The sequence below is a fragment of the Periplaneta americana genome, chromosome 1 (genome assembly GCF_040183065.1).
Source record: "Periplaneta americana isolate PAMFEO1 chromosome 1, P.americana_PAMFEO1_priV1, whole genome shotgun sequence".
NCBI classification, from domain to species: Eukaryota; Metazoa; Arthropoda; class Insecta; order Blattodea; family Blattidae; genus Periplaneta; species Periplaneta americana.
The window spans coordinates 208,833,567-209,121,924 of NC_091117.1; the positions used below are offsets into that span (position 1 = coordinate 208,833,567).

The 288,358-nt window shown below is 36.4% G+C and overlaps 1 long non-coding RNA gene across 1 annotated transcript; it reads right to left on the reverse strand.

Annotated features, from left to right (window-relative positions):
* Positions 1 to 100,648: 100,648 nt before the first annotated feature.
* LOC138707006 (uncharacterized) lies at positions 100,649 to 217,401 on the reverse strand. The gene is made up of 2 exons (XR_011334143.1): positions 216,575 to 217,401; positions 100,649 to 101,736 (listed from the first exon to the last, which is right to left on the reverse strand). It is a non-coding gene; the product is annotated as an uncharacterized lncRNA (long non-coding RNA).
* Positions 217,402 to 288,358: the final 70,957 nt, after the last annotated feature.

The following is a 288,358-nucleotide window of genomic DNA, read 5'->3' on the forward strand; positions in this document are numbered from 1 at the left end:
AGCTTTCAATTGGAAATATATTTGTACAGATAGGCTACTTATTTTTAGATTGTTTCAGGTACAATTAGTCTAGAGTGAATCGGGGGGGATATGACTATCGGGGGACGATGCTTAAGGCTGGTTCACAATAAACCGGAAACGAGAATCGGAACGAAAACGAAAACAGTGAAATTGTTAAAATGTATACATTTAAATGTGAGCAATCACAATTAGCGAAAAGCTTGCCGGAGCCCGAGATCGGGAACGGAGAGTTGGCCAAGTTTCAACTTTGGCGTTCACGTTTCCGATCACAGCCCATTAAGATTCATTCTATTGCCATCTAAAAGCTATTTTGTCGTATATTTTGTAGCAAGACCGTGACATAACCTATGCATTATTTTGTTCTGTGCTGTGCATCATGGAGCAAGTTTTATTTGATGAGATTCTAATATTGAAATCCTCACATTTACGATAAGCGGCGCGCCTCGTATAAAGATGAGAAAATGAAGGAGAATACGTGGCTTTGAACACCGATCGGAAGCGAATCATATTTTATTATTGTATTGGTTGTATTACACGCTACATATTCACGCCTCAATTCAATAACTACTGTTGTGTTCATTTTTGTTCTATTACAAATGTTTCTTCTCTAATTATTTTACGTTATGGTAGACTTAAAATAGGTTGTGATAATAAAGATGCATGGGCATATTTATAGTACCGTACCTAATGAAATGTTTCAGTTGAAATTTCGAAGTTGGTTAACCTGTGTTTATGTTGGCTGCCTTGTATTCATGAGAGAACGCCATTGGTCAATTATACACAAATAACATCAGAATGCGTACTATCGACTTTACATATCGTTATTGACATACATATCGATATCCATAGTCGTCTACGCTCTCGGTTTATTGTGAATCAAATATTTTCATATTCACGTCCTCTGCTTCTCGTTTTCATTCTGCTTCTCGTTCCCGGTTTTTGTGAACCAGCTTTATTTCTTTCCAGTTTCACATTCTTCCAAGAGAGAACGTCACGCTCAGCGCATATCTTCATTATCACTGAGACAGTTAAATGTCTGTAGATTGGAAGCTACCTCATTTTGTCACGTGTTTTTGTTGTGAAAAGAAGAAAAGCAAATAACAGCTCATTTTTCTGGTCTAAAATAATTGCAAATGTATGTTAAAATTTTAATACATCCTTGAATTCGTAATAACTGTCAAACCTTTGTAATGGATATTGTAGTAAAAGTTCTAAAATGTATATTGTTAATAACCAACGACCTTGTTACGCCATCTTAGGTTGCGTCACAGCACTAGGCATCTTACCCCGATACTTGGGGAAGATGCTCACTTTTTCAGGGGTAAGATGACAACTTGTTACAAGAGTTTTGTTTTTTGTTTTCTTGCAGGGAATGCGTAAACATTACGTAAGGTCCTGTAATAGAAGTTAGTGGATTGAGGACAGTCTTCAACTTGCGATGGAACATGTTATAACGGAGGGTATGAACTGTTTTAGAGCATCGCAAGCATACGAAATTCTTTACCGTACCCTTAAACGCCGCTTAAAGAAGAATGACAAAAAATGTACTGGATTGAATTCATTGTGTGGAAGAAAGAAGTGATTTCACGAGTCTTGCACGCGGCAATAAAATCTGTGCGATGATGTGTTGCTAAGTATTGATAAACGAGTGAGAAAGTGTCCATGAGCTTTAGATTAAGTCATTTTTGTTATATACGAGGCGCATCCAGAAAGTAAGTTTCCCTATTAAAAAAAAATAACACACACTTTCAGGAAAACATTTGTTGGCAACTGGTACAGCAATGTTTCAGCTATTTTTCAACATAGCCACCATCAGAATTGAAACATTTGTCATATCGTGGGATCAGCTTTTGTATCCCTCTGTCGTAGAACTCTGCCGCCTGTGAATGGAACCAGCATGTGACAGACATCTTCAGCTCTTCGTCGTTGCCAAAACGCTCACCGGAGGACAGGAATTTCTTGAGGTGCAAGAAAACGTGAAAATCGCTGGGAGCAAGATCAGGACTGTAGGGTGGATGATCAAACAACTCCCAGCCAAATTCCGTCAAAACAGCTGCTGTGCGCCGAGCCGTATGTGGACGAGCATTGTCATGGAGGAGCACAACACCTGCAGTAAGCATTCCACGCCTCTTGTTTTGAATGGCGCGTCGCAATTTTCGCAGTGTTTCACAGTAACGGTCAGCGTTCACTGTTTCACCTCTTGGAAGGAAGTCAATGAGCAGAATGCCCTTCCTGTCCCAGAAAACCGTGCACATCACTTACCGTACCGACAGCGTCTGTTTGAATTTCGTCCTGACCGGAGATCCACTATGCCGCCAATGCATTGACTGATGCTTGGTTTCCGGGGTGAAGTGCGAAATCCAAGTCTCATCGTCCATGACGATCCTGTCGAGGAACTAGTCGCCGTCATAGTGATACCGTTGCAGAAATATCAGTGCTGCTCCTAAACGTTGCATTTTGTGTTCGGTTGTCAGGTTTTTCGGCACCCACCTGGCACACACTTTTTTGAACAGCAGGTGCTTAGTGACAATCTCATGCAACAAGGATCGCGCGCGATATCTGCGGAAAATGGCTGCTCAGCTCGTAATCGTGAAGCGACGGTTCTCCATGATGCACTGCCGCACCAGCTCAACACGATCATCATTGATGAGGGACGGTCGCCCACTGCGCTCTTCATCATGGACACTTTGACGACCTTCGGAAAACTGCCTACACCAGCGACGCACCATCTGCTTACTCATGATGTTCGGCCCATAGACCTGACAGAGCTGCTGATGAATTTCAATTGGCGCAATGCTTTGTGCATTAAAGAACTTTATCATCGACCGAACCTCGCAGGCGGCGGAAGAAGGAATAAGAGCTTCCATTTCGGAACACTGCTGCCACGCTACTGGCACCAGGCGGAACCTGTCCGGCTGGCATATGATTGATACGTCATATATATCTTATGCATGCGCAATTGACACTAATTACGTTTAATTTCAAGGGGGAAAAATCGGGAAACTTACTTTCTGGATGCGCCTCATACATTTATTAAACCAAGTTCAAATAAAATACATATATCAGTAAATGTGTTAATTGCATTTGCCATCTTACCCGACTATCGGGGAAAGATGCCTACAGTGCAGGTAAGAAGAAAACCTGTATCTATAAACAGGTAATTAATGTTTTTTGATTTGTACCAAAAATATAGTTTCAAAATGTCTTCTAGACTTTGATATTTCAATATGAAATTCAAAACTAAATGAACAGTAACCTAAATTATCAGTCAAAGAAAAAGTTAGGCAACTTCCCTCGACCCACTCTATATTTTGTTTCCAAATTGCTATGAACTTCAGCATACATAGTTATAAGCCAACAAAAAATCTTAATTCCAATGCATGCTTATAACTGGGCCCCACTATATCACTTGCAGCCTCATAAGAACGATGACTGCACAAAAAATAAGGAAAACGAAATGGATGATGATTATACGAAAGGTAAGATGGAGGACTGTGTGTGTGAAATATTGCAATATCCATCGAATCAGTTCACGATTCCCTCTCTTGTGCATACTGGTGAAAATCAGATCGTAGTAGCAGTACGTCGCTGTTCGTCACTTTATTTTATGAAATTACAAAGTTTGGAGGGCATGGGATGTCCATTATGTTACCTCTTCAACAATTCCTCACTTGCTTAAATAACATTCAAGCTAGTCAGGACGTTAGACGACGTTGTGGACAGGGATGTAGTGGAGGTGGAGCGGAGCGGAGCTACGCTCCGGCATCGTGTTCGAAAGGGAGCGGAACTCCGGCACTGATATAGAATTTTAAAATCTGTTTTGACACCACAATACTTTCCCAGCTAACGATATCTTAGTTAATGTCAGAATATTTAGTGATTATATTTTCTGTGCTTCCTTTAGAAAGTCGGAACAAGTTCGGAAGTAGAGGGTCGCGAGACCAGTAGGAGCGTGGACGGGATGTGTGGTGAGAAATGGAGGATGAATCAGTGACAGGACAACCACCAAACTACACTTCAGTGCGCCTGCGCGAAATGATCACATTCTAATTCACTTTCGTTTCGTATCGTATTTCGTTAGTTTTCGCGTCTTTGTACGATATAGGAGATTGTCTATGGTGCTACTTACCGAATGTGTGTTGTATTTGTTTCCCAGTTATTTTAACGAAGAGGATTTTAAACAGCTAATTTACTGCCTATAACGTTACTAAAAGACTGCTTGGAACTTTTGTTTTTATCTATTGCCCTTCAGTAAATATGGAACAAAATAAACATAGACAAAAAACATTAACTTCTTTCTTTTCCCATGCCTTGCTGTTACTAGCGGAGTTACAAAAGTTGATATCTCAAGCCCATCGCTTCTATTTGATGAACCTAGTAATTCAACCAGAGATACTGTTTTAAAAGATACAGTTCCAGTATGACTGCGAAGAATTTTCAACGTCATAATGTTCAAAATAGCGAAAGCCAAAAAGTGAGTGGCGGAACGTATAGAATGAAGAAAATATGTGGTTAAGAAAAAAAGAAGCTTATCCGTGGATTGATTGTAAGCAATTTAAACTAGGCTGTAAAGTGTGTCATGAAGTAACTACATTAGATGCATTAAAAAAAGAGTATATTTCTGTATCTAATGAATGACACTCATATTCAGTAAATTACTACGGATCGAACAGATCAGATCAAATCAGATCAGCTTAAGTCATTACGAAAAAAAAAATCATTGAACACAAGAAATCCAATGCTCATAACATAGGAAAAAAATTATTGATAGGTCTGAAAAGCAATCAATTAAAAATGTTGGCGAATAAACGAATGCAGCCCACTGTGAAGCAACGAAAGCGAAATTTATATCAGCTTATTACATTGCGCAGAATAATCACCCTTACAGTGACCATTTCGATTTACTTGAGCTTCAGAAGCTAAATGGAGTAGATATTGCATTCTCCTTACAGTCTTACTTTATGGCATTTCTTTCTTTGTCTTAATTTTTTTGCACCCAAACCTTCCCCCATTCCCAAAGGTTAAAAAACATAAAGAACTCCGGCACTGTAAAGTTTGGGACTACAACCCTGGTTGTGGACGTAGGATATCGAAGTGTCGTTGATGGTGGCCATTCTGGGAAGGTTCACCAGCACAGAATCTCCGTAAGTTACGGGAAGAGGAAACAGGACCAAGCCGCAGCACGTGTCACGCTGTCTCGCTTTCTAACCAGAGACATTCGGGAAGTTCAAAAAATCCCAAACTGCTGTGATCGTGCTTTGGTTAGGTTCAATGTCCATAGAAAGCTTCTTAAATTAGTTGTAAATGTTCGGGGACAGTGAACGAAAAAAATAAGGATGCATATATGATGGTACAGAAAATTGACAGTAATGATTCTCCACGTAGGCTACAGAAAGACCATCCGACTTTGAAGACCGCATATACGCTTTAATTCACTATGATTAACGTAAATCAGGTTCGAGAATTGGCCAGTAGGTATTATTGAATTGTAACCAGTCAACCATTATGCGGTATTTTCATTCCATGGGCAATGTTTAGGGTTACCATCCGTCCGGCAAAAGAAGGACATGTCCTCTTTTTTAATCATTTTATCCTGTCCAGCAGGAATTTAAAAAAATTGAAATGTCCGACATTTCGCATTTCAACTAGAATTAATATGAATGTTGAATTATGTACGATATTATGCATAGAATATCTAAACAAATGGTGGAAACCTATGAAAGAATTTAACTGCTTTCAATGGTTGAAGCTGGAGCACATAAAAACATAAAATATGATGACCTATTGACATGCATTGAATTTTTACACTCTGAACATGTCACTATTCATGATTCTAAGCTATTTTATAAATTTATTCTGCAATGTACAAAGATATCCCAATCAAGTTAATTTTGACAAAGATTTAACTTTGCATAAACAATGGTGCAAATTCTTCAATCCCAATAGTTGTGCGAGCACTGAAACTTTCTCAGAACTCTTAAAAATATGTAAATTCTATTTATTTATCCCAAGTCACAATGGAAGTGCTGAGAGAATATTTTCCCTAATATCTGCTCAATGGACAAAAGAACGAAATCGCATGCTAACGGAGACAGTCAGAGGTATCACCATGGTGAAATATAATTTCAAGAACATGTCCTGTGAACTGTTCCATAGTTGTTTGTTACAAGATATGTTTGTCTCTTCAGGCTCTTATGCACAAAGTGGGCTCCATCGTACAGATGTAATACTGATCCAGCAACTAAGGTGAGCCATTGTTTTTATCTTTAATTTTGTTCATACCAATTTTTAAAAAGTCCTCCTTTTTCAGCAATGTCCTCTTATTTTAGATTCCATGTCCTCCTACAGAATTTATTCTCATGGTAACCCTAGCAATGTTCAAGAATTGATTGAATGGATGGGCAAATCGCAATATAGCGAACGTAGAAGCTCCGCCCACGACCCCTTCCACTTTTCTCCTACTAGCTCACCAGACACTCTACGTCATAGGCGAGTGTTGTGTTGAATGCACATTTCATGTGGGTGGGGATAAGTTCCCCTACTGGCGTTCGCTATATTGCGATTTATCCGAATGGATACTATACGTTTTGGTCGAAAACAGCAAAAATAAGTTCTCGTAAACAACATCGATCATATTTGTGCCAGATTGTTGCTGGTGATGAAAAATGGCGTCCTTACATCAATATCAAGAACAGAAAGAAATGGCTGAGCCCTAACAGAAAAGGTAAAACTGGGGTCCATTCATGTAAACTAATGTTGTGTATCTGGTGAGATAAAGAAGGTATCATCTAGCTACTATAAATGGCTTCCGACGAATCTAATCATCACTACTGAATGTCTTCTTAGGAGTAAAATGACACATTTAAAAGAGGCGAAGACCGTTCTCGTCTCAATTAGAGGGGCAGAGTGGTCGACTTCAGGACTTGAAACCTGAGTATACCCACTTACTTACCTACTTACTTATTTATGGCTTTTAGAGAACCCGGGGGTTCATTGCCGCCTTCACATGAGCCCGCCATCGGTCCCTATCCTGAGCAAGATTAATCCAGTCTCTATCATCATATCCCACCTTCCTCAAATCCATTTTAATATTATCTTCCCATCTACGTCTCGGCCTCCCTAAAGGTCTTTTTCCCTCCGGCCTCCCAACTAACACTCTATATGCATTACTGTATTCGCCCATACGTGCTACATGCCCTGCCCATCTCAAACGTCTGGATTTAATGTTCCTAATTATGTCAGGTGAAGAATACAATGCGTGCAGTTTAGCGTTGTGTACTTTCTCCATTCTTCTGCAACTTCATCCCTCTTAGCCCCAAGTATTTTCCTAAGCACCTTTTTTTTCAAACACCCTTAATCTCTGTTCCTCTCTCAAAGTGTGCTGTTTATTGCATCTAAATCGGATACAGCGTGTAATTACAGCGCCTTCTCAAAGGTGACTCTGCACCCGAAATTGTACTCCAACCATCCGGGTGCCCTACGCACCCCGTGCGCTAGACCTCTCCCACCCGGCACAACTACACGTAGTGGAGATATGTTTCACATGTTGATACCGGAATGAACAACCATCAGGAACTTTCTATCGTTCGAACGCTTTTTACTCCTACCGAATTTCGTTACGCCAATTTTTCTAGTCTACACCCGTACCGGCAGATGGAATTATAAGACATTGAGCTAGGAGTTCTCTGTGCAATCTCTTTCAATTTAGAAAAGGGTTGGTCGTTTAGGTTTTCATTTCATTCATTTTAAAATAAAATATTTCCTTAGATACGCCGACTAATCACATCATACCACCCACAATGCTTAACACACTGGAACTGTAATGATATATAGTAAAACCAAAAGCCTATGGCCCGGTTTCTTCAACCTTTGTTAAAATGCACCTAACATAGCGTTAATTAACTGTAAGTTAAAAGTATGAATTGCTGTTAAAAATATTGCGTTTCTTCAACTTCACATTTCACATTTTAACATTCTGTTTGTTAACTCTCTGTTAGGACCAGAGATTCTAGAGTTCGACAATTGCGATTCTCGCTTGTTTCCATTGTTTGATTCAGAAAGGATAGAAGTCTTTCTATTCTCTCAGGTTTGATTTCTGCTTCTTTCCTCGTCTGTATCACAACAGCATGGAGCGGCGTATTGGTATTGCTGTTATGAAATGGAAAACACTGGAACAAAAAGAAATTGCGGGACTAATTTCTCTTCGTTCGAAAGAAACCTTCTGCTGGAAATTATTTCGCAGTATAAACCAATTAATGAGAATAAATAAACAAATGGATCTAAGTTAAAAGCGAAAAGTGAGGCTTGGCAGAAAATAGCCTATGCCTTCTGGTCTGTCAAATCACAGAAATCATCCCCTCTGTTTATGTATTCATGGATATCATTTTCTAAATAATCCAGATATATAAGTTTAGCATCTAATGCACCAGCCATATTGGATACTTCTATGCTAACAGAGAGTTAAATGATTTAACTGCATGAAATTGGGTAGTTAAATTAACGTAGGTTTTAACAGCCTGTTAGTACTAACAGTAGTTGAAGAAATGCTTAAACTGTTAAGTTTACAGTTAAAATGGAATAACACACTGTTATAATTTAACAAAGGTTGAAGAAACCGGGCCTATGTGTTCTCCTAACGCAGGTCACAAAGAGATGAGGGTGTTGGCGGTTCTTCTGTATATTCGGAGAGAGCTGCTTCGGTTGCAGCTCTAATGCAGTCTTATTGGGGGGGGAGGGGTGAAGGAAACAAGATTTCTGATATCGACTACCCTACGTTGAGCTCCAGAAACTGCCGATCACCGATCCGAAAAGTACATTACAGATAAAATTCTCGAGCAGTTAAAAGCTCCTACAGACAGTAAAATCTCGAATCGAAGGAGAATGAATTGGAAATATAAATGAAATAATGAACTAGATTACATAAAAGCACGTTTTAAATTTTTTATTTTACAGGTCCATGTAAATGGGGGTTCTATAGCTCTGCAGTTCTTATTGTAGAGCCGTCCCTGGATTTGAGTCTTCTAAATTTCTTCTTACAGTCCCACTCTTATTACTCTCATTTCTTCCCCATTTTCACTTTCCGACTCCGAGATTATCTTTTTCCACCACTCGTAACATCCGACGATACGATCACATATCACCGTCCTTCGCAAGTCTTTCGTGGCTCCGAATTAAAGAACGTAGAACTTTACACTCCTTGTCATTGTTCTTTCGAATTCTGCACACTTCAACACCAAATTACCTTTCGTCTCGTTTCTCTTATCTATACTCTAACCACGAAGTAAATACCAGATCACTTATCTGTGGCGCGTTAAGTATACCTCTTCATAGAACATCTCGTTATTCGTCATCTTTTACAGTATCCACCTCGCGACAATGGAATTCCCTGTCACAAAGTATTAGGGGCTGCAAGACAATAAACACTATTTAAAACAGCTTGAAAGATAACCTTCTTAGCATTTCACTCCAATCATACTGACTTAAACTATCACCGTCTACATTGTTACTCCTTCCTTTAGACATCATCCTGACAGTGCTGTATTTTCAAAATTGTCTCATAATAATCTCTTTCTATTATCTAACATTATCTGAAATATATTAATATTCTATGTATTTTAGCTTAATTCTGCTACAGAGTTTGTATTTCAGTGTTTAATTAATAGTTCATAATATTTTGTTGTTTAATTCGTAAATAACTCTTGTATACATGTAGCCCTTATCTAAATCAAATTGTTGAATTCTTTGTAAGTTGATACATATGTATGTATACTTTTTGCTGGTTGAGTGGAAGAGAAGGCCTTACGGCCTTAACTCTGCCAGCTAAAATAAATTATTATTATTTATTTATTTATTTATTTATTCTAGTGTAGTTAAGGCCATCAGGCATTCTCTTCCACAACACCAGGAATACAAATACAATAATAGAAATAAACAGAAAAAATACACTATATAGGCTACAAAATAAACCTACACAAAAAATTAAGAGAGAGAGAAAAAAACACTATAAACAAAGTAAAGCCACACAAAAATATAGGCTACACAGGTTGCAGTCACACAGACTTTAAATGAGTGATTAAGTATCATAATTAATTGTATCCTAACTAATTAACTAACATAAACAAGAAACTTGCAATTTTAATGTAGATTAAAAAAAGAAAAAGAAAAAAAAACACAAATCAATACTTTTAGCAATACCTAAAAACATTAACTATTATTATTATTATTATTATTATTATTATTATTATTATTTATTTATTTATTCTAGTGTAGTTAAGGCCATCAGGCCTTCTCTTCCACAACACCAGGAATACAAATACAATAATAGAAATAAACAGAAAAAATACACTATATAGGCTACAAAATAAAGCTACACAAAAAATAAAGAGAGAGAGAAAAAAACACTATAAACAAAGTAAAGCCACACAAAAATATAGGCTACACAGGTTGCAGTCACACAGACTTTAAATGAGTGATTAATTATCATAATTAATTGTATCCTAACTAATTAACTAACATAAACAAGAAACTTGCAATTTTAATGTAGATTAAAAAAAGAAAAAGAAAAAAAACACAAATCAATACTTTTAGCAATACCTAAAAACATTAACTATTATTATTATTATTATTATTATTATTATTATTATTATTATTATTATTATTATTATTATTATTATTATTTATTTATTTATTTATTTATTCTAGCGTAGTTAAGGCCATCAGGCCTTCTCTTCCACAACACCAGGAATACAAATACAATAATAGAAATAAACAGAAAAAATACACTATATAGGCTACAAAATAAAGCTACACAAAAAATAAAGAGAGAGAGAAAAAAACACTATAAACAAAGTAAAGCCACACAAAAATATAGGCTACACAGGTTGCAGTCACACAGACTTTAAATGAGTGATTAAGTATCATAATTAATTGTATCCTAACTAATTAACTAACATAAACAAGAAACTTGCAATTTTAATGTAGATTAAAAAAAGAAAAAGAAAAAAAAACACAAATCAGTACTTTTAGCAATACCTAAAAACATTAACTATTATTATTATTATTATTATTATTATTATTATTATTATTATTATTATTATTATTATTTATTTATTTATTTATTTATTCTAGTGTAGTTAAGGCCATCAGGCCTTCTCTTCCACAACACCAGGAATACAAATACAATAATAGAAATAAACAGAAAAAATACACTATATAGGCTACAAAATAAAGCTACACAAAAAATAAAGAGAGAGAGAAAAAAACACTATAAACAAAGTAAAGCCACACAAAAATATAGGCTACACAGGTTGCAGTCACACAGACTTTAAATGAGTGATTAAGTATCATAATTAATTGTATCCTAACTAATTAACTAACATAAACAAGAAACTTGCAATTTTAATGTAGATTAAAAAAAGAAAAAGAAAAAAAACACAAATCAATACTTTTAGCAATACCTAAAAACATTAACTATTATTATTATTATTATTATTATTATTATTATTATTATTCCCCTTTCCCATATTGCTTGTGCCGTTCATCCTCACATGATCACAATAAATGTGATTTACTTTATGCTCTCATGTGTCTTAATTTAATATGTGTTCTGTATTCTTGTATGTTAGTTGTAGACCTATAACCGTGAAACTTTGATGAACTTTATTGTAAGTATAATCAAACAACGCCTTCTTCATCTAGATTTGTAGAACAGCATCGCTTGAATGGAAAACAGGTCGTTGAGAACAAAGGACATCGACATCGATCCGAGTGCAATTGGGCCTACTGAATACATCATTACTCCAGCATTAATGGAGTTCTTTTATTCGAGTGAAAGTTCCGATTCATAAATGCACTCTATTTTTATTCTATTAGTACCGAGTAGTAGATTCTTGAGAACATTCAACTAACAGCAACCCACACTGGCCATCGCTTACGGAAAGAGTAAATATTCTGAATGTAGGAAGAGCATTCCAGACAAAGAGTGAGAGACAAACCCATTCTCGCTCTCTTGAGATTCAATTGCGTAAGTATGGTGACGAAATCAACAGCCTCAGCCACACGTTGTGGTGATCGTGTGGTTTTCGCCTTTCCAGAATGACGAAACCAGAACGATAATGTAAGAGTTGGAACTTCCGTCCCCATCCGCATCTGAGGGATTATTGGCTGCCGCGAAGGTCCCCCTTCTCTGCTCTAGAAGAACGTCGTTATTTTTAACCTGTGTGATGAGGAAACTCACTTGTTTCCACTCCTGTTGTCCACCTACTGTATAGCACTAAACGGTGAAATTTCACGAAGGAGTGGGTTCTATTATTAGCATCGTTCTGCACACAAACTTCGCTGCAATGTACAGAAGCTCAACAATCAGTAACATTACAGTTAAGCCTATATAACACTATCAAATTTCTGTGTCACAGAAGTTTAAAAAAATATATATGATAAAATCTTTTACAGTATAATATAGCATCTTTGATCACATCTAGCAGTGACATAGTTCTGTGATAAAAGTTATGGTCATCATTAGACTTCGTGGAATTGCCACGAGAATCGTAAGGTTTACTATGCTCGCGGTATAGACTGTATGAGAAGGGGACGTGCAACGGATTGAGTATGCCTCTGATGTAAACACTGAGCAGTATACTGCGGTTACAATAAAACCTGTATCCTGCATTGAAGAAATATAATGAATGATCATTGAAGTAGCAAATGTCTAAACATGTAAATACACAATTATTTTGTAGTGAGATATATTAACTCTTAAAATTTAATGTAATATACTCACATCATCCTTGAATATGTGCATTGCAGTGAAGAGTTACGTACATTTTGAGCGACTGCAAAGTAACCTCCTCCGATGGTCACTTAAACAGTTTTTATTTTGGGAAAATGTACGTTCAACATCACACGATGTAATAGGTGCATATTTGAAGAACGGGAAGTCACTACTTTTTAGCACACCAACTTCACACGTCTTGTCGTGACCTGATGGTACATCATTTATAGTACGAAGTTGTGAATAGGCAGAATTTTTAGCAATAATGTTTCTCAACTTACATTTCACTTTTTATGAAATTAGTGATATTTTGGATAACGATTTGTGGTACTTTATCCACTATATTAAGGGCTTTTGAGAGTTGTAGTTTAGACGATTCTAACAGGCTGATGCTTTTGGACACGATTTTAAAATTAGAATCAATGAACAGAATATCTTCCAATAGCTGTTCAGATTTTACAGCTGCAACAGCGGAACTGTCTGTGCTATCTAATGCATCAATTACTTCCATTATTTTGCCGTAATCTTCTGAATAATAATTAACAGCATCCAATCACGTTTTTCAACGGGTCAAGACTGGCTGCGGGGGTAAGGGTATTCCAGAGGCAATTGTTTGGAACAGCAGCACTTTCAATGTAGTATGTTTGATTGAATTCTTGTCTGCACTAAACAAATGTTAAGCTTTGACTATTCCGACCACAGTAATGCAAAACAAGTGCTTACATGGGTATACATTAGCTGTAGCTGCTCTATCTATTTGGACCGGTCACAACTCTTAACATGAACTGCTTATAGCCTACTACGAGACCGGGCGGTCGCTCACCTCCTCTATACTTCCGTACATCGGCAACCTGTTTGCACGCTGCGTGTGGCAATTCAACGAAGTCTAGTCATCATCATACCTTTGATAAAATCTGTGACTGAGAAGAAAGAAAATGGCGGACATTAAGTACACATGGTCTGTGAAAACCACAAAACTTTTAATATCACATTATGAATCACATGAAATGTTTCATCATCCATTATTAAATACTTAGTATATATAGAATCACACATCTTCATACTGAAGTTCTCTCATTAGATGAAAGAGTAATGGAACTGAGAAAAATTCTCTCCGGCGCCGTTCCATTACTCTTTCATCGTATGGTGACGCAGAATATCTGCATGGAAATATCATATGTACTTCGGTACATTAAAATAATATATCTCTCAGTAGAGTTTGATGGATTCCTTTTGTATCTGTTCTCCCTACCCCAATCTCTAACCCAAATCGTCGGCTTAGAGTGTAAACCTGCTAACTAACAAAACGGAAATTTTACAGGGGAAACAAAAAAACTGAGTATAAACTAGCTCTGAAACTTCACCACCTGTACTTTGGATATGGCCGACGAAATACATTTTTCTTTGATTTCTTCTTTAATATTAATGAAATAACCATTACTGCATATTTTACAGTTACAACAAGCGTGAAACTATTGTGGATCCATTATTAGAACTGTGATGAAAGATATGATCAAAGTTTTGACATAGTGTAATATAGTCAATATCTTACATTTGATCATATATGAAGAGTCCACTGTAAGAATGATGGATGTCATTTGGACTACATTTTGCAGGAGAAGCAATTGAAAGTTTGAAATGCTTAGCGCTCAAAGCTTAACTGTGATTTTCCGATCATTACTGGACAATGACTATCAGTGTTAATGCCATATAACTCTGCATGTACATTCTATATGTCTTAAGTTATGCATTGACAGTCTTGGTTCATTTTCGACAAGAAAGTGACATCCATCATTCTTGCAGTGGACTCTTCATATATTTGATCATATAATATAATTATAATATTAACTGCAAGAATACTCTTTACACAAATAAGACACCCATTAGCAATAGGCCTTATATTATTAATTCAAACAATTATTGTATGCATAATAAGAGGCTTACTATCACAAAGTTTTTGATTTCCATATATCCTATTTTTAATCTTCCTAGGAGGAATATTAGTTTTATTTATTTACGTTACAAGACTAGCATCAAACGAAATATTTTCCATATCATTAAGGAATAAGTTCTGAATATTTTCATGATCGCTAATAAAATAACGGTGTGCAAATTAATTGACAAGGACATAGAACTCTTTGTTTCTTTCCTTTCATGAACTAAATTTTGAACTTATTCTAACAAAGAAAGTAACCTCCAGCCTTTCTGAGTTCTTTAACACTTATTGTCATTGAATTTAAATGGTTCTGGTATGTTGCATTTGACTATTTTCCCACATCCTCATAACATATCCCAGTCAAACGATTATTGATTTTCAAATTCATTGCTTTGAGTTCTATGTGTGATGGCTGATATAATTGATCATTCAGCCTTTCTCAGTTTTTCAACACGTGCTGGTGCTGTCGGACTTCAATGGTCCTGGTATATTTATTTCATTTAATCATCTTTCCATTCCCTCATGCCATTGTATTGCAAATGTGTAGGTCTAATGGATTTACAATTCATTGTTCTGAGTTTTAACTTGCTTATTGTTCATTCAGCCTTTCTGAGTTCTTTAACACGTGATATCACTGAATTTAAATGGTTGTGGTATATTTCTGTAACATCGTCACTTTTCCACACCGTCATATCATGTTCTTGTGAAACGGTTATTGCTTTTAAAATTCATTGTTCTGAGTTTTAAATTATACATTCAGCCTTTCTGAGTACTTAACACATTCTGTCATTATCAGGCAGAACTTAGCATCCCTTTCTTTAAGGGGAGAGGATGGTATTTGTTTAAACTTTTTTCATATTTGGTGTAAAATATTAATTTTTTGTATGTAGAGAGTTCATAACTGTAGCAACTCAACCAAATATAAATATTTTGAAAAAAAAAATTGGGGGCCCAGGTTTGAAAAAAAAATATACTCAATGCAGGATTTTACCAAAACCGATATATCTGAATCATTTTTTAAGATAGATTCAAACAGTTTTTTGCAATGTACTTGAAAAAGCATGCTCTACAAACTGTCTGTAACAGAATTTTGATATTAGTCCCTACGTTTGTAAAATAAACAATTAAATTTAATGACACTTTTTTATTTCCTTTTTCGCAAACAAACGGACATATTTTAAAAATGAAATCAATTAACAAAATTCTGTTACAGAGGAAGGTTTACTAATAGTCTAAAGAATGTGTGTTCTAAATTTCATGCATGTATCTTTAATAGTTCAGAAATTATATCCATTTTTGTCTGGCAATGTAGCAAAAAATTGAAGTTACCGGAAAAAACGATATTTATGTGATTTAAGAATCCATAGCGCAGGAAGTTTAAAAATGGCGTCTCAGCATCCGATAAGGGCACAAATACCCACAAAATGTTATGCAATGCATTCCACACATATCAAAGAGTATTTAAAGAGAAAAAAAATGTTTTTTTTTTTTTGAAAATTTAATTTACCGGAAACAACAATAAAAGGGGACGTGTGATTTAAAAATCCATAATGCAGGAAGTTTAAAAATGGCGTCTCAACACCCGCTAAGGACACAAATACCCACAAAATGTTATGCGATGCATTCCACACATATCACAGAGTATTCTAAAGAAATTTTTTTTTTTTAAATTTACTCATTTTTCAACAAAAAATATCGTCCTCTCCCCTTAACTTCTGGTAGCCGTTATCTTCCTGTCATCCTTTAACAGCAAGTGGATTTTATGTTACTAGTGTTTCACATGTGAAATGGAGTCATTGAAAATACACAAATCACTGACACTAGCTGTACTTATGAGCCATAATGTGAATTTTGAATGTGTAAGTACTGTAGTCCATCGCTGTGGAGCAGCGTCTGGCTGTGAAACGAGTGGGCCCGAGTCCAAATTTTGGGTGGCACAAGTTAGCAGGTTGGGGCTTTTTTCAGGGTTTTCCCTCAACCAATTGAAGCAGAATTGCTGGGTAACTTTCAGCGTTGGACCTCGGACTCATTTCAACAACATTAATTCACACATTATCATCATCTATACCATAGCTCGGGTTAAGTTCACGGTGCGGCGTGCTGTACTTGTAGCCTACAAGAAGCCGGCCGTTCGGCTACCCAAACGTTCTACAAAACAGAAGTGGTAAGCACAATAAGTCTCAGCCTGCAGTGTAAGCCTTTGAGTACCTTCTCCGTAAAAGAAGAAAAAAAGTATTGTAAAAGGCCCTGAAAGTCAGTTTGAAAAATTAATTCCTTCAGTGTCCTGATAATACAGTGATTATAGGATAAGTGGGACAGTCTATTTGTTTATCATATAATATATAGTGTTATTAACTATATTGCATTTTATTGATTAACGTTTTCGGCATGGTATGCCATCATCAGATCATGAGGAACATTCACATTATAGAGCTTAATATTGGTACACTTGTTCCACATGGGACTCTGCCATGATGATTCTTTATTATTATTATTATTATTATTATTATTATTATTATTATTATTATTATTATTATTATTATTATTATTTTATTCATTGCCCCATTAACTGCTATGTGGACCCATAGGGGACAGCGGCTCCCTGGTTGACAATCACTGTTTTAAAGTAATATAATAAACAGGCTGCAACTCCATGGAAGTTTTAATGACCTAACGGAAGTTACTTTCCGGATAGCCTTCGTAGCAGGTTTATGACTAGTGAGTATGACATATGAATGAAGCTAATGTTTATTTTCAGTCTTCTGCAACACAACGTGGAGTTCGTCACGAATTGAAATTTATTCTTGTATAGGCTACTCTGTTAAGTCATAGTTATCACCAGGCTTCGAGACTGCGGACCCGATAGAGCAGTTCATTGGGAAATCCGCATAACGGCGTACTAAGTATAGTGGTAAAGCGTACAGTGGGTGGGGGTACTGTAGAATGAACGCCAACAAATACGCAAAGGAAAACGCTCTGGATTTGAAGGTTCTGACGAATAATTTGGTTTTCATACAAACCTATTTTAAAACTGTGTCTGAAACTATTACACGGTTCGAAAAGTCAGAGCAAGAGATGCCGGAAGCTCTCAAATTAATTGAGGAAATAACACACAGAGTTAATGAGACACCAAGCATACCGGTTACTGAACGTGTAAAACAGAAGTGGAAATCAATTTTATGTAAAAATAACGGATATGGAACATTGTGTAACATAAACAGCAAATTAGTGGACATAGAGTTACCCGAGAATAAAATATTGTCTCTAAGGGCCGTATTCATAGACATACTTAACGCGGGCTTTCGGTGGATGATCAGCGAATTAACGTTTTTCGTATTCATAAACCAGTGTTAGCGATATGATATGATATGATATAAATCCTGTTTAGCACGCTCGTAACACGGGCTAGCGAAATGTCTATGAATAGCACCCTTAGAGACTGCAATGATGTTAGGTTTCTTCGTTTTGCTCCTATCACGTCATGCGACGTAGAGCGCAGCTTTTCACAGTACAAACTGTGTTTGGCAGATAACAGAAAAAGATTTACGTTTGAGACACTGAAAATGTAGGCCTATCTTGTAGTACACTGCAATTCGGTACTGTAACTGAACTTCCTAAAGACGACCAATAGGATAAATGAAGAAATATAATTGCTACATGCTTATTTCCACCATTAACACTGTGTATAATTAAACACAAATGCTTATAAAAGACAGGAGAATAAATGCTTTTCACATTCTTTTGACATTGTCATTGTGTAATGTATATTTACTTTCAGAATGTCCATATGTGTTTGTTTCCCCATACTACCGTACTCTACTCTAAACAGCAATGTTATTACCTCAACACATCTCTACCTACCTGCAGCGAGTCAACAATCTATAGTACAAGCACAGTAAACTTATTGTATCGGGTCCCAAGTCTCGAAGCCTGGTTATCACGTACTGAAAAAAAATGCGTACTCATTTCAAACAGCAGTTTAATGAATTGATGTATTAAAGATGTTTAACAGCACTAATGCTTCAAAGGAGAATTATTAGACTTTGAGTAATGATCAGTAGCGAACAATTTCACATATTATTTTATGCCACTGTATTCAAAATACACAAGTCTCAAGATAATACTTAGATATGAAAATATTTCGCTTCCATGTGAGAAGCAAGTTCATTCACGCCAAAAAAAAAAGTGACTGTCGAAAGCACAGCCTCAAGCATCTTGCTTTTTCAGGTGTGACACAGTTACAATTTTTGTAATACAATTGTAATATGTTTATTGTAAGAATTGAATTGAATGAGGAGAATTGGGAGGACAAAATTTAAAAGGTACGCAAACGCGTCCTTGCAAGGGTTTCGGGGCTGTAAGAACTAAATATGTGAGCTCCAAGCCTGTTGGCCACTTGTCTCACTCCGGCTTACGTTGCTTCACTGAAGGAGCTCTAGAAAATTTTGAAGGGGAAAAGCCGAAAATGGACGTAACCTCTTAGGTACCACATACGCGAGGGGACGGAAATGTGATCAAAGTGATCACAGGACGGGACGAGGAAGAAATGGCTGGTGTAAATCTGCACATTGAAATGAACTGTGTCATATCGCAGTGCAGGAGGAGTCGAGAAGACTCGTTTGTTTGCCGTTAGGATGGCAGGTGTTATCTTGCACATTGAAAGGGGCTTTGCCATTTCGGAGTGCAAGGAGCCGAGAAGACTCTGTCATCTGTTGTTCGATGATAAGGCAGGTGAAGGCCGCCAGAAGAAACGCCGTGAATTCTGAATCTGCAAATTGAAAGGTTCCCTGTCCTTTCGCATTACGACTAATGAATAACCTCGCACATTTAGTAGGCAATTTATAGGTTCTGAACTAGGGCATTACGTCGTTGTTAGAAAAGGGGAATATATGGGGAAGGGCATATACATAGATCCGTGGCCCATTTCTTTTAGGGCTCATCCCGACATTTGTCTTACGCCTGAGGAAAACCACGGAATACCTTAGGCAGGATGAGTTGTCTCATATAAGAGACTAGCCAATTAGGCTATTAGGTAGGAGGTGATTGATTAAGGTAATCATTAATTACATTTAGAAAAATTACCGGGGTCATGGGGATATGAGTCAGGTCCGTGGCCCATTTCTTTTAGGGCTCATCCCGACATTTGTCTTAGCGCCTTAGGAAAACCACGGAAAAACCTTAGGCAGGATGAGTTGTCTCAATTTCAGAGACTAGCCAGCTGGCTCTTAGGTTGAATGACTCTATGAATCAATGGATATATACTAGCCAATTGGCTCTATGATTGTTCCATCGATCAACAAGTGTGGATATTGTCAGGGAGGGATTTTGTTTAGCCCAGTTAAGACAAGGTCATTTCAAAGCGGTTCCACTATCCAAGGAGTCTCATGGAGTTGAGTCTTGACTACCAAAACCTGGGAGTAACGCCAGCCTCCCTGTCCTCCTGTCTCAAGAGTATAGCTAATGGTTCTGTCTGGTGTCTACGCCGTAACCTAGGATCATACCTGCCGAGGCCAGATATGAGCGGGTTGGGGTTATCAAGAAATACCGAATATATTTTAAGCACAGTCTACTATATACAGTCGCGAAGCTCAATATGTAGTAAAAATGCAAACATGGGTAGTTGCCCACCACTAGGATCGCTACTATCGCCTCATCATCACAGATCTCTCCTAGCAGATGACAAAATATATTACACTTTCGTTGTCGTGTTCTTTTTGAAAAATTAACACCTTCCTTCCATTATTGAAATATTAAATGGATAAAATTCATTTATTATTTTAATGAAGTATATTAAATTCCACCATAAACTCGAAGATATCTGCAAGAAATAGGTTAATTTTATTTTTGTTTGTGCAAAACGAACTGAAATTTACTATAATCTCTTCACTCATTCAAGATTATAGCGATAATGAACTATGAAACCAATAAATATTAATTTGCATTTCCCTTTACAACAATAATATAATAACAATAATAATGTAAATATGAATTAATGGAGTAACTTACGTGTACCGGTACTTGTAGTGTAGGCTTACGTAGTTAACAAAGTGGGATGAGGTTAAGCAATAATACTCACACCAAAATTGGAAATAAAACGTGATCAATAAAATTTATTGTAACAGACTTACTTTTTCTACGTCTCTAGTAAAGTAACAAATAAAAATAACAACAAAATTAACAGCTATAATTAAAAACATATCCTTTGAAAAAAAAAAAAGTAGGCCTAAGCTGTCTGAAAATGTACAATTATTCAAGGAATCAGCTGATACAGACGTAGAGTTAGTGCAAAGCTTTTGTTTCTCAGCTGCAGGTAATAACAGAACAGGTTTATTTGAAGCATCAAATAAAGTTCGAACTGCATTCCAGATTAATTTATTTTTGTTTTCATTCATAAATTGTGTGTTTTCGAAATGAAGAGAGCAAAACTTTATATTATTATAAAGATATGCTTCATTCTTTGTCATTAGATCTTCCCTCCTGCTGTTTATTAACCACTTTTTGCATCTAGAAGTAAAATAAGAAATAGATGTTAGGATTTTTCTTCACGAGCATCAATGCGAAATACGCAACGACCTAGCACTCGATGGAAATACGACTCAGTCCACTCTAAATCCATAGTCGACCGTGGACAGTCTATTGTTTCTAGTTGCTAACCGCTTGGAGCGCTTAATCGCGAGATTTGCAAAAAATCACCTCAAGCTTCGCGGCTGTATATAGTAGACTGTGTTTTAAGTATGATTTTGAACCTTAACGGAAAGGAATGTGTATTTTATTTCTTTCATTTTTGTTACTACAGTGTTGTACGTTTGCGCTATGTTTAATTTTTCATTACATATTTGTATTTGTATTATCTGAATTTCAATAAATCTAAATCTAAAATGAAAAACGTCATAATGAAAGGAAGAGAGGAGACCTTGTCTTTCTCGTCACAAAGTTATACTCTCGCTGTGGAATAAAGTCTTCCGAGGGTATTCCTTGCTGTGGCTCTAAAGCCGCTGACGTAAGACATCCATGAAAAGGAACGAGTCACCATTTTCTCGCGCTTGTGGCGTCTTGAAATTTGCAGTAGTGTTTCTTATTACACTGGCGTGTTCGCACAGCAACCAGTATGAAAGCAAATGTCTTTCAGTACACTACCTGCTGGGTTACAGTCTTCGCCTCTCTATATTTCTAAACATAAAGTCTCTAGAATCTCAAAATGCGCCTTGACTGTTGGCCTTGTGATTTTTTCTTATCGCTCAATAATTTGTAACTTCCTTTTTCTTTTTTTTAAACGAAAAAACAACAGTTGGTGAAAATGTATTAAAGTGTGTGAGTATACACAGAGGAAGGTTACCTATATCGCACCACTTTTCAGTCTTTAGGCCTAGTTATTTCGAAATGGGAAGGAAATTTAATTGCATATATTCTTAGACATTCAGACAGTAGGGACACATTTTTTTTTTTTCAGAATTTTTTCATAATTATCAATTGTTTTTAAAAGGGATTATTTAAAACTCTGCGAGCGGTACGATTTATGCGCCCAGTTTCCTAAATCGTACCTACAGGTTTCTTAAATCGTACCCATTTGTAAAATATACATGCAAATTTCAAAATAAGAACTACATCAAAGGCAAGCTTCCTGACGTCTGTTATAGTAAGTCCAAAAAGATATTCTTCAAACATCAGAACATGTTGAACCAATTCAGTTTATATTTCCCGTGGAAAAGCTGTATTCCTCCCGTGGACGGATCCATTTGCAGGACGATCCAGACCTCTCTTCAACTTGTCCATAAAATGTCGCTTGAAAGTCTGTTTTGGAATTTCGTACTTTATTCAATCCCATTGCTTCGGATCGAAATTCATTCAATGCTTCAAGTAAAACACTTTACATTTTCCGTATTCTCGTTTGACCATTATCTATTCTGAAATTTAAAAATATTATGCAACTAGCGTTAACTGTTCACGTCGCCAAAATCATACTGGTACGATATGAGCAACCTTTTAAAAAAACACACACACACACACACACACACGCACGCGCACGCATACATACATACATACATACATACATACATACATACATACATACATACATACATACATACATACATACATACATACATACATACATACATACATACATACATACATACATACATACATACATACATACATACATACATACATACATACATAAGATAAATGCAAATAAGACGAAGGCCATGCATATAGGAAGAAAAAAAAGAAGGTATACTCAAGAATTCTTAATGAGGCAGTAGAGCAAGTGGACAGCTTCAAATACTTGGGGTGTACTATAAACAGTAACATGAGCTGCTGCCAGGAAGTCAAAAGAAGGATATCAATAGCCGAGGAAGTTTTTGATAGAAAAAGGAGCATCTTCTACGGACCTCTGGAAAAAGAACTAAGGAAGAGACTAGTGAAGTGCTTTGTATGAAGTGTGGCATTGTATGGAGCTGAAACATGGACATTACGACGAAGTGAAGAGAAGCGATTAGAAGCAATTGAAATGTGGATATGGAGAGGAATGGAAAGTGTGAAGTGGACAGACAGAATAAGAAATGAAGCTGTCTTGGAAAAAGTGGATGAAGAAAGAATAATACTGAAACTCACCAGGAAGAGGAAAAGGAATTGGCTGGGTCACTGGCTGAGAAGAAACGGCCTACTGAAGTATGGGCTGGAAGGAATGGTGAACGGGAGAAGAGTTCGCGGCAGAAGAAGATATCAGATGACGTTAAGATATTATATGGATCATATGCGGAGACAAAGAGGAAGGCAGAAAATAGGAAATATTGGAGAAAGCTGGGTTTGCAGTGAAAGCCGTGCCCCTGGGCATAAAATGAATGAATGAATGAATGAATGAATGAATGAATGAATGAATAAATGAATGAATGAATAAATGAATGAATGAATGAATGAATAAATGAATGAATGAATGAATGCATTGGGGTTCTCTCATGTAAATTTCACTGTTAAAGCCAATTACATGGTGTCCACCTTAACATTTAATACAATCAAAGGGCCTATTTGCTACTTTGACATTAATTTACACGGAATCAATTGACAGTATTGAAAAACATAGGCTAGTATTTAATATCCTCATGTTTGCTCTCTTACGTAAACTTCAAAAATCCATTTCTAATACTGAACGAGTTTTCTGTTACTGTTACGATGTTACACAATCAGAGATTTTCAGACATAACAGAATTTCTGAGTTGCTTTGAAGGAATTCTGGCAGATTTGTAACAGAAGGAGGTTCTGTTATTTCTAAAGATGTATAAAATAAAGCATATCTTGAGATAGAGAATATTTTGTTTATTTACAAATAAACAGTTCATTTAACAATAACAAAAGTAATAAAGTTTAATATAATCACGGATTCGTAAGTGGGTCACAGTTTGAGAACCACCGAACTAATCAATAAATTGAGAGCGTGGTAGGAGCGCTTCGAAATGCGAGAGCTTGAGAAATTGCGAAGTGCAACTTACTCCGAGGAAGCCCAGTATTAAATTTTGTAGTATGCCGAGTAGAAACAGTTCTGAAAAATCCTACTTATGCCTGGTTTGAACCACTGAACCTCAGCCAGAAAGCAGTCTACTCTACACAGCTTTACCAATACAGCAAACTCGGCTCCTCTGGTATGAATGGATTGAAGCAAACGACACGGCAATAGCTGTAAGTGACGCAGTTTTCGTGGAAACAATTCGACCTTACGTGTAGAATACGGCACTTGCAAGCATTTCTAAGAACTTCCACATTAATCGAAGACTGCCTTGCACACCAAGCGGCACATTGGGTATGATTCATGTCCAATCTAACATTCAAATAGTAGACTAATCGGTGTAACGTAAAGTCGCAAACTGTCACATTAAAATAATTTCGTTTTTGTTTAAAATGGTAGAAATTAGTATCAATAGGCCTAACTGTGAGATATTTGCAAATGAAACTTCCTGAGAACTGTCTTTCAATGATACGACACGATATGTGTGATTCTAGCTAATACATGATCACTGTAAAATGCAAATAAAATTCCATAATTTTAAAGGAATAATATGAACGAGTTTTAATCAAATAGAACGATAGTTATTAATATTACTGAGTATGCTAACCATTGGATCATAGAACCAAGGACGATTGATTTCAAAGGGCGATAAAATATTTAGCATGGTTTACTCCCGGAGAAAAGTACGCCTAAAGCTTTGGGTCCCGTGTCATAGATTTACACCACGTAAAAGAAATACGTTCCAGCAAAAATTTGTCTGCCACTTCTTTCCCATGTTGAATTTCGGCATTTTATAACCTCTGACTACTATGTATCTTGCTACTACTACTACTACTGCTGCTGCTGCTACTACTACTACTACTGCTACTACTACTACTACCACTACTACTACTACTACTGCTACTGCTACTGCTACTACCACTACCACTACCACTACCACTACTACTGCTACTGCTACTACTACTACTACTACCACTACTACTACTGCTACTGCTGCTGCTACTACTGCTGCTGCTACTACTACTGCTACTACTACTACTACTACTGCTACTGCTACTACTACTACCACTACTACTACTACTACTACTGCTACTGCTACTACTACTGCTGCTGCTGCTACTACTACTACTGCTACTACTACCACCACTACTACTACTGCTACTACTACCACTACTACTGCTACTGCTACTACTACTGCTGCTGTTGCTACTACTACTACTACTGCTATTACTACCACTACTACTACTACTGCTACTGCTACTACTGCTACTACTACTACTACTACTACCACTACTACTACTACTACTACCACTACTACCACTACTACTACTACTACTACTACTGCTACTACCACTACTACTACTGCTACTGCTACTACTACTACCACTACTACTACTACTGCTACTACTACTGCTGCTGCTACTACTACTACTACTGCTACTACTACTACTACCACTACTACTACTACTGCTACTACTACTACTGCTACTACTACTACTGCTACTGCTACTGCTACTACCACTACCACTACCACTACCACTGCTACTGCTATTACTACTACTACTACTACTGCTACTACTACTACTACTATTGCTACTGCTACTACTACTACCACTACCACTGCTACTGCTACTACTACTGTTGCTGCTGCTACTACTACTACTACTACTGCTGCTACTACTACTACTACCACTACTACTGCTACTGCTACTACTACTGCTAATACTGCTACTAATACTACTACTACTACCATTACTGCTACTACTACTATTACTGCTACTGCTACTACTACTACCACTACTACTGCTACTACTACTACTGCTGCTACTACTACTACTACCACTACTACTGCCACTGCTACTACTGCTACTACTACTGCTGCTGCTGCTACTACTACTGCTACTACTACTACTACTACTACTGCTACTACTACTACTGCTGCTACTACTACTACTACCACTACTACTGCCACTGCTACTACTGCTACTACTACTGCTGCTGCTGCTACTACTACTGCTACTACTACTACTACTACTACTACTACTACTACTACTACAAGTACTTATACGATATTGGACCAACTGATTTTTCTTCCTAAGAACAATTCACTTTGGATTTCTTCCTTCCAAAATCAATTGCTTTAGACTGGGATTGAACACGCGAGATTTAGAGGCAAGGAAAATAACAACTAGACTGCCGACGAAAACTGTTTACTTAAAACATGGAGAGTGCTTTGAGATAGAGACAGACTTCAAGTCAATTGTAAGGAGAAGCAGAAGAATTACATAATGTGGCAAGTACTTCAATCCAAATGAGTTTGCACACAGCTGTGGGAAAAAGAAGAAGAAAGAAAACGATTTTGCGTAATTTTATTTCATTCACCAAGTCAAGACATCAAGTCACACTATTTAACTAATATCATGAGGTAACATCGCGGGTTGAAAAACACTCTTGTTTGCTGAACAAACTTGGAAATAGGTCAGCCCCTGGTTTGATTTACTATTTCTGTAATTCCACCTCGAGTGGCGTGAAGAAGTAGGCCTACAATTGTATCGATCTGTACCCGAGAACTCAGTCCTACTATATTTAGAATTGTCAAGCACAGTGAGTGCCATGCGAAGGAAGAAGTCATCTACGTCAACGGGTGTGACGTCGACGGCGAACTCTCAAGCGTGTCTTCATGTATTTTTCAAGAATGATTCCTTTTTGTAAACGCGACAAGCTGGCCCGGAAACTTGGCAAGAAAACAATAAATACATAGAAGGCCTATGTCACATGTCTCTGTCTTGGATGTTACAGAAATGCAGCTACTCGCAAATAACTGAGACAAGGTTATTGTGACGTAATAACTAGTAATATGTAAATTGCACGTACCTTATCATTATTCTGCATATTTAAAGGACAAAACTAAAATTCTTTTAGTCATGCATTATAATAATGCACTGCTCTCTTAAATTGACTGAGCAAATTGGAAATTAAATCAATGGCTTCCCAAAACACGCTATGAAATGTTTCATATGAAACAATTTTTATCTCCAAAAGGAAGGAAAAAAACCAACAAAATTGAATTATACTTTTTGTTTGAAATATGTACGTATGTATTTATTCACACTTCAATTGGGTAAATACCCATGGCAATTAATAATAATGATTATTATTATTATTATTATTATTATTATTATTATTATTATTATTATTACTTACTTACTTACTTACTGGCTTTTAAGGAACCCGGAGGTTCATTGCCGCCCTCACATAAGGCCGCCATTGGTCCCTATCCTGAGCAAGATCAATCCAGTCTCTACCATAATATCCCACCTCTCTCAAATCAATTTTAATATTATCTTCCCATCTACGTCTCAGCCTCCCCAAAGGTCTTTTTCCCTCCGGCCTCCCAACTAACACTCTATATGCATTTCTGGATTCGTCCATACGTGCTACATGTCCTGCCCATCTCAAACGTCTGGATTTTATGTTCCTAATTATGTCAGGTGAAGTATGCAGTGCGTGCAGTTCTGTGTTGTGCAACTTTCTCCATTCTCCTGTAACTTCATCCCTCTTAGCCCCAAATATTTTCCTAAGAACCTTATTCTCAAACACCCTTAATCTTTGTTCCTGTCTCGAAGTGAGAGTCCAAGTTTCACAACCATACAGAACAACCGGTAATATAACTGTTTTATAAATTCTAACTATCAGATTTTTTGACAGCGGACTAGATGACAAAAGCTTCTCAACCGAATAATAACAGGCATTTCCCATATTTATTCTACGTTTAATTTCCTCCCGAGTGTAATTTATATTTGTTACTGTTGCTCCAAGATATTTGAATATTTCCACCTCCTCGAAAGATAAATCTCCAATTTTTATAGTTCCATTTCGTACAATATTTTGGTCACGAGACATAATCATATACTTAGTCATTATTATTATTATTATTATTATTATTATTATTATTATTATTATTAACAAGGAGCATCCTAAAACAATCACTTAACATAACATAATTAATTAAAATACATTGCACAAATACCTTTCAGCACTACACTTATTTCGCTTTCAACTCACTCACTGCACTAGAACTATGACACATTTCACTGACACTATCCTGATTTCACTAACACTTCGAAAACGTTTCACTGTTCAAATGCTTTTCACTACCGCTATAAACTATATAACTTCAGTGATACAACACACTTCTTCACTGATACAACACTTCAAATAACAAAACAACAATTATTACACCCTTATTATTCCGTACAATCCTTCTTACTATATTTATCTCAAAATCGCTACCTAGACCCTATTGCAAGCTATTTTGGCATGATCACTATAACTCACAGCCTTTAACTGTAAATGTAACTCATTTCTCTGCCACTATAACTCTCAAGAATTTGCTCTTTAAAGCTCACTGCACTTTCACTACAATACTCTGCACACCCATTATAAATCACTGGAGATTCACTATGTTTCTCTTCTTACTCACTCTACTTGTAAAACAACAAAATATTGTGCATAATATACTACCGTCTATTAGTAAAGTCCTTCAGCCTATTTTTAAATATATTTTTGGTTCTTGGTAAAGCCTTTAGTAAGTCTGCAGGTAGAGCATTCCAGTCCCTGGTAGTACGATTGAGAAAAGACTAATCCCCTAAAATTAATTATATTACTTACGGTTCACTCTATATATAATTTTTAATTAGTCTTTCCCAGAAAGAATGTGTGCTGTAATGGAGAATCTATAGAACATTACGTTTCAACCACTTCTGCCTTTCCAAGGGAAATATTTCAGCTGTTTGGAATATGCAGTAGAGAATTGCTGCCTTTTTGCTTTTGTAAGGACTTGTTAATAGTGTAGGTCATTAGGCATCGGGATTAATATTTCATTTTGTTCACAAAATGAACCTCAACATTCCTTTTTTTTTATTTGTAACATGATCAATATATTTTTGGGATGAATGAACTCTGTCATTCTTGTTAATATTTTTAACTCCGAAATTTCCGTTACATGACAGATATTGTCCGCGTGTAGGAAAGCTACTGTGTGTTATTTTACAATATATAGTAGATTTAGCTTCCCTTATGAAAAGGTTGCCAGATTTGACAAAGCGTATTACATATAATTTGGAAACACACCTAAAAGGTAAAATGATATACATTTGAAATGGTTAGGGAATCGAATATACAAAATGTCAGAAAAGTAACGTTTGTGCTCATTTACAGTTACGAAAGGGGGAAAAAATATCATCAGATATACCGCGAGGAAAATAATAGTACGGATTTATTGGGATTGATATCTAAACCAATTAACAGCCATCGGTTAAGATAACTTGAAATTTCCATTATCACTCCCATACAAATGATTTCTCAATATCTGAACCGACCCTTTGAGGGCACTAATGGCTATTTCCTTCATAATTCTGTGTGTTAGCCCCAGGTTTGTACATTTGTTGGCAAAGAAGGGGGGTATGGTACCACGTGCTCCCACCATCAGACCTATTACATCAATGTGGGACAGGCTATATTTATCTTTATAGATCCGTTTCTTTTCACTGTCCACCTCATGCGGTTGATCTGCATGTGTCTCAAATCTGATGGTGGGATCGAGAATGTATGCCGAGTTGTTCTTAATGGCAATGATATCAATTCGCCGAACACTTCCTTGTGTGGCTAGTCCCTGCACCTCTTGATGGACTGTAAACCCTACTTCCTTCAGTGCCTCGGCCAGCATAGAACGGACAGCATGGTGACGGATGTTGCGAAGGGTCTCACTATAGGGGCAAAAGCCAAGGATATGGGGAAGAGTTTCAATCTCGCTGAGACAGCGCCTACAGCGGGTACCATCCTCTGGACGTTAATTCTATACATAGACTTACGATGGTAAGATTTTTGTTGTGTTAGAGACAGCCATCCGAAAATAAGTTGAACATTTTTGACACTGCCTGGAATACAGGGTTACGCATACTGTAGTGGTATAAGAAGGAAAACCTTTCATTTCCTCCTTTCCAGCTTTGGCCTTCACGGCATACATACACAACAGACTTCCCAGTTTATTTAGATCGTGAATATTGAAGATCTTCATGCATATTTGTCGTAGATTGAATGTTTGTTGGACTGGAATATACGGAATGGGAAGGTTTTGTATAAAATCAAAGACAATACCAACCACAACATCCCTTTGAAAACGTGATGGTTATATAATTATAAGAATGTAGACATTCTTGCACAATCATAAGGAGCGCGGGAAATAGTCAATGCTACCACACTACAAATAAGGAAATACGGCACGGAAAGATAAGTAGTGACATAATGCTTTACTCCTCCGTACACACTGGTGTGAGCGTTGAAGAGAAGTCTGACAAAATTCCTTTCTCGCCGTAGTTTAGAAACGTTGGAAATGTCAAGTTACAGGACACGGTGGATTACCCAAAAGCCTAATTTTAATATTAATAATATGTTGCTTATTTTTAATGTTTCCAGCATAACCGATAAATTCCTAAATTATTTATTTATTTATTTCTAATTAGGCATGAGCCCTTTAATTGAGCAAAAATGAATTTATATTGTACTAATAGCAATCCACTCTCGCAATAGACCACTTCTTGAGGATTTATATGAGGAGGTTTTACTCTTGAAAATCTGTCAAAATTATTTCATTGTTGAGTATCATTTTAGGAGCACTAATAAAATGAGTTGTTTGCGGCTGAAATAATTTAATAAATATACAGTGTTGAAAACATAAGACGCTATTAATATGTATTAATATTGGAAAATAGTTCCATAACATATTTAATCATCAGGCTACTTTTAATCTTATAACAACGGAGATTTTTAGTGTAAGCCTAAGAGTATTGCAATATATTGATAATATATTAGTATTTTTAGGCTTTCACGGTGACTTTGATTGAAATTAAGCTTTTGGATAATCCACTGTGGCCTGGAACTTGACATTTTTAACGTTTCTAAACTACATCCAGGTTCCATCATCAGGGTAAGACCGGAGGGCGACCTCTCTGGTCTCATCTCTTGCTCTGGTGATGGAACCTCTATAATCTATATAGTTTCGAAACGTTGGAAATGTCAAGTTCCGGGACGTGGTGGATTACCCAAAAGCCTAATTTTAATATTAATATGGTGCTTATTTTTAATATTTTCAGCAAAACCTATAAATTCCTAAATAGAAGATTTAAAATCCTAAAAAAAAAATCCTAAGACATGGTTTCAAAGAACCTAATTTTAGTTTTTTGAAACCTAAAAATCCGGGGCCTAATTATAACAAACTTAAAACGTACGAAGGTCATAACTTTTTTTTCATGTGAGGGCCATGAAAACTAACTTATTTAAGATATAACACTAATAGCCTTGTATCATCGGAGTAACACGTAATGAAAAGTAGATATGCGCAGTTTACACCTGCACTCCTTATTAATTCCTACATATTCATCATCACACACCATCTCGCTATCGCGCTTGTGGAATACCCTATCCAGTGACATCAGAGACTGTTCATTCAAAAACGAATTTATTAGAAGCATTTTCTTACTGCGTAGAGTGCAATGCAGTAAACTGATTATTCATTGATTAAAGTTCTCGTGAACACTTTGTTAAAAACATATAATTTACACTGTCACACGTTAAAAGTGTTAAAATTGTTTAAAAAGGTATTTACCTTCGACAGACGGCCCGTTTCGACGCTATTTGTCGTCGTCTTCAGTGTCTCAGTGGTTCAAGAGACACTGAAGACGACGACAAATAGCGTCGAAACGGGCCGTCTGTCGAAGGTAAATACCTTTTTAAACAATTTTAACACTTTTAACGTGTGACAGTGTAAATTATATGATTATTCTAACTTATTGCAAATGTTTCGAAATGGCTACTGTTTTCTCTTGATATTTGTACAATCAGTTGCTTATTTCTAGATGTTAATCATTTTCACTCACTAATACATTGCTTTGGTACTTTTTGTGCCCATTGTAATCTTATCTTTGTACTTGTATTTTTTATTCCCCTCTTTTTGCATTTGTCCGTTTGTGATTTTTGTACCGTATTTGTATTTGTAATTTTATTTCTATTTCTTATTATTTTCGTATTCTCTCTGCATTTGTTGTTCGCATACGCCTATTTGTATTCTGCTGATGTGGTAGAAAAGGCCTGATGACCTTAAAGCCTCGTTCACACTTTTCAAGTAACTTGAAAATACGAACTTGAAAAGTGTGAACTATGTTTCAAGTTGACTTGAGATCAATTAACGGCTTGAATTCAAGTTTCAAGTGAAGTTGGATCCCTTTCTACTTTTTACTTGACTTGAAAGGACACTTGAAAAGTGTGAACGTCACTTGGTAACTTGAATTCAAGGAGAAAAGAGCGGGAATTTAAATTAACAGTTCTTTTAAGAGCGTTAAATTAACAGCTGATTGTTTTTCAGTTCTACTGGGAACGTAAAAATAATAGGAAACAGCAGTAAGTGAAATAATGACCAAATATTTGAGTTTCTGAAGTTGTATAAAATTCACGAAGCCCTGCGGATTATGGAAACTGCAAAGTTTCGTAATAGAACTGCAAAGGAAGCTGCAAGGAAAGGAAGAGTTCATTGAAGAATTGAACAGCAGAGATTTTAACGTGTACACAGATGAAATAGCCTATGAAAAATAATAAAAAAAAACAATTAAAGTGTAGATAGAAAAGAAGTGAGGAAGATAAGAGGGATTAAGAAGAGAAGAGCGTTGCTTGAAGGGATGACATTTATCGCCGAAACTGGCATGGTTCAATGTGGTTGATAGATTTTTATGGGGGAACTCTAACAGCTTCAAGATAATCATTTTCAATTATGGCAAATCAGACTCGCTAATATTTTATTACATTTGCGATAAGAATTCTTAAATCTGCTTGAAGATTTCACTTATTCTATTTGTAATAGTCAATGACCGTGTGTTTCTCTTACTAATCTAATTCCTAACCCATACTGAACAACGCGTCTTCCATTTCTTCAATATATTTATCATTCCCCTGGCACGGAGACTTGCTACTACAGAAATTCCTAATTGCACAACATCCATGGACGCCATTTTATCCTACTTGAAAACAATAGTAATAAGCGTTACAAGAGCGGTATGTTGATGTTTTCATGTTCGAGGAAAAGATTGAAAAAGCGAAACGTAGTTGAGCTTTTTTAATTTCCGAGAACATCAAAACAAACATACCGCTCGTGTATCGTACATTATTTTGTGCGAAGGTCGTTTATTACATACCTGAAAGAGGAATATCTAATTACTTGCAATGAAATCTCCATCTTGGTTTCTGTTCAATGACGGCAACTTTTAAAAACTAAAATATCTATCTTCAACATTGTTGCTATAAAATGTTTGCTGTGTTTACTATATTCCAGCAGGCCGTGATATACGTCTGTCTTTTTTTTCCCCCAGTCTATAAATGCGAACTTAAAACAAACGGTAAGGTTATGTAATGATTTATTTTTCATTTTAATATTTTAACAATATTATTTATATAACATATTGCAGTAATAACATCGGCATCTGGAATCTTGTTGATTTTTTCACGGCTTCCTTAATGTTACTTGCATTACAAATGCAGTAACTTTTGTGGTGTTGTAGAGTTTACTTAATTTTTGCAAATATTTAAAAACAATAATTAACAGTGCAATTTAGGTGAAATTGCAGTGGTAAGTTTCCAATTTATAATTATTACTATGTTAAACGTCTCTAAAAATAATATGTTAAAAGCCTAAAGCAGTAAAATGAATGTCGCGCTTAAGCGGTAAGAAGAGGGAAATTGTTATGTGTGTTACGTTGGGAATACTGAATGTGGTATTTTACAATTACCGCGGATTGGTTTTGTGCGGCAAACAAGCAAATACGCACGATCTCGCACAATAGTAATAAACGTTACAAGAGCGGTATGTTGACGTTTTCATGGTCGAGGAAAAGATTGAAAAAGCGAAACGTAGTTGAGCTTTTTTAATTTCCGAGAACATGAAAACAAACATACCGCTCGTGTATCGTACATTATTTTGTGCGAAGATCGTTTATTGCATACCTGAAAGACGAATTTCTAATTAGTTGCAATGAAATCTCCATCTTGGTTTCTGTTTAATGACGGCAACTTCGGAAAACCAAAATATCTTTCTTCAACATTGTTGCTATAAAATGTTTTCTGTGTTTACTATACTTCAGCAGGCCGTGATATACGTCTGTCTTTTTTTCCCCCAGTCTATAAATGCGAACTTAAAACAAACGGTAAGGTTATGTAATGATTTATTTTTCATTTTAATATTTTAACAATATTATTTATATAACATATTGCAGTAATAACATCGGCATCTGGAATCTTGTTGATTTTTCACGGCTTCCTTAATGTTACTTGTATCAGGAATGCAATAAGTTTCGTGGAGTAGTGGAGTTTACTTAATTTTTGCAAATATTTAAAAACAATAATTAACAGTGCAATTTAGGTGAAATTGCAGTGGTAAGTTTCCAATTTATAATTATTACTATGTTAAACGTCTCTAAAAATAATATGTTAAAAGGCTAAAGCAGTAAAATGAATATCGCGCTTAAGCGGTAAGAAGAGGGAAATTGTTATGTGTGTTACGTTGGGAATACTAATGTGGTATTTCACACTTACCGCGTATTGGTTCTGTGCGGAAAGCAAACAAATACGCACGATCTCGCACAAAATAACTTGAATATGTCTGAACGGCGATTTGAATTCAAGTACTTGAAATCACGTGACTTGAATTCAATTTGCTTGAAAAATGTGAACGAGGCTTAACTCCGCCAGATGAAATAAATAAAATAAAATATAACCTACACCAGAGTGTACTGAAATCATGCAACATGACACTGTTTATTCATTCTAAAGTAAGAGAGAGGAAGGAAGAGGAGTGTTTTCATGAAGTTTTGGCGGACGTGTCTTATCTGGAGCCAATACTGATTAATTTCATCTTCCCATTCCAACCGCCCTGGTTGTCAGTCATGTGGATGACGGCTTCTATCCTTGTGCCACTTGTTACACCAAGCGTGAAAAACAAGAAGTGCGATGTGCTCATTCATATCGCGTGTTCAGCACCAACAGCAACACTTGAAAAGATTATCCAAGCAACTGCTCAAACTAGAACGTCATTTTCATAATCATAATCAACGTCGTAATAAACCACAACAGTGTGTACAGTATTACGTTTCGTGAAACCTGCTCAAGCTCCAGTTAGTTTGTCTCTTTTCTTATTATTTTAAGAAGCAATTGTCCAGAATATATTCAGAAAGTAGGGTCCGCCGAGTTAGGTTTGTGGTAGCTTGTCTGTCTCTAGACTAGCCGGCCAGGGTTCGATTCCCGGCGGGGTCAGAGATTTTCATGTGACATTTCTGCCTCGGGACTAGGAGAGATGGTAATCACTAAATTGTGCATCAACATGCCTGGGTTAAATCCCAAATCTCTCCGCAGTGCATATGGGCTATTCCATATGAAATCGATCAGTAAAAAACCTCGCATTTTTTTAATACTCTAATTTTTTTCCCTATTTATACAAGGTGCTGAGGAGAGTGCATTTTCAAAAATATACTATCGAAAGTCAAACGGCTTTCGTACTATTGAGCGACAAATTTAGCGTATTTTAGAAAAACAAGCCTCTTTCAGCGCTCAGAACTCTGGAACCGTTTACTGCAGAACATTGAACGGGAACTCATTTTGAAGCTGACATTTGGTAGGTTATGATAAGAAGTAATCCATATTTTTATTGTATACAGAGAGACAGATAATCTGATTTACTTACTTTCAGGCTTTTTGCCAATTTGTAAAAATATGAAGAAAAAAAAATTGAGAGAAAACCTTGCATTATTAAGAGGGATTCGGCATTGTTTGCTTAGTGGCTCGGCAATAAGTTTCGAGGGTATTAAATAGATTATTTTCACACGCCTGGACTTGAACGGCCCAGTACAGAAAGCACTGGCCGAGAGCTGAAGATAAGCGAGCGTTGGGCGTCATTTTACTCCTGTGTTTATGAAAACTTGTGATAAAGCTAGCCCAGCTATGCGCTACTAGACGAAACATCACGTGTTTGTCTCCTGGCCTTGCTTGTCTGGTCTAAATCCCGCCTCACAGTCAGCTGATTACTTCACGCGCGTACTATTTATTTTCTTTATTTGATATTTTCAATACTTTCTTTTCAACGTTGCACCAGTAAAAAATACGTGTTTATTTGTACTTTCAATGCGGAATCTAACCATATATTTTAAAAATATTTTTTCGTGGGCAAAGGCGTCTTAATGAAGAAAAATCTAAATTTCTCCATTTCCATAAAAAGTAAGAAAAACTGTTTACATGTCAATATAAACTTTAATTTCTCAGCATCAAAATAAATCATGATTTTGATCATTGGGTGAAAGGGTTTCGGAGCCACAACAGTTTAAAGTTGCTAATTTTATGAAAATACGATAAATTTAAATATTTTAAATTTAAACACTATGAAGTTCTGATGCCTCAAACTTTGCACAAAGCATTGTATCACAGTTGTCAACGGACAGAAAAAGTTTCATTGTATTTAAAAATTGCAAGGTCCATTTTCTCTATATTTCGGTCGATTTGAGATGGAATAGCCCATATGAAGAGAAGGCATTGTTGATACTGATTTGTCCGTCGGATGGGAACGTTAAGCCTGGCGGCTCTCTTGGTGCTATTCGACAGGAATAGGCTACGTACGTGCTGGCACCGGGTTTCCCCTTCTCTATTTCTCACCTTGACTGTCCAATTTTTTAAATCAAGAGATAGTAGCTAAAGACACATCTCCTGGACTGTAACACCGAGTACAGCACTCCACTGTGTAAACTGTTCAGAAATTCTGCTGCTACAAAAAAGTCATAACGCTGCGAGCCGGAAGGTCGCGGGTTGGATTTTTTTATTGATCTAATCCTTCCCGCCGCACTATGGCCCTGGGGTCTACTCAGCCTCTAACAGAAATAAGTACCAGGGGCATTTCCTGGGGGTAAAGGCGGCGGACACGTAGGACTGACATCCCTACTGCCATTTAATACCGATTGTCTGTAAAGTTGGGAGCCTTAACCTTAACCCCTCTCCCCCTTTGGGCCGATTTGGTCTGTCATGAAATTGACTTTACCTTTCACATACAATAAGCAGTATTATACGTTTTAGGAATCAGTTCTACGGGCCATTTCGAGTATAAAATGTCATACAGATAGTTCATTTTACGAGGAATGCTTGCATTAAGGACCAAGCGGCAGCAAAAGTGTGTGCTGCGCAAGCGACCTTGGCCGTGACGTGTTCTGTACAAAGTCCCGGGTTCGTTTAGTATGCTTTGACAGAAACAAGAAAAAAAAGGATATCTACAGTACGCACAAAATGTTTTAAACTTCATGAATGTATGATATCGCATAGAATTGACACCTTTTACCAATGTGATACAAAACAATACAAAGTTGTTTTGAGATAAGCTACACTTTCTTCTGTTGGATGTTGGATATGATGCCTTATATCTTGCAACAATGTTTACATTGCATCGCGACTCATTTTCTATATTTCATTTTATATTCATACAGTGATATGAAAGTGTTGTTATCTCTTGACCGGAAAATATTACGCCTTCTTTCATTAAATTCAGTATCTTCTTCTGTGCTGCTAAATAGCATTACAGTTGCTTTACTTTAACTCTTAATGGTGTTCAGTTACTTATGAAATAAATTCAATAGACGTCTACATTTATTAACGTTATGCATAACTTGTTGCACTGTTAAACTTTACACATCTAAGATCAGTTAACTGTAGAAAATGTGCTAGCTTTACAAGTAAAATTTATGCATATGCAAAATCAATCCATTGTGAAACAAAACACTTGTAAAGTGTGCAAAACTTTATTTACAAAGATTTGACATTCTTTGTAAAGTTCAACCTGGTTCAACTTTACAAACTCAAATTGCGAAACAGAAATTTACAATTTACAAAGTTTACAACTTACAAGAATTGTGAACATTGTGAAACAGGCCTCGGCCTCAATCCCTTGGATTTTCTTTCTTTCAGTTGCCTCAGACAACCTGGACATGTCGCATCTTAACCTTTTCCGTGACTGTATGGGTGGATGTGACGCTTTCGAACGTGAAGCAAGTTGCTTCGAGTATAAAATGTTATACAGGTAGTTCATTTTACCAGGAATGCTTGCATTAAGGACCAAGCGGCAGCAAAAGTGTGCTCTTTCTTTCAGTTACCTCAGACAACCTGGACATGTCACATCTTAACCTTTTCCGTGACTATATGGGTTGATATGACCGCTTTCGAAATACTGCTGGACTTCTTAGCAGAAAGTGAAGCAGGGTTGCCATATAAATGAATCGAAACCGTCGTATTAACCTATGAAAATTGTCGTACTTCAGAATAAAATTGTCGTACATTTCTCAATTCCCTAATGTATTTCTAGTCCACTGCTGAGTAATAATGGTTAGCATGTCTGACTGTGAAACAACCGGACCCGAGTTCAAATCCCGGATGAGACGAGTTATCTGGTTGATGTTGTTTCTGGGGTTTTTCCTCAACTCATTAAGATCAAATGCTGGGTAACTTTCGGCGCTGGTGTCATTTCGCTGGCATTATCTCCTTCATGTCATTACGCAGTTGATAAAAAATCGCAAAATAAACTTATATATATAATCTATTTGTCGAACAAACAAGGAAGTTAATATTAAACTCGCACGGCGGCAAAAAGGCCTGTTCTAGTATCAATACATGCGGCGGCTGAAAATTGTATCAAATTAATTCATCTACAGTAGAATCAAACCCGGCACCTCTATAATGTCGGCGCGGTAATGTTACTGCGACACTATTTCATTGATAAAAGACTTCCTTTGTCGAACAAACAAGGAAGTTAATAAAATTAAACCTGCAGAGGCGGCTCGTGAACTTGTGGATTGGGGGAGCTGCAGTGGATTTTGGTACATACAAATTTCACTTCTTGATATCATTACTAATAAGTATAGGACAAACATAACTGCACTACATATCGAAAAACCAAAATTTCCTGACTTATTTGGGAGATATCTGTGGCATCATTTGCCATAATCGCTAAAAAAAATACTAATAGCATCGATTTCAGTCTGAATTTCTGATCGGCAGACACTCAACATGCGATCTACCAGTGCATTCTGAATTGTTTTAGAACTACCTTTAAACAGTGGCATGTTCCAAATGATTTTTGAGAGGCTCGTTTAGATTACTCACGAACTGTAGCAACCCACGAAATACATCATGGTTCTTCGAATCGTTTTTTCATCATGTCCCCATAAGGGGAAGTTCATATTGGCCACAAAATCGATATTTTTTAAATAATTTCACGACTTTTTCTCATTTCTTGATTATGTTAGAGAATGTTTGTTCTGTTCGCTTCACTTAGTTGCGCAGCAATATTAGTTTTGCCTAACATAGCCAATGAAACAACATTTTTCAGGTGAGACAGCGAAGACTCGTGCTTTTTAATTTTTAGGGGCAAATGTCCTAAATCTGTCACACCACCCCTAGTCTATGCAGTATCACCACCGAAGAGGAGGCAAGGAAAACAAAATACAGAATTTTTTTTGTTCACATCCAAATAAAATTAATATTCTGTAATTCACACACACTCATGCTTGCACATTTGCACTGGTTAAGTTACGGTACTAAGACGTCACACCAAAGCAACACTCAGATAGGGCCTATGCTGATGGTCAACAATGTTCTAAAAGTGGAAAAGAAGTCTCTTTCGTATTTTACGTGCTATATTAAGAGGATTCTACTCGTGCAATCATTTTGAGTTAAGGCAAATATTAGGTTCTGCTGGAGGTTGGATATATACGCAATAATAAGGCAAAATAAATATTTATTTCGTTATATTAACTCGATAAGATTCTACAACAGTAAGTATGTGAAGAGAAAATAAAAATTTTGTCATTAAGTTTCAAGGGAATAGAGAATCCATTTGACGTAGCATTACAATAGCGGTGTGGGAGGGGAGGAAAGATCTTCCTTTGTGGCTCTGCAAGCCACTGCAACGAAATATGGGTTTTAAACAGCGGCAGTTTCCCTCTGCTTCCCTTCACCTCTCCACCCCCTGACCATGCAAGACATACTCTCTATGAGCTGTCCCACCCTGCAGATCCCAGGACGACTTTTAATGCAATGTCAATTCCATTAGAGTCGGCGCGCAAAAAGATTAAGCATAAGATAATAGTACATATTCCCGGCCAGATGAAATATAAAGCAATTTACCAATAAATGGAAAAATTCAAATATCTTGGAGGAACAGTAACAAATATAAATTACACTCGGGAGGAAATTAAACGCAGAATAAATATGGGAAATGCGTGTTATTATTCGGTTGAGAAGCTCTTATCATCCAGTCTGCTGTCCAAAAGTCTGAAAGTTAGAATTTATAAAACAGTTATATTACCGGTTGTTCTGTATGGTTGTGAAACTTGGACTCTCACTCTGAGAGAGGAACATAGGTTAAGGGTGTTTGAGAATAAGGTGCTTAGGAAAATATTTGGGGCTAAGCGGGATGAAGTTACAGGAGAATGGAGAAAGTTACACAACACAGAACTGCACTCATTGTATTCTTCACCTGACATAATTAGGAACTTAAAATCCAGACGTTTGAGATGGGCAGGGCATATAGCACGTATGGGCGAATACAGAAATGCATATAGAGTGTTAGTTGGGAGACCGGAGGGAAAAAGACCTTTAGGGAGGCCGAGACGTAGGTGGGAGGATAATATTAAAATGGATTTGAGGGAGGTGGGGTATGATGATAGAGACTGGATTAATCTTGCACAGGATAGGGACCGATGGCGGGCTTATGTGAGGGCGGCAATGAACCTTCGGGTTCCTTAAAAGCCAAAAGCCATTTGTAATTTACCAATAAAAGCTGTAACAATTCTTATACAAATTAAAATAAATATTATTTTTATTTTCCTGTCAAAGCAGGGAGTGCTGCAGCTCCGCAGCTCTTATGGACGAGCCGCCCCTGTAAACCTGTATTACTTTGATATAACCGTGCCGTAAGAAACTTATACGTCAAACCTATAGGCTATAGAACTCAAGATGACAAATTATGACTTGCATAGCAAGCATAGTTACCAGATCGATTTTGAAAGCATCCCCCCCCCCCTTAAAAGCATGTCTTTTTTTCATATTAGTCCAGAACATAATAAATGAAGAAAACTTGTCAAAGACGAACTGCCATAAATTTCATTTTAATTATAAACCAACATTATAAGTTCCTAATTATTTTTCCCTCCAGTAAATAGTCGTAGCCTACAAAATTGCGTACGACATAGAGTGCGGTAGTACCTCGTACAATTAGTCAAATTAGTCGTATGCATACGATTATAGTCGTACGTATGGCAACCATGACGTGAAGCAAGTTGTGAAGCGTGCTTTGCTACTAGACAAGGACATTCCGATTGTTTTCTATAAGTTAAGGTATAAAAATGAGATCTGAAGAGTCAGATCTGATACGGTCAATAAGAACAAATTTCATCCTCATAACCAGTCGAGAGACCCCGAAAGTTTAGCCAAACATTTGAGGAATATTCTATACACGAAACTGATAGAAAAAAAATTATAATTTTATTATCTTTTCCGTTACGTAGGTCTACCATAAAAATCTTTGTCATTGATATTTGTTTGCAGAATATTATCGCACTCGCTTTGAAAGCTTAGATATGAGATGTGTTCTCTCTGTTTTCCCTCCATTTTGTTTTATTAATTTGAATTTAAAAAAATCAAAGTAGCTTGAGTCCTTCAATAGAATAGAAAACTTATAACCAGTTTTAATAATCCAAAGGGGTTGGCTTCCCTCTTACAAATACTGTATTTTTTCGAAAAGTTTTTACAAAAGTGTATTATACCATTCGTGGGATTCGAACCTATTGTCACGCTTTGATGAACACAAGCTGCTTGACTGCAATAAGCCAGAAGCAGTCCAAGACCTCCAAACGCAGCAAAGCTTGAATCTGCCACACTTAGTAGCTGTGCTTATTCACTATTTGTTCTGAAACGCGCTTTTCAGCTAATATGCTTCCTACTCCCTTACATAATATATTGAAAACTGGGATGAAGTGACCTAGTCTTTTAGAGTATTCAGAAATTCTTACCAATTTAAAATCGAAAAGGAACAATTTTTATATTCATTTTAATTAACTTTTATTGATTACATCATGGCATTTGTCAAACTAGGGCTAGGATTTTGATGACCTAAAAATCATGACAAAATGTCCTAAAAACAATGCATTTATGACCTGAAAATCTTTCAAAAATGCCCTTAAAAATGTTCTAAAATTCATCTTACATAATTGGCTCAGTAGGAAAAGAGGTTTTGTACTAAATATTTAGTCTAATAATTAAAATTAAATTCTAGTACCAACATTTAAGTTTATTTAATTTTACATATTTTTTTCTAAGTAGTACGCTTAATTAATTATTTTACCTGATGTAGTTTCCATGTAGTTCACCACAAGGCCACTCTTATCCGGAACTAGCAGGTATATTGAAGGGGTGGTTGGACTGATCCATTACATGGGGTGTACAACGTTAAAATGGCAATATTTGCATAGAAAAACGATTAAAATATTATACAAAATAGAAAAAGGATTAAAATATTATACAAAATAAGTGGGTATTAATGGACAAAATATGTAGAGAAAATATCAAAGAAATAAATATTATTTTACATTAATAATTGGGATTTATGGCCAAAATTAAACGCAAATGCCTCAAAAATGACCCAATAAAACAAAAAATGATCTTATGAGTTGAAACAGGCAAAAAATGCAAAAAATGTCCTAACAAATATGTCTTAAAACACTTAGTTTATCACATAACATATAAATACTAAAGCAGCTGTGTTTCTGGCTTACTAGAAAAAAGATGCAATTTCATCAAAATCCTAGCCCTACTTATAACTATCATAAATTGCATGGATTATGTCCAATGGCATGCTTTGGATTCATGAAGTGTTACAGGTCTAACTAGTGTGTGTTGGGTCAGGAAGTTTTTATCCAAAGAGAGCCTAAAACTGTCACCGACGATTATTGTGTTAACGGTCATCTATTATATTAGTCAATTTTTCATTGCATTTTATACTCACTTTCATAAAGTAGGCTTTCCTAATAATGGAATATTTCAAAAATAAAATGTTATTTCACTCAAATACCATACTCGGACGCTGAAATAAATAATTCGTGGTTTGCTTGTAGTTAATTACATAAGTGATAATGATAATATATGAATGTATCTATGTCTTGGCAGTTTTAGCGCTATTTTTTGTGTTAGCACCAACAACTTTCTTTTCTGTTAGGCTTATGTCTAAAATTCTTGATGCAATCAGCTTCTTTTTGATTATGTAGACCTATAGTCTATGTCTTCCAGTCAAGTTAAACGACACTATAATCCCTTTTGCTTCCTGTGTTAAAACCTTGGAGTTTACTTTGATACGCATTTAAACTGGAATAACCAAGTAACCCATATTACCAAAAAAGTGCTTTCCATACTATATTCCTTAAACAGCATTCGAAAATTCCTTCCGCTATCACTCAAGAAAATACTAATGGAAAACTAGTAATGCGCCACTTCGATTATTGTGATTTTCTACTGACTGACCTCAATGTCAACCAGTCGCAAAAATTACAACGTGTTCATAATTCTTGTGTTCGCTTCGTCTGCGATGTCCGTCGCGCTGACCACATTACTCCATCCTTCCAAACTCTAAACTGGCTACGGCTTAACGAACGTAGGAATTTTCATTCTCTTGTTCTCCTTTTCCAAGTCCTTCACACTTCTACACCTACCTACCTTGCCTCCTGTTTCAGTTACCTGTCATCATATCATAATCTTCTTTAGACATCATCCTAATAGTGCTGTATTTTCAAAATTGTCTCATAATAATCTCTTTCTATTATCTAATATTATTTGAAATATATTAACATTCTATGTATTTTAGCTTAATTCTGCTACACAGTTTATTTCAGTGTTTAATTAATAGTTCTTTGTATTTTGTTGTTTAATTCGTAAATAACTCTTGTATACATGTAACTCTCATCTAGATCAAATTGATGAATTCTTTGTAAGTTCATGCATATTTAAATACACTTTTTGCTGGTTGAGTGGAAGAGAAGGCCTTACGGCCTTAACTCTGCCAGCTAAAATAAATCATTATTATTATTATTATTATTATTATTATTATTATTATTATTATTATTATTATTATTATTAATCTCTTCACACGCACGCAAAATAGCCGCATACTAGCCATACCAACACATAAGACATCATCGTATTGATCATCATACACGATCTCGCTCTCGCGCTTGTGGAATACCCTACCCAGTGACATCAGAGACTGTCGGAATTTAGTAGCGTTCAAAAGCAAGCTTATTAAGCATTTTCTTACTGCGTAGAGTAGGTTTAATTTGTACTTAATCAATAAAAGAAATGCTTCTCTCTTCTTAACTTTTACAATAAACTGTCTAGCTTTTATTAATCAGTTAATTTTTTAGTACTTTGATTTTTATTGTATTTGTAAATTTAATATCAATTGTAATTATAATTGTAATTGTATTCTTAATATTGTAGTTGTAATCCCCTGGTAGAGGGGAAGAGAAGGCCTCATGGCCTTATCTCTACCAGGTTAAATAAATAAATAAATAAATAAATAAATAAATAGTAAACACTGGATAGTAAGCAACCTTGTTAAGCTGGCAACATCTGTCTTCGACTTTTCATCAACGAGTTTTAACAGCATACGGCAGGTCAGTACTTTCGATGCTCACATGTCATGGGCTCATTCTGAACAATGAGCAGTAAGCGATGTGAATCATTGCACAAACTCTCAATATAATTGGGCTCGGTGTGGTGGGAGTGGACGATGACGCAACGCGTAGGATTGCATGTGGAAAGAATTTGTTCCCAGAATCTTGTTGCGTCATCGACCTTCTCATCGCTGCCGTATCATTCCACATAGCTTATCGCCTTTCTTTTTTTGTACTAATTTACACTTTGTACGTTAGATTCCATGAAAGCGTAGGTAAAATGTCTCAGGGACTGCAAAAAACCTTGACGTCAGCGGGAGGCAAGAATGGCTCTACTATTGTAGACACACTGCCGGCGAAGCAATGTGAAACCAACTTTCTCCGACGACTTATTCTATAAGCACTGTACTTACTACTGTACATATACTATACAGAATTGTTACGAAGTCCCGTTACCCCCTACCAGTATCTATGCTATACAAGTTTTTGTAGTCTTACGATGTTTATTACTAAGCTGCGGATTTATGCCTATATGCCTATTTTAATCCTTAACCCGAGGACGCAAGCGTTTAGGTTACATACCCATTTTAAGGCATTGTGAGTATTATATGCGAATTCTATAGTGCCTATAATTGCCTATTTCACTAGTAAATGCCTATCTGCTTATAAATGCCTAAAAGTTGCCTAAATATCCGTATTATATATTATATTTGAATTTATTGACTATTCCATCGATATTTTTTAATCTGTAATTTTTTATTTTTTATCCAGCAGCAAATATTATCCTGGCAAACCCAAAGCTAACATCTGATCTTGCTTTCATCAAAGCAAACTTTGGAAAGCTGCCTGCTTAGTTATATACAGGGACATCACTTTATTTTTACCAACATTTTTAACATTAACCTGGCTATACTCGGAAACACTGTTACCCCATTCCATTACAGGAGTTTGGTGTTACGAGTACAATATGTAAAGAAATCATTTTACTAGTTATAGGAGGAGAGAAAAGTAGTGTATCCATTTATGTTACAGGGAAATACGATATTAGGATTTTCAGTTTGATCATTACTTTTACAGTATTTTATCAAAATACAATAGAGTAGTAACATCGTTTTCCACAAACTCAACTCCTCAGGCGGTTTTATTCATTATAAATGGCTACTTTATTCAGCATATTACCGTACTTTCGGTAACTCTAATTTTACTTCTGCTCAGTCCACACAGATAAAGTTATTCAGTCATGCTACACACAGTACCTGTGCGAAATAAGCAGGGGCGGGTATTTATGGAGATCGCGAAAATCACGACATAGGCCTAATAGGCTAGATATACAATAGATTTTTACTAATCTTTACGAATTAAGTGATTCTAATTAATAGTATGCGGATAAAACAATCACGACAAATCCCGAAATAGAGTTGTAATAGCGAAATATGAACACATTCGTGAATTATTATTATTGTGTCGTTTTATAGCGAATTTCATATTCTGAGTTCTTTTTCGGACATTTTTTTCATTTGAATTTGTTGCACATTCAAGTAGGCTACAATACATGGTATTCCAGGTGTTCTAATTACATTAGTGAACTCAAAAGACGGAGAATTCAACATTTCACTAATAATTTGAAAGTATTATTTGAGGGCTGCAAGTTTTTTTTTTTTTTTTTTTTTTTTTTTTTTTTTTTTTTTTTTTTTTTTTTTTTTTAATGTGTGTTAAATACAGTCTCAATCCAACAAATATTGTCTATTGGCCATACCGAACCTTTACCACAATCCAATGAATCTTTAATGTTAATTATTTCGAAAGTAATATTCATACTGAGTTAATACTCCAATTTCAAAATAGTTGCATTTTCCAAAATTTCCATCAATATCCAACAAGAGTACAAATCAATCTCCAACGACACCAATATTGAAAAACACAAATGATAAAATTAATCTCCATAAATACCTGCCTCTGGAAATAAGCTTCAATAATATAGGCTCTTCCTTCTATGGAAAACGCAACCATATTTCTGAAACACACTATGCTCTCTACTATTGACTTCACTGCTAGCAGACTTCGTTTGCTACAGCGGCCGTAAGTTTGTGTGGCTGACGGGAGCAAGAACATTAGTAAAAGGGGTGCGAGTCAAGTACATTCAGAAACGCAGGTACAATAAAAATGCAAGTAAAAATAAAGTGATGTCCCTGTACAATAGAAGTGATTTAATACAGTTATATGAACACTGCCTGCTTACATGACGAAACTGGGAACGAGGAGTATTTCACTCCACAGTGCTGTGCAAGTTATGAAGAAAGTAGAAACTATTCTTTAAGAAATACCAAGCAGTGTGGGAGAAACAATGAGAAATAAGTATTTGAAAATTGTGGAAAGAAATCCTGGTTGGGCGTAACTGTTATTGCTGATTGGAAATGGCATTGACATTACTGCGTTCCCACTGGTTTGGTCCTCAGCTGGGATTGGATCCCTGAAGTATTGCCCCATCACTTCATGTGAAGTGGAAGGGAGTTTCTCCCAATTTAAGAACATTCTTACAGACAATAGACATCAGTTCTCATTACAACATTTGCAGGAATATTCAGTTATTCACTGCCATAATGACATTGCTATAGACATTAGTGTATAATACTACTCTATGGTCGTGTTAGCCATTAAGAATTATAAATTGTTAGTGCCTTTTTAAATGCCTATTTTAGAATTTTGAATGCCTATTTTGCCTGCCTATTTCAACTGTTTTAGTGCCTAAAAATCCGCAGCTTATTTATTACTATGCATAATGTGTGCTTCAGATAATTAATACCTAACAAGGCCGATACTAGTGATTACACTATCGAAGGGCGCATTATGTATGGCAAGCAGTTGGGTTCACGACAGGCCACGAACTGGGAAGACGATAGAAGAGGTGCGTAGAGGCTTTCAACAGCAATTCAGACCTCAGGCTCAAGCATATGAAAATTCCCTTCACTCTTCAGGCCTGTGTCTGTGTTATTTTTGTGGTTAGGCTACTTTTAAGGAGGTCTCGTTCATAAATTTGTAACGATATCAACAGCGAATAGGGATTATAAAGAATGGCACTGAGTGAATTTTCCTGTGTTTTGTTTCTCTGTGCGCCAGCGGCTAGTTCCACTTTCAAGCGCTAGAGGTAGTGTAATCGAGCATACGCTAAGATAATAATTGAGAATAGAGTTAAGGCACAGGATCCAAACATCGCCTGCCTTATTGCATAATCCAGTAACGCTTTGCTTCAAATAAATTCAAGTTAACAGCTTTTCCTTATTTCTCAGTGACAAACTAGTTGTAATAATAATATTTTATATTTCAGATATAATACATTATATTATAAAATAAAATAATACATTATAAAATTAAGTATCGAATTCGTTTAATATTTGTATAATAATATAATATAGGTAGCCTATATGGTTTTACTTCTCGTAAGAGTTTTGTTTTTCCATTTTCAACGCTATCAAATCATTACATATTTTAATTGTTGTTGGGGTCAACGTCTCAACTCTCATTATAAAGGAACTCTAGAGTCTAGACAGTTAATGAAGGATTTATTATTTTATGGATACAATTTATTTTATTTGAGTACATAATGTACCTAGATGTATTAATTGCATGTGTTATATTTCCGCTGTGTCGACTGCTAGCTGGTGTGATGTCAGCGCCAACTCTAGGGAGAAAGCAGAATCTCACGCTTTAGCTGGCTTGAAGGTCATTGAAATCAGTCCGGCTACATCAAAGATACCGACGCGAAGTGTCCATTCTTTATAATCCCTATTCGCTGATATCAAACAGAAACTCAAATGTTGAACTTGTTCGCGGCGTTCTTTAACTTTGAATTGAGCAAGCAGCAGTAGTGTGCACTCGGTTCTAATTTATGTCTCCACGCACCGTTCATGCGATCATATGACTGCATTTCGCTGCACAGGGTTTCCTGCCGCTCTGAGACTCTCAGTGTTTCTGCCCACTCATCAGTCTAAACAAACTTGTGAAAACAATGTTCACGGCAATTTGTGTGCAAAGTTCGCAATACTCGCACGTGCTTCACGTGCAAGACAGGCTGCTTCACATCTCAGCGCATGATCTGGGGTCCATCGGTATAAAATATCTAATAGAACAAAAACTGGAGGAAAAATCGACATTTCTCAAGAATAACGAGATTGCAGAAAAAACGTGACAACTGATACTCTCTCCGTGTTAGGTCAAGTAACAGAGGAAGGAGTCCATCGAGTTTGATTACCCGGCGTAGAGGTCTCTGTTTTGTTGACACACTGTCATTCGGCGAAACAATTTCAAGAAAGTAGAGAGTAAAATAAAGACGTAAAACCGTTGTGAGCTGATTCCCATTTCTACCGACACCCAAGCTTCAAAGCGACCCCGACCGAAGAAATCCTACGCAAACAATCAGGACAGTTAGAATGAAAACACTTACTAATAATAATACATTAAACATTACTGCCCTCACGCTTCGTATTACCTAACCAACACGTCTTTCAGGGTTATGTGAAATAAATGATGAGGACCATTGGCCTAAGAAGACAGCGCAGCGATTTTTGCGGAACTGAGAAAACTTGCAGAAACCGTTATATAGTGTATTGAAATTTTTGAAAATATTCCCATGGAAATTGTTTGTAAGGAAATGAATTAACAAAGCAACTACTGTTAGACTACATCATAAGCAAAAGATACGTGCTCTATAACTTCAGCACATTTCGAGAAAATAATTTAATATTCTGATGATAGGAAGTTGCTCACCAATATCACCTTAAAAGCATAATGCGATAAGAGTTTTGTTATGTAATATTAGTTACACTTAAAACAGATACAGTACCTATATAGCTTTGCTTTGTACTCTAATATTGTTTTGATTAGTTTATTGATTACTTTTGTAAGGCTAAAGATACCATCAATATAAATTCCAACTTATCATGTCATACTTAATCTCTTTCTTTGGAATAGCACTTTCTTTATGAATGATGTGTTTCATCCACTTAATAATATTATACTACTATGGAATTTAAGTGAATATTCCTTCTTATCTCTTTATTATGTTATTAACATTTAAAATACAACTGCAATATTAAGAAATTGGTATTAGTACTTTTGTTTTACAGAGAATATAGATAATATCAAACAGAAAGAAGCCATATAAAAATAACGACATAAAGTGTCACGTTCCGTTTGAAGTTTGTGCACCACTGTTTTCCTAATCCAACAGGTTGCTTATTCATATACACAACCCTTCCTCTCTCCATACTTAGCGCGCTTGATGCCCGCGCACGACGTCAAGGTCAGAAAAATGCGCTTGCTTTGACATCACTGATATACGTATTACAGTAGGCGTATATATTATTATTATTATTATTATTATTATTATTTCCCCCCCTGTTGTTGGTAACTCTATAGCATCTATTACATGCATATATATATATATATATATATATATATATATATATATATATATATATAATTTTAATGTACCGAAGTACATATGATATTTCCATGCAGATATTCTGAGTCATCATACGATGAAAGAGTAATGGAACGGAGAAAAATTTTCTCCGCTGCCGGGATTTGAACCCGGGTTTTCAGCTCTACGTGCTGACGCTTTATCCACTAAGCCTCACCGGATTCCACCCCGGCGTCGGAAGAATCGTCTCAGTTTTAAGTTCCAGCTCTTGGGTTCACTCTAGTGGCCGCCCTCTGCACTACGTCATAGATATCTAAAGCATAATGCGATAAGAGTTTTGTTATGTAATATTAGATAAAGCGTCAGCACGTAGAGCTGAAAACCCGGGTTCAAATCCCGGCGCCGGAGAGAATTTTTCTCCGTTCCATTATTCTTTCATCGTATGATGACGCAGAATATCTGCATGGAAATATCATATGTACTTCGGCATATTAAAATAATATATATGATATGCGTAAATCACTTCGTGATTTAAGACGGCGCTTATTCCGTCGGATCCCGGCCAACTAGTCACTCATTACGAGTGCACCTCAGCACATATGTGGACTTCGGTCCTAGGTTCATAGATATCTATGACGTAGTGCAGAGGGCGGCCACTAGAGGGAACCCAAGAGTTGGAACTTAAAACTGAGACGATTCTTCCGACGACGGGGTGGAATCCGGTGTGGCTTAGTGGATAAAGCGTCAGCACGTACAGCTGAAAACCCGGGTTTAAATCCCGGCGCCGAAGAGAATTTTTCTCCGTTCCATTACTCTTTCATCGTATGCCTATATAGGCTATTGTAAACATCCTTTTGGTGAAAACAAATGCATGTCTACCTGCTTACTAATATAGAAGGTGTTCCAACAATTTCCGAAAATATTTAATTGAGATTGAGCTTGTCAGGCTCGTTTCCTTGAAAAGTGAGCACATTGGAAAGGATCGGACACGTCACTGGGCTGCTGTGAATCACTGCCAGTCACAGGGGGCAGCACCATTGAAATGTGACGGGCGGCGCGGGCGGATTCCCTAAAAAGGAAAGCGCTCCTGCATGACTGTTACGTACGCCAGCTGCATGGCAGACATTTCCATTCTGAAAAACGAATTCTTCAGTTAACACGAACTATGCACTTTACCTATCACAGCAATGAACGGTGATTTCCTGCACTGTGGCTGCCAGTGGTCAAAGGTCATCCTTTCACTCGCTCATTCTCTTACTCTTCGTCTTCTCTCTTCCCTCAAGTACTGTATTTACTCTGAACTACGATTGCTATACATCTGAGCCATTCGGGATCGCACTGGATTCGAGCTAAAAGTCCCGGAAAGAATATTAATTTATACTTACTTACTTACTGGCTTTTAAGGAACCCGAAGGTTCATTGCCGCCCTCACATAAGCCCGCCTTTGGTCCCTATCCTGAGCAAGATTAATCCAGTCTCTACCATCATATCCCACTTCCCTCAAAACCATTTTAATATTATCTTCCCATCTACGTCTCGGCGTCCCCAAAGGTCTTTTCCCCTCTGGCCTCCCAATTAACACTCTGAATGCATTTCTGGATTCGCCCATACGTGCTACATGCCCTGCCCATCTCAAACGTCTGGATTTTTTGTTCCTAATTATGTCAGATCAAGGATACAATGCATGCAGCTCTGTGTTGTGTAACTTTCTCCATTCTCCTGTAACTTCATCCCTCTTAGCCCCAAATATTTTCCTAAGAACCTTATTCTCAAAAATCCTCAATCTCTGTTCCTCTCTCACAGTGAGAGTCCAAGTTTCACAACCATAAAGAACAACCGGTAATATAACTGTTTTATAAGTTCTAACGTTCAGATTTTTGACAGCAGACTAGATGACAAAAGATTCTCAACCGAATAATAACAGGCATTTCCCCATACTTATTCTGCATTTAATTTCCTCCCGAGTGTCATTTATATTTCTAACTGATGCTCCAAGATATTTGAATTTGTCCACCTCTTCGAAGGATAAATCTCCAACTTTTATAGTTCCATTTCGTACAATATTCTCGTCACGAGACATAATCATATACTTTGTCTTTTCGGGATTTACTTCCAACCCTATCTCTTTACTTGCTTCCAGTAGAATTTCCGCGTTTTCCCTAATCGTTTGTGGCTTTTCTCCTAACATATTCACGTCATCCGCATAGACAAGAAGCTGATGTAACCCGTTCAATTCCAAACCCTCTGTGTTATCCTGAACTTTCGTAATGGCATATTCTAGAGCAAAGTTAAAAAATAAAGGTGATAGTGCATCTCCCTGCTCTAGCCCGCAGTGAATTGGAAAAGCATCTAATTTATACTAATACTAATACTAATTTATAGGTATTCAAAATGTCCGGAATTAAAGTGAATAGCCCAAATTGTTTATTTTAGAAATAGATAATCTGATTTTGGAAGTTTTTCATGACATATTCACATCATATCAAATATCATATTCATTCATTCATTTAGTGCAGTGATGTCAAAGCAAGCGCATTTTTCTGACCTTGACGTCGTGAGCGGGCATTAAGCGCTAAGTATGGAAAGAGGAAGGGTTGTGTATATGAATAAGCAGCCTGTTGGATTAAGAAAACAGTGGTGCCCAAACTTCAGACAGAACGTGAAATTTTATGTCGTTATTTTTATATGGCTTCTTTCTGTTTGATAGTATCTATATTGTCTGTAAAACAAAAGTACTAATACCAATTACTTAATATTGCAGTTATCTTTTAAATGTTAATAATATAATAAAGAGTTAAGAAGGAATATTCACTTAAATTCCATAGTAGTATAACTATATTGTACTAAATGGATGAAACACATCATTCATAGGTGATATCCCCCCCCCCCAAAAAAAAAAGAGAGATTGAGTATGACATTGTAAGTTGGAATTGATATTGATGGTACCTTTATCTTATAAAAGTAATCAATAAACTAATCAAAACAATATTAGAGTACAAAGCAAAGTTATCTTGGTGCTGTATATGTTTTAAGTGTAACTGATATTACATAACAAAACTCTTATCGCATTATGCTTTTAAAGTGATATTCGTGAGCAACTTCCTATCATCAGAATATTAAATTATTTTCTCGAAATGTGCTGAAGCTATAGAGCTGACATTTTTACATCACATGGGCATGTATTTTTTGCTTATGATGTAACAGTAGTTGCTTTGTTAATTCATTTCCTTACAAACAATTTCCATGCGAATATTTTCAAAATTGTCAATACATTATCTTCAGTAATACGTATTTACGGTAGGCCTATATTAGACATACGAAAACATTCTGTAAGGCTACTAAATAAATAGGCGTATATCTAAAAATTTCACTTTTCTATAAAAAAAGTTGAGAAAATATTTATTTTGAATAAAAGAATCAAAATTGTGAAAAATGAGCGTTAAAATTAAAACTTACATTCTTATAATGCACTTATACTTCTCAGACAAACCTAAAAATTAACATGGATACAGTTTTAATAAGTTCTCTTCCCTTCACCTATTGAATCCGTGCTGGTCATCCCTGAATATAGCTCGACCAAGCGGCATATACCAGGCTACCTCTTTCGTCTGTCTCTTTCCTTTCCGCTGTAAAGCGCTCAGGCTCTCCTTGGCTCTAAAGCGCGCGCTTGCTCCTATGGGCATCAAATGACATGACTGATTTAGTGTTCTGCCCAAGGACAAGTCTTTCACTGCAAACCCACCTTTCTCCAATCTTTCCTATTTTCTGCCTTCCTCTTTGTTTTCGCATATGATCCATATATCTTAATGTCCTCGATCATCTGATATCTTCTTCTGCGCCGAATTCTTCTCCCGTTCACCATTCCTTCCAGTGCATCCTTCAGTAAGCAATTTCTCCTCAGCCAGTGACTCAACCAATTTCTTTTCCTCTTCCTGATCAGTTTCAGCATCATTCTTTCTTCACCCACTCTTTCCAACACAGCTTCATTTCTTATTCTGTCTGTCCACTTCACACATTCCATTCTTCTCCATATCCACATTTCAAATGCTTTTATTCGTTTCTCTTCACTTCGTCGTAATGTCCACGTTCTGCACCATACAAGCCCACAATGATCAGCTGTTAATTTAACGCTCTTAAAACAGCTGTTAATTTAAATTACCGCGATTTTTCCCTTGAATTGAAGTTATCAAGTGTCGTTCACACTCTTCAAGTTGTCCTTTCAAGTCAAGTAAAAATTAAGCCTCGTTCACACTTTTCGAGTAACTTGAATTCAAGTCACGTGATTTCAAGTAACCTGAATTCAAGTTGCAGTTCATAAATATTCAAGTTACTTTGTTTTCAAGTAGGATAAAATGGCGTCGATGGATGTTGTGCAATTAGGAATTTCTGTAGTAGCAAGTCTCCGTGCCAGGGAAATGATAAATATATTGAAGAAATGGAAGACGCGTTGTTCAGTATGGGTTAGGAATTAGATTAATAAGAGAAATACACGACCATTGACCATTACAAATAGAATAAGTGAAATCTTCAAGCAGATTTAACAATTCTTATCACAAATGTAATAAAATATAAGCGAGTCTGATTTACCATAATTGAAAATGATTATCTTGAAGCTGTTACAGTTCCGCACAAAAATCTATCAACCACATTGAACCATGCCAGTTTCGGCGATAAATGTCATCCCTTCAAACAACGCTCTTTTCTTCTTAATCACTCTTATCTTCCTCACTTCTTCTCTATCTACAGTTTAATGGTTTTTAATTGTCTTTCATAGGCTATCCCATCTGTGTCCACGTTAAAATCTCTGCTGTTCAGGTCTTCAATGAACTCTTCCTTTCTTGGCAGCTTCCTTTGCATTTCTATTACGAAACTTTGCAGTTTCTATAATCCGCAGGCCTTCGTGAATGTTATACAACTTCAGAAACTCAAATATTTGGTCATTATTTCACTTACTGATGTTTTCTATTATTTTTACGTTCCCAGTAGAACTGAAAAACAATCAGCTGTTAATTTAACGCTCTTAAAACGGCTGTTAATTTAAATTCCCGCACTTTTCTCCTTGAATTCAAGTTATCAAGTGACGTTCACACTCTTCAAGTTGTCCTTTCAAGTCAAGTAAAAAGTAGAAAGGGATTCAACTTCACTTGAAACTTCAATTCAAGCTAGTACTTGACTTCAAGTCAACTTGAAACGTAGTTCACACTTTTCAAGTTTGTCGAATCAAGTGACTTGAATTGAAGTTACTTTGTAAGGTGTGAACGAGGCTTTACGCAGATATGATAAAATACCTCGCGACGTTTAGAACAAGTAGGCCTAAACCGAAAACAATTACTTGGTCCAGCCAAGCGCCGTAACCGTAGTGAGTATCATCACGCACGTGATAAGGTTGGTTGAACACGTGCACGGTCAGGCGAGCTCATGCAGATGCGTGGGGTGGCCCCCTGGAGTAGACCCACGCCTTCGCGTCACCCACGGCTCTCCCTCCATATGCCAATACAGCCAAATTTAGCTTACATATTTCAAAAGGCATTCCAAATGTTAAATACTATTTGGATATAAAATAAAATACAGAGCATATCAAAAGTCCGGTAACACATTCAATATTTTATTACACAAAAACTACTAATGATAGCACTTTCAAACACACGTCAGTTTAAAGTCAAACTCTCAAAGTTCTGTTTACACCTTACAGAGATTCAATGTGTGAACCACGAGTGACTCGGCAGATGTCCAAACGATAATCAAACTCTTCCCATACCCTTTTCAACATATCCTCTGTGACCGTGGCGGCAGCTTCTCGAATTCTGGTTTTTAGTTCCTCTAAATCACGTGGCAAAGGCGGTACAAACACCGGTCCTTTGGTTACCCCCATAGAAAAAAAAAGTCACATGCAGTCATATCGGGTGACTTTGGTGGCCATGTCATGAAACATCTGTCCCTTACTCCAGCACGTCCTATCCAACGATCAGACATCTCAGACGAGTTTTCTTGCCAGCTACAACAACAGGCAGCAGACGACGATGACTTATTCAGCCACTTAATTTTCAGCGACGAAGCGACATTCCATACGTGTGGGAAAATTAACAAGCACAACTGTCGTGTTTGGGGTACACAGAAAACTCACAGAATCATTGAACATGAGCGTGATTCACCAAAGGTGAATGTTTTCTGCGCGTTGTCACAATGAAAACTGTACTGACCTTTCTTCTTCATTGAGGCTACTGTGACTGGACATTCATATCTGGACATGTTGGAGCAATGGTTGGTGCCTCAACGTAGACAAGATCTCGATTACGATTTCATCTTTCAGCAAGATGGGGCTCCGCCACATTTCCACAATGCAGTTCGTTCTTACCTGAATACGGAGATGTCTGATCGTTGGATAGGACGTGCTGGAGTAAAGGACAGATGTTTCATGACATGGCCACCAAGGTCACCCGATATGACTGTATGTGACCTTTTTCTATGGGCGTATCTAAAGGACCGTGTGTTTGTACCGCCTTTGCCACGTGATTTAGAGTAACTAAAAACCAGAATTCATGAAGCTGCCGCCACGGTCACAGAGGATATGTTGAAAAGGGTATGGGAAGAGTTTGATTATCGTTTGGACATCTGCCGAGTCACTCGTGGTTCACACATTGAATCTCTGTAAGGTGTAAAACGACCTTTGAGAGTTTGACTTTAAACTGACGTGTGTTTGAAAGTGCTATCATTAGTAGTTTTTGTGTAATAAAATATTGAAAGTGTTACCGGACTTTTGATATGCCCTGTATATAATTTTAGTAATATTCATTTTACTGGTGTAATATCAATTGCTTTCGCCGAAAAAGATGCACTCGTAATAATGTCAATATTTTCTACACCACGTTCATAAAATCTCAACGTGCTATCGAACATCTGACAGGAAAGAAATCTCTACAGATGCAGGAACGGATCATGTTCCTTATTGTCTATTGTCCGTATTTCACAGCATATTAATGCGCTCATTGTCGCCTTTCTCTTGTAACACTTGATATCCTGCCTATTCCATATCTCGGGTAAAGACAGAAATTACTTAACTCATTTTACTGTGAAGTGGTGAACCACTGTCCTTACAGTTCGGACTTGTTCCTGAAAGATATAAACTGCTCCTGCACTTGAAGATATTTCATACTTATCTGACATTCGACAATGATCATGACATGAGAGCATTGAGAACTGGATCATGTAAGACGTGGTCCATCTAAAAGTCATATTAAGTTTCTGAAGTCTTTCTTCTCACTAGGCATGAGGAGGGCGGTAACTGGCCATAACGTAAAAATGCAACTCCCTCCTTTGTTCTTCTATTTCACATGTCCTATGTTCTCCCTGTCTTTCCGTTCTCATTGTATTTCCCGTATTATCCTTGTATTCAACTTTTTCCTTGCCTTCTCCTTGATATCCTTGCGTACATCTTGTTCTTTTTGTATTTTCCTTTTCTCCTTATATTCCTCTTGTTCTTCTTACGTTTCCCTTCTTATCCTTGCCTTCCCCTTGTTCTCTTTATATTCCTCTCGTTTTCTTTGTGTTCCTCTTTTATTATTTGTGTTCCCCTTGTTCTCCTTGCTTTATCCTTGTCTTTCCCTTGCACTCCTTGCCTTCTCATTCCCATTGTATTCCCTAGATAAGATTTTGTTTGATATTCAAGATTTATTAATATTTACTAGTCAAATCATAAGATGAATGATATCCATAAAACAGAATTAATAATAATAATAATAATAATTAGACTTCGTGGAATTGCCACGAGAATCGCAAGGTTTACTGCACACGCAGTATAGACTGTAAAGGATTGAGTATGCCTCTGATGTAAACACTGAGCAGTATACTGCGGTTACAATAAAACCTGTATCCTGCATTCAAGAAATATAATGAATGATCTTTGAAGTAGGAAATGTCTAAACATGTAAATACACAATTATTTTATAGTGAGATATATTAACTCTTAAAATTTAATGTAAGATACTCACATCATTCTTGAATATGTGCATTGCAGTGAAGAGTTACGTACATTTTGAGCGACTGCAAAGTAATCTCCTCCGATGGTCACTTAGGCCCGATTGTATAAACCATGTAATCTTAGATCAGAGGTTAAATTGATCCTTGTTTCAGCTGAACTTGGAATTTTGTGTTGTATAAAGCCTAATCTGAGATTAATTTGTCTCAAACTAAAGTCAACTTTGACTGAAGAAATTTCTCCGATTAAGTTTGATGATCCAAGTTCAGTTATTTCTTTTCTGTTTGAAATATACGAGTGACAGATTGTGCAAATAAAATATCCATTATTATTAATATTAATGGATATGATAGGTACATTTATATATATTTCTTTCAATGTCTTGCCTTAATACACAAACAACCTTATATTTTATAAGGCTCTATCGTGTTCAGCAGTATCAAATAACATAACCTATAATTATATTATGTTTATAACAACCATTAATTATTAATGGATATGATAGGTACATTCATAAATTTTCAATTAACTGCATTACTAAACGAAAATTGTCGTTTTATAAAGCTTTATTATGTTTAGCAGTATCAAACACCATAACATGATAGCAACTCGGAGAACAGTCAACCTTCTTCTTATTGTCCGCCATTATTTACATTGCACAAAAAACCAGTGTCTCCAACAGAGTGTATGGAAAGTCGCCAAAAAGTAGTTGTAAAGTCGCTAGATTTCTCATTATCAACAAAGAAAGATTAAATTTTGTCACTATGGGGTGCTAAAAAGGCCACTAAATCCCTATTTAAGCAATATAAAAGTTAAAAGAAATTGTTGTTGAAAAAGAATTAAAGTCGCTAGATTGGCAACACTGAACAAACCTGTCCGCGCATCACGTATTTCACCTGTTTATGCGATGTTACCAAATCCTTTTCACGTGAACTTAGATTGCATTTGAAGCAAGGTAATTTGATCGCAGAAAAGTTTTATACAATAGAAGAAGTGTCTGAACTCGGTTCACTTTCCGATCTTCGATCAAAGTTGATCTTTAGTCAGGGAGTTTTATACAATTGGGCCTTAAACAGTTTTTATATTGTGAAATGTACGTTCAACATCACACGATATAATACGTGCATATTTGAAGAACGGAAAGTTACTACTTTTTAGTACACCAACTTCAGACGTCTTGTCATGACCTGATAGTATATCATTTATAATACGAAGGTTGTGAATAGGCAGAATTTTTAGCAATACTGTTTCTCAACTCACATTTCACTTTTTCTGAAATTAGTGAATTGTTATTTTGGATAACGGTTTGTGATACTTTATCCACTATATTAAGGGCTTCTGAGATTGTAGTTTAGACGATTCTAACAGAATGATGCTTTTGGACACGATTTTAAAATTAGAATCAATAAACAGAATATCTTCCAATAGCTGTTCAGAAGGCAATGATTTTATAGCTGCAACAGCCTGTCCTATCCAATGCATCAATTACCTCCATTATTTTGCTGTAATGTTCTGCATAATAATTAATAGCATCCAACCACGTTCCCCAACGGGTCAAGACTGGCTGCGGGGGTAAGGGTATTCCAGGGGCAATTATTTGGAACAGCAACACTCTCATTGTAGTATGTTTGATTGAATTCTTGTCTGCACTGAACAAATGTTAAGCTTTGACTATTCCAACCATAGTAATGCAAAAACAAGTGCTTACGTAGGTAAACATTAGCTGTAGCTGCTCTATCTATTTGGACCGGTCACATCTCTTAACATGAACTGCTTATACTACGCGACCTGGCGGTCGCTTACTACCGTACATCGGCAACCTGATTGCATGCTGCGTGTGGCAATTCAATGAAGTCTAATAATAATAATAATAATAATAATAATAATAATAATAATAATAATAATAATAATAATAATATCAAAAAGTCATAAATAAAAATATATTGAAATATAATCAATTAAATCAGGTCTGGGCATCGGGAGCGGAACTTGACTCTAAACGGGGACGCTTAATATTCATCCGTTACTGAATCAACGCTGCGCGGTGTTCGGCGGGGAAGAAAGGAGATAAAGAGAAATCATATGGCTCCCCGTGAGAGAGTAGAATCAGCCCTTGCTGCCCAGGTCTGAATTAAATGGTATCTTGAGAAGGAACTTTGGAAAACAAATGTGAAAAGAGGTCCAAATCCGATTTCATAACATAATATCAAAACCAGCTCTGTTGTATGGCAGTGAATGTTGGACACTGCGGCAAAAGGAAATAAATAGAATCAACGCATCACAAATGAGATTTCAACGATCACTGACAGGAGTTACCTTGCGGGACCGCATTAGGGGCGAAGACATAAGAAATCAGTGGGAAGTCGAGGAGATGACCGCAGACGTCCAATATTATCAACGTAAATGGAGAAGCCACCTTCTTAGGATGCCTGAAAATCGTTTACCAGAGAGACTTTTGTATTACCATCCACGAGGACGAAGAGATTTAGGCAGACCTCACCGACGTTGGACGGACCAATTCCATTTGTAGTTCACAGACGGGAAACAACCCAAAACTGTGTATTGGCAGAAGACGAAGAAGAAGAAGAAGAAATAATAATAACAATAATAATAATAATAACTTTTTAAAAACAAACCGTGATTGGGCGAAAATCAATGGTGATTTGTTCATGATTTATACCCAAGTTCACGTGATAAATTAGAGAGTAGGTCTATGTCTTGCAGAACGTTTTTTTTTATATAAAAAAAAACACAGTGATGAATAAATTTGTAGAATATTCAATTGTTTTCTCATGAAAACGAAAACAACATGCATTGCGTTAGACTCGAACCTTACCATTAAGGACTGCACATCTCAACGAACTGCGTTACTGTGTCAGGTACACTATTGTATTCTTCATGTTGTATTTGATTACAGGAGAAATCTACTAAGAATCTTATTAGATTTCATTTACACATAGCCTAGACTTAGCATGCTTTTTTTTTCTTTTAGATATATTATTAAAAATTACGAAAGATTTATAAGTCCTCTATCTATGTTAAGAAGTTTATGGAAAAATAACAATGCAGTCTTTCATAAAATAGCAAGGTTTACTTCAAGAATATGCCACACTTTTGAGTAGCTCTGGTGTAGACTCGTAACCTCACACCGCATGTTCCAGATTTTGAATGTTGTCAGGCAGACAGTCCTCTGACGAAGAAGGCTGTGCATGAATTGGTGAGGGGCAATAGAATACAGCGCTCAACAAGTGTCATGCGGTTTTGGTCCTACGGCATCGGCAATTGCGTTGTGTCCAGCTATCATGCTGCTAGTTGCTCTAGGAAGTTTCACTTGAATATAGGTGATCGGAAATTACTAAACATCTGTAGGCTATAACTTGCATGCAAAGGACGCACGTAATTTGTCTTACGAATCTGTGTCACTATTCGCACAGCGAGTAGGCCTATCCCACATAGGCCTTTAAGTCGCGTCATTGCAATGGTTGTGAAACCGTGCACTGTTCCACATAAGGAGGCTATGCTCTAGGACAGCGTTTCTCAAACTTTTTTGAAGTGGGGACCACTTTTTTTAAGTCAGAACAGTTCCGCGGACCACCTTACTCTTGTTCTCTTCGATGATGATACGCTTCATTTATGCAGTGTTAATAGTTCAGAAGCTGTGTGTGAAGAAATATATTAATTATAGTACCATTAAAGAAATATCTAATCCTAGTGGTAGCTATTCAAAGAAATACTTTCGTAAATATGACAAGAGTTATTTGGAACTTGAACTTACTTGGTGTGGCAATGAGAGTGAACCAAAACCTCGGTGCGTTGTTTGTTACGAAGTGCTTTCAAACGAGTGTATGAAACCCGTGAAATTGAAACGGCACTTAGAGACGAAAGATGCAAGTGTAAAAATTAAACCTGATGGATTTTAAAATAGGCGGAGTCTAAAATGTTTTATATCATCATCTGGAAAAACAAATAAAAAAATTAATGCAGAAACATGCCCGATTTTTAACAAGTAAAGATGCAATTTGGCACGTTCTACTATTGGTGTACGACGTACAGTACGTGCCCATTTCAATGTGCAGACTGGGTGTCGGCAAAACTATTAAGAAAGTCATCAATGCATGAAACGGTTCGGCACTTTAGTCCTCTGTTATGAATTCGGGTGGTCCCTGGCTGTGTTACAGGCTCGGCACCAGATATGCAGGGAAAAGATGGCGAGAAACGCCACGTTCATAGTGCTTTAAACCCCTCTTTTGTTGCTGAGAGTAGAGTGGGAAGTGGGTAGACGGGTAGGGTAATAAATTTCATAAAATATTAGTACTGGGAGAAAAAGTGAAAGGCGATTGCCATGTTTCATTTCCAAACTCTGAAATTTTAAGCTACAGTGTGATACGCAATTCGTTTGGATTTTATTTTTTCTTCTGTTTTTTAGAAGGACCACAAGGACAGAACTCGAGGACCACAGGTGGTCCGCGGACCATAGTTTGAGAAACGCTGTCCTAATGGAATCTCTCCTCTTGCGCGTTGTGCACCGCTTTAAGTTTCAGTGGAAAGCAATCCAGATGGGAGTACAGAAAATGAATTTTCGCAGACATAGATTAACTGAAATGCCTTTAACTGATTTTCTACCAGCTGGATATAGTCACCCGATCTAAGATTTCCAAGGAAATTTGAGCGCACATCTTAGAGCACACGCAAGCCACGCTACTTTCTGCTTCGGTGGTTTTTTTCCTCGAACAAAGGGTTCCCCAAACCGTGTGAACTTGAGGACTAATAGAAATACCCTCTTTTAATTTTCCTTCACTCGACCTCGAAACTTGTGTCTTAAATATTGAAATCTACTCCCCTCTAATCAGTGGCGGATGTGGGTTTGAAAGTTAAGGGTGTCAATGCATAGCAAATTCACCCAACGATCCTCTTCCTTTTCAAACCGATTAATTAGATCATAACATATTGAACAACTACTACTAGAAGACACTAGAGACAAGTTTTACGCACGTAGAGAAAACTAGTAACACACGAAGCGATTTTCTAAAACCAAGAAGAAAAAGAGAACAGAACATAGTCGAAAGTAGCCGATATTAGCGCTACATTTGCCAACGGCTAGCGACAAATTGAGTAGGTGTTCTCCAAGAGTGCCTCCTCTCGCGGGTTCTAGTTAGGTTTAAACACCCCGCTAGCCAGCTATCTTATTGGTTGAACTGCTGTTGTCATGGCTACCGGGGAGGAGAGTCATATAGTTTCCTACGCAGTTCCGCTCTCGCATAGACACTGCAGGCTGTTCGATGTCGATTGTACCAGATTACAATGCTGTTTTTTTTGGTACGAATTATTTGTACTATCTATTGTGAGCGGGCATCACCAGCTTGACGTAACTTACATCTTACTCGTACTCAATAGTAAAATTAATATAAAAGGAAAAATATCCATCATTTTCTATAATTTTTCTATGATCTCAATTCGTCCAGGATAACAGAGAGGGTTTGGAATTGAGCGGGTTACATCAGCTGCTTGTTTATGCGGATGACGTGAATATGTTAGGAGAAAATACACAAACGATTAGGGAAAACACGGGAATTTTACTGGAAGCAAGTAAAGAGATAGGTTTGGAAGTAAATCCCGAAAAGACAAAGTATATGATTATGTCTCCCGACGAGAATATTGCACGAAATGGAAATATAAAAATTGGAAATTTATCTTTTGAAGAGGTGGAGAAGTTCAAATATCTTGGAGCAACAGTAACAAATATAAATGATACTCGGGAGGAAATTAAACACAGAATAAATATGGGAAATACCTGTTATTATTCGGTTGAGAAGCTTCTATCATCCAGTCTGCTGTCAAAAAATCTGAAAGTTAGAATTTATAAAACAGTTGTATTGCCGATTGTTCTGTATGGTTGTGAAACTTGGACTCTCACTTTGAGAGAGGAACATAGGTTAAGGGTATTTTGAGAATAAGGTGCTTAGGAAAATATTTGGGGCTAAGAGGGATGAAGTTACAGGAGAATGGAGAAAGTTACATAACACAGAAATGCACGCATTGTATTCTTCACCTGACATAATTAGGAACATTAAATCCAGACGTTTGAGATGGACAGGGCATCTAGTACGTATGGGCGAATCCAGAAATGCATATAGAGTGTTAGTTGGGAGGCCGGAGGGAAAAAGACCTTTAGGGAGGCCGAGACGTAGATGGGAAGATTGAGGGAGGTGGGATATGATGATAGAGAATGGATTAATCTTGCTCAGAATAGGGACCTATGGCGGGCTTATGTGAGGGCGGCAATGAACCTCCGGGTTCCTTAAAAGCCAGTGAGTAAGGGGGTCTATTTTTCAGGCGGCTTAGGAATTGGAAGACAAGCACTATGTTTAACGGGCGTTATGGCTGAAGGCAAATCTAGAAAGACAATGAAACGTTTTTTAAGAAAAGTAAAAAAGCGGTGTTAAACAGGCGTGACAATCCGAGACATTGCCCTTCTGCTCTCTCCACATATCGGAACAGCAAACGGTACTGAAGGATGAGTAGGGCTTATTTAACCAAATAATCGGGAATATTCAATACTTTCTTAATCAACAACAACTAGAGATATAATATAATATTGTTTTATTTGATGTTCAGTCTAATTGACATATCACAATTTTAAAAAATTAATGACATTTACATATGTAAATGATCATTGGTATTATGAAACTTAAGCAAACGTTTTCGCCCTTCGGGCATGATCAGGCATTTTTTATACAATATCTTGTATATTTTATGTCTTGTTGTGCAATCTGTACAAACTAATTAAAACACATCCTATAATATAATGTTGAACCAACTATTTGAGATAAACTTTTCATGATTAACGATCTAAAATATAAAATACAGGTATAAAATTTAATATATAAATAAAATTGTAGCTGACCTGTCTGTCTTACCTATATTTAAATTATGACATATGAAATTGCAAACATGATAAAACTATTTGGTTCCTCTGATATGTTTACAATTAGAAGGTTCGCGCGCAACTGATGTGTTTAATTTTAAGGGTTTAGCGCAGTTGATGAACTGTAATCCTTTCGCACGCAACTGATATACATCTACGAGTACATATGCGATGATTAACGTGCGAAGGAATACTACCAGATATGAGTGATTGTGAAGACAGTATAGATAGGGCTTTGATAGGTTAGCGAAGAGTATGGAATTAGAGAGACAGAAGAGTGCAAGAAAGTTAGGGGTGGCAGAAGTGATTGAATGTGAACAGAGAAGAAAGCGTTAAGTGTAAGGAGATAGTGAAGAGTGTGGTAAGATAACTTATACAGGGACATCATTTTATTTTTACTAACATTTTTAATATTAACCTGGCTATACCTTTGGATCAACGCCGTTTGCTACCCCCTTCCACGACTGGAGTTCGATGATACTAGCGTAATGTACAAACAAATCACTTTAGTAGGTATAGGAGGGAAGAAAAGTAGTTCATCCATTTACGTAAACTAGGAAATATCGCGATTTTGAGTTCGATAATTTTCATTAGGTTTTTGTTTAATCAAAATACAGTACAGTATTAACAATGAGTGTTTTTACTCACGAACTGAGCTGTCCATGTGGACGTATTCATTATGCAGTGTATATTATACTGTCTACAGCACATTAGCGTACAATATAGAGAATGAAGTCAAATTTAAAAATAATCATTAATATGGATATTTAAACACATTTGAAGGGTACACGGGAATAACGATCAAGGTCCATTTTAGAAAGTTTCGAGAAAAACGAATTTTAAAGTTTAAGCATTTAATACTTTGTTATGTGTGTATTTAATAGAAATTGACGTAGTAGAATGTCAAGAACGATTATTTCTTATTACTAGCTAGACCACATGATAGTACTTCCTTTCCACTATACTGTAATATGGCATTATTAACTCAATTTCGATTTTTGATGGGCCTTGATCGTTTTTCCCGTGTACCCTTCATTTTTTAAAATGGTGGCCGTTCATTTCGATACAGACTTTAGTTCTAATGTGCATATTAACGCACTATAGACTACTGTACCTAATCCCAATTACCAGTTTCGTCCTTCGTACTAGTAACTCATGTTGAAATAATTCTGTATCTACTCTATAAAAGAGTAGGCCTAACTTACGTACTGTAAATTCAATGTTCACTTCTGTCCGATCTGAAAAAATAAAATTACTCAGACATGCTATCTACTCTCCGTCCAAGTGGTTATGTCGTAGGGTAGTAGAAAGGGAGGAAATCACGTGAAATTAATTACTTAACGAGGCCCTTTTATTCAAGTTATTTTACAAAGTTGTATAATATTACGTAGACGTCCAATTCCTAACAGAAATTAATGTTCTCAGAAAAGAGCTAAGACAGCCTAGCTACTAGCTGGCGAATATAAGCTGGTGGGGGAAACCGGGATACGACGTAGGCAAATGGACGACAGTACCTGTGCGAAAATGATTCAATATTGAAAGCTCTTTCGTCACTGGAAAACGCGAACATATTTTTGGAACGTACTGTTTACTATGACCGTAAGGCTACTATGATTGTATATGCGGTCTTGGATCTATGTGAAGGACAGAATTGGAAGTGTAAAGAAGTGAATTAGATATTTCATGTTATTAAATGTGGGTTGGGAATAGTATCAGGGGTACTATAACTGTAGGAGTATTATAGAAACACATAAGTAATAAAATAGAAAATTTAGAAGCAAAGTGTACAGAAAGAGATCAATAAATAAATAGAGGATAGAAAAAAAGTGATGTAGGTAAGTGTTGTAAAACAGAGAAAAGGGAAATGTAGACAATCGATTTAGGAGAAAATAGCTGGAAAATAAGAGTAGGAAGATTTGAGAGCAGAGAAGAAAATGAATAAATAATGTGTTTCATGCAAACACAACACTTTTGCAGATGAACCATCTTAAATACTGACGTTGAATAAGGCCCGTAACACACTTGAAGAGTTTTCGCTAGCGAGAAATGTGTTGCGAGAAAGAGGCGAAGAGCCTTCCTCCACACACTTGGCGAGTTCTCGCTATCACAGATCACACCTCGCTATGATCATCTATGCACTGCCTTCATGCAGAAAGCATTTTTGTGATTATAGTAATGACTCGTTGGGGGAAATATTATAGGTTATGTATTTACGTATATTGCCGAACTTAAATATATAACCCGTAAGTATATTGTCGTACTTTACAAATTACGTACGAACGCCGCTATGTTGAATCTGAGTATTCAGATGATGAGGAAATGGAGTTATAAGAACATATTTTGTTAATGAAAAGGAAAAGTAGCCTAAAATTAAAGCCAGAAACATCTGGAAATCACATTGTATCTTACGAAAATAAGGGCGTGTTTCGGTCACTGATTTCCATTTGGATGATGATACTGTACGTTTAGGCGTCATCTCAGGTTGAATAGACGTCAGTTTTTTTTGCCATTCATGATATGATAGAGAATTCTTTCCTATATTCTGATTAAAATTACGTAAACTGTTAAGGCATATAGATACATTATTTCAAATGTTATAGGCCTAATTAATACTATTAAATCTCATAAAAATAAACTATAGCCCTATTTATTTTCAGATAATCTGATATTTGTCTCCAGATTTCTTCCTTAAGTTTCGTGTTTTTATAGTTTTCATCCCGTGTATCATATAAATATGCCTACGGGTGACATCGTACAAGTTCGATAAGTTTCTGACTGCAATTATCAGCCATCTTTTCTCATTTTCAAATAAAAACAATACAATTCATCGCCACCTGTGATATATTTTTCTACATTCAATCGTCATAAAGAGTATAAATGTCAAACATCTTTGATAAATGTGTCAAGAAAATTCGCTGAGCTACCGATTCCAGCGAGAAACTCGCGCGAGGTTTTTGCCTCGAACGAGAATCTCTTCCAGCATGTGGACGTCCATTTGAATCCATATTATCAATTTTTTTATTTTCTCGCAACACATTTCTCGCTGGTGAAAACTCTGCAAGTATGTTACGGGCCTAAGAGTGTTTCCGTTTATGGGAAAGGCCTAAAATCTGAACACCATTGTTAGCGTCTGTATATAATTTATATGTTTCAACTAGTTGTTGCAATGTTAGGTTCGGAATTGCCTACAGCTTCGCCCATCTCCACACTAATAAGGTTTTCTTTGCTCGTCTCTTAGAAACGAAGTCAACTATTACCCTAACAAGCAGCTTTCATGAGAAAACACAATCCAAATTTTACTGTACTAGCTTCCACGAAAGGAAAGTAGGCCTATTTCCTGGAAAACGTAACGTAATTGCAATGTATAATACGCGTAATGATTTTGACTCCAGAAAGAATCTAGAGAGTCGTTAAAAACATTACAAATAAAAATTCCATACTTAACTCCGTTAGAAGCAGGAAACGAGGAGAGATCCATTGCAAGGCAATCAGTTATGAAGCACATGCGTGGTCCTACGTATTTCTCCATGTGCACAATTAATGACGAACCTGTGGTTTACACTTTTCTATTTGCACTTCTTGCTCTTGAAAATAAAGACTACGAACCAAATACCGCGACCCAACTCATGTTCGCAGAGACCTGATGTAACCATAAAGAGCAAAGATCGCCAAGCTGGGTTTGCAGTGAAAGACCTGCCCTTGGACAGAACAATGAATGAATGATGACAATTATTACTTGAACTTATTTTCATTTATATCATAACTTATTTTTGAACCAAATAAACGTCTAAAGTGTATTTTTACTGCATAAGTTATATTTCAATTTTTAGATCATATTTCAACAGTTTTTACTGCATATTTTCGGGTTTTGTAGTGTATAAAGTTCTGTGGTCTAGCGATAAACGATGTAGTCAGTAGGCCTACCATGTGTTGAACGGTAGAAAAAGCTCACGAAATAAACTACACGATATAGAGTGAACGATATTCAAATTTACGTTTGTGCGTACCAGTGGCGTAGCATGCAATTTTGAGCAGGGGAAGCTAACTCAAGTTGTCTTTCATGCAATATGAGAAAACATATTACAAAAATACAATCTTAAAATAAATAGTAGTCAATTTCAAGTCAGCAGTCGAAGATTGGTTGGAACATCGTAAGTAACACCAATAAGGCATGACCTCAAATGATACGTAATAAAATATGATTTCACGGTTTACACACATCTCTTAACAAATAGACACGTATACGTATATCAGCTCACTCCCTGTCATACTTAGAGAAATCACAATATTAGTATCATTACGTAAGTATGCGTCTGTCTTTTGGTTGTGTCCTTCATTGACAGCAAGGGAGTCGGTCATTTGTTTTTTAAATCACACTTTTGTTCGTAAGTCAGTCTTGATAATACAATTGTCCTAAAAAAATTCAAGTATATTAGTGTCAGGAACTGTTATTTCGCTTATTATTTATTATATCAGCCACAATGCACACTGACACTTCAACTGAACACAACTGACGAAAAGGGATAACTCGGAAACTACTTATTTTAAATGTTAAAGCTAGCTTCTTGCGAGCCTTGCGACTAGGGTAGTTTAGTTAGAAACAAATGGAAAATCTGCGGGGTGGATTACACAGAAGAAACCAGTCTGCTTGGAAGCTGGTGTGTGCAGGCTTCTTGTTTACTGTTGCATCACAAATCATCCTGAGCTGCCGCATCACAATATTTAACGCGTAAATATAAATTCTATTAAAATTAATAAATAATTTTCTCCATAAAATACAGGTTTATTATGAAATTATTATTAACTGGGGAAGCTAAGCTTTTTAGCTCACATTGACGCTACGCCACTGGTGCGTACTTCTAAAGAGCGTTTCTTAGGAAAAAGGTTCAGCTAATATAAATTTCTTTGGCCCTTCACTTATCAGAATATAAATCGAACGCTACTGCCGAAGAAATGGTGTGTACTTTTACCCTGACTCAAGCGTGGGAAGGTTTTGTGATGCGTAATATGGAGATAACGCAGGTTGTAAGAAGTTTAGAGCATTAGTACATCGACTTAATTCAGTATAGTGCAGTGCAGTTCATTTCGTGGTAATGCAGTGACATACACATTACACCAGCGAAACTCTTCTACGAAAATATACTGGCGTTCAACAACCATCTCATTAAACAACGCAAGATTTAGTGGAAAGTGAGAGAAATCGGTTCATTTAAATAACAAAAGAGGGGAATAAATCGCTTTCTAACTGAAGAAAAACTCAATAACATTTGTAGGCCTAGACTAGAACAATCCCCCACAAAATCATCAAGTTAGCTCAACAGGCGGATGTATCTAAGACATCAGCTTGGAAAGCAACGAAATTGTTGAAATTGAAGTGTTATAGATCAGTGGTATTCAACCTATGGTACGCGTACCCCCAGGGGTACGTGTGGTTGTTTCATGAGTACGCATATCACCGACTAGATATGCATTTTATTATAATTGTTGATAATTATTGCAGTTTACATATTGGCTGGCTTTTACAATATCTATTTTTTTCTTGCTTCAATAACATTTTACACAATTCATTACTATTAGACTATAGTAGCATCAATAGCTACTGTAGCTATGTACAGAGTGGCCCAAAAGTCAATACCCATTAAAATGAATAAAAATACCACAGATCGAATGGTAAAATGATACTTCATTAACAGCTAATTAATTGATTGATTATATAGCAATGCACTCTAGTGTTTACATCAGTAACAGTAACTATTTGTCAGATAAAAATGAAAGGAGGGTACTTTGAAGTCCATGGGAATAATAATAATAATAATAATAATAATAATAATAATAATAATAATAATAATAATAATAATAATATATACAACACATAAGTTATAATCATACAGTCTTACTAATAAACAGTGTATAGTTTTTATATTAGACTTATAGAGAGTTGAGACAGAAAACTTTACTAATAAACCATGCATAAGCAATGGATGTATAAACAGCCTGTAACTATACAATGGGAATTGCTTTGCAGTAGTTATATACACGAAACCCCTTGTCTAAGCGTTGTATATAGAGAAAAAATGGCCGCCCCTCTAACAGCTGTTCGTATCGACTGTCATTTTATTATGATAGTTGCCTTGTAACCACAGAAGAACAAACCAAAGAGCACAAAATAATATTGCTGTAGCTTGTACTCTTTCACCAAAATATAGTGCGGTCATCGATTAGAGCCAGTTGTACTATCGATACTTAACACGCCACACTAGAGCGCTCTACTGGATGCAATAGAGAACCTCAGATATTCTATTACCTTTCGTAACGAAATAATGACGAAACTATGACGTAGCTGTGTAACAGTTATACTGTTATATACGACATGTATAGTGATTATTAGTAAGGAATTTACACACGACATATAAACGAGCTACTCAATGTATAAGTATAAAACAGTTAAACGTCTGTATATAGAGTTTTTATTAGTATGACCGATAGTATTTTGTTATTTCTTATATAGGCCTAAATGTATGTATGTATGTATGTATGTATGTATGTATGTATGTATGTATTCACACTGCAATGGGTATATACCCGGTGGCAGTGGTAACTAATTACACTCAAAGACAATAATAAATACAATTAATAAAAAATACAATTAATAATAATACTAATAATTAATACTAACAATAATTAATAATAATAATAATAATAATAATAATAATAATAATAATAATAACAGGGAACATCCTAAATTAAATGAAGCACGATCAGTTAAAACAACATTTAAAGTAAATCTAATTTGTATCTTAAACCTATGTTCGAACTAAAACCCACGAGTATGATATGTTCATATCTGCACAAGTACCTTTCAACACTACACTCATTTCGCTGTCACTCACTCACTGCACTGGAACTACGACACATTTCACTGATTCTATCCTGATTTCACTAACACTTCAAAAACATTTCACTGTTCAAATACTTTGCACTGCCACTATAAACTATAAAGCTTCACCGACAATGCAATGCAGTTTCGGGTTACGAAGGTAAAAAAAGTTATTTTGGAGGGTACGCTAGCAAAAAGAATGAATACCACTGTTTATAGATACTCGTTTATACAGAGTGTCCAAAAATTAAGTATCGATTTTGTAGAAATAGGACGTTTAGCTGTAAGATATGAATGGTAGCGAAATGCAGGCACATTGTGTATGTGTATATTGTGTAGTTCTGCTTGAGTCTGTGCATTGGCTTTGTGACAACAGTTAAACATGTGTTGTGTCGTTACAAGCAACTGAATCTGCATGTAGACTATCTTCAGCATATCAGAGAGGATGACTATTGTGATGTGAAGGCTGTAGGGGTTGTCATATTGCGACATTCGGACAAATTTGATCGTTGATTCCATAAAGCTGGACCCACGGACAAAACGATTCACACGTTAGTGAACAAGTTTAAAGCGCACTGGGACGATCGCAACGGTGTCCGTATGGGCTATTCCATCTCAAATCGACCGAAATATAGAGAAAATTGACCTTGCAATTTTTAAATACAATGAAACTTTTTCTGTCCGTAGACAACTGTGATGTAATGCTTTGTGCAAAGTTTGAGGCATCAGAACTTAATAGTGTTTAAATTAATAATATTTAAGTTAAATGTATCGTATTTTCATAAAATTAGCAACTTTAAACTGTTGTGACTCCGAACCCTTTCACCCAATGATCAAAATCATGGTTTATTTTGATGCTGAGAAGTTAAAGTTTATATTGACATGTAAACAGCTTTTCTTACTTTTTATGGAAATGGAGAAATTTAGATTTTTCCTCATTAAGACGCCTTTGGCCACGAAAAAATATTTTAAAAATACATGGTTAGATTCCGCATTGAAAGTACAAATAAACACATATTTTTTACTGGTACACCGTTGATAAGAAAGTATTGAAAATATCAAATTAAGAAAATAAATAGTACGCGCGTGAACTAGCCAGCTGACTGTGAGACGGGGGGTAGTCGAGACAAGTAAGGCTAGGAGACAAACACGTGATGTGTCGTCTAGCAGTCATGGCTGTGCTAGCTTTATCACAGGTTTTCCTAAACACAGGAGTAAAATGACGCCCAACGCTCGCATATCTTCAGCTTTCGGCCAGTGCGTGCGGTACTCGCAGTTCAAGTCTAGGCGTGTGAAAATATCTATTTAATACCCTAGAAACTTATTGCCGAGCCACTAAGCAAACAATGCCGAATCCCTCTTAATAATGCAAGGTTTTTTCTCAATATTTTTTTTTACATTTTTAATGGGCAAAAAGCCTAAAAGCAAGAAAAATCAGATTATCTGTCTCTCTGTGTACAATAAAAATAAGGATTACTTCTTAACATAACCTACCAAATATCAGCTTCAAAATGAGCTCCCGTTCAATGTTCTGCAGTAAATGGTTCCAGAGTTCTGAGCGCTGAAAGAGGCTTGTTGTTATAAAATACGCTAAATTTGTCGCTCAATAGTAGTCTACGAAAACCGTTTGACTTTCGATAGTATATTTTTGAAAATGCACTCCCCTGAGCACCTTGTATAAGTAGGGAAAAAATTAGAGTATAAAAATTGTGAGGTTTTTTACTGATCGATTTCATATGGAATAGCCCTTACAAAGACGTCCATCATTCTCCGACGACGGCGTTGAAGCCATCAGGTTGTCCATTGACTGCAGTCCAAAACTGAGAATGAGTTTGTCACGGGAATTGGAGATTCTGCGTTCGGCGGTGCATAGGCCTAGGTGTTGGTTTTCACGCTGAAGAAGTATGGCAGAGCGTGTGACTTCTTTGTGTGGGGATTTATCAAAGGACGTGTGTGCACATTGGTGGAGCTCCGAAGCCACATTACGCAAGCCGCTGCACGCCATGATACCGACAAAGCTCCAGAACGTCTTTCGCGCCACTGACGATAGATGGGAGATGTGTCGCAATGTAAATGATGGGCATGTTGAAAGTGTTACGAACATAGCTACATCAATAAAACATTACCAGTACAATCATTATTTCAACAAAATCGATACTTAATTTTTGGACATACTGTATATTAAACGAAACTGATCATGTGCTTAGCGAAGTCTATCGAGTTCCTAATTTTTTTTTTTTTAATGTGTAATGTGCACTAGAGAAACCCGACAGCTACAACATTTACTATGCGAGAAGTCGTAATACTTACTTACTTACTTAGCCTACTTACTGGCTTTTAAGGAACCCGGAGGTTCATTGCCGCCCTCACATAACCCCCATTGGTCCCTATCCTGAGCAAGATCAATCCATTCTATATCATCATATCCCACCTCCCTCAAATCAATTTTAATATTATCCTCCCATCTACGTCTCGGCCTCCCTAAAGGTCTTTTTCCCTCCGGCCTCCCAACTAACACTCTATATGCATTTCTGGATTCGCCAGTACGTGCTACATGCCCTGCCCATCTCAAACGTCTGGATTTAATGTTCCTAATTATGTCAGGTGAAGAATACAATGCGTGCAGTTCTGCGTTGTGTAACTTTCTCCATTCTCCTGTAACTTCATCCCTCTTAGCCCCAAATATTTTCCTAAGAACCTTATTCTCAAACACCCTTAATCTCTGTTCCTCTCTCAAAGTGAGAGTCCAAGTTTCACAACCATACAGAACAACCGGTAATATAACTGTTTTATAAATTCTAACTTCAGATTTTTTGACAGCAGACTGGATGATAAAAGCTTCTCAATCAAATAATAACAGGCATTTCCCGTATTTATTCTGTGTTTAATTTCCTCCCGAGTATCATTTATATTTGTTACTGTTGCTCCCAGATATTTGAGCTTCTCCACCTCTTCAAAAGATAAATGTCCAATTTTTATATTTCCATTTCGTACAATATTCTGGTCACGAGACATAATCATATACTTTGTCTTTTCGGGATTTACTTCCAAACCTATCTCTTTACGTGCTTCCAGTAAAATTCCCTTGTTTTCCCTAATCGTTTGTGGATTTTCTCCTAACATATTCAAGTCATCCGCATAGACAAGCAGCTGATGTAACCCGTTCAATTCCAAACCCTGTTTGTTATCCTGGACTTTCCTAATGGCATACTCTAGAGCAAAGTTAAAAAGTAAAGGTGATAGTGCATCTCCTTGCTTCAGCCCACAGTGAATTGGAAACGCATCTAACAGAAACTGATCTATACGAACTCTGCTGTACGTTTCACTAAGACACATTTTAATTAATCGAACTAGTTTCTTGGGAATACCAAATTCAATAAGAATATCATATAAAACTTCTCTCTTAACTGAGTCATATCCCTTTTTGAACTCTATGAATAACTGATGTACTGTACCCTTATACTCCCATTTTTTCTCCATTATCTGTCGAATACAAAATATCTGGTCAATAGTTGATCTATTACGCCTAAAACCACACTCATGATCCTCAATAATTTCATGAGAAGTCGTAATAATAATAATAAAGCAGGGAGATGCACTATCACCTTTACTTTTTAACTTCGCGCTTGAATATGCCATTAGGAAAGTTCAGGATAACAGGCAGGGTTTGGAATTGAACGGGTTACATCAGCTTCTTGTCTATGCGGATGACGTGAATATGTTAGGAGAAAATACACAAACGATTAGGGAAAACACGGAAATTTTACTTGAAGCAAGTAGAGCGATCGGTTTGGAAGTAAATCCCGAAAAGACAAAGTATATGATTATGTCACGTGACCAGAATATTGTACGAAATGGAAATATAAAAATTGGAGATTTATCCTTCGAAGAGGTGGAAAAATTCAAATATCTTGGAGCAACAGTAACAAATATAAATGACACTCGGGAGGAAATTAAACGCAGAATAAATATGGGAAATGCGTGTTATTATTCGGTTGAGAAGCTCTTATCATCCAGTCTGCTGTCCAAAAATCTGAAAGTTAGAATTTATAAAACAGTTATATTACCGGTTCTTCTGTATGGGTGTGAAACTTGGACTCTCACTCTGAGAGAGGAACATAGGTTCAGGGTGTTTGAGAATAAGGTGCTTAGGAAAATATTTGGGGCTAAGCGGGATGAAGTTACAGGAGAATGGAGAAAGTTACACAACACAGAACTGCACGCATTGTATTCTTCACCTGACATAATTAGGAACATTAAATCCAGACGTTTGAGATGGGCAGGGCATGTAGCACGTATGGGCGAATCCAGAAATGCATATAGAGTGTTAGTTGGGAGACCGGAAGGAAAAAGACCTTTAGGGAGGCCGAGACGTAGATGGGAGGATAATATTAAAATGGATTTGAGGGAGGTGGGGTATGATGATAGAGACTGGATTAATCTTGCACAGGATAGGGACCGCTGGCGGGCTTATGTGAGGGCGGCAATGAACCTTCGGGTTCCTTAAAAGCCATTTGTAAGTAAGTTGTAAGTAAGTAAGTAAATAATAATAATAATAATAATAATAATAATAATAATAATAATAATAATAATACTGTACATACAACCCGGAGGTTCATTGCTGCCCTCACATAAGCCCGCCATCGGTCCCTACCCTGAGCAAGATTGGTCCAGTTGCTACCACAATATCACTATTCCCTCAAATCTCTTTTTAATATTAACCTCCTATCTACGTCTCGGCCTCCCCAAAGCTTTTTCCTCAGGTATCCCAACTAACAAACTATACGCATTTCTGGACTCATCCATACATGCTACAAGCCATGTCCAACTCAAACGTCTGAATTTAATGTTCCTAATTATATTAGGTGAAATATACAATGCGTGCAGTTCTGCGTTGTGTAACTTTCTCCATTCTCCTGTAACTTCATCCCTCTTAGCCCCAAATATTTTCCTAAGCACCTTATTCTCGAATACTCTTAACCTCTGTTTCTCTCTCAAGGTGAGAGTTCAAGTTTCAGAATCATACAGAAGAACCGATAGGTCCTAATATAACTGTTTTATAAATTCTAACTTTCAGTTTATCTGATAACAAAAGCTTCTCAACCGGATAATAACAGGCATTTCCCAGATTTATTCTGCGTTTAATTTCCTCCTGAATGTCATTTTGTAAATTTGTAGTGTTTCTATAACGCAGTTTTTACTCCTGGTTGAGTGTTAGAGAAGGCCGTATGGCCTTAACTCTGCCAGGTTAAATAAATCATTATTATTATTATTATTATTATTATTATTATTATTATTATTATTATTATTATTATTTAGACTATATTTGTTACTGTTCCTCCAAGATATTTGAATTCTTCCACTTTTTCAAGGTATAAATTTCCAATTTTTATATTTTCATTTCGTACTATGTCCTGGTCACGAGACATAATCATATACTTTGTCTTTTTGGGATTTATTTCCAAATCTGTCTCATTACTTGCTTCAAGTAAAATCCCCGTGTTTCCCTAATAGCCTACTTTGTCGATTTTCTCCTAACATCTGCACGTCATCCGTATAAACAAACAGCTGTAATAATAATAATAATAATAATAATAATAATAATAATAATAATAATAATAATAATAATAATAATAATGTGAAAGAATATTTATTTATTTATTTATTTATTTATTTATTTATTCTTGTGTAGTTAAGGCCATCAGCCTTCTCTTCCACAACACCAGGAATACAAATTGGCATACAATAATAGAAATAAAAAGAAAAAAATACACTATATACAAAGTAAAGCTACACAAGAAATACAGAGAGAGAGGGAAAAAAACACTATAAACAAAGTAAAGCCACGCAAAAATATACACAGGTTGCAGTCACACAAACTTTAAATGACTGATTAAGTATCATAATTAATTCTATCCTAACTAATTAACTAACATAAACAAAAAACTTGCAATTTTAATCTAGATTAAAAAAGAAAAAGAAAAAAAACACAAATCAATTCTTCTAGCAATACCTAAAAACCAGTAACTAAGACAAAATTTTCCAAATTAATTTTGAATTTTGATAAAGTCCGACAGTCCCTGACATCATTAGGTAACGAATTCCAGAGGCGAGGTATTTCTACAGTATAGGAAGATGAGTATAAAGACGTTCTATGATGAGGGATAGAAAGAAGTGCTTGATGTCGGTTTCGAAGAGTTGTAAGAAATTGAAAGCGTGATAACAGATAATTCGGAGTAGAAGTATGCATGATTCTAAACAGAAGAGACAGTGAATGTATTGTTCTTCGTTCCTTCAGACGCACCCATGAAAGTAACTGGAGGGAAGGTGTTATATGATCAAATTTACGAGTATTGCAGATGAATCGTATGCACACATTATGAACACGTTGTAGTCTCTCAGCTAAGAGTGAACTTACATTAGTTAGCAAGGAATCGCAATAATCAAAATGGGGCATTACAAGGGTCTGAATAAGATTCTTTTTTAGACTAAGTGGTAGAAATTCTTTCATATGAAACAAGGAATGAAGTTGAGAAAATATTTGTTTGCAAATGTGTGTTACTTGAGTGTTCCAATTTAGATCGCTATCCATAAAAATGCCAAGATTTTTAACGGTCTCACTGTATTTAACAATAATCCCATTCAATATTAGGGCCTATATGTGGTATAGTACTACTATCAAGAGTGCTTCGTAGACGATTATGTCCCATTACGATTGCTTGTGATTTCTCTGGATTTAACCTTAATCCAAATTTGTGTGCCCAAAGTGAAATCGAATTCAAGTCTTCGTTTATTTTGTTTACTGCGTCACTAGTCTCGTCAGGGTGGAAATGCAAATAAGAACAGGCCTAGAATATACTCATTGAGTCACTTGCTGCACATAAATCGTTTTGGAAAATGCGCCAACACTACCAATAGCACCAGTTTATGACGCGATGCAATGACAACATTTGAAAATACTAACAGGACGAGAAGGGTATGCTGCTCTAAGCGTATACACCCTGTACGTAGTACCGTAGATCACGCAAAGTTTCTCAATTCTTCACAGTAAGTAGCCTACTGCAATGATATTTGTAACTAGTCCTCGACAGTTCGTTCTACAAATGTAAACAGAAAATAAAGGAATTACGACCGTGACATCCTTTACTGTCGCCATTAAACTTGCAACAAAGTACCGTACTCCTCTCTGCTAGGCTAACGGTGACGAAGCGCCTTGACGTGAGGTAGACCATGTAGGATACAAGCTTCACATGTGGAGGCGTCAGAGTAGTGCACACTGAACACACTTCACGCGGCCGATAGTTCTTTTGTGTCTTCTTTTAATTGGTTATCTTACGACGCTTTATTAACTGCGATGTTTATCTAACGTCTGAGAGAAATGGTGATAATTAGGGAGGGGATTTTTATGTGCTAAATATGTAAATATATTTATTTTATGCTCGACCATGCCGAAACGTAGTAATTATACACCTGGTAGCAGACCTTTAATGCGTGTCATTAAAGTAGGCCTACACCTACTCATTAAAGGTCAGGTCTTTCAGCCAATGACGACTCAGGTTACAACTGTTCAGGCAATGACAGGTCAGCTTTCTACCGTTATAAAACCGCAAGTATCGATTATTCTCGGATATGCAAACGAAAGAGAATTAGCGAAAAGTCACGGAGGTTGGAAATCCAATACTGTCGCAGAAGGTTATGTTCTGTTACTATAATAATTAGCGTTAACTGTAAATAATATTCAAATAAATTCAATTTGTCATCTCGTTTTTCAATGTCTAATTTAATTTCAGTGTTATCTCTGTAGGTTCTTATGGCCTAGCAAGGTCAATGTGAACATCCGTTCCTCGGAAAAAATCAATACTTTCGCGTCTGCGCACATCTCACAACATACGGAACATTGCTGAAGGTCAGATACAATTAAAATTAATAATATCAAGTTAGAAATATGGTCGAGCATAAAAAGTCGTATGAAACTCGCCTATAATGGTAATTAAGAAGCTCGTATGAAAATTATGAAACGAGCTTGCGCTCGTTTCATAAATATCCATACTCACTTCTTAATTACCTTCATTATAGGCTCGTTGCATAATGTACTATTATATATGCTAAAAAGCATTAAAATATTTGCTAAAAATAAAAAAAAAATATTCCTTTTAAATATGACAAAAATACCTTACTTAGCTTGAAAAAAAAATGTTACTCGATACTCTCCAACCACACTTGAGTGCTATTAGTTGGCCGAGAATTGCAGTGAACAACAAAGGTCATCTCCAAATTCTCCATCACAAATGCATGCCGATTATCTCTGAACAACGACTTATACTGTGAAAACGATCTTTCCACATCACAGGTCGTCAGAACACAAATACACCGTCAATTTCACCTACAGGCACATCCTCCAATACTTGAGCAACTTTACACATTTTTCTATTCCACTGTTTTTCCCAAACAGATTCTGGAATTTGTCCCTTAGTACTTGTACTTCTGACCTGGTAGCGAGTCTAGTTTAATTTTCACGGCACGCACCTCCCTGTTTCAGACAACAGGTTTTTGGATGTTTCGAGTTTTTTATGGTGTCACATAAAAAGCTTAGATTTGCTAGTAGGAAAACCAAATCGTTTTTTGAACAACCATCTTTCAATATATCTTGAAGGATATCGATTGACGAAGCCAGATAACAGGGAATCACAACAAGATGTATTACCTTACTTGATGGACATGAGCGATAGGCGAGAGATTTGTTTAAATTAAATAATGTTCATACCCGAGCTCTTATCTGTTGTGTTTCACAAACAAAGCGTGGAATAAAATCATCTTCAGCAACAATAAACATTCCTAATTATGTGTTGCAAGATCTCTCCTCCTTGTCCATGATAATTTATTCTCTAATAATAATAACACTGATATGCTGCCTAGCAGTTCTCAGAACTTGAGGCGATACTATTACAAAAATGAATCACGGGTACACCACACAGCGCTTAGAAACACGAAGCAACCAAGAATTCTTAAAAGATAACGTACTTCTGAGTGACATAATTGATTTAGTTTTAAAATATTTAAAAGTTCTTGTAAAAAAGTTATTGAAGTAAAAAAACTCCAAGATTTAGGTGTTGATAATAGATTTCCTGAAAATATGTATTTATGTTTACATATTTTTTTTGTGAAAATATGTGTTTTTATGTGAAATAAAATTCGGGTTTTAAACTTGAAGCTTCATATTCGGAATTTTTAACTTTGTTAATTGTGTTTTATCACACACAAAAAGAATATTTAATTACATAGGAATCCGCTCCCTAGTGATAATACCAGCGAAATGAGTCCAGGATGCACAGCTGAAAATCATCAGCATTTGCTCTTAATGGGTTGAGAGAAAACCTCGGAAAAACCTCAATCAGGTAACTTATGCCAACCAGGATTTGAAACTGGGTTCTCTCGTTCCACGGTCAGACCTGCTAACCGTTACTCCACAGAGGTGATTTTTTTTTTAATAGCCTACATGCCAGTCCATATTGTCGATCATTTGTCGCCGATTTTAGAGGTTGCTGCTTAAGTAAAATCTGGAAAAAAAAGTTCTAGTAGTATTTTAATGTCTTTGTTTCCATTGCTGAGCAGGGGACAATACGCTTTTGGAATGCAGATCATTGCGCATAATCGAATTCGCGTTCTCCTGTCCGTCAGTTTGTTCCATTTTAATGTTGAATTATTACGACAACGCTTGAGAGCCCGTTTTTTAATCTTTTCCAATGTCTTAATATGTTCTAATCTGTAATGATCCCAACATGCAGAACCATATTCCATTATTGGACGAACTAGTGACTTATATGCAATCTCTTTGTCAAGGAGAGGCGGGGGGGTAATTACTGAAATTGTTTATATTTATTTATGCTCGACCATGCCGAAATGTAGTAATTATACACCTGGTAGCAGTTCTTTAATGCATGTCATTAAAGTACACCTATTCATTAAAGTTCAGGTTTTCGATTTATTCTCGGATATGCAATCTAAAGACAACTAGCAAAACTTCATGCAGGCTGGAAATCCAATGCTGTCGCAGAAGGTTATGTTCTGTTACTATAATAATTAGCGTTAATTGTAAATAATATTCAAATAAATTCAATTTGTCATCTCGTTTTTCAATGTCGAATTCAATTTCAAGGTTATATCAAGTTTAATGTTTATCTTACTTTCTAGATTATATCAAGGTCGTCGATATGCGTTGCCCGGAAAAAATCAATACTTTCGCGTCTGCGCACATCTCACAATTTACGAGATTGCACAAGGTCAGTTCGCTCCCCAGTTACATAAGAATAACATGAAAACTTATGAATAATTTCAAGTTAGAAATATGGTCGAGCATAAAAAGTCGTATGAAACTTGCCTATAATGGTAATTAAGACGCTCGTATGAAAATTATGAAACTCGCTTGCGCTCGTTTCATAAACATCCTCGCGTCTTAATTACTATCATTATAGGCTCGTTGCATTATGTACTATAATATTACACTATGTTCTAATAGAACATTTATGAAAATCCTTATAAAACTTTAAAAACGTAATTTTTTCACAGCCATGCAATATTAATTTGTCTTTAATTTTGTATAATAAAAATTCCTTGTGTCATTATTACACTTACACAATAATCATAAACTTATATAAGTTAGGCCCGATTGTATAAAGCATTTAATCTTAGATCAGAGGTTAAATTGATTCTTGTTTCAGCTGAACTTGGAATTTTGTGTTGTATAAAGTCTAATCTGAGATTAATTTGTCTCAAACTAAAGTCAACTTTGACTGAAGAAATTTCTCCGATTAAGTTAGATGATCCAAGTTCAGTTATTTCTTTTCTGTTTGAAATATACGAGTGACAGATTGTGCAAATAAAATATCCATTATTATTAATATTAATAGATATGTTAGGTACATTTATATATATTTATTTCAATTTCTTGCCTTAATACACAAACATTCTTAAATTTTATAAGGCTCTATCGTGTTCAGCAGTATCAAATAACATAACCTATAATTATATTATGTTTATAACAACCATTAATTATTAATGGATATGATAGGTACATTCATAAATGTTCAATTAACTGTATTACTAAACGAAAATTGTCGTTTTATAAAGCTTTATTATGTTTAGCAGTATCAAACACCATAACACGATAACAACTTGGAGAACAGTCAACCTTCTTCTTATTGTCCGCCATTATTTACATTGAAAAAAAAAACAGTGTCTCCAACAGAGTGTAATACGGAAAGTCGCCAAAAAGTAGTTGTAAAGTCGCTAGATTTCTCATTATCAACAAACAAAGATTAAATTTTGTCACTATGGGGTGCTAAAAAGGTCACTAAATCCCTATTTAAGCTATATAAAAGTTCAAAGAAATTGTTGTTGAAAAAGAGTTAAAATCGCTAGATTGGCAACACTGAACAAACCTGTATAACATGGTCCGCGCATCACGTATTTCACCTGTTTATGCGATGTTGCCAAATCCTTTTCACGTGAACTTAGAATGCATTTGAACCAAGGTAATTTGATCGCAGAAAAGTTTTATACAATAGAAGAAGTGCCTGAACTCGGTTTACTTTTCGATCTTCGATCAAAATTGATCTTTAGTCAGGGAGTTTTATACAATTGGGCCTTAGTCAACAGTTATTTATTTATGATAGGTAAGACACTTTACTTTAAATAGACCTAATAGAAAAATCCATGGAAACAGTCAAATAGTAGGCCTATAACTTATTGTAATAAGCTTAAACTAAACACAATACTGGAACACGGAACTCACCAAGAATGAAGAATGAAACTGGCATGATGAATATATTGAAGGAGAGGTAGGAGTACTATGCCTTATGTCGATGTAGATTTTGTTACTCTGGCAGTGAAAAATTAGAGAAGAGGAAACGATTATGGATAGAAAAAATACTAAAATCTAAATATGTCATATTTTTTTTAAGTTCGAGGGAGAGGGTTCAAACCCGGTAAACCCCCCTTTGCGTACGCCTCTGCTTGTTAGTAAGAATATGTGATCCCCTCGATCCCGAGACTTTCATGTCTGGGGACCTCTTAAAAATAAAATGTAAAAAAAAAATAGTCTAGTACATAGCTGAAAGAACTGAAAATAGTATCAGAGAAAAAATCGTTTTTATTTCTCAACGGGAACTGTAATAATTGACGCGTCACTTTTTCCATCACGCCTGGTTGGATTCGAAACTTTGTTTCAAGCAAATCATAATTCCATTCATCCAAAACTTACTGTAATTTGATGACATCATCGTATTAACAGAAAGTGTGACCAGATTTCTCGAATTCCACGCGCATAAAGGTTTCACGCTAGAAGTCTTCGAGTATGAGCTCGAGAAACCGGATCTAACGACTAGGATGACTACAACACTGGCATTGCAACATGTGTTACACGTTGGGAGACATGTCGAAATTCATTACTATCTTATTTGATATATCTGTGTCATTTTCTATTACCTGTCACTGGCCTATTAACTGGAATGAAACGTGACCATATTCATATACGAGTACAGTTCTATAAAACAAAGACGCACTGAATAAAAAGTCATGTTTATTTCTTATTGCTGTATGGAAAAGATACCCCAACACATCATTACTTGTTGCCAATAAAAACAGAACGAAATAATCGCTTGCGATGACCTAGATGCACTCAAGACCGCGTATTCTTCCGGGAGCACGGAACATAAACACACGAAAGGGAAATGCATTGTGATTTATCAAGGAAAATGGATCCACCGGAAAATAAAATAAGCCGAACAGAACAAAACTTTCACCAGTGGTTTTCAAACAGTGGATGTGAAATAATCCTGCAGATTGTAAGGAACGATAGAGTACACTTAAGGGAAGACTCCACTGAAAATCATGAAAATTTTTCCAAATTTTTTTTAGCTATTTCATTTATTCAGAATTTATATTTTCATACCCCAAATCGGTTCAGCTCAATTCTGATTACAAATACTCGTATGTTTACACTTTTTAAATTAAGGCTGGAAGGGGGCGTGGAATTTAAAGAGCTGTCAAAATTGTTTTTCATCGAAGAATTCTTTTTTAAAATTTCTGATTACAAATCTAGTAACTTTTTGTTGGCTCCCTGAAGTTACTAGATGAATGTAGCGGAGGAGAATATTAATTTACATAAATATTCATTTTATTTTCAACTCTATTTTTCTGTGTTCATTTTTGTTGATTCAACACCAACTTTCTTATGCCAAATATTAATCAATCTGGATGAAATTTTTACTGCAAGTATTTATGAGGTAGCTGCATGTTTCTAGGCATTTATTTTGTGAGAAATGCTGCTAGTTTATTTTATTAATATTTTTCTTAATGCTGCTAGATTATTTTATTAATATTTCTCTTAAGAAAAATATTAATAAAATAAATAAATGCATAGAAACATGCAGCTACCTCATAAATACTTGCAGTAAAAATTTCATCCAGATTGATTAATATTTAGCATAAGAAAGTTGGTGTTGAATCAACAAAAATGAACACAGAAAAATAGATTTGAAAATAAAATGAATATTTATGTAAATTAATATTCTCCTCCGCTACATTCATCTAGTAACTTCAGGGAGCCAACAAAAAGTTACTAGATTTGTAATCAGATATTTTAAAAAAGAATTCTTCGAAGAAAAACAATTTTGACAGCTCTTTAAATTCCACGCCCCCTTCCAGCCTTAATTTAAAAACTGTAAACATACGAGTATTTATAATCAGATTTGAGCTGAATCCATTTGGGGTATGAAAATATAAATTCTGAATAAGTGAAATAGCTAAAAAAATTTGGAAAAATTTTCATGATTTTCAGTGGAGTCTTCCCTTAAATGTATACAATACCTATATTATAGCACGTGTTGCAATTAAATGTACGGTTTATCAGAAAACTGATTTGGAAGTCTCAGTAGCCTAGTTTGGCAACATCGCCGCTGATGTAGCCTACTGATGACACTTGCAAAAACAAAGATGAGACGTGAAAGAAAGAAAGGTTTTGTTTTAAATAAAATGTTAAAATAGGCATTAATTTAAAAATGTTAATAATGTTATGTAAAACATGGTGGATCAGAATGGATAACTATCCTTCTGTGTAAAATTGTCACATAAAGCCTTCGATTCTGTTTGTTCAAGATAATGTTGGGGAGCATATCATAGCTATAACGAAATTAAAGAATAAAAATTGAGATTATAACTGGTCTGCGGTCAGCCTTGCCTGAACCCAATACATCACTTGAGGATCTGTTACTGGCCTACAGAAAATCAGAATTCGACGTATTGTTTCTCAAGAGATGAAGAGCGAGGGATGAAGCGACGTCGTGCGCAGGCAGCAAGCGCTAAGTATGGAAAGAGGAAGGGTTGTGTATATGAATAAGCAACCTGTTGGATTAAGAAAACAGTGGTGCACAAACTTCAAACGGGACGTGAAATTTTATGTCGTTATTTTTTTATATGGCTTCTTTCTGTTTGATATTATCTATATTGTCTGTAAAACAAAAGTACTAACACTGATTTCTTAATATTGCACTTGTGTTTTAAATCTTAATAACATAATAGAGAGTTAAGAAGGAATATTCACTTAAATTCCATAGTAGTATAATATTATTAAGTGGATGAAACACATCATTCATAAAGAAAGTGATATTCCAAAGAAAGAGATTGAGTATGACATGATAAGTTGGAATTTATATTGATAGTATCTTTAGCCTTACAAAAGTAATCAATAAACTAATCAAAATAATATTACAGTACAAAGCAAAGTTACCTAGGTACCGTATCTGTTTTAAGTGTAACTAATATTACATAACAAAATTCTTATCGCATTATACTTTTAAGGTGATATTTGTGAGCAACTTCCTATCATCAGAATATTAAATTATTTTCTCGAAATCTGCTGAAGCTATAGAGCTGACATTTTTACAACATATGGGCACGTATCTTTTGCTCATGATGTAACAGTAGTTGCTTTGTTAATTCATTTCCTTACAAACAATTTCCATGCGAATATTTTCAAAATTTTCAATACACTATCTTCAGCAATACGTATATACGGTATATTAGATTTATGAAAACATTCTGTAAGGCTACTAAATAAATAGGCCTATACCTGAAAATTTCACTTTTCTATACGAAAAGTTGAGAAAATATTTCTTTTGAATAAAAAAATTAAACTTGTGAAAAATGAGCATTAAAATTAGAATTTACATTCTTATAATGCACTTCACTTCTCAGGCAAATCTAAAAATTAACATGGATAATAAGTTCTCTTCCCTTTATCCATTGAATCAGTGCTGGCCATCCATGAATATAGCTCGACCAAGCGGCATATACCACCTCTTTCGTCTGTCTCTTTCCTTTCCACTGTAAAGCGCTCAGGCTCTCCTGGGCTCTAAAGCGCGCGCTTGCTCCTGTGGTCATCAATTGACATGCCTGGCTTACGCTATGTAACGCAATAGCAATATTTATGTAATTTATCGTATTACCCTCATTGTTTTGTAGACCTCCGTGTTGTACGAACAGAAAAAAAAACATTAAAATTCGACAGTTGAAAGTTGTCAGTAGAGAAAAGGAATTGTCCCACTCTCTGGATTGGACACTGCATAACCCAGCAGTTTGTTTTAGTAACAGTCGTTGCCGCAATAATCTATAGCCTTCAATGCTGAATAAGAGATGCACGTATTTCTTCACCATGTCCACGCAGCCTCCTTCAATTGGCATTTTCCTCAAGGCATATGAAGCGTGACGCTCCAAGTGCCAAGGTCAAGAAGCTGACAGCGTCTCCCCCATTCTGCCACGCATCGGACTACATTCGCTCAGAGAACATCCTCCCGGTCTATCTGTAACTAACAGCGAAAAAATGACAGCTCTCAATTTACGTTCAAGCTTTACAATAGCTATAGGCTACGATAAGGTTACCAGCCGTCCCCGAATTTTGCTTCCTGTCCCCGGAAAAAAAATAATTTCTGAAATGACCCAGATTTAATCATTTTTTCCAGATATTTTTTTATTTTCTATTTTAGTACTGTAGGTTATTTTACGACGCTTTATCAATATCTTAGGTTATTTAGCGTCTGAATGAGATGAAGGTGATAATGCCAGTGAAATGAGTCCGGGGTCCAGCACCGAAAGTTACCCAGCATTTGCTCATATTGCATTGAGGGAAACCCCGGAACAAACCTCAACCAGGTAACTTGCCCCGACCTGGAATCGAACCCGGGCCACCTGGTTTCGCAGCCAGACGCGCTGATCGTTACTCCACAGGTGTGGACTTTCCCAGATGTCCCCGGATGTTCTTTAATTATTAATATGGTTTAATGATCCTTGCGCATTGCTGTGATAAATTTTGCTAATGAAACTTTGCAGTTTATCAAAACTGAAAGTGAGAACGTTACTGCGGTCGAGTCTTTCATTGTTACCGAAGTTGATAAAAAAACAACTCCTGGAAAGAAAAAAAATATATTCCACTATCAATTAAGCAATTTCTGGGCATCTTTAGAAGAAGTAGCTCTTTATTTCACAACATAATTCTCAGAGTTTCTAATGATTTTTATGCAACTATTGTTGAATATCCCAGAGCCTGTGTTATTGCGATATTATTCTTCTCTAGTGTTAATATTATATTATAGAATTCCATTTCCGCTGAAATTTAAATTTTAGTTCCTATTTCATTTTATATATATATATATATATATATATATATATATATTTATTTAATTTATTTATTTTTTCTATATTTCTCTTATATCAATATTGTATTATATAATTTCTGTAACTTACTTACTTACAAATGACTTTTAAGGAACCCGAAGGTTCATTGCCGCCCTCACATAAGCCCGCCAGCGGTCCCTATCCTGTGCAAGATTAATCCAGTCTCTATCATCATACCCCACCTCCCTCAAATCCATTTTAATATTATCCTCCCATCTACGTCTCGGCCTCCCTAAAGGTCTTTTTCCCTCCGGTCTCCCAACTAACACTGTATATGCATTTCTGGATTCGCCCATACGTGCTACATGCCCTGCCCATCTCAAACGTCTGGATTTAATGTTCCTAATTATGTCGGGTGAAGAATACAATGCGTGCAGTTCTGTGTTGTGTAACTTTCTCCATTCTCCTGTAACTTCATCCCGCTTAGCCCCAAATATTTTCCTAAGCACCTTATTCTCAAACACCCTTAACCTATGTTCCTCTCTCAGAGTGAGAGTCCAAGTTTCACAATCATACAGAAGAATCGGTAATATAACTGTTTTATAAATTCTAACTTTCAGATTTTTGGACAGCAGACTGGATGATAAGAGCTTCTCAACCGAATAATAACACGCATTTCTCATATTTATTCTGCGTTTAATTTCCTCCCGAGTTTCATTTATATTTGTTACTGTTGCTCCAAGATATTTGAATTTTTCCACCTCTTCGAAGGATAAATTTCCAATTTTTATATTTCCATTTCGTACAATATTCCCGTCAATTTCTGTAACTGTAATTTTAATTTCATTTCCTATTTTATTTTATTTTATATTCTCTTACAGGCCTATTAATATTTTATCTGACTTGCGACCGAACGCGAGCGCTGCTCATTCGGTCTCAAATTTTATTAATACTACTGTATCTCCTTTTTATATTGATTGTATTATTTTATTTCTATTTCTCTTGTTTGTAATTATATTCTTTATTCTGTATATTTAAATTTAAATAAATTTAAATTCTTTCACAAGGTAAGATATTTATGAAATGTACTTAGGTCTACTATATTGCTCACACCTCCTCTAGAAAGAGAAAATTTTGAAGACTCTCCATAAATTTTCTTCAAAATGTAACTGGATTTGACCTGAAGATAAATTCATTTGACGAAATTTGTTGCTTGAAGAAATATATGGTTTAAAAAAATGGCAAAGTAAAGTGAATAAAGTGCTACTCTTTCCTCAAAATGGGATGATTTTTTTTTCTCAAAAATAATTCCCTGTGCACAACTCCGAATTTGACTGAACTATCCTGTGCCCTGGAAGTAATGCTTCAGTGGAGAGAGTTTCTTCAATGAACAAGAGTTTCCAGAATCTTCCTACTGAGGACATATTTCGCAACAGTCAGTTACTGTATGTGAATTTTAAAGACACAAAAAATTAGAAATCAGTGAATCTTTAAGATGACTTTTTGTTTAAAGCTTGTGAAAATATTTCAGGTTTTTCAAACGTGTGCTGAGATATTATATATAATTCCTTAGACTTTCAGCATCTACTTAGACCTATACTACTGATGAGAGGAGAATAGTCTACTTCTGGGATAAGCGCTTAGCAAAAGTCAAATTATAACCGGGTTTCCTGCCCCCCACCCCCACCATTTCGTAAGTTCATTCAATGCAATTACAAATCTTGAAGTGAGACAAGTGGCCTAGAGGCTGGGACCTCACAGTGATATTTTTTTCAATCTCCAGACCCCTCCTTAAGGGGAGAGGATGGTATTTTTTGGTGAAAAATGAGTAAATTAAAAAAAAATCTTTAAAATACTCTGTGATGTGTGGAATGCATAGCATAACATTTTGTGGGTATTTGTGCCCTTATCGGATGTTGAGTCTCCATTTTTAAACTTCCTGCGTTATGGATTTTTAAATCACTCGCCCACTTTTATTGTTGTTTTCGGTAAATTAAATTTAAAAAAAAAAAAATTTCTTTAAAATACCCTTTGATATGTGTGGAATGCAGTGCATAACTTTTGTGGGTATTTGCGCCTTTATCGGATGCTGAGACGTCATTTTTAAACTTCCTGCGCTATCGATTTTTAAATCACACGCCCGCTTTTATCGGTTTCCAGTAACTTCATTTTTTTTGCTACATTGCCAGACAAAAATGGATATAATTTCTAAAATATTAAAGATACATGCATGAAATTTAGAACACACATTCTTTAGACTATTAGGAAACTTTTCTCTGTAACAGAATTTTGTAAATTGATTTCATTTTAAAAATACGTCCGTTTGTTTGCAAGAAAGGATATCAGAAAATTGTTATTAAATTTTAATTTTTTATTTTACAAACGTAGGGACTAATATCAAAATTCTGTTCTAGACAGTTTATAGAATATGCTTTTGCAAATACATTGCAAAAAACTGTTTGAATCTAGCTTTAAAAACGGTTTAGATATACATCGGTTTTAATACAATCCTGCATTGGGTATATTTTTTTTTCAAATTTAGGCCCCCAAATAATTTTTTTTTTTTTTCAAAATATTTTCATTTGGTTGAGTTGCCAAAGCTATGAGCTCTCTACATACAAAAAATTAATATTTTAAACCAAATAGGAAAAAAGTTAAAAAAAATACCATCCTCTCCCCTTAAACAAGAGCAGGTAATTTGGTGAATCTGTCCAGACTTTTCTCCTTCTCAACTTCCTCACTTGTCATTTTTGGTTTCATTTAATACTGTCTACTTCATAGGCCTACTTTTTCTATTTATGAATGTAGCTCTACTGTTTTGTCTTTCACCAGATAACCTGACAGCGTGGAAAAAGCTCGAAAGCTGTTAATTTAGAATAGGCCTACATATAAATATGATAATATGGACACTGCTGAGAGAGGAAAAAGCTAAATGGACCTGCAGTCAGAGTGGTTTCCCAACTGAGATGGATGGGATAATTGCATTCTAATGTGTTCGTGTCAAGCAGCTGGCAATGAGAAGCTCCTGCCAGAGGTAATTACACGAATAATAATGCTGTTATTCCTCATTTGTAATAATTAATGCTTAATAAACCCACACCCATAGATTCGAATCTATTCCATTCCTACGTTGTTAATCTCAAAACTGCAGTTTCTCTTTCCATTCCACGCTCTCGTTAACAAAGTAAGAGAATAAGTTAGGCCTATGACATGATCTAAAAGATTTAAACCAGTAGGCCTATTTGAAACCTACAGGATTGTAAATCTCCTCTTCAGTGTAGCCTAGTCTATATTTTTTATATCTAGGCCTACAGCTAAATACAGTAGACATTCAGGTAAATAGCCTATAGGCCCTACCTAGGCCTATCATTACAGCATTTAGACCTATTTATTTGCTTACACCTGTTCATTTATTTAATTAATTGTGCCTATTCATTCATTGGTTTATTTCTGCCTCTTCATTTATTCATTCGCTGATTTATTTACGCCATTCATTCATTCGTTCATTACTTAGCTAACTTATGGCTCTACATTCATTCATTTGTTGATTTTCTTAACGCCTCTTAACTCATTCGTTCGTTCGTTCTTTCATTTACTTATGTCTCTTCATTCATTCGTTGATTTACATCTGCCTCCTCATTCATTCATTCATTCATTCATTCACAATTTCCTCTTCTTTAATTTATTCGTTGATTTACATCTGCCTTTTCAATCATTCGTTGATTTACATCTGCCTCTTCATTCATTCATTCATTCATTCATTCATTCATTCACATTTTCCTCTTCTTTAATTTATTCGTTGATTTACATCTGCCTTTTCAATCATTCTTGATTTACATCTGCCTCTTCATTCATTCATTCATTCATTCATTCATTCATTCATTCACTCATTCATTCATTCATTCACATCTTCCTCTTCTTTAATTTATTCGTTGATTTACATCTGCCTTTTCAATCAATCGTTGATTTACATCTGCCTCTTCATTCATTCATTCACAATTTCCTCTTCTTTAATATATTCGTTGATTTACATCTGCCTTTTCAATCATTCGTTGATTTACATCTGCCTCTTCATTCATTCATTCATTCACTCATTCATTCATTCACATCTTCCTCTTCTTTAATTTATTCGTTGATTTACATCTGCCTTTTCAATCAATCGTTGATTTACATCTGCCTCTTCATTCATTCATTCATTCATTCATTCACACCTTCCTCTTCTTTAATTTATTCGTTGATTTACATCTGCCTCTTCATTCATTCATTCATTCATTCATTCATTCACTCATTCATTCATTCATTCACATCTTCCTCTTCTTTAATTTATTCGTTGATTTACATCTGCCTTTTCAATCAATCGTTGATTTACATCTGCCTCTTCATTCATTCATTCATTCATTCATTCATTCACATCTTCCTCTTCTTTAATTTATTCGTTGATTTACATCTGCCTTTTCAATCATTCGTTGATTTTTTTTATTGGGTTATTTTAAGACGCTGTATCAACATCTAGGTTATTTAGCGTCTGAATGATATGAAGGTGATAATGGCGGTGAAATGAGTCCGGGGTCCAGCACCGAAAGTTACCCAGCATTTGCTCATATTGGGTTGAGGGAAAACCCCGGAAAAAACCTCAACCAGGTAACTTGCCCCGACCGGGATTCGAACCCGGGCCACCTGGTTTCGCAGCCAGACACGCTGACCGTTACTCCACAGATGTGGACTCACTCGTTGATTTACATCTGCCTCTTCATTCATTCATTCATTCATTCGTTGGCTTATTTACGTCTCTTCATTCATTCACTATAGTGATTTAAAGAGCTTCACAAAACTGTGAAGTTACAGTAAGCCTAGTGAAAATTATTGTTTGCTATTGACTGACATTCCTATCATATGTCTTCAATACTTACTAATTAAATTAGTCTCTAGAAATTCTTTACAATTTAGCGTGATTAAATTATCTTGAAGACAGAAAATCAGACGGCAACATTTCGTGTGGCACAGAGCGCTTTATCTGTGGGATTTGGCAGCCACGGCTTGCCTTACTCTTGACATCACATTAAGGTGAAGTGTACAACATAACGTAGGCTTTAAGTATAAATTTGAGGAAGTCGACCGATATCAAATCTGCGCGTTCTCAAGCCTGTTGCGCAACACATCCTACTCCGACTGCACGAGGGCAAAGGAATGCTTTATTCAGGGCTCCAGAGCGACCGAGATATAATTACCGACTTACAGAATGCCAGCCTTTGTTATCGTTGTAGTCTACTTCCTACCCGCGTTCCAGCCTACAAGTCATTGTAAGTAGCTACATATTATGATTTTCCTATTCTACGTAAGTTAATTATGAAGGAGGTTAGGCGCAGTTTAATAACCTTCCACAATTGATACAAAAATCTAGCCATCTAAAACTCCTGCCTCCAGATATGGAGGGTAGCTGTGAATATATTGAATAAGCAGTCGCGGACACCAGAAAAAGAGATGTACTATGGGTAATTTGACGGCCATACTAGTACACCTTTTTTGGTTTCACCGTTTCAAGCTAATGGCCCAAGGTTGGAATTCGAGTACACTAGTGACATCTGCAATAAGCAAGTTATCTAAAATTGGACGCCATTTAATAATTAGAGAAGTTGACGTGCCACAGCTGTATTGCATGTCCACTGTGCTTCTATTCTGCCATTACTCCTGAAGTCGTTGACCTGCAACACATATTTTTTTTAAAGAATCGCTTTCTTTGTAATCAAAAACTGAACGTTGTAACTTCAGACAATTATAGCTCAAAGCCCGTGGAGTGTAAGAAGTCTATTTTTGAAAATACGGCTTGCGTTCTACGCAAGTTTAATGGCCGTGAAGAGGGTTGGTTGTTTGCGTGCAGGCGAGATAATATCAACACGGATTCCCGTGGGGTAGGAAAGCCGCGAGGGAGATGCGTGCGGACAATGACGTAATAGGTGAGGCAGGACGGGGAGGGAACAGAAGAGGGGGTGTGTTTGTTGCGTCCACGTGATAGGTCCGCGCCGGGGTTGGTGGAACCTCCCCCCGACGAACTATGCGTGCGCCCCACCCGCCATCGCGCTGCCGAATCTGTTCTCCCCTCCAAAAATCAACCCGGGTCACGTAACGATCCATGCGGGCACAACCGAAACAAGATGGCGGCCGTCGATAGAGAGAGTCGGCCCAACCCAAGCCAATGCATTGTTCACGCGAATGTGCGGCCCGGCAGCTCTGCGACAGAAAATCTCCAACTCAAAAGAACAGATCGTAAATCAAAATATTAACAGCAAATAAATAAATAATTTAGAATGCGAGTCTAGCTACTGGAAAACAACGATTTAGATGAGAAAACATGGCAGAGTTATCTGGATTTCTAATCGATATGACAAAATAAATGTTCAAACTGCGGACATAACATTCTTTAGGAAGGGACGGGAACCAAATACGCCTACAAATGTAAGAGAAGTATTAAAGATTTCAACCGACCAGATATAATTAAATCACTGTGACTATTTCGTTTATATGACGTCATTCCATTTTCGACCAACGAAGTGTAATGAAATTTTGAATTCCAACCAATCACGGCCAGACTTTGCGACAATTTTTGCAGCTAGATTTATCGCTATCAATTTATCGCATGGTCGTTCTTTTGTTTAGTCGTTGTCGCCAACCGTTTCCCCGTAAATTGATGATCATGAATACATTAAGATGCAACTACACGGTTAAACTTTTCTTTCAACTTTAAAGCAATGAATGCAAGATTTATATTTAATATTAATTAATATATTTACGCAATGAAGACGACGTCAAAACGGCGCACCATGTAGACACAAAATCTTCATGCATCTTAATTGAACGTACCTTCTAAACTTGATTCTTTCAATATTCTTCCCAGATTGCACGCATACGCGATTGGAATATTGAACTGTGTAGATGCAGCTTTAGTTCCGTTACACACTACAGCGAGAATGCGTTTGTCGAGCTATAAAAAATGCTTTCGTGTAGCACAGATTGTAACGGTCGAAATAAGACACAGCTGACAATGGTCCTGCTCCCACATAACATAACCTATAAGTAGCATATAAAATTTGTATTTTGTGAATGAAATGAAACAATTAATAGAAAGTCAGATGTTCAAATTTATGTAACATCATCGCATATCAAACCCTTGCATAGTAATAATAAGGTCTTTTCATCAAACTGCCTTCCGTATGGCGTAATAAAATTCGTGTTTTAATTAGGCCTATCTATAGGCCTACAGAGATGGCTTCACTGTGTAGCAACATGTCTCGCTGTGAATACATAAGCATTGGTATATAGCTGTCCCCACTGTTACTGTTAAATTAAATTATGATTTCAGCAGATATTGAAAATGTATTTATGTTATAATAATGAGAGAAAAGTGGAGTACATGTAATTAACATTGTTAAATCTGTATTTCGCAATTGGCATTACTGAATAATAACATCGAATTTCTTTATTGCAGTAATCGATATTCATCTACGAGTATTTCAACTTCACATTGTCTGAATAGGTAAAGTATTGGTTAATAAACAATTATTGACATTTTGTGATCGAATTTTAGGAATATATTATTTACATTTTTATTTTATTCACGAAATAGTCCTAATAAATGCCACTCGAGGTCTGAGATTACTACAGATAAATTGGAATCAACGTATCCTAAGAATGAATGACCACAAACTCCCAAAAAGTTACAATAAATTATGAACCCAAAGAAGTAAGCTCCACTACAGACGGAGCACGAAATATGGCGTAAAGTCTTGAAGTTATTATCTCTGTAACACGTCAAAAAGGGACCTACTTAAAAAGTGAGGAAGTAAATTACTTGAAAGTGTATGAACTGATGGGTTATCGGTAACGTAGGGCGAGAGCTGTACTGATTTCAGAAGGAAGAACATCATATAAGATGGTAAGCAGTTGAAATGAGATTAAGAGATGTGAACGACAGAAAATTTAAGGATGGAAAATAAAGTAGAAGAATAGACTACTATCTGTAGCTTAATAGAACAAAAATATTTGATCAAAATTCACTAGAGTGAGTGAATAAACTTAATTATCTGGCATGTAAAGACTGCTGTTGGAGAAATAAAAATTTAGATTTTAAAATTAACGAATTTCAATATACTTAACATTAGGACGGAAAGTAATTCTTAATAATTCTAAATTACTGTACTACAATTTCCGTACTGATGTGTAGGTTTAGGCCTACATAGTAAATCGAGAATCAAATGTAATAAAATAAAAAGAACGAAAAACAATAGGCTATAAATAAAAAAGTAAAAGAAAAGACGTTTCCCGTCCATGAAGTGCACAACGTCTTAAAAAGAAACCGAACTCATTTCAGCTGTTGTTGGATAGTAGCAGCAGTTTTATTTTATCTGGCAGAGTTAAGGCCATAAGGCCTTCTCTTCCACTCAACCAGGTTTGAATAATAGCTTATCCCTGCATGAAATACATAGGCCTAAATAGAACATTATAGGACCCACCCCAAGTATTCTATAGTATCGATTATATATTGTATATTTTCGATTATTATATCAAGTAAGTTATGCCATCTTAACAATACTAAATACATAGTAGGGTATACTATAAACATGTATAATTAATAAAACCAACAATAATGATATTAAGCTCATATTGGTCATCTTTGTTACACAATATAATAAATTTTATTCAAAATAAAGTTAAAGAAACGAAACAAACCAAACCTAAACTTTAAACACAGTAACATTAAACTTTCAAACAATAAGTTACAACATTGGTATTAATACAACAATAAAATTAAGTTCATATTAGTCATCTTTATAATATATTATAAAATACTAATTCTACTCAATTTATACTGCATTTTTGGTCCAGGGAAAATACTAGCCTTTCACAAAAACACATTTTTACTAGTATTTTCCTTGGACCAAAGAATTAAAAACAAAATTGGTGTAAAATTAGCATTTTACCATGGACTTCACTGGAGATGTTCCGTTTCATCTTCTCCGTTATCCGAATGATTTCACAAAGTGCTACGATACGGCGTACCTTAGAGATTAAGTTACATAAAATAAGGTAGAAAATTACATAAGTTATATCTGCATTTACTTGTAGCCTATTTTTGTTATTATCAGTTGACTGTAGGATGAAAACACAGCTTATTTTCTGTAATTTCCTAAATTTAATCAATAAGGATGATATGTTCTCTCTTGAAGGGTATAACTTACACCATTTTAAAATAATTTAATAGGCCTACACAAACACAACTACATGAAATGCTCATTAAGTTTTGTTAGCTTTATTCTCTTCAGCTCTAATCAACAATAACAACAATCCAGGTTGCCAGGTGACGATAGAAAACAAGAAATGCGAAAACGAATGAGGTATAAAAACAATTGAATGCTCTTTCTTTCTTTTTTCTTTTTTATTTTATTGAGCTTCCTCAAATTAGAGGCTGCCATTAGACAAAGCATACAAAACAATACAATAACAAATAGATGATGAAAGATAACAGAGTAAGAAAAAAGGTAAACAAGTACACAAACAAACAAAAAACACAAACAAACAATGGGAGTTTACAGAATAAAAAAAAAGTTAAAAGTAAAGAAGCAATGAATGCTAATAAGAAAAAGAAAAATGATAATGATGCGTCAGTTTTTTTCAGTACACTGAATTAGAGTCCATATAGGTGGTTCCGTAAAAGTTTGACTGACTCTCTAATTATGAGGGGGGCCAGTTCATTCAGAAAAATAAGTAACTTATAAAAATATAGGAGTGCCATTTGAAATTTCAAAGTGTGGGTGGCTGAAGGGTAGGGGGTGAAATCTAAAATGCAATTAAGCCTGGTTTCAGACTTCCCCCTCAATATCTAAATTGACGTGTTTTTTTGTTTAAATGGGATTCAATTTGAATAATTAGTTATTTAGACTGGGCAGTTTTGAAATGAAAGCCCGGTGGTCTACATTGCCGTATGCCTGTACGAAATAAACATGAAATGAAGTACAATTCCTTATTCAAGGACCACGCCCTGACTTCAGTAAATTCAATCTAGGCCTATCAGTAGGCCTAAATAGGATCGAGATACCAGGTGACTTCTTTATAAGTTAGCCTACTTACACTGGTGATTCGGTGTTTTAGAGATATGAGGAGGAAGAAGAAACTTGTCCACACATCAATCCTGATTGAATAGCCTATGCTGAATTCGATGGAGCCAGCGGTAATAAATGTGAACTATAAATTATAGGTTATCCTGAACATCTAAAGAGAATTTAACAACCAACAGTCCCGACTCTGGATTGCTAGTATAGTCTCTGTAAGAATTCTGACGTAGAATTGATCAACTTTTTGGGTTTGACTTCTTCTAGAAACAGTCCAGAAGTAGGCTATTAAAGTTAAAGTTATGTTTTATTTAACGACGCTCGCAACTGCAGAGGTTATATCAGCGTCGCCGGATGTGCCGGAATTTTGTCACGCAGGAGTTCTTTTACATGGCAGTAAATCTACTGACATGAACCTGTCGCATTTAAGCACACTTAAATGCCATCGACCTGGCCCGGGATCGAACCCGCAACCTTGGGCATAGAAGGCCAGCGCTATACCAACTCGCCAACCAGGTCGACAGGCTATTAAAACTTGGAGCTCGTTTTCTTAAATAAGTTTATTTTCAAAAGATAATATAATTGTAAACAGAACAATGTTTTCAGTAATGAATGATGTATGCAGGCCTACATGTAAAATAGGCTTAAACATAATAACATAATGAATAATTAATTGAACATTCAATGTACGTAGGCCTCTATGCGACAAAGGGATACCAAATAGGCCTGTAGAAAGTAAAGAATGGAAAGTACACGACCACAAAATAGGTCTCTACTAACATAGGCCTAATCAATTATAAGAGCGTGAAGAATGAATATCCGTCGGATGCCATGAAGAAAAGTTGGAGTCACGAACTTTTATTGCAACATATCGGGTTATTCATCATAATCCATGCTGGCGATGACAATGATGATGAATCAAGTTAGATGATCATAATCATTATGACTTAGGCCTACAGTGCTGTCAAAGTCATCAATATCAGTAGCGGTCTTTTGCCATCGACCGTTTCTTTCCTGATGCACTCATTCAGCTCCATGTTATTTTTGATCAGGCAAAATCCTCTTCAGCTTTGTTAGACACCTTGTTTGCCTCTCCTACTCCGTGTAGCTATCTTATTTTTGATTAGGCCTATTCTTATCTCTCCATAAAATTGTATAGCCTATATTGAGAACGATCTATCTTGTCCATCCCTTTTAGTAGGCCTACTATATTTTAGTTTAAAAGGTTTCGGTGACATCTCGCCTACAGGTCGATTTCTTCTAAGCAACTGGGCATACTTTTTCTTAGTGTCAACGCTCCTCCAGTCCCTTTGCTTGACTCAATCCTGCACAGGACCACCACCATAAAGGCTCGCTTGCTAACTTTCTTTCTTCACAAGTGCCAAGAAGATCTGCGCCTATAACGTAGTACGATATGTGTGCATCATTCTTTGGACTTCAACCGATGTCCAGATTCATTTCAGCATGCTACCAGTGAGAGATCTCCGAGCTTTAATTGTATCATTGTAGGTAGGCCTATCTGATTATAATGGAATTCCTTGCAGTTGGGAGTCTGCTTCCGCTTTCCGCAGTCTCTAACTTCTACTGAAAAATAGAAAAGTGTTAACTGAAAGACAGTAGAAAAAAGTAGATTGAAATAGGTATTAATGAACACAACTTAATGAAATTAGGTCTATTTGTTTATTACAATGTTATCATACCACAGCATACAGTACGAACGAAGAATAGTCTGACAAGGAAAAGGATGTCACAAAATAGCTGATGTGTCGTTATTAGCAATGTCTGAAATCATGGGTGATGATAGTAAGGTGGTATGGGACTGAGCTCACCGGCTCTGGCCGGAAGAGAACATCAACAGGGGAAGCTGGGGGCAAATCGCAATATAGCGAACGTAGAAGCTCCGCCCACGACCCCTTCCACTTTTCCCCTACTAGCTCACCAGACACTCCACGTGATAGGCGAGTGTTGTGTCGAATGCACATTTCATGTAGGTGGGGATAACTTCCCCTACTGGCGTTCGCTATATTGCGATTTATCGAAGCGATGTTGACAGATTAAAGGTCCGACCAGTCAGCTAATTATAGGTATAGTGATTCGTTGATGTTTTTATGCAGCTTGTACTATGCTGTCAGCATTTCACGAGAAGATCCGAGCAATTAATGGCAGTTTTTCCCCCACTCTTATAATCTATATTCGTCATGGAACCGGCTGGCCAATGATTGAGCCTTATTTGTATCAGCCGCCCAATGACAGTACTCCCATCCACCTGCTCCTTCAAGAACGCTGAGTTACTGGCTTACATACTCCTCCTACCCCGCAAGGAGCTACTCCCCTAGCAGGGATCCTCTCGTGAAATTTGGACAGTAGACGTTATGAGTTTCAGAAGCTGGTTAATAGGGACATGGTTTCAAGTAGCTTTGGATGAGGAACAGTCGGTGCATTCCTTCTGCATTCTCCACAGGGCCGATAAGGCGACTCCCGTATAATATGTGGCAAACTTCTCACATGCGGTCCATTGAGATAGGCTATCTCTACAATTTTTTTTTTTACATGGAAGAGAAAAGTCTGTAGGTGTTGGCTGCGGCACTTCCATTCGTGGATGGAGTTTCTTCACTTGCCGCATATTTACTGCCTAGACCTCCAGCTTTATTCAGGCCCACTAGCCAAGGAAGCTATTGTCCTCGGCCAGGTTTGAACCTGCGAATCCCAGATTCAGTGGCAGATCGTGGTGACCACTACTCCATAGCATCTGAAATCATAAGAACACCAGTGCGTGTATTAGTAAGGCATGCAGACACAGAAGTAACAGGGAGTCTAGGCCTTCACAAGAAATAACTCCTGCAATGTTTCAATCAGAATGCGTATCATGTGATGTTTTAAGCACTTGTAATCCTATCTCGACTGTACATAGTGCTTTGTTGCAATACTTTGGTAAGGGATTCGCTTACAAATTTACATGAATATTTTTCGCTGACCAAGAAAGGTTGCTTATGTTTTAGCTATGACTTGCGCGGTGAAACTGTCATTTATATTTGACCTAAATTTCTAAATTTCGAATACAATATGATCTTAAAGGCTGGTCCACATTAAACCCAGAACGAGAACGTAAATACTGTTAAGGCTGGTTCACAATAAACCGGAAACTAGAATCGGAAAAAAAACGAAAATGGTAAAATTGTTAAAATGTGTACATTTAAATATGAGCATTCACAATTAGCGAAAAGCTTGCCGGAGCTCGGGATCGGGAACGGAGAGTTGGTCAAGTTTCAACTTCGGCGTTCACGTTTCCGATCACAGCCCACTAGATTCATTCTATTGCCATCTAAAAGTTATTTTGTCGTCGTATATTTTGTAGCAAGAAGACTGTGACATAACCTATGCATTATTTTGTTCTGTGCTGTGCATCATGGAGCAAGTTTTATTTGATGAGATTCTAATATTGAGTGTTGAGGAACATCCTCACGTTTACGATAAGCGGCGCGCTCGTATAAAGATGAGAAATAGCTGCATCTTTGAACACCGATCGTAAGTGAATCATATTTTATTACTGTATTGGTTGTATTACACACTACATATTCATGCTTCAGTTCAATAACTACTGATGTGTTCATTTTTGTTCTATTACAAACGTTTCTTCTCTAATATTATTTTACGTCATGGTAGACTTAAAATAGGTTGTGATAATAAAGATGCATGGGCATATTTATAGTACCGTAGACTACCTAATGAAATGTTTCAGTTGAAATTTCTAAGTTGGTTAACCTGTGTTTATGTTGGTTGCCTTGTGCTCGTGAAAGAACGCCATTGATCAATTATACACAAATAACATCAGAATGCGTAATATCGACTTTACATATCGTTATTGACATGCATATCGATAAGCATAGTCGCCTACGTTCTCGGTTTATTGTGAATAAAAAATGTTCGTATTCACGTCCTCTGCTTCTCGTTTTCATTCTGGTTCTCGTTCCCGGTTTATTGTGAACCAGCCTTTAGAATAAATGTAGGCATATTTAAATGCGAGCATTCATAATTAACGAGAAGCTTGCCGGAGCCCGGGAACGGGAAAGAGAAGGTTGGACAAGTTTTAACTTCGTCGTTCTTGTTTCCGATCGGAGCCTACTGGATTCATTCTGTTGTCATCAAAAAGCTATTTGACCGTCGTATATTTTGTAGCAAGGAGGCCGTGACAATTTCTTCTTCATCCATTGCTTCTAGCTAACTCAGAAATCCAGTAGAACCGCTTTCATTACGTGCTACGTGAATATGTGACCAAAGTACCACCTGAATTGAATTCTTGAATACTCCGTGTCATAAATTTTGAAGTTGGATAACCTGTGTTCATGTTGGCTGGCTTGTAAGTTACTCATTACAGAACGCCATTGGTTAATTATAAACTTACACAAATAACATCAGAATGCGTAATATCGACTTTACATAGGCCTATCTATCGTTATTGACATGCATATCGATATGCATAGTCGTTTCCTTTCTTGGTTTATAGTGAGTCAAAATTCTTCACGTTCACGTCCTCAGCTTTCTGTTCTCGTTCCCGATTTATTGTGGCTCAACCTTAACTGTTCGCTACTCAAACAACTGACAGATTCATTCCCCCTTCCTTTGCAGTGAGATGTAGGCCTAAGCTATGCCACTATTCAACCAAAAGCCAGATCTCAAGTCCTAAGTTAACTAACAACCTGTAAGTTAGCCTACGTAGTCATAACCTAACCTAATTACTAGATTCAAAGTAGAACTGGATAAAATAATTAAAATTATAAGAATATATCGTCGTTGTTCCTGCAATAACTCCTACGTAACATATTTAACATAACTTAAATAGTGATACAGCAAATAATAAAATCTCCTAGGCTATAATTATGTAATTATAATTCTTTGTTTCGAAAAAGTAAGAATCCACAGTCTATGTACTTACGGCTGCTATAGGATGAATAAATGTGTTTTTTCTTCCTATATAGGCCTTATATATATATATATATATATATATATATATATATATATATATATATAGCTTCCCTTATGAAAAGGTTGCCAGATTTGACATATAATTTGGAAACACACCTAAAAGGTAAAATGATAGACTATACATTTGAAACGGTTAGGGAATCGAATATACAAAATGTCAGAAAAAATTTACACCTAAGTAGCGTTTGTGCTCATTTACAGTTAAGAAAGGGGGAAATAAATATCATCAGATAGGTTAGAATGATTTGAATGCCATATACCGCGAGAAAAATAATAGTACGGATTTATTGGCAGTGATATCTAAACCAATCAACAGCCATCGGTTAAGATAATTTGAAATTTCCATTATCACTCCCATACAAATGATTTCTCAATATCTGAACCGATCCTTTGAGGGCACTAATGGCACATAGGAGTTATTGCAGGAACAACGACGATATTAAACATCAGCAGAAGCATCATCACTGAAGATAGATTACGCCTTAGCTGAGCAATAGCAATTAATGTCAACTTATTGCAAGGTTTTTCAATTGGCAACGATTTGCTTACAGTGATAGCCTACAGCTATAAATAAAACAATGAAAAAAATGTTATTTATTTGTCATTAATCATTATAGTTGAGGAGATGAACTTGCGTTTCGGTTCAAACACTTTCTTCCTTTCCCTTCCTGCTTCGTGTTGCCAGCAGCGTCGTCGAAGTGTCTCAAACTGTGGGCGGCATAACGACTATCTAATTAATTTAAAAATAAATCAAGAGCGAAATCATTCTTCTTGTTTCAATGACATATTGGTCCGATAAGCATAAATATTGGAAGTGAATATACATATAAGTCATATTTGTTTATCTGCGTCTAGTTAGGCTGCTTATCCTTTATTATAAATGACAAAGTCATTAAATTATGACATAAATATGGAATTTATTGGAACCCTGTAGAACAGTGGTCATTAGCACTCGCTGAAATGAGCAAAGGGTAAGCGGAGCCGTCCTGTGTGCCCCGTCGTGCAGCAGGAAGATGTAGAGAGCATACCTGCTAACAGCTACGCTACGCGGGTAAAGGCTAATTCACACGGGGATAGTTTACAGGAGTCAAGTGCTTGGAGCAAGTCGACTTTCCTTCAACTTTCCCCGTGTGATATGGTCGAGACAGTCAAGTTGTGACTTGGCGGTCAAGCAGAATTTGAGTTGACGACCCGTCAACTTTTGTGTACACTTTCCTGTCACGTGACCAACTTGACTCACCACTTCCCGCGTGTGAATGCGAACTTGTAGCAACTTGGCAAGTAGAAAGTTTGTAGTTTTAAGCCTATTGTCGAAGTAAATTAATAATTATTAATAATGAACGCCCCTAAGTGGAATTCCAACGATATCATAAAGTTTTTGGAAGTGTATGAGAAGTATGAACTTCTATGGAATATACGTGACAAAGAATACCTAATAAAAACAAGCGGGAATTATTATTCCAGAAACTAGTCAGTGAATTCATGGAACAAGGTTTCGAAAACAGAGACGTAGAAGTGGTTCGAAAAAAGTTAAAAACCCTTAGGCCTAAAACAGGACTCATTCTGAGATGTTTCCTGTATTCTGCAGGACCTTCTGCAGCTAATTCTTTCAACAAGGTATTAGATGCACCGTGCATAATTCTTCTACGAATCCATTTCTTAACCCATGTTCTCTTTTCCTTTTTTTTCAAGAATATTTTGTAATTCATACAATAACAAGGCGCCAATTAGCTGCACACATGCTTGAATATGTGCTGGTGGCATCTTCAGTTTCACCAAACTAAAAATGCCAGTTCACTATTGATTTTTATTAACTATAACAGAATACAAGAATTCAAACACCACTGCGAATACAACATTCAGCGCGCGCTTTTTTCAAGCATGGTTTCAAGTTTAATGTCTCCGTGTGATCACAAATACAGTGAAACCTGTTCAAATCGGAACCTGAATAATCCGGAATCCTGTCTATTTCGGAACAATTTATTGGTCTCGGCGAAATTTGTATGTATTATGTGTAATTTTTCCTGAATAAAACGGAAACTGTCCAACGCGGAAACGGAAACTGTCTGCTACTGTTCAAAACGGAAACAATATTTTGGACACACTATATTTTGTAACTATATTTTGAAACAGCGTGTAATTTCAAGGAATATACAAAATATATAGGTCACTGAGATAAAAACAAGTTTTCTTTGCAAAATTCTAGAGGGTACGAGGGTGTGTTGGCCTGTCGGTCATAAATTTTATTACTCTGTTGACTAGGCAGACGAGTCCTTCAAAGATTTTCAATGCTTCACACCCGTATACTGTCGTAGCTAAACAGAGCGCAAGTGTAGTGATTTCCAGGTAAAAAAAAAAAGTTGCATAAAATGTGGCATTAACATTAAGTGATGAAGTAAAAGTTATCGAGATAAAGGAAAATTAGAAACAAAGTCTATGTGAAATAATATTGAAGTATAGTTGTGGAAAACTCAGGTGTGACACTTTAAAAAGTAAAGATAATAATGAGTGAGTGGCGTGTGGCCAATATTGGTGACACAAAAGGAACCAGAAAGCAACTGTTTATGTGGAAATAAATGAATTGTTGTGGGAGTGGATTCTTCATGACCTTTCAAAGAACAAGCCAATTTCTGGATCTGTTCTGCAAAGCAAGCTATTGAACTGGGAAAGAAATGAAATAAACCAGAATTCAAGGCTTCTAATAGATGGCTCCTAGTCCAATTAATTAATAATGTGCAGTGATATGCAGTACAGTATTAGAGTATAGTGTTAGATATTAAATAGAATGAGATTAGTAAACTTTAGTAATGTTTAATGACTAATGAGTGAGTTACGATAATATTTACACAGAAAATGAGATTTTAATCAAGATGATTCACCAACGTAATAAGCGACAGAAAGATGATTTAATGTGATGAGTGTTAAATGGACTATTTTGTACTTCTTGCAGTTTGCGGCATGCCATTTTGTTTTCATGTATATGAATGACAAAATATTCCATTTTAATGTCACACCTGAATAATACGGAAACCTGTCCACAACGGAAAAAAAATTAGGACCATGTCACTTCCGTCTTGAACAGGTTTCACTGTATAACATCAAGTTTAGAGGCTTCAAGCACTTGACTCCTGTAAACTATCCCCGTGTGACTCGGGTTTAAGAGACGCTAGCTCCAGGGTGCTCTGTGCTGATGACCGCTGCTCTAGAAGGGCAGAGTCTTGTACATCTACAACGCTAAAGCAAGAGCTCTACTTCCCTCCCGAACTTTCGAAGTATTTCTCACAAGCAGACTACAACTCTAGAACAAGTAGGCCTAAGAGAGAATAATTACGTCCCTTCATTGTTGCGTAAGAGCGTTTCCGCGAACAAGTGCGTGACATGAAAGAGAGCGACAGTTAAAGAAAGATAAAATAAGATTAAAAGCTGTCGAAGGCTGCTCCAGAAATGTAATATTTCGCAATGGGACAAGAAACGAGGTAAAGGTTATCGAGATAACTTGGGTTGTAGAAAATTACGACGAGAAATGGATTAGTCGCAAGAAAATGTAGATTTGAAGTATTAACATAAAATACAAGTCCAAAAAACGATGGATTAGGTGAAGTCGAACAGATCATCGGTCCAATACTGGTAGTGGCAGCCGTGCAGCATCGTTGCATCATGTAGGGCAGGTATGCTCATTCTCTGACTCGCGATTACGTTCTGTAATCACAACCTTCCAATGTAGAGCGTGATGTTCCTCGTTCGAAGCTCGACGGATGGCTGCAGAAGGCAGTTCTAGTACTTAGTAACGTACGAACAGTGCGGGACAATGACACAGTCAAAACCTTCTGTAGGCAAACGATCATTCCGTACAGTGTGGGAGGAATCCTATTTTTTTGTACGTTCGGTGAAAACGGAAAGTGTTTGCTATATTGTAAGGTAGTCAGGAATACTACTGAGCAACATAAAACTACATTATAGGCTCTGCTACCCAGAACATGCCGAAGTGACAGAGAAGCTGTTTTCTGTAATATAGCCTATTTTCATGTACCAACATTATTATTATTATTATTATTATTATTATTATTATTATTATTATTATTATTATTAAGAAATAGATATTTTGATAAAATAATTTTTCAGGGGTGCAACGTGCACTACAGCTTCAAGAATTGAAAGCACTTCATGAAAGGCCAAACATTGAAGAGAGTCGAACAATTCAGAGTCTATGTTTAGGAGCAAGTTAGCCTATGTAGTATGTTGGGAATTAGCTAAGGCACTAAAACCTTTCAAGGATGGTGAATTTGTAAAGAGATGTATGATGCCTGAACAAAATATAGTTAATTATGTCTCTGTACTGCAACAGTTCAAATGTGAATTCACAGAACATAGATTTAGTGATTTTAGACGTATGGAGAGTGATATTAATATTTTTGTTAATCTTTTCATAAATTTAGTACAATCCGTGAGAGTGCAGTTCCAGGACGAGTTAATTGATTTACTAAGTAACGTAGAATTCAGAACTAAATGCAGAGAATATGACTTGACAAGCATAGAATTATTTAAAAAATTAACAAAACTAAATATTACAAGATGAGCTTATTCGTTGCCACTATGTTAGCTACCTTCGCCTCGACATATGTGTGCGAACAATTATTTTCGAGAATGAAGGTTGATAAATCCAAACATAGGTCCCGATTAACAGATGAGCATCTTTAGCGCATTGCAGTAAATTCGTTGGAAATAGATTCCCGATTATTTGCAGAAAAGAATGCAGATGTTGAATAGACCGCAAAGTAGACTATATGGTGGAATATGAAAATGATATTATCTATGATATTATTATATCATAACTATATTAAATATGATACACAATGTAATAACTGAATATTGCAGTGTATACTCTTTCCTTTTTCAAATTCAGTTTATTATCCGTATTTGTAAGTGTGAGAACTATGCCACGGGCGGTGCTGCAATGTAGTTGCGGAGCCCAGTCCGTACACTGTGTGTGTCATGCAGTGCAGCATCATCCGTGTAATCGGGGCTTTTACAATTTTGAGCACACCTGATGTAGGGTATAGAAGCTGACATTAGTACAAGAAACACAGTTAGCTCCCACACTAAATTTAAGTCTGCTTAAACTGTCAACAGAACTGTATTGAAATTTGTCCATGCAGACTAATCTAGGGGTGAACACAGGAGCGACTGAAAAAAATAACGAAAATGGGTCAACTGAACGCGCTTGCTGCCATCGAAAGGAAAACAAAAGTACAAACAATGATAGGCCTAATGACCTTTTGTCGGTTATATATGTCTAGACACACTAAGTTACACGTTTTCATTTAATCACTGAATGATCGATATTTTTTACTCTAATAGGTTAGTGTGTCTAAACTAAAAATAGCTTATTATAGCCTGCAGGCAGGGGCAGGTATTTGTGGAGATTAATTTCATCATTTGTGTTTCTTAATATTGGTGTCGGCGGACATTGTTGTAGATTGATTTGTACTCTTCGCGGAGATTAATGGAAATTTTGGAAAATACAATTACTTTGAAATTGGAGTATTAACTCAGTAGGCCCTATGAATATGCCATCGTCACCACCATAATAAAATTTTCTGTAGCGATATTTCGTCAGCATCTTTATGGTGTACATTTAATTTAAATTATACTTGGTTCTATTTTTTTTCTTATGTCTTAATCAATTTTGTCTGAAACCTGTTTACATAATTTTTCATTTTAAATTTTATTGTGAGCTATTCTGTGTCTCAGAGCAAACCCAAAATATTGGGTCAGTCCAATAAATTAAATTCCAAATAATTAGCATTAAAAGTTCGTTGGATTCTGGTAAAGGTGCGGTATGGTCAATGGACAATATTTGTTGAATTGAGACGGTATTTAAGAAACATTAATTAAAAACGGAAAAAAAAACTTGCAGCCCTCAAATTAACACTTTCAAATTATTAGTGAAATGTTGAATTCTCCGTCTTTTGAGTTCACTAATGTAATCAGAACACCTGGAATACCATGTAATGTAGCCTACTTGGATATATAACTTAACAAATTTAGGCCTAAGTGGAAAAAAAAAATCCGAAAAAAACTCAAAATATGAAATTCGCTATAAAACGACGCAATAGTAATAATTTCGCTATTAGAGCTCTATTTTGCGATTTGTCGCGATTGTTTTATCCGCATATTATTAATCAGAATAACTTAATTCGTAAAGATTAGTAAAAATATAAGTATATAGCCTATATTAAGCTTATGTCGTGATTTTCGCGACCTCCGTAAATACCCGGCCCTGCCTATAGGCCTAAGTAAAAATTCTGTCTATAGCTTATCTAATTAATCTTTACAGGGCTATAGACCTATATGGACGAACATTTTCGCTCGATTATTAAGCACCTTCAGGTTCTACAGTTTTTAATTATGTTGGTAGATGAAAAATATTCTTCCGCATATCGAACTCTTGTCAAAATAACATCGTATTAAATTATGTTTTATCTAACGACGCTCGCAACTGCAGAGATTATATCAGCGTCGCCGGTGTGCCGGAATTTTGTCCCGCAGGAGTTTGTCTGCTGAAGGATGCACTGGAAGAAAAGGTGAACGGGAGAAGAGTTCGAGGCAGAAGACAGACTATCAGATGACAGACGGCATTAAGATATAGGCCTATGGATCACATGCGTAGACAAAAAGGAAGACAGGAAATCGTAAAGATTGGAGTGAAAGACCTACCTTTGGGCAAAAAAACTATGAATGACTATACATGCGTATGCTTCTAAGGGCCGTATTCATAAGGAGACTTTGGATGAAGACTTCCCAAAGTCGACTTTCATAGTAAAGTTTAACTTTGTTAAAAGTCCTATTCATAGACAATACTTCTGAGAATTTGACTTTGACTTCGATAAGTCGAGATTTGACGATCTTGTTCTAATGTTGGCAATCACAATCATGGCCTTCTAAACGAATTAAATTATGAATAGCTGAAGTAAGAGTAGGCATTGCCACAATAAAAGCCATCTTTTGAGTCTCAAATCAGTGAAACAATTGAACATCGGCAGACGTTAAGCGATTGTTGCAGTAGGCCTATTGTATAATTATTTCAATGTAAAATAATTGTGAAGACGTGAAAGATAAGAAGATGCCACCAATGACAGATTATGAAAGAGACATGCCGGACCCTGGTAGATATTTGGGAAATTGTTACATTTGCCGAGAATATTGATAACGTCCAGGAAATTATTGAAGCTGCTCATGTTCCTCGGCGTATTATTAGACATGTGCAAAACTCTATTAAATTTTATAGAGATAATGAATTCAAAGCAAGATACCGATTTGCAAAATGGACCACATTAAATAATATCCAATGAATAATAGAATAATAAAGAAGGATTACCTGTTCCATTAATAATACTCTCATTTCACTTCGATATTGCTCTATGGGTATAAGGATTATTGGTTTACTATTGATTTTGTATATTTAATTGTATTCTTTATACATCTTCACCAGTTCTAGTAGCATGTCTCTTTCATAATCTGTCATTGGTGGCATCTTATCTTTCACGTCTTCACAATTATTTTACATTGAAATACACTGGTCAAAAAAAGTTAAGCATAATTAGGCATATAACGGTTTTTATTAATTAAAATAAAATAGATAAATTATAATTGGGTTTCTTGGTTCCACAGAATAAACTTAAAGGTAGAAATACACTATTTGTTAACAATGGACTCAATATGAAATGAAAAAGTTGCATTGTTTGGAAACAACGGAAAAGATAAGGGAAGTTGAAATTCGTACATCATCAAAGAAAAGGAAATGGTGCTTTCAGTACCCTGTTTAATAACGTGTTGGTCCTCCACGAACCCTGAGGCACTCTTGTATGTGACGGGGCATACTCAGTACCAACGCATCTAAGCTCTCCTGAGGCAAATTGACCCATTCTTCCAAGGCAGCATTCCTGAGTTCTTGAATCGTTAATGGGTGATGTGGACGATTGGAAATGGCTCTCCTGAGAAAGCTCCATGCATGCTCTATGCAGTTCATATCCAGTGAGCATGCTGGCCAATCCATTCTTCGGATCCCATGCTCTACCAGATACCGCTACAAACTATGAGCACGATGAGGCCGAGCATTATCGTCCTGTAGAGTGAACCCTTCTCCTAAAGTCTCTGCAAAACCACTTACTATGGGTTGGAGGATGTTGTTCTCATACACGGCAGCAGTCATGTTTTCCTCTATTGAAACCAGTGGTGTGCGGCGGCCAAACATGACACCTGCCCAAAACAAGATTGAACCACCAAACTGTTGGTGACGTTCCACGGTGATTGAGGGATGATTTCGTTCCCCTGTTCGTCTCCATACGCGAATAGAGTTATTGTCAGGGTGTAGGCCCATTCTCACTTCGTCTGAGAATAAATTTCTGGTCCATTGGTCTCGAGTCCAATTCTCATGTGCTCTAGCCCATCATGCACGAGCACCCCTGTGATGTGGACGGAGTGCTGGAGTCTGAGTGGTCTTCGAGCATACAACCCTATGTCATGAGGTCTATTGCGCACAGTTTGGTTACTTACAACAACACCAGTGGCTTCGCGCAGGTCATGGCGCAGAGTTGTAGCTGAGGCTATAGGGTTCCTACGTCAGATAACCTTACATACCGGTCCTGACCTGGTGTTGTTTTGCGTGGACGGCCCTCGCGAGGTCGATCTGCTATTGACTAGGTTTCCTGGAACTTTCTCCACAGTCTGGAGACAATACTCTGATTCACATGAAGGATGTTAGCAACATCAACTTGTCTCATGTTTTGTTCCATCAAAGTGATGATTTTGATGCGGTCTGCCATTGTAAGGGTGTTCCGAGCCATTGTACTGCACTATGAAGCACTATGAAGCAAAACGACACTGATTGGACTTCGCTCGAATTACAGACTTTGTTTACTGCACTATGAAGCACTATGAAGCAAAACGACACTGATTTAACTTTGCTCGAACTACAGGCTTTGTTTACTAGCCGTGATTTGGACGTTACCTAGTGATGCAGAATAAAACAAATGAAAGAATTTGAATTAGTAAACATAATACGTGCCACATAAAACCAAAATAAACATAAATATCAGGTATTATAGGGTAAACTGGAAATATGCTTAACTTTTTTTGACCAGTGTAATTATACAATACTGGTTGGGTCCGGCGTAGAAATTGGTTATCGCTATTTTACACTAAACCTTGTTTTGAAATTAAGACTGGTACTGTCTGATAATAAATCAACAAAAAAAATTGCGGATTAGCCACAAATAAGACAATTTATAAAGAAATAGAGTTGCACTATTTCTCAATGCAATGGAACGGGTCATAGGTCTCGTGTATAATTCTACCGACTGCTTGTGTATTCTACGATGCAATCTTCTTTCATCGGAACTATTTTCTTCCTTCCGCATCGTGAATGAACTGCACTAAGGTTTCGATTAAGTGAATCGATATATCTCGGTGATTGTAATTGTTCAAAATGAACAGCAGGAAAATGTCGTGGACAGCGATGTGTCGAAGAGAAAAGAATGGACATGTTAAAGAAAAGGAGTTACTTCGACATGATTTTGGGAAGAGTTGTAGACTTATGCCCAGATGACCCTTAAGGTTTGACAGTGGTCCAGGGTGTATTTTTTATTTTAAAGAAATAAATTATTTAAATAGCTTACGAACTTTGCATTATATAATTTTAATAGGCAATTTTGGTTATGCATTAGAAATAATAGAACTGTAGGCTATTACGTTATCGTTCATAAATATGTTGGGTCATGTTCCTGTATGTCTCCATCCCACTTTTTCTTACGAGAGAGCAATATCGTCTACAATTTGTAACTTTGCATCTCACTCTTCGGAAGTTTCCTGGTACCCGATACTCGCTACATAAGCTGTTAAGTCAGCCATTGTTGTATAATCATAAAAAATGTATATTTTCCCTGGACCAAAAATATATTACAAACTGACTAGAAACACACCTAGTACCAAACTATTAAAATTCTTTTCAGAAATCAGCTACTGTGTAAAGACAAAAACGACCTATGTAACGAGTACCAGGTTCTAGGAACCTACACGCTCTTCTTCTTATCAATCTCATATCTTGTAAAGTTCTTAACGTGTTCTCATTGCCTCATGAAAAGGCTTGGATAATATCCAATATACCTCTAACATCCATGATTGTCTGAAAATTGATGTTGAAAGTTCCGGGATTGTCATCTGTTGCGTATTAATGCGCGTAAGCCTTTAATGCCAAGAATGTACTTCTACGACGCCATCCCAACGCAATGAAAAATAGTGCAACTCTTTTTCTTTATAAATTGTCTTATTTGTGGATAATCCGCAAATTTTTTTGTTAATTTTTTATGAGACAATACTAGTCTTAATTTCAAAACAAGTTTTAGTGTAAAATAGTGATAACCAATTTCTACGCCCGAGCCTATCTACCATTTTTTTATGTCCACGAACGAAAGTCAAAGTCAAAGTCTAGATTTTCGGCGACTTCGAAGTAAAGTCACGATTGAACTTCACTTTCGTCAAAGTGTCGACTGTGAATAGGAAAATGGTGACTTTGTACTTTCCAAAGTCAACTTTGATCCAAAGTATCGTCTATGAATACGACCCTAAAAGTCTTGAAAAGTTAAATTCTGAGGCATAGTTTTTTTCTTTAAAATGTAATTCCCACTGCCATATAGGCTAATGAGGTAGAATAAGTAGGCTACAACAGCAACCTTAGGCACACACACTCAAGTGCAGCACGCTTACATATTTCCATTGTTCCACACTTAAGAGGTTTTACAGCCGACACGTGTTGAAGGTCTTCATGTTTCATGCTCTGTACGGACACGCGTCAAGAATCCTTGACGGATTATCAGCCCTCTGCCAACACACACAAATAAATTGTGCATATTTGTTGTTCGGCCTTAAAAGGTCTTCGAGTTCTGCTTCAATAGCATGTCCGTAACCAATATTCCATTTTCTTGGAAAATTCCTATTGTGCTAACTTGCATAACATAGGCTACCGCGCAGTCTAACTTTTGTTCATTCTATTTTCCTATGATACGAAGAAAAGAGAAGGTAGGTCTATGAATGGATTGCAAAAGATTAATGCCCACGTCGGTTAGTGTACGCCTAACCACCGATCAAAATTGCCACCTAATCCCTGGTTAGACCTAAGTTAAGCATTTTTAGGGACGATTGTAGCCTATAAACCATTTAATCTTAGATCAGAGGTTAAATTGATCCTTGTTATAGCTGAACTTGGAATTTTGTGTTGTATAAAGTCTAACCTGAGATTAATTTGTCTCAAACTAAAGTCAACTTTGACTGAAGAAATTTCTCCGATTAAGTTAGATGATCCAAGTTCAGTTATTTCTTTTCTGTTTGAAATATAGCTACGAGTGGCAGACTGTGCAAATAGAATAACCATTGTTATTAATATTAATAAGTTAGATATGGTAGTTACACATATATATTTTTTCAATTTCTTGCCTTAATGCACAAACAATCTTATATTTTATAAGGCTCTGTCGTGTTCAGCAGTATCAAATAACATAACCTATAATTATATTATGTTTATAACAACCATTAATTATTAATGGATATGATAGGTATATTCATAAATTTTCAATTTGTCGTTTTATAAAGCTTTATTATGTTTAGCAATATCAAACACCATAACATGATAACAATTTGGAGAACAGTCAATCTTCTTCTTATTGTCCGCCATTATTTACATTGCACAAATAAACCAGTGTCTCCAACAGAGTAGTTGTAAAGTCGCTAGATTTCTTATTATCAACAAAGAAAGATTAAATTTTGTCACTATGGGGTGCTAAAAAGTTCGCTAAACCTCTATTTAAGCAATATAAAAGTTAAAATAAATTGTTATTGAAAAAGAGTTAAAGTCGCTAGATTGGCAACACTGAACAAACTTGTACAACATGGTCTGCGCATCACATATTTCACCTGTTTATGCGATGTTGCCAAATCCTTTTCACGTGAACTTAGATTGCATTTGAACCAAGGTAATTTGATCGCAGAAAAGTTTTATACAATAGAAGAAGTGTCTGAACTCGGTTCACTTTTCGATCTTCGATCAAAGTTGATCTTTAGTCGGGGAGTTTTAGCCTATACAATTGGGCCTTAGGCCTACAGTTTATCGACATCGGTTAGGATTTAAATAGGAGATTAATCACGGTAATCTCTAACCGGTCATATTCGAGCGGTTAAAGGAGATAACCAATGATTAGTAGGCCAAGTCAAACAAAATGGCGGCCAGATCCACAGGTGATTATTTCGAAGACGTTTATTAGGCCTATTGTACAGTACTTGAATTACTTGGATAGAGATGATGGTGAGCATTAAGTTTCTTTAGTGAAAAGAGAGAATAAAATTCTTACTAGGGATTAGGTGACAGAAAATTTCAGGGGCGATTCCGTTTATCAAAATCTACAGCGTCATTTCCGCTATAACAAATGGGTCACTTAAAATACCACAGAAAAAGTCGTATTTCTCCTATGAATCGGGTGATTATATTACAATTCTATGCAATTGATATTTTCTGTATTTTAAGAGCGAAAACTCGAATAGGCCTATCTCTTTCTCTACGTCACTGGCTGAACGAAGAGAGGTTATGGATGAAACTTAGGATAATGCACCGTTCCCTGGTATGAATGCAGTCCTGGATAGTACACACATTCATACTAATCTTCTTCATCCTTTTCCTTTTTCATATAGACTATAATATATTTAAACAGGACTACAGTAATCAAGTCTATCAATACTTCAAACTCACTACGTAGTTTGTACGCCAATGGCTGTCTGGACGAGTGTGTACGCCAGTGTCGGGACGAGTGTGTACGCCAATGACTGTCTGGACGAGTGTGTACGCCAGTGACTGTCTGGACGAGTGTGTACGCCAATGTCTGGACGAGTGTGTACGCCAGTGTCTGGACGAGTGTGTACGCCAGCGTCTGGACGAGTGTGTACGCCAATGTCTGGACGAGTGTGTACGCCAATGTCTGGACGAGTGTGTACGCCAGCGTCTGGACGAGTGTGTACGCCAGCGTCTGGACGAGTGTGTACGCCAGCGTCTGGACGAGTGTGTACGCCAATGTCTGGACGAGTGTGTACGCCAGCGTCTGGACGAGTGTGTACGCCAATGTCTGGACGAGTGTGTACGCCAGCGTCTGGACGAGTGTGTACGCCAGCGTCTGGACGAGTGTGTACGCCAATGTCTGGACGAGTGTGTACGCCAGTGTCTGGACGAGTGTGTACGCCAGTGTCTGGACGAGTGTGTACGCCAGTGTCTGGACGAGTGTGTACGCCAGTGTCTGTGTGAACAAATGTATACGCCAGCGTCTGGACGAGTGTGTACGCCAATGTCTGGACGAGTGTGTACGCCAGCGTCTGGACGAGTGTGTACGCCAATGTCTGGACGAGTGTGTACGCCAGCGTCTGGACGAGTGTGTACGCCAGCGTCTGGACGAGTGTGTACGCCAATGTCTGGACGAGTGTGTACGCCAGTGTCTGGACGAGTGTGTACGCCAGTGTCTGGACGAGTGTGTACGCCAGTGTCTGGACGAGTGTGTACGCCAGTGTCTGTGTGAACAAATGTATACGCCAGCGTCTGGACGAGTGTGTACGCCAATGTCTGGACGAGTGTGTACGCCAGCGTCTGGACGAGTGTGTACGCCAATGTCTGGACGAGTGTGTACGCCAGCGTCTGGACGAGTGTGTACGCCAGCGTCTGGACGAGTGTGTACGCCAGTGTCTGGACGAGTGTGTATGCCAGTGTCTTTGTGAACAAATGTATACGCCAGCGTCTGGACGAGTGTGTACGCAATGGCTGTCTGGACGAGTGCGTACGTCAATGGCTTTGTGAACGAGTGTGTATGCAAGTATCTGTGTGAATGTAACATGTAGGCCTATGCCAATGTCTCTATGGGGGGATTGTGTGGATGTGCGTAGACTATGTATGTAGGCCTGTGTGTACGTGTGAAGGCCTATGCGAGCGTGTAAGGGTGTGTATATGTAATTATAGTCTATGAGGACTATATAAGTTTATAGGCATATATATAGCCTATTCATTGTACGTATGTAGGCCTATGTACGTAGTGTGTAATAAGTTATGTAGGCGCCTATATAGCCTATGCATGTATGCATGCATGATGAAGAGTTTAGAGATTTTGAGAATTAATATTTAGACTATTCAGTAGTTGGAATTGCGGTCCAACTGCAAATATGTTAGGCCTAAACTAAACCATTCTCTGTTTTCTGTATCTAAGTGGAAAATTATCCTAAATTTATATTTGAGGAAAAACACTATCCCAGCAACAACAAATCTAGGAGTCTGAGCTGTAGCTGAATACGACCTACATCCCGCTTCCTCTGAGAACGACTCGCGCATTACCGCAGCTGAAGTCAAGGCCTACTAAAGCTGCACTTGTTATGACTTTAACGGTACAAGCTTCATTAATTCAGCCTGCGATCCTGGGAAAGTATGAACACTTCTTGTACACACTCGCCCGTTACTCGCGTTCCAAGCGACTCGTCTTAGCACTACTCCACGCCCGTTACACTTGCTCAGAGATTTAAGGCACTGCTACTACCGTCTACTGCCACTAATAATTCTACTGCCACCACTTATTATTACTATTCCTGCGGATAGTAACCAGGGCCGGATTTAGATATAGTGCCGCCCCTAGGAAGTGCTAAAATTTGCCACAGACAGTTTATGAGCAGCTATTATACAGGTCATGTTTAGTTTAAATTAGTTTTAAATGGAATGTTACAATTCAGAAAACAATAAATTACTGGAATCAAATTACATGCATCTCATTTGTGAGGTATAAATATTTCCTTCGCACTTTCTTCACAGAGAAAGCATTGATGATGTCATCGAAGTCCATCTGACTAAGCACATCAGACTCGATGCAAATAAACATATTCAAATTATTCATTATTGAAACAAAACTGATTTGTGAAAAGAAGGCTGTGGTTTATTTTTAAGCATTGGTTCTGATGGTGGTATAATTATTACGAGTATTTCTTACTTCGATAGGAAGTATAATGTAAATTGGAAAATAAACTCCAACTCTTTGCGGAATAAACCTTTCATATCGAATTATACATAGGCCTAGTGCACATGTTGGAAAGTGATTAAATAGTATTGCTGACGATGTATTAGCCTATATTGGAAGTGTAAAATGTTATTGAAACAAAACCAAAACTTCTGGGGACGAAAATAATTTCCGGGAACAAAAAGGGGACATTTGCTCCCCGGGGACAGCAACTCAAAACCAGGGACTGTCTCCAGAAATCGGGGACGTCTGGTCAGCCTATATTAAGATGTTCGTTAAAAAAAAAAGCTTTAAATTACCAAAAGAAAAATAAAGTTAGGAAGAATTTACTACCGAAATGGAAAACGGAAGAGATGTTTCTCTTGTGATGGTGAAGTGATAGGCCTATAAACTGCTGTTAAATGTGTCAAAAACTGACCTACGTTTGAACTGAGAAGACGTAGACCTAAGTAGTTCCTTATTCTTCGATTGACTTATAATGTGATTTCTTCTCAGTATAGGACTAGGCCTAAGTTCTGTTTTCTGATATCAGTTTTGGAAAATATTTTTGGTAAACTAATTACTGAGGTTCCTGTATTTTCGCGTATATTGTAGGCAAATTAAATGATCACCATTAATAGGTCTATATGACCTACTTCGTTACTCTTTCAAGATTGCCATTATTTCATTATTTAGGCCTTGTAAAAATGTTTTCATCTGACTGAGGTTCTGGTTGATATTATGTAGGCAGTAGGCCCTACATCTCACGTGATATGTGTCAGAGGAAGAACAATCGATTGTATGCATCTGAAGTCTGATTAATGTCATGTGTAGCTTCGGCGATGTATGAAATGAAGGGGAAAAGAAACTGGCCACCCTACCCCATTATCTCCTGGCCTAGTTGCCTCATAAGTTAGTATCGCTTGTGAGGTTCAGACCTGTCTTCGGACAATTTGACTAAACAACATAAAAATGTTTTATATTTGGTCAGGGATAAATCGCAATATAGCGAACGCCAGTAGGGGAAGTTATCCCCACCCACATGAAATGTACATTCGACACAACACTCGCCTATCACGCGGAGAGTCTGATGAGCTAGTAGGGGAAAAGTGGAAGGGGTCGTGGGCGGAGTTTCTACGTTCGCTATATTGGGATTTGTCCTTGGTCAGAATAAAGCAATAAACTTAATTCAAGGAATATTTTGGCTAAGCAGTAAGTCTTACTGCATTTGATTTATTTTCGGTGTATAGGACTATTTCAGCAATGTTAAGTGCACGAAAGCATGCGTATTTTTTTATTCTTTTAGCGCATAAACTCGCTCTGCTTAGTCACCATCATCAGCACATCAGGAATATTAGTCAAAAGGAAGAGGTTTTGGAAGACCAACAAAACTGTGTTACTGAGACAGAACAGGCCATATGGCCACCACGGAAAAGACAAAGATGGCGGATTTTTATTCCGCTTAATTCCTTTTCTGGTTCTGTGAGCGAGTAACTTGATAGGCTACTTGGACTAGGCTCCTGAAGTGGGGTCAGCCACACTTGATCTTTGTTGTTCGTCGAGCACGTGGTTGCAGAACGCGTGCAGGTCATATCGTAAGCAACCAACCTTCGCTCTCCCCTTTGTTTGAGTTTCCGCAGTAACCCCATCCCGCTGTCAAATTTAAATCCCTGTTTTTTTTCTTCAACAGATCCATGCGCTTTTGCTCTTCTGCATTTCAGTATGAGCTTTTTCACGAAAAATTGACAAACTCAATGCACGAGCTGCCTGTAGCAACAACAGTTACAAAGTGAGGATCACGTAAGAATAGTTCCTAAGGGCCGTATTCTTAGACATTCTTAGCGCGGGCTTTCGGCGGATGATCAGCGAACTAACGTTTTTCGTATTCATAAACCAGTGTCAGCGATATGATACGATATGAATCCTGTTTAGCACGCTCTTAGCCCGGGCTAGCAAAATGTCTATGAATAGCACCCTAAAAGTCTAATTTGGCCGTCTCTTCAGTGTTGCCAACTAATACCAGATATCACCAAAAGACCGTGAAATCACAATGCTACGTAGGTCTACTGAAATAATAATAATAATAATAATAATAATAATAATAATAATAATAATAATAATAATGATAATAATCGTGTATTAGGCCTAGTGGCCTGTTACGATCTCCGTCTATCTTTTCAGGGGGCGTCCCAAAGATCGTCTTCATTGTGATATATAGCGGAGAATTTGTCTTGGGAGTCTGGAACGGTCCATCTATTGACATGGTTAAGCCATTTTTGTATATAGTGGTTGAGATGTTCATAAATATAATAATAATAATAATAATAATAATAATAATAATAATAATAATAATAATAATAATAATAATCGTCGTCGTCCTTGCAGGTATTAGGCCTACTGGCCTGTTACGGTCTCCATCCATCTTTTCAGGGGGCGTCCCAAAGATCGTCTTCCGTGTGGTAGGCCTATATAGCGGAGAATTTGTCTTGGGAGTCTGGAACGGTCCATCCTATTGACATGGTTAAGCCATTTTTGTCTATAGTGGTTGAGATGTTCATAATAATAATAATAATAATAATAATAATAATAATAATAATAATAATAATAATAATAATAATAATAATAATAATAGTAATAATAATATAGTAATTAACAATAACAATGTCTTGCTTATTTACCACATCTCATCTTTATGTTGCGAGGTGTTTCCTAAATGGTTCAATAAATTATGAAATATATTTTCCTCCTGGACTTCTTGCATATTATGTTGGCAATTAGGATTAGTATGATCTAATATTACAATTTATTTTTTCTGGCAACATGGCATGTATTGCTTTGACTAAAGAGTTTACGATTCACGAGACCTAACCTAAAAATGTAGTTTGATCACGTGAAATGATTAGTATGAATTCCGAAAACAGAATACCACTTTAAAATGTACTAGGCATAGGCCTGTAGCTTACTTAAGATACTTACAGGCACTTTCTTTCTTGAAGAAGTCGCACTTGCTCATGTATTAATGCATCAACATCTGGTAAAATGGGATTACAACAGATGCGGGAATGGTACCTTAACTGCTATTGGCCAAATGCAGGTAGCAGGAATTTACTTATGTGGATAGCTGGACATCGTTTAACAATGAACAAGTGCGAACAACAACAGTTCCGGCTGGGAAGTCAGTGGAAGTCCGATAAATTCCAAAAGGAACTACCAATGTGATTCAACCGTTGGCATATTCTTTTTCAGACAATACAAAACATATTGGAGGACTATCGCATTATGTAGGCCTAATCAAGGACGACCATTTTCATTCAAAACTTCATGACAGAGATATAGGTCCCGCCAGGGATTTTGGCAGATGGATTTTCTTAATGTGAACTGGAGAGCGAGTTCCTCACTGCTGCAAGATCGGCTGTTATCTCTGTCGCAGTGGAATGGGTAGGACATAAGAGTAAACATGCACGCCCGAGTATTTGTGCACTCTGGATAGTCACCTCCAAAAACTAAACAAATATTACAGTAGTCTATATGTGTCTTTGGTATTCCCACGAAACTTGTTCGATTAATTAAAATGTGTCTCAATGAAACTTACAGCAGAGTCCGTATAGGCCAGTTTCTGATGCTTTTCCAATTCACTGCGGGCTAAAGCAAGGAGATGCACTATCACCTTTACTTTTTAACTTCGCTCTAGAATATGCCATTAGGAAAGTTGAGGATAACAGAGAGGGTTTGGAATTGAACGGGTTACATCAGCTGCCTGTCTATGCGGATGACGTGAATATGTTAGGAAAAATTCCACAAACGATTAGGGAAAACACGGAAATTTTACTTGAAGCAAATAAAGCGATAGGTTTGGTAGTAAATCCCGAAAAGACAAAATATATGATTATGTCTCGTGACCAGAATATTGTACGAAATGGAAATATAATCTGTTACATATATGGAAATATATATGTATATGGAAATATATTAATCCATAGTCAATAGATAAGACTGAGTTTTACGAAATACGAACATTAAGATATGGAAAATGGGAGGCAGTAATGATCAAAATACTTATACCGATTTATTTTTTTTAACCAGCAGACGTGCAGCCTTTAAATTTAAAACAAAGATTCACACATAAAATTGGGTTAGACTATTCATCTCATCTCTCAGAATTGTTTCTAAAATGTATAAGGAAAGTAAAAAAAAATTCAATTTCATGTAGGCTACTCCCTTGAAATAACTTCAGTTTTTTTTTTTTTTTTTACTTCCGAGCAGAGAGGAGAAAGAAAGAAGTCGACGATTTTAAAAATTCACTAAACTATATTTAACTAGAGACGTAAAATTTAAAATGAAGGTTACTCTCTACAATATTGGTTAAACAATCTTAGATTTTTTAAATACCATATCCTAAGGTACTGATGAAAAGATAGAAGGGAGTGAGAAATCTTATGTCATCCGATCTCGATGAAAGTCGATATCTGGGGATCTTTGCGATCACAGAATACGAATAAGGTATTATTTAGTCCGACTTTGTCCCTAAAGTAGTGGAGTGGGACAAAAATGGGTGAAAAATTAAATTAGATATCTTAGGGATTTTCGAGACGAAAATTACGAGTAATACAATTTGTGCGAATTCAATATGGCAGTTTCAGTACTATGAATTATATTTAAAAAAAATTAAACATCGGATATCGCACAGGTAACACATGTACAGTATTTAAGGGGGTATGTAACACCTTTTGACAGTAGGCCTATACATTTAGTAAAATCCAAAGTGTAATTTCTACATATTCTGAATGAATGTTGTGCTGGAATTTAGTAAAGTCATCAGCCAATATCTCTAGATTAATAAACAACTTTTTAGAATCCATAAAATACAGTATTTATTGTGAATGGTAATTATATTTTTCAATTGGTGCAATTTGTGCAGGGAAAATTGGTTTCTCCGATATTTTTACGATTTCGAATATTTTAAAATGCTTTCTTCTCTGTTCTATTGACAATGTGCGTGTGAAGAAATTATTGCCCTTGTAATATCCATTACAATCCTATTTATTATACTCTTATATAAATCTAACTTCCGCAGCATGCAATTTTACCCAATTAACCAAATTATATTTTGATTATTAAGAAGAATCGTAAGTTTATTAACTTGAATTGTCGCACCACCAGTAGACGATCCCTAGATTATTACTGGACATATCTTGTATATTGATCTGGTAAGGGTAGGATTATATATATATATATATATATATATATATATATATATATATATATATATATATATATATGCGCAATGCAATGCTTTTTCCTTTTAATTAAGAATTAATTTAATTTAGAAAATGTAGGCGACGTATTGTAAAATCATTGCGAAAGGAAGTCATTTACACTTATTAAAGGTATTCTTTGAGTAGGACTGTACCGTGGTGTTTTTCATAATAAGGATAATTGATATGAGCTGCTGTTATGAAAATATGAACGACTCAGAATGTTATCGCATCTCATTCTCGCAGCTTACACGAACAATATTGGCTCGCCTACTGGAAATGTCATCGAGGTCATCTGCCAAAATCGGTGCCTCCGACTATACCATTGTTACTCTGCATTCGTTTCTCTACAATCAATTACAGTCACCGCGATTCAGCGACATGATTCGATATATATTTTATAAATCAGGTTAGGCCTACATTAATGATCCCATCGAATAGTTTGAAGTGCGAAGCAGTACGCTTTTCACTTAAGTTACCAGAAGTTAACTTTTGCGACATTTGTGGAGGTTCTTTCCATACCAGGTGCTCATCGTGTACTGTAAAGTTCTGTTCTGGTCACTTCATGAATGCTGGTGACTTGCACTTTGCCCACTGCAGCTTTTTTGTCAACTAACACTGATAAATCAGTAAATACATTCATATACAGGGACATCATTTTATTTTTACTTCAATTTTTATTGTACACGAGTTTTTTTAATGTACTTCACTCCCACTCCTACTAATGAAGTTCAACCGTCCTCCACACAGATCCAAGACCGCATATACAGTCATAGTAGCCTTACGGTCATAGTAAACAGTACGTTCCAAAATATGTTCGCGTTTTCTAGTGACGAAAGAGCTTTCAATATTGAATCATTTTCGCACAGGTATTGCCGTCCATTTGCCTACGTCGTATCCCGGTTTCCCCCACCAGCTTTTATTCGCCAGCTAGTGGCTGGGCTGTCTTAGCTCCTTTCTGAGAACATTAATTTCTGTTAGGAATTGGACGTCTACGTAATATTATACAACTGTTTAAAATAACTTAAATAAAAGGGTCTCGTTAAGTAATTAACTGTCACGTGATTTCCCCCCTTTCTAGACCCTACGACATAACCACTTGGACGGACAGTAGATAGTATGTCTGAGTAATTTTACCTTTTCGGATCGGGCAGAAGTGAAGATTGAATTTACAGTGCTTAAGGTACTCTTTTATAGAGTAGGTACAGAATTATTTCAACATGAGTTACTAGTACGAAGGATGCGATAGGCTAATATGCACATTAGAACTGAAGCCTGTATCGAAATGAACGGCCACCATTTTAAAAAATGTGTTTAAATATCCATATTATGATTATTTTTCGACTTAACTTCATTCTCTATAGGCCTATTGTACGCTAATGTGCTGTAGACAATATAGTATAAGTACACTGCATAATGAATACGTCCACATGGACAGCTCAGTTCGTGAGTAAAAACACTCATTGTTAATACTGTACTGTATTTTGATTAATTAAACAAAAACCTAATGAAAATTATCAAACTCAAAATTCGCGAAATTTCCTAGTTTACGTAAATGGATGAACTACTTTTCTTCCCTCCTATACCTAGTAAAGTGATTTGTTTGTACATTACGCCAGTATCATCGAACTCCAGAAGTGTAAGGGGATAGCAAACGGCGTTGAATCAAAAGTATAGCCAGGTTAATATTAAAAATGTTAGTAAAAATAAAACGATATCTCTGTATATTGATGTCTTTGAAGTTCACATTTCGAATTTGTACCTCCATTTCCAATGGCCATTAGCAGCTCAAACTCTACCAATGCATACTATGTGTCAGTATAAGATGTTTCATTCTGAAAACGCACAGGCCAACTGGAGGGGTCTACTTGTTAGCTGAAAGGTAGTTAAAATACTAGTTCTGTGATACACAACCCTGTGCCTTAAGAGAGAAATAAATTTTCTTCATCACTTAGAATATTAAACTTATTCTAATCTTATCGCGCGGGATATGTAACACTGAAAATTATTTGCATTCTGTAGCAAGAGCTAGCATATGAATTGCTTCATATTCAACGCTGTTACAGTTTTCGCACATGATTGCTACAGCGTACGGGCTAGGCACACTGATAAGACAGACTCCTTTCCGGAAATGACGTGATATGAAATAGCGTTATCAGATACCCTAACTGCAGTTGGTGGGGAAAGAGCTTACCCTTACATCCGTGTTAGTGAAATACGAGTATGGTGTTGTATTAACTACATTTAGAGTTGTGCAGATGACTATTCAATTGATAAGTGGGCCTACGTATTCTATATGTAAACTTATGCTGGAGTAGCTTCAGGACAGAATAAAATTTGACCACTGGTTTACATACAGTATTGCTAGTTTTAGGACCAGAATCGTTTGACACCGCGGTTTGTCGTGTAAAACAGCTCATTTTACGCAGTTTCCTAAGACACAAATCGCCGATTTCCTCTTAACAATAACGGAAGTAAAGGCTCATTCGCAATGAAAATTAAACATAACGTAAGCGTTAACTTAAGAATATTAACGTTACGGTAAAATCAAGAAGTCATACCATCATTCACGATGGGAACATAAACATAACTTAACCGCAAACATAGCCTACTTGGTAACCATGGAAACATAACGACGCCATTTCCGCATATCCTGTAATATACTTCAGCGCTCCACGATTGTGTTCTGTTTGAAGTTTGCAAACTTTCATGTTAACGTCTTACGGTAATGTTTATGTCAATGTTTATGTGAATCATTGTGAATGATCCCATTTGGTAGCCTGGGCGCAAACTTCTGTTTTTATGTTACGGTTATGTTTAATTTTCATTGTGAATGGGGCTTAACACGCATTATCAGGGGCGTAGTCGTACCAGGGCAGGCCAGGGCGCCGCCCCGGTACTTTTTCCTGAAACCTGACAGCGTCCTCCTCCTTTATTTTTACTTCTTAACATAAGTTAATAATTGCTTTACTTCCTTCTTACCCAACTTTGTATTTTATAAGTATAAATTAGTAGTATAGTATAGGCCTATGTATAATAGCAGTGGCATTACTAATAAGAAATAATAATAATAATAATAATAATAATAATAATAATAACAATAACTTACAAATGGCTTTTAAGGAACACGCAGGTTCATTGCCGCCCTTACATAAGCTCGCCATCGGTCCCTATCCTGAGCAAGATTAATCCAGTCTCTATTATCATATCCCATCTCCCTCCAATCCATTTTAATATGTATTATCCTCCCATCTACGTCTCGGACTCCCCAAAGGTCTTTTTCCCCCCTGCCTCCCAACTAACACTCTATATGCATTTCTGGATTCGCCCATACGTGCTACATGCCCTGCCCATCTCAAACGCCTGGATTTAATGTTCCTAATTATGTCAGGTGAAGAATACAACGCATGCAATTCTGCGCTGTGTAACCTTCTCCATTCTCCTGTAGGGGAGACTAGGGCAAAGTGGAATGGATTTTGATATCATCTAATCCTGTCTTTGTGTTTAATTGTATCACAAAGTTTTTATACACAAACTAAACGTTAGATATCTGTCAACATTCAAACACAAAAATAATCTTATAATGAATGAAGACAACAAAGTAATTAGAAAAATAAGAGGGCCCTTTAATTTTCCACTTTACCCTCACCAAGAGGGCATAGTGGAAACTCGGAGAGGGCAAAGTGGAAATTACATAACACACTATATAAATGAAAATATTGTTTAAGATACCTGAAACATAAAATAATTGTTCATATTTAAAACATTTTCAAGCACTGCAGTTGTCACATAGGCTAGCCTACATAGTCTGGAGATTAGTATCACCACAAAGTTAATGAGTCCAGTCTTTGCATTTACAACACATGATCTAGTCTTCCGATGGTGAGTCAGAATATTGCTCTCCGCAGCCCAAACAGAAAACATCTTGCTAGGCGTGTGGTTTAGTGTACTGGCGGCATCGTCTTACCGGCCTTCGTTTTCACTCCTTTGCCGCCAGGTTTCCCACCTGCTTCTCGCGAACTGCCTTCTCAAATGGAAATGTCAGTATTTCAGTTTTCTGACAACTTCGTTTTCGGCTTGTTTCACCAGTCTGAAGCAGTACGCCTAGGCTTACTTTGGGGAGTGATGCAATATCTTCTGGTGTCACATGAGGCTGCACATTCGATGTTCCACAATTTACTGGGTTGAAAGGCATCTATCTGTGTATTCTCCTGCTTCATTGGGAGACCTATCTTCGCAAAGAATAGCTTATCAATGGAACTACTAGGCTGTACTGGCAATAATGGACAGAAGATGGAGCAAAATCATCTTCTGTGAATATGTTGCGTCCATATGGAAAAATTTCAGTCCTTGAGAATCCGATAGTGATTTTCGGAAGCACGAACGATTTCTCAAAGTCTTCACGGATCAGACCTGCCACATCTTATTCACCGATGTGTCTTCCTGGATAGTTCTTCTGGAATTTGTCTACTGCAACTTCAAAAATGCGTCTTGAATGGCTTGTGAGCTGCAAAATCGACAGACTGCAGCTTGTGTGTTGTGTGTCAAGGAACCGACAAGATTATGTTCCCAATTTCTGAAGCGAATTCAAGAGCTTGCAATGACTGGTGAGAAGTATGATCGTCAAGAACCAACAACACTGGCTTTTCTTTGTTAGGTCTGACAATTTCTGCAAAAGTTTCAACCAGTGCAAAAAATTATCTGCATTGATCCAGCCAGACTCGGAGCACCAATTGAAGCAGGATCGCGGGATAACTTTCGGCGTCGGACTTCAGACTCATTTCGCCATCATTAATTCACATATCAATGATATCATCATTATTGATACCATATCCCGGGTTCAGTTCATGGTGCAGTGTGCTGTACTTGTACAATACGACCGTTCGGCTACCCAATCATTCACATAACAGGAGTGGTAAGCACAATAAGCCTCAGGCTACAGTGTAAGCCTTCGGGTCCCTCCTCCAAAGAACAGGAAGAGTGAATTCCAAACTACATGGGCAAAGTGGAAAGTTCACTCTTTCAGTTTCCACTTTGCCCTCCACGTGAGTTGCAGGTTAGATGTGGTTGTATCTTGCCAAATAAATTTTTAGAAAAAAATTAGCCATCACAACTTCTTCCCAACACTTGTAACTGTGCTTTAAACATTAATAATAAAATCAGATGTTATATACATGACGATGCCTACAGATTACTTACCTACCATAAACAATAATTTCTTGCAGCTCGTTTCATTGTAATCACAATTCCACCATGTACAGCGATACTAGCGCTGTGCGGTTAAGTAGAAACATACATACTACCAATAAGCTTTGAATATTATACTGAATAGCGCTGCTCTCTGCTGTTGTAAGAGCATAACAACGATTTTCCACTTTGCCCTCCCCTTCCACTTTGCCCTCAGCTCCCCTAACTTCATCCCTTTTAGCCCCAAATATTTTCCTAAGAACCTTATTCTCAAACGCCCTTAATCTCTGTTCCTCTTTCAAAGTGAGAGTCTAAGTTTCAGAACTATAGGCTACAGAACAACCGGTAATATAACTGTTTTATAAATTCTAACTTTCAGATTCTTTGACAGCAGACTAGATGACAAAAGCTTCTCAACACGCATTTCCCATATTTATTCTGGGTTTAATTTCCTCCCGAGTGTCATTTATTTTTGTTACGGTTGCTCCAAGATATTTGAATTTTTCCACCTCTTCGAAGGATAAATCTCCAATTTTTGATGATGATGATGACAACAACAACAATAATAATAATAATAATAATAATAATAATAATAATAATAATAATAATAATAATAATAATTTCACGATGCGCCCTGGTACTATTTTATTTAACTTACGACTACAGCCCTGCGTATTATACAAATCTGGCTTTCAGGTATAGCTCCCTGTAAAGATGCCCGGCTCCAGAACGATTTTTTCTTTGTAATTACTCAAGTTACTCTTCGTTAACAGAAAACTACAAATGTAAGTCACATAGAAAGTATGCACTCAATGTTGGGTCTCTGATGTCTTGTCAACCCACTTGAAGTATGTGAATGAAAAGGGAATAATTGAGCCAGGGACTGGTGAGTTCCTGGGTAGCTCAGTCAAAGGTCCCGGATTCGATGCACGACCTCGGAACGAATTTTCCCTTGAAATTATTCAATAGTCCTATATAGGCCTACTTAAAAACAATAAGGCGTTCCTAATGGCGTTGACAATAAATACTGACTGCAGTAAACTTGATTCAGATGATGACGAAGTCAAATCCTCCGTTTCGTCTGGAATTGGACTCGCGTAGGTAATCCAGGCCAATCTGTTGGACTTGGCTAAATCAGTTTCCATTAACCGTTTAATGGCCTGTTTAAATTTAATTTACATTTACCACTCTTTGAAATTCGATAAAAGTATTCTAGCTTAGCTCTAAAAGCTATTATAGATTGACAAATCGAACTGAAACTCTGACCGAGTTACTACGTGAGCGCTGGCTGTCTTGGGGAGGAGCAAGTGAGAAAGCACGGGGGGAAGGGAGAGAGCACTATGCACTATGTACTTGCAGGTCCACTCACAGTTTGTCAAATCTGCTAACAAAAGCATTAAAAGGTTGACTAGTTGCCTGCAATGCTAGCGTAATGGAACCTTCCTAGCCGACAGTCGAGGCAAAAATGAAGGATCCGTTATTGTGGTAATACTGGAGAGTGGTTCTTCTATTGGTCGCGATGCCCACACACACCCTCTCAGATATTTACGTGGTGATTGGTGACTGAATGACGAGGAGCGAGGGAGAGAGAAGAAAAAAAGAGAGAGATTCCAGAAGTTGGCGTGTTTTACGGGGTTTCACTTGAAGTTGTCACACTATAGACTATAATGTTGCCGGAAGTGAAATTAATGAATTAGATTTAAGTCATCAGGTAGAGATAGGTATCAGTTCGCCATGTGATCTCATCAGTGAAACTTTCGTCAGCCTAAAGAACATCGAATGCAGTCGTCGACGGAAGTATATTTCCGCCTGAAACGAAATTGAAACAACATGTGCTCTTTTCGCCGATATTCATCAGCTGAAATGAAACCAAGTAACCTGGACAAGCGGGAGCCGGAGTGAAGTCCGTCAAGCATAACTATTTCCACAAGACTGCGCCACTTTTTTCCGATGGAATCTCTCTCCATTTTTTTTTTTGCTTCATTCCTCGACGCTGTGTAGGCCTATCATTTGCCAGTATCACACCTTTCCGCGTCCTTACCGTACGAAGAAAAAAATACCTTCTACGAAATAAAAACTGCAATTCGAACAAGTAATTTCAAAACCTTAACACAGAAGACAGAACGAAACACTCACAGAAAATATCCCAAACGATGTGAGGATTATAAAGAGCCATGCAATGCAATTGGACTGCTACAGACAATCGGCGAAAGATACCTAGAGAAGAATAAAGAAGTGTAGGCCAATGTAGTTATGTAGATGGAATTAATGGGGATCATCAATGTGGTTTTAGGCGCAATAGATCAACTATTGACCAGATATTTTGTATTCGACAGATAATGGAGAAAAAATGAGAGTATAAGGGTACAGTGCATCAATTATTCATAGAATTCAAAAAGGCATATGACTCGGTTAAGAGAGAAGTTTTGTATGATATTCTTATTGAATTTGGTATTCCGAAGAAACTAGTTCGATTAATTAAAATGTGTCTCAGTGAAACGACAGCAGAGTTCGTATAGGTCAGTTTCTGTCAGATGAGTTTCCAATTCATGTGGGCTAAAGCAAGGAGATTCACTATAACCTTTACTTTTTAACTTTGCTCTAGAGTATGCCATTAGGAAAGTCCAGGATAACAGAGAGGGTTTAGAATTAAACGGGTTACATCAGCTGCTTGTCTATGCGGATGACGTGAATATGTTAGGAGAAAATCCATAGACGATTAGGGAAAACACGGGAATTTTACTGGAAGTAAGTAAAGAGATAGGTTTGGAAGTAAATCCCTAAAAGACAAAGTAAATTATATGATTATGTATCGTGACGAGAATATTGTACGAAATGGAAATATAAAAATTGGAAATTTATCTTTTGAAGAGGTGGAGAAGTTCAAATATCTGGGAGCAACAGTAACAAATATAAATGATACTCGGGAGGAAATTAAACACAGAATAAATATGGGAAATTAATGTTATTATTCGGTTGAGAAACTTTTATCATCCAGTCTGCTGTCGAAAAATCTGAAAGTTAGAATTTATAAAACAGTTATATTACCGGTTGTTCTTTATGGTTGTGAAACTTAGACTCTCACTTTGAGAGAGGAACAGAGATTAAGGGTGTTTGAGAATAAGGTGCTTAGGAAAATATTTGGGGCTACGAGGGATGAAGTTACAGGAGAATGGAGAAAGTTACACAACACAGAACTGCACGCATTGTATTCTTCATCTGACATAATTAGGAACATTAAATCCAGACGTTTGAGATGGGAAGGGCATGTAGCACGTATGGGCGAATCCAGAAATGCATATAGGGTGTTAGTTGGGAGGCCGGAGGGAAAAAGACCTTTAGGGAGGTCGAGACGTAGATGGGAAGATAATATTAAAATGGATTTGAGGGAGGTGGGATATGATGATAGAGAATGGATTAATTTTGCTCAGGATAGGGACCGATGGCGGGCTTATGCGAGGACGGCAATGAACCTCCGGGTTCCTTAAAAACCAGTAAGTAAGTAAGTAAGGCCTATGTAGTATCTGTGGACCTAGAAAACGCTTGGCAGAGTGGATTGGAATAAACTGATGGAGATTCTAAAGAAAAATAGGTGTGGATTGGAAAGAGAGAAGATTGTTCATTAATCTTTATATCAAACAACGAGTGAAAGTCAGGATAGTAGAAGAAATGCCAGAAGGAAGTGAAATTGGGAAAGCAACACGTCAAGGATGTCCTTTATCACCTATCCTGTTTAACATCTACTTGGAGGATTTAGTAAAGAACTGTTTTCAGAACGTGGAAGGAGTGATAATAGGAGGAAGAAGAATAAAGTGCATATGATTTTCTGATGATATGGCGTTGTTAGCAGAAGAGGAAATGATACTAATGGACATGCTACTGAAGCTAAATGACAGCTGTGAGCAGTATGGGATGAAGGTAAATGCAATAAGACGAAGAGCATGGTCATAGGAAGAAAAATACAGAAGATAAACTTGCAAATTCTAAATGAGGCAGTAGAGCAAGTGGACAGCTTCAAATAGTCTACTTGGGGTGTATTATAAGCAGTAACAGGAGCTGCTGCCAGGAAGTCAAAAGGATAGCAATGACCAAGGAAGCTTTTAATAGAAAAAGGAGCATCTTCTACGGACCTCTGGAAAAAGAAGTAAGAAAGAAACTAATGAAGTGCTTTGTATTGAGTGTGGCATTGTATGGGGCAGAAACATGGTCATTACGACGAAATGAAGAGAAGCGAATAGAAGCATTTGAAATGTGGATATGGAGAATAATGGAACGTGTGAAGTTATCAGACATTAAGAAATGAAGTTGTGTTGGAAAGAGTGAGTGAAGAAAGAATGATGCTGAAACTGATCAGGAAGAGGAAAAGGAATTGGTTGGGTCACTGGATGAGAAAAAAACTGCCTTCTGAAGGATGCACTGGAAGGAATGATGAAGGGAGAAGAGTTAAGAAGATATCAGATTATAGATGACATTCAAACATATGGATCATATGAGGAAACAAAGAGGAAGACATAAAATAGGAAAGATTGGAGAATGCTGAGTTTGCAGTGAAAGACCTGCCCTTGGGCAGAACACTAAGTGAATTAATGCAATGAATAAGACAGGCGGATCATTTTAAATTCTTACGTTGCTTTCCATCACGTAAGCTTACTAAAAATAAATACAATGATGTGAGGTACCAATAACTGAAAGTGGCTTCAATCTTGCCAGCCTGGAACCCAAAGCACCAATGTTTTTAAATAAATCTTTATGGCTTAAAGAGCTATTATTCTTGGCATACAACTCGCTATATTACTCGTATATAGGCTAAAGTATACACAAAAGTTATGGCATCTGAATAAAACTGGAGAAAGTAATCACGAGTATTTTGCCTTTCTTGATTAATATCTCAAATTGTGCCAACGTAGCCTAAGCTACAAAATGACTATCGTGATATTTTTAACATACGTCTATTCGAGAAAGTGTTGCCAGTAGTGAAGTGAGCCTAACAGAAAATCACTGAATTTAAGCAAGCGGTCGAGTAATGAGGAAAATGTTGAAATTGTAACTTAGCATCTCACGTTACATTGCACATTGTACCGCATAATATCTTGTATTGTATTCTTCACCTGTCATGTCCACACCTGTGGAGTAACGGTCAGCGCGTCTGGCCGCGAAACCAGGTGGCCGGGTTCGATTCCCGGTCGGGGCAAGTTACCTGGTTGAGGATTTTTCCGGGGTTTTCCCTCAACCCAATTGAGCAAATGCTGGGTAACTTTCGGTGCTGGACTCCGGATTCATTTCACCGGCATTATCACCTTCATCTCATTCAGACGCTAAATAACCGAAGATGTTGATAAAGCGTCGTAAAAATAACCTACTCACCTGTCATAATTATGAATATTAAATCCCGACGTTTGAGATGGGCAGGGCATGTAGCACGTAGGCCTATGGGCAAATCCAGAAATACATAGCCTACAGTATTAGTTGGGAGACCGAAGGGAAGAAGACCTTTGGGAAGGCCAAGACCTAGATGGGAGGATAATATAAAAATGGATTTGAGGGAGGTGGGATATGATAGTAGAGACTGGTTAATCTTGCTCAGGATAGGGACCAATGGCTGCAATGAATCTCCGGGTTCCTTAAAAGCCATTTGTAAGTAAGTAAGACCTTTAGTAATTAATCCATTTCAAGATATGGCTTGTAACGCTTTACTGTACTCCAACCACGAGAAAGTCTCCAGGGAATGAAACGAAGCGGGGTGATGCTGTGAATGAATGTTGATGTCATAAGATGTCATAAGGTCACACACGTGGGTACTCGTAACTCTATTGGCTATCTCTCAAAGCACAAACCATAACATTGATATACACATTTTTATACTACCCTAGTTACAAAATTAGATCACTGTTAATCTCTTTGGGTGCTATTCATAGACATTTCGCAGCACGCGCTACGAGCGTACTAAGCTAGCCCCGGCTATCCACTGGTTACTAGTACAGAATTCAAATCGTATCATATCGCTAACACTGGTTTATGAATACGAAAAACGCTGATCATCCACCGGAAGCCCGCGCTAAGAATGTCTATGAATACGGCCCATGGTCTTTTAATCCCTCCATACAGGAAATAACGGAGGAGAGCGCTATATTTTTAAACTGACTTTATAACTCTAATATTATCTATCAGCTTCGCTCCAATAGATGACGCAATAGTAAGCACATTCCTTTCAGGGTTTATCTCCTGGTTGGAGAACAGTATGTAGGCCACCCTAAATATAATACGTGTACCTACGCCTTTAATCTCCTGGGTTATACCTGGCTATACCGTAGGCCTACTTCATAGGTCTACATGACTATGATAGGCCTATGAGATGTATGTGCATAGACCCGAAGTATAGTATAATATACCTGCATTTGTGCCCTCACTGTAACCTGCAGAATTTGTTTCAGCATTTTTCCTCATATCAGCAGCTAACTATTAACTATTTATTTTTAATGTAGCTTTAAAAATATAAAAACAAATTGTCTCAGGACTCAGGAGATTTGAGTGTACATCCCTAACTGTAGGCCTATATAGCCTAAGTAGGCTACTCTTCACAATAATTCAGTTATTACACAATGTAAACTTATACAATACCATTAATACAAGAATGTACTGCAACTATTTGAATATTTACAAATAAAAGAACGTTACGACGAAAAAGAAGGCAAGAAAACTAGGTAAACAGCGGGGAATATGCTATGGAAAAGAAATAGCGGAAAGGTAACGGCGAAATGGAAAACTAATGACACAGAAATCTTGTAATCAATAAATCAGCAATATAGGATCTTAAAAATTACGTTTTACCACGCAATCTCTTTCTTTCATCTTGAAGAAAGTTAAAGTTCCGCATAGCCTACCGGTAGTTCAAACACGGCCTTCGAGATACCAACTACACCTGTTACACGACTGAAGAAATGATTTCATTGCCACCGCAATGGAGTGAAAAAAATGTTCAGGTGAACTTGAAAAGGTGTCAGTGCCAAATGGCGCCCCATAGTGATTAAATCTATCACAGTTGCATTAACAGACAGTGAGGTCACTAGTGAAATAAAAAAGAACTGGACCTGGGCCTGCAGACTGGTGGACGCCTCCTCGATAAAAATAAATTGCTACGTAGAAAGAAAGGTCCAAGCACGGTTGGAGACAGCTCAACTATCCGTTCTTCATGTATTACAAAATGGCCATCTTAATTGTGACAATTTCTTAGCGTACTAACAGTCTTTAAAATATCACGAAGACGTCACATACTGTAGTTATGATAGTCTATTTGTTAAGTAAGTAGGCCTATACCGGTACGTTTAAAGAGTTTCGTAATATTTCAATTCCTTTATCATACTGCGAACGATAGAGTCTATTACCGTTATACGTAGTTTAAGTAAATTCTCTACATACTTGAGATAAAGTCACTTGTAAATTTAAAAATAATAAGAATTCTGAAAGAACCGTAGTCCAAAAACATAAATTTTCAGGAGAAACAAAAAACTATCTGGCATGTGTGTTGTTGACACTTCAAGTATGAAATTCATCATGTCATTTCTTAAGGTGTTGCAGAAACTTGGGAAAACCGAAGTATTTTATTACAAATTGCCTCACAGAAACATATATGTAAATATGGGTAACTGTGGACAGGGGCGGACGCAGGATTTTTTTTCGGGGAGGGATTTGAGGAGACAGTAAAAATGGAGTAATGAGAAATAAGTTCATATACTCACAATTTGTTTCAGAGTCACAAACATTTACAAGTTGGCCTGAGTAGCGTAGTCGGTATAGCCTTCTGTGCTCGAAGTTGCGGGTTCTATCCCAACCCAGCTCGATGGTATTTAACTTAAGTGTGTTTAAATGCGACAGGCCTCATATCAGTCGATTTACTGGCATGTAAAAGAAGTCCTGAGGGAAAAAATTCCGGCACACCGGCGACGCTGATATACCCTCGGCAATTGCGAGCGTTGTTAAATAAACCATATTTTTTTAATTTTAACATTTACAATGACTGCAATACAAAAACAATGACTGCAATACAAAAACAATGACAGAATGACATTTACAGAAGCAGGCGACGAGGCTTCTTAGACATTTCATCCAGTACTTCATGAGCTTTTACTTCTACATTTTTATGTAGGCCTATATACATTAAGGCCAGTCCATTTAATCTGTCTGCTCCCATCGTGCTCCTCAAGTAAGTCTTCAAATACCGCAATGTTGAGAACGACCGTTCTGGTGTTGCTGTAGTTACAGGCAACGTGCAGAAAAGTTTCAGCGCCTTGCGAGCGCAGGGAAAAATAATTTCATTGCACCTGTTCAAAGATGATATAAAATCAGTAGGTATTAGGTGAAGATTTTTGTGATCAAGGAAATTTCTTCTCCACATCTTCAATTCATTGAAGAAAGACTCTGGTGATGCATCAACATCATTGGGCCAAGTTTCACAACCATGCAGAACAACCGGTAATATAACTGTTTTATAAATTCTAACTTTCAGATTTTTTGACAGAAGACTAGATGACAAAAGCTTCTCAACCGAATAATAACAGTCATTTCCCATATTTATTCTGCGTTTAATTTCCTCCCGAGTGTCATTTATGTTTGTTACTGTTGCTCCAAGATATTTGAATTTTTCCACCTCTTCGAAGGATAAATCTCCAATAATAATAATAATAATAATAATAATAATAATAATAATAATAATAATAATAATAATAATAATAATAATAATAATAATAATAACGCATAGGACTATTAACCTACAGGCTACCTATAGGCCTACAAAGAGTCGCCCTCTGTTACATAGCCCTACCTATAGATCTATATCCACTACATAGGCCTATTGGTGAATTAGCATGAGTCTGCCAAAACTATTTTTTTTTTAATAATTAACTACCCGTTAAATACATTATTAGGCCTACTTGCAGATGGTCGTCAGCCTATTCCAGCTATCACGGAAGATAGTTTACAAAGAGTTGGCGAAAAATTACAATATAAGTTACGCCTAAGATTAAGTACAGTGGGAGAGTCTAGACCAAAATCAACAGATTCTTGAGTAGACCTATGTAAACTTAACCGCAGTAGCCTATTCTCTTGTTCTATAATAATAATAATAATAATAATAATAATAATAATAATAATACTTACTTACTGGCTTTTAAGGAACCCGGAGGTTCACTGCCGCCCTCACATAAGCCCGCCATCGGTCCCTATCCTGAACAAAATTAATCCATTCTTGATCATCATATCCCACCTCCCTCAAACCCATTTTAATATTATCTTCCCATCTAGTTCGCGGCCTCCCTAAAGGTCTTTTTCCCTCGGCCTCCCAACTAACACTCTATATGCATTTCTGGATTCGCCCATACGTGCTATATGCCCTGCCCATCTCAAACGTCTGGATTTAATGTTCCTAATTATGTCAGGTGAAGAATACAATGCGTGCAGTTCTGTGTTGTGTAACTTTCTCCATTCTCCTGTAACTTCATCCCTCTTAGCCCCAAATATTTTCCTAAAAACCTTATTCTCAAACACCCTTAATCTCTGTTCCTCTCTCAAAGTCAGACTCTAAGTATCACAACCATACAGAACAACCGATAATATAAGTGTTTTATAAATTCTAACTTTAAGATTTTTCGACAGCAGACTGGATGATAAAAGTTTCTCAACCGAATAATAACAGGCATTTCCCATATTTATTCTGTATTTAATTTCCTCCCTAGTATCATTTACATTTGTTACTGTTGCTCCCAGATATTTGAACTTCTCCACCTCTTTAAAAGATAAATTTCCAATTTTTATATTTTCATTTCGTACAATATTCTCGTCACGAGACATAATCATATACTTTGTCTTTTCGGGATTTACTTCCAATAATAATAATAATAATAATAATAATAATAATAATAATAATAATAATAATAATAATAATAATGATTTATTTTAGCTGGCAGAGTTAAGGCCGTAAGGCCTTCTCTTCCACTCAACCAGCAAAAAGTGTATATAGGCCTACATATGCATGAACTTACAAAGAATTCAACAATTTGATTTAGGTGAGAGTTACATGTATACAAGAGTTATTTACGAATTAAACAACAAAATACTATCAACTATTAATTAAACACTGAAACAAACTGTGTAGCAGAATTAAGCTAAAATACATAGAATGTTAATATATTTCAAATAATATTAGATAAGAGAAAGAGATTATTATGAGACAATTTTGAAAATACAGCACTATCAGGATGATGTCTAAAGAAAGAAGTAACAATGTAGTCAGTGATAGTTTAAATCAGTATGATTGGAGTGAAATGCTAATAAGGTTATCTTTTAAGCTGTTTTTAAAGGTGTTTATTGTCTTGCAGCCCCTAATACTTTGTGACAAGGAATTCCATTGACGCGAGGTGGATACTGTAAAAGATGATGAATAACAAGATATTCTAGTCACCAAGTTAATGTTGGTCGTACAGATAAAGCCACAAGTTCAACATCACTGCAAGTTAAGTGATTGTAGAGTTGAAGGCAATCTTTTCCTACAATGTATTTCCTTCTTCAAACGTTCATTTCAGAGTTCCTCCCCAGGAAGCTGGCGGTCACTATTTTTTCAATAACCTAAGCTTAACCAAACTTCTGGACTGTCGATCGAAGATAAGACTGGAATGATGTGAGAAAGAAAACACGCCCTGTTCACATGGTTGGCATTTGCTTACGAAAAAACTACCGGAAGTCTCATCCAACTCGACAGGAAGTTCGAAGGGTGAATTCCAGAATATATTTCCAAGTCTTTAATGAAGTATTTTGGATAGAGCTACTGCAAGAGATTTCGATCGAAATCATTGCCTTTATTAATGCGAACCAAGGCGTTGTAATACGAATGTGGGAGCCAGGACAGAATTAAAGTATAAAGAAATGTCACTAAACTGTGGATAGTGATCGCAAGGACTGGAACCTATGACCTATTCTAACATTAACAGCAGCGAGACATCCTGTTGGTGTGAATATCGTGGCGCAAGGTCACAGGACACTCGCAGGACAAGGGACACTAAGATCCTTTGTGTGGAGAACTGATTAGGCCTAGGGATCCACTAATTTTATAATCGACTACCACGAGCCCCAACAGGAAAAAGAATGCAGTAGTCTACGTGTTGAAGGGAGATTATTGTCTTAAATTTTTATCCTTGAAATGTGAGGAATTAGTCGTGGCTTCGATTTCGTCAAATTTCGATCTCGCGTCACGATAGGTCTGATAGTGCCATTTACACATAGACCTACGGTAGTAGTCTATGTAAAATTTGGGTCTTTGAAATTGTCTACAAAGTCTATAAAAGAGTAGAAGACTAAATACGTCTACTGCTAAGGACGAAAACAAAATTTCTATGATAGCGTTACAAGAAATAATAAACGAGACTTTGCAATTATTATTATTATTATTATTATTATTATTATTATTATTATTATTATTATTATTAGAGGGTTTGGAATTGAACGGGTTAAATCAGCTGCTTGTCTATGCGGATGACGTGAATATCCACAAACTATTAAGGAAAACACGGGAATTTTACTTGAAGTAAAGAGATAGGTTTGGAAGTAAATCCCGAAAAGAAAAAGTAACTTATATGTCTCGTGACCAGAACATAATACGAAATGAAAATATAATTGGAAATTTATCCTTTGAAAAGGTGGAAAAATTCAAAATATCTTGGAGCAACAGTAACAAATATAGGCCTAAATGACACTCGGGAGGAAATTAAAAAGCAGAATAAATATGAGAAATGTCTGTTATTAGTAGGTTGAGAAGCAGAGAAATAGAGGTTAAGGGTGTTAATGATGTTCGAGAACAAGGTGCTTAGGAAAATATTTGGGACTAATAGGGATGAAGTTACAGGAGAATGGAGAAAGTTACAAAACGTAACTGCACGCATTATATTCTTCACATAACATAATTAGGAATATTAAACCCAGACGTTTGAGATGGGCAGGGCATGTAGCTCTACCAACGCAGGGCGCGTCCTCAGGTTGCGGATCGAGGAGACTGCCTCCAGATATGGAGGGTAGCTGTGAATATATTGAATAAGCAGTCGCGGACAGCCGATGAGGGGTAGTCCTCCAGCTTGGCGGTTGGGCGAAGGGCTAACAACCCATCACCGTAAAAATACAGCTTGTCACGATACCTTCAAATAAGCCTCGGAATATAAATATAAACGATACTCGGGAGGAAATTAAACACAGAATAAACATGGGAAATGCCTGCTATTATTCGGTTGAGAAGCTTTTATCATCCAGTCTGCTGTCAAAAAATGTGAAAGTTAGAATTTATAAAACTGTTATATTACCGGTTGTTCTTTAGGGTTGTGAAACTTGGACTCTCACGTTGAGAAAGGAACATAGGTTAAGGGTGTTTGAGAATAAGGTGCTTAGAAAAATATTTGGGGCTAGGATGGATTAAGTTACAGGAGAATGGAGAAAGTTACACAACGTAGAATTGCACGCATTGCATTCTTCACCTAACATAATTAGGAATATTAAATCCAGACGTTTGAGATGGGTAGGGCATGTAGCACGTATGGGCGAATCCAGAAATGCATAGGCTATAGTGTGTTAGTTGGGAGGCCGGAAGGAAAAAAGACCTTTGGCTTGACCGAGACGTAGCTAGATGGGAGAATATAAAAATGAATTTGATGGAGGTGGAATATGATGATAGAGACTGGATTGATCTTGCTCAGGAGAGAAACCAATGGCGGGCTTATGTGAGAGCGGCAATGAACCTCCAGGTTTCCTTAAAAGCCATAATTAAGTAGGCTAAGTACGGTAGACCAATTATTATTCTTAAGATTAAACTAACTCATTTCTGAGGAATACGGAATGGAAATTTCAATTAATAAAACTAAAGTAATGGGACTCATCGGAAAAAATCATCTCCGCAGCAAAATTTTCCTTTATAATAAACATGTAGAACACGGTATGGCATAGTTGCGCCCCAAAGAAATCAGGTAGCAGAATGGACATGGCATAGTTGCGCTCCGAAGAAATCAGGTATCAGAATGGACATGGCATAGTTGCGCCCCGATAGGCATAGTACACACGAAAGTGATTGTCATAAAATAAATAAATTACTTAAAATATTATAGTGGTAGTTGCATTGAAATCAGGTAGGCCTAGCATATGATCAATTTTGCATTTAAAATAACACTTTTTTTTATCGATCACACACAATAAATGAACTGCATTTTTTGTTTGCACACCGATATCTTAACCCTACGGTACAGGGTTTCGAAAATTGAAACTTAGAACCATTGTGAATTATTAATTCTTTACCCTTTTCACTAAGCTTAACAGTCATTTAAATGAACCTCACTATACGCCACAGACGGTGTGAAAATCACTAATAAAATGTCAAGACTGCTAAGGCCCCATATTCCAACGGCTCACTCATTTGAATATGTCAGTTAATATAATACTGCTAAGTTCATGGTGCTCATTTTTACGGTAGGCTAGCGATAATGACTATTAAATCGATAAGAAATCAATAAGGTTAGTTTATTATTTGCCTCGAGTTACCGTGGTGTCTTTTTCTCTACCTATTTCATCGGGGCGCAACTATGCCCGCAAAACAGGGACCCTTTTTTATCTCCTGACCGTGGGGCGCAACTATGCCCTGCTCGTAGAACAGGTCTCATCAGGTGGGTTATCAATTGAGCTATCAACAAGAAAAAGATATTTCTACAAAACTGAATTAGTGCCTACTTTAACTATGCATTGGATACCATAAATAACATTTTCAAACCTTCTCTTGTCCAAAAACACAAGAATTAAAGCCTACATGACACTGGCGAGACCTGTTCTCATGTATGGCAGTGAAGCTTGGACCATACGTAGGCCTAAATGTGATGAACATCGAATCACCGAATGAAGTGAAGTTTTTAAGAAGAACTGCTGGCTACAGGCTAGTAGATTAGACAAGAAGAAAAATTTGGATATTTTGAAAGAATTCAATATTGACCCAGTTTTAGAGAAAATTAAAAATTTAGACAGAAATGGAAATATCACATACACATGATGCCTAGAACATGGATACCACGGGTAGCACTAAATTACCGCCCTTTAGAAACAAGACCTTTGGGCCGTCCGTTGAAACGATGGAGTGAGACCGTTAAGGCTAATTGACACGGGGATAGTTTACAGGAGTCAAGTGCTTGGAGCAAGTCGACTTTCCTTCAACTTTCCCCGTGTGATATGGTCGAGACAGTCAAGTTGTGACTTGGCGGTCAAGCAGAATTTGAGTTGACGACCCGTCAACTTTTGTGTAGGCCTACACTTTTCCCGTCACGTGACTCCACCACTTCCCGCGTGTGAATGCGAACTTGTAGCAACTTGGCAAGTAGAAAGTTTGTAGTTTTAGGCTTATTGTCGAAGTAAATTAATAATTATTAATAATGAGCGCCCCTAAGTGGAATTCCAACGATATCATAAAGTTTTTGGAAGTGTATGAGAAGTATGAACTTGTATGGAATATACGTGACAAAGAATATCTCAATAAAAACAAGCGGGAATTATTATTCCAGAAACTAGTCAGTGAACTTATGGAACAAGGTTTCGAAAACATAGACGTAGAAGTGGTTCGAAAAAAGTTAAAAACCCTTAAAACAGGACTCATTCTGAGATGTTTCCTGTATTCTGCAGGATCTTCTTCAGCTAATTCTTTCAACAAGGTATTAGATGCACCTTGCATAATTCTCCTACGAATCCATTTCTTAACCCATGTTCTCTTTTCCTTTTTTTCAAGAATATTTTGTAATTCATACAATAACAAGGCGCCAATTAGCTACACACGTGCTTGAATATGTGCTGGTGGCATCTTCAGTTTCACCAAACTGAAAACGCCAGTTCACTATTGATTTTTATTAACTATAACAGAATACAAGAATTCAAACACCACTACGAATACAACATTCAGCGCGCGCTTTTTTTTCAAGCATGGTTTCAAGTTTAATGTCTCCGTGTGATCACAAATATAGCATCAAGTTTAGAGACTTCAAGCAGTTGATTCCTGTAAACTATCCCCGTGTGACTCGGGTTTAAAGCTTCGTTCACATTTTTCAAGTAACTTGAATTCAAGTCACGTGATTTCAAGTACCTGAATTCAAGTCGCCGTTCAGACATATTCAAGTTATTTTGTTTTCAAGTAGGATAAAATGGCGTCCATGGATGTTGTGCAATTAGGAATTTCTGTAGTAGCAAGTCTCCGTGCCAGGGGAATGATAAATATATTGAAGAAATGGAAGACGCGTTGTTCAGTGTGGGTTAGGAATTAGATTATTAAGAGAAATACACGGCCATTGACCATTACAAATAGAATAAGTGAAATCTTCAAGCAGATTTAATAATTCTTATCGCAAATGCAATAAAATATAAGCGAGTCTGATTTACCATAATTGAAAATGATTATCTTGAAGCTGTTAGAGTTCCCCCACAAAAATCTATCAACCACATTGAACCATGCCAGTTTCGGCGATAAATGTCATCCCTTCAAGCAACGCTCTTCTCTTCTTAATCCCTCTTATCTTCCTTACTTCTTTTCTATCTACAGTTTAATGGTTTTTTATTATTTTTCATAGGCTATCTCATCTGTGTCCACGTTAAAATCTCTGCTGTTCAGTTCTTCAATGAACTCTTCCTTCCTTGGCAGCTTCCTTTGCATTTCTATTACGAAACTTTGCAGTTTCTATAATCGCAGGCCTTCGTGAATTTTATACAACTTCAGAAACTCAAATATTTGGTCATTATTTCACTTACTGATGTTTCCTATTATTTTTACGTTCCCAGTAGAACTGAAAAACAATCAGCTGTTAATTTAACGCTCTTAAAAGAACTGTTAATTTAAATTCCCACTCTTTTCTCCTTGAATTCAAATTATCAAGTGACGTTCACACTTTTCAAGTGTCCTTTCAAGTCAAGTAAAAAGTAGAAAGGGATCCAACTTCACTTGAAACTTGAATTCAAGCCGTTAATTGATTTCAAGTCAACTTGAAACATAGTTCACACTTTTCAAGTTCGTCTTTTCAAGTGACTTGAATTCAAGTTACTTGAAAAGTGTGAACGAGGCTTAACAGACAACGTGAAAAGAAAAGAAGAAGAATAAGAAGGTTAAACTACAATATATTAACAGTCGCCACGTCGTCATGGATTGATTTTAAGGCAGATGAATATAGTCTTAAGTATTTTACCCTGTGGGCCTATTTTAGAAACATTTTCAATTTATCGTCGAGAAATAAAATCGTCCATATTTTCTGTAGAATTCTACATGGAAAATAAAACCTTTTCGTTTATTAAGAGTATTGTATGCGTAGGCTTACGTATTATTCAGGTGTGACTGCCGCTTGATTTAGCGGAGTTGAAGAATGGCGGATGAAAAAGGCCTTGAATCTTTCTAGATCCTTCAGGAGGATAACTCGAGCGCGTGGGTCTGAACTTCATGCCGGCCAACGCCACAAAAACCGCGCCGCCCGCCGCCATGATGTAGATATGAGAATATAAATTACGTCATCGGAATGAAGCTTCCTATGAACATTCAGCGGCATTCCAATCTCCATACGTATGAATATCGTTACTATGACGTCATCACCAAGTTTGAATTTTTTTAATGCGAGTTTTCCTCCTATTCCCCGCCACGAAATAAAAAAAAATATGTCCGCGCAACCTGCAGCGAACAAATGAACAACGCGATGCGCGCAGGAAGTATCTATCTATACAGCAGGCAGGCAGGCCTAACCAACTGGTTGTTGAGATCGTCCAGCAGGCCAGAATGTCAGCCGCGAGATAATCACCAGAAGAGGGGAGGGCCAACAAGGGCGAGGGAATGTGGGGGGAGCGGCGAAGGCTATCCAACATGGAAGCGAGCGCTGGGGGGAGAAAAATCGTTAATTCTCTAGCATCAGTGGCGTGCAACAACTTCATGCTTGAAGTTAAGACGGACTGGCAGGAAAGCACCAATTAGGATTAGGCGTAACACAAAGAACGTGTGATTAAATACAGTACACATTTTACGAGTCAGGGACACCTGAGAAGTCTAACCCTTCAACACAGTTTACAGGATTCAAATGAGCGTATGCCATTTTTATAGGCCTACTTACAGGAGTACAAAATGGAACTCCAGATGTTGGTCAAAGATGTGCAATAATAATAATAATAATAATAATAATAATAATAATAATAATAATAATAATAATAATAATAATAATAATAACTTAGCTTAATATTATTTGAGAATCCAGAGAGAAGAAGACTTTAGGGAGGCCGAGACTAAATGGAAGGATAATACTATTTGAGGGAGGTGGGACTGGATTAATTTTGCCCAGGACAGGACCGATGGCGGGCTTATGTGAGCGCGGCAATGAACCTCCAGGTTCTCTAAAAGCCATAAATTATTATGATTATGATTATTATGATTATTATTATTATTATTATTATTATTATTATTATTATTATATTACTTTACTTACAAATGGCTTTTAAGGAACCAGCAGGTTCATTGCCGCCCTCACATAAGCCGCCGAATCGGTCCCTATCCTAAATAAGATGAATCCAGTCTCTACCATCATATCCCACCTCGCTCAAATCCATTTTTATATTATCCTCGCATCTAGGTCTACGTCTTGGCCTTCCCAAAGGTCTTCTTCCCTCCGGTCTCTCAACTAAAACTGTAGGCTATGTATTTCTGGATTTTTCCATATGTGCTACATACCCTGCCCATCTGAAACGTCATGATTCGGGGTAATTCCGCAACAATGCGGATAAATCCGCAATAGGACTTGGCTAATTCCGCAGTAGTAAATAATTATGAAATACATTATGAAAGTAACATAAAAGGAACAATTTATATGTAACAATGCTCGCTTTCTTCACAGCTGTGTAGCAAAACACGAGAAACAGCCAACTTTCGATGTTTCACTGTATTGCCGACAAATATCCTTGACGTTTTTCTATAGCACTGCAGAGGACATGCCTCCAGTTGACAGCCTCTCAAAACTTATGTTCACGCTATTGTAAAGCCGCAGTAAAATCATATAGGCCTATGCACTACTGCGGAATTACCCGTACTGCGGAATTAGCCGAGTTTCTCCTAGTTCGTAGAACGTAGGCTAGGTCAAATGTGAAGTAGTGTAGTGTAACTTACAATGGCTATGGATTGATATCCATTTTTTAGTACTGTAGGTTATTTTACGACGCTGTATCAACATCTTAGGCTATTATTAGCGTTTGAATGAGATGAAGGTGATAATGCAGGCGAAATGAGTCCGGGGTCCAGCACCGATAGTTACCCAGCATTTGCTCATATTGGATTGAAGGAAAACCTCGGAAAAAACCTCAACAAGATAACTAGCCCCGACCGGGATTCGAACCCGGGCCACTTTGTTTCGAGCTAACCGTTACTCCACAGATGTGGATTTGACGTCCATTTTAGAGTTTACTTTCATAGAAAATCTGAGTTCAACCAAAAATTGACGGACATGAAGATGGTGGTAGTGGTGGTGGTGGAGGTGATGTGTAAGACCGCGCTTTGTACATAACCTTGGCACTGGATGCTTTCAAGGCCATTCGCGAACCGGGCATCTTGAATTTACAACCGTCGTTTGCGATTTGATGCGTGGAGTATTACCTCTATAACAAAAAAAAAAGTTAACAAGCGTGTACGAAGCGTAGAAGATGGGTGCGGTAATTCTATTTGCAACATATATTGTTCGATGTTCTCATAATCTTAAAATGATTGCAAAATTATATCAAAGTGATTGTGTTGTTAGTGAAAATCATTGGACTCGTCGCTATGAAAATTCAATACTACTTCTCTGCATAGTTTAATGTGTAAGTGCCGAGAAACAGGTTCACATCGACCTTTGGAATTAGAATCGCAGATTGGATTGGATAGCTACGCCGTTGCATTGCTTGTACATAGGCTACTTCCACCTGCTGTCAGCTTTAATGTCGAAGCACTGCCAGCATTGCCAATTTGATGTTTTCGTCACCAGATCTGATGTTTTTGGGAAGCCATTTGGCGCCAAAAAATGTTATTTAGCGACATGTAGAAATTCTGGTGTTTTCAAAGGAAGTCTAATGATAAATCTGGAGTTTTTGACGCAAATAATTAATATTTGATTTATTCTGGTTTTTCATTTAATTAATCTTAAATGTTAATTGACTGAGAAAAGGTTGGCTTTGCTTAGCGTTTCAAAATAATATGTAACGTTCCTACATAGGGATTGTCTTCCTCATCATCACAGTGATCGCGTCAACTCCATCAACTCACAGAAACTTGGGAGTCGGGTCATGAACACGAGAAAACAGGAAGTAGGAACAAAGAGGTAGGAAATATCAAGTCAGTGCATTTTTGTTCGGATTTGTTAGTAGTTCGCTTTGTTAATTATGTGCCAGAACCTTTTCCTACGCAACGGCCATTTTTTAATTTTTACGGTAGGCAACTTTAGCGTGGATAGAGATGGCCGATATTTCACAAACCGATATTTTGTCACAGGTATTTTTTTGTCACAGATAAACCTGTGACTGATGACGCGAAATATCTGTGACAAAATATCGCTATCGAAATCTGCTCCGTATTCAGTACTCTGTCACCGTTGCAACGTCTGTGACTGATATTTTCTCCTCTACGTCGTGGGTTTGCGCATGCGCATGATACAATAATAGCAATCGGGCGGTGGTATTTGATTATTTTTTGGTGATATTTTGTTCAATATTATTTTTTTCAAAGTGATGATGTGTTGCAAAGTTATTAGCAGCATTATAATAATATAATCATGAATCTGACATTTTGTTTTCATATTTTAGTCTGTATATATGTTTTATAAATATTTTATGTATTCCCCGAGATCTTCACATTTTCATATTAAGCTTACTGTCAATTTATATTAATTTGTAAGTATTTTCCACTCAATTAAAACCGAACGAGACAAAACTGGCAAATATGATGGGCAACTTATTTCGCTAAACTAACCTTGAGGTAGTTCCCTTCGTATTCCCCTTATACACCTTGCATATACGAATCTGTGACAGGTCAGGTTTGGTTGGTTTAAGCTTTTATTATGCCTAGACATATAGGATCAACGACTAAACTAGCGTTGAGGTAGTTCCCTTCGTACTCCGCATATACACCTTGCATATACGAATCTGTGACAGGTTAGGTTTGGTTAGTTTAGGCTTTGTTATGCCATGGCTATACGATCAACTGCATCCCCACAAAAAATCAAATTCAACGATTTTCACTTCCGAAATCACCTAAACTACCTCAGCGCTAGTTTAACCCGAGGAACTGTCTCTCCAAAAAAAAAAAAAAAAAAAAAAAAAAAAAAAAAAAAAAAAAAAATCCTTATAAATGCAACGATTTTCACATTCGAATTCGCCGAAACTACTTCAGCGCTAGTTTCGCCATCTTATTATAAATTATATGACTACACGATTTAAATAGTAATAATACTATTGGCTACCAATACTTTATCTTGTGTAAAATCCTGTCTGAACAACAGTTTTGTTTTGTAATTATTTTCCATTGTTTTTCGGAATACTGATGTTTCGTTAATTTTTATTCTGACTCAATATTATAATGTTAATGCAGGATCAATTTTTAAAACGATTAGGATAATCACATAACCTCAATTTCTCCATACCCAACTACATTAAAAAATTATATCTACAATCAACTACGATATAACCTCTTGGTATATGAGGTTAACTTTTTACATGTTTCTGTTGAGTTAGCTTAGTATTTATTTGTGAATGGTACATGTACATAACTTATTTGTTGCATTTTCCCATATACTCCACTGATGTGTGGCGTGTATAGAGAATTCGTATTCACATTGCACTGCTCTTCAATATGTCCTGTTAATTTTTATCGGTGTGACAAAATATCGGTGTAATTCATGCATATTGTGCTTACTTATCGATATAAAATATCGGTGTGACAAAATCACAGATAAAAGAGAATTCGTATTCACATTGCACTGCTCTTCAATATGTCCTGTTAATTTTTATCGGTATGACAAAATATCGGTGTAATTCATGCATATTGTGCTTACTTATCGATATAAAATATCGGTGTGACAAAATCACAGATAAAAGTCACAGATATTTAATTGTCACAGTCACAGTTGTCACAGATACTTGAAAATATCGTTTAAGCTCAACTCTAAGCGTGGAGTAGTGTTACTGTTAGTGAGAATTATTTTATTACCTTCCTACATTGCTTATCATGGGCAAATCCCAATATAGCGAACGTAGAAGCTCCGCCCACGACCCCTTCCACTTTTCCCCTACTAGCTCACCAGACTCTCCACGTGACAGGCGAGTGTTGTGTCGAATACACATTTCATGTGAGTGGGGATAACTTCCCCTACTGGCGTTCGCTATATTGCGATCTATTCTAATATATTCTAATATGCGATATATTCTAATCCTTCCTTTTTCAAATGCCGATGTTGAACGCGTGACCAATGTAGCCTATAATGAATTTGATCCAATATAAAATAGAATGAAAATTGAACTTCTTCGTGCTAGTACTGTGCTCCAACCACGAGAAAAGTCTCCGCCGGATGAGACGAAGGGGGGTAATGCCGTGAATGAATGTTGAAGTCATAAGGTCGCACACGTGGGTACTCTTATCTCTATTGGCTAGCTCTCACAGCACAAACCGTAACATTGATACAGACATATTGATACTACCCTAGTTACAAAATTAGATCACAGTTAATCTCCCGGTCTTTTAATCTCTTCATACAGGAAATAACATAACTTATTCAGGAGAGCGCATGGTTTTTAAACTGGCGTTATAACGGTAATATTATTTATCTACTTCGTTCCAACAGATGAGGCAATAGTAAGCACATTCCTTTCACGGTTGATCTCCTGGTTGGAGAACAGTACTGTATTAAATTCGGCTTGAAAAGTCAAGTGCTGCCATAATATTTAAGTCAGTTAAACAATTTGGTAGCCTTCAGTCACTTATGTCCGCAGCGCCAACTCCTCGAGAGGTGGATGTCGTTTCTGAAGAGGAGAGAGAAGAGCATATTAGGCTTTAAGCCTTAAGATACGATTATAATTTCTGAATAATGGCAATTAATTTGTATTTCAACACAAATGCTCCCAATAGACTAAGTAAAATTAATAAAATTCTCGCGATTTTTGTATTATAACATACTTGGTGACTTTTGACTCGACGAGTTGGCAACTCTGGGCATTGCGGCGACCATTTCAGTGAGGTAGTTCAACGCCTATAGAATGGCTTCAGCAGTGTTGCCAACTGGACGGAAATTCCGTCAAAAGTGACAGAATTTTAATGTAGCGGACGGGAAAAGAATGGCTTTGACGGATGACGGATTTTCTGGCAGGAATTACGATTTACATCGTTTTTTTTTTAATTGCTGCCATTTTTAATTCCTTAATTTTTGGGGCATCATCTGCAGAACTAGAGGCAGATGATGTAGATGAATTATTATTTTAATCAAGACTGGTAAGAAGAGTTTGCTTTTATTCGTATATAGATATTTTGAGTGGATCTTTTCTTTTTTTTTATTTTGACGGATTCTGACGGATTTCCAGGTGTTAGACTGACGGGGATACAATTCATGTGTTGGCAACACTGCGCGTCAGGCGCTGTACGTATATCTATTTCCTCAAGATAGCGGCATCTGTATCTAATTGCAAAGCTATAGACTAGCTAGTTAATTAGATAACCTGCTTTATTTTTTCGTTCTGTAAGGGGTTACCTTCCCCTAGAATATTCCATTAGGAAAGTTCAGGATAACAGAGAGAGTTGTCTATATGGATGACGTCAATAGGCTCTATGTTAGGAGAGAGTCCACGAACTATTAGAGAAAACACGGGAATTTTACTTGGAGCAAGTAAAGAGATAGGTTTGGCAGTAAATCCCGAAAAGTAGACTATATGAGGTGGAAAAATTCAAATATCTTGTAGCAACAGTAACAAATATAAATGAATGACACAAGGGAGGAAATTAAATGCAGAATAAATATGTGAAATGCCTGTTATTTCGGTTGAGAAGCTTTTGTCATCTAGTCCGCTGTAAAAAAACTGAAAGTTAGATTTATAAAACATTTATATTACCGGTTATTCTATATGGCTTTGAAACTTGGATTCTCACTTTGAGAAACAAAGATTAAGGTGTTTGGGGGGGGGCAGAGGGAGAAAGACATTTGGGGAGGACTGGCCATTCCCACGTAGGCCCTAACATGTGGAAGAGAACAACCACCAGGATCGCCACCGTCGGTTGGGAACGACTGCTAGATGGAAGTACAGTTGGTCCATGTAATTCAAATGAGAGTTATAACTAGGAACCGGATTTGTAGATTTTTATCTATTTTTTTTCCTTATACAAATCTAGTCTTTCAGGTGAAGCTCCCTGTAAAGCAGATTTGAATAATTTCAAGGGAAAAATTGTTCCGGGGCCGGGTATCGATCCCGGGACCTCTGGTTGAACGTACCAGCGCTCTACCACTGAGCTACCCGGGAACTCCACCCGACACCGTCTCAACACCACTGAGCTACCCGGGAACTCCACCCGACACCGTCTGGTACGTTCAACCAGAGGTCCCGGGATCGATACCCGGCCCCGGAACAATTTTTCCCTTGAAATTATTTTTTTCCTTGCTTCTGAATTCCTAATTTCTTCAGTACTTATTCGAATCATGATCGTAGGAGTCGTATGTATATGTGAATTCTGTTGAATCTAAAAAAAAAATCTAAATTAGATCTTAGTACCTAAAAAAAACTAAATCATTGTTAATAAGCTTTGTCCTGTATTTACTGCGTTATATATTGATTTTTTATTTTGAGAGAAATATCAATAGGCCTACATTTTGAGAGAGAGAGAGGGGGGGGAAGGGGGGGGAAGAACACTCTCGACGTGGAGGAGGCTGCCTCAATCCCTAAGACAAATCTGTATTTAGCAGTGATCCATGGCTCCCTTGCTTTCCTCAATGCACATTTCAGTGACCTTCCAAAATATATTGAGTACTTGGAATCTTCGTCGCTACAACTGAAAAATGCAATTGGTGTCGTTGACGCTTCTACCAAGATCAGTGGGTAAAGTCGTCACATTAAAATTGAAGAAAGTGTTGCAGAGAAATCCAGGATTAAAAAAAAAGAAAAAGAAAAATGTGTGCTCCATTCTCCAGGGGGGAAAGCTTCAATTGTCAATTGCCTCGGGTACCCGCTGCAGTGACGGCGATGAAATTTGCACCTATGACGTCATATGCTACCAAAAGGACCATTTCGTCCTTCAAATGTATTTTGAGAGACAATAGAAAAAACTTCTCATTTGAGAATCTTGAGAAGTATTTGGTCACATATTTCAACCAGAAACAGTACCAGTAAATAATGTTGTTTTGTTTGTTTGTTATGTTTTAAAATAATTCTTGATCAAGTTTTAACACATTTAATTCAGAAGTTGTCTGTGAGCTGTACCTTTTATCTATTGAAAATTAAAAATTATGTAGTTATAAGTTATCAAGGCAAATTATATTAGATAAAATATTGTTAGCCCTACAATAATTTATTCAAACTACAAATAATGTTAAAGAGGAAGGAATAAAAATGTTGAATCTCATACATTTTGATAAATAGTTCCGTTCTTGAAAAGGTCAGTTTCGTGGTCCATGTGGCCTTAATAAATATAGACCTAATATATTTATTTTTTAAGAATAACTGTAAGGATACATTTTTAACGATCTGGCAGTTTTTGTGACCCCTTTCACAGATTGGATATAAAACCTAAAAAAAAACCTATTTCACCTATTCCAAAACCCTAAAATGATCTTTTTAAAAACCTAAAAATCCAGTCCCTAGTACTAACGTGATTTCTTATGCAGTAGGTAGAATGCAGAATAGGCTAGTGAAATTGGTCAAAGTTGTTGCCGTCAAAGCCTATAAGGCTGAGAAATCTGTTCTATGTGATCTGGGCATATAGGGGAGAAGTGTGTACAGTGAGACAGGGAGAACAGCGAGACATTTTTTATTAGATGGTAAATTTTGATGTTGAAATGTTTGTAACAGTGGAGTTGTATGTTGCATGAGTAAAGTAACAGTATTTTCATACTCGATTTTATTCTAGTTATGAAGTGAGTGATGAAAAAATAATTCGTAATTTTTCACTCTAGAAGTAAAATTTTGGCTTGTTTTTAATGAAGGTTATATTGGATATACAAATTAAATAGATATATGAATGTTTTGTTATCTAATACTGTGGTATTTGACGTTATGTTTTGCAAAGTTTCGTCTTTCTTGTTTTGATTTTGAAGTGATGGTGCCATTTTTAAACGAATTATGCGTAAAGGGAACAGTGAGACATGCCATTGAAGGGTACACTGAGACGTCTCACTGTTCCCATTTACCAATGATTTCAAAAATAAACTGTAATTATATTACATTTACCAGTAACTAACATTAAAAATGAACATACTAGTAACCAATTTAGGAACTATAGCTTAAAATAATGGATAACTTACATTACATTTTAATGGTTTCTTAAATAAAAAAATATTCACAAAATTTAAAAAAATTTATATTAAAAATAATAAAGAATTAAATTAAATTCTTATAATTATAAGCTTTGTTGTCACCAAAAATTCATTTTATTTTTTAGCAAAAGTTTGAAAAGTCATGGAAAATTCACTTTTCCAAATGTTCCAGATGTTTCAATGGTTTCGAAGTCAGACATCAAAATGATTCTAAATAAATCTAAGTTACAGAACATGGCAAGATAAAGAGACATCAAGCTTTCTTTTCTTTTTAAATAAATATAGGCCTAAATCATTTCAATGTCCGTTAATAGATACTGGTGTCTCACTGTACCCTCCTGAATGGAAACAGTGAGACATTTGCATTTTTTGACAAACACGCATTGTATATTATGTTCTTTATCTAAACATTTCTGTTTATGTATTATTATACTCCATGTTTTAATGTAAGATATTTCTGTTGCACTTGATTTTAAAAATACTTGAAATTTTACTTGCATACATATGTCTTAATATTTTGTGTCTCACTGTACCCACTACTCCCCTACGTGCTACATGCTCTGCTCATCCCAAACGTCAGTCGAGTTTCAAACTGAAGAACTTCGTATCCAATGACATTGTGGGCTATTCACAAAAACGAGATTATTATTATTATTATTATTATTATTATTATTATTATTATTATTATTATTATTATTATTATATTTCTCTTAGGTCTGTCCGAAATAGACGAACCAGAATTATTAGGCCTAATAAGCTTATTGTGGGGTGGGTTGGGTTAGGTTGCATTCTAAGCTTTGGCGATCATGCAAAGTAGGTCTAACGTGCTCACACCTTGAAACTATCTAAAAGCAGGTAACAGAGAGACAGGGATTTCCATATGCATTGTCTGTTGCTAATTTCGTCTTAACTGGACATAAGAGCCATTTCATATAACTCTGCGTCTATAAATGGACTGGTCTATCGTAAACAGGCCACATTCGAGTTCCAAGCGAATAAACTGCTTGCACTCAGTGCAACGTCCTCAAGGCTACATTCCGTGTCAATCAACAAAGAACTTTATTCTGACCACAATTACGTAATCATGGTTTCCGAACCAAAAGATTCGACAAGTGTCCGGTAACTTAAGTTTGCTGTCTTCTACTAAGTTTTAGTAATGATAATGATGGAACTCGTAGTAGTAGTAGTAGTAGTAGTAGTAGTAGTAGTAGTAGTAGTAGTAGTAGTAGTAGTAGTAGTAGTAGTAGTAGTAGTAGTAGTAGTAGTAGTAATAATAATAATAATAATAATAATAATAATAATAATAATAATAATAGCAAAAATCTTTGCCTAAAAACCAATATCATCTTTACATAGGTAGCCTACTGGAATCCCAAGTGATTACAGAACCTGAAATGTCTCTTCGAGAACGCAGAAGCAGCCGCAGTGCCTTTTCTGAAGTTTGTTCTTGAGCGCCTTGTAGAAGTCGGATATTGTTTTGTTATCCCATTGTCGCGGTCGCGGCGCGAGCGAAAGGAAAGTGTGCAGCTGCATAGTTATACTGTAATGCCGGTATCACGTTATTATACTATGGAACTTTTAAATTTTAAATTTAAATGCTTGTATAAATGAGAATGCATTGTTGAAAATCAAATTGGATGTGTGTTTATTATAAATAAATTTATATAATAACTAAAAGTACAATTTGTAATTATAAATTAACAGTTTTATATTAAAATATAAATCATTCCATCAATGAATCTTGCCTTCACAATAAAAAAAGCTAAAAATTTGTCGTGGCCAAGTTTCCCACAGTCTAAGCCTATTTATGTCATCAGAAGTTGGTCACCCTGGTAATGACTAAAATGTCATGAAAATTCTTCTTCTATGCAAATTTTAAACTACGGCAGTGACGTCCACAGTCACTCCGGCCGGACATGAAACTGCAGCCCGATAAACAACTTCAGTAGCGTGGCAGGCTTTCTATCTGTGGAGGTCAGGCGAACGCTGTGAACTGCGTGTACGATGTTCCATTGAGTTCTACGAGTGGCTGGAAAACTCCAAGTCTAGAGGAACGCTTGCATTTGGGTCCTCATTTTCTAGACATAAATTGATCTATTGTCTATAGTATATCTATACTAATAATAAATCTGTAGAATAAATTTAAGCTTTTTAACTTAAAAATTAAATTCAACAAAATAATAAGAAACAGTATATTCCTCGTCCAACCCAAATTTTTCTGGTAATTTTCGATTTTCCAAAAATAATTGGTGTTAACATGTATAATTAACCATCCTGAAACCGAAAATCGCTTTTTTGAAATTTTTGTTTATATGCCTGTCTGTCTGTCTGTCTGTCTGGATGTTTGTTACCTTTTCACGCGATAATGGCTGAACCGATTTATATGAAAATAGAAATATAAGTTAAATTAAGTTCGTTGTAACTTAGATTTTCGGCTACATGGCATTCAAAATACTTTATTTAAAAGGGGGGGTTATAAGGGGCCTGAATTAAATAAATCTAAATATCTAGCTTATTAATGATTTTCATGAAAAATGTTACATAACAAAAGTTTCTTTAAAAATAAATTCCGATAAATTTTATTCTACACAAAATTTTGATAGGACTGATATTTAATGAGATAAATTAGTTTTAAAATTACAATAACGCCATCTAAGGCGCTGTATTGAAATAAAAACAAATGACTTCGTCTATAAGGGGCCTTGGACAACAACAATAGAAAGCTATTAAACATAGCCTACAGAGAATGTTTCTGTGTTTGTATGAAGTAATATCGGAAGCTAATTAATTGTTTAATTATTATTTCACCATTGGAAAGTGTAGTTTCTCTAGATGGACATAATTATAAGTACAATGTTATTACAGTAACTTCTGAAACACATAGCAAGTAATATAAAGTATACACATTAAAACTATATGATATGTCAATCTTCATTAAACTATGGTTGCATGTAATAACAATTAAGAAACATGTTAAAAGGAATTAATTGTCATTGCACCAAATGATTGCTCTCTGGACCAAAATCACCGCATTTTAATCATTTAAATACAATTTAAATTAAGTAACATATTAAACGATTTATCCTTGTATCAAACACGAATGTTCCCCGGATCAAACGTCCTATTTTAATTATGTAATTACTTTATATTTATTTCTAACAGATGCAGCGGAGCGCACGGGTACGGCTAGTACTATTAATAAATCTGTAACCAAAATTATTCTGATAATTTTAGATTTTTTTCAAGAATAATTTTATTCGTGTTAACATGTATAATAAACTATCCTGAGACCAAAAATCGAGTTTCTGAAATTTTTGTTTGTATGTCTGTCTGGATGTTTGTTACCTTTTCACGTGATAATGGCAAAACCGATTTTTATGAAAATTTGAATATAAATTAAGTTCGTTCGAACTTAGATTTTAGGCTAGGCCTATTGTAGGTTTAATTTGTAATTTAGTAAATACAAAAATATTCTTTGTTCTTAACTTCTATGATAAAATGTCTAGCTTTCATTAATCAGGTATTCTTGTCGTACTTTAATTTTTATTGTAATTGTAATTGTAAATTTAATATTAATTGTAATCTTATTGTTCATGTTATAGTTGTAATCCCCTGGTAGAGGGGCAGAGAAGGCCTGACGGCCTTATCTCTACCAGGTTAAATAAATAAATCTAATCTAATCTAATCTAATCTATATGGCATTCAAAATACTTTATTTAAAAGAGGCATTATAAGGGGGCCTGAATTAAATTAATCGAAATATCTAGTTTACTATTGATTTCCATGAGAAATGTTAGGCCTACATAAAAGTTATTTTTTTTAATAATTTCCGATAAGGTTTATTCTATGCAAAATTTTGACAGGACTGATATTTAACGAGATAGGCTACACAAGTTTTAAAATAACAATAGGCCTACGTTTTGTCAATGCTGCCTCAGATTAATAGGCTACAATGAAATGAAAACAAATGACTCCGTCTATTTAAGGCGGCCTTGCACACTACAAACGGAGAATATTATTCATTTAAAACTATTTTTATACGGATATATTTCTGTGGCAGGGAGGAAAAAGGTCTTAAGTCAATATTTTGTGAAAATGAGATTTTTATAGGCCTACAGGCCCCTATTCTGAAAGCGGAAACAATTCTCTACAATCTGGTGAAACGGCTAAAGTCAAATAAGACTCCTGACTGGATTTATAGAGCGTTACCAAATGTCCTAAGTACTTTTTGAATCGAGCACACACAGAATAAAGGACTTAAGAATATTTAATATTTTATTACTTACAAACATCACATGTTTAGGCCTACGTTTCATACTTACCTATTAAAAAGGTCTAACTTGTATTTTAGCCATTTTATCACATACTGATGCCCTTTCCTTTTAAAACTTTAAGAACCATGGTAAACAGTCCTACAATTATTTAAGACCTATTTTGCATTGCTAATAATTTACATTTCTCATTTATTTTGACATGAAAAAGGTCTTATGTTTAGTAGTCCCCTTTACTCAGTTTGGCTTCTAATCTTAAAAGGGCTTAAGTGCGGCTATTTTTGGAAATAATCAAGAAAATTGTTAAATGAGCAGCATTACCTATTTTAGAAGAAATATAAACAAATAATATCCAGGAAAAACTCTTAATTAAAAAAACTCTATAATTGACACCAATTTCAATCTTCCTACTACTCTCCTGAAAAGTATAAAATTTTTACTTAAGATCTTTTTCCTCCCGGCCACAGATTTGTATTCTATAAATGTTTATCAATATTAATATACTACCGTAGTACAAAGAATGTTTGTGTGTTTGTTTCAAGCAATCTCAGAAGCTACTTAACCGATTTGGATAATTCCTTCACTATTTGAAAGTATGGTTTCTTTAGATGGACATAGTGCTACTGTATATGAGGACTGAGGTAAGATTACAAGAGATCCTTGCGCGCAGAAAACTTGATATTCTATCACAATTATTGTTTATTTGATTATTTAAACTTCTTTTGGTCCACAAAATACTCTAATTTTATATAATTACTTGTTTATTTTGTCCACAGAATACAATAGTATTTTTAAGAGTTTTGTAGTAGAGTATTTTTACTGGACCAAAATACAGCACATATGGAGTAAAAATTAGCATTTTACCGTTGAGCTCACTGGACCTGAGTTTATTTTACAAAGTGTCACGGGATGGGATTCCTGCGCTCATAATTTACCCATATTCGTTTCCTGTGTTTCTTAAAATAATATTTAAGTACCACATATATTTTCAATTTTTTATTTACATAAACAATGATGCACAACCGAGCGAGTTTGTTCAGTCGGTAGAGTTTGAGATCGCATTCGAGAGGTCACGGGTTCAAACTCTGTGGCCGACCAATCTGACTGGGTTTTTCATGGTTTCCCTTAGTCATATAGACAAATGCCAGATTGGAAATTTACATGCCATGATTCATCACGGCCTCAATTACCAATACGATAAACATTAATCAAAATCTATAAACAGTTACATGAACACAAGCCATCTACAACACACAATAGAAACAGGAACTCAACAAGAGTAAAAACGGCCTACTAGTATATCCATACATTCTAAACACGCGACATGACCACAGATATTAAAGCGTGTATAAATTAACTTTAAGAAAAAAAAAAAGATGTAGGCGTATAGTGAGGCGACCATAAAAAATTATCTTCGCACACAATCCACTCTATATTGACATTAATTTGAAGTGATTTATTAAAGGATGCATTCAAGACTAATTTAGAAAAATGTTAAACGAATTATCCTTGCACCAAACACGGATGTTCCCTGAACCAAATGATCCTATTTTAATTATTTGCACATAATAACAATTAAAAAACATGTTAAAGAAATTATCCTTGCACCAAATGAGTGCTGTCTGGACCAAAATGATCGTATTTTAATTATTTAAATACAATAGGCCTATTAAACAATTTAACCTCCTATCAAACACGAATTTTCCCTGGATCAAACGTCCTATTTTAATTATGTAATTACTTTATATTTATTTCTAACAAGTGCAGCGAAGCGCACGGGTACGGCTAATATTTAAATAATCTAGTTTATTAACCTTAAAAAATATAAGTTACGTGGTTATGTCTAGGCTACATAAGAGTATTCTACTTTTTTTTTTTTTCCATGAGCTAGCATATTAAGTAGGCTCATAAATTGTTACAGTCTATTAGCTGTAAGACATCACTGGCACTGACTCGTAGGAGATGAAAACAGTCGCACTATCTCTGGTCTAACCGAATTATTTATTTAACACTGCGTAATTTTAAGAAGTTGCGTTTTTTTTTTTCACAGAAATCCATTTTTGTCATTGCTCATTTTTAATGTAACTTCGACTCTAATTCATCTCATTTTGTATAAAATTTTAGAAAAAAAACGCCTTCAGAATGTGACCTAATAACAGTGTTATTTTTGGACCTTAATTCTAAACAAATGTGCAAGACAAGAAATCCGACTCAGGTAAATTGCTTATAGTCTGGAATGTCACAAATTAGACGGCAATGGTCTAGTACTCCAAATTATAAAAATCGCAAACCTACTGATCGTCCACCACAATATTATAAATAAGTTACCTTAAAAATTAGACTATAATGCGTTTAATCTTAAATGCAGCTTATGTTACAATTTTATTAGCATATTTTGATAGTCTAACTTATTTAAAATCTGTAGATCTTCTAAGGCAGTAATTCTCGACCGAGAAGCCGGCTACCTGGGTGTCCGCAGAGCACTTAATGAGGTTCGCGAACATAATAATAATAATAATAATAATAATAATAATAATAATAATAATAATAATAATAGTAATTCTAATAGCCTAATATTTGAAAGCTATTCTATGAAAATTTAAATATATTGGAGAGTAGGCCTATAGGCCTACCAGAAAGGCGGGTCGCGAACATAATAATAATAATAATAATAATAATAATAATAATAATAATAATAATAATAATAATAATAACAATAATAATAATAACAATAATAGTAGCCTAATATTTGAAAGTTGTTCTATGAAAATTTAACTGTATTCGAGAGCATCATACCAGAAAAGCACATCAATCAATGATGAAACGTTACTGAACTATTTTAATGAAACCTGTATGTATTTATTTATTTGTATTGTCATCAACATTTTATAGGCCTACTAGTTATGGTGTACCACCATATTTCTTAATGAAACCTATATAGGCCTATATAGAAACGAATGCAGAAATGCATATAGGCCTACAGTGTTACTAGAAAGTTTAGAGACACCTTATAATTCTTATAAAATGCTACCCTGGCCTTAAATTATATTAGAGAAACGAACAATGGTTTTTTTTAACTGTTGATTAACCAACAGGAAATACTAATTTTTAGTGTAATTTCGGTAGACTATTTGTATGTTAGTTTTTGTAGAGAATTTATAAGTTTTTCAAACAAAATAAAACATATTACATTTTCAGTAGCCTATTAAAGTTGAAAATGAAAGAGTAACTAATTGGTGCACGATTCTCAACTGTTGCTGGATGATTTATTATTATTATTATTATTATTATTATTATTATTATTATTATTATTATTATCATTAAATTTCAAAATTACAGTAAACTTAATGTACTACTTATATCTACATAGCCTTCCAGTTTATAAAGGCCTAACATGGTTACAATAAATTAAGTGGCTGTTGAAGAAACTAATTATAAAGAGTAATATTTTTTTTATAAATAGCCTACGTCACGTCTTTGGAAAGCCACCTTTTCTATTGATTACATCATTCTTCTGATGAATCTTCAGCAACAAATGAATAGGCATAGGTCAAAAGGCTTATTGGTACAAGAGTAATGCATCACCTGAACACTGTGTAAGTTACGCTTTCTTGAAATCTCTTTCCCTTCTTTAAAGACGAATTTGCAGAATATTATAAGGAAAAGAATTGAGGAAAGTATCGTATTCTTAGAACATAAATCATCTCCAAGACTGAGTCTGCGGCCACGTCACTGTTGGCATATGAATCAAACATCCTGTTAACCTCCACACGGCACTGGGGGGGGGGGGAGGTGAACCAGCAACGCCATTCACTGGCAACAGAATTCAAATCTGGAAGCTTACCGAATTGTCGATAACGAACTCTTTTTTTTTCTATTAACGTTAGAAAATACTCAATTCAATTCAAAAGATTTTTCTTGTTTTTGTTTATGATTAAGTTTCTGTGCTTAAATTGACGAACTACTGTCTTCAGATCATGTGTCTGGACTATAATACTTATTTTAAATTTCAGAATCAGTGTTGCCAACTCAGAATTCTATTTACCGCTGAACAAGCTTAAAAAACCGCTAAACTATACTTGGAAAACTTCAGATTTTTCTCAACACATCACTTCCAAATTTGAAATACAAACTATACAGTTTTAGGAACTGGAGAATTTTATAAAAATGTAGACTAAATTATGGAAAGTGTGTATCACTTCGTAGGCTCTATGTTCTATGCAAAATCGTATGGACAATTAAATCGGAATATTTTGCATTCAATATCACCTTACACTATTTACAGCGAGCTTCCGAAATATCACCGGCAAGTCCTTCTACACAATCTTTCAACACGTTGTTTTTTTTTTTTCACACATATCTAAAACTCTGGAGTTTTAAGGTGTAATTCCTATGATGCGGCTGACGTAGTGCGTCTGACGCATTAGTAGGCGATTCCTATGAAACGTCAGACGCGTGCGGTCTTTTGGTAGTGAGCGGACACTTGCACAATGAATGAAAGCGATTTATTGTTATATTTGAAGACCTGATATTCTAAATATGCGAAGTTCCAATTTTTCAAATTTCATTTTATTCAATCTAAGGAAGGAACATCCATATGAGAATATACACCGTGTTCCGCTTATAAGTATAACAAAAGAAATAGCTATAACTTCTGAATTAATACAAGTATATAGTTGAAACCAACTGCTACAAAGAATGAAAACTGGGAATTTTTGTTACCTTATGTTCCATAAACCTCAACATGGCTTCCATTGGTGGCACGGGAAATATCCAACCGGTATTCAACCTCGACCCAAGTGTTATGAAGCATCTGTGGTGTAACATTGTTGACAGCAGCATAAATTCTTTCTTGTAAGTCTGCCAAATCACGTACTGGCGTCCTGTAGACCTGGTCCTTAACAAACCCCCACAGGAAAAAATCAGGTGGTGTTAGATCTGGTGATCTGGCAGGCCATGTGATGTACGGTGATCCTCTTCCGATCCATCTTGCAGGGAATTGTTCGTCTAAGAATGTGCGAACCATGTTGGCAAAGTGTGGTGGAGCCCCATCTTGCTGGAAAATTGCTCCATCTGGGAGTTGTGGCACAGCATACAGTTGCAACATATCCAGGTTCGACATTTTCGTCAGACACTTTACGCTTGGAATGTTTACCTGCATTAGACAACAAACTTCCTGTTTCTCTGAGCTGCCTATCCCATTTCATTATTGAGACGTACGTCGGTACAGCTTCCCTCGGTCTAAGATTGTACTGACGGCGAAACAAGCGCTGTACACGAATTATAGATCTATGTTCTGCTAATGACAGCACACAAAAGGCTTTCTGCTGTGGCGTCCACATGCTGACTGACTAAAGATACGATACGAATTCTCTTATTTAATGATCTGCGCATGCGTGAGTCTTCTAAAAATAAGTAACAACAATGGATTAAAACTTCCCAATTTCCTCTTTACAATGGTACCAATCTTAACCCATTTGCATGCATTGTTATGAAATTATAACTATTTCTTTTATTATACTTATAAGCGGAACACGGTGTATTATTAAATTGTCTTTGTTGTAGCTCAACTGTAAGGGACTCATTCGTGCGCCAAAAGATGATGCTGTAGGTATCTCAACATGCATTGCGCAGTGTGTTTTTCATCAATATCTCAGAAAGTTTTTTTGTTTGCACTGAACACGTTTAGAATGTTAGGTCCTCAATTGCTATTGGAAGAAAATGAAGGGGAAGAAATTCTGCTCTAACAAATAAATGAGGAAAACGCTGAAGTATATCCCATATCTAGAACAAGGCGTGAGGAAGGTTTTTTACAATATTAATTAATCTGCACATGTTACAAGATGACAAGATACTTCGGGAGCTTTAGGGTAAACATTGCTCAGTTCAACTATGTTCTCGATCTGATCAAAGACGATCTCAAGAAAGATTCTTCAAGTAGATATCTGTACCCTATAACTCATGAATAAAAGTTAGCCGTAACACTGAGGTATGTAAAGTATAAATGCTTTATAGTAGTATTGTAGTAATATATTTAAACCATTTTTCTTGCAACATTGAAATGTAACAATGAAAAAACTGTAAAGTAAAAGTACTTTATTGATATAAACTGTAGTAATTTAATCAATTTTTATATTTTAACACTGAAAAAACAATCACAGTGATTGCAAAGTTGCCGGCTTTCAAATCCCGTGTAGTCATACGAGTCTCGGACGATTCAATGATTGCTGGTATTCAAAGTTGATCATGTCATCCAACTACTAGTGCTTGTTGATGCTAAAGGTTCCGGTGGAAAAATGAAGGGACTTGTGTAGCGACTATCCAATCAAAAACCATCTGCAGTGATCTAATTTTCACCTCATGAATCAAATTTGATCTCAGTTTTTTTACGGATATAGCAATACTTTAATCGATATCATCGTGATTCTGATGCGAACTGTCAATTATATTTTTTCTGTCGATACTCCTATCCTCCTGCAAGTCTATAGTTTTTTCGTGGTGTCTTTGGCGTTTACTTGGTGGTCGTAGTGAATTCACCGTTCTATCCACATTCTGTGTTCAAGTATCATTTGTGATCTGAGAAGTTGATGGTGCACCAGCGTCCTCCGCTGCAGTGTCTTCCATAATTAGTACGTCGTCTTCTTGAGTGCTTGTATCGTCACACTGAATATTGGATATGCTTCTGTGACATTAAAAATAACAATTTAATTGTTAATTAATTTACTACACTTCACAGTTTATCGTGGTTTAGAATTTATTATGAACTAGACCTAATGAACCACCACCATCTAAAAATCTTATACCACTTGCTAGGGGTGTTGGTTTTGCGAATATTGATGGATATTATGTGCGAGATTCATTTACGAAATATTTCAGTAGTCACGCAGGGACAGTATCCTGGCTAAATAATCGTATTATTAGAACTCACTAAGCTAGTTATTTACACATTGTACAACATGTTTACAACAATACAAATGTGTCACATAATGCTAATAAACTATATAAATTTAGGATAGATCATATTTTTCTTACCTAATCTATCGACAAATTCTCCCATTTGTTTCCAAAGGTAACCATGAGTGAATTTTGAAGAAATTTTCTCAAAAATCACAATTTTATTTTTTTAAGTCCATACGCCAATTTTAAAAGTCCCGTGGTACTTAAAATTCCAGCTGCGACACGCTCAGTTTTGCATTGTTTTCTCACACTTTCAATTTTCAGCATTTTCATTCTTATGAAATGCTCCTTACGACGCAGATTTTGTGATAGACAGTTGAAAGTTCAGTTCAGTATTTTTTTTTTTTCACTTTCTTAACTTTTTATTAAAAAAATATTATACGATATTTAAAACCATTATAGAAGCTTATCTAATCAATCTACCGGAAACCCAGGGCAATTTAAATAAGTATACGTGTGGTGAAGCTTTCCACAAATTATGAGAACGAAAAAAAGGCTTTCAACCAGTTTTTCATCTTCCAGAACGGTAAATAAATCTACTGCATCAGACATTATACAGCAAGGCAAGCAGAGACTCTTCTCCTAGACGCGCTGCGGCTGCGTCTGTACCGTTGCTTACGAGATTATACAAGCTGGCGCATAGAGCTTGAAAAACGAGTCTGAAGTGGTTCCCTCGTAATGCCAATTCCGCCGCTCGGAGCGCTGTTCTGCCCTATATATTCATAGCAGAACACTTAAAAGACATTGACATTTGGGACATTTAAAGGACTCACCATTGCTTATTAAATGCTTCGTACAATATTTTATGGACAATAGACGTAATTTGCAAACTTCTACTCCTCAATTATATTACAATAAAAGGCTGTCATTCTTGATATTAAAACATATTACATATAAACTGAGGGACTGTCTGCTCTGTACTTCAGTTCATACACCAAACATTTCCGGAAATAAATTAACTTGACATCTTACATATACGCACTATAGCCTACCCTTTTCACCTAATATTATTAATATTGTTATTAAATAAGATATTGCAACTAATTAAGGTACTGCATTATCTTTAATTTCCTTGAATTCATAATTACGCATTTGCAAGAAGGCCTAACTTTTCCCTCTCTTTTTAAAAAAAATACGGACGTCACAATAACTGAGAAGTATAATTATTGCGCGATTTTTTCTTGCAGTGGTGAAAACATTTCTATAGGCCTACTGATTAATCTATTGAGCATAGTAATAGTAAACGCTGTAGTATTTTAGTGCGTGTACGCCTACTTAGCTCTTGTAAAACGAAATTTTCACTTTCACTTTCAACGGAACACTCACTTATATTCAGTTCTTGTAATCTTGCAGTAAATTATCCATTTGTGATCATCTTTCCAATATAACCTCTCATTGAAACGACCACTTAAAATCATGAGCTAGAATTTATTATTTTAAAAACATTTCCACGCACATACTATTATAATTGTTATGAACCACAATACAAAAGACAACACTGTGAAATTGGATTAATTTACCACGATCAACGTCAATACCGGTAGTATAAAATCACATATAGGCCTAGGCTATATTCTTTCATTACTTTATGGTATTAATTAGAAGAACAAACTTCAAATAACACTGTAATATGCTTGGCATATTTATAATATTCGTACTCAATCAGTAATGCACAATTAATCGAACTATTTTCACGATGCACAATGCTTTGTAATGGTACCATTCATCATTTCATAGGGCAGAGAGGCGAACCTAGCGGCAGAAATTGTCATGACTCACAGAGACCTACTCTCGATCGTGCTATGCGCCAGCTTGTGTAATCCCGTAAGCAACGGTCTGTACTGCTCTCGAAGGGGTACAGCCGAGCGGCTCAACTTGCACTGCGGTCGACGCAAGCGGCTGACGCAGCATAGGAATCACTTCCCTAACATTCCATTGTAGCAGTGTAGTGCGTCACACGCAATCCGTCAGCCGCATCATAGGAATTGCACCTTTACGTGGCATGTTTCTTCAAAACTGAATGAAGTATATCAAGAATAATATACTGGACACTTCGGAAACAATCACATTCACAATCACACCAGTCCGAAATCTGATTTCACACTGAGCTGGAGACGTGCCTGCCAACAATGAGTCTGGTTTTAAGTTTTAAGTATGTCTGTGTTACATAAACTACAATGCGGAATGATAATTAAATAATATAGGCTATATAATATAAGACGACATTAAGATATATGGATCATATGACACAAAGAGGAAGGCAGAAAGTAGGAAAGGCTGGAGAATGCTAGGTTTACAGTGAAAGACCTTCCCATGGGTAGAACACTGTGAATGAATCATAATATAGGCCTAAGTTATCATAAATAAAAATAATAATTCAGTTCATTATCTACTCTTCATGATTAAACATATCAATTCATTTACTAAAACTATGCCTACAGGATTAGACTAAGAGTTTAACGAATGTGGCATACCTTATTTGTACAATAATGGAAGAGGCAAGAAATAGCATGGTTGTACCAAATCGAGTTAACATAAAACATTAATATTTTATACTCGCACAATGAAAAAATGTGATAATACCATAATAATCTCTGGTTTATGGTTAACTAATGTTGTTGTCCGCAAGTACATATAAAAACAATATAATATCTTTACAGAAAAAAAAAACTTTAAAATATCATCTCCCTTTGCCTGAATCATCAAAATTCGCCAAATAAATAGCTAGCCGCTGATGGTAAAATTCTGTAGCTGACCATAGTCCTGAAAACACCAGATTTAGCTACAAAACCGCTGGCTTGGCAACACTGTTCAGAATGTATAAGAATTTCTATACCTCATTTGAGGAATGGAAGCACTGTAATTTTTTTTGTGTTAGAACTCTGCAGGTGTTCAATCAGCCGCTTGAAGAAATATGAATAACATACTGCACAACAATATAGAAAAAATAAAAGTGATCCCGATTAAACTTAAAGACGAGCTTAAATAAAATAACTACAATTCACATTTCATAATATATCTTGCTTTTTTAAATAAACAGATAAAGTAAATGTAAAATTGGTCCACCGCTGTGGAGTAATGGTCAGCACGTCTGGCCATGAAACGAGCGGTTTGGACAAGTTCTTGGTTGGGGTTTTTCCTCAATCAATTGAAGCAGAATTGCTGGGTAATTTTCGATGTTAGACCTCGACTCATTTCGCCATCATTAATTCACATATCATCATCATCCACACAATAGCCTGGGTTAAGTTCACAGTGTGGCGTGCTATATTTGTACAAGAGCACGGCCGTTCGGCTACCCAATCATTCACAGAATAGGAGTGGTAAGCACAATTATTGTCAAAGATGGCATTTCGTCTACCCCCTTTCATAGTTTTGTTGACAGACTTGGAATTCTGTGCAAGGGCGCGTGAAGATTTGTCTTCACGTTCCTGCCACTGGCGCCTTTCACATTCGAGTGTTACTGTTAATGATCGCAGGTGTAACACGAAAACAAATCAGTTTTGAAAGTAAATTAGCTGCATTTAGTGATTTAGATGAATGAAGCAGAGTGAAGCGGCTAAAGAACGGATTTGCGCAGTCAACATTCATAACGAAACGCAAGGAAATGGAGGTCTATGTCGCAAGTGGTAAAATTAGCTAATCCTAAATGTAAGAGTTTCAAAACTGCGATGTTGCTGCCTTGAAGTGGATCATCTGATTGCAGCTACTCGAAGCAATAACAAACATATTTGTTGCTGAAAATCTCAAAATCAAAATACAGAGTACCAGTACAAAGATTTCCTTAAAAAACAAGCATGAATGTTGAATGAATTTGTAGGCTATGTCAAGTAGGGTAATCAAATGGTGAGTAAATGTTATTTTACCTAATGTTTTATATTTACTTTATTATAATCTATTCTCTTCCAGAACATAAATAAATATGGGTAAAACTTCATAACTCTCCAGTAGAGCAATAATTCCGATACCAAAGGTACGTTTTCCTCGGTGAGACTTTCGCGATGATCGTTAGTGCAACGATAATCGTCGAGCACTATTTCTTTGTATTTCATATGGAGCGACTGCCGCTAGAGTCGTTAACGACGATCGTACGTCTTGTATAGTCGTTCAGGAAAAGGTTGAATATAATCGTCAGTCGCTAACGTTTATTGTGAGAAAGACGTGTATCATGGCTCCTTCGTTTTCTGACGCGGATGATGAAATTCTTCTCGAGGAAGTGGCGAATCATCCCTCACTGTGGCAGCTGTCACATGCGTCCTACAAGGATCAAAGGGTCAAGGACAATATAATATGGGCTGAGTTTGTCAATAAAGTTGGAAAATCAAGTTATTAATCAAGTTATTTAAATTTTTTATACAGTCTCTCTTCATTATTGAACTAAAGCAGACGGTGTTTTTTGGCTTTTTTCATCCCATACGTATGGAGAAGTGTTTCGTAGTCTTCCATCTCCTCAATCAAAGGCATTTAAGTAATCTTTTATGTCTACTCATTAAACTCATTCCGTTAAACACAATCTTCCTCTAGGACGATGTGATTGCGAATGAAAACACGGGACTAGTGAAACATCAACAAATCGCAGACGCCCCGAGCAAAATGGTAACCAACGATTATCGTTCAAAGTTTCATCGTTCAACAATAATCATTGAACGATCATTGCGATAGTCGCACCGAGGAAAACGTACCTTTACGTCTATAACGATACAATGTTCTTAGTTCACATAAAACTGTTGTATCGAGGTTCGACTATAATATATTCTCTTATCGCCAAGCGAAAATTAATAATTATTATATTTTCCATCCAACATTTTCTATTTATTTTTTTTAATTCTAGTCCTAATGAAGTCACTAGTTCACGTAAAGCTGTTTCCATATATGAGTTGTCTCCATCCGCATGACACATTCGGGAAGTCCGTGGTTCGATTCCCGGACCGACCAATCTAACTGGTTTTTCCGTGGTTTTCCAGTTACTTATGCAAATGCAGAGTTGGAATTTTCATTGCCACGGTCCATTTCCCTTCCACTCCCGTGTAAAAAAAGAATTTTAATTTCATATCATTCATTTTCATCTCATTCAACAGACACAGGTCAAGACGCATGTCTTCGTCCGCTTACCGGGGGGCGTCCTCTCCGCAACCGTTCCTGGTTTCCCAGCCTCCCGCAATATCTCTGCCAGGATTCATTCCTTAAGAGCACGTCCAAGGACGCTTCGGCGGCACCTTGGAAGGGCCGTTGGAATGGATCCTGTCCTGATTTGTCACCTTGGCGGTATGAACTTACTGTCCCCTACGCCCCCATTGGGTAAGCAGATGAGGAGTCACATGCGGCCGGTGAGCTGGTACACCACATCCTCATTCATCCCATAAATTCGGAGTGCATAATAGGCCTCAGTATGGTCGAGTGCAAACTGTCGTCCCTAACCCTTCCCAAGCCACTGTTACCTAACCTATCCTAAGTTGTTATGGGAATTCACAGATTTGCAAGAGACGTCATAACAGTTCTGAAATAATTTAATTATTATTTTTATTATTATTGTTGATCCACTCGCATAAAACTTTTTCCCTCCGGCCTCCAAACTAACACTCTAGGCCTATACGCATTTCTGGATTCGCCCATACGTGCTACATGCCCTGCTCATCTCAAACGTCTGGATTTAATGTTCCTATATTTGGTAAGGTTTATCTTGTCTCAGTAGCAATAAAACCAAGTCCCTTCAAATGAGGGTGCAGATTATAGGAGGGTTGTAAATTTTCAGGATTCCTTTCAAAACCTTGTTATTGCACAGGCTACCGGAACTCAATTTCTTGAAAGACAAGCTCAGTGACGGAACTACACATTGCGAAGAGAGATATTTTGTTATTTTATTTTGCGCTACTGAATGTATCAACTAGTCCCTTCCGCCACTGGATGGATGGACGGCATCGCTCCACTCCCCCATCGCCATAACAGCACAGACGAAGTAAGACGTATCTCCTTTCTCTCTCTTTTCACAGTGAGACAAGATACATCACACAGCCTTTAATTATGTCAGGTGAAGAATACAATGCGTGCAGTTCTGCGGTGTGTAACTTTCTCCACTCTAAGGTGTAAATAACAGCCACCAAAAAAATACTACAGCTCGACCAAGTTAAGTCTGCGAGCCGAGAGGGGAAGTTGGAGGTAGGTTTGTAGTGAAAGGAGGCGGTAACGAGAGGAGACCAGTACAGTCTCATATGACAGCAAAGTTTTCCTACTGCGCCTCAGTTCATAGAGCGGTAACAATTTAAGACGCTTTGAAATAGACTGTACTTCTACTTCTGCTTGACAGTGAGGTTTGGCGTTCTGATTGGCAAGCGTGGGCATAGAAGAGAAAGTTGCATGAGGAGGGGAGGTTAGGAGACAGCGTAACGGTTGTCAGAGCTTACCTTTTTCTGAAAACAAGGACAACAATGGCGTAGTGAATTTCAAACGATGTACACACTTTGAAATCTGAGCCTCAAATGACCTATGTGGCAACTGTGTTTTGCCTCTACATTCCTCTACATTCCATCCCGGTATCCCCACTCGCAGACTTGACTTGGGCAAGCTGTATGATGGCTTATTCCTTACTTTGTTCGAGTTGACAAATAGACTATATAGTATATTAAGCAGTGCTTCAGACGCGTGTTGAAGGGCCCTAAAGGATTAAGTTAATGGTAAGATTGTTTTAAACATGTAAAAATAATCTGAATTTTAGTGACATTGCAAGAATCCATTTCGATAAAAATCTTCGGTAAACTGAAAATTAAAACTGGACCAAAGTCAGCTTCTATTAAGCCTACTCGATAGCTGTAGTCAAGGACAAAATTCACCTCAATAACCTCAGACCTACATAAATTCTCCATATATTGACGGAAAGCAGATTTATATTCAGAACGTCACTGTAGTTCAAACTAGAAACATCGCCCTCGATTTCTCAAAAGTTGACGAGTAGTTTCCCAGACAGTCTGCAACTGAATGTGTCGGTATGCGGGAGGTACTTATTTTAGGCGCAGTAAGGTGCCATTCAGATGTTACTACAGCTCCCGTATGGTTATTTCTGGAAACGGGCGGAGCACGTGGAGTCGGACCTTGCACAGTTCAACCTTACTGAATGCAATGTTCATTTTCTTCTTGCTTTTGAAGAACAATTTGCCGATTCCAAGACATCTGAATGTGTTCATTCTCAATTTGTAATAGGCCTATTCTTTTACCCTTAAAACCAAAGAAAAAAGGTAACCCTACTTTTTAACAACTTCAAATTAGTGTAACTCTGAAAATATTTAGAATAGGATCCATGTTTATATGACTTTTTCGCTCAAAATCTTTGGGAATATGTGGTAACTCCTCGTGATCCACTCTGTATATAAGTTAGGCCTATATTTGTAGGCTAGTCTATATCATATCATATATCTGTATCTTATCACGTCATAGACCTACAAATAGGCCTATACCTATCTTTTTTTTTAGTTCAGTCTACATTACAGTACAGGAACACTTCAATTAGGTTACAATCAAATAAGGTATAGAAAATTACATTACAGTAGGCCTACAATAGAAATATACATAATAATAATAATAATAATAATAGGTATAATAATAATAATAATAATAATATCGAGGAGACGGCCTCCAGATACGGAGAGTAGCTACGAATATATTGAATAAGCAGTCGCAGACAGCCGATGAGGGGCGGTCCTCCAGCTTGGGGGTTGGGCGAAGGGCTAACAACCCATCACCGTAAAAAACAGCTTCTTACCAATCCTTCAAATATGCCTCGGAATGCGACTGATTCTCTGGAAGATAACAGAGAGGGTTTGGAATTGGACGGGTTACATCAGCTCCTTGTCTGTGTGGATGACGTGAATATGTTAGAAGAAAATCCACAAATGATTAGAGAAAACACGGAAATTTTACTGGAAGCAAGCAAAGAGATAGGTTTGGCAGTAAATCCCGAAAAGACAAAGTAGGCCTATATGATTATGTCTCGTGACGAGAATATTGTACGAAATGGAAATATAAAAATTGGAAATTTATCTTTTGAAGAGGTAGAGAAATTCAAATATCTGGGAGCAACAGTAACAAATATAAATGATACTCGGGAAGAAATTAAACACAAAATAAATATGGGAAATGCCTGTTATTCGGTTGAGAAGCTTTTATCATCCAGTCTGCTGTCAAAAAATCTGAAAGTTAGAATTTATAAAACACTTATATTACCGGTTCTTCTTTATGGTTGTGAAACTTGGACTCTCACTTTGAGAGAGGAACATAGGTTAAGGTTGTTTGAGAATAAGGTGCTTAGGAAAATATTTGGGGCTAAGAGGGATGAAGTTACAGGAGAATGGAGAAAGTTACACAACACAGAACTGCACGCATTGTATTCTTCACCTGACATAATTAGGAACATTAAATCCAGACGTTTGAGATGGGCAGGGCATGTAACACGTATGGGTGAATCCAGAAATGCATATAGAGTGTTAGTTGGGAGGCCGGAGGGAAAAATACCTTTAGGGAGGCCGAGACGTAGATGGGAAGATAATATTAAAATGGATTTGAGGGAGGTGAGATATGATGATAGAGACTGGATTAATCTTGCTCGGGATAGGGACCAATGGCGGGCTTATGTGAGGGCGGCAATGAACCTGGTTCCTTAAAAGCCAGTAAGTAGTAGTAGTAGTAGTAGTAGTAGTAGTAGTAGTAGTAGTAGTAGTAGTAGTAGTAGTAGTAGTAGTAGTAATAATAATAATAATAATAATAATAATAATAATAAGGCTATTATTATTATTATTACTATTATTAAGAACAGAGATTAGGCCCTAAATTAGGTCTATCAATTACACATAAATTAACTTACAATAGAATTGCTTTTATATGGTAGTTGGCAACATGAGGCCGAGATTCACTATGTTTTTACCCGTTTACCTCACATTAGCCTCACAACTGAGAAAAACACACCAGGTAATCAGCCCAAGCAAGTACTGAACCCATGCCCAGGAGCAGCTCCGAATCAGTAGGCAAACGCGCTACATCCTGAGCAGCATGTTTTTAGAATATGTTAATTTTCCTGTTTAGGAATCTCTTCCTACATCTCGCAATACGTCAAAATGATTCACTTCTAATCTTGTATTATTTTTGACCGTCCAAGAAAGACTGCAGCAGGAATTATAAAGGATGACTTTGTGTTTCTCATCTTTCACAATACTGTCCTCGCCATACTTTTGAAATAGAATTCTTTAGCAAAAATGCTGAGATGTTATTAGGGTTGAGGCCTATTACGTAACTGCATGTCACAATCGTTAACCGCGTCAAAGATGCCAGCGAGCCAACTGGCTTACAAATAGAATCTAACATGCAGGCGCTCGGTCGGTCGGTCGGCCTTATGATTCAAGTCGCATAGCACACAAGTGCGTTTTAAGCTATGCAGCACTGCGATGCACTTCGCATGCAACCGACCTGCTGGAAGATAAGATGCCAGACCCAGGGGGGCACTCGGCAAGGGACAGCAAACTCCAGTAGCGCGAATACATGACAAATCAAGATCAGGGTTGCCAGATTGGGCTACAAGTAGCCAATTGGGCTACTTGAAATTTGAATTGGCTATTGATTTTTAACATTGGGCTACTTGCACAATGTCACATGACCAAGCCCGTGTAAGGGGATTTTCTCGTTTCACCATGACCAGTGCCAGCAGAAATGCAGTGGCGAAGTGCAGCCTGCAGATAATCAGTTGCTGTTTTTTCTTCACTTCAAGCATTAGTATTTTTGTGAATGCCGTTGTAGTTCATTACAATAATCTTAAATTAGGAACTAGGATCTGTTTTAAAAGTGATATACAATTTGCAAGTTATATTAGAGAATTAATTTTTTGAAATTTTTTGTACCCCAATTATAATGGAAGTTAATTCTTCAATTCTGAGTCCTATAGTAAAATAATTTTAAGAGAACTCTGTTTGTTATAGATGTGATATACAGTAACATTTTTAAATTGTGATAGTGAATAACTTTATACATTTGTTTTGTTTTGTGATTATACTGAAAATATTTATTATTTCGTTCTGTAATTGCTGAAAATGGGAAAATGGGAGGAGTATACCAAAACGTTTAATAGGCAGTGGTTAAATGATACCTCATTCTCAAACTGGCTTCAGAATATGAAAGACTACAGCAATAAACACATTGTAATGTTTATAAAATTCAAATTAGGGCTCATAAAGGAGACTTAAAAAAAAAACATTCCGATTCAATTAAACACAAATAATCCGCGAAATATAAATCTGCCATTTATATTGGGCTAAGCTTACTTTTTCTGAATGTTGGCTACTTTTTCAGCGAGTTTTCGCTACTTTTAGTTATAGGCCCTACCAATCTGGCAACCCTGATCAAGATTTACATGCTGTAGAGGAGATGACGATGACGGACCACGCCAGATAAATAGCCTAATCTATGTTTTGTGTAGGCTAATAGCCTATAGGCCTAGCAGTTTGTAGGGAAGAAGTGGGTACAGTAAGACAGGGAGAACAGCGAGACATTTTTTATTTGATGGTAAATTTTGATGTCGAGATGTTGGTAATAGTGGAGTTGTATGTTGCATGAGTAAAGTAACAGTACTTTCATACTCGATTTTTGTTCTAGTTATAAAGGTGAGTGATGAAAAAATAATTCGTAATTTTTCACTCTAGAAGTAAAATTTTGGCCTGTGTTTAATGAAGGTTCCTATATTGGATATACAAATGAGATATAAATAAGAATGTTTTGTTACCTAATACTATGGTACTTGAGATTATGTTTGGCAAAATTTCGTCTTTCTTGTTTTAATTTTGAAGTGATGGCGTCATTTTTAAATGAACTATGCGTAAAGGGAACAGTGAGACATGCCATTGAAGGGTACACTGAGATGACTCACTGTCCCCATGTACCAATGATTTGCAAAAACAAACTGTAATTATATTACATTTACCAGTAACTAACATTAAAAATGAACATACTAGTAGGCCTAACCAGTTTAGGAACTATAGCTTAAAATAATGGATACATTAGGCCTACATTTTAATGGTTTTGATAAAAAAAATTATTCACAAAATTTAAGAAAATGTTAAAAAACAATAAAGAATTACATTAAATTCTTATAAAATTATAAGCTTTGTTGTCACCAAAAATTCATTTAATTTTTTCGCAAAAGTTTGAAATGTCATGGAAAATTCACTTTTCCAAATGTTCCAGATGTTTCAATTGTTTCGAAGTCAGACATCAAAATGATTCTAAATAAACCTACAGAACATGTCAAGATAAAGAGACAGCAAGTTTTTGTTTTCTTTTGAAATAAATGTATGGTATGGTATGGTATGGTATGGTATGGTTTATTCTCACTCAAACTTTTGGTCCTGCTGGCCCTTCACTTATATAGTATTCGGGCCAGCAGTCCCTTCCATATACTATTTACAACTTGTACAATACTCGATGTTAATGACCGACATCTCTTCATCATTTAATGTTCACCCACTAAGTCTTTCATGTTCGTTCACCACACTTCCTATATTTCTGCGTTTATTAAATATTCCTTCTTTCCCTCTACTCCTACCTTCTACTATTTCCTATTCCTAATAACAACGTAACAATTACTTTTTCTATTCATCATTTTTACAGACCAACTTATTTAACATATCACTACAATCATTTACTGTACTATAACTAAGCCTACCCTCTATTATTTGCTTTACATCTATCTATATTACTTTTTTTTTTGTCCTACTGATACCTATCTAGTCTAGTCCTACTTTTAGCTCCTCTACTCTTCCTATATTTACAATACGTCCTACTCATTCCTACTAATTAAATTACTCATCATGACCCTTCTCATACTAAAACATTATTCACCCATATTCACTGCACCCTTAATTAATCCTTCATGAAATAAATGTAAATCATTTCAATGTCCGTTAATAGACACTGTGGTGTCTCGCTGTACCCTCCTGAACGGGAACAGTGAGACATTTGCATTTTTTTGGACAAACACGTATTGTAGATGATGTCCTTTATCTATTAACATTTTTGTTTATGTATTATGATACTCCATGTTTTAATGTCTATTTCTATTGCACTTTATTTTAAAAATACTTGAATTATCACTTGCATACATATGTCTTAATATTTTGTGTCTCACTGTACCCACTACTCCCCTACTCTGTAGGCTACTGAAGTTGCTTCATAGGGACTGCAACTGTTCAAAATTGCAGTATACGTTTTGTGCAATAAATTTGGATAGAATTCGTGAATCGCTCATCGTATTCCTCCATTTGCCATAGTCGTCAATATTAATAGCGATCTTTTCTGCCATCGACTTTTCTTCCCTGATGTCTCATTCATATTCTTACAATTTAATGTTATATTTATTCAGGAAAATCCTTTTCACTGTTAAGACATCTTGGTTGCCACTGCTACTCTTTCTTGAAGAAAGTGTAGGGCCTAACCCTCTTCTGTTCTGGTACCTTAATTTTTACTACTCGGCTTTGTTTCTTCATAAAACTGTATAGGGCCTACTTGAGAACGATCTCTCTTGTCCATCCCCTTTTAATGGCCTACTACACTTTAAAAATCATCGGCGGCATCTCGCTTAATAGTATCCACGCCTACGCGCAGTGAATTTAACAAGCCTAAAGGTCGACTTCTTCTGAACAGTGAGCATACTTTTCTCGAGTGTTACTGCTTTTTCCATTCCCTTTCTTTGATACAACCCTGCAAAGGAACACAACCATAAAGGCACGCTTGCTAACTTTCTCTTTCCTCACAAGTGCCAAGTATATTTGCGAGACATACTGCTATAGTCGTCCACAAGCATTTATGGTTGTCAAGGTCACACACTTTCCCTTCTTCTTACTGCAAACTTACTCACCCTCCTGCCACCCTAATGGGCTGGGGACCGGTTCTACTGTAAAAATCTGAACTTCCTACACTGCAAAGACAAAACCGAAATTCAGTATCCTGTCTAAGCTGTGCTGTGCTCTTCTGTGTTATACAGACGTGGACAAATTATTAGCAAAATTGAAGATTTTTACAATATATTTTTACAAAATATGATTCTTCAATTTAGACTACAGTTGACATTTTTGCGTATTTCCAAATTATTAGCAAAATTGAAGATTTGTATTTTATATTTTTAGAAAATTTAACTCTTCAATTTGGACTACATTGAATATATTTACAAGTTATTAGCAAAACTGAAGGTTTTTATTATATATTTTCACAAAATTCGATTCTTCAATTTGGAATACAGTTGACATTTTGGATATTTTCAAATTATTAGCAAAACTGAAGATTTTTATTTTATACTTTTACAAAATTTGACTCTTCAATTTAGACTGTAGTTGACATTTTTGCTAATTTATAAATTATTAGCAAAATTGAAGATTTTTATTATATATTTTTACAAAATTTAACTCTTCAATTTAAACTAAAGTTGACATTTTTGCATATTTCTGTCTATTGTAATGATAGAAATATGCAAAATTGTCAACCGTAATCTAAATTGAAAAGTCAAATTTTGTGAACAGAATTATCATAAAAATCGTCAATGTTGTTAATAATTTGTCCACGTCTGTATGTATAGCTGAGAGTTGTCTAAACTTAAGCTGTGTTATTCTGTTTTATATATGTAGACACTTTTTCAAGCATTCAATAACTTGTGGCCGAGTGATTAGTCTCTCTGCCTTGCACCGTGGTAACCCGAGTTCGATCCCCGTCTGGATAGTGAACAAAGTGGGCGCGAGGGTTTTTTTTATCGGAGTTCTCCCATTTCCCCTCATCATTGTCATTCCACCAATGTTCCATAATCACCGTCACTCTGCGAGATCCTAAGCCAGGAGTCCAGAACAAATAAAAAGAAGTCTGGAAGTTGTATAACTTGTGCTTAATAAATACTATTATGCTTCAAGTATGCTTCACAGTCTAAATTTGAGTAGCCAGAAAAAAGAGATCATTTTCTATGTTTACAAATATTTTTAATATCTTTCTAGCAGTGAGTCATCCGCTATTTCTTCCATGTACAATAAAACTCAGAGTTATGGGAACAGCTTTTGGTGTTAGTTTAAACATTTTAAGAAATGTATTGACGCGACTGAGTCCCTACAGAATGATCCACGCCCACCTTTCCGTTCTCCTAACCGTCTCATGATTCATTTTCCGTTTCATAGTCTCGTCCAGCATCTAATTTTCCTCTTGATCGTCCCTCCAAACAGTTTACTAGGCCTATTATTAATCTCGTCAATCTTTTTTTTTCTTCCCTTCATTTCACCTACACTTGTTTCTTCATTAATTTTTCTCTGATCAAATTATTTCAGTTCTGATTGTCCTTCCAGCTATTTCCCTATTAAAATGTTCTCAGCAATCTGTTATTTCACGCCGTCTCGTCAGTCGTTCTACCCTAATAGTCCCGGATATTATTTTCCTTCCCATTGCCTTAAATCTTTTTTTATCATCTCTTGTCACTTTCGTCCCAATCATTTAATCACTCCTGATCGTCTTCTCAGTTACTTTCTCCTGATTATCTCGAGTTACTACAACACTATTTCATAAGCCTTCTTTCACAAATGACGACACGCTCACTAGTAAATTATAAACAACCTATAGGCCTTAATGGAACTGAGACGATCAAGAAAGAATTGACGAGGTGAGCACAAGGAGACTGACGAGATAATTTTTTGCAGTGTAACTTGCAAAGGGAAAAGTCCGTGAGGAGGGTGGGTAAGCGGCCGAAACTACGTACGACCTTGAACACTTCAGAAGTCTGTGTTCCACTATAGTCTATGGCCCGGTTTCTTCAACCTTTGTTAAATTACAATAGTGTGTTATGCCATTTTAACTATTTAAACTTAACAGTTGAAGCATTTCTTCGACTGCTGTTAGTACTAACAGGCTGTTAAAATCCATGTTAATTTAACTGCCCAATTTCATTCAGTTAAATAATTTAAAGTCTGTTAGCATAGAAGTATTCAATATGGCTGGTGTGTTAGATGCTGAACTTTCATAACTTTATTATTTAGAAAATGATATCCGTGAATAAATAAACAGAGCGGATGATTTCAGTGATTTGACAGAACAGAAGTTCATACAAAGGTATAGGCTATTTTCTGCCAAGCCTCACTTTTCGCTTTTAATGTAGATCCGTTTGTTTGTTTATTATCAATAACTGGTTTGTACTGCGAAATTATTTCCAGCAGAAGGCTTCTCTCGAACGAAGAGAAATTAGTCCCACGATTTCTTTTTGTTCCAGTGTTTTCCATTTCATAACAGCAATACCAACACAGCAATACGCCGCTCCACGCTATTGTGATACAGACGATGGAAAGAAGCATAAATCAAACCTGAGAGAATAGAAAGACTTCTATCCTCTCTGAATCAAACAACGGAAACAAGCGAGAATCGCAATAATTGTCAGAGTTCAGAAAACAGAATTAAGCCTAGGCCTATATAACTTACTTATAGTCCGACCATCGGATCTGTGCCCCCCTAAGATATACTAACTGAACCTTAATTCCTTTTCAGCCTCGGCAATTCATTTCTCTCCCTGTACAGACGTGGACAAATTATTAACAAAATTGACGATTTTTATGATAATTCTGTTTACAAAATTTGATTTTTCAATTTAGACTACAGTTGACAATTTTGCATATTTCTATGATTACAATTGACAGAAATATGCAAAAATGTCAACTGTAGTTTAAATTGAAGAGTTAAATTTTTTAAAAGTATATAATAAAAATCTTCAATTTTGTTAATAATTTGTAAATTAGCAAAAATTTTAACTACAGTCTAAAATGAAGAGTCAAATTTTGTAAAACTATAAAATAAAAATCTTCAGTTTTGCTAATAATTTGGAAATATCCCAAATGTCAACTGTATTCCAAATTGAAGAATCGAATTTTGTAAAAATATATAATAAAAACCTTCAGTTTTGCTAATAATTTGTAAATATGCAAAAATATCAAATGTAGTCCAAATTGAAGAGTTAAATTTTATAAAAATATACAATACAAATCTTCAATTTTGCTAATAATTTGGAAATACGCAAAAATGTCAACTGTAGTCTAAATTGAAGAATCATATTTGGTAAAAATATATAATAAAATCTTCAATTTTGCTAATAATTTGTCCACGTCTGTATTCCTATTTCTCTCTTTTATATCCCTATCTCTTTCTCTCCCCCCACTACTCACAATTTTGAACCTTCTTGCGGGACAGTTTATTTGCACTTGCAGTCCAGTGTTGTCAACGCAACATGAATACTGTAGCACGGAGTGGTGAAAGAAATATTATTAAGCAAGTAATAGCATTTTGCATAAGTCAATCAGCGTCATTAGACCTACTTAAATTAAATTATGAATAAGTAATAATTAACCTTACATTATTATAAGCAAAATTCAAGAGACATGACACTGTTTGACGGAAGTTTGGCAACATCCCTATTCGGCAAGTTTCGTGGCCTGCTGTTTGACGTAGTGGGAGAGAAACGGGTGGAATGGAGTGAGTAGAGGCGTTAACTTTTCCAAGAACGACGACAGAGCTGAAGGGGCATACATCCGATGGTCCGACAATAGTTATAGGTTATGGTTAAACTCTAGAATCTCTGATCCTAACAAAGAGTTAAGTAACTTACTTACTGGCTTTTAAGGAACCCGGAGGTTCATTGCCGCCCTCACATAAGTCCGCCATTGGTCCCTATCCTGAGCAAGATTAATCCATTCTCTATCATCACATCGCACCTCCCTCAAATCCATTTTAATATTATCTTCCCATCTACGTCTCGACCTCCCTAAAGGTATTTTTCCCTCCGGCCTCCCAACTAACACTCTATATGCATTTCTGGATTAGCCCATACGTGCTATATGCCCTGCCCATCTCAAACGTCTGGATTTAATGTTCCTAATTATGTCAGGTGAATAATACAATGCCTGCAGTTCTGTGTTGTGCAACTTTCTCCATTCTCCTGTAACTTCATCCCTCTTAGCCCCAAATATTTTCCTAAGCCTTATTCTCAAACATCCTTAACCTATGTTCCTCTCTCAAAGTGAGAGTCCAAGTTTCACAACCATAAAGAACAACCGTTAATATAACTATTTTACAAATTCTAACTTTCAGATTTTTTGACAGCAGACTGGATGATAAAAGCTTCTCAACCGAATAATAACAAGCATTTCCCATATTTATTCTGTGTTTAATTAGAGTTAACAAACAGTGTGTTAAAATGTGAAATACAAGTATAAAGTTGAAGAAACGCAATATTTTAACAGCAATTTATACTTTTAACTTACAGTTTGGTCAGTAGGCCTAATTGATTTCTTGTAGCCTAAATAGTTTCCTTAATATATCACAAAATATTTAAATATCCAGTAATTTCATCACTATACAATTTTGTTATTCTAGCTTTAATTTGTAATTCAGTAAATATAAAATATTCTTTGTTTTTCTATGATAAATTATCTAGCTTTCATTAGTCAGGTAATCTTTTCGTACTTCGATTTTTATTGTAATTGTAATTGTAAATTTAATACTAATTGCAATTTTATTTGTAATTGTAAATTTAATACTAATTGTAATTTTATTGTTCATATTATAGTTGTAATCCCCTGGTAGAGGGGCAGAGAAGGCCTGACGGCCTTATTTCTACCAGGTTAAATAAATAAATAAATAAATACTAAATATTTACATGTAGACTATGCCTATCTATCCGTTTGAAGTCTCACCTTCGAGCTGTGAAATTGTATTTTGTCAATCTGTAAAGTTTTCTATTCACCGACAGACTTCGCTGTGCATTTGCCTACTTCAACCGCTGCGTGCCAGTCACGCATGGACAGAGGACCCCTGATGTCAGTGACCTGTGAATATTACGGCAGAGCATGGACGGCGATGGGGGAGGAGTGCTTTGTGCTGCCGGAAGGGTGGGTAAGGCAGCGTGCGTGCGCCATATTACGGGCAAGCAACACGCCCACAGACTGCCATTTTGTAGCACTTTCCAGAAAATGGCTGAACTTACTAGTAAAAATACACACCACACCTTTCAATAACACTGACGTTAGTCCTTAACATGTAATTACAGCATGAAACGGGGTTACTTAGATTTGTGTAGCTTGTACAGTATTTGTAATAGCCCAGCTGTGGGACAACTGAAAAAGTTTCGAGGAAGGCATTTTTATCGGATCATTATCACTATGCTCCCAACTCCGCCTCCTAGAAAGACTGATAAATTTACACAATAGAAAGGCACTAAGGGAAGGGGTAGTGTAGTCTTGCGAAACCAGTTCACATCGCCTTCTCGCCAGTGTTGCCAATTCAGCGGTTTTCCCGCTAAATCTAGCTTTTTTGGATAACTGTCTCGCGGGTAAAATTGTATTATCCCGCTTAGCGGGAATACTAGCGGTTTTTAATCTTTAAAGTTTCTGAAATGAAATTCATATTAGCATCATAAGCGGCTTTCATAATTACATTTAATTCGTTCAGTGTGTGTTTTGTGAAATGATGGATGTATTAAGGTAGTGATAATTCCATATTTTTCCATTAACACTTATATCTAGGTAATTGTCACTGTCTATATGTAACACGTGCTGTGCTGATCATACTAATTCTACTATTCCTTTAGTTATGAGATTATATTCATATGTATTAATTCTTTTTTTTTAAGTTAATACTGTATACTAAGATGTATTTTCCTGTTTGTAAATTATGTATTCAGTCTCTTTTTTATTATATATATTTTTTTTATTATTGTTATTTTAAAGTTAATATTGATTGTGTATATGTATTCAATCCCTCTTTTTTACTTAATTATGTTTATTATTATTTTTAAGTTCATATTTGTATTTGTATGTATATATATATTTCAAGTTCATATTTGTATGTATTTTTTTGTATGTGATTTTATCCTGGTTGAGTGGAAGAGAAGGCCTGATGGCCTTATCTCTGCCAGGGGGAAAATAAAACTATTATTAAACTATTATTATTATATATGTTACCGTTAAAACCCGAAATCCGTCAAAACCAGTTTCAACTGGTAAAAACTAGTTTAAGCAAATAAAGATAGATATAAATTGAGTTTTCGTATGATCTAGAATCAGTGTCAGGTTAGGTTTGGTTTGTTTAGGTTTTTGATTGGTAAAAAAAATAAAACCCCTAACCAAATCAAACCTGACCTGTCATTGATTCTAGATCTTACGAAAATTCGCTTTCTATCCATCCATCCATCTTTTAAAACTACTGTAGTTTTTACTAGTTGAAACTAATTTTGTCGAATTTTTTATTTTAACGGTAATATAGGCCTATATAGTGCAATAAGAATTTAAATATGTTGTGTCTGTGATAAAAGTGTTCAAAATTGCTTTATAGCGCCACATTGGCAATGATAATAGTGTGCAATATTCGTTATATTGGCGGGTGGATGCTCTATCTTGACCATTATTATTATTATTAATATTATTATTATTATTATTATTATTATTATTATTATTATTATTATTATTATTATTGAATAAGTAGACATTAAAATCTAGAGATATTTGTTAGAAAATCGCGGGTTTTGGAAAGCCATCTAGCGGGATTATACGAATAACTGTTGGCAACACTGCTTCTCGCTTCGAAATCAGTGACAATGGAACGCTTGCGTACCACGCAGCTCTATAACCAAAAGCATTTCTTCTTCCTAAACGAGAAACAAGCATAGGCCGGAGGTATGAAAACAACGGAATTGGCAATGAAACACAAGGCCATATATTATATGAATGAAATTCAATTCTGCTTACTCTGCATTAAATCAATTCATGATATTCAAAAGCATGACAAACGACTACCCATTCTACAGACGCCATTCATAACTCGAATCCATCTACTCTTAGGGCCGTATTCATAAACGAGACTTTGGAGGAAGACTTCCAAAAGTCGACTTTCGTAGTAAAGTTTAACTTCGTTAAAAGTCTTATTCATAGACAACACTTCTGAGACTTTGGCTTTGGTAAGTCGCGATTTGACGATCTTGTTCGAATGTTGGCAATCAAAATCACTACCTTCTAAACGAATTAAATTAATAGATAGTTGAAATAGAGAAGGTATTGCCAAAATCAAAGCCATCTTTTGAGTCACAAATCAATTAAACAATTGAACATCGGTACATGTTAAGCAGTTGTTAATAGTTATTGCAGCTTTACATATAATAATATTATTCGAGGGTTTATTGTGAAACTTACGTAAGTACCGTATAAAAATTGACATTGTTAAGTCTTTACACCAATCGATAATTTGTTCTTCTAGCTGGCCACAAAAATCATAACTCAATTCGAACAGTCTTGTATATAACGCAATTCATAACTGCAAAACATGATGGTATAGTTTATCTGAAATAGTATTGCCTGTTAAGAATTTTGTTGTGAATAGAACTCTATTATAGTCACGCTAGTTTCACATTAAGCCCTCAAATTATTTCATTGCAAAATAATTTTGTTGTGAAGATATGGAAGATGAGATTCCACCAATGACAAACTATGAAAGAGACATTTTATCCTGCTGACAGTTAGCAGAGTTATTCCCTGCATGTCTACAGAAACTACTTAAAATTATCTGAAATCAATATGCAAAAAACATTATTATGATGACGCAAGGATTATAAATTAACTGCATTTCCAACTGTACAACCTATCCTCTATAGAATTAAATAGTAAGAATCAATAATAAGCTATTAATCCTTACCTATAGCGTAAAATCGCGATGAAATAAGTTGTACTATTTATTGGTGGAACAGATAATCCTCTGATTATTCATCAATGAAAGTTGAAACATGATGGGGGTATTTAATATTGCCTTTTCATCAAATCTGTACCTTGATTTTAATTTTTAATCTATAATAATACGCTAAGCAACAAGAGCAGCTTTAATAATCTCCTAGATATCTTCAAAATTCTCGGCAAATTCAACAGTGTCCTATTTATTCTTTTGCAGCCAAATTTGTAACTTTTAAAAGTATGGTTATTATGTTGAAGTGTATGTGTTGTAGAGGATGCTTGATTTGTTGGGTATGTGAGTCATAGTTATGGGATGCTTGATTGTGTTTGTGTGACTATTGTGTATTAATTTATGATGTATGTTAGGGAAAGTTGCCTAATTGTGTTATAGAGTACCGCTATAAGAAATGTTTTGTTTATGTGTTGTAACTATTCTCTGTATGTCTCAATTGATGACTGATGTTTGATTTGCAATCGCAATGTTTAAATTACGGATTGTTTAGGTTTTAATTTCCATTGTGTAAGCTAATTTATTTTTCTTTTCAATTTGTTTTATGCTTAGGGCTATTTTTTGTGTAAAACTATAGCCCTAGCATACATATGTAAAATAGGGCTACCCCCCATTGGAGATACAATAATAATAATAAATTCAACAATTTCCAAATTATCAGTCATTTTCCTTTTGTCAACGAACGAAAGTCAAAGTCAAAGCTTAGATTTTCGGCGACTTCGAAGTAAAGTCACGATTGAAGTTTACTTTCCTCAAAGTGTCGACTGTGAATAGGAAAATGGTGACTCTGTACTTTCCAAAGTCTCGTCTATGAATACGACCCCTAGTCGCGGAAGGATGTATTACAACTACATTTCTTGAACATAGACACTGCTTCAGTTGTACACTTGCTCAAAATGAAAGTGGCCGGTCTATTGAGCAGCGAAAATTTTCCAAGTCCCTTCGGGTGAGCGCGCAGTTCACAACCGTAAACCTCCGTGCGCCGCTTTAGTTAACTGCATAACACAAGGCGCTGATTTGGGCTACCTCCACAGCATGCTTCGAATCTCCGTAGAGAATTTTTTCGTTTTGTCCTTTCTTTTATTTTTTACAACTCCTTGTAGTGTAGTATAATCAAATAATTTTGCTTCCGTTAATTCATGATACTTACAGATAATTATAAAATTGGTGAAAATTTGTAGTTATAATTCCAGGAAATCAGGACATATTTAGCCATCAGAATCATGGGTTTTCTTCTTGTTTACAATTACTACGTCAGGCCCTGATGATCACGGATTTAGATTACTATAATAGCCTAATCATATTCCCTGCAGCACAATTTGCAAATTACTGTCAATTATTTAACCGTCAACATATTTACTGAATGTTACTTTAAGCAATAGAGTGCAAAGCAGCAGGGATTAATAAAATAATTAACATAGCATTTTAATATGAAAGCCCGTAATTGTCGTCTTTAGTGTTACTTCCATCTGGCGTCAAAAGTTTCTATTAACTCGAGAAAAAATATCAAAACGAAAAGTATTCTAAGGATAAAAAAAATGACTAAAACCTGTTACATTTTCAGTGATTCATTTAAACGGCAACAAAAAAAAGTTAACTCCACGAAGATTTGAACTTGCAATCTCACGAATTCTGAGCTATCGCTCTACAAACTACGTTGACTTTTACTGCAGTCAGAATGGCATTGTAACGAACAATGGTCATACTCCACTTGAGAACCTGTTTTACAGTAGGCTATAGTCTATACTGCTTGTGTTACAATATTCACTGTTTAAATCTCGTATATGAATTATTTTCTCGGAAGATTTTAGTGATTAATAGTTGTATTCCCCATTATAACTACTAGAAGAATACACGCTATCTTTTGAACAAAGCCTGTCTGTCCCGAGCGCTCACGGAAATACCCGATTCGAACTTACTCTCTCAGACGCCACGCAGGCCACTTTCATTTTAACCAAGTGTACCTTCGTGAATTGTTTTTCTTCTAAGGATTAACTTAGACTAGATAGCTACAGAACAGATAGATCAAAACCTCATTCATTCATTTAGTGTTCTGTCCAAAGGCAGGTCTTTCACTGCAAACCCAACTTTCTCCAATCTTATTTTCTGCCTTCGTCTTCAATTTCTCAAATGATCCATATATCTTAATGTCGTTTATCATCTGATATCTTCTTCTACCCCGAACTCTCCTATCGTTCACCATTCCTTCCAGTGCATCCTTCGTAAAATTAAAATGTACAAGTGTCCAGATTGTACGTCTACAGTGTAAAACGCATATTCACAATGAAATGACTTCTTTATAAAAAAAAAAAGCGTAAATTTAAATATCACTATACAGGAAAATTCAATCTGTAGGCTAATACATACTTCTCAGATCCATCCACCAAAATTACTGCAGAGTTACCACATGAATTTCCACGTACCTACCGTCGTTGTCAAATCTGAGCCTCTCGCGGTTGGAGAAAATAGAAAAAAAAAAATAAGTTGGGACAACGAAGAACGATTTAGTCCATCGCTTGAGATTTTTGTATTGCTTGCAGGAAAGCATTAGCTCCTCAGTGATTCTCCAGACAGTAGCATTACTTGAATAGTGAGTCAAATGTTTTCATTACAGCTACTGTAGCAGAGTGCCAGTATTACGAAATCTTTTCAGGGCCATATAGGCCTAACCAGTTGCAGATAGTAGCTCCTTGTGCAAAATATACAAACCACGTTATTAACCGACGGTAGTCCTTTCCCATAGGCCTACATTTCCTCTCAATTCCTCTACAGCAGGCCTAGCCAGAAATTTGGGTGCGATCGCTCATTGTGGAAACACTAGATGGCATATTACCCAAAAATGAACAAATCAATTGACAAAAAGGATCGCCTGAACGGTTAGGCTTATCAGTAATTATAGGAAAGTGGGGTTCGTGGTTTTCATCCATTAATCAACACCAACTAACAGGGATAAATACGGAAATATTCATGGACACTACCGCATTTGATTTTGTTTAATAGCTACGAGCATATGCCAATAGGAGGCCGATCTCCCGTGTTGTTTGTGCTCGTTCACTGTCTGGCTTTTGCAGCTAGAATAAAATTGGTAGCAGTCTACAGTCTAGTACAGTCTGGCGATGGTGACTAGTATTTGCGGGCGAGAGCTATTTTACCTGTAAACATTGCTAAAGGATGTAGGCCTACTTACAGATCTTAACACAGCACATCATGACGGAACGGAAACGCTTAAAGCTTTCAAGGAAGAGTGGAAGATACAGTATTTATGCTTCGAACATGGTGATGAAGTTCAGTGTTTGTGTAAAATATATATATATATATATCATTTGCAAAAAAAAAGCAACATAAAACGGCATTATGAGACGCAACATGAAAAAAATATAGGCATTATTCAGGAGAAGAGAGAAATAAATTCATTTCGGAATTCACATCGAAGGTAAATTAATTTACATTTGGGTCAGCGGATAGTATCTAGATTCCTTTCATTTCTTTATTTTAAATGTATTGTTGATGTTTTATTTGTTGCTTGTTTCTGGATATTTACTTTTATTAGACTACGTGTTTCTTTAATTTAGAAATAATATTTTATCTTTTATTGCACTTTAACTTATACTATTACTAAGCTCAAAATGCTAATTCACTTTTATTCCAATAACTATTTTCAGGATTTTTATCAAATAAGATGAACTAAACATTTTGAAAACTTTGATGCAAGGAGCTTTTTTAGTAACGTCAATATAAAATATACTTAAAAATATAATTTCAAAACTATTAGACCTAATTGCACCAAATTTTGTACAGATAATATTATTGTAGATCTGTTCATATAGTTTAAATTTCACAAATTTTGGCCGAAATTGTGTAAGTTTTAAAAGTCATACATATCCCCTTAAATGATTGACCCCAAAAATTACGATGGCTCTCAATATCTTAATTTAATCAATTTGTTTTTTTCGTGTTACGTGCATCTCACAAATCACTCTAAGAAAACTCATTACATAATCACGACTGGAGAGTAAGGACTACATTTTCACAATCACACAATCAATATACTCTATTTCAATCAATATTGCCATTATTATTTTTTCAACAAATACTCAAAAGTACTTAGAGATCACACACGTCGAGCAGGAAGACCCTGTTAGTTTCTCCTAACCAATGAAGTGAAGTATTTACATAATAAATAATTGCTTTTAACAATAAAATGGTTTACATACAATTAACTTTTCCTATTTTTCTTTCTGTTCCTAAAAACCCTTCCCTTTGAGATTTGTTTATATATGTACATGTATATTAAATAACTGAATAATTAGCCCCATTACATAGCCAGAAATTTAGTAACGCAAGTTATTGTAATAATTGCTGCCTTTATTCGCTGGATGTGCATGTACATCCCTGTTGTCTACGTTACAGTGAATGCGCTATGCGCTCGTGATCAAGGTCGAGCTCTTCTACCATGATTGGGAGCTAATATCGTCTCATCCTGGTCTACTAGAAAGTGCAGAAAACACATTTTAGCAGGCAGCGTTGTGTAGCTTTTTGGACTAGCAGTCTGTTGTTTAGTCAACTGCCCGAAGACAGGCCTAAACCTGTGTAATCTAAATCTTGAAGACTAAGTTATTAGTATTGAATATCCAAACCATCTGTAATACCAGTTTAGACGAAGTAGGTTCACGGGTGTAATCGCGCCAGATACTTTTTTTCTGCAACCTAGAAACGCTGCTTCATTTTAGCTTCTTAAAATAATTGTCTTATTTGCTTCTTACTCAATTTCGTGATTTGTAAGTATGGATTAGCAGCGGCAATAATAATAATAATAATAATAATAATAATAATAATAATAATAATAATAATAATAATAATAACCTACATAGTATTAGTATTAGGCTAGTATTTATTTATTTAACCTGGTAGAGATAAGGCCATCAGCCCTTCTCTGCCCCTCTACCAGGGGATTACAACTAATTATAATATGAAGAATAAAATTGCAATTAATATATGGAATTTAAAATTACAATTACAATAAAAATTAAAGTACGACAAGATTACCTGATTAATGAAAGCTAGACAATTTATCATAGGAGTTAAGAACAAAGAATATTTTTGTATTTACTGAATTACCAATTAAACCTAGAATAACAAAATTCTATAGTGATGAAATTACCATATATTGAGATATTTTATGATAAGTTAAGAGAACTATTTACAAGAAACCATGTCTGAACGAGTCTCAATTACTGACCAAGTGCCTAGTAAGTTTGCGTTTGAATTCAATTTTATTTCGACAGTCCCTGATGCTAGCAGGTAACGAATTCCAGAGTCTTGGCAGGGCTATTGTGAAAGAGGATGAGTATGAGGAGGTGCGATGGGATGGTAATGTTAGTATTGCTTCATGGAGAGAGCGTGTGTTCAGATTGTGGTGGGAAGAAAGGTAGGCCTAAGTGAAGCGAGACGACAGGTACGAAGGAATAGAAGAGTTCAAGATTTCGAAGAGAAGGAGAAGTGAATGTAAATTTCTTTTCTTATCTAGTTTAAGCCAACCTATTGTTTCCAGGGATGGAGTAATATGATCATATTTACGAACATTGCTTACAAAACGTACACACAAGTTATGAGCACGTTGAAGTTTCGTTTTGTTGTCGCTGGAAAGGTCAGTCAGTAAAATGTCAGCATAGTCAAAATAGGGAAATACAAGCGTCTGCACAAGGGACTTTTTTTAAGCAAGAGGGAAGATGAACATTTACCCTTTTTAGCACATGTATAATAGAATATACTTTTCTGCAGATTTCTTTGATTTGCATAGTACAATATTCCCTTACGTGCAGTTACTGCTTATACCCTACCATTTTCCTGTAACTTCTGTCTCAACTTTCCTCAGTCGGCCGTAATTCTGGAAATTTTTACTGGTCGGTTTGTTGTCTTTGGTGTAGGCCTATTGAAGTTCCAATGATTGTGTTCTCATTACATTAAGTGTGAAACGGAAAGCTCTTGTTCTGATGATATTCTTCATTGTAAATTGTTATTTAAATCGTTTTGAAAATGTGACTATTCATTGTAAGTATCCACATACCAGTCAAACAACTAGGCTACAATAGTTTTTTTTTTCGAAAAGAATGAACTTATATAGACTAGCCTGCATACCGGTACTGTAAATGTATTTACGTAGGAGCCTATTATATAATGAGGTAATAGACCCAATGTACTAGATTACTGTCAATGAATGACGTAACTGAATAAGACAATGATAATAGATAAGACTGTAGGTAGCCTATACAGTGTTAAAAAAAGTATCCAATATTTTAGGAAGTGATAGTATGCATCAAAACAAGAAAATAATGTCTAATAAACATGGGTCCTACAACACATACTTTCTGAGATCTGAACACTTGTTCATAGAGGGTGCTGAATGTGACAATAAAAAGTTGAATGTCCTGTAGATAATGTGTGTATGTTGAGAGAATACAAGGCTAGCTGGCGACAGTAATATCTACAAGTCATTTGTAGTATTATTTGGCAGACTTATAGTTAAGTTTTTCTGAAAATCAAACACAGTTACTTCCATTGATTGATTTTCCATATTTTACGTTTTCTTTCATAAAATATTTGAGCCTTCCGTTTATGACATTCTTATTTAGCCTACCTGTAGCACAATTCACCCGTTCCTCAATTGCTTCTCTGTCATTTATGAACAAAGAAGAATCAGCGATTTTACTTTCATAAACTCTGATCAGCCTAAAACTTGTCACATGTAGCCTCCTACTGCAAGTGTCGCAGCGTGGATATCTAAATTATATGTTAAATCTGGTGTTGAAAATCTTTCTATGCCTATAGTATAGGCCTAAGGGCTATTCCATATGAAATCGATCAGTAGGCCTAAAAAACCTCGCACTTTTTTATATCTTACTCTAATTTTTTCCCTACCTATACAAGGTGCTGAGGGGAGTGCATTTTCAAAAATATAATATCGAAAGTCAAACGGTTTTCGTATTATTGAGCGACAAATTTAGCGTATTTTATAAAAACAAGCCTCTTTCAGCGCTCAGAACTCTGGAACCATTTACTGCAGAACATTGAACGAGAGCTCATTTTGAAGCTGACATTTGGTAGGTTATGTTAAGAAGTAATCCTTATTTTTTATTGTACACAGAGAGACAGATAATCTGATTTTACTTCCTTTTAGGCTTTTTGGCCATTTGTAAAAATGTAAAAAAAATATTGATAAAAAACCTTGCATTATTAAGAGGGATTCGGCATTGTTTGCTTAGAGGTACGGCAATAAGTTTCGAGGGTATTAAATAGATTATTTTCACACGCCTAGACTTGAACGGCGCAGTACTGCACGCACTGGCCGAGAGCTGAAGATAAGCGAGCGTTGGGCGTCATTTTACTCCTGTGTTTATGAAAACCTGTGATAAAACTAGCACAGCCATGACTGCTAGACGACACATCACGTGTTTGTCTCCTGGCCTTGCTTGTCTCGACTACCTACAGTCAGCTGGTTAGTTCACGCGCGTACTATTTATTTTCTTTATTTGATATTTTCAACACTTTCTTATCAACATACCATCAGTAAAAAATATGTGTTTATTTGTACTTTCAAAGCGGACTCTAACTATATATTTTTTTAATATTTTTTTTCCTAGCCAAAGGCGTCTTAATGAGGAAAAATCTAAATTTCTCCATTTCCATAAAAAGTAAGAAAATCTGTTTATATGTCAATATAAACTTTAATTTCTCAGCATCAAAATAAGCCATGATTTTGATCATTGAGTGAAAGGGTTTCGGAGCTACAACAGTTTAAAGTTGCTGATTTTATGAAAATACAATAAATTTAAATATTTTTTAATTTAAACACTATGAAGTTCTGATGCCTCAAACTTTGCACAAAGCATTGTATCACAGTTGTCTACGGACAGAAAAAGTTTCATTGTATTTGAAAATTGCAAGGTCAGTTTTCTCTATATTTCGGTCGATTTGAGATGGAATAGCTCTTAACTTACATAAGACACATCGGAACGACTGTGAAATTACATGTCATACATTTTTTTAATGTTGAGTGTGTCGGTCACTTTTTGACTGACCACAATGGTTTTTCCTTCCCTTGAATGATCTAATGTGATTGAGCACAATATCGAAGACATCATCAGATTTTTTGTTGTGACGATTATGATGTTTGCCTCGTTGATCTTTAGATGGCATACCTGTAGACTTGAGAGTTCTGTAGTAGGCCTACCTGAACGCGCTTGTGGGAGATACCCTGCAAGAAAATGAATGCTTTCAAACACACTGGTGTTTCTTCATGTCGTTAGATTTCAATACCTTTACCTTATAAGAATACTTGTTGTAATGTAATTTAGCTGTTTTGCTAGTGGAAGACGGGTTTTCGTTTTTGATAGGATGCAATGTTACTAAACCACATAACTTAAATACGAACTTAGTTCGTCTATAGATTGCACAGAATTAAAAGCATTAATAATCTTACTTCTCACATTTTCTGCAATCTGAAACACTGAAATAACTTATAGTGTACCTTACAGTTACGGCTGGACCTGCTTCATGTGATGATCGCCTCAGTCAATCTCCATACACTTTTCTTTTTTTACTTTCAATTTTCGCTTCAAATATAGATTCACCACTGTCAGATAACGTCCAGCTAGGTCCGGTCTGCCTTCTACGCTTCATACAACAACGGAATATGACGCTGAATGTTCCGGCAACTCCATTTATCCTTTTTGCCGTGTACAGTTCAAATAATTGTCGTAAAAATGCACAAATGAAAAATTATATTAAAATTTGTGCTAATTTCACAAAGCTTCTGCAATATAAGTTTACTAAATAATTGTACAGAAAGATAAAATTAATAGTCTAAGGTTTGCAGAAACAAAAAGTTGTGTAATTTCTTGGAGTTAAGCTTATATTACTTTCAATCCGTCTTACCACACTCTAGATATACAGTATGTGCCAAAACAAACAGTACTAAAATTATCGCTCATCTGCTGTCCACGTTTCCTTAGCAACTAACTTAAGTATTTATTTATTTATTGTATACAATAATTACTTTTTAACTTTGTTCTAGAGTATGCCATTAGGAAAGTCCAGGATAACAGAGAGGGCTTGGAATTGAACGGGTTACATCAGCTGCTTGTCTATGCGGATGACGTGAATATGTTAGGAGAAAATCCAAAAACGATTAGGGAAAACACGGGAATTTTACTGGAAGCAAGTAAAGAGATAGGTTTGGAAGTAAATCCCGAAAAGACAAAGTATATGATTATGTCTCGTGACCAGAATATTGTACGAAATGGAAATATAAAAATTGGATATTTATCTTTTGAAGAGGTGGAGAAGTTCAAATATCTTGGAGCAACAGTAACAAATATAAATGACACTCGGGAGGAAATTAAACGCAGAATAAATATGAGAAATGCGTGTTATTATTCGGTTGAGAAGCCTTTATCATCCAGTCTGCTGTCAAAAAATCTGAAAGTTAGAATTTATAAAACAGTTATATTACCCGTTGTTCTTTATGGTTGTGAAACTTGGACTCTCACTTTGAGAGAGGAACATAGGTTAAAGGTGTTTGAGAATAAGGTGCTTAGGAAAATATTTGGGGCTAAGCGGGATGAAGTTACAGGAGAATGGAGAAAGTTACACAACGCAGAACTGCACGCATTGTATTCTTCACCTTACATAATTAGGAACATTAAATCCAGACGTTTGACATGGGCAGGGCATGTAGCACGTATGGGCAAATCCAGAAATGCATATAGAGTGTTAGTTGGGAGGCCGGAGGGAAAAAGATCTTTAGGGAGGCCGAGACGTAGATGGGAAGATAATATTAAAATGGATTTGAGGGAGGTGGGATATGATAGAGAATTGATTAATCTTGCTCAGGATAGGGACCGATGGCGGGCTTGTGTGAGGGCGGCAATGAACCTCCGGGTTCCTTAAAAGCCAGTAAGTAAGTATACAATAATTGGAGATATTGTGAATTCAGTGTTGTGTTATTTCTGCAATTATGGTTCTCACAACAGAGGAGAAGGTATTTATTGTGCAGCATTATTTCTGGTCATACGGAGTACTGAAATTACAAACATGCTCTGAAAATCAAGGTAAGTCATTATAACATGCAAGGCAACATAAAACTTCGGACGACAGCCAACATCGTTGTATTGATGCCCCATTGGGATAAATCGCAATATAGCGAACGCCAGTGGGGGAAGTTATCCCCACCCACATGCAATGTGCATTCAACACAACACTCGCCTATCACGTTTACTTGAATAAGGTCCAGACAGTAAACTTACACAAACCATTGATTTTAGCTCAAATAATAAGTTAAACCTAGTTACTGTAATTTGAATTCCATGATGTGAAAAATCTCAGGACTACAGAAGAAAATCAGGCCACAAATGTTGCGGAATTTTGTGAAGTGTGCCTATGAAATTACTGAAGCAAGTTCGAAACAGTTTGACAACAGAACAGAAGTTAGAATAGTCGTGTAGGTTCGTTACTTCTCGAATTATGGTACCAATATGAGACAAACAATAACGGTTATCCTATGATTGTAAACGAGTTTCTGGTAGATTTTAGGTTGCAGAGATTGCGAATTGCTTAGCCTACACTTCATCGCTGATTTGATGAGTTATTTTGTAATCTGTTGGAGAGCTCAAAACAGAAAAATGCCATCACAGACAAGTTTAGAATATGTACGAACGTCTTTATTATATGAAAGCAATAACAGCCCATAGATTGTCAGAACTTTTAGGCCCGATTGTATAAACAATTTAATTTTAGATCAGAGGTTAAATTGATCCTTGTTTCAGCTGAACTTGGAATTTTGTGTTGTATAAGTACAGTCTAATCTGAGATTAATTTGTCTCAAACTAAAGTCAACTTTGACTGAAGAAATTTCTCCGATTAAGTTAGATGATCCAAGTTCAGTTATTTCTTTTCTGTTTGAAATATACGAGTGACAGATTGAGCAAATAAAATATCCATTATTATTAATATTAATAGATATGTTAGGTACATTTATACCGGTATATATTTATTCCAATTTCTTGCCTTAATACACAAATATTCTTATATTTTATAAGACTCTATCCTGTTCAGCAGTATCAAATAACATAACCTATAATTACATTACGTTTATAACAACCATTAATTATTAATAGATATGATAGGTACATTCATAAATGTTCAATTAACTCTATTCTAAACGAAAATTGTCGTTTTAGAAAGCTTTAGGCCCTATTATGTTTAGCAGTATCAAACACCATAACATGATAACAACTTGGAGAACAGTCAACCTTATTGTCCGCCATTATTTGCATTGCAAAAAAAAAGTGTCTCCAACAGAGTGTAATACGGAAAGTCACCAAAAAGTAGTTGTAAAGTCGCTAGATTTCTCATTATCAACAAAGAAAGATTAAATTTTGTCACTATGGGGTGCTAAAAAATGTCACTAAATCCCTATTTAAGCAATATAAAAGTTAAAAAAAATTGTTGTTGAAAAAGAGTTAAGTCGCTAGATTGGCAACACTGAACAAACCTGTATAACATGGTCCGCGCATCACGTATTTCACCTGTTTATGCGATGTTGCCAAATCCTTTTCACGTGAACTTAGATTGCATTTGAACCAAGGTAATTTGATCGCAGAAAAGTTTTATACAATAGAAGTGTCTGAACTCTGTTCACTTTTCGATCTTCGATCAAAGTTGATCTTTAGTCGGGAGTTTTATACAATTGGGCCTTAGTAGACTACTCGCCATAAAGTTTGCGAATGGCCAATAGACTCCCGAAATTGAGGCAGGATAGCAATACGGTTCGTACTTCATGTCTACCCACAATTCAGCGTCCCTATGTACTGCACAAACCACAAACTAAAATTAGAGGAGTGAGGTCAGCTGCTTTGTTCTGGCTGGTAGTGTAACAGGCACCGCCTACGTGTAGCAGCCTCTTGTGCGCTGTCTCATTGGTACACGCTACTTCCTGCGTGAAAGCAGTCTTTTGGGGAATGCTGTGAAGCGAGGGAAAGCAGTTTCTCGTCGTGCTTGTTCGTCGCCATTGCAATGAAACATATGCTCGCACTTATGCAGACTACGTCATCAGAGAACCTAAACATATTTACTTTCTCGTGATTTGTAGGCAAGGTGTATACAGGGTGTAAGGGGTATAAGTGTCATTATTTTAACTGATTAATGTTCATGTCATAAGAAAAAATGTCTTCACAATTGTTTCTAATAATAGGCCTAACTAATAATTAAAGTTTACAATATTAGGCGTTTGGCAACGTTGCTGGATTGGGAGGAGGGAGTTTACAAGTACACAGTACAGCTCAAGCGGATACAGACATACCAGTACAAACCAGATGCTCTGTTCTAATGCTGGGGCGGACCGTTGGTTATAGCTGACGCCAGGGTTTTTGGCGCGTGTCCTTGAGTACAATGCACAGTCTGCGAGCATCTATTGATGTGTAACTGAAAATGGTACCACCTCCTATACACGTCACTTCAGCAATCTGCCAATGACAGTTTTCAGTCTTGCTGCCCAGACTGCGGCAAAAGTAAGATACTCGCACTTAACTTTCCTGCGGTGTGTCCTTGAGTACAATGTCCAGTCAGTGAGTTTCTGTTGCCACTGAAGCTGAGAATGGTACCACCTCCTAAATACGCGTCACATCAACAATCTACCAATCACAAGTGCCAGCTTTATCGCCTATAAATTGCTACAAAAGTTAGACACTCGCACTTAAGTTTCCCATTACTTATTTCACATGCCAAAATCGGTGGCGCGCCCTATACATAAAACGAACAGCAAATACAAACTTTCAATTCATTCATTCATTTTATTCCATAGATCTTACATGAGCAATGAAGCTTTAAGATGTGGAACAAGTCAACATTTTACAATATCACAATTAAAATTTTTACAAATTTTTAAAGTTTTACAATTTAGTAATTTTCTACAATTTTTACAATTTTGTGCAATTTTTTACATTTTTTTTTTCCTCATTAATACAACTTTATGGTAAATTTCCATTTTCTTTAACAATATTGGGAATATTGGTCCATTTTTTTACTGTAGGCTTACGTCTAAAAAATAAACAATAATGGTTTACTGCACAAAATCACACTAACTTTTTTTTTAAATGCAACATTTTAATCTCTCCCGTTTCCATAAAGCATTACCACTTTTAAATAACTTGTGTTTGTGTGATTTTCGAAACGAGGTAAGAGACTCCTAGTTTGTAATAATCGTTGAGAAACCGATTAGGTAACCTTCATTGCGGAAAACATTGACGGTACATCGTCTTGTCTCACTTGAATTAAGACTTTCTCCGTAAATTAATAACATAGGCTATAATAGTTCTAAACTGTGAATGACATTGTATGTTGTTTATCGAATACCTGGTACCGAACTGTCATCCACTCGGCAGTAGGTCTACGGACAGGGAGTTTGAACTCAGCTGACATGTAGGCCTACGTACGTCTGTGCAGAGTAGGCTACTGCCTACTGAACACGTTGCCACGTCTCTCACGCCAGAATATTAACAAATTTAAGCATGCAATTTTATATAATTTCATGAAAACGTAATAGAACACACAAATATGTTTTTAAACTAGCTAATATTAACGCTTTGCTAGATAACTTATACTTACTGATGTAGGCCTAATTGTTTTCATAATTGTAGGGTAAAGTTGCCTAATGTGGTGATACACTTAATTCCGTGATATATTTTTCCACTGAATATCACGGGATTGGGTATCTTGCTAGGAAGTTCACCGATGTCTCAAAAGTAGGTGAAATATCCACTCTTATGAGAAAGATGCCTGGCGCTATGATCGAACGGCAAAGCATTGACTGACATTCAGTTAAAAAAGGTATCACGGAATTAGGTGTATCACGACATTAGGTAACTTTACCCTACTAATGATATAAGCTTATCGTTAGTGAAATTAAGAAAACAATTACATCAGTAGGTATATCTAGCAAAGAGTTAGCCTAATATAACTTAAGTTTAAATAAATGTTTTGTGTGTTTCATTACGTTTTCGTGAAATTAAATAAAAATGCATGCTTAAATTTGTTAATATTCTGGCGTGAGAGACGTGGCAACGTGTTCAGCAGGCAAAACTCTGCACATACATAGGCTAGGCTAAGTACGAGTCAGCTGAGTTCAAGCTCTCTGTCCATAGCTCTACTGCCGAGCGGATGACAGTTCAGTACAGGGTATTCAATAAACAACTTACAATGCCATTCACAGTTTAAGAATATCATATGTTATTAATTTATGGAGAAATTCAAGTGAGGCAAGAAGGATGTACAATCAACGTTTTCCTCAAAGAAGGTTACCTAATCGGCGAACTTTAGTAGCAGTTTCTCAACGATTTTTAGAAACTAGGAGTCTCTTACCCCATTTCGAAAATCACACAACTAGAAATTTGTTAAAAAAAAAGGTAGGCCTACTGCATTACGGAAGCGGAAGACATTAAAATGTTGCATTAGAAAAAAGTTCATGTAATTTTGTGCAGAAAACCATTATTTATTTTTTAGACGTACAATAAAAAATGGACCTAAAATTGTTACATAAAATGTAAATTTACCATAAGGTTCTATTAATGAGATTGAAAGTTTGTATTTGCTGCCCGTTTTATGTAAACAACAGTTATTAGGCTATCATGGCCCGCCCCTGCATTAGAACAGAGCATCTGTTTTGTACCGGTATGTCTGTACCCGCTTGAGCTGTACTGTGTACTTGTAAACCCCCTCCTTCCCATCCAGCAACGTTGCAAAATATCTAAAATCGTAAACTTTAATATTTAGTTAAATATAGCAATTAGAAAAAACATTAAGGACTTTTTCTTCCTTATGATATGAATAATCATCAGCTAAAATAATGGCACTTATACCCCTTACACTTTGTATAGGCCTCGTCTATTTGCGTGAACATGCTGGCAGATAATATGAAGTTATAGAATATTGTACACATGGCAAAGTACAATAAAACTTTTATGATTCATAAGTTACTGACGAAATTCTCATTAAACAACAGGCCTACATAATTCTGCCTAGTCTTTATAAATAGCTTACCAGTTTTAGGCCGACATTATTACTTACTTACTGGCTTTTAAGGAACCCGGAGGTTCATTGCCGCCCTCACATAAGCCCGCCATTGGTCCCTATCCTGAGCAAGATTAATCCAGTCTCTAACATCAAATCCCACTTCCCTCAAATCCACTTTAATATTATCTTCCCACCTACGTCTCGGCCTCCCTAAAGGTCTTTTTCCCTCCGGCTTCCCAACTAACACTCTGCATTTCTGGATTCGCCATACGTGCTACATGCCCTGCCCATCTCAAACGTCTGGATTTAATGTTCCTAATTATGTCAGGTGAAGAATACAATACGTGCAGTTCTGTGTTGTGTAACTTTCTCCATTCTCCTGTAACTTCATCCCTTTTAGCCCCAAATATTTTCCTAAGCACCTTATTCTCAAACACCCTTTACCTATGTTCCTCTCTCAATGTGACAGTCAAAGTTTCACAACCATAAAGAACAACCGGTAATATAACTGTTTCATAAATTCTAACTTTCAGATTTTTGGACAGCAGACTGGATGATAAAAGCTTCTCAACCGAATAATAACAGACATTTCCCATATTTATTCTCTGTTTAATTTCCTCCCGAGTGTCATTTAAGATTTGTTACTGTTGCTCCAAGATATTTGAACTTCTCCACCTCTTCAAAAGATAAATTTCAAATTTTAGGCCTACACAGTGATTTATTTTCATGTGTTCATTCATGAAATGTCACCACCATGCTATTCAGTTTTTAATACACACATCCAAACTTCCTAAGGTTTGTTACTCACGAGATGAAGAGTGGGAAATGAGGCGGCAGGGGGAAGAAAGTTAGTGATATTACAGTACCTATAAATTATTTATTAATTAAAAATAAATATGTAGACTTCATCCTCCCTCCTTAAAGAGTCATCTTCATGCCTATTGGAAATCCATCTGCATGCGTAAGCCTACCAAATCTGAAGCAGACCAGCCAACTCACCTAACAGGAAGTCTACACTACTCATACCCTTATATATCAAATTGGGAAATTCTCATCATATCTCAGACGTACTATGCGCGAGCAATGGAAAAGAGCCGCTTAACTTATAAGTTCATAACAACGCAATAAATTCATTACGCAGGAACAGACTTTCAGTGCTCAATATGAAAATATAACCTAGGCCCACAACATTCCAAATATCTTCAATTCATGCATGGAATATAGGCTACAACACTCGTCGCAAAGCAACTTACGCTGGAGCTAGGATCAAACTGATCTTGTTGAAGCAGTGGCACCAGAAATCCCAGTGCCAAGTTACATCATTCAACGGCACATGCGACTCCCACTTTCACTGCAAGACAGTTTCTATCTAGGCTAATACGGCCCGAAACGAGCAATTTTCAAAACTCTGGTTCGGGTGTTCTTACCAGAGCGACCATTTGGCATATTTTCATTACTTCATATTAGAACACATCTATATAGGCCTATAGAAACTAAGAACTACAATTTATCAATAGGAACAAGAAATTTCCCCTAATTGTAATTTATTTGTATTTTGCGTAATTTTGTAGTAAACATCGGCAATAGAGGTTCAGGGCACATACATTACCAAACACACACACAGGCCTAATTTATACTTTCTTTACATTCTCAAAGCTGTCTTAGGACAACAGCGTCTTTATAGACTACTAATGGGAAAGTAGGCTATGTGCCCTAGACCTCTATTAAGAACTTCCGGAAAGATTGCGGCCCGACGATTCTTACTATTACTACTACATAGGCCTCAATTACCCAATTTTCTACCACTAAACTAAGCCTATAGGCCCGCAATATAAAACTTGAGGCATGATGGTATGCCTAATGACATAGCACAGAATTCTTAAAATAGATATTTCAGTATGCAAATACAGACAACAGATCGTGCAACAGTTTTTGCATAAAATACTAGGGCAGTCGGTAAGTAATGACAACAATGCTGTAAATCAGTGTTCCCAGCGGTGACCATTGAAATCTTGAACTATCTGAGCGCATTCCGAATCTCAGCGCTGAGTAATCTGATGGCATCACGGTGTTCCGAATTTCACCGATGGCGTCAAAGATGCTCCACCGGTGTGGCACCGGTGCCATCAGCTTGCAGAGGTGGTGGCAGTCTCCATCAGCCGCCATCAGTGAATCTGATTGGTTCTTGTATAGGGCGGGAATTAGCAGACGAATGACATCGTGCACTGTTGTGTCATGGCGGTGTGTTCTGCTGTATTGTTTGTAATGAGCACAACGTAAAAACAATATGTTAGTGACTTGAGAGTGAACATGTCAACGGACCAGTTATTAGCCTACTACTGCTTCAAGAAATAAATTGTTTATGCTCTCTTTTCTTTGAACGAGATGGCAGTACGGAAATTTCGCAAAATTTTGCTAGCGTAGCACAGACAACAACTTATACAGTCGCCATGACAGCCATCGATCCTTCCAGCAGTTTTGTTCCTATTTCGCTGCAGCGTGACGTCACTGTTGTCCACCGGTCCGGTGAGATTCGGAATACGCTGATAGAGCAGCGACTGTTTCATGAATTTGCAAGAGGCCTATTTAAAGTATCGAAGTAAGTAGGCCTAAGCATATTTTGTAAATACAGTGACTGTTTCTGATTTTTGGTTAACAATACTTACAGTCCTAAAGATATGAACAAAGGTGCTTCATAGTAATTCAAGTTGCAAGAGAAAAACATGCTACTCAGTGCTTTAGGGCATTACAAGAAACCTGTGGGAGAGAAGCCCTACCACACTGAACTATTGAAAGTTCGGTGGAAGCGAGGCATTCGCTTTCAATCAAGAGTTGACATCCGAAGAGCTTTTGATTGATCAGTGAGAGAGATATCCAGAAATGCTGCTGCAGATGGAGTCCGCCGTCTTCCAAGAATTTGGCAACGTAAGTTTTTGTTGACATGGCAGAAGGCTATATTTGAAGTACTATGTAATGTCAAAAATAACCTAAATAAATTTAGTGTGAAACAGCAACTATATTGTCATTACTTTTCGAATGTCCTAATATTTTGAATCTAATTACAACTATGCGTTCTCTTACACATAGGCCTAAATATTAACATTTTTGTACAGTGGTGTGAAATTAATATCACAGACTAGGCCTAGTATATACAGTCGCGAAGCTCAATACGTAGTAAATATGCAAACATTAGGTATAGTCCGACCATCGGATCTGTGCCCTCGTAATTCCTTTTCAGCCTCGGCAATTCATTTCTCCCCCTGTATTCCTATTTCTCTCTTTGCTATCCCTCTCTCTTTCTCTCCCCCACTACTCACAATTTTGAGCCTTCTTGCGGGACAGTTTATTTGCACTTGCAGTCCAGTGTTTCAACTCAACATGAATACTGTAGCACGGAGTAGTGAAAGAAATATTATTAAGCAAATAATAGCATTTTGCATAAGTCAATCAGTGTCATTAGACTACTTAAATTAAATTATGAATAAGTAATAATTAACCTTACAGTATTATAAGCAATATTCAAGAGACATGACACTGTTTGACGGAAATTTGGCAACATCCCTATTCGGCAAGGTTCGTGGCCTGCTGTTTGACGTAGTGGGAGAGAAACGGGTGGAATGGGGTGAGTAGAGGCGTTAACTTTTCCAAGAACGACGACAGCGCTGAAGGGGCATAGATCCGATGGTCCGACAATAGTTGCTCACCACTAGGATCGCTAATATCGCCTCATTACAGGCAATGCAAAATATAACCGTCACAGTCTATTGTTTCTAACACCCTCATAACTCAAGCTTCGTGACTGTATATAGTAGACTGTGTTAATATGGTAATCCTACATTTATACACAATTTTAATAATAACGGTAGTCTAACATTTAGATTGAAATGAAAGGGCTGCATGCTAAATCTAAATATTATCTAGAAGTCTCATCGACCAAATAATGAGTAGGGGAGACTGTTGTACCTTTAGCATAGTGTACCTTTGAACATTTTTTGTTTTTTAATTTTTTCTGCTAGCTAGGGGACTCAAACTGAAGTGGATTGTAGAGAAAGCCCCTAAGTAGCTCTGATCGTAATTTGAGTTTGATTTATTGCAAAGTGTGAGTTCTGTGGACAAAAGAAATGTTTTTATTACCAAAAGTAAACATTTCGTTCATTGATATATGTTTTGTAACACAAAACCAGATTGTATTTGTTAATATCTTTCAAGTACGGCGTGTTCCCTATCATCTGGTGAGTAATAAAATATTTTAATTTCCATGATTTATTCGAATCTCTAGTTTTGGAAGCCATATTTGTTTAAAAGTGTACCTTCTTGTACCTTTGAACACAAAACATCTTGTACCATGGAACATGTTCCAAGGTACATGACATCGGTTTTTGTTTTTCTTTTATTTTAAGATCATGTCACGAAGTATGTCTGAAGTTGAAGAGGCCCCCCCAATTGATCCGGATGTCTTGAAGAAAGCTGTTGAAGCAGTTATTGCTCCTCCAGGAAATAAAATCTCAATCAGAGAAGCCTGCTCTGGTTTATGATTGCAAATACATTTGAAATATGACTGTCAGTTTTTACAGCTTATATTCCAACATATATTTCATGTGTTCCAACTTATAAGCGGGTATGTTCCAAGGTACACGAACCTGTTGTACCTTTGAACACATTACATATCCCTTCATTTTATTTTTTCCATCTTGATCTGTGAAACAGGAAAATACATACAGGAAGTTGTAAAGGAATCTTCAATAATTATTTCAAGATTTTTTTCATTTAAAAAAATTAGTTTCCCAAAATTAAAAAAAAAAATAACTAAATAAAACGTGAAAAGTGTTTAAAGGTACAACAGTTTCCCCTACAGTTTTCCGCTTTCATGGAAAATTTCCGAATAAAAAACCATAGACTAATTCAGAATATTTTTCAACGGGAAAACTTCAGTTGCAAAAGGTTGGTATTTTGGTGGAAGAAAACAAGTAAGATAAGTGTTTTTGAAGCTTATGCGTAAGAACATTGGTAAATTGAATGCATCAAAGAATTCAAAAGCTAATAAATAGCTTGATTCAGAAAATAGTGGGTGTTCATTTCAAAGTGTGTCATGACGCACTGTTGTTGGGTCACCGATTTGAAGCGAGTTTCAGCTTATATGTTAGAGAAGTTGCCTATTATTTAAGGCGTTCCTCAATCTGAACTTGAGAACGTGTACGGTATAACTTGAACGTCGTAGCAACAGATGGCGGTCTGTACGGTCTGTGTGCTACCATAACCTCTTTCGAACTGTGTTTTGCGCCGGCAAGTCGTACGCAGGGTATTTGTTATAGGTTGCGTACGTAACATTCCACAACACAAATCAAATGCTCCGTGTCCATGTTGACCGTCGAAGTTATCGTCAACAAATACATAAGTAATCGTCTTAACCCTCTCCCCATATCCCGACAGTACGTATTTCCAAACAGTTCACATTCCTGCCACTACCGGCGTTACCGTACGTATCGGCACGTACTCTTCAGAATGAACGCCGTACTTGCTAGCCAACTTCTCTGCCTCTTAGATTATACACCTGAGCTGCGGAAGTGTAGGAAGATTGAATTCTCTAGGCTCATCAGCTAGCCACACGACGGCATACAGCGAGCCAAGACACATTTTGAACTGAACACCCAGTATAAATGCAATAAGAAAGCGTTAATTGTAAAGCACGTTCCAATCAATTTGCACACTGCTGTAGACCCAACCATTCGAGCTGAAACACTTGCGGTCGTTGCACAGCAGCAGATCCAGCACAGCACTCACAGGAGACAATTTCGGCGCGAGTATAGGAGAGAGAAAAAGACTGACTTCTGAATGCGGAGCCAAAGCCTGTTCCTCTCCCCCATGCGCAGCACCGACCACTCTTCAGCAGCCGTTGGAACAAAGACTGTGTTCAACAGCGGTTCTCATCCAGCGGTGGCAGAACTCCTCCCATAATCTGCCGCCATGCCAGTCTCCAAATCGAATCAATTTACCTGCCACCACAAAACAATGCTTCCAAAGGCGACGGATGCGAAGTCTCCTGCAGAACACAACCTAACAACTAGGGTATTCTTTAGACCATTTCCCACTACTGCAGTTATGACGTTTTGCACATAATTGTAGGCTATATAATAAATGTTGCCAACATAAACAACTCGTCAAAAGTAATGCTAATATGTAATAATCCTAAAGGCTCATTCACAATGAAAATTAAACATAAACTTAACGTAAGCAAAATCAAGAATTCATACCATCATTCACTATGGGAACATAAACATAACAGCAAACATACTTGGTAACCATGGAAACATAACAACGACGCCATTTCCTCATATTCTGTCGTATACTTCAGCGCTCCACGATTGTGTTCTGTTTGCAAATCACATAAGCATAAGCATGAAAGTTTGGAGTTTGCAAACTTTCATGTTAACGTCTTACGGTAATGTTTATGTCAATGCTTATGTGAATCATTGTGAATGATCACATTTGGTAGCCTGGGTGCAAACTTCTGTGTTTATGTTACGGTTATGTTTAATTTTCATTGTGAATGGGCCTTAATCTAAATTCGGTAAGAAAAGTTGGTTAATATGACGAAGGTTAGGTTTGGTTTGTTAAGGTTTTTAGAGCTTGTTCTCATTCGAATAATCTGATAACAAATGATGATAAAGTATAGAAATTTTTTCCACGGCCTACATTAATTTGAAACTGACATGATATAGTTGCTTCTGTTGATAATGCAAGAAAAGGCAACATGAGTGATATCAGTGAGAAATGGTCTAAAGTTTCTCTTTTCTAAGGCAAGAAAATAAGTAGAACAAATAAAGAACTAACGGAACTGTATGGAGAACCGAGTATAGTTTCCTTCATTAAGAAAGGCAGACTTAGATGGTTGGGACATCTTGAACGTATGCCAGAAGGCCGACTACCTAAACGGGCATTATATGGACACCCAGGAGGATTAAGGAAGAGAGGAAGACCAAGGTTGAGGTGGCTTCAGGGTGTGGAGGATGATCTGCGGAGAGTTGGATGCAAGAGACGGAGACAACGGGCTCAAGACAGAGAAGAATGGTTTCTACTGATTAAGGAAGCCCAGGCCCTTCATGGGCTGTAGTGCTAAAAATGAATGAATGAATGAAGGCAAGAAAATATTCATATTTTCTGATAAAATATGTAGCTAACAGTACTCCAAAACAAACAATCGTGCACCTCAGTTACGGTAGGCTACTGTTTCGAGTTCTATGACCTCAGTAGTGTGATCAATGTAGCCTGCCAAGGAAGAGTGGTCAGTCTAATGGACGAGGTAGAAGACTGAATGGCTACAAAAGTCTACGTTCAGTACAGTCCGCACTTCAGAAGATTCGAACAAGGAATGTGAATTGTTTACCCCACTCTTACAAACTAACCCCAACACAGAACCGACCGGTCAATGACTAAGCCTTGCTTGTCCCAGCCGGCAAATGACGCCATACCCATCCACCTGCTCCTTCAGTTGACCCTATTTCACCCCGCAAGAACCATACCCCCCTCGCAGGTATCCTCTCGTGAAATTTGGACAGTGTATGTGTTGCAGCTTGACTTTTTGTTGAAAATCCCCAAACAGGTACGACGGCATGTTCCAGCATTAACAGCGTGTGTAACAAACAAAGCAAGTAGTTTCCACTAATCACTAAACTTATCTTTTCGAAATAATCTCACGTCAGGAGAGTCGCAAACGCGCCAATTCTGAACGACCTGTACGCCATGTGAAAAAATTTATGAGATTCGACTACGTAAAAATGCAACAATGTAATCTAAAAATAGTACAAAAAAAAAAAACCTTGAAAATTTATGCGGTACGGCTACGTCAAAATTTAACACGAATTAAATTGAAAATTTATGGGATGCGGCTTGGTCAAAATGTTACCATATTAAAATAATTAAAATATTTTAAATTCATTCGATACGAATACCCCTACATCAATATAGCCTATATATAAAAAGAAATTAAATGGAAAAATTACAATCTCGGAAATTCATACAATAGGCTTTTCGTGAAAATCGTAACATGGACCTAATGAAAAAATTGCATTACACCCTTCTCTAAGACACGAACAAAACACATAGGCCTACTGCAAAATTCGGTAGATACGCTGCAAAGAACCAGCTGACTTAATCGAAGTGAAGTTACATTCAATCCCATGATTGGGGCCCCTATGAAAATATGAACTCAAGTAATTGCTAATAGATTACACTTACCATGGTTTAAGGAAAAATATCCGCAGCTAACATTTAATTCTGAATTTAGAACTACAATAAGTAGGCCTAGTTTCGAAATAAAAATGTCAATGATCACGATTTTCGTAAAAAAAAAAAAGTCCTATATGCAATGTAAGAGTCCGAAATCCTAAAAATGATCGAAGTTATCAACATCAACATGGAAAAAGAGGGGTGAATAGGAAGAAAGAATGCCATTTGTAACTCGTTATGCGGAATTTCGCAACAAAAAAAAAAGCTATTTTATCTCGTCATTTTCACTTTTACAATGAAGCAGGACTTCATGTGAAAATCATACTACGGCCTACATTTAGGTACTACCTAAAACAACTTTTCCAACTTAAGCTGTGCTGTGGTGGACAAAGTGACAAAGCTTTCACCGAGATCGACAAAAAAAAAGTGGGCCTAACGAATTCCAGAAGCGTATTTATAGAGACTGGCTTAAATAAAACTTCGTATTGCCACTAATAAGCATATATAAAGTTCATGCTATTTACATTCAAGCTAGGAAAGTAGGCCTATTCAGTATAAAATCCAGTTCACTGTTAGATCTAGGCCTACCATAATTTAAAACATCCAAAAACATGCAGGTAGGCCCTTTAACCTTTAGTCCCTTTCATCATTCGATGTGCATAAACCACTGGAATAAGTACAGTAGTCTAGAAACCACACAACTACTCTAAAATAAGGTTTATCCGGCACCACGTGCATATTTTAGCAACACTTTCATACCAGCTCAAAATAGAAATCACGTATTAGTGTGCAGTTGATAATGTGAAAGCTCACACAACACGTTAAAAAAAACATTATCACATGACAAACAAAATCAGTTAAACGTGTAAAATGGTGTCTAAACAAATAGCTACTGAAGTAAGCTGCAATATCGTCCAGCCGTTGAACTACCTTTCGGTCAATAGGCCTATCGACTACGAATGAACTCACCAAAACTGCCCACTGCTTCCGCGTTTCTTGGTAACTGAAGTGCTGGTCACGGGCATTACCTGTGGCGCAGGTTATGTGCCGTCATGGGGAAGAACATGAAAAATAACTTCGTTACGTACTGCGCAATCTCTCGCCCACGCATGTTCTGCCTATTTAAAACCGATTAACTCAAAATTCTCAGAATTCATCTTATAGTTCAGTCCACTATTAAAAAGGCAGCAATAGTTGAATCTCTAACTATGGTCTAGAAGTCAACTTGCCAGCATTAAACTAGAGAAATTAACTGAAAATTTCACAACATTTTAAAGAAACAAGATTCTTTCACGAAATTTTCAAACCTAGTCTGAAATATGGTCTGTTTTAAGCTACCAGTGCATTGGTTAATGTCTGATCGAAGAAAATACGTACTGAGAAAAATAGCTGGAGCAGATTCTCTGCTTTAAGGAAAATTTGAGTGACCAACCGTATAAATTAATGGATCCTAACCTTACATTAATGAAATAGGTCAGACTTCAAAATTATCGAATTAATAACGATACTATTGCCACATTCGTCTTTTCCAAAGTCTAAAGGAATTCTCCATGCTTTTTTTAGAGGGTTATTTAACGAAGCTGTATAAACTACTCCTTAAGACTGGTGATAGCAAATACCTTACTATAATACCGGACAGCTGTAAGTTATACTAGCAGCATTAACGATGAGGTGTAGTATTATGACCAGAAATACAAATATTAACATACAGGAATCGGACTATTGTTTAAAACGTGAGGTAGTAACGTGGAATAATATACGAGACACTCAAATGTTGAATAATATTTAATGTAACATTTTATATCAAAGCTACATACCTATTACTAAAAATATTGCACACTTCGTAGTCTACTAGTTTCCGTAATTACCTAATTGTCACATATTTTTTCTTTGCTTTAGTGCAACATAATTGCTATTAATAGTAGGCCTAATATGCGTTACAAGAGCGGTATGTTTAAGTTTTCATGTTCGAGGAAAAGTTTGAAAAAGCGAAACGTAGTTTAGCTTTTTTAATTTCCGAGAATTGAAAGAAAACATACCGCTCGTGTATCGTACATTATTTTGTGCGAAGATAGTTTATTACATACCTGAAAGAGGAATTTCTAATTAGTTACAATGAAATCTCCATCTTGGTTTCTGTTCAATGACTGCAAATTTGCAAAACAAAAATATCTATCTTCAACATTGTTGCTTCAAAACGTTTTCTGTGTTTACTATACTGCGCCGTTCGCGCGCAGAACTTCTAGCTGTCCGGTATTATTATAGTAAGGTATTTGGTGATAACGAGATAATATTTGGCATGAGGAGGCAGAGAATTAGCCATAGATTACCTGACAATCGCCTACGGTTGGGAAAACCTCGGAAGAACCTTAACCATGTACTCAGTCTAAGAGGGAATCGAAACCCTCGCCCGAGCGCAACTCTGGATCGGCAGGCAAGCGCCTTTGCCGACTGAGCTAGTACTCCATGCTCTCAGTAGGCCTACCTAACATTATAGACCTAGTGTATGAAATGAAAAATAACTTAGCTGCACGTTGTGTGCAGATACAAAAGAAACACTGGAGCACAATGAGAAAATGACCACAGATGCAAATGCCTAAGGATAATTTGTATCAAAGTACGCATAGAAATGATTTTTAAAATGCGAAGTCCACAGGTCAACAACTACTGCTGTGCCACTTGTGGACTTCGTAATTACGATGATAAGTACACTAGCGATAAAGTTCTTTGACTTGGACAACCATTAGGCTAATTTCCTTGTTAATGTTGAGCAATACGTTGAATGACTCTGCAAAACGTGGAGCAGGAAGACGCGAATATCACCCTCCTATAGGATTAGGCCTAGCCTATACAAAATTAATTTTATAACAGACTAGTAAGTGCACCATTTACCAACAAAACCTATCACGTTTATAGAAACAGGACAAATAGTGGTAAATCAATATTTAAATAGGCTAATTAACAATAGTAGCACATCCATTAACCAGTCAAACTAGGCCTAAGGTAGTCAGCGCATGCTGTAAACAAAGGTTAATACAAACACTGAAAACATACATAACTGCTGCTGCTATAGGTCTGTAGCTTTTCAATACCGGTATCTTAAAAGTTTCATTTTCAGTCATTTTTGTACTACACCAAACTGACTACAAAGTTATCATTGGTTGGGTTACATGAGAAGAGAAATCTGCAGTCATTTTCTCTCTTATATCGAATTATGCACACTTCATCCCCCTATTATTTATTCGCTCTCTCGCTATCACAATATTAATACTCGATCACAACGCGGTAACACGCTAGAAATTCCACTTCACACATCATCTCTGTATTCATCTTTCACCACATCATCTCTGTATTCATCTTTCACTGTTGCTACCTCTCGTCACTGGAACTCTCTGCCGTCTGAAGTCAAGGGCTGCCGAACATTGAAATATTTCAAATCCAAGTTAGAAAATTATCTTATGATGAGTTGCCAAACTAACTTACTATTATGACAAGTGTTGTATTGCATGTTTCCACGTATTCACATTTTTTTATGGTCTAGTGATATTTAACTTATTTTATATTTTTGTTTTCATATTTTCGAATAAAGGTATATCTATAATGTGATAAGTTGAGCTATATATAATCATAATTTTCCTTACTGTGTGTACTTAAAAATATTGTATTCATTGTATGCTTTGTACTGCACTATTTTATTACTATTCTTATTATTATTATTGTTACTATTACTATTCTTATTTTTATCATTATTGTTATCAATAATTGTCTTCTTTTTTATACTTTGTATGTCTCATTTATTTTCACCTGCTGTTCACATTTTATTATGCTTTTTCCTTTCTTTCTGTAGGTTACATATTATGTCTGATTTCTACTTACTTGTTGTTTACATTTTATTATTATTATCTTATTCAGTTTTGTGTATAAGATTGTAGTGTACTTTTGTAAATTTGTAGTGTTTTTTGTAACGCAGTTTTACTCCTATTGAGTGTTAGAGAAGGCCGTATGGCCTTAACACTGCCAGGTTAAATAAATCATCATTATTATTATTATTACAAATTGAAAACATTCTTAACGCATAATTCGTTACGCAGATCTCATTCGTGAAATCCACCGAGCATTAATTACCTGCTTTCGCTTCTGAAATCTATCCCTATAAACATTTTTCGACAGAATTTCGCACGTCAATCCTATTGTTAGGCTACTTGCAATAACTTATTGCCTACTGTGTCAAGAGTTTAGAGCATGGTGCAAGGCAGGCAGGCATTATAAGAACAATATCCATGCAAACCTGTGCTTTTATACAATCTAAACAACATCCAAGCAAACCTGTATTTTTATACAATGAAGACTAACTCAGCCTTCGGCAATATGAAAATCAACTCCAATACTTATGAGCACAATGGATATAAGCATAACAAAATAGCCTACTTTAAACTGGTCCTTGTGAAACTATTGCCCAAAACACGAAACTAGCTAAATCAAATTAACCTAGGCCACTCCGAACTTCTATTTTAGAGAACTTCAAAATTAACTGACGAATTAGTTCTACAGAAATGCGTATCCTACTTCTGCGTGTAGGAAAAAATGTGGCGTAAACTGTACAAATTGTTTCACCATTTTCAGCAACACTATAATTACACAATACCTTCTGGTTAGCAGGGTTTCCCATAATGCAGCACAAACCACTTTCGACCATACACTTTCCCAACATGAGTTACATCTTGTACTAACTAATGCATGCACACACCGCGCGATCCGACAACAGAACTTCTTGGTAAGAAATGGGAACAGATCTGTAGAGATCACGTGACCACAAGCCAACTATCACGTGACTTTTCTTGCTTCGTGTATGTATACGCAATAGATTCTCTACCAATAGTACAGCTCTCTGCCACGAACTGGCAGCCATTTTGGTTCAACGTCTTCTCACACGTTCCAAGGAAGCAGCAACACGAGCAGCGGGCCAAAGAATCTAGGGCCACGACCTCCATATACGAGGTGGCTTGGCTTGGCCTGTCCGAGTGATAAATCTTACGGAAATAAGTCTGTGCGCCACGTGAACACGAGCGGGAACAAAAATTACACAACTTCAATACGCTAAGTGCTAAAAAATTAAATTTTATATAATTTCGTAACTTTAGATGCTTGTAACAATTATTTGGGGGGGGGGGAGTGAAACTATATTAAATGTGAAGCACAGGAACGCCATTTCATAATTTCAATTAAGAAACACGCCAAACGAATCATCTTTGCACCAAAAAGTGGATGCTCCCTGGACCAAAAATACACAAATTCAATCTTCTAAAACGATTTTTTTTGTTTCAATACTTTCATTTTATAGTTTACTTCAGCGATTTTAAAAAGGTAAGAAGTGGCGTTCCTGTAATTTACAATTACCGAAACATCCATATATCCGACGTAGAATACCATAAATAGGCCTATAACTGCAGTGAGATCTCAAGCAACCAAATTATTCTGTACCCTATTTGGACTAGTTGAAACTAGGACTTACATGAACACTCGTAAAACAAAGCAAAAGCCGTACAATAGGTCTTAGAAGGGAAACTGACTATTTTAGTCTGTAAGCGCTTTGTACATCGTACAAATACAGACTAAGTTTCGAAGTACCAATTACAAAATGGTCATCGGAAATGTATTGCACTAGCGAACATTAAGAATCTCCTCAAATCTTATATAATTAGTGAAAACTCTTAAGACGACAATTTATGCAAACTTCATATAATTATGGTAAAACATTAAACAAAATCATTTCGAAATAATTAAAAGTACAAGACTGGAAAAAACTACGTATATTACGTTTTCGACGCTTCCATTACTTCAAAATGCATATCCTCCGAGTAAAATCAATAGTACGGAGACAACTCTCATATGCGCAGGTACAAAACCAGGAAGCATCTCCTATGATCTACTTACAACGCATAATCAAGACACTCGATGCACGACGAATCTTTGAATAGTGATTGGATTATACTTCATAGAAATGAAACTACGCATTAACCTTTTTTAACAGTATTTAAAAAAATTAAGAGATTCGTTTGAGAATAATTAATAAGTCCTGATAACAAATGCCCCATTTTATTCACACACACAAGTTTCGAACTCTGTTTAACTACCTACAAGTGCGCTATGTTCCACCCAGCAGAATGATAATCCGGAAGCTGAGAGAAAATAGGTCGACCTCCCACAGTGATATCACAACTCTTTTATGGTAATTAAGACTACAAATACAAGAACAAATCAAAAATTAATTACTTGCCACATCAGTAGAGTGCAGATGAACAATCTTCTTATCACTTTTAACCAAATCAGTCACTTTTTTCAATACATCCTGAACAATGAAACAACTGCGAGCAAAGCTGCAAACCTAACACGCAGAGTCCTAATCTCAAATACGAGGCTGTCCTCCGTTGGTCTCTCCAGGCAGCTCGACCCCGACTTGCCCCACTTCTGAGGCCCCTCCCTTGGCGTCATTACAACTGCGCGCGCAGGAACTCTATTGGTTACACCCGGTACTTCGCCTTCTCATTGGTCGAGAGAGAGATCTGTTTCCCGGTTGGCTGGAGTTGTTCACTCCGTTAACGATCGGTGTCGGAAACGACTGCGTGGAATATCGAAAGAACGACGCAACGATTTGGGCGGGTAAAGAAATGACTGATGACATATCCAGCACACCGCGGTAGCCGCCTTGCTCACCCGCTCTATCGTCTCCAACAACAAACTCCACGTGCAGGCTGGGGTGACCAACCTCGCTCGCCTCGGTTCATATCCGGCCGGCACTTCTTCGCGGTACAGCAGCAAATTTCCACCCGTAGCATGTCTTGCAATATAAGCTGCGTAAACTTACTACTGTATAAACTCCGGCCATACTATGAAGAAGACTGACAATAACTTTCACATTTCTGAATAAAAAATCAGATTTTAAATAAACATCTGCGGAAAAAACAGCCTAGAGTGTATCGATACTGGCATCAAATTAGGTGTCAAATTTAATAAAATTGCTTATGTAAGAGAGAAGTTTTATATGATATTCTTATTGAATTTGGTATTCCCAAGAAACTAGTTGGATTAATTAAAATGTGTCTCAGTGAAACGTACAGCAGAGTCCGTATAGGTCAGTTTCTGTCACATGCATTTCCAATTCACTGTGGGCTAAAGCAAGGAGATGCACTATCACCTTTACTTTTTAACTTTGCTCTAGAGTATGCCATTAGGAAAGTCCAGGATAACAGAGAGGGTTTGGAATTGAACGGGTTACATCAGCTGCTTGTCTATGCGGATGACGTGAATATGTTAGGAGAAAATCCACAAACGATTAGGGAAAACAAGGGAATTTTACTGGAAGCAAGTAAAGAGATAGGTTTGGAAGTAAATCCCGAAAAGACAAAGTATATGATTATGTCTCGTGACCAGAATATTGTACGAAATGGAAATATAAAAATTGGAAATTTATCTTTTGAAGAGGTGGAGAAATTCAAATATCTTGGAGCAACAGTAACAAATATAAATGATACTCGGGAGGAAATTAAACACAGAATAAATATGGGAAATGCCTGTTATTATTCGGTTGAGAAACTTTTATCATCCAGTCTTACTTACTTACTTACAAATGGCTTTTAAGGAACCCGAAGGTTCATTGCCGCCCTCACATAAGCCCGCCATTGGTCCCTATCCTGAGCAAGATTAATCCAGTCTCTACCATCATATCCCACCTCCCTCAAATCCATTTTAATATCATCTTCCCACCTACGTCTCGGCCTCCCTAAAGATCTTTTTCCCTCCGGCCTCCCAACTAACACTCTATATGCATTTCTGGATTCGCCCATACGTGCTACATGTCCTGACCATCTCAAACGTCTGGATTTTATGTTCCTAATTATGTCAGGTGAAGAATACAATGCGTGCAGTTCTGCGTTGTGTAACTTTCTCCATTCTCCTGTAACTTCATCCCTCTTAGGCCCAAATATTTTCCTAAGCACCTTATTCTCAAACACCCTTAACCTATGTTCCTCTCTCAGAGTGAGAGTCCAAGTTTCACAACCATACAGAACAACCGGTAATATAGGCCTAACTGTTTGATAAATTCTAACTTTCAGATTTTTTGACAGCAGACTAGATGATAAAAGCTTCTCAACCGAATAATAACACGCATTTCCCATATTTATTCTGTGTTTAATTTCCTCCCGAGTGGCATTTATATTTGTTACTGTTGCTCCAAGATATTTAAATTTTTCCACCTCTTCGAAGGATGAATCTCCAATTTTTATAGTTCTATTTCGTAGAATATTCTGGTCACGAGACATAATCATATACTTAGTCTTTTCGGGATTTACTTCCAACCCTATCGCTTTACTTGCTTCAGCTAGAATTTCCGCGTTTCCCCTAATCGTTTATGGATTTTCTCCTAACATATTCACATCATCCGCATAGACAAGAAGCTGATGTAACCCATTCAATTTCAAACCCTCTGTGTTATCCTGAACTTCGAAAAACTGATTAGTGAAATTAAACATTTGGGTCTTAACATTAACGAAAAACTGAATTTATGCTCATCGCAAAGAAATGTGTAATAGGCTTAACACACTTGAAGTATAAAACGTAATATTTGAAAGCGTCTTAAATTTATGAAACTTTGTTGTGAAACTTGCAGAATTATAGGCCTAAATTATTTAGAAGAGGAAGACATAGAAACTAGAATTACTACAAATAAAAAAAATTCAGAAGTTACAGAACAATAAATATTTTAACCGCTCTTCTCTAAAGCGAAGAAACTTGGGTAACTTCAGACAGTAAGAAAATCTTCCATGCACTAACTTAGGCCTAATTAGTCTACATTTCAAAATTAAATATTGAGATAATTTTACGATTAATAAAAAATACACATGGAAAATAAGCAATAAAGAAACACTACCACAGACATTTATAGGCCTAGATAACAGGACTTAATTGCAAAGATCCCAAGTAAACAATTAAGATGGTTATGATATTTTAGCCCATGTATGTTTTTCCAAGCGTTTACAACTTGAATACAAACTAGAGAAGAAATTAAGTACAATACCGTATTTATTCGCATAATGTACTCCCCCGTATAATGGACGCATCCCAATTTTTCGCGTTAAATTTAAAAAGAAATTCCCGCGTAATAGACGCATGGAGGAATGTGAATCTGTGACAAATGATAGAAGTGATGCAGTGAATGAGGTAAGGCTAGTGTTTGTTAATAATAATAATAATAATAATAATAATAATAATAATAATAATAATAATAATAATAGTAATAATAATAATAATAATAATAATAGTCTAATAATAATAGTAATAATAATAATAATAATAATAATAATAATAATAACAATAATAATAATAATAATAATAATAAAGTGTCTTGTCTTATTATCGCTGTATTCAATGTTACATGTTATCATCTGTTTATACAACTGCTGCTAACTATCGATCGTCGTAAGTGCGACGTGATCGATATAGGCCTATAGCCTAAATTATAGTTGCGGCCCATATAGGCCTATCGTTACGTAATCTACCGATTATGTCAGCATTCGAACTGGCGCATCTTCAATGCATGTTTTTTTTTTTCACTAAAATTTTTTCCTCGCATAAAGGACGCACCCCAGTTTTTTGTTATAAAATCGAAAAAGAAAGTGCTATTACGCAGGTAAATACGGTAGGCTATTTAACTTTTAGGAACAGCAGAAATGAGAACAAAAATAGCTGTGGTATGAAAATAATAGTTCCAAATTTGAATTTTTCTGATCGTATTACTTCATCCTACACGAACCTATTAAACATGAGGATATTTTTAATAAATTTAACGAAATAAATAAGACACAATGAAATGGGTCCTACAAAAACATAAGTAGGCCTACCGGCAGACAATATCGGAAGAACAATGATGCAACTACAAAACTGGGGTGAATATTAAAAATAACTGATAGATCTATAGTCTAGTATTTAAAAATAACCAATAATTACAAGTTATTTTGCTTGATTTCGATTGTCACAATATTTTTTTTTCAAACATTTATTACTAATTTTTATAAGATGTAGGCCTATTTAACTTAGAGACTATCGGTCTTACTAATAAAAACTCTATATACAGACGTTTAACTGTCTTATACCTATACAATGAGTAGCTCGTTTATAAGCCGTGTGTAAATTCCTTACTAATAATCACTACAAACGTCGTGTATAACAGTATATATGCTACACAGCTACGTCATAGTTTCGTCAATACTTCGTTACGAAAGGTAATAGAATATCTGAGGTTCTCTATTGCATCCGGTAGAGCGCTCTAGTGTGGGCGTGTTAAGTATCGATAGTACAACTGGCTCTAATCGATTACCACACTATATTTTGGTCAAAGAGTACAAGCTACAGCAATGTTATTCTAATTATTCTGTGCTCTTTGGTTTGTTCTTCTTTGGTTACTAGGCAACCATCATCATAAAATGACAGTCGATACGAACAGCTGTTAGAGGGGCGGCCATTTTTTCGCTATATACAACGCTTAAACAAGGGGTTTCGTGTATATAACTACTGCAAAGCAATTCCCATTGTATAGTTACAGGCTGTTTATACGTCCATCGCTTATGCATGGTTTATTAGTAAAGTTTTCTGTCTCAACTCTGCGTAAGTCTCGTATAAAAACTATACACGGTTTATTAGTAAGACCGTATGTAAATAATACTGTTTTTTGCTTCTCCTGAAAATCATTCTATGTTCCACTTACGTCGTTGTTCTTCCGGAACAGCGATGTTAAAATTGTTTAAAGTTTTAGTTCCTAGAAGACTGACTTATAAGCCAGAAATTTATAGGTTAATACTCACAAATAACTGTATGATGCAGAAATAAAATTAGGCCTACATTCATGATTGAACGGTGAATCTTTACAGAAACTCCAAAGAAATAAAGAGGGGCCTACACGAAATGCTCTGTAGTCTAATTATTTACATAATTGATAAGTATAGCTTAAATTGGTAGGTCTACTATAAGGATAGGATAAGGCCACATTTTATTTTAAAAAATGATCATCGGTTTTTGGGCCTTTCACCGTTTCCGTTCTCGCTGAAGATCGTGAACCGACACTTTGCATTCGTAAGCATCGATAATTCCTGCTCATTTGAGAAGCGTGATGTAAGACAGGAAGATTAACACAAGTGACACACATCCTGTCGCTGTAAAGAGACAACAGGCCTACTCCATTTTTCTGTCGGGAGCTGAATCGTGCTTTCTGAATATGAAACCAGATTCGCTATCGTTTGATCGGCAGTCTTTTAGGCTACGATTCGAGCTGAAGAATTAAAAACCAAAAGGGAAATGGAATATTGGGAAGAGAAAAAAATATAGGCCTATTAAAGTGACAATTTAAACCAGTTAAGACTAAGTTATATTTAAGCCGATACACGTCAGTGAGCCCATACCGTGCAGTCTGATGATAATATAATGATGGATATTTAATTATATGAGGCTATAAATGCAAAATTTGTCTTATAAAAATAAGTTCGGCACGGTAGCCTACCGCACAACCTACTTGATGTTCACTAAAATTATCGCATGGAATTTGTTTCCTTCAAAACTTGCCTATTTACAATTTCATGAGTTCTCGAAAATCGTTATTAAATGCGTAACTACCCCAATAGGCTATAAAGCTTATTAAGTCGATTCAATAGAAAAGGTCCAACGCAAGGCAGCAAAATATGTCAAAATGGGGAAGGGACATGGTGAGGAGATAGTAAAAGACTTAGGGTGGGAACTTCTCAAATCAAGGCGACGAAAAACCAGACTCACCGGATTGTTTAAGGCACAAATGGGACACAAAGCATGGACCGATATCAATGCTAGATTAGCAACACCATCATACTTAGGAAGGGCTGATCATATTAGGAAGTTTAAATGTAGAAAACAAAGAACGGACGTGGCAAAATTTTCTTTTGTTAACTGCACAATAGTAGACTGGAACAGCTTACCTGCGGCAATCTTTCAGGGTGGTCCTCTTAAAATCAATACATTTAAGGAAAGGTTAAGAAGATTAAACTGAAAATGTAATTGGTGGTGCAGTGTAATTATTTAAGTTGTGTCATGTACTTAATTGAATTGATATATAATTAAGTTGATATGTAATTATTAAGTTGATATGTAAATAAATTAAGGTGATATGTAATTAATTAAGATGATATGTAATTAAGTTGATATGTAAATAAATTAAGGTGATATGTAATTAATTAAGATGATATGTAATTAATTAAGGTGATATGTAATTATTTAAACTGGTAATAGTTGGGTGAAATAGAAGTACTTATAAGTTAGATTTACTTTTGCTTATCGCAGGCGTTATTATAGAATAGTTTTTAATTATAGTCCTAGGTTTATTGCATCTACTATTTATAGATTTACGTTTATTTCATTTTATTTCATTTAGGTTTATTTTATTTTATTTCATGTAATTGCAATTATTGTATATTATATATCATTGCCACCGGGTGTATACCCAATTGTAATGTTAATAAATACATAGGCCTACATACATACATACATAAAATTTGATGCAAAACTTGCACAAACCTTCCATAAAGTTCTGAGCAAATCGTTCTGATCCCTGGGTTTATGCATATTTATTGGAAAGTCTCAAGCAAAACTTTTGCATAGACTATTTCATCTATTTTACTCTAATTAAAATTTGAAATGTTCTCTGTAATCAATTTGTAGAACAATGTTTCATTCTGTAGCTTCAATTATTATTGTCAAGTAATAAGAATTGGCCTATATTCAGTTATTATCATCATTTAATTAGTGTACTTTCTTCAAAACTTGTCTTATCCATATCATTATTTTAACTATTATTATTATTATTATTATTATTATTATTATTATTATTATTATTTGTAATTATTGTGTATTGTCATTGTATAGGCTAGGCCTATTATGTAATTGCATTGTGTATTAATTGTCATAATTAGGGAGCGGATTTTTATATGCTAAAAAATTTAAATATATTTATTTTTTATGTGCTAAAAAGTACAGAAATATTTGCTAAAAATTAAAAAAAAAATTTTTTAATATGACAAAAATACCTTACTTAGCTTGGAAAAAAAAATGTTAGGGCCTACTAGGTATCCACAAACCACACTTGAGTGCTAATAGATGGCCAAAGGTCATCTCCAAATTCTCCATCACAAATGCATGCCGATTACCTCTGAACGACTTTTCACATCACAGGGCGTCAGACGTGCATATTTAAAGATAGGAATGTCACAAACACAAACACCGTCAATTTCACCTACAGGCACACCCTCCAATACTTGAGCAACTTTACACATTTTTTTATACCCACTGTTTTTCCCAAACACATTCTGGAATTTGTCCCTTAGTAGTTGTACTTCTGAACCTGGTAGCGAGACTAGTTTAATTTTCATGGCACGCACCTCCCTGTTTCAGAAAACAGATTTTTGGATGTTTCGAGTTTTTTTATGGTTTCACACAAAAAGATTAGATTTGCTAATAAGAAAGGCAAATCGTTTTTTAAACAACCATCTTTCAGTATATCTTGAAGGATATCGATTGACGAAGCCCGATAACAGGGTATCACAACAAGATGTATTGCCTTACTTGATGGACATGAGCAAGAGGCGAGAGATTTGTTTAAGTTAAATAATGTTCATACCCTTGATTTAGTTTTAAAATGTTTAAAATTTCTTCTAAAAAATGATTCAAGTAAAAAAACTCCCACATTTATGTGTTTATAATAGATTTCCTGAAAATATGTATTTACATATATTTGTTTTGTGAAAATATGTGTTTTCATGTGAAATAAAATTCGGGTTTTAAACTTGAAGCTTCATGTTTGGAATTTTTAACTTTGTCAATTGTGTTTTATCACACGCAAAAATAATATTTAATTGCATAGAAATCCGCTCCTTAGTCATTATTACTGTGTATAATTAAGTTACCACTGCCACCGGGTGTTTGCCCACTTACAGTGTAAATAAACAGCCTACATACATAGGCCTACATTAACTAGCATAACTGGTCTTATAAAAAATAAGGGTTTAATACTATCATACAATATAATCTAACACATTTTTCCTGTTTCAGTGGCCAATAGTTTAGGTTTCAGGAATTTTTTGCGAATTGTGCAAAATCATTTCATACGGACAAGGCGAATTTTGCATCATGTACAGGGACATCATTTTATTTTTACTTCAATTTTTATTGTACCTGAGTTTTTTAATGTACTTCACTCCCACCCCTTCTACTAAGGAAGTTCCAACTCCACACAGAGCCAAGACAGCAGATAGTAACCAGTACTGAGTTACTGAGTATAGTACGTTCCAGAAATATGATCGCGTTTTCCAGTGACGAAAGAGCTTTTAATATTGAATCATATTTTCGCACAGGTACTGTCCGATTTCCCCCACCTGCTTCTGTTCGCCTCTCTGTAAAAGCTGGGCTGTCTTAGCTCTTTTCTGAAAACATTAATTTCTCTTAGGAATTGGACGTTTACGTAATATTATACAGCTGTTTAATTTAACTTAAATAAAAGGGCCTCGTTAAGTAATTAACTGTCACGTGATTTCCTCCCTTTCTACAATCCTGCGGCATAACCACTTGGACGGACAGTAGATAGCATGTCTGAGTAATTTTATATTTTCGGGTCGGGCAGAAGTGAAGATTGAATTCACAGTACGTAGAGTAGGTACAGAATTATTTCAACATGAGTTACTAGTACGAAGGACGAAACTGGCAATTGGAATTAGATGCAATAGTCTATAGTGCGATAATATGCACAAAAGAACTGAAGCCTGTATCGAAATGAACGGCCACCGTTTTCAAAATTGTGTTTAAATATTCATATTATGATTATTTTTCAATTTAACTTCTTTCTCTATATTGTACGCTAATGTGCTGTAGACAGTATAATATACACTGCATAATGAATACGTTCGCATGGATAATTCAGTTCGTGAGTAAAAACACTTATTGTTAATACAGTACTGTACTTTGATTAAAGAAAAACCTAATGAAAATTATCAAACTCAAAATCGCGATATTTCCTAGTTTACGTAAATGAACTATTTTTCTTCCATCCTATACCTAGTAGAGTGATTTGTGTTTTACGCCAGTATCATCGAACTCCAGTCTTGGAGGGGGGAGCAAGCGGTGTTTCCGGTTCTCTAAAGGTATAGACAGGTTAATATTAAAAATGTTAGTAAAAATAAAATGATGTCCCTGTATAAGTTTACCGATAGTTGCGAAACTCCACAATAAAGCTGTAAGGGGCCGAGAAGTCTTCAGGAACACAGGAAAGGTTTACGCTAACAAAGAATCAGACAGAAGCCTCCAGGCTACCAGTGAAGGGGAGGAGGATGGAAACTGAACAACTCCTTCCAAACAATTCTTCGGCGACCTTGGACTTCACGTATCAATAGACGTGGCTTCCGATCGCAAGCCGAGTAACCCATCTCCTCCAGTAGCTATCCCAACATGTCGCTGATTCGGTAGCGCCTCTGCGAACTGTGACGCAAAGACTATTGCAACCTCCGGTACGTTGTGTTGTGGTTCAGTCGCCTCTCTGCCGAAGTGGAAACACGTGGCGAGGAAAACAGTTTCTGTTGCCTGAATCGTGGCTCGACTGCAAACTGAATTTAATACAGCACTGCTGAAGGTGCCTGTGACCGCGTACCATTCTATATCACTACCCGACTCTTCCATAAGGGGAGAGGATGGTATTTTTTTTTAACTTTTTTCCTATTTGGTGTAAAATATTAATTTTTTGTATGTAGAGAGCTCATAGCTGTGGCAACTCAACCAAATAAAAATATTTTGAAAAAAAATTCGGCGTAATAGATCGACTATTGATCAGATTTTTTGTATTCGACAGATAATGGAGAAAAAATGGGAGCATAAGGGTACAGTACATCAGTTATTCATAGATTTCAAAAAGGCATATGACTCGGTTAAGAGGGAAGTATTATATGATATTCTTATTGAATTTGGTATTCCCAAGAAACTAGTTCGATTAATTAAAATGTGTCTCAGTGAAACATACAGCAGAGTCCGTATAGGTCAGTTTCTATCTGATGTTTTTCCAATTCACTGCGGGCTAAAGCAGGGAGATGCACTATCACCTTTACTTTTTAACTTCGCGCTAGAATATGCCATTAGGAAAGTTCAGGATAACAGGCAGGGTTTGGAATTGAACGGGTTACATCAGCTTCTTGTCTATGCGGATGACGTGAATATATTAGGAGAAAATACACAAACGATTAGGGAAAACACGGAAATTTTATTTGAAGCAAGTAGAGCGATCGGTTTGGAAGTAAATCCCGAAAAGACAAAGTATATGATTATGTCTCGTGACCAGAATATTGTACGAAATGGAAATATAAACATTGGAGATTTATCCTTCGAAGAGGTGGAAAAATTCAAATATCTTGGAGCAACAGTAACAAATATAAATGACACTCGGGAGGAGATTAAACGCAGAATAAATATGGGAAATGCGTGTTATTATTCGGTTGAGAAGCTCTTATCATCCAGTCTGCTGTCCAAAAATCTGAAAGTTAGAATTTATAAAACAGTTATATTACCGGTTCTTCTGTATGGTTGTGAAACTTGGACTCTCACTCTGAGAGAGGAACATAGGTTAAGGGTGTTTGAGAATAAGGTGCTTAGGAAAATATTTGGGGCTAAGCGGGATGAAGTTACAGGAGAATGGAGAAAGTTACACAACACAGAACTGCACGCATTGTATTCTTCACCTGACATAATTAGGAACATTAAATCCAGACGTTTGAGATGGGCAGGGCATGTAGCACGTATGGGCGAATCCAGAAATGCATATAGAGTGTTAGTTGGGAGACCGGAGGGAAAAAGACCTTTAGGGAGGCCGAGACGTAGATGGGAGGATAATATTAAAATGGATTTGAGGGAGGTGGGGTATGATGATAGAGACTGGATTAATCTTGCTCAGGATAGGGACCGCTGGCGGGCTTATGTGAGGGCGGCAATGAACCTTCGGGTTCCTTAAAAGCCATTTGTAAGTAAGTAAGTAAGTATATATTTGGGGGCCCAAATTTAAAAAAAAATATACCCAATGCAGGATTGCACTAAAACCGATATAATATCTAAACCGTTTTTAAAGATAGATTCAAACAGTTTTTTGCAATGTATTTGCAAAAGCATGTTCTACAAACTGTCTGTAACAGAATTTTGATATTAGTCCCTACGTTTGTAAAATAAACAATTAAAATTTAATAACAATTTTCTGATTTCCTTTCTTGCAAACAAACGGACGTATTTTTTAAATGAAATCAATTAACAAAATTCTGTTACAGAGAAAAGTTTCCTAATAGTCTAAAGAATGTGTGTTCTCAATTTCATGCATGTATCTTTAATAGTTCAGAAATTATATCCATTTTTGTCTGGCAATGTAGCAAAAAAATGAAGTTACTGGAAACCGATAAAAGTGGGCGTGTGATTTAAGAATCCATAACGCAGGAAGTTTAAAGATGACGTCTCAGCATCCGATAAGGGCACAAATACCCACAAAATGTTATGCTATGCATTCCACACATATCACAGGGTATTTAAAAATTTTTTTTTTGAAAATGTACTCATTTTTCACCAAAAAATACCATCCTCTCCCCTTAAGCCCAAAGTATGCCTACCAATCGACAATCAGACAGCCATAGTTCGAAACATGTGGAGGCAGACACACGTGCAAAAAAAGAAAGTCTAATATAAAGAGATTTGTCTGAAAGGGACGGTTAATTTTTTTCAGCAAAACTAATCCAAAATGTAAAAATTTCAAAATTCATATTTTACTTAAGTTTATATTTTTCGACCGCCTAAAAAAGAGTGCTGAGTGTTGTCATGTGGAGGAAAAGTATAATGAAGATGACATAACTTACAGTTCACACGCTTTAAACAATTGAATTCTATGTTATGCACGAATTAATTGTTGTTGTTATTATTATTATTATTATTATTATTATTATTATTATTATTATTATTATTATTATTATTATTATTATTATTATTATTAGGGCCTATCGTTAAGGCTGTTACTTAAAATATAAGACTAAGGGCTAAGCCTACATTATACTTAAGTTACTTACAAATGACTTTTCAAGAACCCGCAGATTCATCGCCGCCCTCACATAAGCCCGCCATCGGTCCCTACCCTGAGCAAGATTAATCCAGTCTCTATCATCATATCCCATCTCCCTCAAATCCATTTTAATATTATCCTCCCATCTACGTCTCGGCATCCCCAAAGTTCTTATTCCCTCCGGCTTCACAACTAACACTCTATATGCATTTCTGGATTCGTCCATACGTGATGCATGCCCTGCCCATATCAAACGTCTGGATTTAATGTTCCTAATTATGTCACATGAAGAATAGAATGCGTGCAGTTCTGCGTTGTGTAACTTTCTCCATTCTCCTGTAACTTCATCCCTTTTAGCTCCAAATATTTTCATAAGAACCTTATTCTCAAACATCCTTAATCTCTGTTTCTCTCTCAAAGTTAGAGTCCAAGTTTCACAACCAAGGCTACAGAACAAAAGGTAACATAACTGTTTTATAAATTGTAACTTTCAGATTTTTTGACAGCAGACTAGATGACAAAAGCTTCTCAACCGAATAATAACAGGCATTTCCCATATTTATTCTGCGTTTAATTTCCTCCTGAGTATCATTTATATTTGTTACTGTTGCTCCAAGATATTTGAATTTTTACACCTCTTCGAAGGATAAATCTCCTATTTTTATATTTCCATTTCGTACAATATTCTGGACACGAGATATAATCATATACTTTGTCTTATCGGGATTTACTTCCAAAGCTATCTCTTTATTTCCTTCAAGTAAATTTTCCATGCTTTCCCTAATCGTTTGTGGATTTTCTCCGAACATATTCACGTCATAAGCCAACAATATTAAAATGTAGTTAGGTCTACACGAAATCTTATTTCATTGCGCATCCAAGTAGAAAGATGGACTAATTTTTTCCGCTTTGCATAGAATTGAATAGATTGTAGGCCTAGAGAAACCGCAACGCGTCCATTCGTCTCTCAGCCGAGACGCTCGTGGATTCCAGTAACGCGGAGAGCTTGCTGTCGGTGACAGGGCAACGCAGCGCAGTATCTGTAATTCGAAATACCACTAACTATTAATGTGAAATAATTGTTTGGGTTGCTGGCTGAGAAGAAACTGCCTACTGAAGGATGCACTGGAAGGAATGGTGAACAAGAGTTCGGGGCAGAAGATATCAGATGATAGACGACATTAAGATATAAGCCTATGTATCATATGCGGAGACAAAGAGGAAGACAGAAAATAGGAAAGATTGGAGAAAGCTGGGTTTGCAGTGAAAGACCTGCCCTTGGGCAGAACATTGTGAATGGGTGACTACGTAGACCATAAGTTAGAATAGGCCCACTGGTATATAGACTTTTTTTCTTGGCGCTACAGCCCGTGAAGGGCCTAGACCGACCAGCAGGCTGCTGGCCTCATGCCCACATGCCGAAGCAGAGGTGGACGATCATCCAACCAGAATGGAGGTATCGTGTGGTTAGCACGATAATCCCCCCAGCGGTTATAGCTGGTATTCGCAACCGAATTTCGCTACCTATCGTAGCTCCCCAAGTGCATCACGATGCTGGGTGGGCACCGGTCCCATACACTGGCCGAAATTTCAAGAGAAAATTTCTTCCCCCATGACGAATCGAACCAGCCAGCGCGCATTCCGTAACGCGAGTCCTAGGCAGGATGCCTTAGACCGCGACGCCACGGCGCGGGACGCTATATAGACTATAATAAGTTAAAACATCACTTACCCAAATTAACAAAGCAGATGCAAAAACAGTTTGATCACAGTCTAACAGTCACGAAGCTCAATACGTAGTAAATATGCATCCATAGATAGTTGCTAACCACTAGGATCGCTAATATCGCTTCAAATAGTACCGGCACAATCTATTGTTCCTAGCATCCTCACAACTCAAGCTTCGTGACTGGTGATTGTAGGATATTAGACTGTTGTTTGACTCTTTGTTCCAAACATTTGTCGCACCTGTGCCAGAAGTGGTGCATTAGTCTACTTGTTGCTGTTTCCGTTCATAAATGAAAATATGGATTTCTCTGCTGTTGTTCTTCATTTCTTCTATGTGGATTACTGTGGTAAATAACACTGTGACGTTTACTTAAGATTTTCCCAGAAATAAAGTGACAAGGGATTAGATCGGGGATCGAGAATCTAATACTCTACGAAATTCTTCCATAGAATAGAGGGTTGTAGTTTATGTGCTGTCGCAGAATCCTGTTGGAAAAAGGCAAAAACACTCTCTCTCTCCAACATGAAGTTCGTCTGTACAACAATCTGCTGTAGGATGTGCTGTCGTAGAATTTTGTTAAAAAAAGAGGAAAATCACACTCCCTCTTCAACAAAATTCTGTAATAGCATATCCTAGCCTATATCTCACTGTAGTTCTACAGCCGATTACTATAGGCCAGCGTTTCTCAAACTTTTTTTGAAGCGGGGACCACTTTTTAAAGTCAGAACAGTTCCGAGGACCACCTTACTCTTGTTCCTTTCGAAAGCAAACTTATCATTTTCATAGCATATTTCAATACCGGTACTCTTATATTTTTATTTTTAAATCGAATTAAGGTTCGGTACTTTGGTCCTCCGTTATGAATTCGGATGGTCCCTGGCTGGGTTACAGGCGCTGCGCCAGATGTGCAGGGAAAAGATGTCGAGAAACACCATGTATATAGTGCTTTAAATCCCTCTTTTGTTGCTGAGAGTAGAGGGGGAAGTTGATAGACAGGATAATACATTTCATAAAATGTCAGTACTGGGAGAAAAAGTGAAATTCGATTGCCATGTGTCATTTCCAAACTCTGAGATTTTAAGCTATAGTGTGATACGCAATTCGTTTGAATTGTATTTTTTCTTCTGCAGTTTTTGAAGGACCACAAGGGCAGACCTCGAGGACCACAGGTGGTCCGCGGACCATAGTTTGAGAATCGCTGCTATAGGCTAAGGACAAACTTTAAAGAGAATTCGAGAATAGAATTATCTTTACGAATATGGAGAACTCTCGATCTTTCAACCTGGCCTAACCCTTTCTGGAGAAATATAAGAACAAACTGTAGGCTACAGAAATAATCCACATATCCTGGAAGAAATGAAAAATACCAATGGAGAAAAACACAGTGTCTATTAAATTTATCAACAGAAATTGCAGCGGTAAGCTTACGTCACTTCTTAAACAGATGTGAAAAATGAAGGCAGAGAGTTTCAATGTCTCCTTTCTTAATTTGGGTGAGTAGACCTAAGCGTTTTAACTGCTTAGGCCTAGGCCTATTTAGTAATGTTTTACGCACAGGCTCTAAATATCAATAAATATTGGCGAATTAACGATACTGCGCGGTGGATCAGCGATAGTAAGCTGTTCTGCGTAACCGGAGTTGGGAAACGGATGAACCGAGAGTCGGGTGACCCAGATGCGGTTTCTCTCAGAAGCGATTACCTATAGGCCTACTTAGTAAGCAAACGCGAATTCCTAAATCTGTCATTCCTCTCTTGCAAACGATATTGCAGGCCTACTCGTATTAGCCTACGGTTCCTCGTCCGACGAAATAAGTTCCTTTAGGCCTACACCAGTTTCCAAATAGTTTTATGAAAACTTACTGACACAGGATGGTCCAGTCTAGCTTTCAGATGGGCAGAGCATGTAGCACGTATGGGCGAATATGTAAGCTTATTATGAGACTGAACTTCCGGCTTACCTTACTTACTTACCTACTTACAAATGACTTTTAAGGAACTCGAAAGTTCATTATCGCCCTCACATAAACCCGCCATCGGTCCCTATTCTGAGCAAGATTAATCCAGTCCCTACAATCACATCGCACATTCCTCAAATCCATTTTTATATTATCCTCCCATTTACGTTTCGGTCTCCCCAAAAGTTTTTTTCCCTCGGCCTGCCAACTAACAATCTAGGCTACAGGGCCTATGCATTTCTGGATTTGCCCATACGTGCTACATGCTCTGCTCATCTCAAACGTCTGGATTTAATATTCCTAATTATGTCAGGTGAAGAATACAATGCGTGCATTTCTACGTTTTGTAACTTTCTTCATTCTCCTGTAACTTCATCCCTTTTCCGACTTACCTAATGCAGAAAAACATAGTTTGGACATAACCTATATAAGTTAAAGTACCTTTATATAGGTCTAGGCCTAATTTAGGCCTATTCCCGTCCAGCTAGACCCACTTCCTTCATACAAAGTAATTCCGGTTGATTGGCTATCTAAGTTCCAAAATCTTTGCTTGAAAAAGTTTTCGGTTGGAGACATAATTTTGCACATACCGGTATACTCCCTCTGTTCCAAAATATGGTATAGATTTGTTAAAATTCTTAGTAATATAATGTTAACTTTAATACATCTTCTAAGTACTTATTTGTTTCATAAATTAACATAAGTAAAACATAAAAATTATGTAGCCTGCATTTCATTCTATGTGATGTCAAATTAATAAAATAAAAAAACAAACATTGTTTTGAGAGAGGCAAAGTAACATAAAAACTGCAATCAATTACAGCCCGGTTTTGTACCACTGTTGTGCCTTAGATGTTCTATTCAAAATTGACAGGGTTGGTGTTACGTTTTCTGCAACAGGAACAACACAGAAAGTGCCCATTTGATTTCTATTTATAATGAACTATTTAAATATTACAGTTTAGATTAGAAACTGTCTGATAGTCCCTTCACTACTGAACAGAATACCACACCGCGAAACATTTCACGAGTGCATGCGCAATAATCAAACTGGTTTTGTTTGTTGCTATACCATATTTTGGAATGGAGGGAGTAGGCCTATAAGTTAGGCTAATTTAAATAAAAATACTTACTTACTTACTGGCTTTTAAGGAACGCGGAGGTTCACTGCCGCCCTCACATAAGCCCGCCATTGGTCCCTATCCTGAGCAAGATTAATCCAGTCTGCCATCATACCCCACCTCCCTCAAATCCATTTTAATATTATCTTCCCATATACGTCTCGGCCTCCCCAAAGGTCTTTTCTCCTCTGGCCTCCCAACTAACACTCTATACGAATGTCTGGATTCGTCCACACGTGCTACATGTCCTGCCCATCTCAAACGTCTGGATTTAATGTTCCTAATTATGTCAGGTGAAGAATACAATGCGTGCAGAAAATAAAAATAATAGGCTAATTAATTCAAATAAAAATAATTTTTATACATCTTGATTACACAACTTTTAACACTGTATCACTTCGGAATATGTACAGTATGATAAGAACTTTCTTGTGTTAAATTTTAACGTACCTTGTTAACATGTTTCGTCCTATTTTGAGTCATCTTCAGAACTGGTCGTTGTTGGTCTTGGCGCCTCTTGTTTCCTGTGAGGGTGCGTTCGTAGTGTAGAGTCAAAGAGTGTATGTGTTTTGAAAACACGAAAACACACCCCAACGATATTCTCAACACAGAACTCAATTTCAAGAGTGTGTGTGTGTGTGTGTGTGTTTTGAAAACACGAAAACACAGCCCAACGATATTCTCAACACACAACTCAATTTCAAATCACATACACTCTTTGACTCTACACTACGAACGCACCCTCACAGGAAACAAGAGAAGCCAAGACCAACAACGACCAGTTCTGAAGATGACCCAAAATAGGTCGAACCATGTTAACAAGGTACGTTAAAATTTAACACAAGAAAGTTCTTATCATACATATTCCGAAATAATTTTTAGTCAATTTCCTCTGCTTTTTAGGTAAATAAAGAGTAGGCCTATTAGGCCTAACTGTTATTAAAATGTCTATATTTATGTCAGTCTGATCATTCGCAAGCTGACAGGAATGCGGACGGAAGTGGAAAACGTGAGTGCTCGATACCATTTCGAAAACTGTTTTCCTTCTTGCAGTACATTCTCTTCACGCTTCGTGTAACAAGGAATGAAATACTGTTAGCCTACTGATAATATTAGCGGAATTTTTTCAAATGTCAATGTCCAACCGATACCATGACCCTGGAGTAGCTACAGTTAGGTTCACTGTTTCTCACGATAGAGGCCGTGAGATGTGTGGACAGGACGGAAGTGGGCACGTTTTCTCCTGTTACTATTTCCGTTTTTTCCTTGCTATTCTTACTTCGGCACTGCTGAACTGATATTGTATAGCAGCTTCATAGGCCTAGAATCTGAACAGCATCATGCAGTTCATAAGTATTAGTCAGCAGTCCAAAGACTGGTTGGAGTCCATCGCTGTGGAGTAGCGGTTAGCATGCCCCACTATGGAACGAGCGGGTTCGAATCCTGGTTCGACAAGTTACCTGGTTGAGATTTTTTCCGGTGTTTTCCCTCAACCCTTTAAGAGCAAATGCTGGGTAATTTTCGGTGCTGGACCCTGAACTCATTTCGTTGGCATTATTACCTTCATCTCATTCAGACTCTAGATAACCATAGCAGTTGATAAAGCGTCGTAAAATATTTGATTCAAGAAAAGAAAGACTGGTTGCAACGTCAAGGCATCACTCACGAGGTTTCATAAAGCACAATTAGGCCTAATTATTGTTTGACGTGTGTTTATGTAGTTACAGTGGCGGCTGGTGGTTTGAAAATAAGGTGGTGCACAATGGATATCGAAGAGGAGTTAAACATACTTTACTTTAAAATTCAAAACCGTGTATACCTGAGGGCGTATACATATAAAGCTAATTTATATGCAATTAATAAGTAAAATGACTAAATACAAGCATACCTATTTATACAGAAAGTCCAAAAGTGGAAGGGGTCGTGGACGGAGCTCTCTATATTGCGATTTACCCTCGTGAAAAACATTTGAGCACAGAATCGTCATCAGAATGCTACCAAGTACCAAGTGCAAAGTTTTCGTTCATAAAATTCAAATGCAGCTTTCGTAGGCTGTCGGGAGATAGCAGCACTTATTGTCAGAACGACAACACTTAGAACTTTAAAGCAAAATACAAGCTCCTTTTTGTATTGTACCGTTTGAGTGCATGTAGATTGAGAAAATATGCGAAATATGCGACTGTTCGTTGCACAAGCCGAATGAATACATTTTCCATGCTTATCACTTCGGACGAATGTCTAGTTGAAACAGATACTTTCCCAATGAATTTAGTTTCTTCTGCACTGACGTTGGTGTCCATGCCAGGGTGTGCGACAAACCTTTCTCAATGAGAAAAGCAGTAGACCACGCCTCTAACCCCCTGTCCCCGCATTAGCCGAATATCTCTATAAACTACCTTCCCTAGGTTTTCAACATCTTTGCAAACCAAGAGGCTCGGAGGCTCCTGCAGACGTACAAAACAAGACGTCAGCTGCAGATAATCATGAATAAAAATTGTAAAATAGAATTATAATTTTAATAGTAACAAAGCCGGGAGATTAGGAACATCACTGGGGGGTGTACAAACCTGCAACCCCCTTGAGAAGCTGCCACTGTGTAGTTATACATTTTTATTAGACAGTTTTCTGCACTGCCTATCTCACAAAAGATTTTTTTTAAATCAACACAATGCGGACCTCCGTGGATGTGTGGTTACAATGGCGCAGGACTACCGCCGAGCGCAGACGCAATCCAAGGAATATCCATTTCGTGTTCCTCATCTTTTAGCGATAAAGAAGCAACGTTGTCAATAATTCGCAGAATCTAAATCCCGCTCAATACGCAAACAACCGCGTTTAAGCAATGTATGCAGAGGCGTATTGCTGACGCCAGCGTTTCTGGCGCGTGTCCTTGAGTACAATGCACAGTCTGCGAGCATCTGTTGATAGTGTAGCTGAGAACGGTACCTCTTATACATGTCACGTGAGCAATCTGCCAACCACAGTGCCAGTCTTACTGCCCAAACTGCGACAAAAATAAGATAGGGTCTATTCGCACTTCCCTACGCTAGCGTTTCTGCGGTGTGGGCATACTTGCAATATGGTTTTACGTGGCATGGAGATGAATATAAACAAAATCCCGAGTGTCTTATACGCGGAAATGTTTTGTCAAATCAGTCAATGGTTCCGAATAAATTAAAGAGACAGAACCAACCCCGGGATATAAGCTTGAAACGGTGGAACCAAAAAGGTGTACTAGTATGGCCGTCAAATTACCCATAGTTCATCTCTTTTTCCGGTGTGTTTATCAGCTGTTTTGTTCACATTATTACGATTACAAATTGTTTCGTGTTGTGAATATTTCAAAGTGTAGTCAAGTACAGCAGGTATTTTTTTTATAAATAAGCTAATATTCTGTTCGGCTCAACGGTATAATATGTCCGTTGATATGTCCCCTATGCTTTAACATATGAAGGAATGCCAACATCCTTCTTGATAAGAGAAAGAATGTGGAAATGAAGTATTCAGTCCATGTCACAACCATAACACTTTTAATAAATATATAGTGAAACATACATTGATATAATAATCTACTAGTAATCCTGTTACCTCCAGATCCATTCTAATCCGTTTACGTATGACCAAAACCGATATTAGCAATTTAATATTTGGCAATTGGCGGTATTTCGCGGTGTATTATGGGACGTAAAAGGTATAGTTTGACGTCAAATCCGTCGCACTGATTTCAAGCATATTTGGCTTGATGTACTCCCTCCTTTCTTTTTATCCTCTCAGGTTAGAACTGTCGTTCCCAACGTCATATTTGTGTGAATCTGCATTTTCCATCATGAAAATAATGACATCTAAGCAAAGGAACAGACTGCTGCATCTTGAAGATGATATACGTGACCTGTGAATCATAATCACGTATAGACAAACTCTGTGCAACGCATCAAGCGCAGACTTCACATTAATTTAATAGGCGAGTTTTCAAAAACGACAATAAAAATCTTTTATCGGACATCCAACATAGATAGATTGGAATTTTTTACACATGTTAGTTTTTTTTCCTAATTCCACTCAGATTGCTGCTTGTTTTTTTTTCGATTCCGTGTTTTTTTTTTAAAGAATTTTCGATTCCGTGTTAACATCGATCTATCTACAACAATGGATGTACGACAGTACATACAAATTATCAGTGCATTTTCTGGCGGAACGCGCTGGAACGGCGCATTTTTTCATCATGCAAGCGAAATATGTGTGAATAACTATGTTTTTAATTTAATTTTTCTTTGAATTCTGTTTAGACCTTGAAAGTCTTAGTTGGACGAATAGGAGAATAAAAACGACAAAATTCCCGCGCAGTGAACAGTAATCATCTCCCCGTCCGCTATAAAATATTCTATACAGAGTTTCACCACCTTTTCCTCCACAAGAAAATCACTAGTTGTTATTACATTGTTATTAAAAAAAGAAATAAGTGTGTCGCAATATCGTGGGCTTTCAGTAAAGTGTGTCGTCAGTCAAAAAAGGTTGGGAACCACTGCCATAAGCCAAAGCGTTCTCACTCCAAGATCATCAGCAATGCCGTCTACGTGACAAGAGTGCTTTCCGCTATTTATGAATCGTGATTTTAACAGCCTTGTGAAATAGTGAATTGTTACATAAATTAAATGAGGTCAATACAGAAACATCTTTGCAAATTAATCAATCATCTCGTTACAACATATTTCGAATTTCCAATACCAAACACATCACAATGACATCCATGTAGGCCTAGGCTATGAGATTTTGAAATGTATTGCAAACTCATTTCTATCAGAAGTATCCACGATATTAAATTTTAACGTCACCACATGTTATTAAAATATAAGAGCGAAGTGATTACAAATAAGTGATTTTTTTTCTTACAATAATAAATCTACTACACTGGCCATCAATGGCGTACTCAGGATTTTGTCTGGGGGGAATTATTATAAAATTGTTTACAATTTATATTATCGGTATTTTAAATTTTATGTAGGTCTACCAGTATTATTTTTATCGTTATCTATTATTATTATTATTATTATTATTATTATTATTATTACGGTATATTTATTAATATATTATATTAATGAATATTCTTATAAAATCTTTGAAACGTAATATTTTAGACATCATTTTAACAAATTTTAACTTGTTTAATTCTGTGTAATAAAAAATGCTTGTGTCATTATTACACTTATACAATTGTCATTCATATATATTTAGTCAACAATTATTTCTATTAAATGTTATGTTTTTATTTAACGACGCTCGCAATTGCAGAGGTTATATCAGCGTCGCCGGATGTGCCGGAATTTTGTCCCGCAGGAGTTCTTTTACATGCCAGTAAATCTACTGACATGAGGCTGTCGCATTTAAGCACACTTAAATGCCGTCGACCTGGCCCGGGATCGAACCCGCAACCTTGGGCATAGAAGGCCAGCGCTATACCAACTCGCCAACCAGGTCGAGTATTTCTATTATGATAAGACACTTTAGCCTACTTTACATAATAGGAAAATCTATGTAAACAATCAAATATATTGAAATAAATTTAATTAAACACAATAATGGAAATCACCAAGAATGAAACTGGCATTATGAATATATTGAAGGAGGGGTAGGAGTACTATGCCTTATGTCGATGTAGATTTTGTTACTCTGATAGTAAAAAATTAGAGAAAGGAAAACGATTATGGATGAAAAAAAATACTCAAATCTAAATATGTCATTTTTTTAGTTAAAAGGAGGGAGGTTCTAACACTGTTACCAAGTGGCGTATACTGGTTAAAGGGTTTGGGCTACCGCTGACCCTATTATTACACAAAATATATCTAACAATTACTTTAATTTTAATTACTATGGTAAAACTAATAATACAAAATTATTACATTATGTTATATTATAAACTTTTTCTTTTGTAATTTCCTTGGGCTACCGCCGGTAGCTCGCAAAATACTGTAACCCCCCGCCCTTACGTACGACACTGTTGACCACTGCAAGCCAAAAAAAATTCATACGCAAATCTCAAGTGCAGTGGCTAACGACGCACAATTTAAACAGAAATTTGGTTACATGTCGATGGCTAAAAAGATATCTCGTACCTGTGAATTTGCAGGAGAATCAGAAAACTGTTTTTAAAAATTAATTTTTCTCAAAATAGAATAATTTTTATAAATGTTTCAGCTTTCCAAAATCTTCTATTCGAAGACAAAATATTAGCAGTTAACTGTTCAATCTTGTAGACATAACAATAACATAGTTATTCTAAACAATAACACAGTTAAAATAAATGACCATTTTTGTAGATAAGAGGTAACATTTCTTAGGCATCGATGTCATTCTTATCGTGACTGCCATTAAATAACAGGAAGAATTCTTATTAACAGAAAACGTACAAAAATAGTATTTTCTTCTTAATCTCTAAAAATATATGTGGAAAGCCCGAAGCCAGCACGATGGTTAGTCGAGCGTAATGACTACAGAGTTTAAGACGGATAAGGGATTGAAGTAGCGTGGCCTTGCTGAGGTCACTGACCTATCTTCTTCATCCCTACAACGCACGTGTAGTCAGGGCATGCACCTCCTCTCCTCAGCGGCCAGCTTGCGAGGTACATCATAATTGCGAGCCAGCAACACGCACCTGCCTCTTTGTTACTCCTCACAGGAAGCCAGAGTCTGCGCTTCGTTTCCTCTGTGTCATCCTCTTAATATACGAAACATGGAAATTAATGCGATGCTGCAAATACAGTAAATTTCGAGGTTTTTACGAAAATAGAAGTTATTGTTTGCACACTTACCAAAAAGACCACGTAAAGGCTCATTCGCAATGAAAATTAAACATAACGTAGGTGTTAACTTAAGAATGTAAACGTTACGGTAAAAACAAGAAGTCATAAAAGACAGTTTTAACAAAAAAGAAGATACCTTGGCAATATTTATTGACTTTAAATTAGCATATGACTCTGTTTGGAGAAATAAATTATTATTAAAACTCCAGAAATTAGGTATCTCCAGCAATATGTTCACATGGATATCAGAATTCCTTACTCAAAGATTCATTGCTACTAAATTCAATAACTCACTTTCTAGTTACAAACATATCGAGATCTACAGCAGGGTGCTGTCCTCAGCACAACTTTATTCAATATATATATATATATATATATATATATATATATATATATATATAAATGACTTACCCTTCCTATTAGAGGAATCAAACATGAAAACAGCACTATTTGCAGATGATATAGTTTTATGGACTTCCGGATCTCACAGACATAGAGACAAAATTCAAAATTCTGCTCTTAAAGCTCTAAATCAACTACATGAACGGAATACATCAAATTTGATGAAACTCAATTTAGGCAAAAGTAACTACCGAATATTTTCACTTGGTAAAAAAGAAAGAGAATTCAATATCCAATACAATGGCCAACACCTCCCTAGGACTTATGAATCCAAATATCTTGGAGTTATTTTCGACAGTAAGTTAACATGGAACAACCATTTGAAATAAATTTCTGAAAAAGCTCGTAAAAGATTCTCCCTTCTGAAAAGACTAGCAGGAAAGAAATGGGGATGCTCTAGAAATACTTTGAACACTACATACAAAATGTTTATACAGCCAGTGCTGACATACTGCGGAGAAATTTTAATTACTTCACCTTTTATAAACGAAATAGAACGTGTTCAAAACCAAGCTCTCAGGCTCATTACTGGTGGAATCAAAACAACTCCAATAGATTCTATGAGATTCCTCACTAATATTAACAGCATCAAAATGATAATAGAAGAAAAAGCACTGATTCAATATGAAAAACTTATCAGATTACCAGGAAACAATTGGCACTCATACAGTCCTCTCTGTAGATTAAAAACTCAAAAAAAGTTTCATGTATCCATGGTTCAAGAATTAAAACAGAAAATCAATGTCCCGAATTTAAAAGAAAACTTACAAATTAAACCAAACCCTTTAACTCTATTAAATATAGAGTATAATCTAAATTTAACACAAGAAATACTGAAATCAGAAGTAAACACTGAAATAATGAAACAATTGTCTTTAGAGACAATTAATATTAGGTACCCTCCACAAAACTGGCTTCATTTATACACCGACGGATCCTTGATATCCAGGGAACAAGGTGCAGGTGCGGGTGTTCCGTGCTGTCTCTTCTCACTTTATAGATCTCTTGGATATGGAACAACAAGTTTTGATGGAGAAATCATTGCAATAAGTGAAAGTCTCAGGAATCTTCTATGCCACATCAATAAATTTAAGAATGCAGTTATATTGTCAGACTCCAAAGCAGCTATTCTATCAATAGTCTCTAAGCACACACCTTCATCTCAAATAGCAGAAATAAATAAAAGGCTCTCTCAATAATACTCAATAAAAGAATTGTATTCCAATGGATACCATCCCATTGTGGAATCCTGGGAAACGAGAATGCGGATGCTTTAGCAAAGAAGGGCAGCACTGCTACTTACAGACCTGTTACTAAATCTACGTACTCTGTGAAAAGATTTTTTAAATCTACATACTTAGACTTCAACAAACAAAATTTGATAACACAATCTCAAGGGAAAAAATGGAACTCTCTTTATCATAATCAACAGTTGATTCCCGATTTACCACGCAAATCGTCTGTAGCTGCATTTAGATTGGCAACAGGCCATGACTGTTTGGCCAAGCATCTGCATAGAATTGGAATATATCAGTCTCCTAACTGTCCATTGTGCAACTCAAATCAAGAAATGGATTCAGAACATCTCAAAATCTGTGCGTCAGTGGCTAACCATGACAATATCTTTGAAAAATATTGAAGTGCAAGAGGTCAAATGACTTTATTGTCAAATGCCTGGCATTAGAAAACAACAACATACTTGGTAACCATGGAAACATAACAACGACGCCATTTCCTCATATTCTGTCGTATACTTCAGCGCTCCACGACTGTGTACTGTTTGCAAATCACGTATGCATAAGCATGAAAGTTTGGAGTTTGCAAACTTTCATGTTAATGTCTAACGGCAGTGTTAATGTCACTGTTTATGTGAATCATTGTGAATGATCCTATTTGGTAGCCTGGCCGCAAACGTCTGTGTTTATGTTACGGTTATGTTTAATTTTCATTGTAATGGGCCTTAAGCCTAGTTGAAAAGTTTCCTCTACTTTTTCTTTTCATTTTTCACTTCGCGAACCAGTTTTGAAAAGCGATAGTGGAACAGAAACTGCAATGAAAAGTGCAATCCGTAAAGTTAAAAATTTAATGGTGAAATAGGTCCCAGTTGAAGTTGCAGGCAAGCATAAAGTTAGCTCAGCCCAGGGGCGGTTTTTGGGGCAGTGCCACTGTGCCATGGCACCACCAATGACAGAAACAAAAAAATAATATCCTAAAAAGAAGTTGTAATTGTTTATTTCTGCACATTTTATTCGTATTTCATCTGAACGAGCGCGCGCACAGATCGGGACGCACTCTTGCAGCGTTTCTCGTAACGTTGGAGCCAGTTCGGTGTGGCACTGCCTGCGTCCATATAACACTGTACAAAAGGCTACTGATTCTAGTTTATATGCGTTTCTAATGGCAGACACTGAGCCGAATTCAATTTGACTCAGTAGTTAACATGCCGCCCGCGCAGTAATGCAGAAATTTCGCTAGATGGCAGGATTGTTTGAGACGTTAGGCAGGGAACCACCAAGCGCAGGTTTTCAGGAAAACACAAGTTAAAGTTCCGCGCCAAATCTTAATGTAATATTGCCAATTCAAAACTAATGAACACTAATGAATGTGTAAATTATTATCCATTTAACTATACTGAATGCAGAGATAGTCAGTCATGGTTCTTTTTAGAAAGATAATTTTTTTTTTCACATTATGTAACATTATTTGTTAATTTTGTGTAATATTTGTTTTATTTTGCGGCAACTATATATCGCTATATTGTTGCTAGTATTGATGCTTTTGTTAACAATACATGAGATCTGTGCAGGACATGAACATGTGTTATTCAGGCTGATGCCTTGGATTCATCGGCCTGTTAAATAAAATGCAAACGTGTTCGTTTATTATCTATATCGTTGTTATTCTCGTGTGTTTTTGCCAGTATTTACTAGTTATAAAAGTCATTTGTATTTGACTTAACAGTACTGAGAAAGTTTTGTATTATCTGTTTATTTTGTAAATTTCGTTATTAGTTTCCGAAATGTTATTGTAACTGCTACTAGATGCATTATTAACTGCACACCTGGTAAAATAGCTGCTTTAATTAATGTCTTGTATTTAACATAATGTAAACGTGAGCTGTGATTATCACTTTTCACTAGGGTGATTTGCGTGCTACTTTTTTTTTGGGGGGGGGGGGACACCACCACCAGAATGCCTCACCGACCGCCACGGCCTAGCTATACAGAATCTCGAACCGAAGTATCTTTAAGGTCTAAAGAAGTCGATAAGAATTGTTGTAAAACGTTGATGAACTACGTTTGGGCGACACAGCAAGAAACATGCGTTCTCAGAAAGTTTTGTGCAATACTGCAAAAATATTAATTTATTGTTTGCCACTCGGCAAAGTAAGTAAGTAAGTAAGAATATGGCCATATGTAACACGTGATTAATTATTATTACCAATTATGTTGTTGTATGTTGCTTATAAAGGAAAATGTCACACATTTTTAGGTTCAGGTGTTACTGCCGCCCTACACTAAGCCCAGAGGGCATTATACCAGAGGCTACACGCGACACATTTTCAATCTCATTTAACGCCGGTCACGGTCACGTCATCCCACACAACTTTCTAAACGATTATTGCAATTATTAAATAGAATTATTGCTTTTAAATATTAGGTACAAGTGAAGGTATCCCCTTTACACGATATTTACATGTAGGGCACTAGAATGAGGCATCAGGCTGCGACAGCTTTTACCCCCGGTAATTTAACAGGAGAATCTGAGTGGACTCCGCTGGAGAAGTCCTGCTTGTTTTGCTAACGAGAAAATCCCCAAGTAGGCTTAATAAAAATGTTGTAGGCGTATAGGCCTATACATGACAAATATTTTATGTACTATTCCTACCCATGCAAGGAAATGCAGTAGAACTTTAGGAAGCACTACTTACTTACTCACTTACTTACTTACTGGCTTTTAAGGAACCGGAGGTTCATTGCCGCCCTCACATAAGCCCGCCATTGGTCCCTATCCTGAGCAAGATTAATCCATTCTCTATCATCATATCCCACCTCCCTCAAATCCATTTTAATATTATCTTCCCATCTACGTCTCGGCCTCCCTAAAGGTCTTTTTCCCTCCGGCCTCCCAACTAACATTTATATGCATTTCTGGATTCGTCCATACATGCTACATGCCCTGCTCATCTCAAACGTCTGGATTTAATGTTCCTAATTATGCGTGCAGTTCTGTGTTGTGTAACCTTCTCCATTCTCCTGTAATTTCATCCCTCTTAGCCCCAAATATTTTGCTAAGCATCTTATTCTCAAACACCCTTAACCTATGTTCCTCTCTCAAAGTGAGAGTCCAAGTTTCACAACCATACAGAACAACCGGTAATATAACTGTTTTATAAATTCTAACTTTCAGATTTTTTGACAGCAGACTAGATGATAAAAGCTTCTCAACCGAATAATAACAGGCATTTCCCATATTTATTCTGTGTTTAATTTCCTCCCGAGTATCATTTATATTTGTTACTGTTGCTCCAAGATATTTGAACTTCTCCACCTCTTCAAAAGATAAATTTCCAATTTTTATATTTCCATTTCGTACAACTTAAGGAAGTACTGCCTATCTTATTTTACGAAGGTGGTTTCTAGTAGGAAAATCGTAATAATTCAATGCTCCATACATGTAACTTACTATATTTGATCATTTTGCTCTTAAGAGCATAGGGCCTATGCACTGTAAGGAACACTCTTCTGTAACACAATGCAGAAGTTTAACGGAAGAAAATCTTGGAATGCACTGTGCAGAACATTTTTCTGTAAAAAGAATGCAAAAGTTTAACAGAAGAAAATCTAGGAATAGCTTCTTCTTTCAGTATGTACTGCACGGCATTGTATTTATTCTACAGGGTGTATGAAAAGTGATATCCAGTTTCAGCATTCTAATAACCATGTTGTTTTAGTCATAAATCAATGTTTCAAAGAACAAGAGATTAGAGTTTGTGCATGAGAAAGTGTCCAAAATATTTACACAAACCTAAAAATGTTTTTCTAATCAAACTTAATTTACCTTGAAAAATATAGACTAATATTTGTGGTGGTAATGTATTCACTAACTGCAAGTAAATTTTTAGAATTTTAAATTTCTGCGTAACGATGTGAATAAAAAAGCCATAAAGTAATTTGAAATGAAACTAAGACCATAGGCGGAGTTATAGGGGGGGGGGGGAGGCACTGTTCCCTCCCAAAGTTGTCTGAACTTTTTTTTCTCTATTATCGTTAGAAAATATTGAATTCAAAAGATCTTTTTGCTTTTGTTTAGGATAAAGTTTATTTGCTTAAATTGATGAATTAATGTCTTCAGATCATGTATCTGGACTACAATAACTTAGGCATATTTATTTTTAATTTCTGAATTTATAAGAATTTCTATAGGCTATCTCATTTGAGGAATGGAAGCAGTGTAATGTTTCTTTTGTAACAGCCTGTAGGCCTACTCATGTGTTAGAAGTCTGCAGGTGTTCAGGCCGTCACTTGGAGAAATATGAATAACATACTGCACAACAATGCAGAAAAGAGAAAAGTGATCCCGGTATAATGTGTAAACTTAAAGACGAGATTGAATAAAATAATTAGAGTTTATATTTCATATATCTTCAGGAAGGTAAACTTCATATAAAAAAGTTTCTGTTAACACTGTTATGTAGTTTTATTGATGTATGCATACGTTTCTGTACGAGAGAGAAAAACAGGGAGACTGTTTTAAGTTATGTCCTATACCTCAAGTCCCTATACAACTCGGTCCGAAACATTTTCCCTATTTATACAAGGTGCTGAGGAGAGTGCATTTGCAAAAATATACTATCGAAAGTCAAACGGTTTTCGTATTGTTGATCGACAAATTTAGCGTATTTTAGAAAAACAAGCCTCTTTCAGCGCTTAGAACTCTGGAACCGTTTACTGCAGAACATAGAACGAGAGCTCATTTTGAAGCTGACATTTGGTAGGTTATGATAAGAAGTAATCCTTATTTTCATTGTATACAGAGAGACAAATAATCTGATTTTACTTACTTTTAGGCTTTTTGCCCATTTGTAAAAATGTAAAAAAAATATTGAGAAAAAAACTTGCATTATTAAGAGGGATTCGGCATTGTTTGCTTAGTGGCTCGGCAATAAGTTTCGAGGATATTAAATAAATTATTTTCACACGCCTAGACTTGAAAGGCGCAACACAGCACGCACTGGCCGAGAGATGAAGATAAGCGAGCGTTGGGCGTCATTTTACTCCTGTGTTTATGAAAACCTGTGATAAAGCTAGTCCAGCTCCCGCATCACAGTCAGCTGGTTAGCTCACGCGTGTACTATTATTATTTTCTTTATTTGATATTTCAATACTTTCTTATTAACGTTGCACCAGTAAAAAATACGTGTTTATTTGTACTTTCAATGCGAAATCTAACCACATATATGTTAAAAATATTTTTTCGTGGGCAAAGGTGTCTTAATTAAGAAAAATCTAAATTACTCCATTTCCATAAAAAGTAAGAAAATCTGTTTACATGTCAATATAAACTTTAACTTTTCAGCATCAAAATAAACCATGATTTTGATCATTGGGTGAAAGGGTTTCGGAGCCACAACAGTTTAAAGTTGCTAATTTTATGAACATACGATAAATTATTTTTAACTTAAACACTATGAAGTTCTGATGCCTCAAACTTTGCACAAAGCATTGTATCATAGTTGTCTACGGACAGAAAAAGTTTCATTGTATTTAAAAATTGCAAGGTCAATTTTCTCTATATTTCGGTCGAATAGCCTCTACAGTACAGTAGATATCTTGCCATAACAGCACAAAATTTCTGTCCACGAGCCTTCACACATGAACACGATGTCCATCATAACATTGGCTAATTATATTAATTTAAACTGTAGGCTATGCTGTAATGCATTTTAACATACATTTTTCAGCATTAGTTTTCTCATACAAAGGTCTACAGGCTTTACATGAACTTATATGATTTATTTTATTTTATTGGGTTATTTTACGACGCTGTATCAACATCTAGGTTATTTAGCGTTTGAATGAAATGAAGGTGACAATGCCGGTGAAATGAGTCCAGGGTCCAGCACCGAAAGTTACCCAGCATTTGCTCGTATTGGGTTGAGGGAAAACCCCGGAAAAAACCTCAACCAGGTAACTTGGCCCGACCGGGATTCGAACCCGGGCCACCTGGTTTCGCGGCCAGACGCGCTGACCGTTACTCCACAGGTGTGGACACTTATATGATGAAAGGTCACTTTCAGATTCCGAACAACAAGTCATTCATAAAACTGGGTCACTTAGTGAAGAATGTAATTTAATTCCTTCTTAGACATCTCTTTCTAACTAACGTATACAGTATACTGTTTTTATAAACAATCAGATGGCGGAGAACTGATGCATTGAGAATTGAAAGGGAAACTGGAGTACTCACACAAGACTTCCCCGCAACAGTTTTGTCTACCACAAACTGCATAAGATGTGACGAGAATCGAAACCAGGTTTTCAGTGAAAAACAGTCAGAATAGCTACAACACTGACAGGCTTGGCTGCAACCAGAGCAATAATGAGAATAGTAAGGTGATCTACTTCAACATTCACATTCATCCATTCGGAATATGAAAACTGCTGTCAAATCAGATAGGCTTATAAGATGCATAAAATAAAAAGTAAACTGTATTAAACGATCAAGAATGCACTTAACTAAAATCAGGACAGATAATGCAGAAGTCTTAGAACCTGCCCCAATTAGATCTGCAAGGACATAAGGTTTCTTCAGCAATTTCCATGCTTGTTACCAGCCACGCGGAATTGTAAGGTAAGCTAGAAACCATAAAAGGCGAGCGCAATTATAGATTACCTTTCTAATAATTCACTTCAAAAGAAAGACAGTTGTAGCACGAACTAGCTATAGACACAACGTGTCTCACAGCTCTGCACTCGTTAAAACCTTTCACAACAAAATAATATTTGTTAAGACTGATATTCTACAGGGACATCATTTTATTTTTACTAACATTTTTAATATTAACCTGGCTATACCTTTGGATCAACGCCGTTTGCTACCTCCTTCCACAACTGGAGTTCGATGATACTGGCGTAATATACAAACAAATCACTTTACTAGGTATAGGAGAGAAGAAAAGTATTTCATCCATTTACGTAAACTAGAAAATATCGCGATTTTGAGTTTGATCATTTTCATTAGATTTTTGTTTAATCAAAATGCGTACAGTATTAACAATGAGTGTTTTTACTCACGAACTGAGCTGTCCATTCGGACGTATTTATTATGCAGTGTACTTATATCATACTGTCTACAGCACATTAGCGTACAATATAAAGAATGAAGTTAAATTGAAAAATAATCATAATATGGATATTTAAACACGTTTTTGAAAATGGTGGCCGTTCATTTCGATACAGGCTTCAGTTCTAATGTGCATATTATCGCACTATAGACTATTGTACCTAATCCCAATTACCAGTTTCGTCCTTCGTACTAGTAACTCATGTTGAAATAATTCTGTACCTACTCTATAAAAGAGTAACTTACGTACTGTAAATTCAATCTTCATTTCTGCCCGATCCGAAAAGATGAAATTACTCAGACATACTATCTACTGTCCGTCCAAGTGGTTATGTCGTAGGGTCGTAGAAAGGGAGGAAATCACGTGACTGTTAATTACTTAACGAGGCCCTTTTATTTAAGTTATTTTAAACAGTTCCATAATATTACGTAGACGTCCAATTCCTTACAGAAATTAATGTTCTCAGAAAATAGCTAAGACAGCCCAGCCACTAGCTGGCGAATAAAAGCTGGTGGGGGAAACCGGGCTAACGGCTTCGAAGCTGGGTACCTGGTTCTAATGAAGTGCACATGAAGCAATTTAAAACATGGGGGCATGAGATAATTACTCTGCCTGCCATTAAAATTCACTTCAATTAATTCCCCCAAGGTAAAAAAAAAAAACGGGATACGACGTAGGCAAATGGACGACAGTGCGTGCGCGAAAATGATTCAATATTGAAAGCTCTTTCGTCACTGGAAAATGCGAACATATTTCTGGAACACCATAGTGCATTGCGTAGCTGCTAGCCTAGATCATATATGATCTAGACTGCTAGCGGGTATGCTCTCTATCTCTCCCTGCTGCACGACGGTGTACATGGAACGGCACCGCGTACCCGTTGCACATTTCAGCGAGTGCTGACGACCACTGCTCTATATTGTCTTCTTTTTCCACTTTAATTACAATTTTCCATTCAATTTATACACATTATTACACTATAAGTTGGTTCATTTGTAAGAACATAGGCCTATGTTAATAATAATTTAAAGCTAAATTTACATGTGAGATGTTAGTAGCAGGCCTAATAGGTATTATAATAATAATCATCATCATCATTATCATCATCGTCAAGGTTTAAGCCTCTAAAGGCTTGTTCCGGTCTCATGCATTAAACATTTGTTGAGTCCATCTTTTCTTTGGTCTGCCAATGTTTCTTTTGCCTGTTGGTCTGTAATCTAATAGCAGTTTTGGAATGCGGTATTCTTCCATTCTTTCCACATGTTCCCTCCACTTAGTTCTATATTGATGTATCTTCTCTGTTAGTTTAAAGATGCCTAATTCCTTTCTGATGTCATCATTTCTCCTTTTGTCTAACAAAGTGTAGCCAGCTATACTCCTTAGGAATCGCATTTCTGCGGCCTCTATTTTTCTCTCTTCACTTTTTCTTAATGTCCAACATTCCGAGCCACATAGCAACATGGGCACTGCCATTACTTTATAAAACTTTAATTTCGTTTCTTTCCTAGTTTGTTTGAGGTTTCTTTTTATTGTTACACATAATATATAGTTAAATTTATTAATCTTTTTTATGCTCGACCATGCCGAAATGTAGTAATTATACACCTGGTAGCAGTCCTTTAATGCATGTCATTAAAGCACACCTATTCATTAAAGTTCAGGTTTTCGATTATTCTCGGATATGCAATCGAAAGACGAGGGAAACGTCACGGAGGCTGGAAATCCAATACTGTCGCAGAAGGTTATGTTCTGTTACTATAATAATTAGCGTTAATTGTAAATAATATTCAAATAAATTCAATTTGTCATCTGGTTTACAATTCTAAATCAATTTCCAGGTTATACATTCTCTACATTACATCAAGGTCAATGACATTATTGTTCCTCGGAAAAAAATCAATACTTTCGCGTCTGGGCACATCTCACAATTCACGAGCTATGAACAAGGTCACTTCCGATCTTCTGTCAGATACAAATAAAATGAATACTTCTGAATAATTTCAAGTTAGAAATATGGTCGAGCATAAAAAGTCGTATGAAACTTGCCTATAATGGTAATTAAGACGCTCGTATGAAAATTATGAAACTCGCTTGCGCTCGTTTCATAAACAAACATCCTCGCGTCTTAATTACTATCATTATAGGCTCGTTGCATAATGTACTATTATTACATCGTCATTTTTAATGTATAATACACTGCAGGCTAAATAATTAAAATTGTTTACTTGTTCTATCATAATAATAATAATAATAATAATAATAATAATAATAATAATAATAATAATAATCTCTATAATTAGGTGTCCAGATATGAATGTAAAAACAAATATTGAAGTATATATAACATAGTACCGGTATCTATTCACCTTCAGAAATGTATTCCTTTTTCCTTCCGTAAAGTTTGGTGAGGTAAAGAACGTGAATCACCCTACGCACGCACAAGTAGCGGACTATCTCGTCATGTGAAATGAAAAACAAACGAGTGTTTACATAGGTATACATTGTCTGCTCCAACTATTAGAACCCGTTGCAACTGTTAGCACGAACTGATAGTACTAGAGATGGATGTCGCTGACCCCTCTAAACTCCAATGTTCAGTAACTTCGTAGCAAGCTGCATGTGGTGTATACTGATCAGCATGGCGCTAGGACAACATAGGTATGACACAAGACAGGAACACCCCACTCCACTCCTTCGGTCACAGAGGAAACTCCAATTCCGTCAGGAGCCGCATGTAGCTTAATCCACAGTGTGAGGATAAATTACTTACATATTCGTACTTACAAATGACATTTAAGGAACCCGGAGGTTCATTGCCGCCCTCACATAAACCCGCCATCGGTCCCTATCCTGAGCAAGATTAATCCAGTGGGGATAAATTACTAAATACAATTGTACTGTAAATGTATAATTATAAATAAAGAAACCATAACAAGACATCCATCATGCAGGGAATTTATTTTATTATCTGTTATTGTAATAAGTGATGAATGAAATTCCGAGATTTTCGGTTACATTTAGGCCTATATAATCTGTCAATGAAGAATATTTTATACAACGGAAATATTCCATGTCACATGGCGTTACCGATATCCATAGCCTAACTTGCAGAAACGAAAAATAGTCTATCAAATTTTCGTTAGCATTAGCAAGACATTAAAATGATTAAAGCTTTTTTCCAGTAACAAATTATCGTAAGAGAAAACTCAGCTTTGTTAACAAGTAGGGCTATAAGTTTTAAAAGGGCAAATGTCAGTAGGCCTATATTCTTGCAATTGTGAAAATGGAATAGGTCTACATGCAAAACATTTGTCTTATTAATTACAGACACAAATGCATGTGAAATAGTTGAAAATAGTACTTTCAACCATGCCAACTAATTCAGATTTTTATTTTTATTTTTATTTTTACATGTCTTCTACGTGGTTTAACATGTTTAACATGTTTAAAATACTCGTATATATAAAAATTTGTAACGTGTTTAAAATATATAAAATATGTAAAATTACATTATATTATATATATTGTATGTGTATATACAGAGTGTTCCGCTTATAAGTATAACAAAAGAAATAGCTATAACTTCTGAATTAATACAAGTATATAGTTGAAACCAACTGCTACAAAGAATGAAAACTGGGAATTTTTGTTACCTTATGTTCCATAAACCTCAACATGGCTTCCATTGGTGGCACGGGAAATATCCAACCGGTATTCAACCTCGACCCAAGTGTTATGAAGCATCTGTGGTGTAACATTGTTGACAGCAGCATAAATTCTTTCTTGTAAGTCTGCCAAATCACGTACTGGCGTCCTGTAGACCTGATCCTTAACAAACCCCCACAGGAAAAAATCAGGTGGTGTTAGATCTGGTGATCTGGCAGGCCATGTGATGTACGGTGATCCTCTTCCGATCCATCTTGCAGGGAATTGTTCGTCTAAGAATGTGCGAACCATGTTGGTAAAGTGTGGTGGAGCCCCATCTTGCTGGAAAATTGCTCCATCTGGGAGTTGTGGCACAGCATACAGTTGCAACATATCCAGGTACGTGTTTGCAGTGACTGTCTTTTCAGCAAAGAAATAGGGACCAATGATTCTGTCACGCATGATCCCACACCAAACATTCCATTTAGGGGAATCCCGTTGGTGTTCAATTACGACACTTGGATTTTCCGACCCCCAGATGCGACAATTGTGTCGGTTTACTTTTCCACTGACGTGGAAGGTTGCCTCATCTGAGAAACAGACTCGAGTTAGAAATGTGTTGTCATCGTCCACTTTATCCAACATTGTTTCTGCAAAGCGTTTTCGTTCCAGTTTATCATTCGGCGTAATCATCTGATGAAGTTGCTAGCTTGTACGCTCGCAAACGCAATCTTTTATGGAGCACTGTATGCACTGTTGTTGGTGGGATGTTCAACTGCACACTAGCCTGTCGAATGGATTTCCGCGGGCTTCTCTGAAATGCCTCGCGAATGCGTTCGACATTTTCGTCAGACACTTTACGCTTGGAATGTTTACCTGCATTAGACAACAAACTTCCTGTTTCTCTGAGCTGCCTATCCCATTTCATTATTGAGACGTACGTCGGTACAGCTTCCCTCGGTCTAAGATTGTACTGACGGCGAAACAAGCGCTGTACACGAATTATGGATCTATGTTCTGCTAATGACAGCACACAAAAGGCTTTCTGCTGTGGCGTCCACATGCTGACTGACTAAAGATACGATACGAATTCTCTTATTTAATGATCTGCGCATGCGTGAGTCTTCTAAAAATAAGTAACAACAATGGATTAAAACTTCCCAATTTCCTCTTTACAATGGTACCAATCTTAACCCATTTGCATGCATTGTTATGAAATTATAACTATTTCTTTTATTATACTTATAAGCGGAACACGGTGTATATATATATACAAATATGCAAATGGGTTAAGATTGGTACCATTGTAAAGAGGAAATTGGGAAGTTTTAATCCATTGTTGTTACTTATTTTTAGAAGACTCACGCATGCGCAGATCATTAAATAAGAGAATTCGTATCGTATCTTTAGTCAGTCAGCATGTGGACGCCACAGCAGAAAGCCTTTTGTGTGCTGTCATTAGCAGAACATAGATCCATAATTCGTGTACAGCGCTTGTTTCACCGTCAGTACAATCTTAGACCGAGGGAAGCTGTACCGACGTACGTCTCAATAATGAAATGGGATAGGCAGCTCAGAGAAACAGGAAGTTTGTTGTCTAATGCAGGTAAACATTCCAAGCGTAAAGTGTCTGACGAAAATGTCGAACGCATTCGCGAGGCATTTCAGAGAAGCCCGCGGAAATCCATTCGACAGGCTAGTGTGCAGTTGAACATCCCACCAACAACAGTGCATACAGTGCTCCATAAAAGATTGCGTTTGCGAGCGTACAAGCTGCAACTTCATCAGATGATTACGCCGAATGATAAACTGGAACGAAAACGCTTTGCAGAAACAATGTTGGATAAAGTGGACGATGACGACACATTTCTAACTCGAGTCTGTTTCTCAGATGAGGCAACCTTCCACGTCAGTGGAAAAGTAAACCGACACAATTGTCGCATCTGGGGGTCGGAAAATCCAAGTGTCGTAATTGAACACCAACGGGATTCCCCTAAATGGAATGTTTGGTGTGGGATCATGCGTGACAGAATCATTGGTCCCTATTTCTTTGCTGAAAAGACAGTCACTGCAAACACGTACCTGGATATGTTGCAACTGTATGCTGTGCCACAACTCCCAGATGGAGCAATTTTCCAGCAAGATGGGGCTCCACCACACTTTGCCAACATGGTTCGCACATTCTTAGACGAACAATTCCCTGCAAGATGGATCGGAAGAGGATCACCGTACATCACATGGCCTGCCAGATCACCAGATCTAACACCACCTGATTTTTTCCTGTGGGGGTTTGTTAAGGACCAGGTCTACAGGACGCCAGTACGTGATTTGGCAGACTTACAAGAAAGAATTTATGCTGCTGTCAACAATGTTACACCACAGATGCTTCATAACACTTGGGTCGAGGTTGAATACCGGTTGGATATTTCCCGTGCCACCAATGGAAGCCATGTTGAGGTTTATGGAACATAAGGTAACAAAAATTCCCAGTTTTCATTCTTTGTAGCAGTTGGTTTCAACTATATACTTGTATTAATTCAGAAGTTATAGCTATTTCTTTTGTTATACTTATAAGCGGAACACGGTGTATATATATATATATATATATATATATATATATATATATATATATATATATATACCCCGTAACATGTTTAAAATATATAAAATACTAAAAGTGTATAAAATTAGTTACGTATTTAAAATAATATACAGAATGTATAAAACATATAAAATCCTTAAAATTATTAAAATATATAATATTTAAATATGTAAAATGTTAAAAATATATCAATGCTTAAAATATAAATATTTAAAGAGGTTGAAAAAATATGTAAAAATGTTTAAACTGTGTATAATGTTTAAAGCATATAAACTTAAATTAGGCCTATTTAAAGTGTTTAAAGTACCGTATATAAAATATTTAAAATATGTCAAATGTTTAAAATATATAATTGTTTAAAATACAAATATTAAAAAAGGTTGGAAAAATATGTAAAATATTTAAACTGTATAAGTTCATTCGTTCATTTAGTGTTCTGCCCAAAGACAGGTTTTTCACTTTCTCTAATCTTTCCTATTTTCTGCCTTCCTCTTTGTCTTCTCATATGAAACTGTAAAATGCTTAAACTAGCTAAAATATTTAAAAATTTTACGTAGGGTAAAGGTTGGTAAATTGTGATACTAATAATATTATGATAGTTCTTTTTGAGAATTTTTTACAATTTTACTGAGAGAGAGGAAGATGGGTTTTCTTGCGTCAACGTATTAAGGGAATGTTCGTGAGCAAGTTTCTGCACAACACCGGTCCTTCTCTCGCTCAATAAAATTGTAAAAAATTCTCAGAAAGTACTATCACAATATTATTAGTATCACCATTTACCAACCTTTACCCTATATAAGCTTAGTATAAATTATATAAACTCTTTATAATTATTAAAATATACAATATATTTAAAATATGTAAAATTTTTAAACTGTGCAAAATATTTTGAATATTTAAAGTAGCGTATATAAAGTGCTTAAAACATGTAAAATGTTTAAAATGTGTTACATGTTTCAAATACGGTACTTAAAATATTAGAAATGTATCAAATGCTTTGATTTTATAAAATGTTTATACATAAACAACATATTTTAGAATATCAAAAGATATTGAGTGCTTTAATTTTGTAAAATGCTTAAAATATGTAAAATGTTTAAATATGTCAAGTGCTTAAATTATGTTAAATGTTTAAAATGTCTTTAAATAAGCCTATAAATAAAATATTTACAATATTTTTTAAAATTAAGACAGTAGTGCGTCTTTTCTTGTATCTGTCAGACAGTCTTCTTCCGATTGGTTAGCTTATTATACACGTGGGATTCTGTCATAAGTCATACGCTTCACATGATTCTTTCATTCTATTTCATGATCAACTAACATTTTTTTAGACGCTGTCTAATTCTTTTGAGATGGTTTTGAAGTTTATATCCTGTTAGAGGACAATTCCCAGTCATAGCTATACGTAATACTTAAAAATCTTTGGTTGACAATCGCTTCTAGCAGGTTTGCAGCTAAGACAAGTCGCAATAGGAGTCGTATGCAGTGGTCATGTTTCCAAGAAAGCAATGTTAAACATCATACTTGACGAAGAATGAATGGTTCCCTCGCATACTGGCCGCACGCACGCTGTACATAGATGTCAATTTATAGCGAATGTCTGACGTTGAGCGGAGTAAAGGCAATGACCTCGCGCGAATGCGTACACGTGGATCTCCCACGGTTTGCTGCAACTTGGGGCCCGCGGACGCTCGGAACCTTGACCCCCCCAACGCGGGCAATGCCCTCGATCATGATTATTATTCCTAGATTCTTTTCTCTCCATATTGTGGTATTGTTACTACAGGACTCGTGTCTTATAACATTACTGCAGACTCAAGTCGTTGTAACAAAATACACTTCCGGTTTTCAAACATTCAGCCTTGGGAATCCACGCACGCGGCCGATGTTCGCACTAACGGCACGTACTGCATCTGCGTCTGCATTACAGAAGAATTCGATTCACACAGGACTTGAAAGTGCTCCAAATGTGGAAAAAAATTAGTTCGCGCAGAACTACATTAAAACGAGGAAGAGGGCAGATTTGCCTGTAACACTATTCTCGAGGAAGAGGGCAGATTTGTCTGTAACACTATTCTCGAGGAAGAGGGCAGATTTGCCTGTAACACTATTCTCGAGGAAGAGGGCAGATTTGCCTGTAACACTATTCTCGAGGAAGAAGGCAGATTTGCCTGTAACACTATTCTCGAGGAAGAGGGCAGATTTGCCTGTAACACTATTCTCGAGGAAGAGGGCAGATTTGTTTGTAACACTATTCTCGAGGAAGAGGGCAGATTTGTTTGTAACACTATTCTCGAGGAAGAGGGCAGATTTGTTTGTAACACTATTCTCGAGGAAGAGGGCAGATTTGTCTGTAACACTATTCTCGAGGAAGAGGGCAGATTTGCCTGTAAAACTATTCTCGAGGAAGAGGGCAGATTTGCCTGTAACACTATTCTCGAGGAAGAGGGCAGATTTGTTTGTAACACTATTCTCGAGGAAGAGGGCAGATTTGTTTGTAACACTATTCTCGAGGAAGAGGGCAGATTTGTCTGTAACACTATTCTCGAGGAAGAGGGCAGATTTGTCTGTAACACTATTCTCGAGGAAGGGGGCAGATTTGCCTGTAACACTATTCTCGAGGAAGAGGGCAGATTTGTCTGTAACACTATTCTCGAGGAAGAGGGCACATTTGCCTGTAACACTACTCGAGGAAGAGGACAGATTTGCCTGTAACACTATTCTCGAGGAAGAGGGCAGATTTGTTTGTAACACTATTCTCGAGGAAGAGGGCAGATTTGTTTGTAACACTATTCTCGAGGAAGAGGGCAGATTTGTCTGTAACACTATTCTCGAGGAAGAGGGCAGATTTGCCTGTAACACTATTCTCGAGGAAGAGGGCAGATTTGTCTGTAACACTATTCTCGAGGAAGAGGGCAGATTTTCCTGTAACACTATTCTCGAGGAAGAGGGCAGATTTGCCTGTAACACTATTCTCGAGGAAGAGGGCAGGTTTGCATGTAACACTACTCTCGAGGAAGAGGGCAGATTTGTTTGTAACACTATTCTTGAGGAAGAGGGCAGATTTTCCTGTAACACTATTCTCGAGGAAGAGGGCAGATTTGTTTGTAACACTATTCTTGAGGAAGAGGGCAGATTTTCCTGTAACACTATTCTTGAGGAAGAGGGCCGATTTGCCTGTAACACTATTCTCGAGGAAGAGGGCAGATTTGCCTGTAACACTATTCTCGAGGAAGCGGGCAGATTTGCCTGTAACACTATTCTCGAGGAAGAGGGCAGATTTGCCTGTAACACTATTCTCGAGGAAGAGGGCAGATTTGCCTGTAACACTATTCTCGAGGAAGAGGGCAGATTTGCCTGTAACACTATTCTCGAGAAAGAGGGCAGATTTGCCTGTAGGCTAACACTGTTCTCGAGGAAGATGGCAGATTTGCCTGTAACACTATTCTCGAGGAAGAGGACAGATTTGTTTGTAACACTATTCTCGAGGAAGAGGCCAGATTTGCCTGTAACACCGTTCTCGAGGAAGATGGCAGATTTGTTTGTAACACTATTCTCGAGGAAGAGGGCAGATAAATTGCCTGTAACACTATTCTCGAGGAAGAGGGCAGATTTGCCTGTAACACTATTCTCGAGGAAGAGGGCAGATTTGTTTGTAACACTATTCTCGAGGAAGAGGCCAGATTTGCCTATAACACCGTTCTCGAGGAAGATGGCAGATTTGCCTGTAACACTATTCTTGAGGAAGAGGGCAGATTTGTCTGTAACACTATTCTCGAGGAAGAGGCCAGATTTGCCTGTAACACCGTTCTCGAGGAAGAGGGCAGATTTGCCTGTAACACTATTCTCGAGGAAGAGGCCAGATTTGCCTGTAACACCGTTCTCGAGGAAGATGGCAGATTTTCCTGTAACACTATTCTGGAGGAAGAGGGCAGATTTGCCTGTAACACTATTCTCGAGGAAGAGGGCAGATTTGCCTGTAACACTGTTCTCGAGGAAGATGGCAGATTTGCCTGTAACACTATTCTCGAGGAAGAGGGCAGATTTGCCTGTAACACTATTCTCGAGGAAGAGGGCAGATTTGCCTGTAACACTGTTCTCGAGGAAGAGGGTAGATTTGCCTGTAATACTATTCTCTAACTGCAAGATTTTTTGTATAACAGCAACCAAACAAAAAAAACAAACAATGCAAATGCAAATTCCGTTTAGATGGATGCAATTAAATAGAAATTTACATTATCCATCTTAACAGAACTTACTTGGTACCAATTACTCCAGAAAGGCACCGAAAGATGTATGAATCGGGCATCATCTGCAGAAAGATTATGTTCCTTGACATACACGGAGTGACAGAAAACTATGAAATAGACTACCTTATGTAAAAAAAAACCCTGGCACGCTCTTAGAATGGTTCCTCCTATCAATAAAAGCACGTGGTCGTTTCTGATAGCCTATATCATTGGTGGTTCATTCACGCGCGACATTTCTGGGCGTGGTAACACACATTACAAGCAGGTTAGTGTTGAAAATGGACGTACATTTAAAATAATATAGGCGTAATAAATATAATTATGGAAGTAAAAATTTATAAATATAAATGTATGTAAATATAAAAATATGTTATAAATTGATAATTAATTATTGTAATATTCAGGTTTCCTACGGCGCACCCTGGAAAACGACTTTGGTGGTAAACTGGTCTACATAACACACTGACGCAGTCAGGTAACAGCCATTTTTATTTTTAAAAAAAGTTTCATTATTAAATTATAATCAGCATATTACTTACTTACAGATGGCTTTTAAGGAGCCCGAAGATTCATTGCCGCCCTCACATAAGCCCGCCATCGATCCCTATTCTGTGCAAGATTAATCCAGTCTCTATCATCATATCCCACCTCCCTCAAATCCATTTTAATATTATCCTCCCATCTACGTCTCGGCCTCCCTAAAGGTCTTTTTCCCTCCGGTCTCCCAACTAACACTCTATATGCATTTCTGGATTCGCCCATACGAGCTACATGCCCTGCCCATCTCAAACGTCTGGATTTAATGTTCCTAATCGTCAGGTGAAGAATACAATGCGTGCAGTTCTGCGTTGTGTAACTTTCTCCATTCTCCTGTAACTTCATTCCACTTAGCCCCAAATATTTTCCTAAGCACCTTATTCTCAAACACCCTTAACCTATGTTCCTCTCTCAGAGTGAGAGTCCAAGTTTCACAACCATACAGAACAACCGGTAATATAACTGTTTTATAAATTCTAACTTTCAGATTTTTTGACAGTAGACTAGATGATAAAAGCTTCTCAACCGAATAATAACACGCATTTCCCATATTTATTCTGCGTTTAATTTTCTCCCGAGTGTCATTTATATTTGTTACTGTTGCTCCAAGATATTTGAATTTTTCCACCCCTTCGAAGGATAAATCTCCAATTTTTATATTTCCATTTCGTACAATATTCTGGCCACGAGACATAATCATATACTTTGTCTTTTCGGGATTTACTTCCAAACCGATCGCTTTACTTGCTTCAAGTAAAATTTCCGTGTTTTCCCTAATCGTTTGTGGATTTTCTCCTAACATATTCACGTCATCCGAATAGACAAGAAGCTGATGTAACCAGTTCAATTCCAAACCCTGCCTGTTATCCTGAACTTTCCTAATGGCATATTCTAAAGCGAAGTTAAAAAGTAAAGGTGATAGTGCATCTCCCTGCTTTAGCCCGCAGTGAATTGGCAAAGCATCAGATAGAAACTGACCTATACGGACCCTGAGGTATGTTTCACTGAGACACATTTTAATTAATCGAACTAGTTTCTTGGGAATACCAAATTCAATAAGAATATCATATAATACTTCCCTCTTAACCGAGTCATATGCCTTTTTGAAATCTATGAATAACTGATGTACTGTTCCCTTGTACTCCCATTTTTTCCTCCATTATCTGTCGAATACAAAAAATCTGATCAATAGTCGATCTATTACGATAATCAGCATATTAGTCTATTTTATTTATATATTATATTTTGGATATGATGATGGCAGGTTAAGGTAATAAGACTGACTCAAAATCAAAGAACTTACGTGAATAACTTAGTCGCTATCAGACAATATGTCAATCCCTTCCAAATCTGATTCTGAGTCACTGGATGGCTGCTATCACTGGAAGAATCACCTGCCATAGTAATCGTGATCGTAATTTCATTGTCTGTAAGATCGTCCAACTGCCACATTTTATCTTCTGCCTGATAACTTTTTCAATAGCACTTTGCCATCTTGAGGCCATAGCCTCAGATAACCTAGGCCCTAGTTAATAGCAAATTACGCACTTCAGGTAGTTTGTACGTCTTAATTTAATGTTATACTTTTTTCTCCACTTACAGATGGACCTGAAAATTCTTCTGCCATAGTTCTATCCTACACCAGTAGTCTACAATTTGGAAGTAAGTTTACATGATCATAACACACAGCACAATTCATTATTTGTAGATTGTACTGATAAATAATTTACTCTCACATATTTCACAACTCCGAACATAATTCACTCCTCTTCCATAATAATATCACAGCACAGTACAATTCACTAGGCCTATTTGTAGAAATTTACTGATAAATGAATATTGTTCTCCGTTAAGTATCACCACAATTCACAAGTTCTTAACACAGAGTTCAATTTAGGCTACTATCGTAGCACTTCATAAAAGTAACCGATCAGCTGAAACCAAACTGCCCATCTCATATTCCGTACTTCATTTGAAGCTGGATCTGTAACACTGCCTTTACTCTAAGTTTACGCAATGTTCAGGTCAGTGAGGTCGCATACACATCCTGTATGACATTATTAGTCACGATGACATCATTCAAAACGCAATCATTCTCTATCAGAAAGGTGTTTCAGTATAAATACGTTGCGCTAGGACTAATTATAGTGTCATAGTGCATACTTTAATCTGATCGCAGTGTACAACTTTTCCGTGTTTTGTATTAATGCGCTCTACTTTTTAATGCAATGAAAATAATGTTATATATTGTTGTAATAATATAAATTAGTAGTTGTTTTCGTTTCATACTTGTAAACCGCGTTATTGCAAATTATTAAAATCAAGAAGCCATTTATAAAGAGGGACTAGTTTCCTAATTCCGCACTGTAGGATACAACCAATTGCGAGATCCTAGCCCACGTGCATTTGTTGATATGAGGGACCAGTCTAAGAGCGTGCCTAGCATAGGTCTTGGGCAATAAATCCTGATGCGAATCACAAGTACTGTAGTACCGAAACGTCAGGTAGTAAATCTACAAACAAGTTCTGTAATCACTTATTATTCTTCATTGTTGTTATTCGCTATGTAAAGCAGTGGCGTAGCATAAAATTTTGAGCAGGGGAAGCTAACTCAAATTGTCTTCCATGTACATATGAGAAAACGTATTGCAAAAATATAGTCTTAAAATAAATAGTAATCAATGCCAAGTCAACAGTCCGAAGATTGGTTGGAACCTCGTAAGTAACACCAATAAGGCATCACCTCAAATAGTACATAGTAAATTATGATTTCATGGTTTACAGATATCTCTGACAAATAGACACGTATACGTATAATTTAACACTAGCTCACTCTCTGTCATATTTAGAGAAATAAATACAGTATTGGGTAATTACGTAAGTATGCGTCAGTCTTGGTTGTGTCCTTCATTGACAGCATTTCTTTTTAAATTACACTTTTCTTCATAAGTCAGTCTTGATAATGGAATTGTCCTAAAAATTCAAGTAAATTAGTTCCAGCAACAGTTCTTTCACTCATTATTTATTACAGCAGTCACAATGGACACTATAACACTTCAACTAAACACAACTCAAGAAAGGGATAACTCGGAAACTAAATTCTTTTCAATGTTAAAGCTAGCTTCTTGCGAGCCATGCGACCAGGGTAGTTTTGTTAGAAAGAGATGGAAAATCTGCGGGGTGGGTTACACAGAAGAATGAGAGGATTGGAAGCTGATGTGTGCAGGCTTCATGTTTACTGCTGCATCACAAATCATCCTGAGCTGCCGCATCACAATATTTAACGCCTAAATATAAATTGTATTAAAATTAATAAATAATTTTGTTCATAAACTGCAGGTTTATTATAAAATTATTAACTGGGGAAGCTGAGATTTTTAGCTTACATTGACGCTACGCCACTGATGTAAAGAGACAATATATACTGACTAGGGCTAGGATTTTGATGAAATTGCATCTTTTTTCTAGTACGCCAGAAACATTGCTGCTTTAGTATTTATGTGTTATGTGATAAACTGAGTGTTTTAAGACATATTTGTTAGGGTATTTTTTTTTTGCATTTTTTTGCCTATTTCAACTCATAAGAGCATCTTTTGTTTTATTCGGTCATTTTTTAGGCATTTCCATTTAATTTTGGCCATAAATACCCATTATTAATGTAAAATAATGTATATTTCCTTTTATATTTTCTTTACATATTTGGCCATTAATACTCATTATTTCGTATAATATTTTAATCGTTTGTCTACACAAATATTGTCGCATCTAATAGACGCTATAGAGTTACCAACAACGAAAAAAATATATATATTGCCATTTTAACGTAGCACACCCCACGTAATGGATCAGTCCAACCACCCCTTCATTATAGACTCCTCTATACCTGCTAGTTCCAGATAAGAGTGGCCTTGTGGTAGACTACACGGAAACTAAAAGTAAAGTAAAGCCATGGTGCTACAGCCCATGAAGGGCCAAGACCGACCAGCCGACTGCTGACCTCACGTCCACATGCCGACGCAGAGGTGAACGATCATACATGGAAACTACATGAGATAAAATAATTAAAATGTACTGCTTAGAAAAAATTATGTAACATTTAATTTAATTACTAGTCTAAATATTAAGTAGTACAAACCCTCTTTTCCTACTAAGGCAATTATGTAAGATCAATTTTAGGGCATTTTTAAGGGCATTTTTTTTTTAGATTTTTAGGTCATAAATGCATTGTTTTAGGACATTTTTGCATGATTTATGGGTCATCAAAATCCTAGCCCTAATACTGATATTCATCGAAGCACGCAGGCAGGCATACGATACCGGTAGTTGTAGTCTACCTTTAGCAACCACACAAGTCAATGAATGGTGTAAAATGTTCAGGAGAAATATATGTGTAACGGACAAGGCACGGCAAGGCCAAACAAATCGACTTGTGACACCAGAGTCAATCGATTCTAGGCCAAATGAAAATAAACATGACTCTGCAGAAAATTGTATCCATTCTGAAAGCGAGCTAGTTTTGACGAACATACCAAGCTTATAGTTGGTAAAGTCGCCGCATGGTGCGTTCTCCGTCGCTTAACCTTTGAGATTAAAGAGAGAAGAGTAACGCGTGTGAATAGCTATGTCTGTGTGGAGTGGCCACGACTCACATATCCTGCTCCAATATCTTAATATAAATTGACATCAGTATGAGTAGGCCTCCGTGTACCTTGGGAACTGCTCTCTGCTTCCAGAGGATTAACATATTAAACCGCGATTACGTAGAAGTCTAAGTTCATACTTCCCTGTTTAATTCCTGTAAACGAATGTACAACAGAATACATAATACACCTACTCATAAATGCGTTAGATCTTTTTAGATCGTCCTAGCGAATAAGAATTAGTTAAACTAGATTAATGGCCTAATGTTAAATTAGTTTTATATTAAAAAAAAAAAGGTAGAAAAGAAAGCTTGAAAATCTCGTTCATCTATCGTCAACTTGTTGCAACAACTGAAATATCTGCAAACATCATTCACACTTCAACACAACACCTAATCATATTATAGGCCTATACAGAAATTTAATTTCATAGCACGTATGGGCGAATCCAGAAACGCATATAGAGTGTTAGTTGGGAGCCCGGAGGGAAAAAGAGCTTTGGGGAGGCCGAGACGTAGATGGGAGGATGATATTAAAATGGATTTGAGGGAGGTGGTAAATGACAGACTGAATTAATCTTGCACATGACAGGGACCGATGGCGGGCTTATGTGAGGGCGGCAATGAACCTGCGGGTTTCTTAAAAGCTATTAGTAAGTTATTCGAATGTCAAATTAGTTGAACTAGTCTCTAAATTATTTGAACTCATTTTTAAGTAATATTATATCAACGTAAGTTTTTCATTGTATGTTAGAGAATGGAACTAAGGCAAACAAAAAAAAAGTGCGCACCCAAATTTACTATTAAAAATATCAAAAGTTCCTAAACTTACGTGCGACGCCCCTGTAGGCCTACACAAACTGGAGTAACGGTTAGCACGTCTGACAGTGAAACAAGCGGGCCTTCGTTTAAGTCCTGGTTGGAGCAAGTTACCTGGTTGAGGTTTTTCCGAGGTCTTCCCTCAGCCAATTGAAGCAGAATTGATGGTAACTTTCGGCGTTGGGCCTCGGATTAATTTCGCCATCATAATTACACTTCCTCTCTTTCATCATCGGGCTTACTCCGATGTACAGTCGGCAGCGGGCCTCAAATGGAACTTAAACCCCATGAATAAGTGGTCATTCGTTGTTGGTGGTAGTGTTATGCACCGTGGGCTCTTCACGGGCTGAGACCTAGGCGAAAAGGTAAAGAAATCATGTAGGTTGTAGGAGATTTCGGAGGAAGTGCGCAGGAAGATCTGTAGCGTGGGGGGGGGGGCTTAGTGCATACACATCATCCCATCCCGGGTAGTAATGGGCCCACCTGAGTGAGAGGACAGTCCCAGTTCGTGCTCTCCCCTGAAGGAGGACTAAAAGATGAAAAGAGAATTTGCGTCGCATCTGTGGCTCAAGCACTACTGTGCTGGTCTTCCATCCAAGTGGCCCGAGTTCGATTTCGATTCGCTGTCAGTTGGTAATGGAATCTGTAGTGGGCAAAGCAGATATTGCAGAAAGATTTTCTCAGACTAGCTTCATTTCCTTCTAACACTTCACATGCAATAGTTGAAAAGCATAGGCTGGAGTGAAGTCACGGGGGTAGTGTTTCCGATGCTGATACTAAGCTTATAGGAAGGGTGGGGCTTATCAGGTAAAGGACTGAACGTGGCACTGGCAGGACAGAGGCAGAATGGCCCACCTGTTAGCATCGAATTACAAATGCCACCCAGACCACTTGTTGGCACTGAACAATCATCACACTTAGGCCTGCTTTGGTCCATTTTTTTATTTTATTGGGTTATTTTACGACGCTGCATCAACATCTAGGTTATTTAGCGTCTGAATGATATGAAGGTGATAATGCCGGTGAAATGAGTCCGGGGTCCAACACCGAAAGTTACCCAGCATTTCCTCGTATTGGGTTGAGGGGAAAACCCCGGAAAAACCTCAACCAGGTCGACCGGGATTCGAACCCGGGCCATCTGGTTTCTCGGCCAGACGCGCTGACCGTTACTCCACAGGTGTGGACGCCTGATGGGAACAGCCTATACAGGGTGGAAGTGAAATAACCCTGCAGATTGAAAAGGACTATAGGGTACACTTAAATGAAGAGAAAACCTATATTACGTTTTGTAATTAAATGCACGGTTAATTAGAAAATTATTTGTGACTAAACGCACAGTTAATTACAAAATTAAGTTTGAAATTTCAGCAGTCCAGCAACATCGCCGCTAACACACTCTTCTCGTAATACAGATGTAAGAGGTCAACGACCTCGGTGTGTCTTGCTTGATGGGCTGTTCTCTGGCGCTGTGTTGCAACCAAATCGCATGTGCAGTGGCTTTAAATCAGAGTTTTTAAAATTAAATTTACACGAAAACCATCCATACTAGTGGAATACGCCAGAGGGATAAATTACTCTTTATTGGTTTTCTTATCGATATGGGCAAAAATCACGATTCTACTCGCAATAGTTACCGAATAAGAGGTCATTAAACATTCGAGAAAAAACTTTTTTTCTGAAAAGCTTAACTTTCCACCAATAACTTATATTACAGTTTTTGTCACATAGAACATGAGCTATTTGCTCTGGAAAGCTGCAAGGCTATTTCACTCTGTATAAATATGGTGAACTTTTCGTTTAGCTATAACTGTAACATATCTTTATCGACATTTTCATACAAGAGTACGAAAAACGCACTTCTTGTTGCGTAAGCTACTTCTATCCATTAAGAAGAGACTTCCTCGAGGAACTGTTAGCTACCTGGCTCCAAATACACGGTAGTGTAATGGTTTATGTCCGCCCTCAAATTTTGTTTCCCGGCTTGTTCATGAGAGGACTTTGTGGTCCCTCAAGATTGTTTTCTGCAGTCTCAATCGCGACGTTGGTAAACCTCTGTCCGCAAAGTACGGAATTTGATAGTACTACAAACATCACACCGGTAATTTTACTGCAGCTCTCTCTACCAGTAACAGGATTTCTTTACATATCGGACCCACAGCTTGTTCTTCCCCTCCTGAAGAACCCTGCTAAATACGTGTATTGTCCCTTAAAAACTAATCTCTTGGCACGTGTTTCAATCTGCGAGCTTCTGAAACACTTTTATCAAGCGAGAACAATGACAAAAGAGTATTTATTTCAACGTTAGTTTAATTTTTAAAACTATTGTAATCACTAGGGCTAGGATTTTGATGAAATTGCATCTTTTTTCTAGTAAGTCAGAAACAGAGCTGCTTTAGTATTTATGTGTTATGTGATAAACTGAGTGTTCTAAGACATATTTGTTAGGGGATTTTTTTTTTGCATTTTTTGCCTGTTTCAACTCATATGAGCATCTTTTGTTTTATTAGGTCATTTTTGAGGCATTTTCATTTAATTTTGACCATAATTCCCCATTATTAACGTAAAATAATGTTTATATTCTTTGATATTTTCTCTACATATTTTGTTCATTAATATCTATTATTTTGTATAATATTTTAATCGTTTTTCTACACAAATATTGTCATTTTAACGTAGTACACACCATGTAATGGATCAGTCAAACCACTCCTTCAATATAGACTCCTCTATACCTGCTAGTTCCGGATAAGAGTGGGCTTGTGGTGGACTACATGGAAACTACATGGTAAAATAATTAATTAAAGTGTACTACTTACTTAGAAAAAAAATATGTAAAATTAAATAAACTTAAATGTTGGTACTAGAATTTAATTTAATTACTAGTCTAAATATTAAGTAGTACAAAACCTCTTTTCCTACCAAGCCAATTATGTAAGATCAACTTTTAGGGCATTTCTGAAAGATTTTTAGGTCATAAATGCATTGTTTTAGGACATTTTTTCATGATTTATAGGTCATCAAAATCCTAGTCCTAGTAATCACAATAAATTTATGAAAAACACTATTACCGATCGACCATTTTGTTACTTCTTTTTTCTGAAGAGGACATTTTATTTTTTAACTGTTGTATGTTTATTTTTAGTTGGTTATTTAACGACGCTGTATCAACTACTAGGTTATTTAGACTAGCGTCGATGGAAATGGTAATAGCGAGATGAGGCCGAGGATTCGTCATAGATTACCTGATATTTGGCTTACGGTTGGGGAAAACCCTAAGAAAAAACCCAGCAGATAATCAGTCCCGGTGTGAATCGAACGCACACTCGAGCGCAACTCCGGATCGGCAGGCAGGTGTCTCAGCCAACTGTGTTTATTAAATATGTAAATTAGTCTTTAATGATTTAAATACTACTAATTTTAACATAGGTAACCTTTATTTTATTAATAATTTTCAGACTTTTGATTACTTTTCCTTTAGGTTACACATTAATCATTTCTCTCGATTTTAACATCGATTTCTCTGGAAAACCGCAAGTGGAATATTATGCCTATGTCTACGGAGCATTGTTACATTTATGTACTTACTTTCCAATAGACATCTTGCATCATACGTGTCCAGTCACATCAATAGGGATTCAACAATTCTTGCCAGCAAGGAGAGTAGAGGAGAAAGGGAACATTACGTTGCCACACTCGAATGCCTTCTAAATTTCGATCATAAATAGTAGGTCTATATTACTTTCGTAAAAATGGAATCTTATCTGAATTAAGAACTAAAATGTATTAAATTACCAAAACTTAAGAGTCGCATGAATTTATTTCTTAACTTCTTTACACAAGAGTCGTCTAGAATTTACTTTTTAATAAGAATCGCATAAAATTTGTATTAACTTCTTTAAAAAGTAAAGGCACAAATAGGCCTACTAACAACTTCGATACCGATAAAATGCAATTAAGTTCCAGCCTGACACAATGAAGTAAACAAATTGATGTAGATCTAACAGAGAATTTAATTCGTTTAATTAGAAATCAATTTTATTCTTAATAAAATTATAAAATTTCCTATATTCTTAATAAATTATATTTTGAATCTGCTGCTGAATACTTTTGTGGCGGGAATATATGGGATTGGATTGTCTTTTATTTTCTTAAGAGGAAACAAATTCATATCACTTACCTAGCTACGTACGTAAGCATCAAAATCTATGAAAATCTTATGATCGGAATTAGTATGTTGAAAAAATCCCCATATGTTACGATTCACAACGTTGGAACGAAAGACTCCATCCGGAATGCTGTCTTCCTTCATCTTCCTACAACGAAAATCGCAGCCACGTACATTTCCTAATTCTGCCATTCTTAAAACATTGGTCTGAAACATATGAAAGCGAACAGTTTATTTGGAAAGTACTATAGAACAGATATTGCGTGAGTGACGTCATAGCTTGGGATCTGTGCCGAGACCACGCATGCGCAGACCGGTTACAAGCAGATGGATCAATAGAAGAGAAGACTGAGAACAAAACACTGGCGAAAAATGAAACAAAAGACGCGCGAATAACAGTTAACACTTCAATCGTAAAATGAATATTCGAATGCAAGGAATGTTTCACTAATGCGGAATAATTTATTATCGAATCGTGTTTCATGCATTGTTTGCAGCTAAGGGCCTCAACAGAAAATACGCATGCAGTTTTCTCAAGAACATAACACAATTTCAATACAACATATACAAGACCAACATTTTATATTGCATTCATAAAGAAACTACAATGTATTAACTAAATTTGACAAAAAAAAAACGATAGTTACTTAAATGGAATAAAATTTAAGAAGTTCTGACAGTAGGCCTATACCTGAAATAAATAAATAGCTTGCCTGTATTATTATGATTAGGCCTATACACCAATTCATTCATGTTTAAATAAATAATTCAACCTTACCTTCTCTGTCTTAATAAATTGTACGCAATTATGCTGCAAGTTACACTTGTTTCATTTCATTAATTTCAACAAACCGAATAGGGCGTATATGGCGAACAAAGCCCGCTACATTTAAACTAGCCTACATAAAATATAAACCATGATACATAACACTTCAAACTTCAAGTTCAAATGCGTTATTATATGAAATACAATATATGAAACATATTTTAAATACACGTATCGATAGTGATTTCACAAAGAAAAAACCGTAGTCACTTCATAGACATGAACAATACACCACCTAACATCAATCATTCTCAACCCGAATCACATTAAGGCCCAAGTGACGTGGGAAGGCATTAGATACACACATCAGACATTCGTAATTCTCTCAAATAATAATCAGCAAAATTTGCTGTATGCAGTATTAATAGTGAACAGTTTCCGTCTCAAAACAATCAGTGAACATGATTTTCCACTTCCCAAAATATATATATGCCTATCGTAAGCCAGAAATTACGCTTATGCTTTTTCGGCCAAGTACGTAAACACATGAAACGCAATAAGAATGAGACGAAATAAATTAATCGCATAAAATATTCTTGCATATAATAATAATAATAATAATAATAATAATAATAATAATAATAATAATATATTTTGCGAGCTTTCTTGCACGTATCACGATTCTTACTTCGCACTGAAAAATAGAATTACTTCAGCAAATAGTAACTTCCAAACTGTACATTCAACTATAGGCCTACACCAAAATATTTTGCATGTCATAACTATTATAATGCACTATATACAAATCTACTCCAAAAACAAAGCTAAAAATAATATCCAAGTAGCTTTCAAAATGACACCTATTCCAGTTCCGAATGTGACCGCCAAAACAAAATGGAGCCACGTCTCGTGTGCTCGTGCTGCTCCAACCGGTGGCAATTGAAGTTACGGAATTTCGCGCCCTTTTTTGTCCGGTTCAACCATTCCAACATCTTTCTTTTTCACACCAAACCGCTATATACATAATAAGCAATGAAAAGTATTGCTCTTGCTAAACTCACTCACTCATTTTCAGATATATAAACACGTTTCTTTTTAACATCTTCGTTCCTCACATTGATATGTTTAATCACTTATTTTCACTTTATTGCAACTGGGTCACATCAACTTCTACCACTTATGAAAACTGTATCACACATTTCCGAAGTAACAGGACGCTGTCTTAGATATACGCAATTGTCACTAAGAACACATTCATAGGTGGAAAATTAATATAGCCCAAAAATCTACACACCACTGTTTGCAATTTAAAAAATTATTGTAAACCAAAACATGTGTAGCCATTTTCTTCCCGCACGCGCAGAGAACTGTTGAAGGCCTTCGGCCCTGGCTGGATTCCAAGTGGGTCATAGCTCAGTGGTCGTGCGGTGTACAGGGGGGAATGCCAGCCGCAAGGTCGCTATACCACGTGCCCACCCCCCGCCCCCCCCGGGAAACTTGCAAGCCAACAATTAGCCGCGCGTCCAACGATCCACCGAAGTATAGCGCCGAGGTGGAATCATTTTCAATTGTTACTGCGTTGCAGAGATCGGAAGTGTGAGAATTAGTTGGTGTTATTAACGAAGCACTTTCACTTGGTCACGTGTCAGAACGACATGCAATATGTAAAGCGTCCATAGTAGCGTTCCCTTTCTTCTACAATACTACCGTTTGACCGAAGTAAGTGCACACCCTTAACCGTGATACATGTGTCATTCCTTACCTCTCGCCATCCTGCTCCGCTAGCGTCCCGGCGGCGTCAGCATTTTCACGATGTCCAGCGAGGTTGTGACGGTCGAGAATGCTTCCAATGCTGGCTGGTTCCTCGCTAGGCCGAAGCCAGTTGCTGGCGCAACACTGCGCAAACCCAGTGCCTCGGACTACACATGGGTACCGAGTTCAACCGCTCGGACGCGCAGTCCCAGTATGGGAGCAGGCATCATGCGCGCTGCGCGAATCAAGGCGAAAGCAAGTAGGAATCGGCGGGGAAGTAAAACAGAAGCGAAACGACCGATGAAGCGAAGAGTAAGAAGGTGGAGGGAAGCGAGAAATCGGCCAACAAACTTTTTTTGGACAATGACATTATAGTGATGGTGACGTCACTATTCCGCAATTATGATGTCATTGTCAAAGGGAGAGGAGAGAGAGGCCCCAAGGTTGAGAGAGCGAGTGAGAAATAGCACGGTTTATAGCTCGCGGATGAGTGACAGCCGCCTTCTCCACAACTTTCTTTGCCTTACGCAATCCCACCCCGACCTAGGGGTCAGGGCGATCTGTGGCTACTCAGATAAGCCTCAGGTGTCATCGTTCGAGAGAAAATGACTCATTGATGACAACTGTCCCCCCTCCCCGCACCAGGATGTCATTCATCACCCGCTAGCCGAGCGGGCTCAATGTTATCTTCATTGAGTCCACCGGCGGCCTTATCACCAAGGACGAGAAGAAGGGGTTCAGGTGGCGCACATCACATTCCCCTCTTATCAATACCAAGATTTTTCATGGCGTTTGGTTTTCATTTAAGGCTATATGTACGTGAACAACCACAAATATTATCAGAAAATGCAGGCTCTAGATTTTTAAAATTTTATAAGAAAATGAAATTACAAGTGGACAAAAATTACAAGGTACCACTACAAGACTTATTAGAACTTAAATATCTGATAATAGTACATTATGCAACGAGCCTATAATGAAGGTAATTAAGAAGTGAGTATGGATATTTATGAAACGAGCGCAAGCGAGTTTCATAATTTTCATACGAGCTTCTTAATTACCATTATAGGCGAGTTTCATACGACTGTTTATGCTCGACCATATTTCTAACTTGATATTATTAATTTTATTGTATCTGACCTGGAGCAATGTCCCGTATGTTGTGAGATGTGCGCAGACGCGAAAGTATTGATTTTTTCCGAGGAACAGATGTCCACATTGACCTTGCTAGGCCATAAGAACCTACAGAGATAACATTGAAATTAAATTAGACATTGAAAAACGAGGTGACAAATTGAATTTATTTGAATATTATTTACAATTAACGCTAATTATTATAGTAACAGAACATAACCTTCTGCGACAGTATTGGATTTCCAGTCTCCGTGACTTTTCGCTAATTCTCTTTCGATTGCATATCCGAGAATAATCGATACTTGCGGTTTTATAACGGTAGAAAGCTGACCTGTCATTGGCTGAACAGTTGTAACCTGAGTCCTCATTGGCTGAAAGACCTGACCTTTAATGAGTAGGTGTACTTTAATGACATGCATTAAAGGTCTGCTACCAGGTATATAATTAGTACATTTCGGCATGGTCGAGCATAAAAATATTAAAAAGTTTACTAATAATATTTTTCAAACCTGTTTTAACAAAGTATGAAAAAAAAAATATATATCTGCAGTTACATCATTTGGTAACTATAACATTGTTATGGTCTCTCTGACATCTTCAATATTTTTCCTGCATGTAATAAACACTTATTTCTGAAAAGTAGACTACTCTCAGATATGTAGAGTTGTTTATTTTAATACAATTATTTTTTTAATTCTCCTTATAAAGTATATTAAAATTTACAAAATGTTTTGTGACCTAATGTTTCTATTTTCAAAGAAATGGGGATTATTGTAGTCTACCTTTTGCATAAATGAATTTAAAATTATTGTACAAAATTTGAGAATTCTATCTCTAATGGTTGTGGAGTTATGAAATAATATGTATGAAAATGTTCAAATTTTGGAAAATTTAATTTAAAGTAAAAATTGAATTCTAAAAAATATTATTACTAACATTTTTTATACTTTTATCAGATATTTAAGTTCTAATAAGTCTTGTTGTGGTACCTTGTAATTTTTGTTCAATTGTGAACAAATTTAGAGCCTGCATTTTCTGATAGTATTTGCGGTCGTTCACGTACATATACCCTTAAAACATATATTTTCTTAAATACAAATCATTCCCACTTGAATGTTAGCATAACTTCGTGAAGTATAAGAATGTGTTAAATGATTTGAATTAATAAATGAGGGTGTTTTTTGATAAGTGAATGAGGAAGTGAGTGAGTGTGAGTTGGATGGAGTGGGGAGTGAGTTTGAATGGAAGTTGTTGAGTTGCATGAATGAGAGAGTGAGTGTACAAATTAAAGAGTGAGTTGAGTGTAGGCTGCAAATTACGTTATAGAGTGAACTGAGTGACGGAGTGACTGTGAATGAATGAACAAATGCTATTTAATTACTTATATTGAGTAATGAGCGTATAACCTCGTTTTACATTACATTATTCTCCGAACTCTTGTTAGAAGGAACAGTAGTGCGTATTTCTAATTTACTACTGTCAATCCGGATGTTACTCCTCACATACTCGTTTTTTGGTGATCAGGGACGTACGCAAGGGGGGGATGGTTACCGGGTTTAAACCCTCCACTCCCCTTGAAATTAAAAAAAAAATGACATATTTAGATTTGAGTACTTTTTATCCATAATAGTTTTTCTCTAATTTTTCACTGTCAGAGTAACAAAATCTACATCGACATAAGGCATAGTCCTCCAACCCCCCATTCAATATATTCATAATGCCAGTTCCGTTCTTCATCCTTGATGAGTTCCATGTTCCATTATTGTGTTTAATTAAATTTATTTCAATACATTTGATTATTTCTAGATTTTCCTGCTATGTGACATGTATATATATATATATATATATATATCTGTGTGTGTGTGTGATTGTTCTGTAAATATAATAATGATACAAGTCTGTAAAATTGGATGGCTGTGAAAAAATTACGTTTCAAAGATTTTATAAGAATATTTATGAATATGTTCTATTGGAATACACTATAATATTAATAAAATAATATACCATAACATAATAATAATTATAATAATAATAATAATAATAATAATAAATAATAATTGTAATAATACACAACATATAAAATATCAATTGTAAACAATTTTAATAATGACCATCTTTGATAAAATTTTGCATACATCACTGTTGGTGGTGATGATGAAGATGATGACTATAATAATAATAATAATAATAATAATAATAATAATAATAATAATAATAATAATATGTATACTAATAATAAATCTGTAGCCGAAATTTTACTGGTAATTTTCGCTTTTCCAAAAATAATTGGTCCTAACATGTATAATTAACCATCCTGAAACCGAAATTCGCTTTTTTGAAATTTTTGTTTGTATGTCAGTCAGTCTGTCTGTCTGTCTGGATGTTTGTTACCTTTTCGCGCGATAATGGCTGAACCGATTTATATTAAAATTGGAATATAAATTAAGTTCGTTGTAACTTAGATTTTAGGCTATATGACATTCAAAATACTTTATTTAAAAGGGGGGGGTTTATAAGGGACTTGAATAAAATAAATCGAAATATCTCCTTTATTATTAATTTTCATGAAAAATGTTATATAACAAAAGTGTCTTTAAAAATGATTTCCAATAAGTTTTATTCCGTACAAAATTTCGATAGGACTGATATTTAATGAGATAAATGAGGTTTAAAATTAAGATAACAACGCCATCTAAGTCGCTGTAATGAAATAAAAAAAATTCTGTGTTTGTATGAAGTAATATTGGAAGCTAAATTAACCGATTTGTATAATGAATTATTATTTCACCATTGGAAAGTGTAGTTTCTCTAGATGTACATAATGCTATAATGTTATTACAGTAACTTCTGAGTGAATCCAGGACAGATTAAGATTAAAATAGTTTCTTAAGCATGGAAAACTTGATAGGGTATTCTGTACATTCATTTCCTGTATTTCTTAAAATATTGTTTATGAACACATTCATTTTCATATCGGAGAATTAACGATTGGTTTTAACATGTATAATTATTCATCCTGAGACCGAAAATCGCTTTTTTTGAAATTTTTGATTGTATGTCTTTCTGTCTGTCTGACTGGATGTATGTTACCTTTTCACACGATAATGGCTGAACGGATTTCTTATGAAAATTGGAATATAAATTAAGTTCGTTTATGTTAGATTTTAGGCTATATGGCATTCAAAATACTTTATTTAAAAGGGAGGTTATAAGGGGGCCTGAATTAAATAAACCAAAATATCTCGCTTATTATTGATTTTTGTGAAAAATTTTACATAACAAACGTTTCTTTAAAAATGATTTCCGATACGTTTCATTCCAAGCAAAATTTTGATGGGACCAAATTGCACCAAAAACGGATGTTATTTGAACCAAATGATCATATTTTAATTATTTGCATGTAATAACAATTAAGAAACATGTTAAAGGAATTATCATTGCACTAAATGAGTGGTCTCTGGAGCAAAATGATCGCATTTTAATTATTTAAATACAATTTAAATTAAGTGACATATTAAACGATATATCCTATCAAAGACGAATGTTTCCTGGACCAGATGTCCTATTTTAATTATGTAATTACTTTATATTTATTTCTAACAAGTGCAGCGGCGCGCACGGGTACAGCTAGTAATAATAATAATAATAATAATAATAATAATAATAATAATAATAATAATAATAATAATAATAATAATAATAATAATAATAATATGGGCATCATCAGTGCGGTTTTCGGCGTAATAGATCGACTATTGATAAGATTTTTTGTATTCGACAGATAATGGAGAATAAATGGGAGTATAAGGGTACAGTACATCAGTTATTCATGGATTTCAAAAAGGCATATGACTCGGTTAAGAGGGAAGTATTATATGATATTCTTATTGAATTTGGTATTCCCAAGAAACTAGTTCGATTAATTAAAATGTGTCAGTGAAACATACAGCAGAATCCGTATAGGTCAGTTTCTACCTGATGTTTTTCCAATTCACTGCGGACTAAAGCAGGGAGATGCACTATCACCTTTACTTTTTAACTTCGCTTTAGAATATGCCATTAGGAAAGTTCAGGATAAGAGGCAGGGTTTGGAATTGAACGGGTTACATCAGCTTCTTGTCTATGCGGATGACGTGAATATGTTAGGAGAAAATACACAAACGATTAGGGAAAAGACGGAAATTTTACTTGAAGAAAGTAAAGCGATCGGTTTGGAAGTAAATCCCGAAAAGACAAAGTATATGATTATGTCTCGTGACCAGAATATTGTACGAAATAGAAATATAAAAATTGGAGATTTATCCTTCGAAGAGGTGGAAAAATTCAAATATCTTGGAGCAACAGTAACAAATATAAATGACACTCGGGAGGAAATTAAACGCAGAATAAATATGGGAAATGCGTGTCATTATTCGGTTCAGAAGCTTTTATCATCCAGTCTGCTGTCCAAAAACCTCAAAGTTAGAATTTATAAAACAGTTATATTACCGGTTCTTCTGTATGGTTGATAAACTTGGACTCTCACTCTGAGAGAGGAACATAGGTTAAGGGTGTTTGAGAATAAGGTGCTTAGGAAAATATTTGGGGCTAAGCGGGATGAAATTACAGGAGAATGGAGAAAGTTACACAATGCAGAACTGCACGCATTGTATTCTTCACCTGACATAATTAGGAATATTAAATCCAGACGTTTGAGATGGGCAGGGCATGTAGCACGTATGGGCGAATCCAGAAATGCATATAGAGTGTTAGTTGGGAGACCGGAGGGAAAAAGACCTTTAGGGAGGCCGAGACGTAGATGGGAGGATAATATTAAACTGGATTTGAGGGAGGTGGGGTGTGATGATAGAGACTGGATTAATCTTGCACAGGATAGGGACCGATGGCGGGCTTATGTGAGGGCGGTAATGAACCTTCGGGTTCCTTAAAGTAAGTAAGTAAGTAAATAATAATAATAATATCACTAAACCCCATTTCAGTTTGGTTAATAGCCCTTTCCTCTCTACTTGCACTCTCTGTCATCAGTGAAGGAGAAGATGCTACTGCCCATCTGACAAACGTCGACTAATTGACTTTCAACACTGTGACAAATGTTATTATAATTTTTATCGTACGAAAGTCTATACTAAGCGTTCGTATTTAATTTCTATTGCTGTTTAAATCAAATGGCACATTAAAAAGCTACTGAGAGCAGAAGATAAATGTTTTCTTCACCGCTAGTTGCTACACTACAACATACACAATGGGACAATCTCTACCGTGTCACGCCCTCCCTGATTTCTTAATACAAACCAATAATCCTTAATTTAATTCATTATTATTAGTTAAACATATCGTAATAACGGCACTAAGATATACTGAAACTTACAACTGCAATCATATGTGTGGCTGTATTTTATATTCTCTTATGCACTTTATTTAATACTAGCCGTACCCGTGCGCTCCGCTGCACCTGTTAGAAATAAATATAAAGTAATCACATAATTAAAATAGGACGTTTGATCCAGGGAACAACTTTTACAACAGCGCAAGATAATCTGCTTCGCTCATTACCCAATTTTTTTTTGCATTGCATTTATCGCATATATATTTTATGTATTTTAACACGATTCAATTGAGCATAGTTAAAATTTGAATTATAAAATAATGGATTGCTAAGCTAACGTACTATTACTGCATACTAAATCAATACACTCTCGTTGTTCGTTAATTCTCTGAGATTAAAATGAGTGTACATAAATATTATTTTAAGAAATACAGAAAACGAATGTACAAAATAGCCTATCAAATTTTCTGTGCATAAGAAGCTATTTTAATCTTACCTGTCCTCGATTTACTCAGACGTTACTGTAATAACATTATAGCATTATGTCCATCTAGAGAAGCTACACTGTCCAATGGTGAAATAATAATTAATTAGGCCTATACAAATCGGTTAATTTGGCTTCTGATATTACTTCATACAAACACAGAAACGTTCTCTGTAGGCTATGTTTAATACCTTTCGATTGTTGTTGTCCAAGGCCCCTTATTGACGAAATCATTTGTTCTTAATTCATTGCACCGTCTTAGATGGCGTTATTTTAATTTTAAAACTCATTTATCTCATTAAATATAAGTCCTATCAAAATTTTGTAAAGAGTAAAACTTATCGGAAATCATTTTTAAAGAAACTTTTGTTATGTAACATTTTTCACAAAAATCAATAATAAGCGAGATATTTCGTTTTATTTAATTCAGGCCCCCTTATAACCCCCCTTTTAAATAAAGTATTTTGAATGCCATATAGTCTAAAATCTAAGATACAACGAACTTCATTTATATTCCAATTTTCATATAAATCGGTTCAGCCATTATCGCGTGAAAAGGTAACAAACATACAGACAGACATACAAACAAAAATTTCAAAAATGCGATTTTAGGTTTCAGGGTGGTTAATTATATATGTTAGGACCAATTATTTTTGGAAAATCGAGAATTACCAGAAAAATTTCGGCTACAGATTTATTATTAGTATAGATTTAATTTTTTTGTATGTCTCACAAGTACGGATTACCGACGGAAGGAATGCGAATCAAACACTGCGATAAGGAAGAGCGGGCGAGAGGAAAGGTCACGAGATAACTTGAATGATATTCAAGTGTACAGTCGGGAGAGAAATGACATCGACAGAATCAGTCTTGCGTTGTGATAGTTACACGACTTTAGTTTGTTCCATTGCATGTGAATACGTGTCTTGTATCGCACGGTATTATTATTTCATTCGTAAACATATGTTGCGAGTATAATTAGCTTCGAATTTTTCTCTTGCTACGTTCTTTATTTTCACAGCGATGTCCTCATTTGTTCATCTTCTTGAAAGAGACAGTACTTCCATCGGCTCGCATCTCTACCCCCTCGGCGTGCCTACATACACACGTCAAAACAGACAGCAACGCCACCATTGGTTTTCGGTAATCGTTTCTTGCGCAAGCTATAACAGCTGCCTCTCGATCGCTGACAGATCAGGGCAAGTAGAAAGGAAAAGAAATGCCTTCGCATCCTCTCAACTTATATGATATGTCGTTTAGCCGGACGTCGTCTTCGTCGTCACACAAACACAGGATGAACCCTATTTTTCGAGATGGAGATGTTAATGAAAGGGGGAATTATGGAGAGTGTTTAGTAAAATGAAGAGGGGGAAAAAACAAGAAAATCGCGTACAACCTTGGCTTTGTCCACCATATATACAATTCCGCCATCGCCGAGCTTCGAACTCAGGTCCGCGATCGTCGTAAGTCAGCGGTCTGCCGATTCAGCTGCCGAGAGGTTGCTTGACGTACATCTTGATATCGCAAAAAGTTATATATATATACAGGGACATCACTTTATTTTTACCAACATTTTTAACATTAACCTGGCTATACTCGGAAATACTGTTGCCCCCTTCCATTACAGGAGTTTGATGTTACTAGTGCAATATGTAAACAAATCATTTTACTAGGTATAGGAGGAGAGAAAAGTAGTGTATCCATTTATGTTGTAGGGAAATACGATATTACGATTTTCAGTTTGATCATCACTTTTACGGAATTTATCAAAATACAGTAGAGTAATAACATTTTTTTTCAAAAAACTCAACTTTTCTGGCGGCTATGTTCGTTATATAATGTCTACTTTATTTAGCATATTAATTATCGGTGTTAACATACAATATAGAGAGTGCATTTAAATTGAGGGGGTCATAAGTAAAGGGCTGTAAGTGCACTTAAGTTACTTTTGAGAAAATGGGGTTTAAATATTTAAGCTTTCGTAAAATCGGTGAAATTTTTATTTACATTTTAATGTGTGATGCGATTAAAATATCCCTTTGCCACTAAAATTTTAGATACTTTTGCTTACACTGGATGCACTTAACTCATGTTATTACAAATGTCACTAGCATTCTTTTGCTTCTAGCCACCTCAATTCAAAAAAAGCTAATCTGAATTTTTAAACAAGTTGCTGAAAATGGTTGCCGTTCATTACAATGGAGGCTTCAATTCAGTACGCATATTATTAAAAACATTTTGAAGCATATTCTCTGAAATTGAATTTATCGTTTCTTGAATATAACTTTTAGTACGATATTATTAATATAGTTTCTTTCTTCTATAGAAAACGCAATCATATTTATGAAACACACTATACACTGCAGTGTTTACTTCACTGCTTGAAGACTTCGACTGCAACAGCGGCCGTAAGTTTGTGTGTCTGACGGGAGCAGGACATTAGTGAAGGGGTGAGAGTGAAGTACATTCAGAAATACAGGTACAATAAAAATGCAAGTAAAAATAAAATGATGTCCCTGTATATATATATATATATATATATACACATATATATATATATATACACCGTGTTCCGCTTATAAGTATAACAAAAGAAATAGCTATAACTTCTGAATTAATACAAGTATATAGTTGAAACCAACTGCTACAAAGAATGAAAACTGGGAATTTTTGTTACCTTATGTTCCATAAACCTCAACATGGCTTCCATTGGTGGCACGGGAAATATCCAACCGGTATTCAACCTCGACCCAAGTGTTATGAAGCATCTGTGGTGTAACATTGTTGACAGCAGCATAAATTCTTTCTTGTAAGTCTGCCAAATCACGTACTGGCGTCCTGTAGACCTGGTACTTAACAAACCCCCACAGGAAAAAATCAGGTGGTGTTAGATCTGGTGATCTGGCAGGCCATGTGATGTACGGTGATCCTCTTCCGATCCATCTTGCAGGGAATTGTTCGTCTAAGAATGTGCGAACCATGTTGGCAAAGTGTGGTGGAGCCCCATCTTGCTGGAAAATTGCTCCATCTGGGAGTTGTGGCACAGCATACAGTTGCAACATATCCAGGTACGTGTTTGCAGTGACTGTCTTTTCAGCAAAGAAATAGGGACCAATGATTCTGTCACGCATGATCCCACACCAAACATTCCATTTAGGGGAATCCCGTTGGTGTTCAATTACGACACTTGGATTTTCCGACCCCCAGATGCGACAATTGTGTCGGTTTACTTTTCCACTGACGTGGAAGGTTGCCTCATCTGAGAAACAGACTCGAGTTAGAAATGTGTCGTCATCGTCCACTTTATCCAACATTGTTTCTGCAAAGCGTTTTCGTTTATTTAATGATCTGCGCATGCGTGAGTCTTCTAAAAATAAGTAACAACAATGGATTAAAACTTCCCAATTTCCTCTTTACAATGGTACCAATCTTAACCCATTTGCATGCATTGTTATGAAATTATAACTATTTCTTTTATTATACTTATAAGCGGAACACGGTGTATATATGTAATTTCGCAATTGTCTTGTAAAAATTAATATTTGGATATAGACAAGTTTGGTTGCATCGAGCCAAGGAACACACCCTTCAATTCCTGGACATACCGAAACACTCTATAAAATGAACGCACCATACATAATTGAAATATAACAACAGTGACGTAATTCTCACGGGAATTATTACGAAAGGGCGTTTTCGTAGAAAGAGACAGGACATGTAGAAAGCGTGTGTTTACTATGTAGTCCACATTTTCGTCATAGTTCACCGATAGATTGCCGTCCGTCTTGTAGCGCTGCATATTCACAGACGAAGAGATGGATGTAATGTTAGACTGCTTGTGACAGTTCCTGCACATGAAACTGTTCTTCATTTGAAAATTGAAGGATTCATAGCAAAAACAATCCTTGTCAATTTTTAGGAAATTTTAAGATTACAGCGCATTCTGGTAGTCAGGGTGAAGACTCACAACTTGGTGGTATGAATTTAACCAAAAAGATCCAGGTCATGAGTTACTGCGGACTAGTTCTACAAAAAGGACTTTTGTCACTCCTGTTTCTCACAAGAATAACCTCTGTCAAGTGACAAAGACTATTTTTGTGTTCATGTTGGCTAAACTGTTTCCTCACTACAACATGATTGTAGTTTTGTTGATATTGTTGTGTTATTCTGATATTGTTATTTGGAGTACAAAACGACAAAACGGCTTCAAATAGACCTAGTGGTACTACTAGTTGTGAGAGGTCGAAAAAGAGAGAAAGAGAACACAGACAGAATATAGTAATATGCGCTACAAGAGCGGTATGTTGAAGTTTTCATGTTCGAGGAAAAGTTTGAAAAAGCGAAACGTAGTTGAGCTTTTTCAATTTCCTAGAATTGAAAGAAAACATACCGCTCGCGTATCGTATATTATTTTGTGCGAAGATCGTTTATTACATACCTGAAAGACGAATTTCTAATTAGTTGCAATGAAATCTCCATCTTGGTTACTGTTCAATGACGGCAAATTTGCAAAACAAAAATATCTATCTTCAACATTGTTGCTTTAAAATGTTTTCTGTGTTTACTATACTCCACCAGGCTGTGATATACGTCAGTCTTTTTTTTCCCCCAGTCTATGATGTGTCTGGAATCTTGTTGATTTTTTCACGGCTATCTTAATGTTACTTGCATCACGAATGCAGTAACTTTAGTGGACTTGTAGAGTTAGCTTAATTTTTGCAAATATTTAAAAACAATAATTAACGTTGCAATTTAGGTGAAATTGCAGTGGTAAGTTTCCAATTTATAATTTACTACATTGAACGTCTCTAAAAATATGTTAAAAGCCTAAAGCAGTAAAATCTATATGTCACTTAAGCGGTAAGAAGAGGGAAATTGTTATGTGTGTTAGGTTGGGAATACTGAATGTGGAATTTTAGACTTTCCGCGGATTGGTTTTGTGCGGAAACCAAGCAAATACGCACGATCTCGCACAAAAAACTTTGTGATGATATATTTCCTCTATTTGTTGATGCACTCATTCAAAATGTTTCCAATTCGTTCTTGCCAAAAGATCAAGATTTCTTCTTAAATAAAAAAAGAAAAGAAAAACAGTAGTTGAGACACCAGAAGATTGGGATGCAATCATAAGAACCTGTCTCAGTTCTCCTGAACCTTTTAACTTTGTGAGAGTCGAACAGAAGATAATGCTTTTTAATGTTAAACACATAAGTTCAACTATACTTCAAGAAATCTACCAGCCGTTTCACCAAACTGAAGAAAGTTCGAATGTACGAAATACGGACATCCAATTCATTCATTTTTGTTCGTGACACATACTTCGGTTCTTTTTTAAGTAGATTATTTTACGACGCTGTATCAACATTATTATTTGCAGATGACACAAGTATAGTAATTACAGCCAATAACTTCAACACATTCCAATCTTCAACAGAGGAAATTCTCTTCAAAATATGTGACTGGTTCTCAGTCAATAAATTAGTATTAAATTGTAACAAAACTAACATAATTCAATTTAAATCCTGTCCAAATTCAACGTCGCACATTTCTACGCAATAATTAATAATAGATCCCTATTAGAAACAACAATAACCAAATTTCTTGGCTTAAAAATCGGTAATGTGTTAAATCGGAAAAATCATGTTAAAGAAATTACCCCCAAACTAAATTCAGCTTACGATGAAAGAGTAATGGAACGGGGAACAGTTCATCGTATGATGACGCAGAATATCTGCATGGAAATATCATATGTACTTCGGTACAATAAAATAATATAAATTCAGCTTGTTTTGCTATTAGATCTATGCAAAAGGTAGTAAATATCAATACCTTAAAAACAATATACTTTGCAAACTTCCACTCGGTAATCAGTTTTGGAATAATATTCTGGGTAAATTCCACAGATAGTAACAATATATTTCTATTACAAAAAAAGAGTAATTAGAATAATAGTAGGTGCCAAATCTAGGGAATCGTGTAGGACTATTTTCAAAAAACTACAAATAATGCCCATGGCTTGTCAGTATATCTTTTCATTAATAATCTTCCTCGTATTTAATCGTGAAAACTTTGTAACTAATTCAACAGTTCATAGCATAAATACATGTAAAAAATGACTTTCATACTCCATCGGCAAGTCTATCGTGCTATCAAAAAGGAGTGCGTTATATGGCAGTAAACATTTTTAATAGCCTCCCTATTGATATAAAAATGAAACTCAAAACATAAAATTATTTAGGGCCAAATTAAAGAAGTACCTAATTTCTCACGCCTTCTATTCTGTAGGTGAATTCGTGACATTCAATAACACTTCATGAAATTGATACTAAAACTTTGTGTTGTACTAGTAGGCCTAGACTGTATTGTAAATCTCGTCTGTATATATTTCATCTAGACTGTGACTATAAATTAAGATTTTATAATAGTATTAAGTTTTTTTACTTGTTCCATATTCCAGCTGTAAGCATGTATGAATACCATGGAATGTTAATAAATACAATACAATATAATACAACATTTTAGGTTATTTAGCGTCTGAATGAGATGAAGGTGATAATGCCGGTGAAATGAGTCCGGGGTCCAGCACCGATAGTTAGCCAGCATTTGCTCATATTGGGTTGAGGGAAAACACCGGAAAAAAGCCTCAATCAAACAACTTGCCCCGGCCGGGATTCGAACCCCGGGCCACCTGGTTTCGCGGCTAGACGCGCTAACCGTTACTCCACAGGTGTGGACTACTTCGGTCCTTGGAGAACATCTGTAGTTCCCAATAAAACAAAGATAACCACCGAATTGACATTCGAACTACCTTACAGAGGAGATAAGCTTACCAATATCAGTCCTGCAAAAATTAATGATTTAAGGAAGTTTTCCCCTATTTGAAACCAGAGAGCCAGTTGTTTTACAGTAAGCTCTCCACCAGAGAAAAAGAGGATGATTCTCTCATTGAGATGATTCAATCCGATAACAGCAGTGGAGAGGAAGAATATTGATTTATGAAGTAAACCACTGCCCATTTTTTAATTGAATAAAGTATAGTAATTTCAAATGAGGATACATTGTTTACTATGAAAGTTTTATTTGGAAATGTTTTCCGTCAAAAACAACCTTTGCCATGACGTCAGGAAGTTCATGATTCAATTTCATACACCTCTCGTGTCCTATAATTGATAAAACACCAACATCTATTGACTACCTAATATCTTCGGAATATGTATGATAAGAACTTTCTTGTGTTAAATATTATTAACGTATCTTGTTAACATGTTTCGACCTATTTTCGGTCATCTTCGGAACTGGTCGTTGTTGTTCTTGGCGCTTCTTGTTTCCTGTGAGGGTGTGTTCGAAGTGTAGAGTCAAAGAGTGTATGTGTTTTGAAATTGAGTTGTGTGTTGAGAATATCGTTGGGGTGTGTTTTCGTGTGTCTGTATATTTCATATTGTTCTAGTGTGTTGAGTTTCTGGCTTTTTGGTTGGATGTGCAGTATTACCATGTCCAGAAACTCAACACATACAACAATATGAAATATACAGACACACGAAAACATACCCCAACGATATTCTCAACAAACAACTCAATTTCAAAACACATACACTCTTTGACTCTACACTTTGAACACACCCACACAGGAAACAAGAGGCGCCAAGACCAACAACGACCAGTTCCGAAGATGACCGAAAATAGGTCGGAACATTTTAACAAGGTACGTTAATAATATTTAACACAAGATAGTTCTTATCATACATATTCCGAAGTGATACAGTGTTAAAAGTTGTGTAATCAAGATGTATATACTTAATATCATTAATATTTAGTAAAAAATTAATTCAAAACCAATGAATGGAAAATAAAGATGTCAGGAAGTTTTCTTGGTCTCCTGAAAAATTAAGAAAGTTGAAAAGGTTTTTTTGTTATGAACCCTTCAATTGTTATCTTCAGTCTTTGTCGCTTTTTTATTAGTATTTCTGTATGATCAAACGATAATAAAGAATGGAGAAAGTCAGAAATTGTAAGAAAAACCTTCTGGTAATTTTATGCGATGTTAATAACAGTGCTTAACTTGACCAGGATGTCGCTCGCGTCAGTTCATTTGTGGTACATTCCAGCACTACACTAACAGCCAACTCCGTGCGTATAATTACTTCCAGTTTTCCTCGGGCAATGCTGTCTCAACATCATTAGCGAAGCTTGTGGGGAAAGTGCAGCAATTGGGTGTGATGAATCTCGACCACGGGGGCTGCATTCCTTTTCTTATTCGAACTAAAGCTATTCTTGCATCAAGACTGAATTTCACAACATTGGTAAACCAAGTTATTACATTTGAGTTGCCTAGAACCTAGAACCAACTGCACTGTCTCCACATTATTAAATTTGAGATTAATGTATTTTTCAGTGCAGAATTTTGGAGGTAATGTGATAAACTGCTTGTTTGGAGTCAAACTGGAATTGAAGGTTTAAAAAAAAAACAACCATAGTCCAAAAACATACATTTTCAAGAGAACAAAAGACTATCTGACATGGGTGTTGTTGACACTTAAAGTATAAATTCATCATGCCATTTCTTAAGATGTTATAGAAACTTGTGAAAACTGAAGTACATTTATAACTTTGGAAAATGTATTATGTGTCTTTCATGTGTTAAATTTTATGTTACCTTGTTAACATGTTTCGGCCTGCTATTGGCCATCATCAAAACTGTTGTTGCTGGTCTTGGCGTCATTTGTTTTGTTTCCTGTGGGGGTGTGTTTGTGTAGTGTAATGTGGAGTCAAAGAGTGTGTGTGTTCTAAAATTGAGTTGTGTGTTGAGAATTTCATTTCGATGTGTTTTTGTGTGTTTGTACATTTCGCATTGTTCTAGTGTGTTTAGTTTCTGGCCCTTTGGGTGGATGTGTAGAATTTACATGTCTGTGTTGATGTCTCTGTATGTGTGGTTAGCATTTGTGATGTGTTCTGCATATGTGGAAGTGTTTTGTAATTTTGTTATGGCTGTGATGTGTTCTTTGTATCGTGTTTGAAATGATCTGCCTGTCTGTCCTATGTAGAAGTTGTTGCAGGTGTTACATTTGAGTTTGTATACGCCTGTGTTTTTGTGTTTGTTTGTTTGTGTTGTTTGTGTGTTGAGATGTTTTTGTAGTGTTATTTGTTCTGTATGCGATGTTGTAATTTAATTTCTTGAATGAGGTTGCAATTTTATGTGTGTTTTTGTTTTCGTATGTTAGTGTGATGTATTTTTTGTGTTCTTGTGTTTGTGTTGTATTCTTCTGTTTTTTGTGGTTTTGTTTTGTCTTACGTATTATGTTGTCTATTATGTTGGGGTTGTATCCGTTTTCTTGTGCTATGTATTTGATTGTGTTTAGCTCTTCGTTGTAATCCTGTTGGTTCATTGGTATGTTGAGTAGTCTGTGTACCATTGTTCGGAATGCAGCTTGTTTGTGTTGTGTGGG